Here is a 202,302-nt window from a genome sequence, read left to right as displayed (position 1 = left end):
GACCTGACATTAAAAGAGTAGACAGGCTTGTAATGTTGAAACTGAACTGATGTTTACTTTTTTGTGGGTAGTTCATATGTCTAGATATTAAAATATGCAAAATTATGTTACATGGAATGTCTTGAAAATCCCATGGACCAGAAATTGAACTATCTGGTGAACTCCAGGCAGTCTCTTTGTAGGGGATCACTGATGTCTGTATGGTTATGGATTTCAAGTAATCAGAGTCAGCAATATTCCTTAAATAATACTGAATGTCCAACTACATGAACACAAAGGCTCCACTAGGGTTTGCCCTTGTTATGCATTTAATATTAAACATCTACTTCAGAGTGTACTGGTAACAAGCAGCATTTTATTCTCATCCTAAAAATATAGCTTTTCCCACCACTCTGTCCCCCCATCCCGTCCCACGATGCTCATGGCCCACACACACCTTCAAAGAGAGTTCATTGGATGTAGGCTTAATAGAAAACCTGACTTCTTTTTGTTCTTGCAATTTGATGAGACAGACTCTCAAAATTTGCCAGTAATTGTGATTAAGGCCATATGCGTTCAGCTGACCTTCAGTTTTCAAGTTCACTGAGGACATGTAAGGTCTCTACTTAATCTTAATTGAAGGTAAATAAAAAGGGAAAAAAACGAAAAAACCTAGAAGCTAAACATTAGCTGCAGATTTTTTTCCCTGACCTATTTAGTAGAATTATTTTTAACTGTTTTTTGTATGTATTCATTCACTCCAGTAAGTAAGGGGACAAGTATGGCTTTGGAGTTTTATGTACCTTAAATGTGAATATGGGAAGAAAGTTAAATCTGCAAAAGAAATTTGGTGGTATTACTTCAACAATCACCCCAAACAAGTCTTGCATAGGTCCAGGCGTCTGATTTTAATCTTAATTTATAGGCTTCTCATTTTTATTTGATATGTGGAGGAATTTGATTAGAATCACCTGAATCATTTTCAATTTTGGAAGTGGGTTTAAAATTGAACATGGAAATAATTTTAATAAAATGTATATTTTTTGGTCAATAGACAGTGTTCAAATACTTACCAAACTCGAATTTTCCAAAATCACTTTTAAGTCAGTTTATTCAGTAAATTTATTGTATTCCTGTTTTATCAATATCTGGTATTGTTTATATATGTATAAATACCCTTTCCCCTTTGATTCAGAATCATTGTCTGTTGGTGGTGTTTCCTAGGGTTTAGTTTCTAGCAAAACTTGACAGGATTTTAAAATATTTGCTGAATTATTTTTGAGTGAATAATCAAAGTCAAATGTGCTAGTGGGATTCAGCTTCACATCTAAGTTTTTCTCATGCTACCTACTGGATTTGATAGTATTTGTACCAAAGCAGTTTGGCCAAGTTAAACTTACCTTTACCACCACTGTTTTGTTCAAATTAATACCACGTGTACTGCAATACACACAAGCAGGCCACCTATACTCATTGATTATCATCTAAGTATAAAAATCATCTGACATTTGGATTTTCAGAACATCACTCCTGACGTTAGTGTGTGTTAGTTTGAAGTTATGCTTTTTCTGTTGAAACTGTTAAACCCCTTCCTCTTTTAGTAATCTTAATTTCCTTGTGCACATTGCTTTCAAAATTAAATTTCAATTGAAATGAAGTTGGGGGTAATGGTGCATTTATGTTCAAAGCAAATGCATCTTATTCATTTTATTTATTTATTTATTTGGGGGGGGGAAAGCAAATGCATTTTATAAACTATTCAAACTGTCTGCTGTGTGTTAGCAAAATATGGTACTTTTACTAAAACTCATTCTGTCCTGTTTAAAATGTTACTATTCATTTGGGCATATATATGTCTACATCCAGTAATCTTAGATGTTAAATACAAAAAAGGCAATATCGCAGCAGTTTAGGGCTGGCTGACGTATTGACATTATATCACGTATATGCAATATTCACCAGAGCTTCAGATGACTGGCGAAACATTTGACCAGATGCAAGCTTATCGGTACTATACAAACGGCCACAGTTTGGTAAGACTAATGCACCTAAAATATTAATGAGATGTGGGTTGTGACATCCAAAAGTTAGTAATTAATATAAATTTGGCAAATGTTTTGGCAGTCATCTGAAGCTCTGGTGATTATTGCGCATGTGCAATATAATATCGATATATCACTCAGCCCTACATCAGTGGGGGTGTATATTCTAAATAGACATCAGTTTTTAAAAATGGATATTTTTTTTTTACACATTATTGGAATAGAAGTTTTTGTTGCTTTTGGGATACATATCTTTCAGTGTCTGGATAACTGCAGTTTAAGGAAAATAAATCATAGTATTGGTGCTTAACTGCTTTTTAATTTTGTATCGTATGTTTCCACTCTAGAGTATTCGAACTCTAAGGTATATTCTGTAATTTCCAGCTAATATAGATGGATATGGTACTTTGTCACTTGATTTTACTTTTGTTTTAAAAGAATGAATAAAACTAAGGAACTCTAAATGTTGGTCATTACCCCCATTGTATATGGAATTATTAATCTTGGTCACTCATACATTCATAGTGACTTTTCTATATATTAGTCACTATTGCGTGATCTTTCCTTGTATTCAATGCAATAGACAGTATATGGCCTGAATGTTGTTGTGTGGGCTAATGGGGGCTGAGGAAGAGTAACACATTTCATTGTGTGCATATACTTTCACACAATCCCCCTCTCACCCAAGGCATTACTCTTCAGTACTATTTATCTGGTAAAATGCCGTTGGCAGCTGATTATTTACGAAGGCAAAGAACTTGAGTGAAGTTTCTGGGCTAAATGTAGTTTCCACTGTTTTCAAGGCATGATTGGAATAAGCGTTAAAGATTTTTGGATAGAAGGAATATATTAAATCAGGATACAGTATATGGAATAGTACATGTGCCATGTGTGTTTGACTCATTTGTAATATTTGTAATAATGTCTCATGTTTCAGATATGGCCTGTATTGCACATGCTATAAGAATGTCATCCTAAATTACAATTTCTAATTGGTGTGGATTTATGATGTTTATAGTCAGTATTCATTTTTTTGTCTCAATTTTTGGAATTTTTTTCTCAAAATAGTTTGGAGGTGCAAACACATCCATGTTGTAAATTTGTACACAGCAAACCCAGGTGAAATTTTAATGACAATGAAAACCTGGTTCTTTGGCCAGCTTAGGCAAGCTGCAGTCATTATGGCCCCTGTGTACTTCAACGTAACAAATATTGATGCCGTACCTCTTCAGCTTACTTGCATTTTATGGCTTCTGATCTTGGTGGTTGAGACAGATGTACACTTCGAGCCATAAACAACATGACCAGTATAGTTATTAGAGTACACTAAGCAGACAAACATTTGAATGTGTAACATGAGTAAACTTCTGAATAATAATCAAGTGAAGGACCATGCAAAACTCAAACCCAGAATTTTTTTGTCATAATTTAGCATTTGCAAAATGCCATGAGAGCAGTGCCATGAGAACTACCCATGAGAGCAGTTTGACAAATTAAAAATCATGTTCATAAGTATATTCCATTAGGAATTATGCAATACCTTTTAATGCTTCCTGTAGACGTGCAAATAAGTAGGTTTACCAATATGATTGGTCTCATTGAGATATTTAGCTGTCTAGCAAACTGGCTGCGAGTTTCCATTACCTCTGCTGCGAAAAAGACCAAACCTAATCTGGAATGTAACAAGATAAGTAAACTTGAAGTTCAGTTGTTCATAAAACTTGTGGCTTGCGTTTTGATTTCTGTTGTCCGAATGGTATGTTAGTACTAGTACTTGGTGCAATTCAAAGCATGTGGTTACCCACTGGATAGGTATGTCTTTGTGAAATCATACATTAGATGCTCAGTTAAAGAATGAAAATGCAACAAAATTCATATACGAGCTTCTGGAATATGTGTAAGTGGGGAGTAGGGCTGCCACTAACTGCAATTGTAAGAATTAATCTATTGACTATTTTACTCGATTAATCTAAATGATTCATTTTCTTCTTGAAAATTAAAATTGACCATTTGTTAATTTTATTTTGACAAGAACAAACTATTTGTGATTGCAAGGCTTTATACAATGGATTCCAGCTTTTCGGCAGTATACGTATCTTACTTAAGCTCACAATTCAGTAAGCAGATTAGTAGTATGCCTAAAATAATAATGAGAGGTGTTTTGGGATGCCCAAAAGTTGAAATGATCTGTATAAATTGAGTGTACCCTTATGCTTTTTAAATTCGGTTAGCAGTGTGCACCACATGCCACTTTTGATAAATCATTGAAGCAGTAAGCATTAAAATCTAGAATGGGACAGTTCAGCAATCATATCTTAAAATAACTTTAAAAGTTTTTTTTTTTTTTTTTAAAGGAGATATTGTGGTTAAACAAGGTAAAAAACACACTGGTGGGAGGCAGTACTTTTTTCCAGTTTAAAGTCCATTTTTTGGTAAATGTTTTGTTTTTATTTCTGTTCATGATTTATTTTTTTTTAATTTAGTGTCTTTTTGGTCCTGTTTTAGTTTGATAAGTGGTCGCAACAAGCCCAATGCACACAAACACACTGGCACTGTCAATCAATGTGGAATAGGCCCTTAACATTGTCATCTTCACATTTTCTAAAATAAAAGGTTAATTTTATTACAATTTTTTTTTTAATGACACACACATTTTCAAAATACTGATATCGACTCATTTTCAGCCTTGATGTCATTACCTACGTTGACTAATCACGGCAGTCCCAGTGGGGAACATTTTCAACACCATTATATATTCTATAGCAGCAATTTTCAAGCTGTGTGTTGCAACCCAAATTTGGGTAGTGGCAAGTTCTAAAAGGGGTCACAAAGCATAGTTGGAAATGTAAGCATTTTAAAACTAGCGAACTTCTACGCTGATCCACAATCAGATTTCTCGGCCTCAATCCTGGAATTAACCTGTATTAACGGGTCTACGGTCTGTAAATGCTTAGCACAATACTAGTGAACACTCAACCAATCCAAGAAGTCAAACCCACAGATGTTTAATTTAAAATTCAGTGGCACATCGATTAAAATTTTTGCAATAGACATTGATTGGTGGAAATTGCAGAGTAAACTGTACGCTTGATCATGGCGTTAATTTAAACCTATCCTTGACATAGGGTTGCGACTGAGCTGGCATGGTAAAAATTGGGTCGTGGTGCAAAGAAGTTTGAGAACCACTTTTCTACTGACGTCTGGTCTACAGACTTCTGGTCTTTTACCAGAGTATGGCCTGCTACTGCTGTTTAAATTTATGACACTTGAATATTCTTTGTGGTTTGTTGTATAGTTAGCCAATTTCTGCAAATTGCAGAGTACTGGATTCTGTATACATTAGAACCTTTTTATTGACTTGCTATTTTTGGCAGAAGTAATAATCAAAATTCCAGGGATAAATCTGGGTGCTATTCCAGTGTTGTGCAGGTATGGCAGATGCCCCCCCATAGACTGGAATACAGATACAACGGTTGAGTCACTCCTTACTTGCTTCTGCATGAGCTTTTTTATACACTGGTAGGTTTAATGGACTGATTGCATAGCGTTAATTTCAAATATTGGATAGTGATGAGTCGGCATTGTTTGTTTGAGAATGTGTGTAAAATATATTTTTAAAAAAATCTTAAAATTGAATGATAGATAAGCTTTATTTTGCAGAAATATAACTTGTAATGTATTCACTCTAAGATATTTAATGTGGTGAGTAACTTAGCAGGCTAAGTCTCTGCCTGTGATCAGATGATTGCCAGTGTGAGCCCCGGCCTCGATAGAACAGTCACGTGTCTGTGGGTCCTTGAGCAAGGCCTTTAACCTGTAGCTCCAGGGGTGCTGCATGTTAGCTGATCCTGCATTGTGACCCTCAAGCTATGGAGAGCACGGTGGGGTCAGCGAAAAGAAGCATTCTGTACTTGTGTAATTGGAAAATAAAGCATGTTTGTTTTATTGTTTTAAGTTTGGTTTATTCATTCAGAAGTTTTGCATGAGCTCTGCATGTGTTCCTCAAGCCAGTCATCATTTTCACCCATTGAATTATAATCAGTTTGGAGTAGCCTAGTCTATAAAGCCAGATATGTAGTAATTTCTATCTGAAATGCCCATCTCTAGTAGTTGGTAAAATGTTATGTTTTTCTTTTTTTTTGGAAGAAAAAAAATGTATAGATGTCTTGATTGTGAATTTTTTCAGGGTTTTGCAATATTACTAAATAGGCCTTGACAGTCAAGCAGTGGCATCATTATATAAATTGTTGTGATGTATTTTTACTAGCAGTGTATAAGGGACTTTATGAAATGTTAGTGTTGCTTTGGGTGCTGCTAGATCACGTTTTGTTCCACAGGAAATGTATTAAATGATATGTGTGTCTGTTCGACACTGGAATGACCAATCTCATGTCTTACTGTCCCTATTTTGCAGGTGGACTTCAACACTGGGAATCTGCTTAAGTGAGGTCTGGTAGTGCTGTAGCAGCACAGAATGGTTTGTGGGAGTTACTAGGACGCAGACTGTCCTGTGCTGCCTCAGTAATGCCTGGACAGACTGCCTTCACTGCAAACAGGCAAAACGCATGTAAAGCAGTGTGGGAGGACTAGAAAAGCAGACTGAGCACAGGTCTTCATCCCGTGTCTGGCCGCCATGCTGTAGCAGCACGTAAATATTGGAGTTCAAACCCTGCTGATGCCTCCAGTATTGCTCGTGCTGCTGGAGTAAAAGCTAGCCACTGCCATCTGTTGGCCATTCCTCATCAAGTGATTTCAAAAAGGGCAGTCATGCTCTCCTTACACACCAATTACTAAAAGAAAAGTCTTGTTCATTGTCTAATGGTAATTGTGTGGTAAATGGCAGTTTGTGTCATAGAACAGAGGTAATTGTCTTTTGGGTACCCATTGCTTGGCTGCCCAGTGAACGAAGTGAAACCAAAGGAAACTCTTTCAAGGGAGAAACAAACCTTTTTAATGTGAATGTTATTGTATTTTGTTTACTTTCAAATAAATCCTCACTTTTTAATTCAAAGATATGACTTTTCTTAACGTGTAACATTTAAACCATGCAGATATTTTAATACATTTAAAAGTCATTAACTGCTGACCCTTTTTACATTGACACTTCACCGAAAGGCTTAGTAGATTAGTTCTAAGTTTATACAATAAGTATCCACTTTTGTATATACAATAATACACATCAGACCTTTGTTTCATGCTGTGATAATTATCCGTACTTCCATTCTTATATGGTACACAAATGTTTTAAACTATTATGGCATAATTATGAAATGCGTGTCCTGCGAATCGTGACCCCCACCCACCCAGGACAAATAAAATTTGGCTATCTATTTCTGCAGGATCAACGACTGATAAAGCTAATGTAAGCAAAAGGTTTAAACCTTTCACTGGGAGAGGCCTGGTACCTGCCAAGTTAATCCTCTTTAACCGAGGCGCCAATAAACCATCTGCAACGAGGTTTACCGTTGAGATTAAGAGATCGAGGCTGGTGCAAATATCAGTAGTGTCTTCTGGATCTGCCAGCAATCTTTGGTAGCGCACCCAGTGCCTGGTACCTAATAAAAAGGTGACCGTAGTTAACACCTACAGTGCTTTTTGAGGTGGTACTCTGTATTTGATAAATTCAAAACACCTGCACTGTGACCTTATAGGATAAGCTGATAAAAGAAGGATGCATAAAAACCTACAATATGGGTAACAAGTGTAATTTCAAAAGTTGCTAGTGGAAGATTGATTCTCCATACTGTTTTCCCAGTGCAGGGTCACTGAGCCTAAAGCCCATCTAATGAATTCTGTGCATGGAACAACAGCCTAAAAAAATGTAAGCCTCATAATGGACTGGCATCAAACAATTACCAAATTTGAGCCTGCATGTTTTTGGACTGCAGGAGGAAACCCATGCAAAAGCATACAATCGCCTCACGCAGAGTTGGGGGTGTGCACTGAAGCCTCACACTGGGCTGGGGAGTGGGCACTGTTGTCTCACATGGATCTGAGGGGTGGGCACTGAAGCCTCACAGAGCTGGGGGCGGGCACTGAAGCCTCACAGAGCTGGGGGCGGGCACTGAAGCCTCACAGAACTGGGGGCGGGCACTGAAGCCTCACAGAACTGGGGGCGGGCACTGAAGCCTCACAGAACTGGGGGCGGGCACTGAAGCCTCACAGAGCTGGGGGTGGGCACTGAAGCCTCACAGAGCTGGGGGCGGGCACTGAAGCCTCACAGAGCTGGGGGCGGGCACTGAAGCCTCACAGAGCTGGGGGCGGGCACTGAAGCCTCACAGAGCTGGGGGCGGGCACTGAAGCCTCACAGAGCTGGGGGCGGGCACTGAAGCCTCACAGAGCTGGGGGCGGGCACTGAAGCCTCACAGAGCTGGGGGCGGGCACTGAAGCCTCACAGAGCTGGGGGCGGGCACTGAAGCTTCGCACCTCCAAGGCTGTGAAATGTGTTGTTATGCATCCATTATTCAATAACAGCCTGTGCTAGACATCACTACATTACTGTTAAGTACTGGTGAACTATATTTGGAATAAGATAATGTTTTCTGCCACTTTTAACATGTTGGCCATTTTAAATTATTATATGTAAACAAATCACTGCTGTAATATATTAAGTTGGTCTTCCATAAGCACATAAATCTAAAGCTAGATATTTCTGTGCTACAAGGAGTGTATAGTTGGTCTTTTACAGCAAGAAAAAACTGATATATTTTCCATTCTCCTTTAAACAACCACCAGTTCCAAGTAAACCCTCCCCTTTTATAGGAAAAAAAACTCAGAATTTACGCTTAACATTCAACAATGTTCTAATTTGAGGCATCATCATTATTTCCTTTAATTTTTTTTCAGGAAAGGATATGCTAACTAGAAACGTTCCAAGCAATATTTTAATTTCTTGAGATTGATAAAGTACATACTGTACTTTAAAAAAAAAAAATGTCATTGAAATGTAATGCAATGTAACATCACGCCTCATTTTCACATTATTGGAATATTAGGATTTTATTTTCACTATTACTTTATAGCTGATTAATTGTATGGAATCTGTTGGACTTCTTTAGGTATTCTTTGGTCAACCACAGAAAGCACAGGACAAATTACAGAGCCCCTGAACCATGTGACTGTCTCAGTTTACCATCAGCAACGGACCTAAGCAGCAGCTTCCAGAATGAAAACCCATGTTAATATGGGCACAATATGCAAACTTGCACAATTAATGGAACATGTTGCGCTCACAGGTTGCACACAAATTGCAAAATGCCTACTTACAAAACTGCGGTTCCCAGCTACATTTCAGTTAAAGTTACATTACATTTAGTTGTTCCTTTAAAAAAAACAAAAATGTCAGGAAAAGTGTAACTGATTCGTAAAAGCATAAAAATGCACCAAAAAAACACACATAAACTTCAGTACCACCGGTAGAAGCAAATTCACCATATTAGAAGAGGGTCCCAACAGTGCATCCTCTGGGCTGATTTACAGAATTTATTGCCAGCCTCAGCCTTGAGTTCAAGACCTTTGATAAAGCAGCACTGATCTCTATCCTCCTGAGCCACCCAGATCTCTCTGTTTTACAGAAATACCAGAACTGTACAAAGAGATTAAAAACCAGTTGTTTGTTTAAATTCAGAGACCAGCTAATTCACAATATATTGTGCACCTCATCAATGTCACCATGCACTCTCATGGGCTCAGTACTGTTACACTACAAGATCTTACACTTTGGAGTATTCTTTAAGTTTCTTCTTTCAACATAACGATTCCAAATTGAAAGTGGGGCTATACTGTATTGGGATTTTCTGCCATTACTAACACTTAGAAGTTACAACACACAGCACAGGAATCCCATCACAACTGAGAAACAATTCATTCTAATGAAATTCCTTACAATTCTATGTCATACATTATTCATAAAAGAATGATATATGTAATTCGCTACTTTTAGTCATTTCAAATGTAAACATACAGTGGACATAAAAATCTAAAGTAATTTATAATAATACATAAAATCCACTGTCATACCCAAGAAATCAAATGCAAGTTTTTGCAGCAATTCAAAGAGAACCAAAAGTACGCCGGCTGCTTCCCTCCAGCGTTGGGTCGCGTAACTGGCCAGATCATTTGCCGCAGGTAAGTACGGATGAATCACGCTACTCATGCAGGACAAGTCTGGGGACGCTAAAAATAAAAGTGCACAAAGGCATGCGGCCATGACGAGAGCCCACAGGACCTTGCAACAGCCAGTAGCTGAGACACGTCGTGCCTTATTCTCATGAGGAGTAGCCAATTTGTCCACATCCTTGAGCCTCACGGCGTCCCAGGTCTTCAGGTCGAAAGTTTTCAAAGGAGGGCCTACATCCATGCATGTCCGAGAGGGTACAGAGGTTTCCTGTATGACCTTTAGCTTTTCCCTAAATTCCTGCATCTGCTGGAGAAAGTACAGCGGGTCAGGCACATCTCTAAAAGACTCGGCGATAATGAGTGCGCGCTTTTGCTCCTCCAGTACCGCTCTCAGTTTGTTCATCTCTGGGTCGTATGCTTGCATTACCATCAGTTTTAACGTCTCGAAATCCGAGAGTATTTCGTTTTTCTTTTGCTCCAGGATTTTGACTAGCTTGTCGAAGTACTCCGTCACCCTGTCAGCGTCTTTGGACACCGCCTGCAGAGACTTCTTTTTATTTGTTTCCAAAGAGTCCAAACAGGACAGGATATCGGTGTTGCGCCAACTTTCAAAACTCCGGAAAAGTTCTTCAAACGCCACCCTCTCTTGTTCATACGCCTCCTGTAAAGCACAAAATTTATGCCCTTTGTGATCCCCAGTTGTTGCGCAAAACCCACAAATAAGTTTACAGTCTGTCGCACAGAATATGTTCAGCGGCTGTCCATGATGCGCCCTGCAAAGGGACATCTTCGGCATGATCTTGATCTTATTGTACTTCTCCACTATCCCGCGAAGGGAGTAGTTCACTTGCAAACTGTTCACACCGTTGTGGGTGGTTTCTTTTCGGCAAGTGGGGCATTTAAAGGGTGGTCTCCACAAAGGCCCCCTATTGCCCTCCAAGATACCCTCTAAACATTTCTTGCAGAAGCTGTGAGAACAAGGAAGGACTCGGGGGTCTTCATACAGACAGCAGCAGATTGCGCATGTAAGATCTTCTTCAAAAAGCTCCATTGCTGGATGATTGATTGATTGACTGATAGATAGATAGATAGATAGATAGATAGATAGATAGATAGATAGATAGATAGATAGATAGATATCAGATTAGATTACTCGTCAGAAATTCACTGTGCAATCCACCGAGCTGCAACACTAATATCTTATACAGAAGAATAATTAAATTCTGCTTCAACGTGATCGAAGCACACAGATAAATAGTCCGCGACATGTAAACACTAGCCACGTTACTCGTATCAGCCTACGTTTGTATTTCCGGAGCATATGTGGTAAGTTAATATTTAGCTAGCGGAATTCTTTGCCCTGTCAGAAAAAGAAATCAATTTGGCTATCTATATACAAGTCGTACATACTTCGGGTTGGCTTCCGAATAATTATTGCAGACCCCATACGCTTAAAAGCCAGAATACAGAAGGATCTCACGTACCAGCTGTCCCCACTCAGCAGAAAGCAATCATGGCGCTTGTTACCGTGCAGACTTTGACCTTTCGCGGGAAATATTAACCGTTTCAGTGCCGCAGTGAAGCTATGTGTAGTACGCGGCATCGCCACTGTCTGGCTATGGCAAGTAAGCACAGCATTGTGTGTGATTCCTATAAGAATATATTTTCATACTTGTGTCATATTTCTCGCAACGGAATCACTGATTTACCGAAACAAATTAACTACTTAAATGATCATTATTTTAAACATTAAACATAATACCTTGTATCTGTCAGTTACGGCCGCGGAGCCTCTTGTTTCTCGTTCATTGGAGGGCGCCCGCTGTCCTGGAGCGCCCGCTGTCCTAGAGCGCCCTCCACTGGGCTCGCATTTCCCAGGATCTCGCCAAGGAGCCCACTGCGCTCCGCCGTGCCTGTTCTGGTTCCGGGTGTCCTGCTTGTCAGATGTCTAATGGCCTCGGTTGTTTCCTGCATTTTGGGGTGCTGTGCAGACAGGAGGCATGGGCATGTACCTCTTGAAGAAATGCCTGTGGTTCTGTTAGACACACAGCATATGGGTAAGCGTTACTTTATCTCTCATTCAAACGTAAAACGGTGCTACGTTCTGCGAACATTAATTGGTGAGATGTGCTGGTGGAAAAAAGTGAAATGGGCTGGTGAGAAAAGTTTCAAACTTAAAATCGAGTATCCGTAATCATTGTATCAGAAGCATTCCGGACGTACCGGACTACTTCAAAGGTTAGTAAACAGCAGAATCGAAAGCGATTTGGGTTAGCTTTTAAAGACAAACTTCAGAAATACAACGTTAGTATGACAATAGGCGATTACTTCACTTCACGCTTACAAGAAATCAATTTCTTTTTTAACTATAGTAATAAAAAACGATTAAGTTAAATACTGAATTCGATTGCAATATGCTGAGTAAAAACACTTGTTAGGGTGTTAGTTGTTTAATCGTCTTACTGTTACAGGTTCAGATGTGGTTGTGATTAAGAGTGGTAGACGGATATGTGGTACGGGTGGCTGCCTTTCCAATGCTCCACTACATCAGAACAAGAGCTACTTTGAGATCAAGATTCATTCCATGGGTAGGTTTTGCAGTTATTGTAGGTGGGATAGTAGGTCGTGAATTAAATGTCAGAGTTATGCCTGAAATGGAGATGTTTTGATTGGCTGTCAAAACATCTAGGTTCTTCAACGGATAAAACACAATAAAGATATTTTAAATGTGTCTATCTTTGGTGGGATCTGTCATTACTGGTGTTGGACACTTTCCATGTTTTCACATGGGATGTTCCACTGCTGTCTTCTGCAGGATTGTGGGGTGTAGGTGTGGCTACTCCAAAAGCTAACCTCAATCAGATCCCTATGGGACTGGATGCCCACAGTCTAGTCCTCAGAAATGACGGCTCAGTGTACCATAACAATGAGGAGAAGAATCGGTTACCAGCCAACAGCCTACCACAAGAGGGCGATGTTGTGGTGAGTGACTACAGGGGCTGGTGGGTCATTCAGATATGTAGTGCCTCCATATATAGTAGATACTGCTTCTCCTTCATGACATGGTGAAAGCCACATTGTGTAAAAATCGTAGGTGTGGGAAGCTGAGGACTGAGTGCATGCAACAAACCATGTTGCCTGCAAATGATTTACGAGACAAATGCTTTCCCTGTCTTTCCCTTGGCCATTTTAATTAAATATTAGTAATGATGCATTACAGGCACACAGGTGTCATGGAGCCAGCTTAGGTACCGGATGTGCAAGTTAGAATTAGACCAAGAGCTAAACAAAACTTTGTTGTTAGATTCAAAGTTTTGTACATCAGAACATCGTGCTAGACAGGTGCACGATATATAAAAAGAGCGTTCACTGTTGCCAAGACAACCAAGAGATTGTTGATGAAGACGGACATTAGGTCAGTGATTGGATACCTTAGTTGAGGTGTTCCTGGAAAACTGAGGCTTGAGACTTTTCTTGAAGCATTTTGCATATTCCAACTTACTTAATTGGCCAATGGACAGAAAGGGAGGGATTTACATTTTATGGCCTGAACCATGTCTGGTTCTCTAAAATGACTCAGTGGGTTTACAAGGAATCTTTTCATTGAAGCATAACAAAGTGCTTTTTATAAACATTCTTCTACTGTTTTCCAATCCCTTTTCAGGGCATAACATATGACCACGTTGATCTGAATTTGTATTTGAATGGAAAGAACATGCACTGTCCAGCCTCAGGAATCCATGGAACAGTTTTCCCTGTTGTATATGGTAAAGTATTTGAGCTCACTGTTCTGTTGACTATTCTTGACAATGCTGGCGATCATTATGAAACAACTTCTTGGAACCACTTCTACTTCATAAGGTGCACTGTTATCTGTGCCACCAGGTGGCGATAAATCCTTGATCGAATTTGCATAAGTACTTCATTCAAAGTTGGCTTGTGGAAAACCTGGAGCTTATCCCAGGTATTGCAGAGTACAAGACAGGCTGTACACTCAGCAAGATGTCATACACACACATAATATGGACAGTTTAGATCAACATGAATCACCATCTTGGAAACTTACTTGATCACAAAGAGAGCATCCAAACTCCACCACACACACATACCTGTATCAATGTCTTTGTGGGGACTGTCCATTAATTTCAATGGACAAATCCCAACAATAAGAACCTTAATCCCTACCCAGCCCTAACCTTAACCATGAATAACCAAACAAAACCCGAATCTTTTGGCATTTTTAGTGTTTTGCAGTCACAGATTTTTATTTGAATTTCCCCTTGTGGGGACCGCAAAAATGGTCACCAGAATGTCAAGACAGCACGTTTATATCACATTGTGGGGACATTTTGAGAGTCTGCAAGGACATTAGTTAAATGCATAACACTGGAGGGATGGGAAAACAGTGCTATTCACTCAGCAATTGGGCTGCCCTTGGAGGCGATAAATGTTTGATGGGAAACATCTGTTAAATAGCTGGTACATAACAGAAAAAAACAGATCAGAGATTATTATTTAATGGAAATTCCCAGAGAATAGTTAGAACTTGAAGTAGAGTTGGTTTGTCACACTAGAGGTAAGACTTAATTTGCATATAAAATGAGTGGGGAATCCACAAATACACTCTGTTCCATGTCCCCTGTAGTCATTCACTGATTTCATCTCACCATTCCAGTGGATGACAGCGCCATCTTAGACTGCCACTTCAGTGATTTCAACCATGCACCACCCCACGGTTTTGACAAAATAATGTTTGAGAAGCAGATCTTCTGAGAGCCAGTGCTGCACCAGTCTGAAGTGAACTGCATCCCTGTGCCAGTCTCTCTCCAACTGGTTCTGCATCTCTTCTTCTGGGCATTGTGCGTTACAGCCGTGTACAACATCCCCAGGCTTTTGAATGGAAATATATTCATAAGAAGTACCCCTGAAGCTGGACCCATGTTATTCAAGGGATTGTCCGGACATTTACATAAGCGAATGGAGCAAAAGTCTCTTTGGTTATTTACTGAAATGTGTTACACTGTTGATCCATCCATCTTCTGTACAGTACAAGGTCATAAGACCCGTTTTTGAATCACTACTGGCAAATATGATCTACAACTTATGGCTACCATTAACTATAGTCACTATTTGCAAACTTAAAACGTTGACTAATTTACTATTGATGACATGACTGGATTTAAAAACTGGAGGTTGTTTCATAACTGCCTGGTCAGTAGGCTATGAGGAGTAACAAGTTTATTGGTTATATGTTACCTGTCTGTGAGACAGGTAAGGCGCCATAGGAGTGCCGTGCTATAGTAAATGAATCGACTGGAATCAGTGGACGTTTTGTCACGGCATGGGACTTGTTGAATCTGAAATATTCAGACATACTGTATGTAAATCTCATTCTACACACAAATAACACAGCACCGACTCTCCGCTGAACAGCCGACTTTTATGTGCCGTTAAGATAGAGGAATGATGGTCATAAATTAGGATTTTGAAATTAATTATACGCACAATGGGAAGAAAATAGGGTGCCGTGCGTGCCACGCCCTGCGCATGCTCATTTGATAAGAAATCGGTACAAGGAAAAACACAGCTGTCATTTTCTTTGATAAAAAGACCAATCAGTAGGCCTATTTCAATACAACCAATCCAGCACATTTATTACGCATTATCGACATAACAATACTGTTACGCATGCAGATATTCAGTGTGTATTACTAAATATTTCACAACATTTTTCCTCATAACCTTCAGTTATGGTGTCATTTTAACGCTGTGTGAATTAAATCTATAATAACAGGGGCCACACGGTGTACCTGTGGGTACAAGTTTGAACCCCATTTCCACCCTCTGTGTAAAGTTTGCGTGCTGTCGGGTTTTTCAAAGACTTGCAGTTAGGTTAATTACTTGTAGTCCACTTGACGCGTGTTGCAGATGGTAAACTCGAAATACAGAAAATCTGAAAACGCATCACAAAATGTAGTGAGCCTTGTACATGCATTACAGCAGTGTCTAGTAAGAAGACATCAAAAAAGCTTTGGACATCTTTTTTTTAGTAAAGCCTAATTTATAATTCCACAGAATGAAAATCCATTTATATTTTTTGCTAACTACACTCCAAATATTGATAAATATTTCTGAATCATCGTCTATCTTTATTTCCAAAGTGTCTGATGAATCAGAACAACATTAATTGCGGTTCTCCAAACCAGTAGCTGTTATCAGTCTTGCAACTACCCGCAGCCCTTCTCGATTGCACTCTCTTTACGTAGGGTTCCCCATTTCCGGTCCTGCAGAACCAACATTGTTTGCAGATATCCCTACTCAAACACACCTACTAAACCTGGCCATTAGCTAGTGCGCTGAATAAGGTGTGCGTGAGCATGAAAATGGATTAGCTCTCCAGTACCGGAACTAGTGAACCCTATAGTATTTCTTCGTCGACCTTGTAAAAGACAGCGCTCTGGGACGGTTTAAATACGCCGGTGGTGGTATAGCCCCGCCCGTTTCATACCTAAAGACTTTATTGCGTGACGGAGCTCCTCCTCCAAGGCCCCGCCCCTCAAGCTTCCGGGCGTAGCGGAGTCACGCCCCTACGTCGGGCCGCTTCCCCCTCCCCTCCGATCTTCCTCAGTCTTCGGTGTCACTGGAGCTCGGAGCGCCGGACTGCAACTCGCACGACGCAGCGCGTTAAAGAGCCATGGCAGAAAGCGCCGGCTTGGAAAACCATCGCATCAAGAGCTTCAAAAACAAGGGCCGCGATGTCGAGGTGAGACGGGGGGCAGCAGAAGGAGCGAGGTCGTGGGAGTTACGGAGAAGGAACATGCGATCGGGGGGCTCTAAGATCCGGCCTTGTGACGAGCTGGCGGGCTGAATCTCTGGGAGTCTGTTCAGGAAACCCCCTGCACCGGCTTCGTCATGCGGGCGCGGCCTAGGGCTGTTTCTCTCTTCGTAAGGTATCCCTAAAAACAGCAGCGTTTCTTAGCGTGGCGTCGGTGAGAAGCGCCGCGGTGGGCGCCCTGAGCTCCAGCCGCGCACGGCCCTCCGCCTGGTACCGCGCTAACAGGCCCGTCCAGCGACAGCAGTGTGGCAGCGGACTGCAGGCTAAATGGCGCCTGACAGGCACAGCGACACCGGGATGCGACGCCGGATTTAACCAGTTAAACCGGCAAAGGAGAAGCGCCTTCCGCTGGATTTGTGCGCAGCTTTTTCGTCCACGTCGTTAGTTACGCTAATGTAGGTAAAGCTGGTTATTAGCAGCTAGTCGTCGGCAGTTAGCCGCTTAACCCGGTTTATCCCCCGGCGGGCCTGAGCACGCGAAATGCCGGTATCTCAACGGCTCGCATTTTTAGTTTTCCCGGTTTTATTACGGGTTAACAAAGGATTACAGATAATCTATGTATTTCGCTTTCACCAAGAATGCGCAAATCGATCTTTTTAATGTGTGGTTTACCTTAACGCCGTCTGTCCATCCTTAACGTTTAAGCGTCATTAGGAGAGTACCGGTACATGTTGAAATTAAATGGTCGAAGTCTGTTCTTCTGCAAATCGTGTGAAATTATATTGAATGGATTATGTTTTTTTTCAGCTGGCGCACCGCATCCCATGCTTTAAAGGTGCAGCCCTCGGCTGTGGTTCAGCCTGCGCAGGGGCATCCTGTTGTATTTTATCGTTTTTGACATGCATCCACACCAGACACACACACACACAAAATGCGCACCGTTTGTCGGGCTCGAGGTGTCTGGAGCCTCGGGATGCGTGTGGCGCGGCTTGACTCCCGATACCGCATGTTATATGTGGAGTAGCTAAACTACACGGTGACAGCGGCGTGCAGTGATGGGTTGACAGTACCTCATGTCTGCAGGTGCATTTAAATTTGGAGTGTGATTGCAATGTAAAGTGATAGTGGTGTGCTTTCATTTATGTATTTAAACTTATGTCTTTATAACAGAAGTCAAATACTTGTAGTTCTCAGCATAGGGACTGAAGATTGTACATGTTATAGCGGTTACTGAGTTCTACCAGATGTGCTGTTATTTTAATGTACTTCAAAATGGGAGATTTGGTTGTAGAAGCTTTAGAGTCTGCCCTTTAATGTGTGTTATGGTGGAGTAACTTTTTCTACTCACCACAGATCTCATTTAAATTTTAAAGGAATTTATGCTGAGATGGAGGGTAAATTTTTTAGTGCGGGGTTCATTTTCAGGCAGTTACACAGTTACGCTTTTCAGAGACATCCCATATTGTGACTGCGAGGATCAGGAGGCCAGCTTCTTGGTCCAACCCCGATGGACTTTTTAAGTGCATAATCCCAGAACGGCTGTTTCCTTCGATTGTTTAATTTAGCAACATAAAAAGATGGTTCCCCTTCTTGTTCAGAATTTGCTAAGCAGAAGGTAGTTGTTGCTTTCAGTCTGTCAGTTCTGCTGGCACAGATGAAATGGCAGACTGAAATGCCATTTGAGTGCTTCATGGTCATTTTGGAAAATATGTACATTTCTCGTCCTGCCCTCAAATAACACCTCCACTGTATTTTCACATCTTTTCCTTACTGGCCATCCTCTCAAGTTGATGAAGAAATGGCCTAGGAATAAATTAATGAACATTTGGTGCTGATGTCATGCATCCAACAATCGTGGGGCAGGATCTGTGTTAGAAAGTGTAAATGCACAAGCATGATCTGTGAGAAGGTACGTGACAGTTAGCTGGGGATTAGTTGCCCTAGGGGAGACTTTCTGTTGGTTTGGTATAACAGACACATGCAGGTCTGCTTTGGTAAACCAAACACATGTTGTAAGTCTCGACTTCCTGCCATTTTGGTACCGTGACTCAGTTTGAACAAGCATGCTCGAACATTTAAGTGTCTATTCTCTGTCTGATTGTTGTGTTGGATCGTGATATGCTCAGGTCAGTCAGTAAATATTTCATTATATTTAATATTTTATTAAATAAATTATCAACATAATCGTAAACCGGCTTTGTTTAAAAAGTCATCAGTCACACTCTTGTAATGGGACATCCATGCTAGGCTGTCTGGCTAGTGGATCAGCACAACACACTTGAACGTCATGCTCGTTTTGCTACGTACACTTTGCCACCAGAGCTGTCCAAGTGTGAAGTTTTTCTGGGTCTTGTATGCAGGGACGTTGGGTGGCTTTGGCTCAGTCCGGTACATCTCTGTGCCCTTTTTTATGTGGTTTCAATAGCTGAGGGCAAGCTGAATCAGAACTTTTGACACGCCACATAAACGGGAGTGTAGAGAGCTGGACAGACCTGCGTTTACCTTGTCAATAAACCCTAACCCATGCTGCTGCTGGTGGGAAGAGCATGGCCTGTATGTGGATGACTGCATTCAGGGCACAATTGACATCATCATCCGTATTTGCTTGGTGTGGTACTTCAGTGGGTATGTTTCAAGCTTATCCCCTCTAATCCAGAATGTCATGGTTGGTTAGGTTAAAATAAAACAAAGGTAGTTTTATCCATTGTTGTGAGATCGTCTGTAACTATCATGAGTTGGGTAACAGACCTCTTTTCTGCAGCCTTTAAGTGAGTTATGGACTAAGTCATCCATTCTGACCTCAAAATGATTTAACTGCTGTCTACATTGGCAAAGTAAGTAGCTGGAGAAATGCAATCTTGAATATGACTGTACAGGCTTCCCCGAAACACTTCTGCTTCTCCAGAAAGGAGGAGATGCAAGACTCACAGATCACGTGCTAAATCTGGAGGCGAAAAGGCAGACATGTGAGGACGTTGTTTTTGCAGTGGCAGAACCGGTGTCAGTCTCATGTGGACCCCAGCCCATATGGCCACAGATAGCAGTAATAGAACTTCAGGTTCTATCCAAAATATTTTGGAGGGAAGGATTGAAATTCCTCAAAAGACAAACCCAAATGTCTTTGGGATTTCGTTCTGGCACAACGGGCTTCGTTAATCCCGTAGGATTCGGCCGGAAAAATCGCCGGAAGCTTTAAATTCCTGTATTTAGCTGTGTGTTTGGTAAAACATACTTACAGAATGGAATGGTTTGCCGAATGGTTTATAAGTGTCAAACTGATAGCGAGTTTTTGTATCTGAAGTTAGTGGCTTGTGCTGTCAGCCTGCGACAGGTTTATGATAATCCTTCCCTCCAAGCCTGATTTCAACCAAGTATAGAATTCTAAAATGCCGCAGAACAATTAAGTAATTCCTTTGTTTGGTTATAAATTGTATTCCTTAACACATTCACTCATATTTTAAAAGGACTAAAGAACTGATATATGACAAAGCCTTTTAAAAGGAGGCAATTATTTTCGGAATGAAGTTTTGTGAAATGCTTAAAATTGATATACGAACACATTCCACTGCCTTAACTGTATTTGGGAAAGCTTTTTTTTTTTTGCCGGCCTTTTCACACAGCTCTTTAGATGGAACCCAGCCTTTGGAGTAATGTCTTAAGCCTTTAAATATTGTGCTGCTAGGAGTTTCACTTATACTGTATGTGCATGTGTACTACTTACACCTTATGAAGAGCAAATTTTAATTTAGTAGTAGTAGCAATCTAGTAGGCGGGTTATCGTGTATATTTATTTATATAACCAATTTAACTGTTTGGCCTAAACAGTTATGAAAATGTTTTTTTTTTTTCCTGAGTTACATTTTTTGATCGTTACTCGGTTGATTAAGGGAAACAACGCAAACTTGCTACTGGCAGTCTTCATGCAAGAAGTGGTTTGAATGTTTTCAGATCCTAAGCCCTGATGTTAATGGCCTGTGTCCAGCATTGATGATCCATACTGGTATTTTGGTTGACTGGTCACACTGTAGTCAGTACGTCGTCATATCGTCTTTGTCAAATTTGATTGCTGTAGAGTAGATGTTTTTGGGGTTATTCCATGTCAAATCATCACACTTTTGGACGTCATCGTCACGGATTTTAACGAAACTTGGCATGCTGATTTGGTCACATGAGTAACTCATGAAACTGAAATTGGGCGAGTCTGAGATCAATATTGAGGGAGATTTAAGACAACAAAGTTTTGACTTTTTTTTTGGGGGGGGGGGGGGGGGGCTATGACTTTGACTGGCTATATTTACCTTAATGTAAGCTGCACAGATGTGGTTCTTATACTGTTTTAAAGCTATTGTCCAGCTCTATAGATTGAATAAATAATATGCCATCCTCATTTGAATAATTACTATGTAATACGTAAAGATTACATGATATTTCTTTTATTAAAAATGCAATAACAAAAAACCTATTTCAAAATTGATCGTTTTTTTTTTACTAAAGCTAGATCATAATGTCATGAACTCCTGAAAATTTGGTCTTTGGTTTTTAAGGTGTTGGCGAGATATCTTGACTTAAATGTCGCATCACATGGTTTCATATCACTAATGGGCCTTTGTAATGGCAGCCAAACTGACATGAAATAGTATAACAAGCACAGGTATAAAGGTGTAAGTACTAACTTTAATTAAGGTTACAAATATGCTACAATGAAATTTAAAGGAAAGCTTCATTAATGTCATTGCAGACACCTGTACTTGCCATACCATTGAAATGGCCCACATGGCTAGTAAATGTGGCTAATAAATGCCCTCCATTCATCAGAGATGAGTGAGGTGTGCAAATCGGTGCAGTGTAAGTGCACATTGAGGGAGCCACTCGACTTTGCAAGCATCTAAGGTTATGTCATGGCTGCGTATGGTGATGATTGGTGGCTGGGATGTGTTGATGAAACTATGCCCAGCACTGGAGAGTTGAGACTGAGCTTTTTACATCCTCATGGATCATCTCCATCCTATTCATTCCCATACCATCCTGGTAGACTTGTTATGGATCATCAGGATGTGCTTTTAGTAATTGAACCTGTGACAGCAACAGGGCGGACATACACACTTTCAAGCAAAGACACAATAGATGCATCAAAGGCTCTGATAGACTATAAATTGAGCGTATAGCAATAGTTTGTTCTTACATTCCCTCCTTCCCTTTAAACAGTACTGCTTGTATGTAACTTATGTATTATTACACCAATATTGAAATTCTTTCCTTGCCCTAGTATCGTAAAAGCCTATCTAGTTTGTTTATTTGTATTAGTTTTTCAGGTTTTTGACAAATGATGGCCCCTTTTAGTAGGCCAGCGTCTATAAAAATTGTAAACTAAAGAGGAAAATAAACTCTTCTGATTGTACCATGAATTCTCTCTCTTCAGTTACTTTGACAATATTGTCTTTTTATTCATTTTTAATAGTAATTGAAAAGTTTTCTAGTAAAATTATTTTTCCACAGCTAGTTCTGGCAATAGTAGTCGTCATGAAAAATAACTGTTCCATGCATTGATCACTAACTGCTATTCAGCTACTGCTAACAGCACTGTGAAGAACTGTGGTTTTGATACACACTTCAGATAAGTAATGATATCTCGGCAACAACTCAAAAACCAAAGGCCAAATTTTCTCAAGCTCAGTCTCAACGGTCCAGTGCTGGGCATAGTTTCTTCAGCACATTGTAGCCACTTCTGTGCAGCTTACATTAAGGTAAATATAGCCAGTCAAAGTCATAGCCCCCCCCCCCCCCCAAAAAAAAAAAAAAAGTTAAAACTTTTGTTTGCTTAAATCTCCCTCCATATTGATCCAAGACTCACCCAATTTCAGTTTCACTCATATGACCAAATCAGCGTGCCGAGTTTCATTAAAATCCGTGAGGATGGGGTGAGTCTTCACACAGAAGTGTGATGACTTGACATGGAACGACCCTTTGAAGAGCAGTGATAAGAAAAAAATGGGATCTGTAAGTGACCCTAAGCTGTGCAATGGTCTTGGCTGAGAACGTCCAAGTCACCAGTTTAAAATGTTTTTTTTCTTCACTGAAATGCAACGTTTTGACCAGTCTATTGTGTGAACTTCAGGCAACATGCCTACTGCGATGATGTCTTCGCACGTGATAACTAGGTCAGATATTGCTTAAAAGATACTTTTTCTATTTACTGAATTCCTCAAAAAAGGATGGAAATCATGGGGGTGTAGAATTTTTAATTGATAAATCTAGCACCTCAGTTCTTCTACCTCAAATTTATCTTTTTCTCCTGCCTCTTTTACGTTGTCCCAGTGTTTGAGTGTGTAGAGAAAGGAGCCTGAAACTATACTTCTAATCTGCTTTAATTGAATATGCCAATGACGTAGCTTGACAATGATGTTTGCCCAAGCTCCTTTGGAGGTATGCATTTGATGACGACAGCACAGTCCTTCTTCTGGGACATGTTGCGTACACAACAGGGTCTGCTCAGGCTCGGACATGTAATATAGTGCAAGTTTATCCTGGGCTGGTTCTTAAGCAATGACTGCTAATGAAACAAAGGTGAAATGTGAAGCTTGATGTTGCTCAGATTTGCGGAATGTGAAGCGGAATGAACCATGCCATTTAATGCCCGTTGCAGCTTCAATAGGGCATCGTCTTTACCTAGTGTGAAGTAATCTACCATCGAGGGCGACCGCTGAATGGTATGGGGCAAGACTTGCAGTGTGTCTTCCGTCTGATTTCTGTAAGGGCTTTTATTTGTATGTTTAGCTATCAGACTTTTTGACGTGCGGAACAGTAGTTCAATATGCCTTTGAAAATGGGCTTGTTTGGTTATATGCTGTGCACAATTTTGAGTGGAACCTGAGAAGGTTTGAAGAGGTCTGGGGGCCCTTTGGCTGTAGAATCAGTATTTCTAGCAGACAAATAGCATGGGTGGTTGCTTTACTGAGTGATTGTTTTTCTTGTTTGCGAAGTCATAAGTTATGTTCACCCTCAAAAAGCCTGAAGAATCCTCAGCTATATTTTGATTGTGTGAGCTTTGATTTAGATTTTTAAAAACTACATTTGATTTTATTAATATTGGAATTCATATATTTGATTTTTGTATCACTTGACCAAAAATATACTTGTAAAAAAATTATTTTGTTTATTCCTAGCAATTAACTGATATTAGTGTTTGATTACAAAGCTCCGTTCTACGAGAAACATGCTATAGCTTAAAATTTTCAATCAAGGGCTCAATTCATATGTGTATGGACACGTGTAATGCAAGGGTTTATTGTCTTCACGGGGTGGGGGAGATTAAAAATTCTATTATATAAAAATCTCGCTTTTTACACCAGGTTGATATAGGATCCCTCTGAAAAGCATATTGTGCTAGACTGTTCTGATAATCATGTCATTAAACAGCGACTTCCTTCTACTACATTGTAAAGTTTTTTTTTTAGTAGTGTGTGACCAAGATGGTGTTTAGACTTTTTGTTGCTTATATGTTTGCACATCTTGTAGTATGTATGTGTGTATTTTATTTTATCTTCGTTTCTTTATCTTTTCAGTTTTACGAGACATTGATATTTACCCATTTATATATCGGTTAATTCATGTGTGTGTGCTATCAGCTGATGCCTGTTTTAAATGCCGAAGTCACACAGCTGTCAACAAGAGAACCAGGACCAACCAGTTCCTGACAACGTGCGGGCAGCAGCCTTCAGGCTCGCTGAAAAGGTGGTTACCTGCTGAACGTGGGCTCCTTCCCAGCCGGCCAGATAGTTTGTTAGACTGGGACGCTGTGTGGGTCAGCTGAGACCCAGGATTGTCTTAATCCTTTTTTATGTTAACTAGCTTTGGGAGTGGTGCAGCACCCTGGAATTCAGTCAGTTTGACCTTTCTCTGGGGTCATCTGGGTGCAGACAATGCAGACATTTCATACAAATAGTCAGACGTCCTCTACTGACTCGCAGCTGAAGGAAGCCGGAAGATGCAGTGATGTTCCATTCCTGCAGAAGATCATCTGATCTTTAGTTTAAAAGGTGCTTGTAAAAATAAACCCATGATTTGATTAACAAGTCGCTCATCTGCAATCTTTATGTGACCTCCTCAGGGATGGCTGTGATACCCTGATTATATAAGTGACTATTTAGGATTGTAACATGAACCAGGATGGCGCATCACAAGGTCTGAGGAGATCCAACACCAGCCAGCCTATTTCCAGCTCCGTGTTTTGCAGGGTTTTTTTTTTCTTCTTCCTCCTCCTAGTCCTGACTGTTCTCCTTCAGTGGTGCTCCTTTGACTTCACTGGAATAAATCTATGTAAAATTTTGTCAGGAATTTTCTCTCCAAATGCTCCTATGTATGGCGATGCTCACATCTTATGTTATATAGCTTCTTGGGAATGTAGGAAACTGTGCCGTGAGGGGGGGCCCCAAGAGTGCTACGTATGTGTGACACGCAGTGGCTGTGCAGGAATGTGTCTTGCAGTGCTGGTGGCCGCAGAAGCTTGGTCAGGCACCAGTGCTACGTCCTGTTGTGATGGTGGCCAGCCTGTGTCTATCAGAGATGCCGGCCGTGTTTATTCCTACTCCACGTCTGTTTCTTGATTACATTTTTACGTTTTATTTACTTAGCAGATGCTTTTATCCAATATCTGAGGAAGGGTCCGACTGTCCTTGGAGAAACTGGAGGCCCAATGATGAAATTATTTTGCTAATCCTGGGATTGGAACCGGCTACCTTCTGAACACAAACACCACCCCCCCCTGATGTATTCTCCGTTTTGGCGGTATTATATAGGCTATTGTTAGCGTCACGTGGAAGGATAGAGTGATGAATTCAAACTGAAACATGCTGTTAAATACGGATAAACATTGTATGACCCCCCCCCCCCCCCCAGTTTTAAGGAGCAGTTTTATCTTATCTCATAAAGCAAACCAAGTGATTAAAATGTATGGATTTTTAAAGTGATTTTTAACCTGATCATGATTTAAAGAGCAAGATAATAAATATGAATCTTCATTGAGGCTGTTGGGTACTCATCCTTTGTAGACTTGATGGACGGAGACCAAACGTTGCTTATCTTGCCACTCTGTCTCTTTCAGACTATGAGAAGACATCGGAATGAAGTCACAGTGGAGCTGAGAAAGGTATGTGCCCGCTTTTTACTGAGTGTAGGTATCGGCAGATGTTGTGGGGGGGCATCCAGCCAACATGCGGAGGCCCAGTGCCAAGAGGCCTGATTCGTTCTTCTGGACTCATTGAATAAACCTCCCGTTGAGGGTCATTGAGGGTTAATACCATCCGGTGTGCAAAGTTAGGTGGTGTGATGGCTTATATTGCTCCCAACCCTTCTTGGCGGCTAGGGTGCCAAAGTGTATTCTGGTGCTGAAGGTGACCCTCTGGTAACCTGTGAGGCCACTGGCATGTGGTCTGTAGGAGGAGCAGTAGTTGTGTCCCATCTTCCAAACCTGGTTATGCGCCTTCTGCTGCACATCATCCATAGACTATCAGTGGTCCAGCCTTTGCTTATTCAGTCTTCTCATATTCTTCCTGTCAGTTTGCTGGAATGGACGATCGGCCCCTGCTGCCCTTTTTCTGAAGAATGTTTCTTGTTCTCTTCAATCTCATTGAGCTCACACAGTTTAGAAGGAACAACCCTGACTAGCATCTCCATTACCTGGTAGCAGAGACCTGGTTAAAACACGAGTTCATTTATTATGTGATTTTCTTTTTTTTCTCAGTTAGAAGGCATTTTAGCAAGTTGCGTCTTGGCTTAGCTTCATCAGCAATGGGTTGGTTTGGTCTAAGCTATAGGAACCAGGTAGGGCAGCTAATCTATCTTAAATGCATGGATCAACAATGTTTTTACATATACACTGTAATGGAATACACTATAACCCCAAGAAACGTGTAGACAGACTTCTGAGTTAAAGATTTGTATGGTTCTGCTTTGGTCTTTATTTTTGCATGAGAGTTTCCAAGCTTGTCATAGGCAAATGAAAAATGAATGAGAGTGATGGCTTCTGGGTTTGCGATTGGTACATTGTGGTTTGGTGTCTCCCCTGTGTGTTACACCAACTTCTTCATACTCATTCTGTCATTCCCAAACCACAGTCTCCTCTGCCTTTGTTTCTGGCATCAGCTGGCCATGCGTGGGACTGGGCCTGGATCAGGAGAGGCTGCTGCTCTATCACCGACCTCTGTGGGTGTTGATGGGCTGGCTTGGAGTGGGTGACTCAGGAGTGGTCATGTGATGCTTGACTCCAGCAGAATCTTTCAGTTCATTCTTATGGACATTAAACACAAGGATGTAATAGTAACAGAAGGGCAAACAGAAGGTCCACAATGGTCCATTGTCCTCTTCCTCAAGCAGCCCTGATCTCACATGTTCTGTCAGGGTTGCTGGCACCAAGCGCCTGAAACTGATGTTTCGGTGTATATGCAAGAAGGAGATGGCTGGTTTCGGGGTATATGGGGTATATGACAGCCCTTCTGCATGGCGACAGGTGAGCCATTGGCCCTGTCAGAGCCGATAGTCGCCTGAGCCGTGCGCTGTCCCACAGCGGGAGCAGCCAGGCACTACATGCACAGCTCCGGCGCTCTTCTCTAGATGGGGGTGTTCATTCTGTGTGCGGACCTGGGGGTTGCAGGCTCTGATATTGCCCTTACTGTTTGGGCAGACCTTCGGGAGTCAGGCCCGACTAATATATGAAGCTGTTTCTCAGCTTTGTTCCCCCGATTCCCCCCCCTCTTCTCCGACTCGATTCCCCTGAGGAGGCTGTAATGTCATCAGAAAGGTGGCTCCACAGCAGGGTGTACTGTGGACGTTGCTGGCCACGTCCTCTCGAGTCTGGACCACCACTGCACTGTGTTCCAGGACCCAAACAAACTGCCGCAGTGGCTGATTCGGTAAGGAGGGATCTCACAACAGTCCTAAATGTATTTATCACCTAAGCCGGCTAGGAAAGCTCAGCGTAAAAGAAAGTGGACTCTGGAGAAAGGAGAAACCCCCCCCCCCTTTGCATCAGAGTCTCTCTGATTAGTCATCACGGACGTCACTGGCAGCCTGCAGAATGCATCGCCAGGATCGTTCAGATCTGCCTCTCGGAGTGTGTGAGTGAGACAGAGGGCCAAGACACTGAGAGGGATTAAACTGCAACTGTTTTAATTGTCTCAATTAATTTGCAGCACGCTCTCAGCTGGTAGGGGCCCGGTCAGCGTGAGTTGAGGAAATGCCATTGCTCTGACCAGATGTCGTAGGTGACTCCGAGCAAAGCCGTCTGCCGAGTTGGGCTTTCATTGTCGGTTCCGGGTGGCGTAAATTTACATCGACTGGATTTTCTAAAAAGTTGTCGGTGCGGGTGATGTTGTTGAGGTTGTTTTTTGGAATAAGACTCTGTGATTCTGAAATATCCATGGAGGGGTCATCCCTCTTGCAAACTCAAAACTGAGTCATCTCAGGGTACCTCAGAAAAAAAAATACTAAAACAAATTGATATCATTATCAATAATGAGTCATCAGTTATGGAAATTTACATAGAAAATGGGGGGGGGGGGGGATGACTCCATGCTAAATAGAATTTAAAAGGTCTTGTATTACTTCTAGATGGATGACTAATGCAATAGAGTCTAGTGCTTCGTGTGTATACATGATAGGCCTTGACTGCTGTATTGGTTGAGCAGTAAATTTGGCTGATATTCAGGTTCCACAGATGTATTGGTGGAAAACCCTCTAAACAGTTATAATGTCTCTTAAACAATTATGTTGAAGTAACATCAATGGAATACGCTGCCTTCATACCCTTATTTCTTTTTGTCATATTTTTTTATTCTCCTGCTAAATTTTATGACCAGTAAAAAAGGTGAACAATAATTTTTTTTTCAACCTACAGTGATTTTTTTCACCTTACAGTGTCATAACAGTTTAAAACGTTTTCTTGAACCCAGTAGTTTAGTTTTCTGTGAAAAATACCATTTTCAAACGGCTGGTTGAGGGAATTTGTAAATGATCCATCCAACCCAAATACTTATGAAAGAAATGTCCATCTGTTGCTGTGCTTGTTTGTTTCAGTTTTTCACCAAGAACATTATTCGCTTTCATCACACATTACTGATTCTTCTTGGACATAAGTTATAGCCAGACTTATGGCTTAGAAATCGTTTTTCACGCCTTATTAATCTTCCCACATTAAAAAATGTTCTTCCTTCTCCTTAAGAACAAAAGAGATGAGCACCTGTTGAAGAAGAGAAATGTACCACAAGAGGAAAGCCTGGAAGATTCAGACGTCGACGCTGATTTCAAAGGGGTGAGCCGCCTGTCCGCGTGTCCCTGCCTGGAGTCACGTCCCGCCTTTGCCGTCGCTTTCACAGCACAGTCGTCCAATGGCCAACCTTCAGGGAACTGTCCTTCATGCCATTGTCTGCTAATGTCCCTCACAAAGCTGGCAGTCCCTCGGCCAGTCATGTAGGTGCTTTGGAAGTGAAGTTGGCCAGTTCACCTGCAGTCCAACTGGCTTTAAAATTCATGGAAAGATGTAAGGATCTGGGAAACGTTCCAGTTTGCATTAATGACTTGTTTATTTTTCTTCTCTCTTTTTATAGCAAAATGTGACACTAGATGCCATCTTACAGGTAAGACAGCAGCGGCACTCCTATGTCTATAAGGCTTATGGGGGCTCTGTGTGTGCTGCATGCCGCTTCTCACCTACTTGCATCTTTCATTAGATGTCTTGAAGCGTGTGTCTAACATTCATTTTTGTTTTATTGAAGAACGCCACCAGTGACAATGCAGTAGTACAGCTCAGCGCCGTCCAAGCAGCCAGGTATGGATGTCAGTGTCTGTAAATGAACAAAAATGGCGGGATCTCCAAAAGGAGCCTAGACCATGGCGGAGCCCTGCACAGTCAGCTTCTGGGCTCATTTGTGCACTTTGTTGTACGTATGGGCTCAGCTCTTGCCATTACAAGCTGTATTCTTTAAATGTCTGTTTATAACTTCTCTCACAGGAAGCTACTTTCCAGTGATCGGAATCCCCCCATCGATGACTTAATAAAGTCGGGAATCCTTCCCATCCTGGTGAAATGCCTGGAGAGGGATGACAAGTGAGTGTTTGCTGGGGGGGCACTTCCTCCCACCGGCGTTAATGGGATGGCGGCGATCCAAAGTGGACGGTGCTTCATTACATCAGCCAGACAGGCCTTGGTGGGGTGGGGTGGGAATTCCCTTAGCTGGCAGTAGGGGGCAAAGGGCGTGTCCCTGCTGTTCTGGGAGGTGTGCAGTGTGACTGTACCAGTACCAGGGTGTTAGTGGGAGGGGCGCATGTGTTGACCCTGAGCACTGGACTGCGTTGGGTGGCTTTCGGCTGTTCTGCCGTCGCATTCGTGTACAAGCCGGGCTACTTTCACAGGATTTCATCACTCTGCACTGGCTCGGTACATTCCCCAGTTCAGTCAGAGCTCTGCAAATCTATGATTATATAATGCGCTCATATATGCCTGGTTTTGCTGTGGTTTAATTTTTTTGCTGCATCCTTAAGGTTATTACTGTGTTTATGTAGAAGCCATAATTGAACCCTGCCCATCAGACTGTAAGCTTAGTTCGACTCCCGTCCCATACATGGGATTTATAGGATTTCTCACGGCGCTTTTTCTGCCGGACTCTCCTGGCATTCTCATTCTCCCACACTCTTCCCACCCGGAGTCTGCGCTGCCCTCAATCCGACACCGGCAGAGATAAATCTGCATTCCCATCTCGCCGCGGTCGCCGCGTTCCCAGGCCGGCGTGGCCCGGGCCGGAGGAAAAGGGGGTCGTCGCGGTGACAATGCGCCAGACTCGCAGGCCAACAAGCGAGTGGCGAAAGTCGCACGTCTGCCAAAAAAGTGAGCCGCCTCAGCGGCCGCCAAGTTCTACTTCAGTTTGTGACACAGAATTTTTCTGGGTCACTTGATTCGTGAGTCAAGGATGCGTGATCCCCCACCCACCCCCCAGCTGGATTGCTGCGGCATTAGTATCGTTTTCTTGAACCGACTCGAGCCTGTGGTGGATTTTTCGGGATCCGGACGACACCATTTTCAGCGTGACGGGCGAGTCTAGCTCAGCCCAGGAGGTTGCATGCTCTGGTGAAATGCCAGGGGCAGGTGGACGGGCTGTGAAATGTGGGCACTCATTCTCTCTTTACCCCAGTCCTTCCTTGCAGTTTGAAGCAGCGTGGGCACTCACGAACATCGCATCTGGGACATCGGCTCAGACTCAGGCTGTAGTCAAATCCAGTAAGCTCACCTGGGAGGGGTGGGGGGGGTGTACTGCAGGGCACCAGGTCTTATCCATATCTCTCCCGGCCTGGCCTGCTTTTGGGGGCTGGCTTATTGCGCTTACCCCGTGTTTGTGCTACCGTTTCCTGTGAGTGTTATGTGATTCTTGAACCTTTTTTCCCCCCAGGCCCCCTAGTGGATGTGTTTTGCGTTCCCGCCCATGTCGTGGAGAATGACCCCCTCTGACCTCTTTCCGTAGATGCTGTACCTCTGTTTCTGAGGCTTCTGCATTCCCCCCACCAGAACGTGTGCGAGCAGGCTGTGTGGGCGCTCGGCAACATCATCGGTGAGTAGGCGAGCTCCAAACCGCCCACCCTCATGTACGTGACCCCCGTCCCCCTCCACCACCCGCGCCCCCACACTCCCCCAGCCCCAGAGGGCTGCTGATAGCTGCCGACGCCCGTGTCCTCCTGCAGGAGATGGCCCGCAGTGCCGAGACTACGTCATCTCCCTGGGCGTGGTCAAGCCCCTCCTGTCCTTCATCAACCCTTCCATTCCCATTACCTTCCTGCGCAACGTCACCTGGGTCATTGTCAACCTGTGCAGGAACAAAGACCCCCCCCCACCCATGGAGACTGTGCAGGAGGTAAGGCTGCACGTGTGCATGCGTGTGTGTGTGTGTGTGTGTGTGTGTGCGCGTGCGCGTGCGCGCGAGTGTGAGAGAGGCAGGAACAATGCATCGGAAGGTAAGCGAGTCCGATTCGGGTTTGATTTCCGTGAGCACCTTGGCAGGAGATTTATGTTCACAAATACACTGCTGACATATGGAGCCATTAGTGTGGCTAAATTATTACCATCTTGCCCCTGGCCACACAGACGGCTGCATAAATCAATCTGCAGTGCTTCAGGTTCAGAAACGCAGGAGTCTTTGGGTGCAGCAGCGCGTTGGGCTCATATGTACACTTGCAAACAGTGACACAGCGTCATAAAATCATTAGATACCAGCGTGTGCTAGCGTTGCAAAGTAGGCAGTACTTGGCAAATTTAGAATCTGAAGTCACAGAGGATTAGTTGGGGCTTTGACTTGAAAGATCTCTAGAAAGATGCAAGATGGGATGGTGGACCTCCACTGGCTTTTCCAAATGAAATATGGAGATGTTAGGTTTGTGTACAACTGGACCTCCTTGTCAGAGGAATTCCCCATCCAAATAATGTGAATTTTTTTAATCAAGAGAGAATGAAAATATCAGTGCTTCAGAAAGCTCGATTATCCCACTCGTGTTGGAATGAAACTGCAAAGAGCTATAGGAACTCATGTCCTTTGTTGGAAAGTGGGGTAGCATGTGGCTCAGCAGATTAGGATGCTGTGCTTGCGGTTAGGAGGTTGCTGGTTCAAATCCCTGGGTCAGCCGAGTGATTTTGCTGTTGGGACCTTGAGCAAGGCCCTTAACCCCAAGTAACCCCAAGTCCAAGTGCTTTGGTCCTGCTTTCTCAAAAATGTACATTGGTTTGTCTGCAAGATCAATAAAATATTAATGTAATACAGGGGAACTATATCACAGGACTGATGCTAATCCTGGATTTAACTTCAGATCAGAATCTAACTTTCACTCACAGAACCACCATCACCAATTGCTTACTTTGTTTAAACTAAATATTTTTTTAAATTAATATTAGATTTTCAACCTAGATTTCAAATTCGTAAGCAGAGCAGGAGACATGGAACAGTGCCTTTACTGTAAGGGTCCAATTGGCATGGTGGTTAACGATATGAGTTAGTATTCTGAAGGTTGCTAATTCGAGTCCCATTGATTGCTTTTGCTGCTGAGCAAGAATCCAAACCAAAAATCGCTCGTGTAAAATAGCAACGTGAAATTTTAAGGGTGTAAGTCATTGAATAAATGATGAATCGGTGTGTGTGGGTGTGTGTTTGTCTCCTTCATGTGGCCTGTGACTGCAGTGCCTCAGTGTCATTGTGTACACCCCTCCTCCATATTCCCCGGCTGTCTAAAATCTTCCCAAACACTGCACTATTTTTAGGCTCCCAGCAGCAAAATCTGGACCGTAAGTATGAGGAGTGATTAATCTGTAACATTTCGGCACTCGCACCTCAATAACAGTGGGGGGAAAAAAACGCAAAAATAATCATTATCTTGTGCACGAGGCACCCAGAAAAATATTAGATTTCTTCCGTTTCCTGTCCTTGTCTTCTAACACTGGCGGTTAGCAAAGCACTTCAAATGATCCGTGTAGCTTCAAAACATCATTCACATTTTGAATCTCTCTGTGGCTTCCTGGGTGAATTTAAATTCTCCTCCCACCCCCCATTGGAATGGCTTTTCCCATTACCCATTTCCCCCTAAACAATCAGTTAATGAACATTTTGATTAAGCAGACTGTTCAGGAATTGTTTAGATGGCTTGTGGCACAAGGCACTGCATTAACTATGTATTAAGTTAGTATGGTGATTAGAGCACTGTGCCGTGAAGATAAGCTGATGATTCGAGTTGTGGATCCTCTTTTGGAGCAGGTCACATACATTACCCTGAAGGTCTCAGCCAGGTCATAGATTGACTTAATTAGGAGACAAAACTGCTCGATGGTGCGTTTGACGCTCTTTGTCCCCCTCGCCCACAGATCTTACCTGCCTTGTGCGTGCTGATATACCACACGGATATCAACGTAAGTATGGCCTCCTTCGTGCCACTCGAATAAAGCTGCCACCTTTTTCAGCCTGTATGCAAAAGTGTAGCGTTGTGCAGTTTGTGATTAGCGATCAGTTTTTGTCAAGAAACGGCAGCTTTTTATGACGTGGTACCTGATGAGGAGTCGGGAGTGTTTGCTTGAGCTTCCCCTTCTAGGGCAGGTAGTGAGGAGCATGTGGTTTCTCTTTACAGATCTTGGTGGACACAGTATGGGCGCTCTCATACCTTACCGACGGAGGTAACGAACAGATTCAGATGGTCATCGACTCGGGCGTGGTCCCCTTCCTTGTGCCATTGCTAAGCCACCAGGAGGTCAAAGTTCAGGTGAGTGAACTGTTGGATCTGTTAGACCTGTAGCTCGTTTTGTATCTGAAATGCATCGCTTTTGCACGTGGCATACAAATCCCCCTGTAGCTCGAATAGCCAGCCTCTGTAAGATGATGCTTACCTCAAGGTTGGGTCGTTTGTTGTCTAACTTGTCACTTCGTGTTTGCAGACAGCTGCACTTAGGGCAGTAGGCAACATCGTAACGGGCACGGATGAGCAGACGCAGGTGGTGCTCAACTGTGACGTGCTATCCCACTTCCCCAACTTACTCACGCACCCTAAGGAGAAGATAAATAAGGTGAGCGACAGAGGCCACGCGTGTTGGCTGCTGTTTACATTTACCTTCCCTTAGGTTTCCCTGCGTACCCCATGGCTAATGGCATTATGATGGTGGTTGGTTCTTTGGGCATAATTGTATGTGGAGTGTGTGTATGTGTCTAGTCCAGTATAATTGTAAACAACCCTTAAACTGGATCTTGTGGACCATATTCTTCAGTATTTTTAGTTTAAATTTGACTTTCTTGGAGCTGGCTCCCTCTGCAGTGTGCAGACTCCCCATTTCTGCTGTCAGCCATTTTGTTTGGCATTTTCCACATCCCCAAAGGAAAATGTTAAACCCAACACAGTAATAACCAGAATACCCACAATGCACCACACTGTTGTGTGCAAATGGTGTACGCTATCCTGAAAATGGCATCTCACACAAGCTTAAGTTTATACTGTGAGTTTATAAATCTTTTTGTTAAGTTAAAAAAGTTTGGGTAACACTTTACTAAAAGTAGTTGTCATAATGCATAATAGATGCCTTCATAATGCATTATAATCCATTCATAAAGTATTATGAACACGGCTATTAATATTAAAATAGCATAACATAATGCATAATAAAAATGGCTATAATGAATGCTATATGAAGCTCATCTATAATACACTATATATACCTTCATAATGTATTTTAATGGTAAGGATAATACCTTATAATGCATTATGAAGGTATTTATAGTGCATTATAGATGAGAGCTTCATAGATACATTGATACATCAGTTATTTGACTTAAATTCTTTTGTCTGTACGGCTGTTATTCAGATATTTGTGTAATCATGTCATAGTGCAAATGAAGGCTTTTAATTACAGAGGAACACTAATTGTAACTGATTGTAGCTGTATTGTGTACTGCTGCCTTAAATGTAGCAAGCCTGGGCTGCAGGGGTGTTGTGGTTTCATGGTAATAGAATCAGGGCCTCTAGTCTCTTGTCTGAAGACCTGTTCGGTTGCTCGCCAAATTATTATTTTTTTAAACGGAAAAGCCAGCACATGCTTGGGAGACATGGTAGAATATGGATCATTTTAATATTTTACTTTATGGTTCATGACTGTGTGGGAGGGTGGATGAGTGTTCTCTTCACTATGCAGAAAATACCTTTTATTGTGGGCTGATGCTTATACAAATTCTCCTTGTGGAACAAAGACAACATCCATTGTTCCTCTTCAGTCATATGGCATTCTACATTTTCCTTTTGTTTTATGAACCCTGACACCACCTACACATTCCTCTAGGAGGCAGTATGGTTCCTGTCCAACATAACAGCTGGGAACCAGCAACAAGTTCAGGCTGTGATTGACGCCGGTCTCATCCCCATGATCATCCACCAGTTGGCCAAGGTAGGAGCCCCTTCTCCATACATCTTACCTATTGGCTGTAACAAGCCAATATTTTTAGGGTCAGCCCTCCGGGAAAGTCAAACCACTTAATCACTGGTTCCCCATCCCAAGATATGGTGCTGATTTGACAGCACACTCCCCCCCCCCAAACCAGCAGAGAAGTAATTTCAGGCTCACAAAGCTGACTCGACTCTACTCTGTGAAGGACGTATTTTTCCATCGCTGCATAAATATAGTGCAGCCTCACCATTTGGTTGTCCGTCTCCAGCATCAGCCGAAGGGGTCTTAGTGTTCACTCTCTGCCTTTGCTCCTCTGTCCGCTGTGCCCGCAGGGTGATTTTGGCACGCAAAAGGAGGCGGCTTGGGCAATTAGCAACTTGACAATAAGTGGAAGGAAAGATCAGGTAAGTTATTTATTTTTTGTGAACATTGTCCCTGCCCTGGGTTAGGTCAGTGGGGCATTCGTTTGCCACCATTTTGGAATGTTGACTTTTTTTTTCTTGCAGGTGGAGTACCTGGTGCAGCAGAATGTGATACCGCCTTTCTGTAACCTCCTCTCGGTTAAGGACTCTCAGGTCGTCCAGGTAGTTCTTGACGGGCTTAAGAACATCCTGATAATGGCAGGGGAGGAGGCCAGCACGATTGCGGAGATTATCGAAGAGTGTGGAGGTAGGGGCAGGTGAAACAGACGTGGGGAGGGCATATGGTGCGAGCATTTCTGGGCTGTTTAACGGGGAGCCGGTCACGGAATGACCTGGATTTCCGTTGTTGTGCATTTTTTCGCAGTGTTAATGCTTTTCCATCTTAATTACAGGTCTGGAGAAAATAGAGAGCCTTCAGCAGCATGAAAATGAGGATATCTACAAGTTAGCGTTTGAAATTATCGACCAGTACTTTTCAGGGGATGATGTGAGTGTGGCACCCAACTTAATGCAATGGGGGGGAAAAAATAATTATAGGCTACTTTCGATGAAGCGATATATCTGTTGTTCTCTGTATTTATATATACCACAGACTGTATCACTACGACAAACTATGCACGTGATCGATGAATTAAGATTTTTATGATCTTTACAGTGTATATCTGGGGTTTCACGATTGCGCCTTAGATTGCCTGAGATGAACAGGGCTGCCTTAGGATGTAACCTGTTCCGAACACCGTTCCGCAGATTGACGAGGATCCCAGTTTGATCCCTGAAGCCACCCAAGGCGGCACCTTCAACTTTGACCCCACCTCCAGCCTGCAGACCAAGGAGTTCAAGTTCTAGAGCAGATGTGCGGGTCGCCCCGCTGCCCAGCACTTCATCACCTTCAGAACATCATGACAGACCCACTAACCTGAAACATACACCGTCGCCATCCACTAAAGGATCACAGACTTCGTCAAGCGTCCGCTGCCGACGCCCCTAAACGTTACAGAATCTGGAAGAAAAACAAAAACAGGAAAAAAAAGGAACCTCATCACCGTCACTCTGCAGTTGCCAAATGTCTTTCTCACACACAGACTTCAAGGAATTTGTGTGCATGAAGGTACACACCCATCATGCGGTAAGGGAGCCCAGCCCTGACCTTATTCCCCCTGACTGAGGTTTGCTTTGTCATTTTATTGCTTTTCCTGTTGGCTTTTGTTTCCTGGAGTCAGTCTCACTCAGTTGACCACCTAGAACACCACCCTGGTTGAAGATGTTCCACCCCCAAGTCATGTGTCAGTGTGACGCGACTCTGTCAGCCTCTCCGCAGGAAAGTCCTGGTCCAATCCAACTGGCGTGGGGGTACACTAATGGTCAACTTGGAGTTCTTTAGTTACCTATCACTGCTGTTCTCGATTTTGGTTTTGTCCTGAGTCGTCATGGAGGATGCCTTTTATGTATGGGGGGGGGTAGTACAGAGTCAAAATTAAAGACTATTACTCAGTGATGAGAGTTGACACGAAAAGCTGAATTTCACTTAATCTGGAAAACAACACAAAGGAAGGAAAACTAATTTTTGTAGCATTGATCTCTCTCTGGGCCTGGAAAGCAGGAGTCAAAAAGGTGAAAAGTTTGGAACGCCGTAGTCTGCTGGAGCTGCAGAAGATGAATGACAATGGAATTATGTTTTGTTTTTTTTGTTTTTTTTGTCATTTGTGGGTGGGGTTTAAAGACTGGATTCATGCTGCAGTACTGATGTTGCAGCCCCTGGTCACTGGAGAGAGGAGAGCCGGTTCTCCTCCCTCTGTGTTCTCCGGCTCCCGGTGGAGTTCTGGTATAAAAACTCTGAGCTGTAATGTAATACTCTTCCCTCTCCTCAAGGAACAGCTTCAATCTGCAGACCTGTTACTGCTGCTCTGTTTTTGGATAATTTTGCCCACCCCCCCCCTTTTGTTTTCCGTTTAGCATCGTGCATTTTACGTTAAAATCACTAAGAATACAGTAGCGCTCGTATATATTGTTCCCATTTGACGCGTGGAGTGTCTGACACAGCACATCAAATCGTGTAGATCCAGAGTTTTTTCTGTGTTAACGTAAAAAGCGGAGCCCTCAGATTAGTTGTGAAGAAATGAGTAATTCTTGTGATCCTTGACTATACAGCGTATGCCCTTTCTTTGCTCTTCTGAGTTTTCCTCAAAGACTACCCGCTATCAACCTGCTCGTACAAGTGAAGCATTTCTTTTTGAACTTTCGAGTAATATAGCGCCCGTCTAAGCGTGTGCCGCAGCCGATAGCCGGTCACCGGAACGGCGCAGGATGACAGCATTGAGCCCACCGCAGACATTGCCAGGGAGCTGCCTTCCCACCACACGCACGCCCACGCGGTGAGGGTCTCGCTGTCGTTACTGGACGTTTCCCCCTTCGCTTCCCCGTGCATTTTATTTTGTAAAAGAAGATTGTAAACGGAAATTTCACCTTTTTTTTTTTTTTTTTTTTTTTTGGACTAATGTAGTTGCGTCAGGGCTGCTAACTACTGAAACGACGCGTGAAGCCAGGTCAAGCAGCCAGGCCTTTGTGGACTAACCATTCATTATTGATGAACAAACCGTTAGCAGGTGTACAGTCAAGAGCTAGACGAGTCTAGACACCTAAACAGAGCCACTTTAAAGATTGCAATTTAGTCTTGTATCAAAAACTGATACAAGCTTCTGTTCGTTGCAAGATTTTTACTTGCTAAAAAAAAACTTGTTTTAAATAGGAATAAAGCAACAGCATTTTGGCCTCTGATTGTTTATATCTTTTTATAAATTTTAGATTGAATTTCTCTTTAAGGTGGCTCATCGTTCCTTTCAACTCTTGTGCATATTAAAGATAAGGATGAGTTGAAATTCATTGTGCCTTTTGTTTTTCATTTCTAAGCAACAAGGAAAAAAAAAACATTTCTTAAGCACTGAAGCCTAACTTATGGAGGTGTGTAAGAAATGGATTATTTGGGGAGGTGTTTCGCTCTCACTGGACAGCACTACCAATAGGGCTTCTCTCTGTTTTCTGTAATGCAGAGCAGGATTGTTCGACCGCAGCTCTGCTGGCTGACCATTGTATTCCACTGCCACTCTTCACTTCCTCCCCTGACCATACCACTCCCATAACGCCAAACAGCCATATCTATCGCCAATCAGAGGGGTTTAAACCAGCCTCTGTGGCAACATGAAATCTCGCTTCCATCACTCCCTCAGGACATGGTCTCTGTATTAATGATGCTAACCAAAATAAAACTTGCTGTTAGCCATTGACTCCTTGTTGCTTCAAGTGTCCTGATTTGACGTCTCTGTGCAATTTTATATCTGCTTTTCTACCTCATTTTTGCAAATGGTAAACTTCATGTCCTATATAAGCAATGTTCATTTACAGATCATTTCTGGTCCGTCATGGGTCTGTGCGGTCACTCCGCACCTGTCTTTTGGGAAATGTCCCCTGGCTGAAATGCCATTTGTTTACACCGAAAGTCGACATCCAAAGCTATTTTAGTTACCATAAATTACATAAAGGAGATGCGAAATGGCGTACAAACCTGTGTAAGACAGCAGTTTCCCTGCGTCACAGCGTGAATAGATCCCACTGTCAGAAGTGCGTGAACGTTTTGGATCGAACCGAGCTGCTTTTCATACTCTCATAGCCTCATGATGCTCCTTTTTAACACTTCCTTTAATAACGGCTAATTATCAGTATAAATATACAGGGCTTTCGTCTGAAAGGGGGAGGAATTAAGCATTACAATTCCCAATCAATGGCTTTTTATGTTTAGTATTTATAGAGAACTGGATCCTCTCTGTTTTACAGTAATGCATCCAGTTTAAACTTCGAAATTATGAGCCATAGAGATTTTCTTAGTTGAACCACCATAAATAAGAAAACCACCTTCAAGCAAAGCTTTCATAGTGTCGCATAGAGCAGAGGGCTTTTCAGGAGCAGTTTCCAAGGGAGCTAAACAAGACGAACCCTTATAATCCAGAGATGACGCCCCACGTCATATAAAATTGTTCATGAAACTAAGGCTGCCATTTTAAAACATCTAGCACCTGTCAACAATTTTGGAGGTAAAGGAAAAAGCCAGAAAACTGATGCCTTGTGGGAATGGAGAGGTAAAAAAATGCATTTTGATTATACGCCGCCAGACTAGACAATTTAACGTAGAGAACTGGAATTTAGTAGTTTGTGTAAAGAAATGACAAGGCGGGAAAATCTCCCTTCACTGTCTTAAATATTAATAATGTAGAATGAATGGGCTGCATTAACAAAACACTATTTTGCATGGTTTATTAAGGGAATACATATATGTGTGATGGCTTGAGCAAAGACCATGAAAAACCACAGGCTAAGCCTGAAAAGACAGGAGGCCACCAGGAGTGATTTCAAAGATCTTATTACATAAAGCCCAAAATTCAATACCCTTTGCCCACAGCACCCAACACACGAAAGGGAAGGAATGAAAAGAGACAGCTCTGGGATCCAGGCTGTAATACCACAGCCAAAATCTCAGTAACACTGGGTCTCTCTTCAACCAATATTTTCTCCCCACCCTTCACTCTGATACCTACATAATGATGGCCCGTACCATTTCAACCCTAAAGGGGGTAGGGTGAAGAACATAGTTTACAACACATTTAAACATAACACGTTTCCTATTGTAAACAGTTAAAAGGATAATACACATAATTTGATTAATTAGCAAACTTCAACGCACTTTATCTACTGTCACCTCACCAAAAACACAAAATCCCCCTTTTCAACCAGCTCCATACTGAAAAGCCCACTATTTCACCATGGGACTCTTTTAATGGTTGCACTTCCCCTAGTAAGTCTGAATGATACATCTGCAGAATCAAACTGTTGTTCATTCCATTCTGTGCATATAACTAATCAATAAATCAATGTTTTAATAATTACTAAGTTATCAAACGAACAGTATTACTCTCAGTCCATCTTAGCAAAAAACATTGTCTTTAAGAACTGTGTAACAGCTTGGGGTAAGTTCTTCACCCAAACGAGGACCACCACAGTTTGGCAACACTAAGGTCATTTAAGAGTCAGTTAACCTACTGAATACCCTGCTATAGTTTTATTGTGGCTGGACACTAAAATGGTTCCTAGGTCATATTTTAAAATGAAATATCTTCCTATATTATAAGTGTTTTCTGCATTCCATATGTTTTGGACATTATATATAGGAGCTTATGGACCAGAAGCACCTGTATCCCATAATATTTAATTTGGCTACATTCACCTCCCCCCCCAGAATAAATAGACTTTTGTATTTAAATTCTGTCCCCCTTCCCACTATTTTGTATTGCTGTCCATCCATTTTCCAAACCGCTTATCCTACTGGGTCGCGGGGGGTCCGGAGCCTGTCCCGGAAGCAATGGGCAAGAGGCAGGGTTGTATTGCTGTATGTTTAATAATTTCTGGTTTCTTTACAACAAAATATCATTATTATTATTATTATTATCATCATTTAGCTCATAGTGTTATTCATGAATTTCCAGTTTCACCACATGTATGGATTTAGAGCAGTTGGGTCTTCTTGGTTTGTCAGTTGCAGGGATTTGCAATAGTGTTCATAAAGAGTTTAATTACGGCCCCCAAAACACCAGCGTTACTTGCTGGGAAGCCTCTTAAGCAGTTGAGAGCTGAGACAGTGAACAGTCACAGGCTGATGGTGCTCAGTACCAGGGCCTGTCCTCCTCTGAAGCTCTGGTGGAAAAATTGTTAAATAATAAAACAGAAAAGAAAAAAAACGAATGACTTCAATTTTTAATTAACGATGGGAAGCACTGAATCATTCTTGGTATTTTTGTAAAATATATACCGTATATATGCTACATACTACTACCACCACTACTGCTACTAATAATAAATCTAATACACAACGAGCAGCTCAGAATGTTCCTCATGCGTAAATTTTATTGTCTCGTTCCGATAGGCTGTGTGTGTGCATTTATGTAGGAGAAACCTAGGATTTATTGTGTGATTAGTTTAGTTTACCTTACAGTTAGTCTGTAGCATGATAAACACTGAATTAGGGTAACATAAAACTTGCTAACAACTTCTTAGGCAGACATATTAACCGGCGAAATGTCCTGCCAAGCATAACAGTAGATCTGACCAAAGACAGGGCGTGTATTCTCCGATGTTTGCTTGGTGTGACCCATCTCGAAATGCAGTGTTAATGGAGTGAGGTGTCCCATGAAATTTCCAGACTGTATCACTGATGTTGGTATCTTTTGTGTGACACTTCCGCAGTAAAAGTTTTTGTTTTCCTTCCCCTAAAATGTCATTTTCCTGCTCACGTTTACCCACGATGCACCTCGGCCTAGGCATAATGCACATCCTAGAGTTCCTTTTCCCCCCCGCAATATATGTCTGCAGTTACAAAGAAAATATATCTGGTTACCTTGCGATATCTAGAGGGGATAGACATTATAGACAGATTACATAAGCCCTGGCATCTAAACCGAGAACTTCATATTATTCACTATAATTTGCATTTTTTTCTTGACACCTCCCTCCAAGGATGCAACCTTTGAATTGATTCGTTTTTGAAGCCTTAATTGAGCCAGAAATAAAGTTTATAACCGACATCTAGAACCGAGCTGTGTGTATTGTAGTTAGGCTTGAATGGAGCTATTTCGGTAAACCCTCGAGATAATCTGCAATTAACAAACATTACTTTTTGTATGTTCCTCACTAAAACCCTTGATTTATGTAAGATATATAAGATGAATGACATATAATGATATATAAATATACTGGATTAATGGCATATTTTACAAACATCATGTTGGTAATAAAAGAGGGTGCCTCTAGACCAATCCAATTATTCACCTAATTTTTTAGGGCCTTCTGTCACTCTGGGGCCCTTTGAGAACCCTGCCCCCCCCCCCCCCCCCATCATAGTCACATTTGGATAATAAGGGTAGTGATTGTGAATAAGTTTTATTAGATTGACTTGGTCCAGGGAAGAAGTCCAAAGTAAGCAGTTTGTTACCGGCCTTGTCGTACTGTGTCACTGTGTGTCTTGGAATCGGATCAAAACCAGTCTAAACAAGGACTGTGTCTGTGAAGTTGCCCAGTCCTCTCGACCGCGCAGTATGATGGACTTAGTGGATAAGAGAGATATCTTCCTGCAATATAGTACGGCTTTCTTTGCATATTGTAAATTATTTGCATGTGGAAATACATTTTTCAAGTTAATTATTATAATACTGCTATATCAGTTATATTCAAACATTTATGGACGATCAAAACATAAACATGTAAAATCGATTACATTACCTTAAAGACATGTCTTACTTTGTAAAAGATATGAGTTATCATGATTTCTCCCTCCCATGGCATCCTGTAAAATTCCCGACGTCAAAACTAATAAAGCTTATGTTTTTCACACTTTTTAGCAATTGGTTCAACGTCAGCATTTAACATTACTTTCTGCATTTGCAATTGGAAACTATTTGTGGTTTACATAAACACACGTGTACGAACTTGACGTAACTGCACTGAACGTCGAAATGAAACTTTCAAGAAAAACCGGGACAGCAGCTTGGGGACGCTCCTCGCACGGCAGCCCAGATTCAGATTGATTCTGGTTTGTTTTTGTAAGTTGATGGATTTTCAATTTTTTAAAGGAAAGGCTTTTTCTCGTTTGCAAAATAAACCTCGTGACAACTGGATCTTGTTGATCTCGCTTATTTAGCGTTTCCGCTTTCCTGAATTGGCGGCTGCTGCAGGATGTTTGGAGGTTTTGGCAAGGGCTACGTTTTATTTCGATCATTTGGTTTTGGTTTTGGTTTGTATTACGGAACTTTTATCTAGCTATTATTTCGTATCATATAAGATAATTAGTATGCATTTTCTTTGCAGAACATAAGAAGCATTACGTAGTACTCACTCACTTCATTTGCTGGGACGTTGCAGGTAATTATTACATTTTTAGTAGAGCCGAGTCGGTAGTAACGAAAGGGAGACTGGGTGGTTATCTGTTCGGGAGATATCTGCGTTTTTAGAGTTATCAGCATAGGCGTGTTAGAGTCGGGTTTTTCCTACGACGTACGTGAGGAAAGCATAACTTGTTTCATTTAAATACACGTAGGACCATCTCAAATGAGAACGCTACAGTGTTTCTGTGTAAAAAGGGAGTTTATCTATTTGCTTACCATCCATAGGCATAATTGGTTGAATAACATCTAGGGTTGAGTGTGAAAGTGACCAACACATACAATATATGTGTTTAGTAATACTTTATTTTCTCTTCTATATAGTGTTCCAGGGGCATTAATGTATTTTGAATGGTATCATTTTGGGATTCAAGACATTGAGATTCTGTAAATATTTCCAGAACTTTCTGAAAATATTTTTCAGAAAGGGTCCCATTTAACAATGCTCACTCTTTAGTAATTGACATATAGCTCTGTGATCACTTATTTGCCGTGCCTGCTGTTTCTAGGATTCCCAGCAAATCCCATCCCACCGCCCCGCCCGACCGACCCTCATCTCACCTCACCCTTATCTCACCTCACCCTGCTTCAGTCTGCTCTTCCATGGTGGACGTGGGCAAGTGGCCCCTCCTCAGCCTGCTGAGGCCTCTGGAAATCGCATCCATCCGTCAGGCCTGTGTCTTTGGCGCGTCTGCCAGCGAGGGTATATACTGCACGCAGGACAATGAGGTGAGAGGCAGTGAGGGTCTGAGGCCAACATCGACTCGCTGCCCATAAACGGCTGTTTAGAACTTGAGACGTTACTGAGTAATGTTCATAAGTCACTTTGTGTGTATTGATCTGTATATACGTATAATACACACTTTATCGCTTCTGGGCGCTTTGGCTAAGATAAGGGTAGATTTTCCCTGGAATATCTCTGTATTTTTTTCTTTGTGCTAAAGTTTGTTGAACTAGCTGCGATGGCTGCAGTGACCCTAAAATAAAGTTTCTTAGATGCATGCAACATGTTGTTATTTCATCCATCCATTTACCAAACCGCTTATCCTACTGGGTCGTGGGGGGTCTGGAGCCTATCGCGTAAGCAATGGGCACGAGGCAGGGAACAACCCAGGATGGGGGGCCAGCCCATCGCAGGGCACACTCACACACCATTCACACACACATGCACACCTATGGGCAATTTAGGAAGTCCAAATAGCCTCAGCATGTCTTTGGACTGTGGGGGGAAACCGAAGTACCTGGAGGAAACCCCACGACGACATGGGGAGAACATGCGAACTCCACACACATGTAACCCAGGCGAAGACTCGAACCCGGGTCCCAGAGGTATGAGGCGACAGTGCTAACCACTGCACCACCATGCCACCCCCAGTGCTAACCACTGCACCACCATGCCACCCCCAGTGCTAACCACTGCACCACCATGCTACCCCCAGTGCTAACCACTGCACCACCATGCCGCCCGCATATTATTAAACAAAAAAAAAAAAGACTTTTTCAATACTTTGGGTTCGACTTTACAAAATACAGTCGAACCTCGTTACTACGTACCTCGGATACAACGTTTTTACCTTTTCAACGTACAGGTTTCTAATTCCCGTTTTTAGCCTATGTGTTATTCCAATAGCAGCCATTGTTTACAGCGTACACCCTTACAGCGTAAACTTCGATACAACATCAAAATTTCTAGAGAAAATACGAAAACTAACCATCGTTACAAGGTACAGCGCTCTCCCCGCCCACCACAACTTGTGTCGCTACATCTACCTGTATCTACCTGATCTTCGCCCGACAATGCACATGTGTCGATTGCGTTGCTTGGCGTTAAATGAGTTGCCTTGACCGATCGTCACTGGACAGCGTAGTAATGGCTTGTTAAGTGTTGTGTGCGTATTCTTTGTTTATTAAACTTTGTGAAATACCGGTCATGCCGGTAATTGTGAATTCAGAATAATAATGGAAGTAAAAGATTTTATGATTTAATTTGACCAATATTTCATTAATATTTTCAGGCCAAATGCCAATTTGGAAGCGAATGTTTATTTTAAAAATCCATTTTGACCAGCCGTTGTCTATTTTCGTTGCCGTTTATCGCCGGCCGGTACTAAGTAATCGTGAGTAATTTAAGGAAAATTTCAAGGATCCGAATTAGCTTTGTCGAATTATTTAACAAGTAAAAATGTGTTCGTTTGTTTTGTAGTCAATTTAAGGGTCTGTTCTATTAGTTTTATCATTTACATGGATATTTCGTGAGTTCTTTCATCCATCTTGCACTAAGTGGTTACAACGTTCTATGCTTATCAAGTACATGTTTTTGATATCCCGTCTTTTACGTAGTAACGAGGTTCGACTGTATTGTAATTTACCATGTATACCATCTATCCCTGTTTTTCAGTTTTCAATTTATCTTTGAGAATTTATTTCCTGACAGCAGTGATTAGAGATACTGGTGTACAGCACCATTGCATGAACTGAGAAATGGGATAAAGTAACATTCACCCCCCCAACTTCACACAGGTCTATATGCTTGGGCTGAACTGCAGTAACTGCCTGGGAACAGGGGACAACCAGAGTACCATCGTCCCTAAGAAAGTGGAATGTCTGACGGGTAAAAGGGTGCTCAGCTTCAGCTACGGCAGCGGGCCGCACGTCCTACTGGCTACTGAAGGTCTGTTTCCGGGGCTCTGCAGCCATTCACTGCCTTTCCTTACTGTTGTTTCTAGTTTTTTGGTTTCCAATGACCTTCAAGCACCTTTTCAGTCACCCAGTGCCATTGTGGGCTTGTAATTATTCCGCTAGATATGGTTGCACTACTTTATTGTAATGTGCCCCCTGATTAAATTGTTTAGGGCTTTTTGAGAGCTATTACCCCAGACAGTTTTCAAAATAGATATTATTCTGCAAATGTTTTCAAAAGAAAGCCTTCCCTTCAGCATTTTTGTGCAACGACTCAAAATTCAGATTTTTTTTTTGGTATCATTTTCCTTTAGAGGGTGAGCTGTTTGCTTGGGGACACAATGGCTATAGTCAGTTGGGCAACGGGACAGCAAATCAGAGCATGGTGCCAATTCTTCTCTCCGCTAACTTCCTGGACAAGAAGGTGAAGGAGGTGGCCTGTGGGGCTCATCACTCCGTGGCCTGTACCAGCGAGGGAGAGGTGAGTTCAGTGGTGGATAAATGCTAAGGATCCTCCCACTCCTCTATGGTCCCGTAAAAGAGCATTTCTCAGCCCCTGGCTCAGGGCGACATTCACCGCAGCTTAATTAACACCGAACGAGCTGTTGATTGATGAACGAATCCCGCAGTTCAAATCCTTTGGAACGAAGCACATTAGTTCTGGGTTTGCTATAGATTTTCAGTCGTGTTAAATGAACGTTGCGGGGCACACATGAGCTCGGTTGGTAGCGCTGTTGCTGCCTCACATCTCCCTCCCACAAGCTTACTGGGTAAACGGCAAAAACACTGTTCTTTTATAGATAGAACCATATAAAAGGTTGGCTATCTGGAAGATCAGCCTGCAAGCTTTCAGATTCCAGGCTGCGACTCAGGACCGTGGCATACAGAATCCTCTGCCTTTAGGAGGATTTGCCCCACCTTAAGGCTGCATAAAACCACGTCACCATATGATGTATTATCGCATAGAATTACAGATTTAGATGCTTTTAATTAATTCACGTGAAACGGGATTCGGCTCTAGGATTATCAAATTTAGATTTCTGTTACACACACCATTGTACATACTTTATATGTAGAATATGTAATATAACACACGAGGCTTACTGTAGGTGTCAGAGCTTAGAACCTGCTCCAGTAGGGAAATGACAGCTGGGAACAGGAGATTTTATTTTCTTCTCTGGCATAATTCCTTTAATAATTCCGGATCGTGTTGTATATCTTTGTTTGCTCCATTATCGATATGATCAGTGTATTCTCTGTGCCGTGTTCCAGGTCTGAACTGTCTGAATTACTGCGACAGAATTTGCCATCGCATTAAACATCATGCTTTCTGCTTATTTTCTCATCGGTTCTTTACCCAGGCTTTTCAAAGGCCATGTGAGCTGGGCCCTATTAATCCTGACAGGGCTACTGCTTCTCTGACACCGCGCCGTGTGCCGACGTTAAATGCCAGCATTGTATCTGCTCCACGGTTAAGAGCTTATCATGCTGTAAAAGTCTTTTTCAGACCTTCTAATTACCTGATGTCCTTTTATATGCCCCAGAACCATTTTTCCTTTTTTTAATCTTGAAATAATCTGCATCTAGCTTAAGGCTTGTTGGCAAGGCGAGACCTTTGCATGCCTGTATGGTTCCCTTATGCGCCTTATGCTCTCAGGTGTACGCATGGGGCTTGAACAACTGTGGCCAGGTGGGATCTGGATCTACAGCCAACCAGCCCACACCCCGTAAGGTGTCCAACTGCCTGCAGAACCGGGTGGTGATCAGCATCGCCTGTGGCCAGAGCTCCTCCATGGCGGTGCTGGACAACGGTGAGGTGAGAGGCTGTCTCCATCTGTCTGCCAGGCTGTGTTGAGGCTGAAACGCCAGAGTGCCCGCTGTTTCCCAACTGCCAGTCAGAGTAAGAAGCGCCTGTTGGCCATTTAGGAAGATTCAAGCCATCCATGCATCATTTCTTAGGCACAGACATCTGCTGCTGTTCCTACACCAGTTCTGAGCACATTTTCTGTGCGTCTTTACTTCAGTCTATAAACAGTATTACATTAGACTAGATCTCCAAAGGCAAGCAAAGTCAACAGTGCTTGGGATCCAGATCTTTTAAGCTTTTCTAGAAGGAACCCTGAACTCAATAGATGTCCCAGAGTTGATCATATTAAGCCCCTAATATATGAATGTTAACAGCAGTTTCCTAACCTTGTACTACATGCGCGCCTCTACCTGGCTTACAGGTGTGCGGCTGGGGCTACAACGGGAACGGCCAGCTGGGCCTGGGCAACAATGCCAACCAGCTGAGTCCGTGTCGATTGGCAGCACTTCAAAACTTCTGTGTGTTACAGGTAAGGGTGGACTGGGCATGTGGCACTGCGCCTGGGGTCCAGGACATTCCGCGAAACAGTGTTTTCAACATATTAATGATAATAGATACTTTATTGATCACCGTGGGGAAATTCTCTTTACGCCTCCCCCAACTTGCTCTTCGTAGAGTAAGCTGGCCACAAAGGGCTGCCACCTGTAGTGGTGCCCAGGGAGCTGGGGGTTAAGGGCCTCGCTCAAGGACCCGCAGACATGCTGAGGCTGGGTTTGAACCGGCAACCTTCTGATTACAGGCTTAGCCCACTGAGCCACATGCTGACCTCAGATTAGTAAAACCACACCATAAGTACTGCTCAGAATGATGTACGGTATCCTGTTGATTGCTGACATAAGGTTGTGTGTGTAAGTACTGCTCTGATTTCATAAATTACATTTTGTTTTGGAAGCAAAGAAACATGACCGTTGGTCACTTAAGATTTTAACCATTTTTAAGATTTATTCCCATAAATCCACAGAAATTTCTATAAATGAGAGCGAATTTGAGATGTAGGGTTAGGGACAAAAACGTTTGTTTTGTGGGTGCTTGGGGAGCTGCTGGATCCTAAGCCCTTTGCATTGGGGGAGCCCGATTCTTATCAGGCTCACTAGACATGTAGATATCCTGCTTTTAAGTGACTGGTCCCTGTAGCAGAGTGCAGAGAAGGTTACCAACAGGCAGGCGAAAGTGTCCCCTTTTACATGCAACATTCATCAGAGGGTTTCATAAATGTGTCGGACTCTCAGTCACAATGCCTCAAGCCTCAATCCACGATAAAGGGTCCAATACAGGGGTGGGGCACGTCTTCCGTGGTGCTGGTATTTGGGATGGGCTCTTAATCAGCCAGTAACAGTGGTCCCCAGGACGGAGTTGGAGGTCATGGATCTAACTGCGCGACGTCAGCGTCATGCGGATGGGGTGCCTGTTGACCGATGGTAACGCGGTCGGCTTCTTTGATCCCCGCTGCACTGCTCTACCTCCTCAGCCTTTCTCCTGCTTTTCTGGTTGCAGACGATGGTTAATGCCTTAAATCTGGCTCCTGGCCAGTAACTGCTGGTCCGGCTTTCTGCAGAGTAATACTCACAAGCACGTGTTGCCTGGCAGTTATGACTAGTGTATTTCGGTGGAGTGTATTAAATTGGAAGCCTATACCAACATAATTGACTCTTCACACAAAACTGACTTTAGCAAAAAAAACTAAAATAATAAATTGCTCCTCTAGGGTGGGGTGTGCCCAGTATCAGCCCAGTCCAAGGCTGGTGCCTCTGGCAGTTGCTTGGCCTGACAGGTCTCCTCTGGTTTATAGGTCGCCTTTGGCAATGCTCATGCAATGGCCCTGACAGACGGTGGCTTGCTCTACGCCTGGGGGTTCAACACGTACGGCCAGCTGGGCACAGGCAACAAGACCAACGAGTTCAGTCCTGTGCAAGTCATGGTTGAGAAGGACAGGTAGGAGGGCGTTAATGCTCACCGAGCCTCTTACTGCGGAAATCACCAGAGAGACCCCTCCCCTGTTGCTCAGTTCGCTGTTATTCTAATGGATGATACTGTCATAGTATTAATTTAAATTAGATGATCATTTGTGTAAAATGTCAAGTCAATTGTGTAATCAGTGTTTACTCACAATGGATGGATGGATATGTTCTGTATATACATGATGCATTCCATTATATCGGTTCTTTATTTTTAGGCAGAATATACTCCTATAGAAGTTTTTTTTTTTCTTCTTCATTTACTGTCAATGCATATTACACCACAGCTATTAGTACTATTGACAGTTATTCATTTTTTTTTTCCCGAATTTTTGGCTTTTAATTTGAGGTGGAGACTTCAGCATAAAAACAATGACTGGAAAATGCATATTTATTTTTAAGGTTATTTTTAATCAGTGTTACTGTCTGCACATTGGTATCAGACTGTTTCTGTGGCTGCGTGTGCTGAGCCCTTTGAGTTTACGGTGATTTACGTTTTTGTGGTTTTTCATACAGATTTGTGGACTGGATTTGACAATGTTAGTGATGGATTAATAGAACCGTCTCTACCTCCGCCATCAATAAAAGATTAAAGGGGTGGTGTTGGGGTGTTTACTGATTAGACTCACTCTAGCACATAGTTCAAGTATGCAGGCGCCGGCAAATGTGGTAGGAGAAGCTGCGATGGATGGCACTGTGGAGGAGGTGTGAGAACATGTGTGAAATGTGGAATGAAAGTCATTTACCTCGTTAATAAAAGCGGGTGGGTCAGACTGCCGACTGTGTCCCTCTTACTGCTCTACAGTGACACCTGCTGTCACCTGGACGCAAGTGCAACTGAGTGAATAGCTCTTTCCTCACTGTGTGACGGAGAGTGAGAAAAATGAAGTGGGTGGCACTCATCTAGGGAGGGGTGTGCTACCTTTAACCCTTCTTAGGTGTCCGGAGAAAGGGGGACTCCAGATTTGGAATAAAGAGGAAAAATTGATTAAATGATCATGAAATAAGTAAATATGCTATGTTAAAAAGCTGGCATTTTAGGAACTGCAATGGTATAGCAAGAACACAGATAGCAGCTACAAATTAAGCGTGATTGAGACTCCTGTGGCACCTGTGGAATGGTCAGGGTTGATGTCACTTTTGTCCAACCCTCTGCTCCAGCAGGGTCATCGAGATCGCAGCCTGTCATTCCACGAACACGTCAGCCGCCAAAACGCAGAGCGGCCAGGTGTACATGTGGGGTCTGTGCCGGGGCCAGTCCGTGGTGCAGCCGCACCTCACGCATTTCACCTGCACGGATGATGTCTTCGCCTGCTTCGCCACACCCCCTGTCATGTGGCGCCTGCTGTCTGTGGGTGCGTGTGCCAGGCGTGTAGAAGACCAGTGCTCTCTATTTATTGCATCTGCTTTCATGCTAATGGGTGTTGTTGACCTGGGAAACTACGTGTGATGCCTCACCCTGCCCTGATAAGCAGCGGGAGGAGTGCATTAGGACATGGGTTGAGGTTTTATAATAATTATTGCTTATGTTTAGTTGCGTATATCAGTTTCATACCCATGTTTACAATGACCTGCAGTCTTTTATATAAGTCAATATAAAAAACACATTTATCTGAGATGTTTGAGCACCTGTCCCAGCTGTGCATGTGTGGAATTTGCATGTTCTCTCCGTGTCATTATGGGGATTCCCTGTGTTTCCGTGGGGATCTCCGTTTCCCCTCGCAGTCCAAAAACATGCTGAAGTTGTCAACTGGAGCTGTCAAACTGTCCGTAGGTGTGATCTTGCAGGTGAATGGTATGTGTGCCCTATGATTGGTTGACTGGGTTGTTCCCTGTGTTGTGCCTGTAGCCTCTGGGACAGGCTCTGGTCTCCCGCAACTCTGCATAGGACAAAGGGGCTCAGAAAACGGGTGAATGGCTTTATCTAAGGTCTTTCCTCTTTTGGTCCCAGAGCAAGATGACTTTCTAACAGTGGCCCAGTCCTTGAAAAATGAGTTTGACAACCCAGAGACGTCAGACCTCAAGTTCCGCGTAGAAGGGAAGTACATTCATGTCCATAAAGCTTTCCTGAAAATTAGGTACGTTTTTTTTTTCCTCATAAATTCTCTTTGGCTGCAGAAAGGAAAAAATTGCAATATTCACAGTTGTCTTCTCTGTGTAGGTGTAAATACTTCCGCTCCATGTTTCAGTCCCACTGGTCTGAAGATACGAAGGAGGAGATTGAGCTCGACCAATACTCCTATCCTGTGTATCATGCCTTCCTGGGGTTCCTCTATACAGACAACGTGGACCTGTCCCCTGAACATGCGATTGGTCAGGCCAACAAAACCTTGGTTTCTCCTGTGGTTTGATGGCATTGCATAATGGAATCCCACTTGCAAACTTTCCATTTTTTCCATAGAACCTCCTATCCTGAAATAATACTTGGCGATATTTGTTCAACAGCCTTATGCAGGAAAGTCTTAGGCAAATCACTTTAACATTAAAATATTAATAACAGTTAACGTTTTTATTAATTGTTCATTAATATTTTCAGGAGATTTTACAGTCTGCTTCCTCAGGTAGCTTTAATGCTGTATCATCATCTCACGGCTTCTTGATGGACGTGAAGTTCTCTCATCATGCAGGCCTGCTGGACCTGGCTACTTCCTACTGTGAGAACCGGCTGAAGAGACTGTGTCAGAACATCATCAAGGGAGGAATCACGGCGGAGAATGCCTTCATTCTACTGTCTGCAGCTGCCAAATACGAAGCGCAGGTCAATCAGGAGACGGTTTAGACATATTTCACAAATTAATCATATGCAAAGTACAGTTATTTGAGGAAACCTGCAATACATCCGATTGTCATTCTTCTGGCGATTGTACATCGTATGAATACATTTCTTTTGGTCTGGGTGCCTTTTAATTTGAACGCCGCTTCCCATTTCTGTTCCCAGGATCTTGAAGAGTTCTGCTTCAAGTACTGTGTGAACCACCTGACTCAGGTCACACAGACCGAGGCCTTCTGGCAGATTGAGGGCAACCTGCTCAAGGAGTTCATAAGCAAAGCCAGCCAATGTGGCGCCTTCAAAAACTGACACGAAGCTCGGGATCCGCCTTTTCTGTACCAACAGGTGGTGCTGATGGAGAGCGGGATGTGGCCGTCAGTGAGCCTCTGCAGTTCCGCCTGTCAGCGTTCCTGGCTATGCTGCGTCAGTACCATAGCTTTACAGAAGTAGGAACGATACAATGTTTCCCCTTAGAAAGCATAAGTTTGAGCAATTTATTAAAATAGAATCTGCAGAATTACTGCAGACCGGTTGGGGGAAAAATTAATTTACATACAACTGTCACAGTATATAACACTGCTATAAAAAAATGATTATTCTTATACTTTTCCAGCCTCTCTGCTAGAGTAGCTTGCAGGGCCAGTAAGGAGGGATCGCTCTTTCCACAGTGTAGTGGCTTTGGTGATGTCACTGCTGAAGTGTTTGGGAAAGTATGAGCAGCTCTTCCAAAGAACTGCTTAAATGACAGCTGGTCTCGTCTTTTTCTTCAGCTAAGATAAATGGCGCGTGTTATGGTCAGGTTAGTTTGGACTTTCATACAGGATTGATCTTAGATATCACTATGAATACACATTTAAATGAGCGAATGAATATTCAATATATATGTAGTTTACTTTGGGTGGATTTTTCTTCTCTATGGAGTGGACTGCAGTTCTGAATTTGAAAACATTTTGGAATAAAGCTTTTTTTTAAGTTTCATGCAGTGCTGTGTCTTCAGAAAACACTAAGGTGACTAAAATGTATCTAATCTGATTCAGTTCAATCAAACACGCAACTTATTGAAGATAGATTTTGAATAGAAACTTTGAAGACAACCAAAAATGTAATAACACATACAGACATACACGTTTGGTGTGATGGTTATTTTTTTCTAACGAAATTTATGCAGGATTTAACCATAATCAATCTTCTTAGTTCTGTACTACTGACACTAGTCAGATCAAGAATGTTACAGATTAATTTATTTTCTATTGCCAACGGACCAATACAGAACAATATAGTTGTTTTACACAGTGGCAGAATATTGTTGTATGATATTATGATTAAGAAAAATTTGGACAATAGATATGGTGTGAAATCTGGTAGACCCAGGCCTCTGTCCAGAACATCTACAACTCACACCTTCAGCAGAATTTCTCTCCCCAGGGAGTCAGGGGACATTGCGCCTAAATGGAACATGTTCCGGGACTCCGTCACTGAGGCAGCATTGCAGAGCTGTGGCCGTAAGGATGTTGGTGCCTGTCGTGGCGGTAATTCCCGAACCCCATGGTGGACACCATTGGTAAAGGGAGCTGTCAGGCAGAAGAAGGAGGGCTTCTGAGCTTGGTTAGCTTGTGGGACTCCTGAAGCTGACAGGTACCGGCAGGCCAAGCGGAAAGTGGCTTTGGCGGTGGCTGAAGCAAAGCCTTGGGTGTGGGAGGAGTTTGGTGAGGTTATGGAGAAGGACTTTCAGTTGGCCTTGAAAAGGTTCTGGCAAACCATCAGGAGACTCAGGTGGGGGGGGGGTGAGCAGGGCTTTACCCATGCTGTTTACAGCAGGGGTAGAGAACTGTTGACCTCAATTGGGATATAGTTAGGTGGTGGAGAGAATATTTCAAGGATCTGCTGAATTCCATTGATCCGACTTCCTTGGAGGAAGTAGAGCTGGAAGACTCGGCAGGGGATTTGCCCATCTCTAGGTCATGAAGTAGTCAAAAAAAATCTTTGGTGGTAACGCTCTGGGGGTGGATGACATTCGCCCTGAGTTCTTGATGGCTCTTGATGTGTTTGGGCTGTCTTGGCTTTAAGAAAGGGGTCCAGAAGAAGTGTCCCACCTTCAGGGGTATCACATTCCTCAGCCTCCCTGGGAAGGTCTATGCAGGGGCCCTGGAGAGGAGGGCCCAACCACTGGTCAAACCTCAGATTCCGGAGGAACAATATGGATTCCATTCTGGCCGTGGAACATTGAACCAGCTCTTCACCCTCACAAGGATACTGGAGGGTTCATGGGGTTTTGCCAAACCAGTCTACATCTGTTTGTGGACTTGTGGGGGTCCTGTGGGGGGGTGCCTCAGGAGTATGGGGTATGGGGTTCATTGCTGCGAGCCTTCAGGCCTCGGTTCACATTTCCAGCAATAAGTCGGACTTGTTCCCGGTGGGTTTTGGGCTCCATCAAGGCTGCCGTTTGTCACCGATTCTGCTTGTAATTTTTATGGACAGAATTTCTAGGCATAGCCAAGGGGAGGAGGGGGTCAAGATCAGGGGCCTTAGGATCTTGTCTTTGCTTTTTGCGGATGACGTGGTCCTGTTGGCCCCAGCATGCACTGGGGCGGTTTGCAGCAGAGTGTGGGGCGGCTGGGATGAGGATCAGCACCTCCAAGTCTGAGGCCATGGTTCTCTACCGGAAAAGGGTGGATGGAAAAGGGTGGACCTCAGGGTCTTGAAGAAGAGAGTGGGAGATGGACAGAAGCATTGGTGCAGCATCAGCAGTAATGAGGACGCTGTACTGTTCCGTCGTAGTGAAGAGGGAGTTGAGCTGGACGGCGAAACTCGATTTGCCAGTCAGTTTACGTTCCTACCCTCACCTTCGGTCATGAGCTCTTGGTAGTGACCTAAAGAAGATTGCAGATACAAGTCCAAATTGAGTTTCCTCCACAGAGTGTCTGACCTCAGCCTTAGAGAGAGGGTGAGGAGCTCAAAGTAGAGCCACTGCTCCTCCAATTCATGGGTTCTACTGTACTTGTCTTCCATCTTCTTGATCTATGCTTAGCACATGGTGTCATTTTAATCACCAATGGTGCACATAAAGTCACACAGGTGCAGTTGGTATTACAATTTATGATAATATATGGGCTAAATCAGCTGTGGGGGCGGCATGGTGGTGCAGTGGTTAGCACTGTTGCCTCACACCTCTGGGACCCGGGTTCGAGTGTCCGCCTGGGTCACATGTGTGTGGAGTTTGTATGTTCTCCCCATGTCGTTGTGGGGTTTCCTCCGGGTACTCCGGTTTCCCCCCACAGTCCAAAAACATGCTGAGGCTAATTGGAGTTGCTAAATTGCCCATAGAGTGCATGTGTGAGTGAATGGTGTGTGAGTGTGCACTGCGATGGGCTGGCCCCCCATCCTGGGTTGTTCCCTGCCACTTGCCCATTGCTTCCCTACTGGGACCCCCTGCGACCCAGTAGGATAAGCGGTTTGGAAAATGGATGGATGGATGGAAATCAGCTGTGTTTAATTCCATTGTGTTTAATTATCCTATAAAGGTAATAACCACACACTATTGGTAAGTGAGAGATGCAAGCTGGTTCCAACATACTATTGTCCAAACTCTTTCTTTGCATCCAGCACACACCCATATTTGGCAAACAGAACGTTGGCTCCGAACTTCAGATGTGTGTTTATACAGGGTTACCAACTTCGGTCAGCTGGCTGGCATGAGATTTTCAATGCGAGACAAGTCTACACACGCATTTACATGTATGTAACAGTTCTATTACTTTGTAAATAGTCTGTAGGGTTTGCAGACTACCCCAGCATTTCTGATGTAGCTAATTTTAGGTCTATAATGGAATAATATGGATTTTCAGTAAGATGTCTGGTGTGAGTGTCAGAGTCTGAAGGTGTCTCATGCCAGATGTGTGAGAGCTGGCATCCCTGGTTCATAGAGACAAAGTATGCAAACCAGCACTCAATCCTGCTGGTACTTGTAGCCAGGATACAGGAGGAGGTGTTGAGACAGGAACTAGCTAGTCCTACCCATGATACACCTTTCCATTTACTTGTATGCCTGAGGTCTTGTGCCCCATGCTTCTATTCCAGTAACATACGTAGTTTTGATTCAACATGGCACTGCATTCATAGGCGACCCACTATTGTCCATTATCATAAATCATGTGATATTGTTCATTTATACTTAAGCAGTGAGCAGTACGTTATTTTTACAGGGTGACATTGTGAGGTGGGAAGCAAAGCACTTTCAATCAGGGACCTTTCTATTCGCGTCATTTTGTTGCATTTACTGGGCACGTCCAAATGAAAGGTCTTGAAAATATTTCTCTGCCTCATTATCCAAACCATGCTAGCATGACTCCGGGTTATTGCTCGTATTTAATGACCCCACCCTGTCTCAGCCCGACTGCCATCCCCAGGGTTGACGCGAGATTTTAATTTTGAGGTTAGTCTGCTTGCGGATTTACATTGTAACAGTTCTGCTACCTTCTAGTGTGTAGGGTTTGCAACCTACTCCGACGCTTTTGATGTAGGTTTATAATGGAATAACAATATAAATTTGCGTAAGATTTCTTGCGTGAGAGTTGGCGTCCCCAACCCCACAGCAGACGGGTCTCCCTGTTGGTGACGTAACGCCAAGCAAGCGCCGTTTCTCAGTCGTCCGCCGATTTGCTGACCGCGGTTCCGCCTTCGCTTGCCGACGTCACACGAACTAGGAAGCAGTCGAAGTGGTCTGACGTTAATGGTCTAAATTTGTCGATTCATTTAAAAAGCAGTGCGGACAAAAAAATAAAGATTTCAAAGGAGACGATATTTTAATCAATGAGTGCGTTGTTACTGAATGGCCACGTCGGAGTCTCGCTGCAATGACACAGATCCGGGGAAACGCCGCGTCGGCGATCGCTTTGGCAAAGGGCGCAGTGACATGAGGGAGGCGAGCACGCAAACAGATGCCAAAGTGCGAGGTGAGAGCGGCGGCCAGTAGGACGTTACGGGGTTTCGGTGTTACAGAAAACAAACAAACAGAACAAAGCCAAACAGAACTGTTTCAGAAAATAAAGGTCAATATCAATGGATTTGAATTAGGTCTCACGTGGTTCACTGTTCCATAAATCAGACTATAACATTTATTTGTGTTATATAGTCCTGAATTATGTTATTATTTGTCTTTGAGCGATTATGGCGGTTAAGATAGTCGAGAGGTCTGGAGCTTATCTTAGGCAGAAGAGGGCTGTTCTACACTCTGGACAGAATTCCTGTTCATTTCAGGGCATGTTTATACACTATAGGCAGATGACAGATGCCATCTAGAATGAACTTTTACTGGGCGGAGACCCAGTGGGATTAACATGCAGACGCCACAGAGAGCAGCGCAGTCATTTTACCCCCCATGCCAGGAGGTGTGGCCCCCATTTGTGTACCTCTGACACCCTGTAAAATCTCATCACAGCAAATATTGTACACTTTAGTTTTCAGACATGCGTAAATGCTAAATGTTACTGGCAAAGACCCATCTGTTTAACACCGTGAAGGCAGTCGTCTGTCAAAATACAAATAATTATTGCCAATGTGTAATTAATCTGTACTCAGTCGCTGCGTACTGAATTGACCGTAGAAATGTAGCATACAGGTAGGGCTGGGCGTCCTTCAAAAAATGTTCAATACCAGTACCAGAACGATACCTTGATCTCAATACTGGCTCCTGAACAATACTTTTTCGAAACCAGTATGTTTATAAATCAATTTCAGCAACAACAAGAATACAGTAAACATTGCAACAATAATCTTTTATTTGAACAAGTCGTTTTATTAGTCATTGGTTGGTTACTGGAGGGAACGATCGCAATCATAATAGGACACAGCTTTTATTTGTATTTTACCCGGGCTTTCAAGTTCATCAAAAGTTTGGAGTGAGATTATATCTGCTTAGGGGCGCAATATGTCTCACGGTCAATGCGTGACACTTGAGATCCCTGCCTACAGCATTCATCGGATCTTGCTCTGCCACTTGGACCTTGTCTGCACTCCGTTAGTGCGCACATCCATGCAATAACGTGCTTGCAGCGGGATCATGGTTACATGTGTGCGGAGTTTACATGTTCTCCCGATGTCGTCGTGGGGTTTCCTCCGGGTACTTCGGTTTCCCCCCACGGTCAGAAACTGAAGGTCCAGTGGACATTGACATCTCAGTCTGCATATTTTGGAAAATACTGTGATATTTTAAAATTGAAGGTGAATTGAAATCTGTGCCTTCAACATAGTAAAAAAAAATACAGGAAACACCACATTCATAAAGACTTTAACTTTGAAGTAACTACATCACAATTCCAAATGCTGTAGAGGCACGTCAATTAACAGGAAGCGTTATTTGTGAAATAGACCTGACTGCTGCCCTTGGATCTCCAGAGGTTTTTCCTCCCTACTTGGGAGTTTCTTTATTTTCATTTTTCTCTTTCTTTTTCTCTTTCTTTCCTCCCCTCCCTCCCTCTTCCTTGTTCCTGTATTATTCTGTGTATATGTAATAATGTACTACAATGTAATGCGCCTTGCGGCAGCTCTCATTTGAAAGGCGTCATATTAAAATAAATGGAATTGAACTGTACTCACAATAAGCCCACTGACATGCCTTCAATGCAGTATGACACAATAGCGGTGAGCACTGTTTCCAAGCTTATAGCCAGTGCCTGGATTACACCAATCACAGTAATCGTCTCAGAAATCACATACCGAACACAGATGCATAGAGGTATAACTGGTCCTCACCAACAGTGATAGAGGGCCACTTAGCAGGATAGTTGATAGCTAGTAGAAAGCCCTCAACCAACTATGTGTTTGTATGGGTGGTCAACTTCTGGGAGAGTTTAGAACTAATGATTGTTCTGCCTGTTTGTATAACAGCAGAAGAATATGAGGCTATTTTACAGGCCCAGGTGCTCCCTGTGGTGCAAAGCTGTTCCCTCATGCCAATTCCCAAATCATAATGATGCCGCCCCCATACATACCACTAAACAAACTCAACATTGGCTTTATGAACACCACAATGAAATCAAACGGCTTCCACGGCCTCCCCAATCACCACAATATAAACATCGTTGAACCTTTGTGGGAAGTTCTGGAGCGCAGAGCAAATCTCCTTTACCTCTCAAGGAATCGGAGACTTCTTGAACAGTAGCATCGCACAGTTTAAGACTGGCATCTTCAGAGATTTCTTGAATCCATATATTGATAGGAGTCAGTGTATGGTGCAGTGGGCTAAACCTCTGTGCCTGTAGTTAAAAGGTCATTGGTTCAAACCTAACCTCAGCATGTCTGTGGGTCCTTCACCAAGGCCCTTTGTAGCAAGACTACTGCAAGTGACAGCCCTTTGCAGACAGCTTACTCTACAAAGAGCAAGTTGAGGGAGGCATAAAGACAATTTTCCCATGGGGATCAGTAACATATCTATCATTATTGTTACAAAGTGTTTTAGTGACAATTTTGAGCAACTTAGTCTTTGTGCTGTTTTTCAGGTCACGGACCCAGACTTTCCAAAGTTAATTTGTTCACGTTACTGAGTCTCTGGATGGAACTTTTCCCCAGAAAGGAGAAAGAAGGTTTCCCAAAACAAACTGAAAGATGGCAGGTAAAACAGGCAGATGTTGCAGGGAAGCAGTTCTGTCTAATGTCCTTAGCTGCATTTACGCATTCTGATAAAGCTTTAATCCAAACTGAATGTTAGGTTACAGAACACAGCTGTGTTAGAAGAAAGTCACAGAGACCTTCAACACACAAAGTGGGGGGTTACATACAATCGGAATCGTTTTTCTTCTGTTTTTCTACACTGAAGTCCAGACACAGACATCTGCTGGCACATTCTGATGACCCTGAGCAGCTACTGTCACCTTTTTCATCCTTCAGGTCCGAAGCACAGGGCTGGTGGTGGTTCAGGAACGCAGTGTCACAGGTCTGCATTGCTCTAGCGCGAACCTGCATGCAGGTCAGATCGCCGTGATTAAGCATGGGCCTAGACTCAGGGGTTGTGACCTCTACTTTTCTAGAAAGCCCTGCTCCACGTGCCTGAAGATGATCATCAATGGTATTGGGCCGCTCTTCTTACTGATTTAATGTCTTTGTTTTATTTGGATGTGCTGTAATTAAAGATACAATGCAGTGAAACAGCCTGGATGGCATGTCAGTCCATCACAGGGCTTATACACACACTGACATATTCTCTATGTACATCATATTGAACGGGCAATTTAGAAATGTCAGTTTAACTTCATGTCTTTCAACTGAAGGAACAAACTCATGCGGAATGCATGTGATTATGGTGTGCTTAGATTCAGAGGCATTGTTTACCAGCACAAACCAGTAGCTCTCAATCCTGTTCCTGACAGCCTCTCTGCCAGAATGTTTTCATTCCAACCCACACTGCTGTCAACCTAGCACATTCATTATTAGCCTATTAAGGACCATATAAGACTAATTAAGGTAGAGTTGGAATGAAAACATTCTGGCAAGGGGGTACCAGGAACAGGACTGAAAACCACTGACATAAACCATGCATTTGTGTTTGAGCCCCCCTGCTGGCCACAAGCAGTCACTACATTAAATATTAAATAAACACCTTCCTCATATTAGTACTTGCTGAAGCAGCATGTTCTGCAAGTTAACCAGCTAATTGAAGCATTCTGAGGTGGGTGAGGAACACCCCCCCCCCATTTACATTGAATGTATAATCTCAGTAAAACACAACACTTCATGAATCCGAAAGGAATGGTAGAAATAAGGACCAGGGATTTATACGAAATTAACTACAATTAATCAGGAAATACATACACTCCTCTACTTACAAATGAGATATGTTCCGAATGGCCGTTCGTAACTTGAAATGTTCGTAAGTCGTTATTCAAAATCATTTTAAGGGTATACGCAAGTACAAAGAACTAGGATGCTGGGAGTACGCACACTACGCTGCTGCGTGGCAGGAGTAGCGGCCGGAAGTCGTACTAGGTGGAATTGGTGTGCAGAAAGAAAATTGATGTTGAGGACAGGAAACGGGAGCCCAATAAACACAATTTGGACTTACAGTCCTCTTTGTTCGTATGTCTGAAAGTTCGTAAGTTGTAAGTAGAGGAACATCTGTACATCGAAATGGAAATTCCATTAGCTGTTTTGCTTTCCATTTCAGCTGGAGTCCATCAGATATCTTACTGGCCAGGCGACCCAGAGATGAGCCTCCTGACAGGTTCTGGTGACAGCAACCACGACTGCAGGCTAGGGTGCAGGTCCCAGGAGGCCGTGCTGGACGCCAAGGCAGCGGAGAGGCTGAAGTCCAACAGCCGGCCACACATCTGCGTCCTCCTCCAGGCGCTACCCAGTGGCATGCAGCAGTTTGTGGAGGAAACCTCCAAAGACTCTGAATTCCTGGGCAGGATTGCTCGGGATGATCGTTGCCTGGATGTGGGGGAGCTCTTTAGGGAGCAGCAGAAGCACAATCTGGATCATTTCAACAGAGCGTTCTTTGTTCAAGACCAGTCAGAGCACCGTGGCATCCTTAGCAAAATGGGGCTGGAGAACTTCTGCATAGAGCCCTATTTCAGCAACCTGCGGCAGAACATGAGGGACCTGATTACAGTCCTGGCCTCTGTGGCGTCCAGCTTCCTGGATCACGGCCAACGTTATGGCTTCTATGACAATGGCCCTGCACAGCCTGGCAGGCCGCTGTCGCAGGAGGTGGCTAAACATTGCATCATACAAGCCCAGCTGCTGGCATTCAGAACTGGTGAGGCCAACGCCACTCCTCCTGCCTTTATCTTTGATAATCATGACCCAATAGAGAAGTATCCAGATAAATGTCCTTCTGCCTGGAGAAAAATTTTTAATTTTATCGCGACTCATTACATGACCTCAATTTCTCAGTTTCTTTATTTCTCCGTGTTGAAGTCAAGAAATTGCATTTTATACCCTTTGCATGTGTCGTCTTTCTGATATTGGTATCAATAGATACATTTCAGTTTTTATTTCCATTCATAATATTACTCTTTAGTACTACAGAACAGATTAGGCTATATGACTGCTAAATAATGTGTAGAAATCGTATAAAACAAATTGCTATGCTTTGAATTTGAGGTCTAGAGAAATGGATTTTTATGTAGTTCCATTTTTAAATTAATTTGATATAATACTAATATTTAATATTCAGTGTGTCACTAATGTAAGTATTGCAAAATGTCTTTGTCCTTACTTTACAGATGATCCAAAAGTGGGGGTTGGTGCTGTTATATGGGCGGAAGGGAAATCTGTGAGTAAACAATATGAATGGATTTTATTATGCGGGTGTGTGATATGTATCCTGTATCTGTATCGTGGTGTATAATGATCATTAGACTGCAAGGATTCTTCAGTGTAACATACATGCCCAATTGTAGGGGACCTGCGATGGGACAGGGCGCATGTACCTCGTGGGCTCTGGGTACAACGCCTACCCAGTGGGCTCAGAGTACGCCGAATTCCCCCAGATGGACGACAAGCAGCAGGACCGGCACAGCAGGAAGTACAGATATATCATCCACGCTGAGCAGAACGCACTGACTTTCAGGTGCAGAACTTGAGCTGATGGCTCAGATGCAGGAATGCAGGAAATGAGCGAAGCATACAGACGCCGGGCCTGTGATGCACGTGTGATGATGAAGTGTGAACAGTGTCATTTTTCCTTGTATGGTGCAGGTGTGCGGAGCTCAGGGAGGACGAAAACACGACGATCTTTGTCACGAAATGCCCATGTGACGAGTGTGTGCCTTTGATTAAGGGGGCCGGCGTCAAGCAGATATACACTTCAGATATGGACAGTGGCAAAGACAAGCATGACATCTCATACCTCCAGTTTGAGAATCTCCAGGGAGTGCAGAAGTTTGTTGTAAGTAGGGCTGCACAACAATGATTATTTTGATAATCGATCGTGTGATCAAGTGAACAACTAACCAATTAGGTGGGCCAAAAGACAGGTGTCTATCAACTATTTCTTTATTACTGACTATCGTGGTTGTTGAATAATTGTTGCAGCCCTAGTTGCAAGTGTTGAGCGCTATCAGATCACAGTGCCGGCGTGTGCTTGTTTCTTGTGCAGTATTGGCTAGAATTGATTAAACTAGCTATTGAGTGATAAGGTATATAATGTAAGAACTGTATCTCCCTTTGTAGTGGCAGAGGAATTCGCAAGTTTGTCCAGGGCAGCTGAATTCTTGTTTGTCCAGTAAGTACTTTTATTATGATCTGAGGGCTGACAGTGCAGGACGCTGTGCTTTTCTGCACACAGTCCAGGTTCCACAGATTTGCTTACATTTTGACATGAGTACGAAAAAGTAGCTTACTGACCCTTCATTTCTAATTGCAGATGGCTGCATGGGGAAACACAGCAGAGAGACACAGGGGAATGACCCCCTGCCGAGTAAGAGGCAGTGTTTTTAAATATCAGCAAAAAAATGACTTGAAGAACCTGGCATATTCCAACACTAAAGGTCTTTTTGGATTCTAGTCCTCAGGATATTTGGGATATTTACTGAGTGTCGGAATCGTGCTCAGGAATTGTTTACAGCGCACGGTGAAGTGGACAGAAACCTCAAAGCAAGCAGGCAAACCTCTGAAACAAAGGGTTACACACTGAGTGCTTTGTACAAGGCATGTGTTTATATTCAGCCATGAAACAAACATGTCAAATGTCACTTTCTGCATTTAAACATTTTCATTCGACCAGACTGACGACCTGGTTTGTCACCCCAGTTATTTTAACTCATCCTATGTAACATTTCAGTAAACTGATTTTAAATAAACCGAAAGGATCAAATATATAATAACAATGTCAAAAAGACATTTAAGCACAGCAGCTGAGTTCACTATTGCTCTTTGATATGAAATGTTTTTATGTAGTTTTATGCAGGATCATGTAGTTGTACAATAAAGAGGCTAATGTTACAAATGTCCTTTGTTAAACAAAAACTACGCGAACACTGACTTAAGTGTTATTTATCCAGAAAATGTATACATGCATAAACCACACAGGTAAAGCTTACCTAACTGCATTTCAATCTGCACAACTACAGATGTGCAGTCATTAATTTTGACTTGATCATAAAAAAAGGCTGCATTGAATGTGGGGAATTGTGCAAACGGTTAACGATGCATGTAATTCAAACTTTGTATTAAAATTTGTATATTTATGATTAGTGTAACTGCGTTTCAGATATTAGAATATCTAACTCAGTATACTTTAATATGCCTACTAGTGTGGGTCAATTGTCTAAAGCAATTTGTGAAAATACAGCAATTTTGCACGATTTTCTTATGTAATACCATATATTTTCATTACAAATAAGCATAATTTGACTCATAAGCTGAATCTCGTATACACGAACTTCAGAATGGATGGATATTTCCTCCTTTTACTTTAATGACAGCGTGTACCATATGGTCTCAGACAGTTGAGCCCCACTGTACATGCTCAGTGTTAATTATTACCAGTGTTCAGCACGATGATTTTTTTAATGCTGGTCATGGCTTATACTTTCGAAATCCGATCCAACACGAGTTTCCCTGCCTTTAGCTTCCCAATGACACCGCCGATACTTCCACCACACTAAAATAAAACTGGTGCTGTTGACACGATTAATTTAGCAGCAAAGCTGTGGGGCCTTAACGTTCCATCGATATCAATTGACAAACGATAGTTTGCCGAGAAGAAGAACATTTGAAATTCCCAAGCTGAAGCAAACGAAAAATGTGCCAGCCGGAAGCACATGGTTGAAAATAAAAGCCAAAGTACTTCATTGGTTAATGAATTACTTCCGGTAGGATCTTAGCCAATAACGAGGAGCCGAGTAGTTTTGAATGGGGAGGCGATGACCATCGTGTGGTTTGGGGAAGCAAACTGACCACTGCATGTCCAAAAAAAACGGTAATTCCTTTTAAAATGTTTACATCCCTTTTAGTAATAAATAATATGTCTTTGGTGGATGAAAAAACGTGAAAAATAAACGCCTTTGGTTTGAATATCAATAAAATACTGTCACCAGACTACCAACATAATACGAGTGACAGACGAACGTAACATTAAGTTTATTCACCATTTATTCGCCTGCATCCCCCATACGACCAAGTAAGTGCGAGTGGAAAACTCACACCTCAATCAAGAATGTATTACATTTTCTTGTAATTTGAGTGGTGCAGAACAGGGAAATGTTATTTTAAGCCGCATCTTATAGTTATATGTAAAAAGTTAAAATTAAATCAACATTTATACTTAAAACGGATTCTTTCATCAGTAAGAAGAAATACAACAAACTCTGATTTTAACCTGCTAGTAGATGCAAAACGGCAGCATTACCTAGCCAGAGTAATTGAAGTACACCAACTTTTTCCAGGTTCACACCCTGAACGATTCATGATAGCTCTACCAACATTCTTGGAAGGTTTACCTGTCATTCCTAATTGAAAGTATGAATGTCATTTTAAATATCTTATACATGTCTAATACTTCTTCTTGGTTCTTGAGACCAAGGAATACAGTTGCTAATTAAATATTTATAGCTAGTATAATAAACCACACATTAGATCCACATAATTGAGTTAAACCCCACGTTGGATCAAATCAATTTCAGAAGAGTCTTATAAGGCCTATTTAAATATGGAATGCCAAGAAACCGTTGGTCCTTGGAGGTTTGGAAATGTACCTGTCGTCCACATCACCTGTCGTCCACATCACCTTCACTCACAATTCCCTCAGTTTCCTGCCAAAAGGCAATCAAATCCCAAAATGGTCTATTTCTTCTTAAATCAAACACATAAATGCCAGTCAGAAATTATTTTAACACATTCCTTAGAGCAGGAGTGGAGAACCCGTTCAGCCAATAATAAAACAGCGGTTCTTGACTGATTGAGAGGTCGTCTCAAAAACCAGCAACCCCCCTCAACTCTCCATGGTACAGGTTCCCCATCCCTGCTTTACAGGAATGGGAAACTTGTTAAATAACAATGCTGCCTTTAAATATCTCTGAACTATGTTTAAATGGCTTTCATGACAATAAAACTTAAATTAACAGAATTACAATTCACACCTGTGTTCCAAATCAGAAAGTATGGCAAAAACATAAATAGAAAAAAATACAACTACTAATATAAGTATTAATATTTGTTAGGTTGAAGAAACTGTTATTAATCATTTTGTTATCACTCCTGTATGATCAGCAATGAATGTAAATATGTATATATATTATTTTGTTTTCCCCTAGCCTCATACTTTAGATTATATTAATAATAGCATTCCCACCTTAGCAAAACCAGAACTTTCTCTCACCTCCCTATTCTGTATGACTCTTGCGCCTCCCACTGACTATAAATAAAGGAGTCAAGGGGAACCACCCTTTGTAACACATTCTGCTGTAGTTTGCATTACAGAGAGTGTGGGTACCCTTGCAAGTAAAACTGTAACCTGTGTGTGTCTCATAAATGTGGAGTTGGGGTGGAAACGCCGGGCGCTTTCCCCAACAATATTAGAATTGCACTTTTCATAATTATAATTTGATCGCATTCTGCCGAAGTAACATATATATGTGTTTGACTGGATATTTTAATCTTCTTCACTACTGTTTTTGGTGGGTGGCGTGGATTTCAACACATTAACTCTCACTTATTTTTCAAAAACAAACTGCTAAATGTGGTCAAAATTTTTCACTGCTTCTGCATGACTGATGGATGTGTGAAGCGAAAGATTTAAATGAATTTAAATGAAGGACTTCTCTTTTGTTGGGATAATATTAATAACTAGTGAAAGTATCAACCATATCAACACAGCAATAAACTCAGAGAAAAGAAAATTGTGAATGCATAATAAAAAATGATTGATGAATGATACCATGTTTCAAACAATAAAACCACAGTGCAAACTCCGCAAAGATACATACTAGCAATCTGCTGAATCATTCATTCCTTGCACTTCTTACCTACATTTTGCATTTCATTATGGAATATTAAGCAGTCAGTTATTTTAAATAGTCCATATCTGAAATGTACATTTCTACGTAAGGACTTCGATGCCATCATTCAACGAGCCACTTATGAAGGGAAATAAAGCTTCCACTGAGGATGTTATAACCTTTGGTTTGCCCTCCGAAAGGAATCACCTTTCATGTGAAAAAAATGACAGCAATGGTAACACTCCTACTACACTTGTGATAAATGTTCCTCATGACAGTGAGATTGATGGAAAACTGCCACTTCCTGCAGGCTATTTAAGGAACATATAAATGTTTCAAAGACTTTAAATAGAATTTTGATATATACTATTATTGGTAAATTCCAAACAAAAAGAACGCTTCTATGAAGCAGGTTTCTTTAAGTCCCGTATCTGTTTGATGAGGTAGGTCTTCTCGTCATTGAACTGCTCGTCGTCTGCACGGTCTTTCTGGAAGTTGCTGAGGAAGTTGATTAGCTTGGTTTGGTTCTTAAGAAGAATGTCCACGATTGGCTGTGTTTTATTTGGGTTGGCCACAAACACCTGGGGGAGATAAGTAGGAAAGATCAAGGGAAAAAAAAGAATTAATCTAAATTAATCTAATGAAAACCAAAAACTTGCCTTAGGAACCCAGATCAAAACTGATCTCAGACACAAGAACACACATGGACCAAAGATTATAGTTTTCTAAGAGTAAACTTGGAAACCATATTGACAATAATAGCATGTCAGGATTATGCTCTACCTTGAAGACATGGAAGGCCTCAAACTGGATGTTGGGGCTCTTGTCCCTCAGCAGATTCATCATGAGTTTCAGGTTTTCGGGCTTGCTAATGTAGCATGTCATCACTGAGAAGTTGTGTCTGTCCAGCAACAGCTCTCCCAGGAGCTACAGCACACAGCCAGAACGTAGCGGTGCACAGTGTACTCAATTCACACACCATAAGTAAGAATATAATTTACTCTGTTCTCTACTTCAGGCCTTTATATTGTAGTACGTACACGTATCTTATTAGTAAACATGTAAATAGTATTATTAATACCTTCAATGACTGCCTCTTTGTCACATAGTTCTCTGAATGCAGCAGTTTTTCATAGTCCCCAAAAATCTGTAATAATATAAAACAAATATATTTTATTCAGTTTGAATTTTGTTTTTCCGGACCATGCTACCGCTGTTCAGCCACCTTTCCGCTGCAGGAAAGGAACAGCTGTAGCTTATTCATATTTTTGCTTTTTTCTCACATTTAAAAGCTGAACGTAATACTTGTGCATATTTGTTCACATCCAAAGTAAAAGTCGGGTATTACCAGCCACTGCAAGAACATTAAGTAAATGCCGGGTTATTATTTTTAAATTGCATCTCAATCACTTCACACATTTGCTTTAGGAAATCTGACATTTTATCATAATGTATATCATTTTGTCATGGTTAAATAAGGATTCTACTAAATGTGCATAAGGGCCCCCCAAATGGCAGGTCATTTTACCCAGCTGGGCCTATGTGGATGGCAGCTTTAATTTCGTGTTTACACTTCTCCCCAGGCAGATGTTTTTTTATTCATTTTTCATGAAGTAACCCTCATACATACCGTTTCATAGTTTTGCTCTAAAAATTCTGCTACTAGGACCTTGTGCCTTGTTAGTAAATCCTGTAAAATAAAATTAAAGTTGGTGAACAGAATTTTCTGATCGAAAATTAACTAAGACCCATGAAAAAGGTGATTCGTCAATACAGGTCATCTACCAATTAGGACTGCTGACCTTGAAGGTGGCGAAGGCATCAGATGCGATGTCGAAGATTGACATTTCCACATAACTGAAGAAATCCCGGAAGTGTTCTGAGTACAGGATGATGCGGGCGAGGGGCTCGTGCCGGATACACTCCCGCAGCATGATGCCACAATTCAGGGCCACCTGAGGTGTCTCATATCTGCAGGATAAAACCCCACAATCTTGATCCTCAATTGTTCTGACGATAATATGTTTCACTGCATTCCAAAAGCACTCATGCAACATTTGCAAGGGAGTATTGAAAAAGAATAAGACTAGAAAATGTACCCTTTGAGAAGGATGAAGAGCACCTCCTGGTGAGAACAGAAATACTCCACAGTTGGGCTGCGGGTTCCAATCTGCCTCCGAAGGATGTTGTTAAAGATCTGACACACGTCCTTTTTTCCCTGCAGATTTTGGAAGCAATACAGAGCAAGGGTCTGTTCATAGTTTTGACTGTTTTACATCTGTTATCTAAATACATTGTTGGGTGCTGGTACCAAGCGGAGAGAGCAAAGCAATCCTGACCAGTGGCTCCAACAGCCACATCCTGGGGTAAGACCTCACCTCAAAGTCAATGACTTGCAGATTTTCAATGAGCGACACGAGGAGGCCGCTGTTGTATAGTTCCTGGGCAAGCTGGGCCACGGACTCAGTGTGTGGCTCCTTGTCGTTGGTTCCATACAGGATTTCCTTCATTGCGACAAGACATTTGGATACTTCCTCTGATGCCTGAAGAAAACATATTCATATGTATAAAAGCAGAATTCAGGTCCAGAGAGTAAAAGTCCAGACCGGGATTTTGTTTCAACCAACCAGTTGAGTCCTCTGTGACTGTGACTCTTTATGGTCAACTGGTTGGTTGAAACAAAATCTTGGTCTGGACGTTTACTCCCTGGACCTGAATTCTGTATAGAGGATCATTTTCATATAAGCAGCTTAGCAAATCCTTTTAAAAAGAAAACATTTGAATGGAAGTGAATGAAATGAGTACAATAGAAGCTACTGAAATGACAAAAGGCTTAATTTCAGATTAACGTGAAATGAGCACCAGCATCACAAGTAGCAGACTGACATATACTGTTAATTTTCTTTCTACGATTACTGTAATATTTTGAACACTGTATCAGAGTGTGCCGTATGTCACCCTTTTACAAAGGTGGGAAAACTCTCAGGTTAACTTCTCAGCTTATAATATTTATACAGTAATACAGGCAACACTGTCACTATTGTCACTATGTATTGTAATAATAAAGCCACTCGATAGACATGTCTTGGATCACTAGCTGGCTGGTAAAATGTCTTCTGATGTTAATTTCCTATTACGTAGATGCATAATTTATGTGTCCTCCATGCTTGACACAGGCTTATCACGATTATACTGTGAAAAAAAGACATTGAGATCATTATAAATTTGAACAGATTCAACGGGCAGAAGAATCTGAAGACAGAATGGGAGAATTGACTTTCGTCTGTCCTTGTATGAGCAGGTAGGTGAGCCAAACGACATCCTGCTTTGTGCTTAAACAAGCAAAACACAGACTTACTTTATACAGCTATTAATTAATTAATTACACACGAGTAAGGGGTCCCTCAAAGCACCCAAGCCCCCCCACGGTTCTCGCGCACCTTCTCAGTCTTCTTGTCCTGCTTGACAAGGATGGCCATATTCTCTTTTAGCGTTTTTGCGATCTCAGTGGGATTCTTGTGGGATTTACCGAATAGCGGCATAGCTACTGTGTCTCCGTGTCTCACTTCAGAGCCTGTGATGGCACAGAGATGACACTGTGTTATGGCAAATCCAAATTATCGCGTACAAGATGAACTATTATAAATCTGGCCACAGTCACCACAGGAAGAATCATATAAAAAAAAAAAACAGGTAGCACATCTTTAGCATCCAACAATGGGTTTGGCATTTTTGTAAAATTTTAAAAGGAACTTCAGCTCACCTCTGGTAATCTTATAAAATGTCCATGGGAAAAATGGCAGATTAATGCAATGGCACACATCCAACCGTCATGACATTAACAATCTGAACACCACGAGGTCATTTTATAGATTCAGCCAGACTCACAATGGCTAGAGACTCACTGTGTATTTAACAGCATGGCAGGTTTCAGAATTTACCCAAGTTACTGAGACACCAAAGATGTTTACAGCAGTGCCCGCGTCCCACAGATAGAGGTGTGATCCATCTTCTTTAAGGCAGAATACTGATGGTCAGTTTTCCATAGCTTCACAACAAACTGCACTTTCAATGATTCTGCTCAATCCAAGCATAATATCAACAACCAAGAATTACTTCGTCCCCTGAGAGCACATCTCAAATTAGTAGGTAATATTCCATCCATACATTTTCTGTAACCGCTTATTATTCAGGGTCACAGGGGGGGTCTGGAGTCTATCGTGGAGGCTGTGAGTGCAAGGCAGGGAACAACCCAGGATGGGGGACCAATCCATCACAGGGCACACTCACACACCATTCACTCACACACCATTCACTCACACATGCACACCTATGGGCAATTTGGTAACTCCAATCAACCTCAGCATGTTTTTGGACTGTGGGGTGAAACTGGAGTACTCGGAGTAAACCCCACGACGACATGAGGAGAACATGCAAACTCCACACACATGTGACCCAGGCGGAGACTCAAAGCCTAGTCCCAGAGGTGTGAGGCAACAGTGCTAACCACTGCGCCAGTGTGCCACCCCCTAGTGGGTAATATGATTATGCTTATTTATGAGAAAAAGTTTTGATTCAATGGCAACTGACAAAACAAGGCAAATACCTTGTGACAGGTAATCACCGGTACTGAGCAGCTGGGCATTGCATTCGCTCCTCGAGTCCAGTGGGGTGTGTGTGAGTGCTCACCAAGAGTGGGTCACTGTAAACACTGGCGATCTTTCCACTGCGGCGCTGTCCAAAGGATTCATTGAGAGCCCCACCAAAGAAAGCCATTCCACCCCATCCATGCCATTCGCATGTTCCTGCTGATAATATCACTTCCCATGAGGCTCAGGATTAAGCTACTGTAACATAGCTTTAACAAAGCACGCATGACACCAATTAATGTATATCCACTGAATGAGTATGACAACTGAAAAGATATTAAAGTCTTCAGCCACTAGACCAGCAATAGAATATTCACATGGACAGTTTCTGCTAATACAATAACACCCCTGTTGAAATGCTAGGTGCTCTTGCTGGGGCATAATGGCCAAGGGATTTTTACTGGGCTCCTGGCTCTATCTCCACACCTTCAGCTAACAGCTGTGCCCACAAAGAAAAGACGTCAGATTAGGTTGCTGCATTGGCTTTGCTGAGACGAAGGCTGCTGGTAGAGAGAGATAAATACCTTGGCATCCGCATTGCCACATCTTCTGAATTTAGTACTTCCTTAGTGCTGACAGTGTTGGAATACGTATTCTATGTTTGACAGAGCTTAAAATCTTCCATTGTATTATAGGGTAATGATATATTTAACACAAGGATTAGGTTACATGCTAAATCTAGTTCTTCAGGTTTAACACCAATAGGAAATGCTTTGCAGTTGGCTTGAAGTTTAAAGATGATGTCAACAACTTGATATGTAGCATTCAAACAGACCTGAGAAGTAAAATGATATAATCTATAATTCAATTTAGAAAAAAAAACTTAATTTACAGAGTAGTACTTGCATCTTCTCACAACAACTCAGGACGGAAATTGTCTGTAGACATCAAAGAAGTCTTTAGTCAGTATACCAGACAAACTTGTCCATATAGTATTTTACCGTCCAACAGTAAACAAATCACAAGCTACTTCTGAAACAGAATAAAATGCCTTAGGATGATAGCTTGCATTTGTATAGATTTACTAAGCATAGCCAGTCAAACATGTATTAGTCAAGAAACAGCCGAGAGCTGCAGTAATATAACTACAGCACTGTAATTCAGATTCTATACGTAGCTGAAAACAGAGGGAAAAGATGATAATTATACAGGGCGCTGATTAGGGCGGACAGGCGAAATGAAGTTCAGGTTTTATTGAAGGTCAGATAGCGAGCTTCGACTCAGCTCGCCGGCTGTATCTCTCCATGACGTTTGCTGCGCTACAAACAGGCGATGCGTCGATCTTAACAAGGCGATGCCACTGACGCTACTATCTAAAAGCAATCGACTGTATTTGCAGTCCTATGGCCCGACTTCAGCCTTCCGATTTATTTACAGAATGAACTGAAAAACAAGCACCCACCCTAGAAATTGTTATATCAACACAATGTATCTGTGTATTATCTGTATGCGAAATGACTTGCAATTATTTTTTATTTCCTAACTGCAATTCAGACTTGGCACGGTAGCCATAAAGTATGGCTCTTATAACACTGTCTTATACGTCCTGTATAAGCAAATAACGCGATCGGGACCCCTGCTTTTAACACTGAAGCGTCCTGATGTGCTTCCTCCGACACTGAAGCGTGACATGCGCAAAGCGCACCTAAATTACTACAGTACAAACCAAAGACAACACAGAAACAATACAGGAATGCTCGCCTATTATTATTATTATTATTATTATTATTATTATTATTATTATATGTTCTTTCGACGCAAGTTTTAAAGTGTCACAGGCATCATCGTGTTATAAAATGATCAACCGGCAGCTTGGTCTGATCCACTTCGGTCTCTCGAATGATGAATACTTACAGCGCAAGGTTATATTTTGTGTCTTTTTCGGATATCTCGGTTGTCTGGCTTGTCTCTCTTGTCTTTCTTTTTTTCTAGTCACGCCAGCGATGTGTACACTGGGATAAACGTCAGAGGAATGTGCGTATGAGCAAACGGAGCGATGCGGACTCTTTTAAGAGGCCAGTGCAGAATTTCGCTGAGACTGATCAACTGTACGGGATAGTAAATCGCGCTCCCGTCTCACATTTGAGTACTGTCATATTTTGGCTGTTATTTGCAGCGCTGGAAATAATACAAAAACAACGCAATAACATGAGTTTATGAGTGGATCACGTGACCACGCCAAAGAAAAAAAAATTAAACTACTTGTTGAGCAACGCCCGATGTTAACTCAATATAAATGTTCCTGTGTATAAGAAATCGGTATTAACTTAATTATATTTCGCCATGGATGTGCACGCATCAAGTGAATTAGAATAAAACGTTGGATAAAAAGGTTAGGTGTTTATAATGTGCACTTTTGTCTCATATAAAGGATGTGATGAACATTTCCCATGTACGTAACAAAATTGGCATTTTATATCCTCACTTCACAATTCCATATGCAAAAAGATCTTAACACTGATATTTCTGTTAATATATGTAAATATAAGGTAGTATACTTGGTCTGAGAAATAACTGAAATTAACAAATTCAGATCACAAAAAAAATTAAAATGTTAAATAAGGTTAAATCTTAAACCTTATTCCTCAAAGTTTAAGGAGCTCTCATAGCAATACTACAATTAAATCTTTCTCCATTTGCAGCTTTCTAGGTAGTATATCGAACTCCTTCAAAAAACACTACTGGACTGGTCAAAGGTGATGTTAAAGGGGTTTGTTGATGTATCTTCTGTTTTAATCTTAATAGTTCACCTGAAAATTCTCCACAGTCAACAAGAGTGTATCTCTGAGCTGAAATGCCGGCCGTGCCAGTAATCAGAATAGATGCTCACATGTAAAGTACAGGACATGTGCTATTAACAGTACTGTATGATGGTCTTAGATAGTCGATGTCTAAGACTGTCTGTCTGGGTATTAAGTGTATATTTGCTAAGAAAAAAAACAATTTAATATTATTACATGTGCTATTTAACAGTAACAGCAATAAAATTAAGAAGAATACTCCAAATGATTTTAGGAGAGGTTTTTTTTTAAATGGCTAATCTGAAACACTTTGACAGACATAATTATAGTTTACACCAATATGAAGACCATTTAAACATTTCTTTCTTTGACTAACTATGACTTTTGCACAGTACTGTATAATTCGAGATTTCTAAGACGAAACAGCCCGGTCCTTGTGTTTTACGCTGAGGAGCTCAGTATGATCACTGAGTGAGACAGTGAGATAGTGGAAGACAATTTGATATATATGATCCCGCCTGTACAGCTGAAAAGGAGTCACCGCAAACCGAATAAAAAAAATCTGCATCATCGTAGATCTGTGAAAGTTTAAGATATAATCTTTTTATACAGTATATATACATTTTACATTAAACAAAACATTATATAATATCTGTACAACTATGCAATGCTTTACAAGATATCTGTACATGAGTTTATAATGTATTCATACAACTGTAACTCTAACTTCTGTCCGCATTTCAGAACTGATTAAAATAATGTAGTTTTTCGTTTAGATTTATACAGTATTTATATGTACAGAGAGGAGAAATCATGTGATCAAGAGAGCTGTCAGACTAGTACTATTGCAGTAAAACAATCCCGAGACTCAGTGTCCTATAATGTTTCAATACACAAGCCTCACTATCCTGCTGGTGCAGGACATATCACAGTTTGAAGATCAAATTGAGGCTTGAAGATTAGTTGTGGCTGTACACATTTCTATTAAGAGAGGGTCATTCATTTTTTGTGAACATTTCTAGGGGATTCGCCAGGATCTTGGATGTAGACCAACATCATCAGTAGAAACAAAAATGCAGGACAAAAGAGACACACAGTCTAGTGCAGAGAGCTGTTCTTGGGCTTGAGGTTTAGAGGAAAATAATTAGGACTATTTCTGTCTGCTCCTAGGTGCTTCAGTTCCATCAACTCTCCTCGCGTACAGGATGACTTGCCACTGGAAGATCTCCAACATCCGTGTTTTCATCCATGTCACTTCCATATCATTAATGTTTGAGGAGATGACAGTGGAGTAGAATAGTTTTGGCCACCAGGTGGCACTTAACATCTGGGTGGATAGGGACCTCAGGCTTTGATGTCAGAGAAGCTGGTGTAGGTTTCACTACAGCTGGAGGATGTGCTGAGGTCACCTGAGCCACTGCCCTCTAAACCACAGAAACGATAGCAACGTCAGAACAGATTGAAGGCTGACCACAACACTGACAAATGTCGCAATTATCTAATGCGTCGTTTGAATTGAAGCAATTATATAGTTAAACTAAAGTAATTGTATGTTATCGACCTTGTATTTGGCAATTATAGAAGATGTATGAATTAATGGTTTATTAATATAGTTTATTAATGGTGTATTTTACCTGAACTGCTGAGAGACTGTACAGACTTGGATTGTTCGAGTAGAGGTGCCAGGTTAGATGCTGGAATCCAACCCTCTTTGTTGGTTGTCAGGTTACATACAAACCTAAAGCAGGCAAAGATCAAAGACATCATTCAAGTGGACCTGAATTAACGTTTGTATTATGACTGAATTATAATTCCAAATATTTGGGTCCAGCTACAGGGATCTGGGACAATGTTATCATAACTTACACCATGGCAGTGTTGAATATGATTGGTCAGAAGGGATTTGACCGATTTTCTGTAACTGCACAGTAGTGCTGGCCAGGTGAATCATACTAGTAAATCAATGCGCAATTATAATCTTTAATTCTAACGTTCCTTAACAGAAAGTATAAAAGCAAAGACATTGCTACAAATCACTTAGACAACAGTGCTTTTGCTTGAAGACCAGAACCAGTAGTCAATGATTAAATACCAAAATCATTTACTGGTGTCACGCACTTGTAGGCCCGTCATACTTTACAGTCCTTTTCAACCTACCTAAATGAGATGGTACAAAAGTGTGGTTTTAATGATTGGTTAACGCTAAATAAGTTATGTTTTACCCATAATGCAGTTGAATGTCAGGAGGTACATGAAGCTAAATGAATAAAAGAATGGCTGAGTATATATTTACATTTCTTTGCCTCCATTGCCTGTGTTTAAAAATGTATCTGCTTATACCATGGTTTCTACACATTTGTGCTTAGCAGCAGTCAATTTTCGGTGTAATACCGGTGGCTTGGGTCATGTATAACCAAGATAGTTAATAGTAGTATGTTTGGTTGATGTCTAATTTTTCATACCTTACAGATATTTCACAGCGCAATACGGTATTTTGACAGTATTGTAAAAAGCGTAAAAATGCTTTCTGGTGTTTTAAAATCCCTCAACACCGCTTGAGATTCATACATTTCGCTGAAAGAAAATACCACAGTGTGGTAACAATGTGCCGTCCAAGCCTGAACAATAGTTCTACTGATAAATAAAGTATTCAGTTCCTAAATGTGAAAATGATGTCTTCCGGTAGAAACATGTAAGCCAAATGTGTACTAGGAGGTTAACGCACTGCAAGCCATGCATCATATGTTTTTTAATTACACGTGTCAGATTGTTCTTCATCTCGGCAGCCATGTGTTTAAAAGCGTATAATGTACGGCTTGTCATGCATCATGGGTGTGGTTAGGTCTGATCACTCAGGATTGTAATCCTGAGTATTGTAAGCCTAAACCTGAATATTTTAGCCCTTATGCCAATTTGCCTTCAAAGAACAAGCAAAAAAAAAACAGAAAAAGACACCCCCCAGGTAAACTTGACTTAGCCCCTGGTCTTTTCAATATCTAGAAACGCCCCCATCATGTATTAACTTTTACGAACTGAACGTGGACACACTGTGCAGTAACAAGCATTGAGGTACTGACAGTAATATATCGGCATACAGCTCACCACTGTCCATCGTCTCCTTCCTTCACCAGCTGCACCATGTCCCCACTCTTCACTGACACATCCTGGGGCTCCCCACTGTCATAGTCTGCCTCCACTGTATATTTCCCAGGAGACTGGGGATAGACCGCACCGTTATGAAGTACGCAGTCACAGAGGATTCTGTACGTTAATATACATACAACAATATTTCTTCCTGCTTTAGCTTCTCTAATAGGTACAGACATCAAGCTCGATATACGAAGCCACACATATAGTTTGTTTGTACTTGAAAAACTGACTGAATATGCAGTGATGATCGATGGGTGACCAGACATTCCAGCTCACCAGTTTCTTTCCCCCCTCATCCTCAGGGTCGGAGTTCAGGGGGTCCTCCGTGCTGGAGGAGTCATCATTGTCCTCTGAAGCATCTGTTGAAGCCTTGGGCCAGTCTAGCAGAAGGGGAGGAGACAGGAGACGTGTGGTAGTTAGGGCCCTACACAGCTGTACTGACTAGCTCCTTATTACTGTACCTCTCTGTGAGGGACCCCAACCAGTTATTCATCCAGATACATAAATTTGTAAATAAAAGGCAATACATTTACAACAAATTATCATTACATATTGATATGACTACCATAAGCCACATTTTTAAATATAATTTTACAATACAAGTAAGTCACCTATGCACAGATCTATGCACACAGATCTGCGGGTGCTGTCACTTTGCAGTCTCACTGACATATGACTATGAATGCACCCTCTATATCCCAGTAAGTCACCTATGCACAGATCTATGCACACAGATCTGCAGGTGCTGTCACTTTGCAGTCTCACTGACATATGAATTTTAACCTCATTATGCCACTTGGAATTATGCTGCTCCAGAAGTGTCTGATTTAATCCCTGGTGATTCTGAAGGGAGCCCACTATACCATTCATCATGTGAATTTACAAGCTTTATCAAATTTTACAATAAATAGCCAATAAATGACCGAACAGTAACAACCTATAAACCATAATAAGGGTACATGAGCATAGCCTAGCCAATGATGATTAAGCTCTTATGTTTTTAATATTCATCTCAATGGCCTAACCTGATAAATTCTTTGAGTGGTCTCTTCATGAGCTACAATTACTGTGGTGGAGAGATAATAAGTTTAAACTGTCTTGATTTAACATTTTGCAGATTTAAATTTATAACAGTAACATCAGGCAAATAGCGCTGGTGTTTACATTCCTACTAAGACTGGAAGTGAGACATAGGCAGTGGGTGGGGGGGGGGGGGGGGGGTGGCGGACGGAGGACGAAATACCTCTGAAGGGAGTGAGGTCACTCTTAATCTCGTGCAGTTTGATTTTGTTTTCGGGGCTGGTGGGAGATCCTGGAAGCCATGTTTAAAATTACAGGGAGGCAGAGAATCACACACTCAGAATAACCTGTCGACCGTAAAACAAGCACCTACTGTAGACACAATGGCGGTGTGACTATTAGACAAACACCCCGAAGTACTATGACGTGTCAAAGGTTTAAAACTATGATGCACAATCTACCAGACTATGGTACCTGAAACCAAGTAGCGCACGATGGGCAATGTTAGGCTTTTAACAGCAGGAGACTCAAATTCTGTCAAAGGAAGCATGTCACATTTCACCTGTCATTCGACAAGGTTTAATATTTTTCGTCTGACAGTAACAGATGACTCAATAAAATATATTACTATATAATGAGTAAATAATAGCAATTTGTTCCATTCTCAAGAAGGCTTTTTGTCCTAAAAATTGTAATATCTGGAAACCTGCATAAAACCACTTTTCCATAGAATGTTCCTTAAAGTAAATGTGAAAAATCAAGTGTGTGTTTTAGTTCAGGTCTTACTCTGCATGTTAAGTTTTACCATGGCCATGCAGCATGGACTTAGTCACGCTTTTAGAAAAGGTAAAATTTCACTGTAAAACTGTTGACATTTTCAGAATCTTCATTTGACTGTGTTACATTAAATGGATACCCTATGGGTTTGTAGTCATAGATCAATAGAGGCTGCCATATAGTTTTACCTTTCTGCGTCTTCAGGCTGGTAAAACCTTGCAAAGTAAAGCGCTTTTTAGCTACAGCAGCCCTTTCAGTGGTCGGGCTTGTGACAGTCTCGTCTGGACAAGTCAGCAGACAAGGGGGCAGGGGAAAAGAGAGGGAACCGGTAAGAAAACAGAGAAGGTGGAAAGAGAGGGAAGGTAAATAAAAGAAAAGAAAGTTAGTCTTTGCATCAGAGAAGTGAGAAGAAGGCATAAAGAGAGGCTGTCCAGAAAAGTCTCAACGCATAAAGAGAGGCTGTCCAGAAAAGTCTCAACACATAAAGAGAGGCCGTCCAGAAAAGTCTCAACGCATAAAGAGAGGCCGTCCAGAAAAGTCTCAACACATAAAGAGAGGCCGTCCAGAAAAGTCTCAACACATAAAGAGAGGCCGTCCAGAAAAGTCTCAACACATAAAGAGAGGCCGTCCAGAAAAGTCTCAATGCATAAAGAGAGGCTGTCCAGAAAAGTCTCAATGCATAAAGAGAGGCCGTCCAGAAAAGTCTCAATGCATAAAGAGAGGCCGTCCAGAAAAGTCTCAATGCATAAAGAGAGGCCGTCCAGAAAAGTCTCAACGCATAAAGAGAGGCTGTCCAGAAAAGTCTCAACGCATAAAGAGAGGCTATTCAGAAAAGTCTCAACGCATAAAGAGAGGCTGTCCAGAAAAGTCTCAACGCATAAAGAGAGGCTATTCAGAAGAGTCTCAACGCATAAAGAGAGGCTGTCCAGAAAAGTCTCAACGCATAAAGAGAGGCCGTCCAGAAAAGTCTCAACGCATAAAGAGAGGCCGTCCAGAAAAGTCTCAACACATAAAGAGAGGCTGTCCAGAAAAGTCTCAACACATAAAGAGAGGCTGTCCAGAAAAGTCTCAACACATAAAGAGAGGCTGTCCAGAAAAGTCTCAACGCATAAAGAGAGGCTGTCCAGAAAAGTCTCAACGCATAAAGAGAGGCTGTCCAGAAAAGTCTCAACGCATAAAGAGAGGCTGTCCAGAAAAGTCTCAACGCATAAAGAGAGGCCGTCCAGAAAAGTCTCAACGCATAAAGAGAGGCCGTCCAGAAAAGTCTCAACACATAAAGAGAGGCCGTCCAGAAAAGTCTCAACGCATAAAGAGAGGCTGTCCAGAAAAGTCTCAACACATAAAGAGAGGCCGTCCAGAAAAGTCTCAACACATAAAGAGAGGCCGTCCAGAAAAGTCTCAACACATAAAGAGAGGCCGTCCAGAAAAGTCTCAACACATAAAGAGAGGCCGTCCAGAAAAGTCTCAACACATAAAGAGAGGCTGTCCAGAAAAGTCTCAACACATAAAGAGAGGCCGTCCAGAAAAGTCTCAACGCATAAAGAGAGGCCGTCCAGAAAAGTCTCAACACATAAAGAGAGGCCGTCCAGAAAAGTCTCAACACATAAAGAGAGGCCGTCCAGAAAAGTCTCAACACATAAAGAGAGGCCGTCCAGAAAAGTCTCAACACATAAAGAGAGGCTGTCCAGAAAAGTCTCAACACATAAAGAGAGGCCGTCCAGAAAAGTCTCAACACATAAAGAGAGGCTGATGCTATCTCTCTAAACCAATCATTTTTCATTCTGCCCTCAGAACATTTTTGTGTAAGTAAGACTCCCATGTGTGATGATTTTGGATGGAGTTTTATTACAATCAGCATATAGTGTTGTCTTACCTTTCACTTTGTCCGTGTGATGAGAGGGTGAGGTGTTAGACTCTGCATCATAAACCTTCTTCTCCTCTCCCTTCTTTATGCTTTTCTGGTTGCTTTTGAGTGGACTGTGGAGGTAAAAGGTACAACTTTATATAAAAAAGCAGACCTGTCTTTTGCAACAAGGATTATACCTAAAACAGTGATGGATAAAAAGGCATTTGCAAATGTGTGTCATAAGAAAATGAGAAACTCTGAGCCATTTTAATGTGGTTTGTCAGAAAATCACACCTCAGGTTTGCAGTTGCAGGGGTCACAGCAAGAGACTGTAACAGCTGCTCCGGTGACCTTTGCTGGCTGGCATCTGAATGGCCGAAAGAACACAACAAAACACCGGCTGCTAATGAAAAAATATATTCATGCTGTGTATAATGCAGTAGCTGGTGTACAAGTCAAAGACGCAATCTTTACATGAGAGTTCAAGCACCATTTAATAAACTAAGAGAATGCGTTGATCAGTCAGGAGTAATTCCTCGTAGACGCACATTCTACAGGGGCTTGCGGTCAGAGTCCCAGAAAAACACCAGGCTTACCCTTACAGGCTTTCAGCTGTCCTGTTAGGACTTTTCGTATTTCATTCACCCACGCTGTCTTAATATCAGCCGTTGGGGCCTTAACAGAAAGATGGGAAAGGTTACCCCTAAATGAGGGTGACATCTGCATGTTTGTCAAATGCACAAGTAGGAGTCCAGATACACTGGAATACTTCTTTTCACATATTCCATACCATAGTCCCAGTAGCAGCGGATAATGGTGAATTCCCTGTGGATCCCATATGTAACATGATTTTCATGTACTTACATTCGGTAATTGATAAATTAAACACGGTATAACATTACCAACATTAAACAGAGTAATAATAAAGTACACTGTACTTTATTTTACAGTACTGTACACTCTCTCTCTCACTCCATTCTGATGGAGCAATGAAAAAATATCATGTATCAAGGGATGAGGGAGCAATGTAAATCAGGCTTTGACAGGAATGACAGTATATACATTTGTGTTCATGAGAAGGAACAGTCTTGCTTATTTTGTTGTTCTATGGACGGCTGATGCATGCGTAGAGTAGCTTTCTCTTGCCTGCGCTATGTACACCTCCTCTCTTGAATTAGACCAGATCTCAAACTTCTTGCTGTCTCCTTTCACATTCTCTGTGATGCCAACAGCACTCATCTGTAACAGACGGAGCGGAAGTTTCATTCAGCTTAACAGACAGATCTTCACAAAATTACGAAAAGGAAATGTCGTTGTTGAACAACGTCTGCAGGTTTTTGGTGTCCGCTCAAGGCACTACAGCAGCCTCAGGAAGATCCAGGAACTGTGTAAAAGTCTTAGGTAGCCAGAGAAAATGATGCTTAAATCTTCATGTTGGTGTAAAACTATACTGCAATGCCTGTCAAACTATATCAGCTTAGCCATTTCAAAACTTCTGCTAAACTCACCCCAGTATTTGCAGCAACCATCCAACACACTCATGTGTTTCTTGGCTTGACCACTAGCGCACCTCATATAGCTGATCAATATCTCATTCACTTTTTGAACTAACTGAATTAATTAATTGAGCTGATGGTGAAATTTAATAAATACGAAGAACGGCTGAGGTGTCGTTGAAGGGAGGTTTGCCTAAGACTTTTGCACAGTACTGTGAATAAAAAAGTACAACAGAGCTTGTGAGAGTCAGGCACCAAAAACCCCCAAAATGTCGCTTCAGTCTTAATGCATCTTAGTCGATTGTCCCATTGTCACACTCCAGCAGTCCCAGTGCTGCCCAAGTGCTAACTCACGTTGAGCGAGTGCTTGAAGCTGTAGGAGGGGGCTTTCTCGTATCCCTCGCCACTCTCCTCTCTCCTCTTGCAGAAGAGCAGTGCCTTCTCATGCAGGAAGAGGTGTCGCTGCATTGGTTTGAAGCGTGCTAGGTCCTTCACCTTGGCATGGGCCTTTTTGTGCTCTATCCAGACACTGAATGAGCCCTGCATCAGAAGCCTGCCCAGGTTGCTCAGGTCCCCCTATCAGAGACACACACTTCTCTTACGCTCCGCCTTCAACCTCATTGCCACACACCAAGGCTGTGTATGATAATCATGCATAACCTTTAGTTCAACAGCCGATTCCTTGTTAAATCGCTGGAGCCTCAGAGCGTCAGACTCGAGCCAATTGCTCAGCCGCCAAGTCCCTCACCTCATATCCAGTGATGGCAATGAGGTGCATGGAGTCATTGACGGCTTTCAGGATGCCCAGAATGGCTGAGAGTGCCTCCTGCAGGTCCTCTGCCCCCTCACAGCCTTTGCTGTACTTTATTAGCTCCTATCAGGTGACATAGACACAGACCAATAGACACACAGTGGTTACATAAGATGAGTTTACACTCAGTAGCCATTTTATTTTCATAGAGTGTATACCACTGTTTCATACAGTGTAGAGTTTACAGAAATTAGTATGTAAAACGAAGCAATACACACTCAGAGGCATTTGCATGGACAAAAGCAATGCCAGAGGAGAATGGCCTCCTTTTAAAGCTAAGTCATAGGTAACAAGTACAAACATACTAGCATAGTGGTGTTTCTGAAAACCTTCTATGAATGCAGAGCTCGTCTACACTAGTGTTTCCCAGCCCAGTCCTCGGAGAACCCCGGACACGTTTTTGCTTCCTCCCAGGGACCTGAGAGAAAGCAAAAACGTGTCCGGGGTTCCTCGAGGACTGGCCTGGGAAACACTGATCTACACTATAAGTGGTTCTGCATGTGACAGTGGGTCCTCCGCAGTATTAGGTAGGGGGACCTAACGAGGTACCTTCGGAGTGCATTACTTTTTCATTAAAGGCTAAAAAAAAAACTGATCCTCTAGTCTTATATTAGCTAGTGAACTGAAACTGCAATGAAAAGCATCAGAAGAAATTCTTACTCTCAGTAACAGCTGGTACTTGGTAATCCTCTGCACTGGTTTCAACAGGTAGGAATCCAGGCCCAGTTTGTGTTCAAGTTTTTTTTGACACTCCTATTCAACCAGAATAAGAGAAAATGACAGCTGAGAGGTGAGGGTAAGACACTCTGGGAACAGATGAAAAATGGTTTGTATAGAAGACGGTGCCTGAAATACAAGCAGTATCATTATACATACATACACTATACATACATACACTATACATACATACACTATACATACATAAACTATACATTTCTAAAAGAAAGTCAATGGGTGGCGGGGAATTGTTGTGGATGAGAGTGAAGATAAGAGACGAGTGTTTGTGGAATAAGACGAAGGAAAAGGGGGACGTGCGGCGGACCTGGAAGAAGGCGCAGTCCGAGCACTGCCTCCACAGGCTCTCCGAGCGGGGCTTGTTCTGGCAGTACTTCTCATAGATCTGCAGGTCCGTCATCTGACAAAAAGCAAGAGGGTCAGACACACCTATGAAGCTTGTGAATGATGAGGCTTAATTATATATGATATTTTATATACATAATAGTGTAAATATATACTATTATATATACCTGACAATATAATTTGACAATATAATATTATATATATATATATATATATATATATATATATATATATATATATATATATATATATATATACACACACATTTTATTTGCATTTATTTTGTGTATCACGTATAGTTGTAATTATGATTTATACATTTTGCACAGCATCCATAGATGCACTATCTACCTCTGCAATCCTTGAAGGTTATTCCTTTATTAGATGTACTTTTTTGTACTTGAGCTACTGGATGCCTAAATTTCTTTCAGGATCAATAAAGTATCCATCCATCCATCCATCCATCCAATCTAATTTAATGAACACCGTTCGGCAAGTCCCACATCCTTGATGCAAAGATTGAGACTCACCCTCTGTAGAAAACAACGACCCACCAACTCAGGACATTCAGTGTAAGTCTCCAGCTCCTTCAGAAAGTTCCTAGACAGACAGACGTACAGATAGACAGACAAACAGATAGACAGACAGACAGATCGTAAGCCACAGCTATTTAATTTGTTTCGTGCCGTTATGTACACTGCTATACAGCAATTCTTAACTGTACTGTGAAATACTGCAGTAATAAATCATGGCACGTTCTACAAACATACAACAGTAGACAATGAAATGTATGCCATCATAAAACAGCCACACAAGAGGTTGAGTTTATAAGTTATATGATTTGACTTCAAATGATTTGCCCATTAAATAAACGGCCAACGCAGCATTATGAATCTTCAGTGTATTTTTTTCCTCATGCTGGCTAATAATATGAAATACCACCCGCGTTTTCTTACCACACGACAAAAAATTACATAAAACAGAAGTTTGTTTAAAGGAGCCTCATTCACTTCAACTATAGCTAGTATGTAACTCACACCAATGGGAAGCGGTATGACCTCACCTCTTATGAAACTGGTATATCTCAGGCATGTTACCGAAGAGCACATCCTTCTTGTTTAGCAGCACACTAGGGATGAGATGTATCATTGCTGGATTATCCATCTCTGCAGCATAGCCCTGGAACAAAAAGCACAAATGGTTTTGTGGTCCTTTGGAACCCGTTAATCAAATACACTTCCAGAATGTGCCTAGCGGTGGTCATTGTGTAGCGTAGGAGTTAGAAGCCAAATACCATCACCTAGTCCCAACTAGAGGAACTTTATCTAAGATAAGGCTCCATAGATATGTAATACGTTAATAGGGTTGGGCGATAGCAAAAAAAATAATATGTGATATTTTAATTTAAAAATACCAGGATAAATGATAATATTGAGTCACAAAGAGTCACAAACACACACGCACATACGCACCAAGTGCGGCACCATCATTACAGCTGATGTTTCCATACATTGAAACCTTTGTGTACCATAAAAGGACTTAAAAAAAATACTAACATGTATGTATTGTTTAAACTGTGTCAGAAACTGAGGCTACAAGGCTGAACTGAAAGCCAAATCATAAATCTTTGTTATCTTGCTTTGTGCATAACCTAACCCTACTTCCCAGAGGGATGAGGTCATTTCCGGGTTAGTAACTGTCAGATATCGACACTGGGTTACTTCGTTAATATCGTTGTTTATGGACAATGTCGTCATACTGTCCAGCCCTATAAGTGAAACAGCATAATGCATAATGATAATAAATATCTACTAACCTGAAGCACACAAAGTAACTCCTCTACATACATCCTCTCTGTCTCCAGCAATTCGTTCATCACATGCCTGCAGCAAAGCAAACCACATCCATTCTCTCATCAGTGCTACTGTGTCACAGAATAATAAAAATGAGATAATATGACCACCCAATTTCATACATTTTAGAATGACACCAAACCTCACCGCCTTAGAATTGCCAGATTGTCCTCTTCCTCAGAGATCGACCCATGCTTGCTGTTGAACTGCAGATTAAGCTCGACCTGATATTTAACAGAGATAAAGCCTTACACCATTTTATGGGAGAAACCACCCACTGATCATATTACCAATCACCTTCAAAACTTCTCATTTTCTGGCACTCTCATCTTTAAGAAGTGTGAGGTAGAGAAATGAGGGCTCACCTTTGTATAGTTCATTCCATTAAGTCGGTTAGCGTCACTAGTGATTTTCTCAGGGCCGAGGTGAACTGGAAGGGAGGAAGGGCGGCCATCTTTGAAGAGGTACCATCAACATTACCCCTGACTTAGATGATTTTGGTAACACGTATGTTATTACCCCTTTGGCTAGTGACGAGGTAATGGCCAGTTAATCCATCAGAAGATGGAGAGACGTTGAAGGCACAATAAGAGTGAGTCTGGAGAAGTAAGCAATTCAAGGTCTCACCTGGGGAGGAAACCGTTGGCTTCATAGAGGCTTCGGGGCTGGGGGCAACGGGCTGGACAGGGCGAGTCTGCTTGGTCGCCAGCTTCTTCAGGCTGACACGACGCTTGTCAAACATCTCCTCCATGGACACCTGTTTCTGCAACACCTTCTCCACATGATCCTACCATGACCAGCATGGGTCACATGCAAAACATGAGCAACTGAGCCAGAATAATGATGATACACTGCAGAATGTGCATTACGCAATCATTTAAATGAACATTTATGTTAATTTTGTAATGTCACTGTCCCCCTTCACCTAGACAGTTTATTTTTCCTAGACTATGTCACTGTCATCCAAATGGAACTACTGATAGATTTTCAGACACAGTTGTCCATTATCTCCCCAGGCTACAAGGCTCACCCTGAATTCACCATTCAGCACTGCATCATAGTCCCTCCAAATGATGTCACGATCTATGTGTTGACTCTGCTGCCCCCTGGTGCTGAGGTAGTGCTCTAACTCTTGCAATGCAGACTCGGCCCCTTCCTGAGACTGGCACTTGTCCACGGGCTGGGAGGCAAGTAGGTAGATGCCATCCTCACACCACTTAGCAACCTGTTGATAGAAGAAGTCAACACAGATCGTTTGACATGCGGAAGCAAGATGGAACTGGAGAAAAGCAATCAGTTCAAACACATCGCAAACAAGCTGTGGATCATCTTGCATGCAAAAAATGATGGAAAACAAGTTTGACAAGAGAAATTCCTAACAGAAAATTTTTTATACCGACAGGGAACATTCCATTCAATGAATATACGAAATATGAATCCATGTCAGAAATATACCTTTCGAAGTACCAACCAGGGAAAATCGTTACAGAACAAATGACACAAGAGTGACTGACTGCAACAAGTATGTGCTCTGAAATGTTTTAAGTTTATCTCACAGAAACATAGCAACTATACATAGCAAGGCAAATGAAGAACAGCAGGTGAGCATAAATAGGTCTACTCAGTAAATGCTTCTGATTACACTTGAAGCAAATCTCTATCTGCATGAATTGTCATTCCATGCTCCATGTGGGCTGCACCGGTATGTTGTTGTGTTTCATGTGTGGGCGGTGCGTGTAAACAACGCCACCTTCTCTAGATTCTGGTGCAGCTCCATAGCTTTCAGCAGGTGGGTCTTCTTGGCCTTCAGGTCTGAGCTGAGATCCTCGCTGGTGGCCCGCAGCTCTCTGCACTTGAGCAGGATGGAGTCCATGGCATAGTGGAAGCTCTCAATGAGTTGGTCTCCCTGACAGGCTAATTCCTGAGCTCGCAGAACACAACCCTGTATGCACAATTAAAACGTTTGGTCATGTTCTCTAGTGACAATATTGACTGAAATACTTGAGTGACACTTATCTCACACAGCGGGGGTGGGGTGACTGACAGGTATGTTTTCCTGGATTGGAGGGGGCCAAAGGGGACTCTACCCCATTCGGAAGAACATACCGAGGAGGCTCAAGGTGACATTTTATCAGGCGACCCAGAATTCTTTGCTAAGCCTCTGCATAACGCATAAGGCGGAAGGTTGGAGCACAACGTAAACTAGGATAGCATGCCAGTCAATCACAGGGAACGCACATTCACATGCGCGCACACTGCTGCATTAGGAACAGGATTGAGAACCATTGCTGTATATGAAGGCACTTATTCTTGTAACAGGTAATTAACCGTGAATGAATCCTGCAAACCGGAGTCTTTATTGTCCTGTCTTCACATTTATGTTTTGTTGTTGTTACGTTGATCAGTGTAGAGGATCAGTGTAGAATAATGAAACACTCCCTTACGCAGACTTTCTCCTCATGGCTGCTGACGTCCCTCAGCATGTGCTCCACATGAGCCGGGCCTATTGCGATCTCCGAGAGCATGGGCCCCTTCAGGTATTCTGCCAGAAGGTCCAGTTGTGCTCGCACCTGTGCAGGCAGCATTGTGTCACGTGTTAGGGTTGCCCCGCCCACTTGTACTACGCCCCGCCCACCCCGGGGCTGACCCCACCCCACCCCCACACTCACCTCCTGGAATTTGTGCTCAAAGTGACGGAGTAGGAGACACTGCTCCAGCTTGGTATGGTGCCGTTCCCAGAATACATCAAATGCCACCTCAGTCTCATCCAGCTGGGATAGAAGCCTGCGAAGTGGGCAAGGTTCGAGGGTAGGGGAGGGTCTATCTCTGTGTATAACTCTTAATAAAACAAATCAGGGATGTTTCTTGGATTTGATCCTCGTGGGGGGGCTCAGCGCCTTGAAGAAATACAGGATACCACCCCCTCCCCCCAAATGCAAAGCCTTAAATTGCTTAGACACCCATCACAACATGGAATGTAACTCATGAACTGGACCAACTTATGACTGTGAACGTAGTTTACCAGAAGGCTCCAGCATATACGCCCATCCGTCTCCAGTATCTGACCCTAAGTAAGATTTCTCAACTGTTTAAACCTTCTATCTAGTTACAAAAACAAAACTGTTACACTTTGGAACTACCTAAACTTCTAACATGTGGTAGAAATAAACAATTTGTTTGAACATCCGCAATCTTGCAATGTTCCTCAGTGCTGAGTCACCTCTGCACGGTGCTCAGGTTCTCCAGCTCATCCTGGTCCATGCTGTAATCTGGTTCCTTCAGCAGTGGCTCATTGATGCTCTCCAGCAATGCAGTTCCCTGGCTGAGGGCAACCACCAGATCCTTCTGCAATATAATAAGTGATCCTTTACAGACAAAGGTGGAAAGTTCAGGTCCAGAGAGTGCAAATCCAAAGTAACTTCCCCAAAGCTGTATGAATACCAATGTATAGGCTACTTGTCCATTTCAATATTGACTGTGTACATTTGTTTATGTGTATGAAACTGAAATCATCAGTTAAAAGTTTCGGTCAGTAGGTTAAATGAGAACTGAATTCTCCTGAAAAATTTATTCATATTTTTAAAAGCAAAATCCTGGAAAATATTGGGTGGGACAAAATTGTAAATACTGAGTTGGATGTGTCCCAAATCCCCCGTCCCCCATCAGTTACTCCTATTCCTAAAAATATTTATATACAAACATTGGTTGAGATACTGAACTTTATGTTTTATTTCATCAAAGAATAATATAAAGTATATGTTATAATAATATTCAATAACGTTTATAAGTTGTTTGAATTACAGTTTAAATGATAAAAATAAAAAAAATTGTGTTTGGTCTTCAAGACCAGCATTACCAACATGGTTGATCTAGTGCTTACCTTCATCTTGTCCTTCTTCTCAGTGTGAGCATCTAGAAGATCATTGGTGGCCTGGATGTCTTTAGGCAACTCAGTCTCAGCTAGTTCTGTCCCAAATGACTGGAGTGACTGAGCAGTCATCTTGACCATCAACGCGAAACCCTCAATGGCCTGCAACAGACGTGAGGATGGAGTCTGGCCCGTATACAGTATGACCGTAATATCAAACATGCATGTGCTACCTCATAAATGCCAAACATCAGTATGAACCTGTATAAAATATACTGGCTTCCAGAAATCCCAAACTAATAGCATTGCACATGCATTCTGTGACTGAGCTCGTATTGTTCAGCAGAGCTCTAAGGGTGTTTTGAACAGGGCTTACAGTTCGATGTGAAATCCACTTTTCATGGCAATACTCCTGGGTTCCCCCCAGCTCCTGTGTCAGCTGAGTCCTGTCAATGAAGCTGTGAAGTTCAGTCACTGAACTGAGCATGATCACCTGTGAAGGAGCAACGTGAGAAGAGCAGGCGCTATGCATGCGTGCCTCCAAAGTTTCCCTTGCTCACAAATGGAAGACAGCTCAGAAGGTTCCTAGAGGGATTCTTTATTAAAATGCAAAAGCCCTTGTTTAGGTTAGGACACTTACTGGCACCTTCATTTTAAACTCATCCTTGTTGAACATGAAATAAAGGTCAGAGAAGGTGCGATGGAGCAGGTTTGTGGGACGCAACACCAGCACCACCTCTAGGTTCCCTGGGAATGAGCTCTGTGGAGCGGATAGAGACAGACAAATAATATAACACAGTTTCTTATGTGAATAAAAAGGTCCTGTCAGGACAGGAGGCACAGCCAATGGCAGTGCAATATTCTCAACCAATGGAATTAGTGGCCAAACAGACAGGGCATGACATGTCGGGTCTCTAGCACATGGGCTGAAATATCAGCCGACTCATGAGCCCAGAATCTTAGACTAGTGATTCCCAATCTGGCCCTCAGGGACCCACAGCCGGTCCACATTTTTGCTCCCTCTGAGTTCCCTGTCAGTTCACATTTTTGCTCCCTGCCAGCTCCTGAGTTGGATCTGGGAGGGAACAAAAAGATGGACTTTCTGTGGGTCCCCAAGGACTGGATTGGCAAACACTGTCTTGGATGATTGCAACTGTAATTCTATTTAGAAGGCATTAAAAAATGAGCTTGCAAGTCAGCTTTCCAGAACCGATCCAGAACCATAAACCACAGTACCGATTACAGAGTGTGTAAGCTTCCTAGAGTACATAGAAAGAAACGTTCTGGATTTTTAATCACATCAAATCCTAAATATCAAAGTTGAAGAAATCCATATCTCACAGGATCTGTTCATCTGTCTTCCATAACTGCTTTAATGAGTATTCAGGTTATGGTGGACCTGGAGCCCACTGCAGTAAAACAGGCCATGAGGCAAGGGAGGCTCTTGACAGGATGCCAGGCCTTTATAGAGCGTAGACTAACACACAACAATCCCACACTACACCTTTAGAGGTGCAAGGTCATATTGCAACCCAGAATTCCCTTAACTTAACCACAATGTATAACAATAATTAACACGTAAGAAACAATAATCATTTACTGGGTGTCATGGAAATGCTACACACCAGCAACTATGACCAAGTTTATTAGTTGGCTTTTAAATTCTTTTAATTTCTATAGTGAATGCATAACTCAATTTCAGTGTCCTTCAGAACATCATTATGTGCCATGTAATGCAAACCTGAGGACAGAACAAGGTTTTCTGCCCCCCCCGCGACCCCCCTTGGAGAGCTGATGCCTGAAGCTATTCGCCAGTGAAGAGGCTTGTGCTTTCCCAGCTGCAGCCCCCAAACCAGCGTACCCCGCGTACCCAAAGTCACAGCAAATTTTTTTTTATTTTATTTATTTTTATTTTATTTTATTTTTTTTATTTCTAACCTTTTAAAGATTTTTTTTAATGTAATATCTTTGAAAATGCAACAGCAGTGAGAGAAGCATAGGTCTGTTGCAGTCTTTTAATGAATTTAATTATGAATAGATGTTATAAATTTCTCAACCGAGACAATCTTCTCTGAGGCTTGATATGGTTCACATATTTAATTAATTTTGAGGAGATTGCTTGCTAATTTCTCACAGGGCATCTGCTGTCTGATTAAACTGGACAATCATCGTTGTAGACTCACACAGTGTGACTGTCATACATACACACACACACATACAGGCATAGACACGCACAGACACAGACACACACAGACTCTCCATTCATATCTATGGGGAAAACTCTAATCACAATATGGCAACCCTAACCCTACCCAGCCCTAACCTTACCTATAATTAACCAAACAAAATACATAATTTTTGGCATTTTTACTTTTTTGATTGCATTCACAGATCTTTCCACATATATAAACCTAATCTACACACAGACACACTCCTATATACACACAGACTGGCCCTCCCAGAGCAAACTGTAATGTAGTATAACAGTTCTGCATCTCTTAGTCAGTCACACAGACATGAGGAAATAGATGTACACAAAGTGAGTCATTATTTCAAGCCTCCTTTTCAGTCCTCTGCCCTCCACTGGGAAGCCATCTTTTGCCAAATAAACCAGTTGATAAAATTAGCCATCGCACCCTCTTCACAGTCATGCCAATGCATGCTGAAATCTGCCTGGGCATAACCTCTCTCCGTCTCCGCAGAATATGTGCTGTGGGCATTGTTTCCTGACACTATGCTAATTTTATATCACCTTCTCCGCAGGTCACAGCAGAAATGGTACATCGCAGCTGCTCCAGCCCGGAGTGTTTGCAAACGCGCGATCGCTGTGCACGCAGGTGAAGAGGCACTATTTCAAATCCAGCGGCACAGTCAGATGTCCAAACGCTCCACGGTTCAGAGCAATGCGAGCCAGGGGCCGTGTGCTGAGAATGGAATTGCATGAAGAAAGCGTGACATGCGGGGTTGCATACTCCTCCCGCATGCATGCTTTGGGCAGCTGGAGAGCTGGGACAGGAGCTGTCCGGAAACCAGTGGTACTGAAAGCACTGCTACATATTGTACAGAGGCACAAGAGTTCTCCAAAAAATAAACACCAGCAATGCAGTTTATTTAGTAATTATGACTGAAGATTAATTAGTCATCATTCACTTACATGCAGGCATGATGCAATACAGTAAGATTAAGATAAAAAAACACAAAATTCGAATAATACGAATAATATAAAGATAAATAAAAGCTCAGATTACAGCTACACATTTCATAGTGGACATAATGTAGATTTTAGTGATATATTAAATCTCAATTTAAGTAAGTCCGAATTTCAGCAATAAATATCCATGATACCTAAAATATACAAACACAAGAAGGTGACTTACACTGTAAGTAAATCTACATTCATTTATGTCACGCCCTGCATTTGCCCCTTGTTCTCTCTAACGAGCCACACCTGCTACTAATTTGTCTTACCTCTCGTTTGCTCCCTCATCCGTGGTGTGTAAGAGTCCCAGTCCTGTGCTCCCCAGTCTGGTCATTGATGTCGCCCCAGTGTGTCGCTGCACTGCTCTCCCTGCTTGCTGGTTTCGTCTTGTGTTTACCCCCATGTAGTCAGCTTTTGTTTCCGCCGTTCCCCTTAATAAACCCCCCTTTTGGTTTTCCCTCACAACTACTCCTGCCTCCATCATTGTTGGAATGTGACAATTTGTCTAATAGGTGTTTTTACTTTGTATTACTGGTATGTTTTTGGCTTGTGTTTGTTACTATAAGGTATCCATCCATCCATCCATCCATCCATCCCTCTTCGGGATAAGTGGTCCCGAAATGTATGGTAAATCTGGCTTGAATAAGCATTTGTCGAACGGATTTCTTACGTCAATAAAAACTGTACCTACTTAATACAGTGTAGATTTTAACTGGTTTGCTTAATGCAGTAGCTCGCATATTTCAACAAACAAGTAACTAAAGAGCAACTGAAAAAAGAAAAATGCAATAAAAGAGAGGGATGGCAAAACGCAGAGAAGCAATAAGCTAGCAGAGCGGAGAGTTTAAGAGATGAGGCAAGCGAGAGCTGGGAGAGGGAGGATGATGTATGGGCCTGGAGACCCTGCCCCTTAGCACGACCGGATCAGGGCAAAAAAAGAGAGAACATGCTAATCATGCCCCCCCCAGGCAGAGACGGCTCTGTAAATTATCTTGGCTTGAGCCACAGTTTACTGCACCCCCGTTGCATCATTTCAGGAGATTCTGACATTCTGCAGGCTGCAGCATTTTGCAGTTGGGGGGGGGGGGGGGGGGGGGGTTGGTGTATGTCTGCAGCACAATACCGTGAGGTACACAATGGAGCTCTGCACGGAAGCACTCAGCGACCAGGCAGGATACACTCAGGTCTGCGTGCTGCCTTTTAAAATCAGCATTTTCACATGCAGCCATGATCTTTGCAGAAGGTCCTGCATATTAAAACGGACCCCTTGAGACAGAATGGGAAAAATTCTGCTCTTTATTCAGTGCTTTAAAAACCATCCATCCCGTTTCTTTGGCCGCTCGTCCTGTGGGGGACCTGGAGCCTGTCCCACGCAGCACACAGCACTTATGTTAAGTTACCAGATGCTTTGATCCAGAGCAGCATACGATTGTGAGAGTGGGGTCAGCCAGTCCCCGGAGCAATCTGGGTTAAGGGTCTTGCTCAAGAACCTACTGATGAAATCAACCGTGGGATCCGAAATTACGATCATGGGTGCAGAATCCTAACTAGCATAGCCACACGCCACCAATGGCCTGGGACCGCCCCCTCCGTAATGGAATGACAGGCTACCACAGAGCACAACACACAAATGTTTACAGAAACCAGTCTAACTAAACTTCTTGCTTTTTGATCGTGGGAAGGAACTGAACTCAACGAGAACAGGCAAACAGCTCACACAGAGCCAAAACACACTGTGTTCCTAACCTCACATGTGTACAACACACCAAGCACACACCACACAGCTTTATGTATTTATATATCACACACACACACTGACTATACAGCCTCATACTGCCCGCAGTGACTTATACCTGGATACACACACTTACCGCACAGACTCGTATGGGTATATACACCCCGAGACTGGCACTCGAGTGCCTTCTGGAATGTGGCTTCGCAGAAGATTAACAGTGAGTCATCTGAGTCTCAAACATTCATATGCTGTATTACCACACGAGGCACGATGTGACAAACGCACCCGTCACACTTTTACTGGAGAATTTTTGGTACCATCCTTAAAGTCAGGTGACACACATACCTGTACACTTACTCGCACTGTCACATAGGTGTTTTGGACATACTGGACAAATATTACTGACATATTGGACAAATGAACATATTCTATACATATTACATTCTCACACACACGTACGTATTTACACTCATCAACATCAACAATCAAACATAAGTCAAATACACACACGCATGCACAGTCACGCAACACACACACATGCATGCATACACACACACTCAGGGTTCAACCTCACCGCAATCCGCAGCAGAGTTGCCTTCACGGATGTCCATTTGTCCAGCCGCCGGTCAATGACCAGGATGAACCCAAGCGTTGCCGTGGAGATGCTGAAAGGGAAGAGTTCACAGTCCCCATGACCGACGACGAACGCAGACTGGTGTGTGTTTAACGGATGGGCTGAGCGTGTGCCGAGTTCCTCGCTACTCTGCCCCTCCCGTTCAGGTTCAGCTGATGGCTGCTCAGCCCTACGGGCACATGGTGTCTTTCTTATGCGGTCATGTGACAGGGAGGGGAACCCTGAGGCCAGGTCTGGGTGACATAGACGGGAGGGTGGGGGGGGGGGCGGTGGTGGCTGCTCCACAAAGCGCCTCCTACCGACGGCAGATGGCAGGGATGCTTGACGCGTGCAAAGTCGCCGTTGGGCAAAAATCTGCTGCCTCACCCGGGCACCTCGCTCACACCGTGCAGCAAACAGGCATCTCACACAAAACCCTGCTCCACTTCCCACATCCCTTAGAGGTGCACTGAGCTAAAAATAGACATAAACAAAGAAAGAACAGGAAAAATGGAACGGAGGAGAAGGCTTGGTGGGGAAACGACCTTCGCTTCCCGGTTTAGGTTCTCCGTGAAGAGAAGATGAAAATACACAGCAGCCACCTCTGCATGTTCTTTATAGAAGGAAGCCAATTGGACTGCGACAGCTGCAGCGCTCCAGCCAATCGTGGCCCAGGAGTGGCTGACTGGCAGCCTCACGGTTATTTGTGTGAACCCAAGTAGGCGGGCTAATCAGCCATTGGACGGGATGTCTGTGCAGGTGGAGCAGTGTCTGCTTATGTCCACAAGCTCCTCGTGGCGGGCAGACAAATGCATTTCTGACTCTCTCTCTCTTCTCTCTCACCCTCCCTCTCTTTCTTCCTCTCTCTCTTTCTCTCTCTCTCTCCTCATGCAGTCACCTCAAGAGCTGCAGCTGTCGGAGTCTAAGAGGCATAAGGCACTGAATCATTTCGCCAGTTATTGCTGCCTTCACAGCTGAAAAAGCAGATGGGATTATTCAGCTGATCTCTGTGTTCTCATCATTGAGTTTCATAATCTTCTACAATCATTGACCCCAAATAACCTTGAGTACTGCAACAATTATGTGAAAAATCTCATAATTATCCATCCACCTTCCAGCTGCTTATTCTGGATAGGGCTGTGGGTATCATTCATTCATTCATTCATTCATTCATTCAGTCAGTCATTCATTCAGAGTTTCACACGTCAGGTTTCACACGTCTAGGACTGTAGATTTATTCACAACCCAACGAATTTGCATGCGTTTCCACTGGGCTTCCTGTCTTTTTGGGGTAAGTTCCAGGCTTGCCTTGGATTATTATTAATTCCAATTTATCTTCCAACCGATTATCCTGGTCAGGGCCACGTCAGGATCCCTGGACGGGATGGCAGTTCATCACAGAACATGTACATGCAAGCATTCACACCCTCTGGACACTTTAGATCAGTCTTTCCCAACTCAGTCCTTAAGGACCCCCAGATACTCCACAGTTCTGCTCCCTTCTGGTTCTAACAGGGATCAAAAGTATGGACCATCTGGGGGTCTCCAATGACCAGATTGGGAAACACTGCTTTAGAGACCCTAATTAGCCTACGTGCATGTCTTTGGACTAACCTCGTAGGGAGAAATAAATTTCTTGGGGGGGTCTGGCAACCTTAACAAGGTCCTCCCTCCCTTGATTTCGCCATCCAGGAACTGAGGTAAATTTCGGGGGGGGGGTACAAACTTGTTATTTTACTAGATGACTATGTGCTGGCTTTGCACTGTGGGAGGAAATCCATGCAACACGCAACACAAGAAGTGCAATATTATTATTCTCATTGATGTCGTTGCCACCTTTACGTAGGTGCCGCATATCAAGAGCAAAATTTTATGTATTTATACGGCTTGGCATTTCACCAGGGCGAGTTAACTGAGACGCCAGCGGGAACAGAAAGTTCGTAAGCTGCTGCTTTCCTTTCCTTAAACGCTATTTTATTCCTGCGGACCTGTTCGCAAATTTGTTTATTATGAGGTTTACAAGCGAAAACAGGATTTGTCCCTCAGCATCTAGACTGGACATCTGTCAGCGTGACTTTGTAACGGTGTGTTTGATTATCTCTCGGGACTCGGAAATTACGAGGTGAGTGACGTCACGTCCGACAAACTCCTGTTCGAGCTACCACAACTCGGAACAAACATGGCCGCCTCCATGAACACGCTGTTGTGTGTTCTCTATATCGAACACATGCAATTACATTTATAACTATTAATACATTTTTGCAAAATAAACATTTTTAAATATTTACAAAATAGAATTACTGTTGACTGTGTAATGCGGCATGTCGAAATGCCGTCACAGGGGAAACTCGGACAACAAAATTCTGTCCGACATCATCGTCATAAAAGAGGCGTGTTTCTGACAGGAAGTGACGTTTTTCATGCCGTTTTCATCCGAGTTCTGACCCGGAGAGAAATAATCGAACGCAGGATAAGCCCATCCTCTGGATCCAGTGTTACCAGCTGATGACCGGTGATAAAAGATGAAAAGATCTTTAAATGGCTACTATGACCAGCAGATAGGCCATTAGCACGATGACAAGAGTGTTAAAAATCACACCAGGTCTTCTATATTCCACATTTGCCTTAAGGGAATGATTTTTTCAGTGTCTCCAGTCCACCCTGCGGTGGCTGAGGCTGGGACTGGACTTAACTTCAAGAATTGTGAACTATGAGGTGCATAAGTGAAAGCAGGATTTGTCCCTTTAAATTCCAGAAACAGTAGGATCTGGATGAATGTGTCCTGTGAAGCCTCACTGCTCAGGGAACTACAGAGTCAGCAGCACACAAGGCTGACCAGCAAGGACAGATCCGTGTACTTCTGCTAACTCTAATCCTTCCTGTTTCTCACAGCTAGTGGAGTACTGCATGGTGTCTATAAGTATATGTGGGTGAGACACATGGAAGAGTGTGAGGGATTAATATGCTGCATCTGAGATTTTGAGGTCACTGACCTTTTACCACAATGTCACACTGTACAGACATATAAAGTTTTGGTGATCTAAGAGGTATTTATGGTACTGGAATGTCTAATAGCGTTGGGCATGGCACTATAGCTTCACACCTCCAGGTCTGAATCCAACACCCATCTGTGTGTGTAGAGCTGGCATGATCTCCCCATGCTACATGGGTTTCTTTTGAGCTCTCTGGTTTGTCTGGCAGTACAAAGACAGGCAGATGGGAAAACTGGCCTCTCTACGGCGCCTATAGTGTGTGACTGCATGTCTGTGTCCCGTGATGGTCTGGCATCCTGTTCAGGGAGTTTTCTGGCTTTGTGCCCTTCGCTGCCTGGGATAGGCTCCAGCCCCCCCGTGACCCTGAACCAGGTAATCAATTGGAAAAATGATAAATGAATATCCAATAAACTTTAATAAGTTAGTTCCCTGGTATGGAAATATTGATATGGCATTTGTGTGGGACTCAGATGGAATAAGAGGTAGCATAACGATCTGTCATGTAAACGTGGCCCACAGGAGTCCCCCGGGATGCAGGGCAGGCAGGAGATTTCACGCAATGCAGAACATTTGAGGAGGCACTCAAGGTGAGAATATCTCTACGTAAAACTTATTTTTCTTGTAAATTATACAATGCCTTTGATGAGGACATTATGCTAAAATGTTGAACTTTCTTTTCAAAAGGCAATAAAACTCATTTGTAACTTTGAGACACTACTTGCTAATAAATACACAACTCTGAGTTATGGAGAACCAAAATTAAACATTAAAGAAAATGCAGTCTTTCCATGTTCATGAACGTATAAAGACCAACTTTATGAATGACTGAGATGGGCAGGATTATGAACAAATCAGAATGCTGACATGGTTTTTTTTTTTTTTTACCTGATGCTCTATAACCAAATCTGCACTGCCACCTAGTGGCTAGAAAATATACCATACTGTTTTTACTACTGCTTGCTTGTTAATTGACCATTAAAAGTACAGTTAAGCTAAATTAAATATCTGTAATACTAATTCTGACAGACATATTATTTCAATTGCAATTTGTACCAGGGACATGGTATTTAAAAACGTAGCCTACATAGTTTTTTTTCTTAGTCCTAACACAGAGGAGTCTTGCCAACACACATTTGTCCGTGTCCAGACAGGATGACAATCACTACCAGTACCAGTAATATTTCTTTTAAAGCAGTTTTTAAAGCATGTCTTAAAATGCTTCTAGGCAGCACAGGCACCAAAAATCCGTCCGCAAGTCTTCTGATGGGGTATCGGTGCGGGGGACTGCTCACCTGGGGATGCTGGTCAGATATGTCAACACATTGTGAAATTCACTCTCCTGGAGCTCGTCGAATGCAGGGAATTCTGGGAAGACAATGACGGGGCTACAGTTTCTCCCCCGCCCCCCTGAGTAGGACGACAGGAGCACAGCAGTCAGTAATTATGCTGAGCAGCACCGAGTATTGCTGACGGAGAAAAGTGCGAAAAGTCAAGCTGAGCGCAATATTGAGATAAACTGCCACACTTACAAACACAGAAAGCAAGAAAGGGATTCAGACGTGTGGAAGCTGAAGAAACGCAGTGGTGTTTTCCTAACCTGGAAATTTGCACGTTAAAAACAATTCACATCCTATAGAAAGGACCTCTGAGACACACACGCCGGCCCGTTGTGGATAAGACTGCCCACCCCTACACCATACTACAGAGTTTCATGAACAGGTTCTTCAACAGAATTTTAGCCTTGTTTTAGCTCCCAACACTGAGGCATACAGGGAAACAGAAGCACATAGTTCCTGCCCTCTTGACCTTGTGCATTTTAAAATGAACGAAAAGGGTCATAATTTGAAAACCTTCAACTGGATCGGTTTTGATAATCTTGATAAACAATTTAGCAGAAGGCACATTGGATAGGAGCCAGCTCATTTGCATTGGCTGGGTAGAAGCGTGTTTCACTCAATAAGGGCCATCAGAGGAAGAACACGACCTTGGATGTGCTGCGTTATTACGGAGTGTCAGTGGAGTCCCTGGGGGGTTTCTGTGACCTCACAGCAAAGTTACAGCAGCCGTGCATGGATGTAGGGGGGAGAAATCTCTTAATGCATAGGCTGGGGGTGTGTCAGGCTTCAGCAGTTTAATAGGGGGGCTTCATGGTTTCAGTTTACCTTAACTCCCACTGCTCAGTGACATATTCCAGACTGGGGGGGGGGGGGGGGGGGGAGTCCTCCCTATCAATGTGGTTTGAACATTGGTCTGACCATCTGTTTGTGGTACTGAGTCTGAAGATGGGCAGATGGACCAAACCCATGCATCTCCACCATCTCATTCTGGGCATTTCGGTATTTTTGTATGGAAGTACTACATACCACACTGACAAGAAAACCAGGAAAATCAATCAGATAGAAACCGTTTGCAATTTGTGGAGATTCTAAATATCTATAATGATACAGACTGCTCAACAATAACCCGTTCAATGTTATTTTGTTACATTGCGGTAGGTTACTTTCAGATGACTCCAGTAATTCTGCCAAATCTTTGGCTTTGTTTAGAAATATCCAACAATATCATTGAAGAAAAGTTCAGTTATACATATGTTTTCACTCTCTATTTAAGTAGAATTAAAAGGTTTATTAGGGCATCCTGAGCGATAACCAGGGTCTTGCTATTATAAAATTCTTAATATTACAATATATAAGGTATTGTAACATATTATTCATCAGAAAATGAATGGAGATGTGGCATAGCTCAGTAGCCTCACACCTCCAGGGCTGGCTTGGAGGACTGGCACAATATATTTGAGTGTGTACCCTACAATGGTCAGATAATCCTGTCTAGGTTCTACCCCGGCCTTGTATCACATACTGCCAGTGATATGCTCCAAACTGCTTCTTCTTCTGTTTCCTGATTGGTCAGTCTGACCCATAGTTTTTTGTTTTCTTCCTCTACAGACTCAGGCAGGAAGGTCAGTACAGTTAGTTAGACAAGGGGGCTCTACCTGGTAGGAAGGCAAACTGCTTCTTCAGTTCAGACTCGATATCGGCGGCACAGAGAGAGCTGCCCTCCTCCTGCAGGATCTCATCTGTGGGACGAGAAGGGAAAAGCAGAGAATGAGGAGATGGATAACAGACTACAGTCACAGTCTTCCTGTCACAGAGCTAGGGTCTGCTACGTTTAGAAGGTCACCTAGAAAGATAAAAGCCCCGGGACATAGCTGTGAGGAGGAAAGGGAGGTAGAGCTTACAGGGAAGCCCTGAATGGAAATACACTTAATGTTTACATGTAGATTATTAGCAGGACAACTTAGGTAATGAACGACAGATGTATATCTGCCACCGATTATCAAAAATTACCCTCAGATAATGCCAGATTCCTGAGGAAAACTTTGAAGCTAAGAGTCTTTCAAGTGTTGTATTTTAAAAATAGGCATAATTATGTATGCAAAAAGTCATTTTGAAAATGTATACATTTAAGCAGTGCACTCTTTTCACTGGGAAGTTTTTGCATCAAACTGTTTTTTTTACTAGCATACAGTACAGGGTCAATGTCATAATCAGACACTGAACGGACTTGAAACACCAGAGTGCAAAGCAAAGCAGATCGATGGGACAGGATGTCACAGAGGGGAACTCTTAGCGATATAATTACAGGTGTGTACTAACAGGGCACTGTAATTCAGCCCAGAATTACAAACAAACACAGCATCACAACTGTAACGCAAAATATCCGGGACAGAATCACACAAAGTACCTGCAAGACTGGGCACTACAAACCGAAATCAGCATAAAGGTCAGAATGCTATCAGATTCTAATACAGAAACTCCACTATATACCAAAGGGAAAGGCTGAATATACCATTATTATCAGGATTACCCCACATATGCAGAAGTTTCTATTTCCCAAATCGATCAATCTGTAATTTCGCAGCTGTATAATATTCTCACCTCCTAATCACCAAATTTACATCACATAATTCCCTGACAATGAGGACAATGAGGATGAGGAGGTCTACACATTGAAATGAGAAGGGAGGGAGCAAAAACATGGACTGTCTGGCACAGAGCTTAGAGGGAGCAAAAACATGAACCGGATGTGGCGTTGGTCCCTGAGGATCAGACTGGAAAACACTGGCTTAAATATTCAGGACAGCATACGCCCGACTGCATTAGGACACCGGCTGCAAAGTGAAGTTCACTGACTGGTAAAGGTGGAGACATTTCTGGATAGTTTCTAAACACTAAACACCACAAAAGTACGGCCTCAAAAATGACTGTAGAACAAAATCAGCAATTGGATGAGAAAAGAAAAATTAAAAGAAAAACTAACAATACAATTTTTCTTGTGTTTTGCTAACCTTGCTGCTCATGTTAAGTGTATTTTAGCCTCACCCCAAATAAACCCCCATTATTCCCCATTTTGACACCTCTTGTATCCAAGGCCAACGTATATAATCAAAAGTAATGCAGGTTAATAAGTCATCATTTACTCTTTTGCTCCACCTGGAATGATTTATGTTTGGAAAAAGCTAAGTGTTCGAAATCCCTTATGGCACATGCAGCAGTCTCTGGGGGGGTCATTAAGACTGATGATTGGTCTGCATGGTCATTTAACATCCAAACAATATGGGGCCTTTTTACAGGACCAGGTGCAGTCTATGGTGCAAATGCTGCTGTTCTCATGTTTCAGTAAGATGTCTCTGTACACAGTGAGAAACAACTTAAACTGTAGCTTCATTAACACCAAGATGAAGTTAAATGCCTCACAACCTCCCTAATATAACCCTAACCCTAACCCTAATAGCACATTTAAAACAACTATAGTCGACCAAAGTGCTTCGCAGGTTAGCCGACAATAAAATACACAAAATTAGGATGAAAATAAAATAAAATAAGCTACTATAACGCTGCATTAAGATGTCTGGGCTCAACTCAAAGCAAAAGCCAAGGAAAATAGGTGAAAATAGCCAAGGAACTTGAGGATGTTCTTCTTAAGGAATGGCCCACGAACCCACTACACAGCTCAGAACTTGTATCACAGGATATCAAGACGGAGTGAAGGGGTTCTGAAGGCAGCAGATGGTCCTATTGCTTATACTTAATAATTACCTGTTTCCTTCATTTTGTTCATCCTCCCAGTATAGGGCAATACTGTATGGACTGTACAAATAATACTGCAGGAATTAGGTCTTCACTTTCATTTCTCACTTTCTGGCACCAGTCACCGTGGCCCTGCTTACACGTGGTCTTGGGGGATCGGACCATAAACACACAGCGCTAAACACAGGGACGGATTATGGACCGGGCCAGCGGGGCCGCTGCCCAGGGGCCCTTGGGGTGCAGGGGGCCCGTGGGGCCCCTAGCCCAAAACAATTTGCAACGCTTATCAACAATGTATTTTCGTTTGTCTATTTTAGAGGGCCTACATTCTTTGATCCTCTGCCTACAAGGGCCCCTGACCCTATAGGGGGGGGGCGTTTGGCTGCCAAGGGCCCTTGAATTGTGGTGGTGGTGGTGGTGGTGGTGGGGGGGGGGGGCCCTCACCAACGTTTTGCCCAGGGGCCCACACAACCCATAATCCGTCCCTGGCTAAACACAAATGTAAAGGACCACCAAGGCGCCTTGTGATCCGAGTACCCAGACCACTTGCTAAGATGTCCCTGGATGCATTCGACCACATGTCTATTGTAGCGTAAACTTGAATGCATCCCCAATAAGCACGTCACAATAACTGTGCGCGGGGCAGTAACGAAATCTGAACACAAGTGGTCAGCTGGACACCTTGGGGACCCAGGACAGACATAGGTATGAACGGTGATGTGCCTCAGCTGTCTACTTGTGATCTGATCACTCAAGACATATTTTAAACCCAAGTGTAAGCAGGGCTAGTTTTGTCGTTTGATGCAACACATGACATTAAGTGTATTTCAAAAGCAGATGAGAATAATTAATGTGGCCTTAATTCACAGGCAGTGTTGCTTTCTCCCTGGTGCCGTAAATTATTCTGATTCTCCCTGTACACCTGAACACTTCCTACATAATTTAGCACACAGGTCTCAGTTTACCAGCACTGCCCTCAAGCGTGTTTAATGTCAGCAAACCACTTCTCTTTTGTTTCCAGTCTGTCTCTTGTTTGCATTGAGAGGCTTAAGAACACAAAGGTGTGAGCCTGTGTTTTCCTGCATTTTTCCCAGACCTTTGTCCTGACCTTGTCCAATATAAATAAGAGGTGTGGTACTTTAAACAAAAGCCAAGAGATCATCCGGAATCAGTTACTTGAAGAAGAACATTATTCATATAAAATGTTTGCGTTCAGATTAAATGTTTAAGGCAATAACATCTGGAGCCTTGTGTCAAAACGTAATGATGCTGACGGTGCACATTTGCAGGCAAAATAATTATTCGACTCTTAATGTTCCATAGAGGAAGCCGCTCTTGTGGAACCACCAAGCCTGACTTCAAAATTGTGTATGTGGCAGAGGTGTGGTTGGAGATGAATGGATGGGGGGCTGAGTCTTTACTGGGGAGGCTGATGGCAAACTATTCAGGACTTAAACCAATAAATACATTTTTTCTAAAGGCCCCCTAATATAGACCAAACGACAGCCCTGGGGTGTAGGATGGTGCTTTGGGTGACTGGGAGGACTGTGCTCACTCACGCCACTTTCATGTGCACTGAAAAGCATTTTATTTCTTTACTGCACCTAATACTCCCACTCAGACCCTATTGCTAGGATAGTCCATGCACCTATAATTGTCTGAGGTATTATTTTTCTCAGGCTTTCACGACGATACAATATTTCTTGTGTTTTGCTTACCTTGCTGCTTATGTTAAGTGTATTTTAGCCTCGCCCCGAATAAACCCCCATTCTTCCCCAAACCCTGCATCACCTTATTCCCTTCCTCATGCTGATCAGAGCTTTTACTGTGCTTCATTCATCTGCTGACCTTGCATGCTGCAAATATGGGCTGCAGGGGTCATAGCAAAGCAATCTACTAAGGTCCTCCTATTCAAATCTAGCCCTCGATTCCAAATCCAGGCCTTGATTTCAGGCATCTCAACTTAACCCATCATATCATTTCATTTATAAGTTATATAAATACAGACACCATATCTGAGGAGTGACATGAGGATGCTTCTTAATTCACTGACTTATTTAGCAGACGCTTTAAGGAAAGCAATTTCAGGTCCAAAAACTACAAATCCAGACCAAGATTTTGCTTCTAGCAACCAGTTGAGTATGAAGAGCCACGGTCGGAGTGCTCACCTGGTTGGCAGAAACAAAACCTTGGTGTGGATTTGTAGTTTCTGGACCTGAAATTCCCAACACTGAAGGAAAGCTTAGGGTAAGAGAGCAGGGTGGCAGCCGTAGGATATAATACACCACTATGCTCCTTGATTATATTTGCTGAGACATTAGTGCTGGAAGTGATGCAGTGCAAAGCTCTGAACAAGCAGAGATTAGACGAATTACACGCGATGCAGATAAATATTAAAATAAGACTGTGAAGAAATAAAAACGCCAGTGATCCAGACGAATGCCGAACGCCACACAGGAGATTGTTCATCGTGAAAAGGCATTAGGTCCAGCTCTGCCTGTGGTGTACAGAGTGTGGGAGTGTATCCGGAATTCACATGCTGTGCAGTGTCCAAGTCCTTGGGATAGACTGTGTATATACTGGTAACACTTCTGGTGAGTGCCATGTCTATAACAATCTATCATACATGCACATTCATAAAGCATTATAAACATGACTATAAAGATTTATGTAAAGACATAACTCATTAGAGCCATGCTTATTTTGCATTATGAATGCTTTATGAAGCTCTTATCTGTAACACACTATAGATATCTGCATAATACAGTACAAAGCATCCTTAAATCTTAAACCAACCATTATAATGTATTATAAAGGTATCTATAGTGCATTAAACATGAGAGCTTCATTGGAACTTATTTAGTATTATAATCAGCACTATAATGCCTTATGACTGTGAACAGAAGCCCATTATAATTATGAAGGTATATATATTGCAGGGCGGCGGGCGGCATGGTGGTGCAGTGGTTAGCACTGTCGCCTCACACCTCTGGGACCCGGGTTCGAGTCTCTGCCTGGGTCACATGTGTGTGGAGTTTGCATGTTCTCCCCATGTCGTCGTGGGGTTTCCTCCGGGTACTCCGGTTTCCCCCCACAGTCCAAAAACATGCTGAGGCTACTTGGAGTTACTAAATTGCTGGCTCCCCATCCTGGGTTGTTCCCTGCCTCCTGCCCATTGCTTCCGGGATAGGCTTTGGACCCCCCGCGACCCAGTAGGATAAGTGGTTTGGAAAATGGATGGATGTATATTGCATTATGGATGACAGCATTAAATAAAGTGTTTCCTGTATACGCTTATTTCAAACTTTACCTGAACAACCACTCCATGTAAAAACATGCACAACAGAGAACTATTGATATAGTTACATCAACTGAGAACTTATCTCTTCATCTCTTTGAAAGTGGTATTTTAGAAGATCAAGAGCACCCATGAAATATTGACACTGCTGTGAAAGTGGCACCCCTGATCACGTGACAAGAGTGACCCAGGCGTCTGAAACGCCGAGGTGAGGCTGAGCATGGCAGCCGTACCTGTCATCGCCTTCAGTTTCGGCCACGTCCTGGAGATGCTGTCCCTTCGTGTGCTGAGCCTGCGGCAGAGGATCTGGGGGCCCAACTGGCCATTTTCACTTCGGCTGGAGTCGCCCTCCAGCAAAGCATGACCAATCCTCAACCCCCCTCTCCACCGCTCAGCCCCCAATCCAGCGGTCCTCACACGGCGATTCCAACAGCACCCGCCGCACTAAGTGAAAATGAGGTTCCAGTGCAGGTGGACATTTCTCCACCACTGGCAGAGACAGACAGGCCCCCTGTGCAGCCACAAGCTCTATGGCATGCGAAGCAGCCCGGTCAAGTTAAGACAGAAGCTGTAAGACAATCCGCAGAGATCGGGGGAGGAGGAAGAGGCATAAAAGAGACCAACATGCATCTCTTGAGTCAGGGGTGGGCAATCATATCCGGAAAAGGCCGGTGTGTTTGCGGGTTTTCGTTGCCATTCCCTAATTAAATTACTAATTAGAGGACTGATTGGCCAAAGAGTTCTCACACCTGGGTTTGAACGGCTGACCTGCATACACACAAAAACCTGCATACACACCAACCCTTTGTGGATAAGATTGGCCACCCCTTTATGAATTGGTGGGCCCTAGTAAAGGTGGTACTGGGATGTCGTCCTTGGGTGAGCTCTGCCGATGCTATGAGACTATAGGGGACACGTAGATATTTAACCAGCCACACAATAGCAAAGCAGCTTTTCATCAGGGAGACTCGCTCATCTGACAGAACCCTGCTGCTGGTAATTCTCTTAAATTTCTCTATTCAAAGCCAGTAAGACCAGGAATCCCACGAGCAGCATGACCCTTTTTAAAAATTCCACTCCAATTCAGTACAATACTGAGTTATGCTTTTGCATTATGTTTGGGCATTATTAGCTGTCGCCTCAGGGCAAACTCATTCTGATGCTTCATGTGACCTGCAAGAGCAGAGGCTCCTGGGAAGTGTTTCACTGAAAAACTGTCTGGTCAAACACTTTGATAAGGATTAATCTACATAAAAGCAATAAAGAAGATTCCAAAACTGAACCACATTCCCTATAATGGATTCATTAAAGAAACTCCGTTGTAAACGCTCTGAGAATTCTTATAAGTTCAAGCTGCGCTTATATGATGAATTACACCGACTTCTACGATGTGGTCATGTCACTTCTGATTAAGAATCGACCCCTCGCATGTCACCTGGAGAGCACAAAACGTCATTAAGCATCATCAACCTTCTTCAGCATGTAACTGCTGTTCATGACTCATGATTTAATATTATGCTCCTAACCTCCCGAATGTCTGTTTTTAAGTGTTTTTAAGTTAAGTTTCACCTTCTGTGAGCTTCTGTTGGTCCTAAAGTATCATCATTGTCTAGTCAGATGTCTTATACCTTTTTTTGGGTCAGGAATCGGGTTTTGAAAGACAAAGGTAAGCTGTAGGTGATTTGCTGGAAAATCAGGAGGGTCGATTATGCTTAGGTTACCCTTAGCTTACAACCCTTTCCTCTCTCTGGCCCCAGGAACAGTGGAGAGGTAGGCATGGGGTTTCACTCGGTTCCACAGATGAGCATGAATTATTCAACTGGCTCTAGACTCCTGCTGTCCTTTTGTTAAACTCAGAACAAGATCAATTTATACAGCCTCAGTTTAACCGAAGCACTTAATGGGAGGTGTCACTGTGAGTTAGAGGGTCTCTTATCCCTCCTCCTTAAAATGGAACTTGAAGGTTACTTATGTGTTTGAAGGTTACTTAAGTTGTGGTAATGATGCAGGCTACCCCCCCCCCCTCCCCAAACACACAAAAAGCAGTGCAGTAAGAATGATTTTCTCTTGCATCTTAACATATGGTCCACATGCTGTAGCCGCAGATGTTCCGCTCATGCAAATCAAAAGCTCAGCAAAGCTGTAAAATGAAAAATGAATGGTTTCTCCAAGGCTCCCGAGGCGGGAGGCTTAGGGTACCAGTGAGCACACGGAGTGGTTAACCTCCCAATTGAAGGGCAAATGCTCAGATGACCTAAGAAAAAGGAAAAGTGCTGTGAATCTGGAATCGTCAGAATCTGCACTCCTCTACAGTCACAGATATCATGGCGGGAGAGAGAAGTGAAAATGACCTACTGTACATGTATCTGTACAGTTAATGCACCATGATTTCATATACAACGATAAAAAGTGGCCTTAATCTGTTCCCCCTTTCCTTCCTCCATAGGAGCCATTATTATCTTGAATGACCTCTGACCTGCAGCCCGGGCTTGGAAAGGACAGCTGATGGGGATCTCGACAACTGACTTCTGTAGTGGTCAGAAGTAAAGAGATCAGGGTCCGACCGGCATGATGGTCTCATAGCACTAATCACAGAATCAGGCCTGTAATCATTTTTTTTGGGGGGTGGGGGGCTCCAGCAACCAAAATGATGGGGGGGGGGGGGGGGGGGGAGCTGACTACGTGCCTCATTGGTACCAAAACAATTTTGGGTTGGGGGGCGTTCCAACCCATTACTTAGATAAGGGCCTTTACTGAGTAATAATAATACTTGATTTGCTATTTGTACAGGAACACAGGAATTCTTTCATTTTCATATGTTCTACCCATCCATCTTCTAAAACTGCTTGTCCTAGTCAGGGTCAGGGGGGGTCTGGAACCTATGGGCATAAGGCAGAGAACAACCCAGGATGGGGCACCAACCCGTCACAGGGCACACTCACATCATTCACAGCTACAGGCAATTTGGCAGCACCAATTAACCTCACCATGTTTTTGGGCCGTGGGAGGAAACTGGAATACACAGAGGAAACCCCATGACAACACAGGGAGAACATGCAAACTGCACAGCACAAACCCAGGTCAAAACTGGAACCCAGGTCCCGGAGGCGTGAAGCAACAGTGCTAACCACCACACCACCCACTAACTCTATTCAATTTAAAAAAAAAACCTCTGGGGGGTTCAAGATCGACTAGCTGGCCACCCTCCTAAACAAGCTAAGATTATATGATACAAAGATATCCAATCTCACTCTCCAGTGAGAGTGAAGCTTGGAATCAGGAAAAGGGCCGGCCTGGTGCACCTGGTGCAGTCTTTGGGGTTGACGAGCCTGTGGTATTTTCTCAAGTCATGGAGAAACTTCTGCTTCTCCTCAGGGAACACTAGCTATTACATTTTTTACTCATGGACCACCATAAGCAGACAGGACTAAACGCATAAAGGGCTTCATAATTGCTTAATTAATTTAATTCAGCAGTTTAAACACAACTGCGTGAAGGGTCAATTTACATGGACCTACATGTGTCAGTGTAAAAATGGAAGAGCAACTCCCCAGAAGAGCATGCATGAATGTTTTCAGAAACTACACAAAGCAAAAATAAAACATTTACCAAATGAGGAATCCCTGTGGGAAAACATAACTCTCTCTACCTGGGCTTGAACTCTCAGTCCATGCAGGCCGACTCAAATAGGCATATTATACAGTCACACAACTACCTCAGGCTTGATTGCAGCATGACACATATTACAACTTACAGAACTGTGCTGTGATTCAAGCTAAACACTGAGCTTCATTTTCCACTTCTGCTGAACCATTTACAGATCGCTAAGATTGGGCTTAGATTATACTTTATAGCGTTTCAAAATAATGAGGCAGTGAAATTAAGATAACTAGAAATGCTGGCTAGAAACTAGAAATTGGTGTGAATGTGTGTGAGTGAATGGATGTGAATGTGTGTGAGTGAATGGGTGTGAATGTGTGTGAGTGAATGGGTGTGAATGTGTGTGAGTGAATGGGTGTGAATGTGTGTGAGTGAATGGGTGTGAATGTGTGTGAGTGAATAGGTGTGAATGTGTGTGCCCTGTGATGGGTTGGCGGCCCATCCTGGGTTATTCCCTGTCTTGCCCCTATAGTTTCTGCAATAGGCTTAACCCCTCAACAGTGTAGTTGCGTTTGTCCAAGAGCGACTGAGTGAGCCCTTCGCAAACCATGTGGGATAGAGCTGGTCCCGTTCCGATTCTGTCAGCGGGAACCGGAGCCCCCACCCGTACACGATGAATGAGATCGTATCACCTTTCCGCAATCATCCTAAGCAGTAAATCTCATTGTTCTCTCAAGACAGACAACAGTCATCAGCCGGTACAATGTCTGGGAAATAAGTTGGACGTTTCATGAAAGAACTGAAAGTGACAGATGTCTCCATTTGTCGTCCTTCCAGGCCCCGTTGTGTCAGTGTCATCGATATGGGGAAATATATAGTTTCCCATAGTAGTACATGCAGGAATATGTAGGAATGTAACGATTGACACTCAACTCACGATTCGATAGATTGACGATTCTGAGTTCACGATTTTCTCACGATTTTTTAAAAGAATGAGCTGCAGACAAATTTATTTATTTAAATGCTGGGAGTACGCACGCTACGCTGCTGCACGGCGGGAGTAGCGGCCGGAAGTCGTACTAGGCGGAATTGGCACGCAGAAAAAAAAATTATGTTGCGGACAGGAAACGGGAGCCAAAGGAACACAATTTGGACTTACAGTCCTCTTCGTTCGTATGTCTGAAAGTTCCTAAGTTGAAAGTTCGTAAGTAGAGGGTCTGTGTATATGTAGCTTTAATGGCTGATAATGCCCAGAATTTAAATTTCCTCGTATTGTTCCCCTAATACAGTATCTATTATTATTTAAACTGCAATGCAAACTATCGTTAGTGGAGTTTCTTTCTTTTGGCACTGATGCTTTGAACACAGTTCATGTTCTCCCTCCTAACCTTAAACTCTGTATCATCAACCTGCTTCATCGTACATGTATGACCTTCTGAATAACAAACAGTATCAGACAATTTGTTATTCGATCACTGGATCAGTCACAAAGAAATGCACACAAATGAAAATATTTAACAATTATAGCTAACAAGAAAGACTGAGTCTAACAGTGACAACCAGAAATATATTAAACTCAAAACAAATGAACATATGTTACAATTATAGCTAACAAGACTGAGTCCGAGAGTGACAACGAGAAATATATTAAGCTTAAAACGAGTGACATAAAACCAAAACCTCTCTTTAACATTTTTTCTATCTAAAAAATTACCAAAACAGGTAAGAATATCGAGAGTTTGCCAAAGACAAACAATGGCTATTCTAGGAAGTTGGTAACCGATTAAAGTTTAGTCACCAAGCAGAAGAAGGTTGAATGTTAGTAACCAGGCACAATCTTTAAGGCCTGCTGAACAAGTCTCTGTGATGTCACGTTAGGAATAACATATTTAACAGAGATGAATCCCAGGAGACGGCAGTCATTGTCTATTTCCTGAATGTTCTGCTTTGAAGTCACTCATTCCCACGAAGAATAAACAGTAAATGAAAATAAAGCAATTTCACAGCCTTAAAAGCATGGTGGGAAATAACTGTCCACCTGCAAATGTAATGCAAGAGAATCCAGGAAGAAGAAGACTGCTGCACTATATCTGCAGTCATCCAGAGGTTCTGTTTATGTGAGCGAACTCAACCATGAAAGTGCAATGGCTCCACAGAAGATAACATGCTAATGCAGCTGAGCCAAGAAATAAAAAAGGAAAACTATCATTGACTTACAAAACAGAATTTGCTTATACTACTATTTACATAAATAGATTCTTAATGCTTCCTGTCAGTAATGCGGTAGCCTCCTGTATTTACTGAGAGAAGAGCCCCTGTTGCCCTTGGCTAGACACCTGGCCCCTCAGTGCAAGGCCCAGTGGCCGAGCTCATTTCGTCATTGCTTTCCTCACTCACCAAATCTGCCATACAGCCACTCTGAAAGCTGCTGCATGCGTGGACATGTACCATGATGGTACAGATGCCGAAGGGTAAGTACCTGCTACATCCCCACCCTAGGCTGCTGCCCTGTTCTAGGGCTCTGCTCCACGTCCCTAAAGACCCTAAACTGCCTGCGTTATACTACATTTCAACCATAGGAAAGAAAAGCTTGCTTTTTTCCTAAAAGACTTGTATTTTTCCTGTTCAGCCAGATTCCTGTTGCGTTTCGAGCAGAAACTGCTGACAAGAAAGTTGACGGCAAAAGAAAAGAAAACATTAATCCTCTAGAAGAGGTCGTAAGGGAGCTAGCTATGAAGGAGAGTCAGTTCTGTATACATCCGATATGAAGTTGGTGCTGCATAGAGCGGAGCAAAGAGAGGCACCTGGGAGGGATGATGGCCAAGACAATTTAGATATAAATGACCATGTATTGATTCTTTCAAAACCTCCAAAGCCCTGAATCTGTAACGCAGCCCCAGAGGACACCCTGACAGAAAGGCTGATGTAAGTCAACCCTCAGTCACATCTGGACTCTTCTGAGGAGAGATCAATGGTTCACATTGTGAAGCCCCTACTTTCAGACTCCAGATGGTCTGTCCATAGCTTCTGTTATACCATCTGTTTTATACTCTCCAGGTTACCTGACTTTCATCACTATGCCTTAGAAGGGAGCCTCGGAACCGCTCTTATTTCTACCGATTTCCATACACACACATATTCTTTCTAACCTCTACAATTAAGAAACAGCACTGCCAAACTGTATTTGCCATCTAACATAGAACCAATAGGGGAAAAAGCTAACATATTTAGCCACTCTATCCAATACTGAAGTTAACCTGAAGTTAGCCGTAAACCCAGTTAACCTGAACTGCAAATTACTCCATCCTCTGTGTTGCAGACGACACAATTTATAAATGCACCTACGTAAAGACAATGCTGTTATCTACTAGGAATTCTAGGAGACTTCTAAGAGAAGGACCCTAGGGATTAAAGATGCCCACTCACTGTGCCGCTGTGTCTGTGACAGCTGACTGTAAGCTTTCATTTCCTCCACAGATATCCTGACACGGTCCTCTGCATTCCCTGAGGACTGCAGGTGATCCTTCAGTCTGTCCATCTGCACGCCATACTCTCCATAAGTACTGCTGCTGCGTGTCTTACATGGCCTCAGAGTCTCCGACAGTTCCTCCCTCCCTCTCCCTCTCTCTCACCCTCCCTCTCTCTTCAGTCCTTTAGCCGCAGTACTTCCTGGTGCTGCCACAGGTGTCTGCCTCCTAAAACCCAAAGGCATTACAGAACACATTCATTCTTTCTCCACCCACATAAATGTCTTAGTCATAGTTTTTATGCTTCAGCAAATACTTTCTTCCAAAACAAACTTCCCTGGATCCTTTGCTCAGGGCACAACTGTGGCTATTTACACATCCTTCATATTTATTGTTTCACTTCCTATATTGTACTGACTTCTGTCTTGCACTGTCTTGTCTCTTTTAGCACTATTGTTTTTCCTGTGTTGCACTGCTGTTAGTCCTATCATCCCCTTTGCATCTGTCCTCTACCCTGCAACTGTGCCACAGGAATTTCACTGTATTCCTTGGAGCACATGTGCCAGCTAGAGACACAAGATGAGTCTCAAAAGTGCTTCTGTTGTTTCAAGAGGGCATCAAAGGAGTCTAATAACAAAGACTCACAGACGAGAGTTTAGCAGGGTGGTAATAGTGCTAATAAAGCCACTCAAAAGAAACTAAAAAGACAAACAAAGATAAGGAAACAGTTTATGAAATGACTGTAAAGATTCAACTATCTCAGTGTTTCCCCTTCCGATCCTTGGGGACTCACGGCCGGTCCATGTTTTTGCTCCCTCTGAGCCCCCTGCCAGATGGTCCACATTTTTGCTCTCCACTGGGAACTGGGAGGGAGCAAAAACGTGGACTGTCTCTGAACTATCCTTATATGAATTTTCTTGGAAAATGGTCCTTCCAGTTGCTTACATTGTAAGTTAAATGCACACATTCCTTGCCAAGGTTATACGATCAAAGCAATCAAAGCAATCAAAGCAATGCACTCCTTTCAGTATTATTTGGCTGGAGCTAAAAGCATGACCGTTTCGACAGGCATCCTTCATGCTATCTCGAGGCTGGTGCCGACAATAATCACAAACACAGGGAGCAAAAAACAACAACAAAAGGAATGAGTCATGCTCACCATCGCACACCCTGCAGGTGTCTTTCCCACTACTGCTGCTGGCTGGAAAGTCCAGCAGGCTGAGCGAGAGGCTATGGAAGAGCTGGCTGAGTCTTGACAGGATCCTATAGGGAGCCTCCTGACCCTCACGCAAGAAATCCTGCAGAGACATGAGGGACTATGTGCTCTCCAGACACACATCCACAATGATGGAACTGGGCTGCTCAGAGCTGGTCCAGGTAGAAGAGTGGGAAGCCAGACTGGGAAAGGTCACATTGTCGCAAAGGGAAACCTTTCGGAATTTCAGCAGATGATAGTCTCATCGGGTCGCTTTGTTTACAGAGACATTCTCCCAGATGCATGAGAGAAAGCGAGGCTGCCGTCTACGTGCAAATCCCCTTCTGCTAGGCTAATTATACCAGAATCCTGAGTTAATCTGCCATGGAATGATGCAAAGAGGAGGAGACTCAGAACCATGCTGCAGGCTACACACCAGTGTGGCATTGGCTGTGCAATACACACATTAATCAAAACTCTCATAAGAACATAAGAAATTTACAAACAAGAGGAGGCTATTTGGCCCATCAAGCTCGTTTGGGGAGAACTTAACTAATAGCTCAGAGTTGTTAAAATCTTATCTAGTTCTGATTTAAAGAAACTCAGGGTTTTAGCTTGCACTACACTAGCAGGAAGACTATTCCATACTCCAACTACATGCTGTGTAATGAAGTGTTTTCTCAAATTCAGTTTAAAATGTTGTCCCACTAATTTCCACCTATGGCCATGAGTTGTAGTATTTAAATTAATATTAAAATAGCCATTTGGCTGAACAGCATCCAGACCTGTTAGAATCTTATATACCGGGATCATGTCCCCCTTTAGTCTCCTTTGCTCGAGGCTGAGATTCAGCTCAGCTAAGCTCTCCTCATAAGACATTCCTCTAAGACCAGGAATCATTCTCGTAGCCCTATATTGCACCCTTTCCAAGGCAGCAATGTCCTTTTTAAGGTATGGTGACCAAACCTGCACACAATATTCAAGGTGGGGTCTTACCAAGGAATTGAATAGCATCATCACCCTTGACTTAAACTCCACACACCTAGAGATGTAACCCAACATCCTATTGGCCTTTTTAATTGTTTCCCCACACTGGTGAGAGTGGGATACAGAAACATCAACATACACACCGAGGTCTTTCTCATAATCAGCTACCTTTATTTCAGTGGAGCCCATAAAATATCTGTACTTTATATTTCTGCTCCCTGCATGGATTACCTTACATTTATCTACGTTAAATTTCATCTGCCAGGTATCAGCCCAGTTGCTAATTAAATCCAGATCCCGTATATCCTCTGTGTTGCTAGTATTGTATCTGCTATACCACCCACCTTGGTGTCGCAAATTTGACCAGTTTACTGTATGTATTGTTGTCAATATCATTAATGTAAATTAGGAACAATAGTGGTCCTAAAATTGAACCCTGCGGTACCCCACTATGAACGCAGGCCCACTGTGACATTGTGCCTCTAATAACTACTCGCTGTCTGTTAACCAGTTTTTGATCCAAGCTGCTGCAGTTCCTAAAATCCCTGCAGCTTTGAGTTTAAGCAAGAGGCGTTTGTGAGGGACAGCATCAAAGGCTTTCTGGAAATCTAAGTAGATCACATCGTAGGCCTTTTTGTGATCAATTTCTGTTGTAGCGTCCTCAAAAACTCAAGTAGATAAGTTAAACAGGGCCTACCTCTCCTAAATCCATGTTGGCTATCCCTCAGAATGTTATTTGAATCCAGGTAATCTACCATTTTCACTTGGATTATAGCTTCCATTACTTTTCCAGTTATGCAAGTTCAACTGATTGGCCTATAGTTTGTTGGATTATTTCTAGTCCCTTTTTTGTACAGTTTGCGGGTTAAGTATGGACCCTGGGCAGGATACGCGGTTAAAAATGTACTGATTATTAATCAAGTTGGCTATGGTAGGCCGAACAAGCAGTATGGAGAATTTCTGTGTATCGTGCAAGACTGTCAGGCCAGGCAGTTTGGATCTTCTTTATTAATGATCCCGTTGACTACTCTCCTGTTTGGGGACACGCTTGTGATCATTAGGTCGCGGTGAGTGTTTCGCAGCTTTATTTTTAGCGGTGGTAAGCTGCTATCTTAGATGGCATGCCACAGAAGCTACGATTACAGTTTGATTGAGGATAAAGTTTAATGGGATTGAAGTAGCAGCCATAACAGGATCATTATAGCCCCCACACACTTTATTTTATATGCACTATATACACACGGATGTGCATACTACCGGTCAAAAGTTTTCTCACACAGATTTTCTACAGTACATTCACGTTAATCACTTAACATTTACTAAAAATACACTCAATTTTGTTTTCTAACAAATACATTTACAGTATGTTCACCATTTGAGCACCTTAATTAGCAAGAAAATGAAATACCTTTGATTCATCAAAGTAACCTCTAGTAGTTTTAACAGGGAACAAAATTCAAGGCATTGTTTCAGCAAGGGACATTAAATACTGCTCTGTTTCATGGGATGAAACAGTTAATTAGTGCATTTAAAGTTAAAGCACAGCCTGTAATTTGACTACGCCATCACCACAACCAGTTAGCAGGATGTCAGACATGCACTGTTACATACTCTTTCCATGTTATAGAGGAAACTTGTTTTATTTGACCTATATCTTCATTTATAGCTGTTCAGTCAACCTTCCAATGCTTAACAAGAATAAAAAAAATCTGCAGTTTTTTGAGCTGAGAGCTTTTAGTCAGTGGGTCTCAAGCAGTTTCAGTGTGCATGGAATGGGCTGTGAAGGCTGGGAGACAGAGGACGTCACAGAAGGTGACCTGAAGCACCAGAGGTGATGTAGGACGCCTTAAGATCCTCCCAGTATAGACAAAGTCTTCAGGGGTGAAGCATTTTTCGGAGTATAATCTAGGAGGAGTGGCTCGCCACACAAGAATGCTGGAAGGCAGGAAACCTCTTTCTCATGTGTCTGCTGAATGAAACCTGTCCATCTCGTTTGGTTTAGAAGAGAAAATGTTTAAAAAGAAAGAGAATTCACAGGAAATATCACTGCTTTGACAATGATAAGCAATGCACTGGAGAAGCGCCAGTTTCGTTAGTAAAGCTAGTGTTTACCATAAAAAATAAGCTTATATGCTATAACTCCAGTGTGGTTCGATCTGATCCCATGACTCACGTGGGAATTTCAATATACAACGAGAACTGAGAGCCTTGGACATAGGGGTTTACCAGGGTAAGGAGTAACCACACAGCAGTCTGGAGATGGCATCTTCCACCTTCAGTAACAAAAAATATAACGATGATGGAACCAGGAAGGTGGGAAAATGGAAATCAAAAGCAGGACGAAAGAAAGATTTCTGAATTCAGCTCTCAATCAAATGTGGTGTTACATCTGTTAACATAACTCTAGTTAATGAATTCAGCCTGAGCAACTGCCCCCTTTGGTTGTCTTAAATGCTCCTTATCAATAAATGACAATTATCCATCCGTCCATCCATTTTCCATACCGCTTATCCTACTGGGTCGCGGGGGGTCCGGAGCCCATCCCTGAAGCTAAATGACAATTATACAAATTTCAAAGAGGCTGATCCCCCCCCGTCAACCAGGAAATTTTTTTGATGGGCAAAATTTACTGAGGGGGAGTCCCTGCCTGACTGGGAAGATTTATGGGACATTTTTGAGAAGCCTGTGTATATCACTGGCAGAGGTTACAGAAAGCAGTGAAGGATGCACCTGCGGGGTATGACAGTGACTAGGACAAGCAACCACAGGGCAAACAAGCAGCCACACTGCCTCGTATATGAAACAGCCTGCTTATGTCCTTTGAAGCATTTCTCTTCTGAGCTGTACATTGCTTCCCCAGCGTCTGTCAAATGGCCAAGTGCAAAAAGTGTGATGTTTCCTTGTTTTCTGCTTCCATTTTTTTTTCAGCAAACAAAAATCACTCCATGAATCTCAATAAAGCAGAAAACAGTAAATGGCCATAACTGGTGAATCTGACCTTAAATGCTTGTACTTTACTGTACTTAGCTTTCAGTTGTGAACATGCCTCAATGAGAATGCATCCACATAATCTCAATCACGATAATTTTTTGTCACAAATCCACCATCCATTTAAGGCTGAAAAGTGAGCTTAAAGAGCTTAAATTAACATTCCAGTGAAGATGACAGATTTTTTTACATTTTTTTTTACAAAATCTACGTGACAAATACCAGAGACACATAACTCCCGGTGAGCTGGTTGATGTTTCCACTGGTGAAGTATATCCCCCAGTAGGTAGTTTAAAACCCCGGCCCGCGCCACTGGGCGGCCAGAGATATCCTCACAGCAGGCTGGGACCCTATTGCTCGTTTAGCACCCCAGGTTTAAACAAATCAAAATACCATATACTCAAAACAACAAAATAGTCCTCACTACAAAACAAAATAAAAACCAAAAAAACATACCGACAGCGCACAGCAAATCCACTCCAATACGCACACTGGGGTCGTCAGAGCACTGGTTCCAGGCCCCACCTGATAAGCCTAGGGACAACCTGCTAGAGGGTACGGACAGAGTCACCCGAGAAAGTCCACGGTATCAGCAGATTTATACATGTGTAACGTTCGCAGATAATTTTACAAAGGCAGTATATACGTTGCGCCCTAAAAGAGGGGAGGAGAAACAGTGGGTACAACTTTCCCCAAAGGTTGTGGTTTCCTTGTCTTTGCAAACAATCTTATTCTGGATACATGATTTCACCCCCTTATGCCTTTGGGCAAATGCGTTCATCCCTCACCATCAATGCCCCAAAACTTCACGAAGAGTGGTCCGCCTTATCCAGAGGAATACTACTTGCCGCACTCCCTCTTCCCAAGAAACCTCCGAGACCAAACAGTACTTCCATTCGAATCGCGAGATTATGCGGGTATAAATCTGCTGGAAAGGGGGCGGCATGGTGGTGCAGTGGTTAGCACTCTTGCCTCACACCTCTGGGACCCGGGTTCGAGTCTCCGCCTGGGTCACATGTGTGTGGAGTTTGCATGTTCTCCCCATGTCGTCGTGGGGTTTCCTCCGGGTACTCCGGTTTCCCCCCACAGTCCAAAAACATGCTAATTGGAGTTGCTAAATTGCCCATAGGTGTGCATGTGTGACTGAATGGTGTGTGAATGTGCCCTGCGATGGGCTGGCCCCCCATCCTGGGTTGTTCCCTGCCTCGTGCCCATTGCTTCCGGGATAGGCTCCGGACCCCCCGTGACCCAGTAGGATAAGCATTTTGGAAAATGGATGGATGGATGGATAAATCTGCTGGAATACCGCACCCCCATATCAGCATAAAAGTCCCCTCGGGGTATCAAAATAAAGGTCCCCTTTTCGGCTATATGGTCACTACTCGTACCGGTTACATCTACAGGGCATTACATGCAACATATCATGTTTATTTGCATTGCTGGTAGGTCACAGACACAGGCGGGAAATCAGGCCATAGCAGACAGACCCAGTGTTTGGGTGAAGCCTCTAACACGCTCAGGGAGCGCAGCGTCTAATGACAGTAGTTAATGACACAAAGTTTGCTGGTTACCGTTCCAAAAAACACATTCATACATTTATTCACCTGTTTCAATGTAAAAGCATCTGTTTAAAAATATATACATGCAAAAATATATGTGAGTATTTGTATGTGCGGCTTTATAATGAATAAGAGCAACACTGCGTAGAACTGTACAATTAAACATGATTTAAAATTGCTGTCCAGTTGCATAAATCAGACAAAGATGTTTTGCTCATTGACATGCAGGATTAAGTCAGGCAATTTCTGAGTAGTAGGTGGAGGGCAATTAGTCTGCTGTCATTGTCAGGATCGGTCAGTTTTTGTTTATTGTTTTTCCAAGGCAATTAAAAAAAACAACAGGCATGTTCAACACAAGTTCCGTCTCATCTCAACAATTCTTGAGATACATTCAGTTTCACTGATGTTGCCGTAACCTTAAGCAACACAAACCTCTCTGCCCCATTATAAAACCATTCAAGCTCATTGATAGGACATTGAGCATAAGGAAGCATGCCCAGTTTATTTTGGCATCGCTGACCTTCTCCACCTTCCCAAACGCTGCTGTTTGAAGGCAGCAAAAAGCACCACACAGAAGAGATGAGCTGTTTTTCCTACCAATTCTCTGGGCGACTGTCGTCAGTCGCTGTAGCTCTGCATCCAGGTCTCCCACCCGCATCTTCATCCACAGCTTCACACCTGAGGGGCCGGCTGGCTGGATGAGAGCCCGTCTGCTCTGGGGCTGAGTGTCTGAGCTTGCTGCTGCTGCTGCATACGCAGCACGGAGACCAGACCACACCTCCACGCTGGCGCAAGCTCATCGGAGCGAGTGCTTGCAGGGGCACTCACAGCACACACACATGCCCAAATGCTGGAGCTCCACTAGCAGATGAGAGAGAGAGAGAGAGAGAGAGAGAGAGAGAGAGAGAGAGAGAGTATTCAGTCATGCACACAAACAGACGACTGAAGAAGCATCATCTTAAGTTCCCTGTCAGCTATAAGGCCTTGCTAACACCATTCTTTAAAATAATATAAAATTTCATCATAGAATACTAGAATTCGTGGCCATAAGTGGAAATTAGCAGGAGAACATTGGATTTGAGGAAGCACTTCTTTACACAGCATGTAGTTAGAGTATGGAATAGTCTTCCTGCTAGTGTAGTGCAAGCTAAAACCCTGGGTTCCTTTAAATCATAGCTAGATAAGATTTTAACAACTCTGAGCTATTAGTTAAGTTCTCCTCAAACGATCTTGATGGGCCGAATGGCCTCCTCTCATTTGTAAATTTCTTACGTTCTTATATAATCAGTCATTGCCTTTTGACATTCAAAGTGAGTGGTTATAAGATTGAATGGATGGAATAATCTATCTGTCTCCCAAGGCCAAGCAGATGCAGCGACAGAATACTTACTGCCAGATTCACTAGTTAAATCTGCAGCTTCAGTACTCTTTGCACATTGACATTTTATGAATAGTAGCCTAATATAATGAATTGCACTAATGTCTATTACCTATTTCTTTGTATACTGTCAGTTTTTGTACCTAGGGTGAGTGAACTAGTAAGCATTGCAATGCATGTCTTACATAATAAATAATAAAACATCTTGAATCTTGTTGATGTACTATTATTACCGACGGAGCCAACCTGTTTCCAATATGCATAAAAACATTTTTAATTTCTAGGCCTACTTACATTTTATGTGAGGATTATCATCAGATGCACATTTGAAGTGCATTTCAAAATCAAACTGAAACGTAACCATTTATATACGACGTAATAGTGCTGGCTCTACTTTATCGGGGGGCCTAGTCGAAACTTTACTTGGGAGGTCGCCCTACCAAAAAATATGACGATCATTTAACCGTCTGTTCTGCGACTTATCACATCAGTCTTTGGTTCGACTATACTGCCACCTGCTGGTTATAAAACAAAAATCTCCATTCTGAGAAAAATAAAAATAGTCTTTTGGGGGGGCTGCATTTCCGCGAAAGTAAACTGTTCCATTTCAGATATGCAGTTATATAGTGATTTCTTAAACAAATTAACATATGGTACTAAGAAACCAGAATTCCATCCATATACTATACTGTAAGGCATCCATTTTCGCTTAATGTACGCGTTCCTCCTTGGAAAGTGAAAGGTGCAGGTAAAGTGTCCCTTGGATCTTTCTCTCTAACAAACATACAAAACGAAACACTACACCAGTCTATGCTTAACGCGTGCACGTTATACGATTTAGTATTTACACAAAAGGTAATGCGGCAAAACACCATTTTTACAAATAATCGCATTTCTGTTGGAGGCGATATTTCAGTACCTTAAGTGTCTATCAGTGGGCCTGAGATAATGTTAATTGAATGGGTTTCCTTTAAAATGCAGGTCCTGGTATTCAGTGTACCAAAGGGAACAGAGAAATCGAGAAATCGGTTTGCAGGAGTTTAGATTTTCTCCAGAAGCAGAATCCCTTTTTATTACCAGGTAAAAAAGTACAAGGAATTTGTTTTGGTTTAGGTGGTGGCATATGGGTGAAATTGTATACCACAGAACCTCGGTACCTGATTTGAACCAATAGGTGATTGTTGAACGAACATGAAACTACTTAAAACAATAGTTCAATCATCAAATTATATACATTTCACCGGAAATCACGGTTGCAGTACGTAGTAAACTGACAAACAAAAAACGTCTTTGACGTAATCGCCCGGCTAGCTCAGTCGGTAGAGCATGAGACTCTTAATCTCAGGGTCGTGGGTTCGAGCCCCACGTTGGGCGACTTGAGCTTTTAACGAAGTTAAACTCATAACAAAGTAATACAACTTGATTGGAAGCGTTTAGTCGTAAAATACAATTTACGCAATTTTCAATCTGCACTTTTTATTTCCCAAATACACAAGATACAATTATTTGTTTTCGGGCATGTCGCAATACGTATGTATGTATATTAGCAACGGTTATATACATACATTTTGAAGGCATGAAAAATTAAGCAGAACCTGCACTAACGGAACCAAAATAATAGAAAATACAACGTATTTGGGTCGCATATTAATCGCCTATAATATATTGGTATTGGTAAAATAACTTTATGTTCATAATAATATAATCTATCAATCTATGACGTTTATCCAGCAACATGACTGTAGAATTTTCTGTATTGTAAATACCACAAAATAGTATTAATACATAAATATGTCTATCATATGAGATTTAAATAATGTAAATGTTTCAATAGTTAACATGATGCAAATTTCACATATTAGATGTTTTGTAAAACACACTAATGGATACGACAATTTATTTACTACAAATAATCACACAGACAAGATGCATAACCCTAGCAAATCAATGCGTTATAAATAAAGAATGCTTTAATTACGAGAGAAAAAAAAACAGTTTGGACGTAGCGCATCAGCCCGGCTAGCTCAGTCGGTAGAGCATGAGACTCTTAATCTCAGGGTCGTGGGTTCGAGCCCCACGTTGGGCGCGCTACTATTTTTGCAGTAACAGCAAAATCAATAGATCGGCAGTTACGCTAAACGCCGAAATTCGTCCGACGCAGTGTACTTCAGAAACAGCCATAACGGCTTGTAGTAAAACAACAAAGCTTAGCTAAACATTACAATTATAGCTGCTGGTTGTTACAGGAATTAGATGAAAAGCGGCAAAGAATGTGGTTGGAATAGTAAAAAACAGATATTACGGGGTGCACATCGCGCTTATACCGCTGATGTACACCTTCGAGAGTTTAATACAACACAAATACAAAAAAACATATACCGCCCAACGTGGGGCTCGAACCCACGACCCTGAGATTAAGAGTCTCATGCTCTACCGACTGAGCTAGCCGGGCTGGCGATACAAACGTCGCAAAGCTTCAATGATCCACAATATATTCAATACGCTGAAATACATTAAAACTTGAAAATATCACGTTTTACTTACCTTATCATTATATCTACCACACAGGCCTACCAGCGAACACTTTTTCGTAAACGCCATGCCGTGCATTTGGAATAGATCTTACACAATATAATCCAGATGCATACAAGTCGATATACCGACAGGAATCTATTAAAAGGTTTCTAATCATCCATCACTCGCGTTTATAAAATTACTTATGGAAGATTTTTAACTGTACAGTCTATAAACTGTTTTCGCCTGTTGTACTTGACTGAAACTGGACATAAAGACAAGTTTTTGATATATTCTTAGTGAACATTCAAGCCATTTGGTTTTCCTATGATGACTATCCTAACACAAATTACCAGCAAAGCGTTTTGTGAAAAAATGTAGTGATTAGGCGAAGTGTATTTCCTGCATTATTTGGATAATCAGTAAACATGATCAGTTTCACTGCAACCCAAACGAACGCAAAAGCACGGTAACACTTCTAATATTGCCAAAATGTGGGCGTATCCCTGCAGTAGGCATGCGCAGACGGCCCCCATGACGTTAAGAGCGTGTAAAGAAAAGCTCACACTTGCCGACTACTGGATTAAACGAACGGCGAAGGTGAGGGAAACGGAGGGCGTGTAAAAAGCAAGGAGGAATCTTGCCTTGAAATAGCGAACAACAATCACTTAATTAAAAGAAAGAAAGGGATTTCTGTAAGGGAGCCATATATGACGACACCCAAAAACTATGAGCGTGCAGTCGCACTGTGCTGTCACTTATTGGGGATTCATAGGTGACACTTACATATGAAATCAGAATAGACAAGTAAGACGCATTGGACTGAAAGAGTAACCTGTCTGTCAGTCATGAATCTAAAAGCAGAAATACAAATCAGGTAGTGTTTCTAGCACTTCAGCAGGAATCGCTTAGAAGGAGAACGAATACTGTAGAAGAATAATGCAAATGGATTTCAGCATGCTTCGGAATTTAATCAGCAGATACGTAAGTACTGTAGTTACGATGCCATTTCTTTGCACAACGCGCATGAAGCAACTTGTTGGTTAGATATGTATTTTTTAGATAGTATTTTTGACATATATAATTTGTTTTTCCGCCACATTTGATGACCATAAAAGATACCACACGCTTATATAGGGTATTTTAAATGCAATAAATGTGTAGTACGGCTGCTTGCATGTGAAGAGAAAACGATTGGTGGGTTTTCAATATGTTCATTAATTTGAAAATCCACGAGTCAGCTGAAAACTTATGTTGACTATAATACCTCACAGGAAAATATTGTCAGATAATTTTAAGGGCCGATAAATGTTTAGCTGTCATAAACAGTTAATGCATTCATAATATCAAATTATGTTTTATTTTTGAATTTAGGAAACGGATTTGAATATGTCTTTTCCACTGATCTTCGTCCGCTGTTGCCATTCCATTTGTTACATGTCTACTGACAAAAATTGCAGCTTACCATGGCCGTAATACTATTTATTGTTGAGTTAATTTAATTTATGGCGCGTTATACAATCATTAGAAATATAATGTGTTTCAGTTGATATAACTAATCATAAATCGGTAAGGGAAAAACAAATAAATCCATTATTACTTTTGCCGAGGAATGCTTAGCGAATTAACACCCCGCTTGCTGATATAATACTGAAGGATCATCGTATCCGCTTTATGTATTAGGGTCACCTATGTGCAACAGCGGCATGAAAATTTTGCGCTTCTTTATTTGTAAAATGTGTCTTATTTATAGGAAAGCTTCATCCAAAAGGGGGAAACGTTCTACGAAACCCGGGGCACCATGCTGTTTGGGAAAATAAGGATAGTAAATAACTGATCTCGAAAGAATCTTGCACAGTCGAGTTAATATTACTTAAGAGCAAATTTACACATTTATATTGAAAGTACAATAGGCAGATCAAATGTATTGCAAAAAAAAGTTTCTCTTAAATATTCTGCATCGCATTTGTGAAGTGACAGATTTAATTGACTTATCCGCCTAAATTAATTTATTATTTAATACATCACAAGTGTGCAATTCCGTGGTGAAGAGAAAAAAAAATACGCATGGAATGTGTTTACCTAAAATCAAATACCCTAACTGTATACAGTGGCGTTCTGTCAATCAATTTAATCAGGCACGGCCCTACCCTATTTTATAAAAACGTAGCCTAAATAAATTATTCAGTCAACCAATAACGTGCCTATCCTGACTGAATAACACTTGCAGTCAGGGTTATCTGGTCAAATTGCATCCATCCTCCATCAAATTGCACCTCTTAATCCCTTCCCCCATCACTTATCATTCCTGTTTCTTACCGATAACTCTACGTATCATCAATGACTCGTCACGTCGTGGCATTCATGACTTACATCTCCGCGGCAGTAAGCAAGGTTAGCTAGCTGTGTACAATTGCTAAGCAAGTAAATGTACTACTGCAAGTATAAGAAGGCAAGTGAATTGTTTCTGTGTTGCTGTCCCACGGCCATATGCTGCATTAGCATAAAACTGTCAAAATATATCATGCACATGTCTGTTCGGTAGCTATGTAATCAATGGCCTACCCCCCCTCCACGATCTGACAAAAAAAAATGCGTAAAATGTTTTGGTCCTCTTGACGAGCAAAGGGATGCGTTTTCAGATTTTAGCACTGTTTAGGGCACAGACACGGCACACGAAGTAGGAGAAACGCCAGGTAGAAGGGTCACTGCAAGATCAGCGCAATATACCACGTGAGGCTGCAGTACACACGCTTGGAGTCCTCCAGATCAGCACTGCACATGTATTTCTGCATTGATGGCATAGTAAACATTTTGTGGTGGAAAATTTACTCAGTTTTCATAGTTAAATAAAAGTACAAATACCATCCCAAAAAGTTACTCAAGTAAAAGTAAAAGTCCCGAAAAATGCCTGGTTTTAAAAGCAGGCCTATTTAAGTATCAAAAGTAAAAGAAATAGTTTACATTAGTTATATATTCAGATATACTGATCTTACAAAAGCAGCCTGTCCTTTTATACAGACTTGAATATATCATTTCAAGTTATAGCGGATCAGGGTAAAACTGCAAGTAATACTGACTCTGAAGAGAATAACTAGATATCTTCTTTTTATTTAGAAAATGTGGTAAAACTTTCCCAGCTTAGATTAGCAAAAATTATTTTTTTATTCTGTGGAAAACGAAAGACTGACATGCAGGCCAGATTTAATAGTGAGTTACAACATTTCATGGGCATTTATCAGTGGTGAATGAGCAGATGAAATGTTATTGTGCATCTGTAATGCAGTGTTAATATTGCAAATGGTTCTGTTGTTCTAACACTTTGCAGACATAATGCCAAATGCAGGGAAGCTTATGGTATAAATTTGGGTAGCTATGGGGAAATTGTGATAAAAGAGATTAAGAGAATTAAATATGTAAATTGCCCCCCTCCTTGGCAATATATAGAGAGACTGTAATGTTGAGCTGGGGGTGGGAGTCTCTTATGTGGCCAGATCAGGAATCTCTGGGCTCCTGGAAGCCTGACTTCACTCTGACTTGAATGTGGTGATGCTTGCTGACATGGTGATGAGGAGGCAGAGAGATCTGAGAGGAACGAGGGAGAGGGGAAGGGGAAGCCCACCATAGACCTGCCAGTGTTAATATAACACTGGGAGAGGTTCATTTGACGACAAATATTAGTTCTTAAAGCAAAAGTGCCATTTTCTGTGTGTACTGAGCTGTCTGACCCCTTCCTCTTGGAAGCATCTTTTGTAAACTTGCTGGGATTAGCAAACAGAGAAGGTTGTTATAAAGGTTTATGCCTCTCCCCCCATCACACAGACTGCAATGCAGCGTGTTTAAACGGCATAAACAAAGGCACTGGAACACATTACACCAACACACACGCGTGTGCATTCGTTTGCAGGAACATGTCAGTGTCCTACAGCTCATAGTTATTCATTATGACGGGCTGCAGTGTCACTAGATGTATGAAAGGGGGTCTGTTGGAAATGACTACAACACACTTTAAAGTCATTACTGTACGTTCATTTAGAAAACTTTATCCCCCCGTACCCCGAAATAGCCCTGGTGATGGGAGATGGTCTACATACATTTTTTCTTCTGATGAAGGAAGCTTTAAACACAAAGCTTTAAACAGGGCCACATTTACCTTCTCAGGGGCCCAAGCTTTACTTGGGAGGCCCCCTACCAAGCAAACTTAGCATCATTTTACTTCCTCCGCAACACAGGAAATTCATAGACCCTAATCAACTGCCTATTTGCCTATAGCTATGGCTGGCCATGTTTCTGCCAGTACAAAATCATTGTTATATATTTTGTTTTCTACTGTTTTTACGTTTGTGTAACGATAATTATTTTTAAACCATATATATGAATATATGATATACATATTTTTCCATGACCTTCCCTGGGCCCTCTTGTGTCAACTGGGCCCTAGGCAGCTGCCTGCTTTGCGTATGCCTGGGTCTGGGCCTGATTTTAATGTGGTTTTTCAGATGAAGCCAGACACACCCACGAACATTACCTCTAAATGTACACATTCACTGCAGATAATACTGTGATAAAACACAGCGGACTTTAATGATACAGGCTATTGATCTTGGCTTCGCCTCTTCGATTTGGCTCAGCTGACCTGCGTTTCTCTCAGCGTCTTTCATTTCTCTGCATGCGCATTTAGACATATTTAGAGATGAGTGGTCTCTTTCCAAGAGGCCAGATTTAATCAGACTGGCATCAACAGTGCTTCCCATCAAAGCTCCTGCTCTCTGCTTCCTGATTCATTAGCCAAATTAGGCTTCATCGTGACATTATGAAACGTAATTACTAGTCCAAATGACAGCTCCTTTTGATTCCATCGAATCATTGCTGTTCTCATCAGCTGAAAACATGAGCTGGATATTCTTCAGTCAGACTGATTTGGAATCAGATCAGTGACAGATTTGTTTTGAGTGGGGAGTCAGACCTTTATAACAGGATATTCTCTAGTAAACCTGTAAATAAATGGCATTTATATGCAAAGACATTATCTTTGCAGCTCAATATGCTTCACAGAATACAATGCAAAAAAAAATCAATTCTGTTCAGGACTGAGGCTGTCATAATTAATTATATTAGTAAACCAACAGATTGTTTTCTGATTTTTTTATAACACAGGTAATGAATATGCAGTGTGATATCTAGTAACCCATATGTCAAAGGACATCTCCATTGTTGTTATTCCTGTAGATCTTTTTCTGTCCCACTGATGCCATTGGCTCTCCCTACTGTTTGGGTGTGTGAGAGATATCCCAGCCTGTGCGAACCATTGGAGAAGAATCAGCGTCAGACAGGGTCATACCCCTCCATTGTACGTCAGCAATCATGGGCTCCTGCAATGGCAGTGCTGTGTTTCAGAGTGCGGTCACCATGGCGACAGGCATGAAGAAATGCCTTTATTCATTAGTGCTTCAATGCAGACCATATGTGAGGGAGAGTGTGACAAGGAAGATCACAATAAGAAACGTAATCAGTGATTATTTATTAATAATAATCAACAGTACACGGTAGTACCTGTGTGTTAGAATTATTAAAAATGTCTGGCTTATTTTTATGGGTCAGAAGAAGATTATGAACAACATGGACTTTTTCTGTTGGGAATGTGACAGAAGTGAAATGGGGCGCCGAGACGATAATAGCCACACAAAATCTGCATTATTAATTGGCTCAAGCATTCATTATTAATTGTTATAATCGTTAGCCACCAGATTCCAGTGGGGCCCCCGGAGTGCTGAAGCTACTGTGGTGTAATATCAGATGTTATGACGAGCAGAGTCCGGCCGAGGCTGTGTTTACAGCCGGAGGCTGGTTGGGCTGCACTGCGCAGACTTTGCCGGTCAGCAGAAGAACTCCCACCGTATCCTGGTACCAGCCCTGAGTCCAGGCCCTTTTCTTCCCAGGGCTGCGGGTCACTGGGGGATTCGCTCCATTGGGGTTGTGCTTTAGAACGGCAGGTTCAGTGGTGTAACAGTTACCTGCTCATTAGACTGATTGTGACACCGGTGTTGGTAACCCGACTCTCAGTATCGGAGCTGGAATCTGCTGACTAGTGTCCCAGACTCCACAGGAGAAGGCGGATTACGCTGCTCAGCGCCATCTGCTCGGTGCAAACTACTATCACTTGTTTCATACATCACGATGTTTGGTCGTTTATTGGCGAATACACCCCTGGCTGCCGGGTGCAGGTCTCTCATTATTAAGCTGGCCTTATAAATTGATCCCAGGGAAGATATTCATGTTTATTTTATTCTGAGTAACTGAGCCTTGCCTGGAAAGCACAGACGGTAACAGATGTCTAACAGGGCAAAGCTGCATTTGATTGGCTGGGTGAGTAGGTTGTGGAATAGTGTGGAATAGTTCTGTTCTATCATCTGCAACTTCTTACCAGCCACTACTGACCGCCCCTGTACACTGACATGATGTCCTTAGCAGGGACTTTTAGAGGGAACTCGTATTAGTCAGTGCTGAACAGGAAGGATTAGGTCCCCCCCCCCCCCCCCCCCCCCCCCCCAAGGCCTTTAAAGTCCTTCAGTAAAGACGTGGGTCTCTGTGAACTTAAAGCCCTTTCTCGTTGTCTGTGCTTTTTGCTCTAAATGTTATAAGGTTTTCATGTTCTAGAGAGGCGTGATATTAAAGATATAGCAGTCTCTCTTTGCCAGGTCCCACAGAACAGTGGAACATAAATCATTGCGTTTTGGTTGAAGGAGTGAAAAAGAATGAAAAAAAAAAAAAAAAATATATATATATTTTTTTATATATATATATATATGGATGTATGGGTGTCAAGTCATTTGCATTTAATTTAGAAACTCTGGATAATGAAACATTTAAAAATGAATGAGAAATCGTAATGTCCAGCGATTGGTTATTCATACATTTAAAATATAGATGTTCCATGAAATCCAGTATCCTAATTTAGACATTGTGACATTTTATTGTTCAGGTGTTTTGAATGGCAGAGTGTGAGACTGATTGCTGGCTGTCAGACTCCATATGCAAACTGCCAAGTAGGAGGTTTAAAGGTTTCTGTCTGAATTTCAATGTTCACACTGAGCGACATTGCCACCCCCCCCCCCCCCCCCCACCACAGCACGACCCCCGTCTCGCTCCCGCAATGTGACACCGACTCTCATGCAAGTATCAGGCATCCACAGGATATAGGACCTAAGAGTACGGCCTCCTATCTCAGCTGCATGCCACGAATCTGTGTCTGTGTCTGGGTCTGGTTCTGACTCAGTACTCATAGAACATCTTCTGGTTTCTGGTTTCCTGTTATGTGAACAGCCGAGAAAACAAACAGAGGCTTTACGAAGAGGATTGAAGAGGGTGTAAAGAGGTTTTAGTCCCATGTTAAAGGTAGGAGTTTAAAAAAAGTTATGGTATGGATAGCAGGTTCCTGCTGCACTGTATACTGTATTTAAATTTCAGGGCCGAGCAGAGACTTTTCGAGAGACAGATGCTTGACTGGGGTCTTCCCCTCTCGGTACTATTCATGTTATTATCAGCGCTTGAACAGGGGCACTCAGGTTTTCAAAAGGGAGGCACTTTAAATCATTCAGGCAAAGGGGGTAATCCTGCCCACCTCCCCCACACACACCCTGCCCCTACATACACACACACACACAGGTTTGTAATTGTATCTTTGTGAGGACTCTACATTTCTATGGGGAAAACCCTAATTCCAACAAACGACCTTAACCCCAACCCAGCCCTAACCTTACCCATAAGTAACCAAATAAAATATGAGACTTTTGGCATTTTTACTTTTTTGATTGCATTCACAGGTTTTTATTACATTGTAGGGGACATTTGATTTTGACTTAAAACAAAGCAGAAGTCAGAGTAACAATGTAGCTCCCAGAATAGGCTGCAAATTCTCCGCTACTCTGTATTGGACAAACAAGTATAGAAAATATATGGACAGATGGATCTATAATTGCTTGTAATTCAATTACTTTCTAATGTAAATCTTCTCAGTCTTAAAGTATGAATAGTGTTCATGTGAACCATTTCCTGGAACTGCTGGGAAGCATTTTAAAAATCTTCATAGTTCTGCCCACTCAGTTTTTTCCTGCAAGAGGTACGTTATAAATAAAGCGGTACTAATAGAGCAGAAAATGTCAATTGAAGCCAATATGAGGGATTGCACTGGCCTTTCTCTGACGAATGAAAACGCCCCACTTTAGCCAATATCTGCATGATACTTCACATAAGATATGGCTGCTTGAATTTTTGGCCCAACACTTGACTCAAATCAAAGGTCGCTTATAATTAGTGCTCAGTTTCACTCATTTGCTATGGTTATTTATAATATCCAGTTCATGAATCTGACAACAATCTTAACCTGAAAGATGGCTCGCATTTCAAAATCTGTTCCTGTAGAAATGTTCAGCTGGAAACCTGGACCTGAAAGGCTGGTGGAGGAAGTTATAGTTTATGGATGAGGTGATAAAATCACGTGGGGGAAGAACAGTAGGTGACTATAATGTTCCATCTGAGTGCTGTTTGCTGCAGAGCTCTTACATAACTCCATACACTTTGGACGCTCGTCTTCCAAGGCTGTGTTCTTGCTCACGATGCAGCTGTTCGGCTCAGGTACAGCCAAACAAAATGCAGGCTGAGGATTTTGCATAAACCAGCTGGACGCAAAGACATAGTATACATTACTTTTAGCCTTTGTGTCTGGTCAATTCAAAACAGTATAAAAAGTCTAGTGTCAGTAAGATTTGCTTTGTTTGAGGTGGCAAGCAGATCAGTGTGACATGGGGATTGGTGGATGTAACAGGGACTGTATTGGTGGTAAAAGGTTTTTACAAAAAAGGGGTTGAATCGAAACAAAGATAAAGGGGAAACAGGCAGGGAAAACAGAGCAGCGCTAGGCTGTAGGAAGAAGGGCCGAGTTCTGAATATCAGGTTGGGGTCTGGGCCACGAGGAACATGTGCTTTGTATTATAAGTATTTTGTTTAACAGATTGCAGATGAACAGAAGCTGTTACCTGACATTGCCACACCCTGGAGTGAAAGAATTTCCTCCACACTAGGGACTATTACAATCTTAGCAGTCAAAATGTGTTTAGGGTACATGGAGTGCATGCTATTTATGTACGTCAGGCAGGTCTCAGGCTGTTATCCGAGAGCTATTTTGCCAGCTCGTTAGCTTAGCTTTTTTTTGCATTTAAATATCATTACATTAAATGTTCTGGAAGATGGGCCTGGAGGTTGATTTCCATCATTTCAACAGAGAAGCTGAGTTTCTTCAGATTGTTCAGTGAATGTCTTTTATTTTTATTGATGAAGACAAACACGCAGGTTATGAAACTGCCTGGCTCTTCGGCTTCTGCTGCATGCATCAAGGCCGTCTGATAAGGAGCTGCTTTCATGATTCTCAGTCTGGAAGCTCCCTTGCTGCTGGAACGTGTGTCTTGTCCTGGTGAGATGCCACACTACATCTGGAGTGAGTTTGTGAGTTAGGCCCAACCTCCCAACATCTCCCTGTTTCACGGTAGAAGACAAAGAGGAGAAGATATCTTCATGCGAGCAGGATGAGACACAAAGGATCTGAGTCACTCTAGATAAATTAGTCTGATAAGTAAGTAAATATATATAACAATAAACTGAATGATACCATTTCTAATAGAGATAGATTCCGACCTGGAATGGGCTGAGATGCTTTCAAAGCCATTCAGACATCAAATGAGCTCTGCAGCTCTACAGCATTATGATTATAGTCTCCTAAACTTCTTCCGACACTCTAGTTACTGCTATATCCTCTACAGGGTGAAGAAGGGAACAATTTGAGAAGGACAAGACCGGACAAATTTGATACATCCATTCAATCCTTCTCTTGTAATTTTCCAATAGCTTGAATCTCTTATCTGGTTACACCCATGGAATTGTATTGTTCTTTTAGAAAGCTTCTGTTATTGCGCATTTAATGGGCTCCTCAGGAGCCTAACGACTGATTATGACAACTTCTTTTACAGGCCCCTGTGATTCTTTGCCTTAACGATCAATTCACCAAGAATACCTCTACTGAAAGTTAAATTTAGCTTGTCGTATTTAAGGGAACACAAGCCCGCTGCTGAGTCAGGCTCTCTGTGTACCAAAGTGGTGGCGGGTTTATGGAATGCGCCCACAGATCGATGAGAAACATTTATAAAAGCTCAGCCGCTGTTTGTTTGTACAGATTCCCGTTTCCACTGAGGGGCATCAGCAGGCCCCTGCGGTCATAACATCCTGTATGTATGATGTAAAAAACCGTCTGCTTTTACGAATATTGATCGGGCTCTGGAATCTGTTGAATGGTCCCGTAGGGTTTATTCTAAACTGGGGATTGGCAATCTGTGTTCGAGGAAAAGGTGTACTGGCTTCATGCATCTCTCCGTCGCTTCCATGGTGTGCCAAGGATCGCAGAGACCTTTGATGTGTGTTTTTTTCCTCTAAATTAGAAGTGGAGTTATCGTTCTTGGATGCTCTCCAGTTACTCTCCTGAGGATATTCCCCAGAGAATGAGGCAGTGGCATATCTTTAGCCCAGCTTTTCAGCAGCAGGCTTACGTTTAGCCTAGTCTCTGTCTGTCTCTCACTTCGGTGATTCGCACCGGGCGAGGCGGCACCACATAGATGCCATCCCGAAAGGACACGACTTCAAAACACTGCACAGGGAACCCGTCTGCTCTCTGCTTCTCTACCTTCTGGGTTTGTTTCCTTGCTCAAGTTTTTCCTCCTCTTTCTAGTGCAAGGAAGGTAGTTCCTTTTGTTGCTGTTTGTTTGTTTGTTTGTGGCATTTTTGGAGCATAACTTATCTCAGACGTATCACCAGAGGCAGCACTGAGGTGCATGATAGAAGATATATGACCACCCCTGGTAACCCCCTCCCCCACATCAATAAATCTGGGTGATTGATCCACCAGCACGATCTGACCCCCATCCCCAGTCAGTAAATGTTTACCCCTGGCCACCCGCCTAGCCCCAGGTGGCCACCCCAATCAATATTACATATTGCCAACATTCAAGGGCACTGAAAAGGAAGAGAATGCTAGAACAAATCCAAGGGCCCCTGAGTGACTGGGATTTCTCCTAGCATTCCCTCCCTAAAAAATGTGGACCATAATTGGATTGGACTTGGTCAGGGCTCGATATGATGTGCTTTCATGAGACCCAAAATCTCTAGCAGTGCCTATTGCCAGTAGATTACCACTTGCAGACCCATTCGCTGTAACCCTAATTCAGCCACTCTCTACATGGTTCAGGATTATTTATTTGGAGAGGAAAAAAAACACCTGTACTTATTACCTTCGTGCCAGTTCAGCAGATGGTGGAAATTCAAACAGAGCAGGTACTGTACTTATGAAGGAGCTGAGCTTTAATGGGCCATACCTGAGGGCTAATATTTCATCACTAGATCTTTCTGATCTTTGTGCCTCCCTGATAGGGCCAGAACGGCTCAGTGTTGGGGACAGTTGCGCGTATGATTGACCATGAACTTCAGAAGGGATCTGAAGTCATCTGATGCAGGGGTTTAAGGGAGGTGTAAAGTCACGTCCAATTAGATATAAACGTTTGCCTCTTCGCTTTTCTGCCTGAGCGTGCTCACCTCAAAATACACTTTTTTTTAGCCTTATCATGTGTTTGGCTGCCGATGAAGTTATATTAAATATACAGTCTAAAAAGACCCCTTGTCCCTTGGCATTTTCCCCACTCCCACAGTATTACCGTGATCCTCCAATGAACACCCCCATTGTTAATGAAACTTTCATTTCTGTTCTAATAGAATATCGATACGTTATTCATTCCCACGAGGAAATTCTCTTTTTGCTCTCCATGAGATCCACAGACACATATGCAGGTGAGAGTAAGCTTGGGGGTCACAGCATAAGGTCAGCTAACGTGCAGGACCCTTCTAGCCGGGAGTTAAGGGCCTTGCTTGGAATACCCAGCAGCAGCATACCTCTACCAGCCCCAGGATTCGAACCGGTGACCTTCTGACCACTATCTTATTAAAGGAGCGGCAGCTCACCAGATTCCTCCTTAACACCAGCACTCTGCCTCCTCAGCACCAGCACTCTGCCGTCCGTCTTTCCGTTTGCTTAACTGTAAGCACACTTGGAGATGATTTGTAAATAACAAGTTTGGATTAAAAGGCCGGATTCCACATAGTGCTGTGCTCTCTGAAGTCTACTCAAAAACAGAAGCAGAAGTCAGCACATTGGGCAATAGATTTCTCGCTCTGAGCCGCTGACCTGCATCAGCGATTCCAGTCCCGGACCTCCGGAAGTCGTGGCGCGAACCTCCGACAGGCAACAGAGGGTTAACGCATATAACCTATGACCAGCCGAATGCTGGAACATCCCCCAGTACTGCGGCAGTAATGTTAAAATTGTGATGAGATGTTTTTTTTTTGTCAGTTATGTTGCATCTCAGCCAACTCTGCATGCAGCCGCCGCAGCCCACCTCCAACTCTCTCTAAAACACAGATGCACACTCGCATATAAACCAGTAGAAACCAGTACAAAAAAAAATTCCCTAGGCGAGACCATTAAGAACTGGATGAGAGAGGCGATAAAAAGCGATGCATTCTTGAGAGACTCGACTGCAGCGCACGGTTGTTCAGCGTGTCCACATGGCCGGCCGGATCAAATGAGAATCGATCGAGGGGTAGATTAATCGTGAGATAAAGACGTGATTAAGGAAGAACATCAGGCCTAAATTATAGTAAAGGGCCTGAAACCAGCGAAAGGAAGCAGAGAAACCAGAAAACGCTAAAGAAACAAAGACACAGACGCACATGTACCTTTGTATTCATATCTTTGTGGGGACCGTCCATTGATTTCTATTGGGAAAACCCTAATTCCAACCCAGACCTAACCTTAACCCCTACCCAGACCTAACCCTAACCCCTACCCAGACCTAACCTTAACCCCTACCCAGACCTAACCCTAACCCCTACCCAGACCTAACCTTGACCCCTACCCAGACCTAACCTTGACCCCTACCCAGACCTAACCCTAACCCCTACCCAGACCTAACCTTAACCCCTACCCAGACCTAACCTTAACCCCTACCCAGACCTAACCCTAACCCCTACCCAGACCTAACCTTAACCCCTACCCAGACCTAACCTTGACCCCTACCCAGACCTAACCCTAACCCCTACCCAGACCTAACCTTAACCCCTACCCAGACCTAACCTTAACGCCTACCCAGACCTAACCTTAACCCCTACCCAGACCTAACCTTGACCCCTACCCAGACCTAACCCTAACCCCTACCCAGACCTAACCTTAACCCCTACCCAGACCTAACCTTAACCCCTACCCAGATCTAACCTTAACCGTAAGTAAGCAAAGACTTTTGACATTTTTGTTTTTTTGTTTGCAGTGACAGATTTTTTACAAAGTTGTTTCCTCGTTTGGGGACCAAAACAAAGGTCCTCACAACATCGAAATACCAGACATTTAATCACATTGTGGGGACATTTGGTCCCGAAAATGTAATATACACTTAACCCACACATACACACACACACACACACACAAGCCTGACCCGCTGGGACCAAGAATAAATAAACTTCCCTCTAGGGGATATTAGGCAGAGGCGCGGTCCTGGGGATTGGATGGAACAAGAGCAGAACTGGCGGTCCTATTCTGGGTAGTCTTCCGGAGAGTCTGGCTCCTTCCCTGTCTCTCCAAAAGCGGCAGTGCTGAGTGCCGGCCTGAGTCCTTGTTCAGGTGGTGGTGCTGTGTGCCGGCCTGAGTTCCTCCTCAGGCGGCGGTGTTGAGTACCAGGCTGAGTCCCTCCTTGGGCAGCGGTGTTGAGTACCAGGCTGAATCCCTCCTCGGGCGGCAGTGCTGAGTGCCGGCCTGAGTCCTTGTTCAGGTGGTGGTGCTGAGTGCCGGCCTGAGTCCTTGTTCAGGTGGTGGTGCTGAGTGCCGGCCTGAGTCCTTGTTCAGGTGGTGGTGCTGTGTGCCGGCCTGAGTTCCTCCTCAGGCAGCGGTGCTGAGTGCCGGCCTGAGTCCTTGTTCAGGTGGTGGTGCTGTGTGCTGGCCTGAGTTCCTCCTCAGGCAACGGTGCTGTCTGCCAGCCTGAGTTCCTCCTCAGGCGGCGGTGTTGAGTACCAGGCTGAGTCCCTCCTTGGGCAGCGGTGTTGAGTACCAGGCTGAATCCCTCCTCAGGCGGCAGTGCTGAGTGCCGGCCTGAGTCCCTCCTCAGGCAGCGATGTTGAGTACCAGGCTGAATCCCTCCTCGGGCAGCGGTGTTGAGTACCAGGCTGAATCCCTCCTCAGGCAGCGATGCTGAGTGCCGGCCTGAGTCCCTCCTCGGGCGGCGGTGTTGAGTACCAGGCTGAATCCCTCCTCGGGCGGCGGTGTTGAGTACCAGGCTGAATCCCTCCTCGGGTGGTGGTGTTGAGTTCCAGGCTGAATACCTCCTCAGGCGGTGGTGCTGAGTGCCAGGCTGAATCCCTCCTCGGGCAGTGGTGTTGAGTACCAGGCTGAATCCCTCCTCGGGCAGCGGTGTTGTGTACCAGGCTGAATCCCTCCTCGGGCAGCGGTGCTGAGTGCCAGCCTGAGTCCCTCCTCGGGCGGCAGTGTTGAGTACCAGGCTGAATCCCTCCTCGGGCGGCGGTGTTGAGTACCAGGCTGAGTCCCTCCTCGGGCGGCGGTGTTGAGTACCAGGCTGAGTCCCTCCTCGGGCGGCGGTGTTGAGTACCAGGCTGAGTCCCTCCTCGGGCGGCGGTGTTGAGTACCAGGCTGAATCCCTCCTCGGGCTGCGGTGTTGAGTACCAGGCTGAATCCCTCCTCGGGCGGTGATGCTGAGTGCCAGGCTGAGTCCCTCCTCGGGCGGTGGTGTTGAGTACCAGGCTGAATCCCTCCTCGGGCGGCGGTGTTGAGTACCAGGCTGAGTCCCTCCTCGGGCGGCGGTGTTGAGTACCAGGCTGAGTCCCTCCTCGGGCGGCGGTGTTGAGTACCAGGCTGAATCCCTCCTCGGGCGGCGGTGTTGAGTACCAGGCTGAGTCCCTCCTCGGGCGGCGGTGTTGAGTACCAGGCTGAGTCCCTCCTCGGGCGGCGGTGTTGAGTACCAGGCTGAATCCCTCCTCGGGCGGTGGTGTTGAGTACCAGGCTGAGTCCCTCCTCGGGCAGCGGTGTTGAGTACCAGGCTGAATCCCTCCTCGGGCGGTGGTGTTGAGTACCAGGCTGAGTCCCTCCTCGGGCAGCAGTGTTGAGTGCTGGGCTGAGTACCTCCTCGGGAGCAGGCTGAGTCAGCTTGTGCTGTTTGCGCATCTGTCCTCTGCTGGCTCTCACATGGCAGTTCTATCGTAGTGACTGTTCTCCTGGCTAGTGGTGTCGATCCAGGGTAAGCAGCTTGCTGAGTGTTTCTTTTTGGCCGATTGATACACCACAACATTTAGGTACTGGACTGCGATTAAATGTCGGCCCTGGACTTTTGCCTATGCAGGCCCACCAGATATACCTATAGACACCTTTCCCCCACAATTAACTGTGTTATTTGGGTGGGTGAGGGCATTTGTCCGATTGGGGGAGGGGGCTTTATTTTGTTTTTATTCAGTCAAAGGGTAGTCGAGTGTGGTGGGGGGGGTATGGGGGCTAATTTCACTGACTGACAACCCCATCAGCCCACTGGGAAAACACCTAGTATGCCAGATGGCCAGCCCAGCCCTGGCAAGTGATCTTCATTTTCTTTCTCAGCTGACATTTTTGTTGTATGTGACTGAATTATTTTCAAAAGCCATTCAAGTTAAGTTTCCCCTAAAAGCACCCAGGTCAGGCTTTTATTGGGGCACACGGTGTCTGTTTATGAGCCTGCTGTAACCACAGGACTACCTGCCAGGTTTTTTATTGGAGTAATGTGAGGAAAGCACCGTGGCGGGGTTGGCCGTCTAAGACAGAACCCTTCCCAAGAGTTGTAGCTGTCATCAGTTTACAAACATGGGTCTGTAAATTCTAAAAATTCTGGCAGGCTCCCGGTTTAACAGCCCAGGTTGGTCAAAGCACTTGCGGGGCAAAGTAACACCATCCTGCTCGTTGGTGCGTGTAGGACGACGGCGAGGATGTAGATGTCAGATGAGCAAGTGCTTTGCGGATTGTTTTCTCTTATATGCGGCTGTGATTTACTGCCAGCGCGGCTGCTGGAAGATTAAAAAAAAAACACAGAAAAAAGAAAAGCCAAGGAAGTGAGTTCTTAGCGGAGCGATATGTGGGGAGGTCCGAGCGCAGCTGGTGACTCCTGCGCTTTGCTCGTTGGAGCGCGTTAATGCAGCTGGAATGATGCGGTGCTGCGGGCATTGGGTCCCCAGCAGTCTGCTGGCTGCATGACGGCCAGGGGCTGCGTCTCTTGACGTAACATAAATGACACTTCCGGTCTCGGCTTGTTTACCCCCTTTAAACCTGCATTTCAACCAGACACATTAAAAATCAGGTCAGGTATGGGAATGAGGCAGCATCTGCAGTTGATGTGTCATCAAACAAATATCAATGTAATGTAATGTACTATACTTCTGTGTAGTGGTTGTAGTACAGTGTTTTGTAGTATAGTAGTTGTAGTATTGGGCAGTGATGCAGTGTAGTACTTGTACTATAGCTTATCGGTTGCAATGTAGTGAATAACAGTGGTTCTATTATAATGCAGTATCTGCACTAGAATGTATCATATAAAGGATGTAGTGTAGTATATTGGTTTGAGTATAGTGTGATTAAGTGAGAGTAATATAGTTGTGCTGTTGTCGTGTAATATAATGGTTAGCGATAAGTACAAATGGTTTAATAACTAGATTTGGGTTCTGTTTGGCCACTGGGAAAAGAGAGAATAGTTCAACTTGTTGTGAGAAAGAGGAAAATTTGTGTTTTATGACGAAAGAATAGCAGATCCAAGGACTATACTAAACCACGGGACATCTGGTACTCCTCAGTGTGGAAATGTACAATAATACAGAGAAAGGCATTGTGTAGTGTTATGAAGAGTGTGGAAGTGGACGAGTGGCAACACTGAATCAGTCACCCTGTAACGTGTTGTTTGGACAGACCAATGTTGCATCTCCACATCGGGTGCCGGTTCAGAATCTGGTGGGGGTATGAGAGAGGCATCGATACGCTTAATCTGAGCATGGAACATTCTGTGGTTATTGCGGACCATACTGTATGCAGGATAGGGCTTGTTCTATTACAGTATGTATACAATCAATGTGAGTGTCATCATTTATTAGTGGTAAAAGTTCCTTTGTATTGCTTTAGCAAATAAAAGTGCAGGATGTTGTCAGGATGATGGTCATGCTCATTAACCTTAATAAAATAGCCACCAAGATCCCTTTTTAGACAGGCCCAGTGGCACACAGGGAGACAAACTCGTAAATCAGGTCAGCGAGTTTGTTTGTGAAGCTGATAAGCATCACAAGGGCGCGTAAACGATGGAAATGTACAAGCCTTGAATATTCATACAGCGTGGCGGGCTGGACGGGAACCTTCGCTCATACAGCCTCGGTGCGTCACTGAATGACTACTGTGAATGCAGGCAGTCTCTAGCGAGTTTCCCAGCATGCCTTGCAAGCTCAGGACCTTGGTGAAGAGCGATGGAGCGGGCGCCGCCGGTGTCAAAAACGCTCGCTTCCTCAGCTCCTCCCAAAACCGCTCTCTTCTGTTTCGTATTAGCCCATTTATTATAAGTGACAGGGATGATAAACATGTTCTCAGATGTTTATCATCGCCGGCCTTGCAGTCCTAAGTGCCAAAGGGATCATGTCATGTGGATCTGTTGAAATTGCAGGGAGGCAGGAGATGTTTATCATTGCGCCCTTGCGCCGGCTTTATTATTCACGAATATGGGAACACGTGCCGGCGACATTGTGTGGAGTATCGGGTCGCCCGCCTGCCCTCTGCAGCCTATGGAGCCCTGTCTCCTGTTGCTCGCAAAGTCATTTTGTTTTTAAGGAAGCTCTTCAGAACACTGTAGAGCTGCTTCTTCCCCTCAGAGCAGACTGATACACATGATCACGTCTGCTGGCTGGTCTTGCTCAACCTTTTGCTTGATTTAGGGGAAAGGAACAGGCTGCAGGCGAGTGGAGGAAGTGATGCACTTGAACTTAAATGCATGTGGTCACTCAAGGATGAGAAGGGACCATGCATTGTGATACCCGGGTGCTTTGAGGTGGTCTGTGACACTGCGGATTAGGAATCTGCACTCATGATTGGAAAGTCACCGATTCAAGCCCCTTGGCAAGCAGAGTGATGCCACAGAGTGATGCCCTTAACTGCTAATTGTCCCACGGGCACTGGACACTGGCTCACCCTGCAGTGTGACTCCTAAACTTGCTGTCACATATGTGCATGTACATGCGCGTCTCATGGAGAGCAAAATGGGGTCGGTGACAAGACGATTTCCACACAGCGATGAATAGAGAATCATTATTCTGTTTGAATTCTTTACTGCCTGTGTCCTCAGCCCAGGAAATGCTGGAGTGTGTGAAGTCTCTCATACATAGCAGTAAACATGGAAAACTCGCACGTAGCCTTTACAGTACATGCATACATCCTCATTTACTGCACCCTAGAATTATTCCTAGTTTTTCCATTAACAGTAGAGCTGTTAATTTGCCAGTCATATTTTTGTACCTTCCTGTTTTAGCAGTTGTTCCCTGATGCGCTGTGCTGGACAGACCTGCCCCTTTGCAGCTTCCTCGACCGCACGCTGTGCTCCTGTGGCTTATCGAAAAATCAGGCATCGATTGCTTTTGTCTGTAGGGACACGAGTTGTACTGTTTCTTGTGACGTTATCGATCAGGACCTCCCAGCTGCACTTCACCTGCACCTCCCTCTACCCCATCCGGAGGTTGGCCAGCAGCGCTGGGGGAATGTCCTCTGTGCTTCTCGGCCCCCTGAGGGGGCCCGCGTCACTGTGGGGCGCCTTGCGTCGAGTACAGGTGCCCGCTGTGCACCGTGGGCGGGGTGGGGGGGGACTGGATTCCAAAGAAGGCAAAGTATGTTTACGGGACAGAAAGAATCACAGCCTGCTGATTCAGTGTCCGAAAGCTGTTTGGGAATAGCTACTGAGCCACTTCCTTTTATAGAATCTTTAAGGACTAATCAGTCATTGACAAAGGCCTTTTTAAAAATAGAAACGATTGCATCAGCAGGTTCTTTTGTGGAAATCTAAAAGTGCTCTGGGCTCAAGAGGCGTGGATGGGGATGAGCTGGACTGATTCCCAGGGGCACAGAGACTAACCCAGGCCATATGGCAGGTGCATTGCATACTTAACGCAGTCTAGGTCTGTGAAGAGTTCTTTGCAACAGGAGAGTGCAACAGCTAAATCCATCCATCCATCCATCCATTTTCCAAACCGCTTATCCTACTGGGTCGCGGGGGGTCCGGAGCCTATCCCGGAAGCAATGGGCACGAGGCAGGGAACAACCCAGGATGGGGGGCCAGCCCATCGCAGGGCACACTCACACACCAGTCACTCACACATGCACACCTATGGGCAATTTCTTGTAACTCCTATTAGCCTCAGCATGTCTTTGGACTGTGGGGGGAAACCAGAGTATTCAGAGGAAACCCCACGACGACATGGGGAGAACATGCAAACCCAGGCGGAGACTCGAACCCGGGTCCCAGAGGTGTCCCAAGAAATGACTCCTCATCTATAATTAACATTTGCTTCACTGTTTTGCGCAAGAAAAATATGACAAGAAATCAATTTATTAATGGATTTTTTTGCTGTTCTGCTGCCTCTCTTACAATAATTCTTCCAGACTGGTGCTTAAATATGGGAGGAACCTTTTATGCAGCCCAGCCCATTCTTGGGAGATAATATGTACATTAACAACAGCATTGAACATGAGATCCTTGTGGGATTTGGGATGCTGGGCCAGTAATTGGAAGGATGTTGATTGAAATCTCATGGGAGAGTTATTTCAGTGTTGGGCTCTTGCGCAAAGACCGGCTGACTCTGCTCTCTCAATAATACGTCTATTGATTTGAATTAAAGCATCTGTTTAATAAATGAAATGTAAGTTCCTGTATCGTCAGTTGATGGTTGACAGAACACATGGCAGCTATGAGCTGTGCTATTGGGTAAGACATGTATAATTTGTATAATCAAAATTGTATAATCGACAGAAGTGCAGAAAAATATAAATGTATAAACTGTAAAAGGGGTCATATGGTTATAATGTCAATCTTGCACCTTTTGACGGTACCATGTGCCCCATATTCCAAATTCGTTAGACTAATAACCCCTAGTAATACACTGTTTAGGATAAGATAAAATGCATTAAAACATATTTTTTTTAGTCCATAAAATGATGACGTTTGTAGTTGTAAATCCTGGAGACACAGGGTTCTACAATAGAAAAAAAAACTAATGTACTCACTAGGAATATAAGTGAACATTAAGACTTGTAATTTTCACAGAAACGGAATCTAATTGAACATGTTGATTTCCGTGCGACGATATACAGTGCTGTAACACACTGGTAGAATTTACGTTAGTGACTTAGTCACTGTCCAGTATTTTTCTGATAATCTTTGGGTTGTATGTCCTAGTGAATTTGAGTACAGGGTGGGTACGGCCACCTCAGGGAGAGGCCAAGTGAAGTGCACCCATTCAATTCACTTAATCCCAGTTCCAGGTTCATATAAAAGAAGGAGATTTATTTCCTTCCTGCTGCCCCCCTGTAATCCTTTGGATATTCATCCCATTTTCATGTGATTCTTTTTGATGTCCTGGAAGGAGCAATTACAGTAAGGTCTTAATAACCTGAACTGCACCACTACAGTACAACAGATTAAATGAGACGCTGCATAGCAGTTGTTCAGGGCTTTGAAGTCCCTTGCTACAGAGGAACACAGTGTTGAAACCTTAATTTATTTATAGCCTGTTATTTTTTTTATACAGGAAGTAGCAAGGGCCCCTTTTAGCAGAGGTAACGTTGAGATCGTACCTGTCACTGCACCTGACTGCAATCTCTGGCACGCTTCGCCTCCTCAGCCACCATGACGATCTCAGGCCCAGCAGTTTCCTGTGTGCCTCGCTGCTTAACTCACTGGCAGGGGTCTGTTGGCTGAGCCGAGAGATTCTCTGCTCAAGTTGCTTCTTTTTTAACACCGTTTTCTGGGCACTGAGTTTTCGGTCTACGAATCACCGCTCGGGCGTTTTCACCCTGTTCAAGCCGCCGCTAATTGGCTGTCGCGCTAAGACGTTTGGCACGCCTTCCCATCAGTGCCTGGAAGCATAAAGGGCGGACGGTAGCAATACGCTCTGGTGTAACGTGCTCACGTGCTCCTAGCGGCCGATCTCAGACTGTGAGTTACGCAGCACTGGGTAGGACCACCGGAGGCTACTGCAAGAAAGGTATTTGGCGCAGATATCTTAAGTACCTACTTTAGGGTATGCAAGATATCTGAGGCATGGCGTGGCTGTTTATGCTGCAAGACACAATGACCCAGAGGTACTCAAACCGGTAGCACCCGGCTCAGATACTTCGGAGACAACCGATTCTTGAGCACTGCAGGTGATTTAAAAATAGACGAGGTAGTGTAATGTGGCAGGCGTGTGTGCAGAATTTATCACATATCTGCAGTGTCAAAGCCTGCCTGAGAGGCAGGAGTAAGGGGCAGGCCAGCCCGTGCTGTAGTGCTTAGTGGACGAGAGTACCATGTGTCAGGAGATATGTGTGGGAGGTATAACTGGCAGGATCCCAAGTTAGCAGGGTGGTGTCCATTCCGGGAGCTTAACGCAGGGCTTTTATTGACCGACTTCTTCAAGATATGGTTGTCTGTAACCTTTGGATCCACCTTATTTTTGTATAATTTTAAACAGGCTGCCTGCGAGGGACCTTTGTCACGCCCCCGTGATTGTATGGTTTTATTACTCTTTACGTCTCAGTGCTCAGTAAAAGGGGCTGTTAAATCGCCTCGGAAGACTTTCACTTCTGATCGCCTTCACCTACCCTGCCGAAGTGACAAACTCATCCGTGTGAGAGTCTCAGTTTGAGCGAAACGATCAGCTTTTAACCTTGCAGGGCTTTTGCTGAGATAAAAATAACACGACCTAAAAGCAGCCTAAAAATATAATGTAAGAATAAAATGTAAATTGAGTTACTGATGCTTATATAACAGCCAGGGAGTGGTTTTTGTTAAATTAAGCTAATTTACACTTCATGGAATTCAATTTAAGATATGTTAATTTTGTAAGCATATTATGGCATTAGCTGTGATGGGTTGGTCCCCTGTCCTGGGTTGTTCTCCGCTTTGCTTCCTGGGTGGGCTCTGGACCCCCGTGAGCCTGCATTGGACAAGTGAGTGTAGAAAATGGATGGATAAATGGATTTTGCGATTATTTCGGAGAAGCAGTGTTGACTTGATTTTCTGCCAGGTCACGGCGAATTCAGGGGATCCGTGTCTCTTTAAAACATTTGCTGACCCAGTACTTATGTGGCATCATTTGTTCAAAAAGGGAAACTTGTTCAATGAGTGTTCGGGTGCTTAAGTAGAATAAAATAAATAAATGAGAATCCCGTAGAATCCCCCCAGGACTGGGGCACCCCCGACTGATTGGAGACATAATAAAACCCATTCAGGAAATGTGTTCTCGCGACTCTGAGGGGCGCCCATGTAATCTTTCTGTAGCGAGACCATGTGGCAAAGCAACGGGAGGCGACAAGGGCTGACTCAGATTTGGCTTGAATAAAGCTTCATGCTCAGGACCTTTATCTTCAGGGTGTGCATTCACTGGGAGGAGTCCCTCTGTGTGCTGATCATGTGGGCTGGACCAGCTCCCTGTAAAGGACCACAATAATATGACCTATGGGACTCACTATGTATTGTTTGTTCATAGCTCCTGATTCAGCATTGAGTGACATGATGAATAAATGTATGTTACATTTATTTAGAGCTTTACAGAACCAATGGGGAACCACTGGAACCACTGCCACTGTGTAGCCCCCACCTGAATGACGCGACGGTAGCCAATCTGTGCCAGTATACTCACCACACGGTAGCTAAGGTGGTGAGGGGGCAGGAGAGAATTCACCAATTAGATACAGGGGATGATTAGGAGACCAGATTTGATTGGGCCACAGTGGGTAATTTTAGCCAGGAGATTTGAGTACCACCCCTACTCTTTCAAAAGAAGAATAGGGATCTTTTAAGACCCTTGAGAGGATCAGGAGCTCAGTTTTATGTCTCATCCAAAGGACAGTGGCTGTATCAGACATGCAGGACATGCACTCTCAGAAAGGGGATGCGAGAGCTGGCTTGCTCCCTGGGACTCCAGTGTTACATCTACTGTTGTCATATTCTGTGATCTGTAATCTTCATGAGGAGTTTGAATTATTTTATTATTTTGATTCGTGTCCCTTTTATATTATCAACTTTTAGAAATCAGAAGGGCATTCTGTGAAATGCCCTCTCCCTGGCATCTTAATTACTGTTTACTATACGCAGAACATCTGAACTTGTACATTGTAAAATAGTTTTGTTAAGTTATTCTTTTTAAATGGATGCTAATTTGCTATAATACAGCTTCAGGCACTCAAATTAATGTAGTAAATCTCAGTACTTCATTAACAAAGCATACCTTTGTAGCACATTAACATATGTGACACCTCAGTCATTATTTTGCCACCAGTCAGGGTTTGTTAATTGCCTGCTTGGTTGTTCCACATGCTGATGTTCACAGCCACAGAATGGAGCCACAAAAAGTGAGAATTATCCACTCCCTTCCGTAGCTTTTCTGTGTGTTTACAGCTAAACAAACATTTAATTATTAAGTATATATGTTGATATTACATTATACCCTAGACCAGTGTTTCCCAGTCCGGTCCTCGGGGATCCACAGTCGGTCCATGTCTTTGCTCCCACTGAGCTCCCTGCCAGACAGCCCACATTTTTGCTCCCTACTGGGAGCTGAGTGGGAACAAAAACATGGACCGACTGTGGATCCCCGAGGACCGGACTGGGAAACACTGGTCTATGGTATAATGTAATATCAACATATATACTTAATAATTAAATGTTTGTTTAGCTGTGTTAATCTGAGAGTCCCTGAGGGCCAGATTGAGAAACACTGCCCTAGACTGGTTGATATTGAAGTTGTGAAAAAGCCAGCTCTTCGTGGAATGCATCAGCATTATATGCACATCTGTGGTCACATGACTTGGGCATTTGCCAGTTTTTAGTGCATGTTACCATTTCCCATAATCACCTGCTCTCCAGCGTCATCCCCTTTTGCCGCCTTTCACTGCCGCCTTGTGCTCTGTTAGAGGGAACGTGCTAACAGATGTTTGATCCTCTTAGGATATCTGAAGCATACTGAGGTTTAAAAATAGGCATTAAAATGATGATCACCTGTGTTTTCCCGCTTGTGGAATGGCTGAGGACGTAGTTTACTCACATGTAATCCATGCTGATCACAATATGTGTGTGTGTGTGTGTGTGTGTGTGTGTGTGTGTGTGTGTGTGTGTGTCCGTGTGTGGATTAGGTTTATATTACTTTGTAGGAACCAAATGTTCCCCACAATGCAGTAAAGACCTGTTTTTCAATATTGTGCAGACCTTTTTCCGGGTCCCCACAAAGATCTTTGAATGCAATCAAAAAAGTAAAAATGCTAAAAGTCTCGTATTTTGTTTGGTTACTTATGGGTAAGATTTAGGCTGGGTTGGGATTAAGGTCGGGATTAGAGTTTTCCCCATATAAATGAATGGAGAGTCCCCACAAAGATATAATTACAAACCTGTCTGTGTGTGTTTGTCTGCGTGTGTGTGTCCCTGTGTGTGTGATGGGTTCTCATTGTCTAAACGTGTCCCAGAAGCACGTTGTACAAACACAAACTGCAGCCGCACTAATAAATCATGCAAAAATACATAGAGATTAAATGTCAACAACAAATGGCACATTACCAACAGTATAAACAACACTTTTCTTTGCAAAAACCTCAGGAAGGCTTATTAGGTCTTTGATTCCGTGTTTGAAAGTCTTATTGATTTTAAGGCTGCACTGAATTTCAGGAGCAGGTCTTCCTCGTCTTTTCATACACTTTGTTCTTTAGTTAAACTTGCATGACAGAGAAAAGGACCAGAAAACTCCGTCAGCAGAACCCAGTAAAGGATTATTGATCTGTGCCCATTTGCTCACCACAGATGCAAGGAGTAAATACCAGAGGTGGACGCTGCCAATTTTAACTACTGTCTGATAAAATATTGTACATTTAAACGTGCTGATGTATTTCTTTGAGAACATAAAATGTTGTGTTGTCCTTCCATACAGATAATAATATCGTTATTAGGGATGTGCATCTCCATCACTGAGACTGGTGTGATACACATCTCGATGCATTGCCAACGATCCAATACATTAAAGATACGTATGAAGCAACTGCTATTGCAGTATGATAAGATTCACCTCTATTGCGATGCAGTGCAATTCAACATGATTTGATTCAACAAAATGCAATAAGATGAGATACAAAAGAATATGATGCTATTTAATTCAATATGGTTCAGATAGTTTGATTTTATTTCTTTAGATCTTCTTAACACCTGGCTTATCACTTGTCTTAACACCTGGCTGCGGCAGATAGATGGCCATTTCTGGAGGGTGGGACTGGACCAGTCAGTCTGGGGGGTTGCTGACTGGGATCCTGAGGTGTTTCGTCATGTGGTGGATGCAGCGATATGCTGTATGAGTGCATGCTGCCCAACCTGACCTGCCCTGTTCTTAAGCAGACAGAAGATCATAAACTAAATGAAAAAATGCCATTTCTTTTTCTCGTATTTGTCTCTAATCTCACTGATGCATAGATGTCACAAACGATGCATCCCAAGTTCATCCCAAATCGGCGCGCACTTTTTTGTAATCAGGGCAATTGCATCGTGAACTTTCACGCAGGTGCACCATGTGAGTCGGTGAATCTTACCATCCTCGAGTGTTATTGGAAGGCAGAGCAGGAAAACGAGGTTTAAAAACATCCAGCTGAAATGAGGAGATTGTTTTTTGCATAGGTTACTCTGCTAATCATATTTTTTATACTAACCATGCCAGCACCATTGACAGTCCAGAAATGACTTTGTCATATACGCTCTGGTAAGAGTATGCAATACATCTGTCATTCTTACCTCTGGCTGATGGCTCCTGGTGCTCTATACCAGAGTACTGATACATTACAGATGGGCTTGCAACCACAATGAATGCCAACACCCCCATCTGCAGGGTACAGAACCGGCTACAGACCCCTGTTTACATGCCTCTCTTTAGCTGGCTCAGTTCTCTGCACAGGAGACGATTATACCCTGTGACTCAAAGTCACCTTGAGCTCAAGCTTATCTTCCTTATCCCCGGACTGTCCTACCCTACCCTTCTAATAGGGACGGGTCTCTCTCCTGTAGGTGAGCATCACCCCAAGATAGTCAGTAAATTATAAACCAGTGTCCTTGCTGACATCGGAGGGAACTGGAGAATGTTGCCTAGACGTGATAAGGAACATGAGCTGCTTGCTTGTACTTCACTCAGATTGTTCTTCCAAGCTTTCTTTGTCCCTTCATCTGCCAGTGTTCTTTACTGTCATCCCAAATAAGATTGTTTTGTTAAACCATACTGTACCTTTTCATAATTAACCGCACCATGTGGACAAAACAGTGACAACCTACCGACACTAATATATTGATTTATTAATGTCAAGGAGCTGGTAAGGAATAGGGTGGCATGGTGCTGCGGTGCTTAAAGCTGTTACAGGGTTTGGGGGATCGATTCACTCCTCTACTCTGTGTGTGTGGGGTTTCCATATTGGACTGGGACAGGCTTTTGGCCTCTAGTGACCAGGATTATGGTTAGAAGACAAATTAATGTATTGACAGATGGATGAATGGTGGACGGATGGGTAAGGAATAGAGACATTTCTGTATGTGGTTGTATATTGGACCATTCATTCTGGGTTGAAGAAGGTAGAAATCTACTTTGCACTATGCACACCAGATCTTCAGTGATGTTTAGATCTGGCGATAAGGGAGGACATGGAAAGTGTTAGACCTTGTAAAATGCCCCATATTCCTTGTCATGCCACCATTATGCGACCATGCTGAGCAATCATTGGACTTCTTGGCTCGCGGGACACAGGATAAACTACTCTGCACTGAAACCCCAAGCATCGCTCTCACCTGCATATGTGTATGTCTCAAAGGACAGCAGGATAGGATATGTGAAAAGCAGTATTCCAATACACCTGTATTTGTACAAGCGACAAATAAAGCATTACTTCACTTTTCATTTTCATTTCATTTTCAGTTGACTGCCTGCAGCAATAGGCATTGTGGGTTTCTCCAAAACATGAGAGGCGTTTCTAACTATTGAATGAATTGAAAAAATCAGGGGCTAAGTCAGATTTAGCTGGGGCTACAATACTTGGGGCTAGGCTTAAAATAATCAGGGCTATAGCCCAGAGGGATCGGACCTAATGAAGTAAAAGGTCAGAACTTTTTTCCCATCATGTAGGGGTCTATGTTTTGTAGTAACCATTATGCACCATTTTACACTGGCCATAGATTCAGGTGGTTTCTGATGTACTCTATGTCAGTGTTCTTAAAACTGGTCCTTCGGGACTCTCAAGGGAGCGAAAAGGTGGACTGTCTGACAGCCAGCTGGGACGGAGCAAAAACCTGGACCATCAGGGGGTCCCTGAGGACCAGGTTGAGAAGCACTGCACTGTGTCAGTCTTGACAAAAATTGCAATTTTGGGAGTCTCTTGACCATACAGTCAACAGACACTGGGTCACAGAGGTGTTATTTCAGTTCCATGGCAATTTGTGAGGCCATATTTTTGTGGTGTTAACTGCAGACACTATCATGTTATGAATCATTGGTGTTAGTGTGCTAATACAGTTTGTTTTTGTTGCATCTGTAATTCGAGCACCAACGCTTCAGAGCTCTGTTAATCTCCTCATTTTGCTTTGAAAACTCATATAGTGCTAATCGTCAGACGTCTGACAAATGCTGCTAATTGGCATTCAGTCTAATAAACCTTTGAAGCTGCATTTGTAATTTTGATGAGTTATTTCAAAGTGAAAGTCCTTCATCAGGTGCTGGAACTCTAATTTTATTCTCCTCTTCTGTTTGCTCTGCTCAGCTTAATAAATTCAAAATAAACTCAAATCTGCTTCACATAGCAAAATAAATTAATTTTAATTCTTGAACTACTTCTTCCCGTCACTTATAAATGTACCGGAAAATAGCACAACGCCTAACTGATCTCGCAAAGCATGAGGGAGCAAAAACCATGCAAGATGACTTAAAGGCGGTGTTGTTTATCTTGGTCTATCTTGGTCTTTTTGCGTCATTTAAAGGGATAATCCTGCATTTGATTGGCTACAAGAACAGAATGGAGACCACCTGACTGTACATTGTAAATCCCTTTCGCTGTACCAGCTTCATCTTGTGCTCTTTGGCAGTGTGTGGGAGAGGAGAACTGGGTGGACAATCGGACAGTGTACATCGGTCACCGAGAACCTCCACCAGGAGCAGAGGCGTACATCCCTCAGAGATACCCCGACAACCGCATTGTCTCCTCCAAGGTCAGCGTCCTGTGCGGCTGCATTGCTCCAGTGCTTTACCGGATAGTGTCTAGCTCCAGGTCTCGCTCACAGTGACACAGCATGTAGGCTCACCCTGCCTTAGTCATGTTTACCCTGCCTATGATGTTTTAAAGCAGGTTATGAATGTTCTGGTGTCAAGATTCCCATGTGAGCTTAATTTTGCATCTGTTTTCATAGTACACTTTCTGGAACTTTATACCGAAGAACTTATTTGAGCAGTTCAGAAGAATTGCTAATTTCTACTTCCTCATCATCTTTCTTGTTCAGGTGAGGCATTACATTTGAGAGTACAGTACCAGTCAAAAGTCTGGACAGAACTACTGAAAGTCATTTGTTTTTGCAACAAGATAATGGCCCTAAGCACACATCAAGGTTATGTAGTAGACGGAATAGATGGAGTGCTGTGACACAATCTGGCCCCCACAAGCCCCTGATCTAAACCCTATAGAGCTGGTTTGGGATGAGTTGGATAGAAGAGTATGTACAAGAGAGCCAACAAGCCCAGATTTTGCAAAAAACTCCTTCAGGACTTTAATATTCCAGGTGGCTACATCTGGAACCTTGTTGAAATAATGCCAACAGTCTCCAATGCTGTCACTGAAGCAAAAGGGGCAATGTACAGTATAGGGGCAACGTATAGGGGAAGCGTATAGGGGCAACGAATAGGGGCAACGTATAGGAGCAATGTATGGGTCAACGTATAGGGGCAGCATATAGGGGCAACGTGTGGCTCAGTGGGCTAATCCTGTGTTCCTGTAATCGTAAGGTCACTGGTTCAAACCCAATTGCACCGCATCTGGGTTGGGTTGAGCAAAGCCCTTAACCCCCAGCTCCCTGGGCGCCCCAACAGGCGGCTGCCAGTCGCAAACAGCTTGCTCTGCAAAGAGCAAGTTGAGGGAGGCATCAAGAAAATGTTATGACAACAAAGGATCAGTTATGATTATTTAAAAGGGGGCAATTTTAGAGAATCGAATACCTGGAGATGTTTAGCACTTTTCTTGGGAATTGCAATATTTGATGTATATTACTTTATTGTCTCTTGGCCATCCATCCATCCTCCAAGCCGCTTATCCTACTGGGTCGTGGGGGGTCCGGAGCCTATCCCAGAAGCAACGGGCACGAGGCAGGGAACAACCCAGGATGGGGGGCCAGCCCATCGCAGGGCACACTCACACACCATTCACTCACACATGTACTCCTACGGGCAATTTAGCAAGTCCAATTAGCCTCAGCATGTTTTTGGACTGTGGGGGGAAACCGGAGTACCCGGAGGAAACCCCACGACAACATGGGGAGAGCATGCAAACTCCGCACACATGTAACCCAGGCGGAGACTCGAACCCAGGTCCCAGAGGTGTGAGGCGACAGTGCTAACCACTGCACCACCATGCCACCCCTGCTGGGCCTTTTACTATAAGACAAATGCATTAAAAGCAGGTGTATCCAGACGTTTGACTGGCACTGTGTATTGAGACCTTAGACTTTCTAGATGGGCGGTTGGATAATGAGACTGCCTTCTGTTCCCATCCCCGCTGCAGCTGATCATCGACACCCCCACCAGTCCCATCACCAGTGGCCTCCCTCTGTTCTTCGTCATCACAGTCACCGCTATCAAACAGGTGAGACGGTCCTCCCTGTACCTCCATCATGTCCTTTGCTTTTTGGCAGGAGGTCATGCATCGGATGGGTCTTGGTTTCACTGAAGCGAGGAGAGTCGGTTCGGAGGGATGCATTCGCTCTAATGAGGGAAGTCTAGTGTGGAAGAAAGATCGCTTTGAAACGCCATGCGATTTTCTGACATTTAGTTGGAGTAAACATTGATGCTACGATTGGGGTAATGAGTCACGGTACGGAGTTTTACTTATGAGGTTATAATGCCTGTATATTGCTGAGATTTTAGGCTCATGCAAAACAAGATTTAGTTAAAAAGGAGAATCTGAAGGATTACCATCATTCTTCCACCAGATATAATGTTTCAACCTTGGGTAAGACTTAATGTATCATAACAGCATTCTGCAAATATTAGCAGATGTTTTGACATATGCTCATATTTTCAAACAAAATATGCACTTTGGGCAAAGCGAATATTTTACCAGACCATAAATGCTATATATAATGATGCAATACATGAATTAACACAGGAATGAAGACTGTTGTCTCGCTATTAAAAATATGCAGGAAACAAGATAGAAAATAGACAGGAAACAAGACAAATGCTAGCCTGTCCCCCACTGTTCCGCGACTGTCTGTTCCCAGGGTTATGAAGACTGGCTCCGGCACAAGGCGGACAATTCCGTCAACCGGTGTGCGGTGCATGTGATCCAGCATGGCAAGGTGGTGAGGAAGCAGAGCTGCAGGCTCCAGGTAAGGTGGTCCCTGCAAGGGGGCTGTGATCTGCAAACCACTCGTCCAGTAGAAATATTGCTATGTAGAATGTTGTGTGTATTTTTTGGTAAATAACAGCCAGCTAATAAGTATAACTCAAATTGAGCACTTTCAGACAAGTGGTCCTTCTGGAGCACCGCGGGTATCATGTCTGGTTCCTACTCGATTTCAGCTCGCAGCGGTCTGATCGTCACCCCTGCCAAATCATCAATACCCTGCCCCTCAGTCTCAGAGATATGTCCTTCTGTGAAGTATCATCCGCTGTTGGTTAGAAGGGTGTGAACACCCATGTGGATGGGGCATCTTTCTGTATATAAATATCTTTGTATCTGTGACAAACTGGCATCTTGAGCAAAGCGCCCTATGTCCTGTGCTTCCTGAAATATGCTCCAGACTCACAGCAGCCCTGTAATGGATGAGGAGTTATGAAAGATTTATGAGTGGACTAATACAGTATATAAACAATGTATATGCAAACAATGCCAAATTGCTTATAATATGACTGAAATACCAACTGTAAAATTTCTTCGCAAGCCCTTTGCTTCTAAGCAGGTTTAATTCACCTCAGCTTAAAACAGCATTACCCAACTATTTTCCCCTGAGGACCAAATTCCAACAAACCCAATGATAAAATTTACCAGCTGTGATCGCTCAGTCTGGATTGAATTGTATTTCACCAGTTGGTCACCACTGGTCTAGAACTTTAATAATTAACTTACAATGTTGATACTTAGAAGACTTTTCATTACATTACAAGTCTTTACATTAACTGCACCATCATCATGAATTCATAATGCATTCATAGAACATTCAGTGCACCTTCATGATGCATTCATAATGCATTCGTAATGCATTCATAAAACATGCAAAAGCAGCATGTAAGTCAGCATGTAACACCTAACACATTTTAACAGCTTTAACATACATTAATAACAAACAGTATGACAATAAACATTATAACCATGTAACCATATAATGTTTGTTATACTCTTATATAAAGTTCTGTTTACTCTCAAGTCTACAGTATTTTTGCTTTGACTTCCAAGAAGTAATGCAAAGATAAATACCAGCATCTTATCATCCTGCATGTGCTGCACAGTGATAAGGAATTCATTGGTCTACATTTAGCTCAGTTGAGTCCTTGGGTTTTCAGACTTGTACTGATGTTCATAAGAACTGTTTGTCAGCTATAACTCATTTACTAAAACAACCAAAGACATCACAGGTAGACGAAGGAACATAAAATGGTTTCTGTCCAGGGCTTTTGCTTCATTAAAATGAAGCACAAACCTGTCAATGTTTCTTTGGATGAAGGCTTTCGTTAAGCTGCTTTTACTTCCACAATCAGTTGCATGAAACAATCTTCTCTATAATCTTCTCTTTCTCATTCGGATTGTACAATATTACTCATCTGCTTTTCGTTTAGTCACCTGTATGCTATTGAATGTGTTTCATCCCCTCATCACAAGCTGCTATGTCATTTTTTTTAATGGCACAAACACTTAGTCACTTTTCATAACCATTTGCACCAATAATCTGTTATTTTATTATATCTATTACAATAATCTGTTACTTTGATAGATTTATTTTGTTATTCTGTTTGCACTATTACTGCTATTCTTTTTAAGCTCTTTACTGCCTCCTCTTTATTCCTCTCGTTGCACTGAGCATGTTTAATACAAAAGAATTTGCCTTGGGATAAGTAAAGTTCTTATCTTAAAAAGGAAATGAAGGAGATCGGAGGAATGAGATGGAATGTATCTACATGGAACCCTGCTGACTTGTTTACGTGAAGGGAAGACCACACAGCAGTGATTAATGTGTGCTGTCCACTGCCCACTTGTTTAGCCCTGAGGCAGTTAACATAGTATCCAATGTAAGGGGTGATGACAGCATGTAGAAAACCCACGCAGTGAAGGTGCAGAAGCCTCATTTCCTTCCTACCATAAATAGGCTTCATGTATGACTGAAATGTTTTTTTTTTCGTATTCATTCTTAACAGTTTGTGTGCAACATTCTACGTATTCGGAGCTGTTGTGCCGCCTCAGTCATCCGCTCATCCATCTATTTTCACTGGCCACTTATCAAGCGTGAGGTTGCAGCGAGCTTGGGCCCAATCCCAGGAAGCACAGGTCACATCCTGAACAGGATGCGAGTTTATAACAAGCCACGCAGATGCACAAGCGTGCACACACACACAGACATGCAGCCACCTACACACACATAAAAGACAATTTAAAGACACCGGCCCAACTAATTCCCTTGCACCGCTGTTGGATACCAGGCCTATATGAAGGAACTGATACAGACAGAGGGAGGACATACAAACTCTACAGAAATAGGACCGAGATGGAATAAAATCCCCTGTCCAGGAGGTGTGAGGCCATCCCTCAATCCATGCCACTGTAATTATTTACCAAATCACTCCTCTGTGACCTGTAATTCCGCATGTGACAAATGAACCCACAATATTTTGATCTATAAGCCTAAACACTGCAAGACAATGTGGACACTAGGGAAATTATCACACTGGAAACTTGTATGTTGTGATTTAATGTAAGGGAATGTGCCACCAAACATGAACCGAAAGGGGCGGATAAATGTGTGTTTCAGTCTGTGACACCTCCCAGCCCTTCATTGCACCTCAATTATAATGATGCTGTTTTTCTTTACTTTCGACCTCAGGTAGGTGACATCGTGCTGGTGAAGGAAGATGAGACCTTCCCCTGTGACCTCATCGTCCTGTCCACGAGTCGGCAGGACGGCACGTGTTTCGTCACTACTGCCAGCTTGGATGGGGAGTCCAGTCACAAGGTGAGACTCGGCTTGGATTACCGTATCCTGGAACCTCTGTAGAGGTGATATGACATCACAGTATAATCACAATTTGTGCACATGCACGATAATCACCAGGGCTTTAGATGACGGGCAGAGATATTTATCTGGACGCTGACTTTTCCGTACTTATACCGAATCCGTACAGCTCACTAACTTTGGACCGTCACAATATACCTCTCATTAATATTTCAGGTGCACTACTAATCTGCTGATTGGATTGTGTGTGTAGTTAACACCCGTATAGTCCCAAAAAACCAAGGTCCGGACACATTTTCATGCCCGTAATCTAAAGCCTTGTAATCACTTAGCATTTGTCTGTTTACACTCATAGCAACACCATCAGCTTATTTGACACACTATTTATTTATATTGTTCAGTGCCTTGTGACCGCTGTCTGTGAAAGGTGATCTGTCAATACATTTTACTTACTTACTATTGGTAAATAAGTTCTGTTAGGCTATAGTTTATTTTGGGTACATTTCATCTCCTTTTTTTTTGCTTTATATTAAGTGCAAATGTTTCAAATAATTTCAATAATGTGCAGCCCTACCTGAAAGGTTTTGTCGTGCACCCTGCAAGTCAAGTGACGTTGCTTAACTGACTGCATGATGGCTTGATTGCTTGTATGGTGGTTTAATTGACTATATGATGATTTAACCGATGCTATAAAAATAGCAAATAAGAAGGACACTCATCTAGGTTTGTCTTTAAATGATGACTGGCAAGCTCAGTGCAACCCAAATGAAAATGCCCTATTGCAAAGCATTCTGCCATAAATTAAGGTAATTCCATTGTACATGAAGAATAGGCCAAATGAGGCCTTTGTTTAATGGATGTGCTGGGGTTGGGTTAGGTTATAGTGGTGTTGTAAAAACACGAAGCAGTGTATCATTCCAGCACCTCCTACGATCCAGAAGGATGTATCAGATGCAATTAGTTCATTCATTACTTCAATGCAGTGCCAGGTTTGGCATTTTTGATCACAAGATTCCAGTGTTTAAATGTGTTTCCCACTCATAAGAAGTCAACAAATGCAGTGAAATGTAATTAAAAAAATGCTATGAAATTTAAACCTCTTAATTTTATGGTGTATTAACTTTACAGCAATTTCAATCAGGGAGAAGTAAAATCCTAACCTGATGCATCTTGCAAATATTACCTCAAGAGGAAATAAATCAGAAACATCTGGACGGGGCCTCTCTTGAAAGGGAGGGAGTGATTTCCTGGTGCGAGAGAGTCTTTACATCATTCTCTTCATCATCAGCGAGGGAGTGATGGAGGCAGAGTCTCTATCTCTTTAGACCTCTGGTACCAAGATGTGCTGCTCTGACTCGCTTGTTATTCCTCTCTTGTTGTCCCCGTCTGGTCACACCATCTCCGCTCCACAAAGACCTATTATGCTGTGCAGGACACCAAGGCCTTTAACACTGAAGAAGAGGTGGACACACTAAGGGCCACCATTGAATGTGAACAACCACAGCCAGACCTTTATAAGTGAGTGACATAATTCACCTCGCTGAGCCTCTTAAAAAATGACGGCGTTGAATATATACATCCACACACCGCATCCTGCTCAAGTCATACGATCTGTCATTAAATTTGCATGAGCGAGTGTACTCGTGGTGAGTCATTAATCGAAAGCTGAACGTCTGAAGCTAGCAGTATCACACACACACACACATTTTTAATTTTTTGAGGGGACTCTCCATTTCTATGGGGAAAACTCTAATCACGACGCAACGACCTTAACCCCTACCCAGCCCTAACCCTAACCATAAGTAACCAAACAAAATATGAGACCTTAATTGGCATTCACAGATCTTTGTAGGGACCTGAAAAATGGTCCCCACAGTGTCAAAAATAACAAGTTTTTATCACATTGTGGGGGAAATTTGGCCCCCACTATATAATATAAACCTAATCCACGCACACATGCAAGTTGGTCTTCCTGTCTAAATGTGCACCATCCATTCATTTCTATGGGAAAACCCCTAATCCCAATCACGACACCCTTAACCCCCACTCAGCCCTAACCTTAACCATAAGTAACCATCCAAAATACAAGACTTTTGGCACTTTTACTATTTATAGCTAGCTATATTTGAGTTTTATAAAATTGAGGTTATCAAATGGGGACCTGAAGAAGTGTCCCCAAAAGTAAGGAAGTTTCAGGTTTTACTGCACTTTGGGGACATTTTGGTCCCAAAATGTGATATTTGCAACCCCCCCCCCCCCCACACACACACACACACATGCCAAGAATAGTGCACAGTTTGTAGTGATTATGCAGTTCTGTTGCCAGCTGAACACACACCTGTTTTAATTTCAGATTTGTGGGACGCATCAATATTTATCTGGATGGAAATGAGCCCATTGCAAGGTAAATTGATTTGTTCCCTTGCGTCTGTGGTAGGAAATCACTTTTAAATTGTAGTATTTTATACTATTCAGGGAAATAATTCAAGTGATTCTGATTTCTGTGCATATGGGTATGATGTCTGGTACTTTGTAGTAACATTTTGGGAGCTTATTATAATGATAAGTACATTTTTGGGGAGTCAGGGCATGTGTACTTAAATATTGTTTTTTAAATGCTTATATGCCATATTCTTATAACGGTTTGTCTTCTGATCAATATCCCTAATAAAACCTATCACTTAATTTTAAATGGTTTCTCAAGGATTCATTTGGTTGGATTGGGTTTCTTTGGGTTCATCATACAGCACAAGTGAATCCAGGTTGGGATTACGGTTGCATCCCATAAGTCCAAAGTACAGAGGGTGACTCTAGGTCAGCTTTGCTGACAAGCAGACAGACAGAACCGCGAGCGTGAGCACTGGCATCAAAGCAATTCAGGCATGACCTCGCATGAGCAGAGACTCATTCGAAGGTGTGTCACTCACTTCCTTCAGCCTTACCGACAGCAGTCTTTGCTTGAGGACGTTTATCATACTCTGTTCAAGACCCCTAGGCAGATTACAGACTGTCTGGAATCCACACCCCTTACAATGTCCCCCTTACAGATATGAACCCTGTGCCATTTCTGTTGATCTAACCAGCATTAAAGATGCTTCAGATTCTGAACAATTTTTGTCGCTTTATAAATACGGTTTATCGGAGTGCAGCTTTATTCTCAGGAATTAGTTACTGGATTCACGACTGATAAGCAACTTGTGTTAACTGCACGCCTTCACGTCCAAGAAATATATCTTAAACCCAAAATAATCTTTTGCACAGTTTGTAAGATTCTAAAAAATTTTTGTCAGATTTTTTTCTAATACTTGACATTTTCTGTCCTTGACCTTCATTAAAATCCTGCTGTTGTGTGAGAACCAGCTGTAAGAACTGATTCAATGCTAGACAGTATCTGCCGGATTTCACTGTAGGTATCTAATAACCTGTACAGGGACTTGAAGGTGAAGGTGTTTGGGAAAAAATCTTATTTTAAATCTTATTCTAATTTCAGACCTTTGGGGTCAGAGAATGTGCTTCTGCGAGGAGCGACACTCAAAAACACAGAATATATTTATGGTAATGTACTGCTGCATAATTTTACGCTTACTAAATTTACTGTACTCTGAAATGAGGCCATTCAGAAAGAGTGAGACATATTACAAGCTGGCTGACGTGATTTTCCTGAGTAACTGAGAGTCAACTGAAGTCTTGAAAGATGAGACCAAGACACAAGCCGTGATTTATGAAGAAGAATGTCCTCAGCAAGCCGATATATATGCTCACAAGTCTGTAGATGGGCTGGGATGAACCTTCGTTGATATTATTTTATGGTCACTGCAAACGTGGGTAAGCCTCTGTCATGGGGTGGATGTTATTATAAATAACATGGCAGATCATTGGGGTGGCATGTTGGTGCAGTGGTTAGCACGGTTGCCTCACACCTTGGGGACCCACGTTCAAGTCTTTGCCTGGGATACGTGTGTGGAGTTTGCATGTTCTCCCCGTGTCGTCGTGGGGTTTCCTTTAGGTACTCTGGTTTCCCCCCACAGTCCAAAGATATGCTGAGGTTAATTGGAGTTCCTAAATTGCCTGTAGGAGTGCAAGTGTGAGTGAATGGTGTGTGAGTGTGCCCTGCGATGGGCTGGCCCCCCATCTTGACTTGTGCCCATAGCTTCTGGAATAGGCTCTGGACTCCCTGCAGCCCAGAAGGGTAAGACGTTTGGAAGAAAGATGGATGGCAGATCATCATACTGGATTTCTCCCTGGGACACCTCTCTCTCTTTCACAGCTGTTGCAATATACACAGGCATGGAGACGAAGATGGCTCTCAACTATCAATCCAAGTCCCAGAAACGCTCCGCTGTTGAGAAGTAAGACTGCCGTTGCTCTTATCCACCGTCCTGCCACTCATTGTAATACATGTCTGCTAGGTGTCTTCAGGTGAGGGAGCAGACCATCGGCCACAAGGTGTAAGGTTTTAAAAATCAGGCACACTTCAGAAAAAGGCACATATACTGCTGGGGGAAAATGACATACTGATATTTTCAGGTAGTGCTGAAATTTTTATCAAAGGGTCAGTAATAAAGCAATGAAAAGATGATTCAGATTTTTTCTTTATCATTTTCTTTCTGCATCTACTTTCTCTCAAGTGCCTGAAATGAAATGTGCCTCTTTTTTCATTTTGATTTTTTCATTTGCAGTAACGTGCTTAATGCAGATCATCTCAGCCAGTGGATCATCTGACATTTTAGTCTAAACATATTGGAAATGACAAAATAACAGGCATTCTATGACTGCTACCGAATAGCATTAATAACATCTGTTGTTTACTACTGCTGAAAGGTGAATCATGTGCCTTTAATCGAGTTGGTTCCTCACAGTCACCTGTCCCAACTTCACCAATATTCCACTCGGCCCAATCAGGTCCATTCAACCTCATAGCATCTATTTACTATGCAGTTTGGCAATAGATGTAATTTCTCTGCTTTGTCCTTATTGTTGGTGCAGATCCATGAATTCGTTTCTGGTTATTTACCTGTGCATCCTGATCAGCAAGGCTCTGATCAATACTGTGCTGAAGTACCTGTGGCAGGCTGACCTCAATCGGGATGAGCCCTGGTACAATGGAAAGACCCAGTCCGAACGGCAGCGACACGTGGTGAGACATTAGATCTCAGTCAGCTCCTTGAGTGTTTGATTCTGGTTTGTGTGTGTAGCCCTCTGAAAGTGTGCCCTTTGACCTCAGCATTTCCGGAACTCTCTTCCACAGCTGATCAGGGCCTTCACCGACTTCTTGGCCTTCATGGTCCTGTTCAACTACATCATCCCCGTGTCCATGTACGTGACGGTGGAGATGCAGAAGTTCCTCGGCTCCTATTTCATCAGCTGGGACGAGGAGATGTTTGACGAGGAGCTGGGGGAAGGGGCACTGGTCAACACGTCGGATCTCAATGAAGAGCTGGGGCAGGTAGAGACATGGGAGGGAAAATGGGAGGGGGCATGATGGATTTTTGGTGTGACAAGGTGCGAAAGTTAGCAATAGTTAGTGCACTGAATATGCATACAGCTCCACAGTTTATTTTAGCCAAGACATTTAGTTGCTTAATCGGATGCTCAACGTTCCTAGATTTATGATTATTTGCAGGCCAGAGAGGAAGAAAGTCCCATCCTGCAGCTCTCAGGGACAAGGGCAATGTTTCCATCAGGGAGTTCAGTACTAGCTGTCCTCTCTGTCCATACAGGTGGAGTATGTATTTACGGATAAGACGGGAACCCTGACTGAAAACAACATGGAGTTTATTGAGTGCTGCGTTGATGGGCTGGTCTACGTGCCTCATTCGGTCTGCAATGGTCAGACCTTGCCTGGAGCATCAGGCACTGACGTGATCGACTCCTTGCCTGAACCGGCAAAGAAGGTGAGGGGAAGAGCACCCCATGATGGATGTCATTTTGACATTTCAGGGAAACACATAAGGAGAGTGGGCATTTATACTGAGTAGTTTAGCTCCAGAGAGTAAAAGTCCAGACCAAGATTTTGTTTCAACCAACCAGGTATGTATTCTGTGACTCTTTGTCTTAGTTCAGGTGCTGCATCCTTCGAAGTACGCGGTCTATGAAGGTACTAACTTTGTAGGCTGCGATCATCGAAGATTGAACAGAAAGTGTTGTCAAGTGGGAAGGTCTAGCCCACAGATTTCCTACAAATATCCTATTTGCGTTGCCAGCTGTTCCCACTGTTTCCCTTGAGTCATGAAGCGCTGCTCCTTTTGCCTACTGGGACACACCCACTTTACCTGTGTGCAGTGAATCTTGGGATATGTTGGGCTGCAAAGGATCCGTCAGGAGACAGCTTTGTCGCATCGCTGTGATGCAGATGTGTCTTTGAATGCTGCATTAGAAGGATGCAACCCCTGAATTCAGACACAGCCCTAATACTCAAGTGGTTGGTTGAAAAAAAATCTTAGTCTGGACTATTACTTTCCAGGCCTGAATGGAATGTTTAGAAGTCACTGTTGCAGAAAAACATTTGTACAACTTCAAATGATGACTGTGAATGTGTGTCTGTATGTGGTCTACCGGTGTGTTTTGGGGACTGCGACCTGTTTTGATTTGCTAGTCTCCGATGACCCCACACCTGTGTGTCCTGATACACCTGCAGTGACTTTACATTTTTAAATTTGTCTGATCTATGTGTACTTGTTTATTTTGTGTTAATACTGTGTGTCTTGTTTAACAGTACAGTAAAATCTCGTTATAGTGGACTTGGTTATAACGGAATATTGTCTATAACGGACGAGGTCCACTGTTCCTGGCCGTGTTCCTGGCCTTTCAGAACATGCAGAAAAACTATCGGATATAGTGGACTCGCATATAACGGAATTTCGCTTATAATGGACAAACAATTTGGTCCCCAGGGCCACTTTTAGCTGTAGTTTTGTTCGGCTGTAACGGACATGCAGGCTCCGCCTACAAGACGCGTGGCGTGCCGGTGATATCCAGCGCAGATACGTAGTCGGGATTGTTCATACTGTAGTCACACATCTGGTCAGGTAAAGCTGGATTACTACATGTACAATATTATAACCTATACCACAAGTGTGTCTGCTGGGGTGTGGCATGAGTAAATGGTGTCCTGTGGTTGTGTTCTGGGCTTACAGCAACTCTGGATATAATGGACTTTGGATATAACGGACTGTTTTGCCAGATCCCATGAAGTCCATTATAATGGGATTTTACTTTATAAGCTTGCTGTGTGCACAAGTATCTTATCTTATGGAGGTGTTTTAGGCTCTGACACCGATAACCTCTATAAGGTTCTGTGATGCCAGGGTGAGATGGGTCTGCACAGGGGTGCCGTAATGGGGGGAGAGGGTCAGGATGATTCCAAGGGCCCCTGAGTGACATAACTGGATTGGTCTGGATTCTGGGCCAGTATTATATGCTTTCATGGAGTCCAAAATTTCTAGGGGTACTCTTGGGTCTGCGTTGTGGGCTGTTTGTGTCCCTGTTCCAACGTCCAAAACAACCAGTGTTACCCGAAAGTGCTGGTTTCATTGTACGTGATCGTGCTGTGCCTCACGGTGCAGTTCCAATGCTTTCTGTCTCTTGTTTATCCACCATCCCAGGAGAACGAGGAGCTGTTTTTCCGGGCCCTTTGCCTGTGTCACACAGTTCAAGTCAAGGAAGAAGAGACAGTCGATGGTATCAAGAGGGGCATCCACCAGGGCAAGGGTACCTCCTTCTACATCTCCTCCTCACCTGATGAGGTGGCCCTGGTGGAGGGCATGAAGCGGTGAGAGATGTTCCTCACCTTCTGCGTGCAACAGCAAATGTGGGTGGTTTATGGCTGAGCGGGCTTGGATGCTGTGCTTGTGATGTGAAGGTCATTGGTTCAGATTCCAGCAAAATTTCACTGCAGGGCTCTTGAACAAGACCCTTAACACCCCCCCCCAATTGCTCCAAGAGCTGTCTTAAGTTAAAAGAAAAATGTGCATCGCTTTTGGTAGAAGCATCTGCTAAGTAAATGTTAAGACTTTGTTCATATCAGATTAATTCCTGCTGTAGGTGAATTTTGATATTCCTGTACTTTTGGGGGAAGTGCTGTTCAGTTGTTTGTATTGTATTCATCTGGGTGCGTCTTATCCCAAATGATTTATCGCTCTTGCTTGTCTAGGCTGGGCTTCACCTACCTTCGTCTGAAAGACAGCCACATGGAGATCCTCAACAGGGAGGAGGAGATCGAGAGGTAATTTGGCTTTTTTCATTTACTGCATTTCAATGCGAAGAATCTATAAATAGTTTGTAGAATAGCAAAGTACCAAAAAAAAAACATTTAATACCTTGAATATTATGATATGCGCACAAGGGTATTGCAGACCCAGAGCTGTCAGGGCACTAAAAATATAGCTAAGCTGCTCTGTGGTGATTACTTCTGCCAAATCTAAGTAGTCTAGATTTGTCCTGCAGGACTGATTGCAAGCAGTAATGCATCCACTGCAGATAACTGCATCCACTGCACTAAACAATGTCTACTGTTCAACAAGCTTCATAGCAAGAGCTGCGGTTTATGCGCCAACAGGCTGCCGGCGGCAAATACTCGCTAACATGGTTCAGGAAGAGTACAGCCTTCTGAGATATCTTGCTTATTTTTATCCTAGATGCATGCAGGAAGCATATCCTACCTTAATTCCAGGCCTGGCCTTTCCTGCTGAGCTAATTACAGTGGCTATGAGCCGGGTGTCCTGTGAGAGCCAACGTAACCCTGGCACATTACCAGCTTCACACTTGCTGCAGGTGTTGCATTCAGTAGTTGTCCTCGCTGACCCGCCGCAGGCCCCGTCTGTCCTGGGACATAGGAGAATAAAGTGATCCGATCCATTTACGAAACTACGAGACACCTGGAGGATGTCTCTGCCAAGCCCTAGCGCTTCCGTCTGAGTTTAGTAGCCCTTTGATGAACATCTGCAAAATGCTGAGTCAGGAGTCATGTCTTCCCAGGGGAGTACGGAGGCTCGTGTCTGTTTTAGGGTTTAGCTAGTGAGCAACGTATGCAAAGAGCCAAGCTTCCTCCAGAGCCCTCGAATTTGACTCACGCCGCCCTCTCTGCTTCTCAGGTTCGAGCTGCTGGAAGTTCTGAACTTTGATTCTGTTCGGAGGAGGATGAGTGTTATTGTGCGCTCTGGAACAGGTACGACGCGGAAATACGGATGGGCTGTGTTCACCTGCATGTCCTTTGTATAACTACAGCACCGGTCACAAGTCTGGACACACCTGTGTTTCATGGATTTCTCTCTATTTTAGCTGTTTTCCCACCTTATAGCACAAGGCCTTAAGAAAATAAAGTAATAAATATCAAATATTGCAGTGACTAAGTGAAGTGTTCAGCATCTCAGAATTTTCTCAAATTTTAGATCTTCGATATAGCCCCCTTTTGCTTCTATGACAGCACTGCATTCTTTCAACCAGCTTCAGGATGGATTGTTTCTTCACCAATACTGAAGGATTTTCCACAGGTTCTGGGCACAAGATGGCTGCCTTGCTCTTACTCTTCAATCCTACTCATTCCAAAGCAGCTATATAGGGTTTAGGTGGGGGGGGGGAGGGACTGTGGGGATCAGCTCATCCATCACAGCCCTCCATCTCTTTCCCTGTTTACAAGATATTACAGTACTTACATAACCTTGAGGGTCATTACATTGTTGAAAAACAAATGATTTTCAGCAGGTGTGTTCACACTGTTGACTGGCTCTGTATAGGAAACCCCAGACAGCAGGTCTGCTTCCACAAACAGTGTGAAATAGCATTTACATGTTTTATAGGCCAGCAAGTGGTTTCATACATTCACTGAAGCCAAATCTGTGTAAGTGGGTCGAGAGGCACAACACGTGCTAATGAATGATAAATGCACCGACGCTGACCCTCGTGCTTTTTCTTTCTGTCTTGCTCAGGTCAGTACTATCTGTTCTGCAAAGGCGCTGACTCTTCCATCTTTCCCAGGGTGGTCTCAGGAAAAGTGGACCAGATCCGTGCTCGTGTGCAGCACAACGCCGTGGTAAGGCGGGAGCGAGCCGAGATGCTGATCTGCCGTTACGTTTTTGACGGCGGGAATGATCGGAGATGCGTATCTGTCGATGCGATTCGTCAGTCTGTTGCCACGTGTCAGACAGACACCGGATAATTTGAACCTTTCTATCTAGTCTTTTGACAGTTTTAGCGGTTTCTTGAATCAGTATGATTAAATGAGAAGGTACAGAAACACCTTCTTACCTAATGCCTTCCAGTCAGAGTCTATGGCTGGTTTGGAGTAGGTGTGATTCTGTAGGTCAGTGGGGATGGCTCTGGAACTGGCAGGCTATGGGGGTGGGGGGTGGGGAGTTGCTGCATTTTGAGTGCATGTATGTTCACTGTTGGCACTCGTAATGACCTGGTTCGGTTGTTGGCCAATTGTCCCCATGGTTACGGCAGAACGCAGTTGGCAGCCTGCGAGGACACGTGACCCCATTGGATGGCCTTAATAATCAGAAGTGAAATGGGCAGATTACAGTAGTAACTTGGTATAAGGATAAACGTAAAATGATGTGTCATATTTAAAACTCTATGATACTGATAGTTTTAATATTCTTTGGTGGCAGTTGGGGGGGGTGGTATTATATTGTCACATGATGGTTAATCTATTATGCTAAATAAACATCAAACTGACAGTCAAATAAAATATTCAGAGTGTAACTATTGCAAATGTTCACCAAACATGATCACTAGTATCACTTTTCCCACGTATTTATTTTTTTCCAGAAATACAACTCCGTTGCCTTTCTTGAAGGAATCAGGGATCACTATTTTATAATTCTAGTGACCAGTGCACAATTACTGTAAATTTCTGTAAAGCAATTTTCGACAACTCTTAGTGTAAATTACATAGATAGATAGATAGATAGATAGATAGATAGATAGATAGATAGATAGATAGATAGATAGATAGATAGATTGATTGATTGTTTCGTTGGTTGGTTGGTTGGTTGGTTGGTCAATTGGTTGGTCGATTGATTCCATTAATCCCCAAGGAATAATCAAGGATTAACCCACATGCATAATTTTTACTTGCAGGAAGGTCTGCGGACTCTCTGCGTTGCCTACAAGATGTTGAGCCCAGCAGAGTATGAAGAAGTCTGCCACCTTCTGAACAGCGCAAAGCTGGCCTTGCACGCGCGGGACAAGAAACTGGCCGAGGCTTATGATGTAATCGAGAGGAACTTCATCCTGCTGGGGGCCACTGCAGTGGAAGACAGGTTAGCTTGTTTGGAGGAAGATGCAGAAGCTCAGCTGTGCTGCTGGTTCAGACCTGTGGAAATGCAGACCGGATGCTTTTCATTATAACTACAGTATCATTGAGGATTTCAGAGTAATGGGGGTCACCGGGTTGGCCTGGGCAGTATTACGGTATATGTTTGAAACTCCACCCCCTTCTTGGCAAATTATTATTGGGAAAGGATGGAATAATGTTGCTTTTAAAAATACTGTAAAAGTATCGTAAACCGTGAAATTATTTGTCTGAGTGGTACAAAGGTGTTAAAAATGACTGTTCAAACCAAGTGTTGGTTGGGGTTCTGGCCATAAAGCTTCTGGTTGGCTAGTTATAACATAGCTGGATAGAATAATTACAGATCTCTGGAACATTGCCCGTCATTCGCGGACGTCAGGGAGCTGTTGTTCATTTGTGAGAGATTTTCCGGAACTTTTGAGAGCTGCGTATCTTTCGCACTGAGATGCTAACTGGACAGGAAGCTGACAGTGCAGAGACATCCAGGGCTAACCAAAGAATGAGGCACTACGGATTTTACTGACAACTCGGTTGCCTACATGTGTTTAGCCCGTGCAACAACGCTAGCAAGAGACAATGGTAATGAATGAAGGAACCATGAGGAATTTTCCAAACAATCACAACTTCTAAATCCAATACTGTAGTCAGGGCCCACCTTTAATTGCACTGCTAATCAATGGGGTTCTGCTGCAGGGCACTGTCTTCAACACTTAATGAGTAACTGCAGTAATTATAGGACAGATTGTATCCATCCTTCCTTGGGAATCATTGGTTTGTAAATGCTATTTATTCCCATCAATGCATGTGTACAGTCTGCTCTGTTGTTAATTAACGGTACAAGAAAGCTACGCAAAAGTCACCAGTCTAACGTTATTTACATGGAAATAATTTATAGTTCTCTGTCGCACAGGATGGATACACAAGCTCTCCTGTCCAGTTGTTGCAGACTGCAAAAAAAGGCTCGAATTTACCATTCTGCAGATGATTAGTACTCACTCGTGTTCCTGCGCCAGGAGTCCATTTAATCAGGAAGTGGAAATGCCTGCTGCATGGTGATGTACAGTATATCACGTAGCACAGAGACTGAGAGAAGCACTGGTGTGCTGACCCCTGATACCTCATGGTACTCTGTCATTATGATAAGCGTCATTACTGTAGGTCCAATCACTCATGACTATAGCTGTGAGAATTTTAAGACAAGCCCAGAGTTTTTTTAAGCTTAGCCCTGAGAATTTTATCCCTGATAGCAATCTTCCTTCAAAAACAAAAAAAAAATATCAAGCTACAGGTAAATTTGACTTAGCCGCTGACCTTTTCAACAGCGAGAAACTCCCCCGGTCATTTTACATCCCACAATCGCAAGGAGTCACCATCATGCACCATTTCCCCATTAGAATGCTGATGAACAGAAGGAAGACTACTTGGCCCACAAGCCTCAGAGGTTTCGGGCCGATGGCTGTTTCAGCAAACATTTCTGCAGAAATGATGAGCTTTTCTTTGTGAACGACTGAATGAATGTCACTTATTCTTGGAGTCTTGGAGCTGGCTGATGACCCAGCTGAGTTTTTAGCTCCTGGCTATCTGTTGGGAGATATTTTGTTGAGTGTTGTGTCACTGGTAAACAGTGGGAGGTGCTATGCTGCAGTGGGTAGGATTAATTTAGGAGTTTAATGCCCCGTGAATTCCAGATTATTACTCCATTGAAAATGGCTGCTTTAGATCTTTCAAGAAGTAGCTACTGTTTTAGGCTGAATTTAAAAGAAAGGAAAAAGGTACTATGGAAATTTATACCAATTATTTAGTATGGGGTAAGCCTACATGCAGGAAGAAAATAGTTTGAGACACCCAAGATGGCATGATCAGCATTGTTTCAGCTGATCTGCAGTGGAAATACAAAATCCACATATTTTAATTTAAATTGGTTTTTCGTGATGTAAAGCCAGCAATCAATACAAATCATGTCAGATGTTTCCATCACTAGTGTCAGTTACAAACAACACAATTAAGGTGAAAAAGAAACATAATTAGTAGGACAAATATATTAGGAAATAAAAAGAAACTTACAGGCCCCTGGTTGCATAAGATTGTGCATCCCCTCCTTTACCTAACATCTTGTGGAAGCCCCTTTGGTACAGCAGCATGTCTTTGTGACTAAGTGCCTGTGAAGTTTGCACACTTGGACTTTGCAATTTTATTCCACTCTCCCTCGCAAAAAACGTTCTTGCTCCTTCAAATTGCCAGGAGATGTCCTGACACAGCCCTCGAATGTAATTCCACAGGTTATCACAGGGCTCTGACTCAGCTGCACTTTGATCTTTCTTTTCAGAAGCCATTCCTTGATTGACTGGGTTAGGTGAGGAAAATCACACTTATATAACCACAGCGTTGTAGGTTTAGAGATTTCAGTTATTTATTCCACTAATTATCCATTGGCTTTCCCTTGATTAAGGTGTTTAAAACTTAAGGGTGTGCCCAAGCTTTTTTGGGACCCTAAGCAGAATTTGATTTATCTAGTTGAAATTTATCATTTTGCTTGCCAGTCTGACTGGGCTGGTGGCATTGAGTGAGCCTGAGGTAGACTTGTTCTATCCACTATATATGTAGGTTCCGAAGTACATTATGGGTGGTGCAGTGGTAACTTCTGTTGTCTCACACCTTTGAGACCAAGGTTCAAGGCTCTGCCTATAGCCCCCTGTGTGTGGAGTGTGTTCTCAGTGATGGGTTTACACCCCTTCCTGGGTTGTTCCCTGCCTTGTACATATAGGCTCCAGATTCCCCGTGACCTGGAATGGCACAGATAGCTGCAGAAAATGATGGAGAAGCTGTTATATTATGTCTTTCACATTTACTCATTTGACACATTTATCCAAAGTAACAGGAAGGGTTATCATTTATGGGGAATCCCAACCTTGATATTATTAGCACAATGTTCTTCTTCTTATGCTACAGTCTGCAGTGTTTGCTAACCTTTCCAGTCCAAACGGCACCCCCGCAGGCTTCAGGACCAGGCAGCCGACACCATCGAGTCGCTGCACCAGGCCGGCATCAAGGTGTGGGTGCTGACGGGGGACAAGATGGAGACGGCGGCGGCCACCTGCTACGCCAGCAGGCTGTTTCGGCGCAGCACGCAGATCCTGGAACTAACCACCAAGCGCACGGAGGAGCAGAGTCTGCATGACGTGCTGTTCGAGCTGAGCCGCACTGTGCTGCGTCAGCGACGGAGCATGCTGCGGGAGAGCCTTTCGGGGTGCGTGCATGGCCTGCAACTGGCGCTGCCTCACACACACACACACACACACACACACAGTCGTGTAATCTTTTTGGGGGCCTCTCATTCATTTCTATGGAAAAAATGCTAATTCTAACTATTTAACTATTTAACTACGACCTTAACCCCACCCAGCCCTAATCATAACCATAAGTAATCAAACAAAATACAAGAGTTTTTGCATTTTTTACTTTTTTATTGTAGTCACGGATTTTTATAAAATACAGGTTTCCCATATGGGGTAGAAGAAAAGATAAGGTAAAAAATGGGTTTTCACCACGTAATGGGTCACATTTGGTCCCCACAAGGTAAGGTATACAGTACCTGGACACACACACACACACACCCACGAAGAACACCTCTTGGTTCCCAAACCTCTGCTTGGGGGAAAACTACAGCTGTTCCATGTATTTGTTCAACATACTGAGGTACCGATTACCCGACCAACGTACTGTATACTAGTGGGGGTGTCCAATGAGTACATGGATATATTGAATGGGTACTGAAAAGCTAGCATGCTTTGACAGAAATCATAGTTTTACACCCCCATAAAAACAATTTAAACATTTCTTTCCGCAGTACTATATGTGTACTATATACTGTACATCAAATTAATTATACAGTGCCAGTCAAAAGTCTGGACACAACAACTGAAAATCATTTGTTTAACAAAACGATAATGACCCTAAGTACACCTCAAGGTTACGTATAAATAAGTATTATCTTGTGAATAAGGAATGAGGTGGAGGGCTGTGACAGATGACCTGGCCCCCACAGTCCCCCAACCTGAACCCCGTACAGCTGCTTTGGGATGAGTTGGATCAAAGAATTAGAGCAAGTCAACTTTAAGACTTTTTAAGACTGTTGGAGAAGTTTTCTAGGTGGTGACGTCTGGAAGGTGGTTGAGAGAATGTGTGTGTGTGTGTGTGTGAGTCTGCAATTCTGTCATCGAACCCAAAGGGGGCTATTTTGAAGAGTCTTACATTTCAGAATATTTCCAGATCTTGAACTCCTTTCTTAATTGCTGCAGTATTTGATATGTATTACTTCTTTGCCTTGAGGCCTTTTACTATATGTCGAATAACATAATCAAAATAGAGATAAATGCACTAAAACCAGGTGTGTCCAGACTTTTGACTGGTACTGTATATACTAACCGGATCTTTCAGGGTCTTCATTAACCCTCTTATGCCCTGTGCGTTGTCAGTCTCTCCAACGACTTCCAGGACTATGGGCTGATCATCGACGGCGCGACGCTTTCAGCAGTGCTGAAGCCATCCGAGGACGGCAGCTCGGGAAGCTACAAGGAAATTTTCCTGGATATCTGCCGGAATTGCAGCGCCGTGCTGTGCTGCCGCATGGCACCCCTGCAGAAAGCGCAGGTCTGCCGTCTCGTCCCGGTGTATCTGGAAAGCGAGCCGCCCATCCATCTTCCTACCGCTTATCCAGTACGGGGCTGGATCCTATCCCGGGCAGACACGGGGCACACGGCCGGGTGACACCCAGAACGCTACGGTGGCTTAGCACAAGGCAGGATGTTTCTTGCCAGTTGTACTTTAGGACCTTTTTATATTATTGATATTTCTCATATGTTGCCTGAGCCTTTACATGCATGCATGTCTGTGTCGTGATATATAGCTGGGGGGCATGATGGGGGTGAACCAGGGGGGAATGTGAGGTCCAGCAAATGGCCTTCGCTCCGCTTTGTCTCCCATTAATAGACTCACAGTTCCTTCAGAGAGGTTTTGGAAGAACTTCTGCTTGTGGAAGAATGTCTGCCCAACAGGCTAATTAGGCACTAGGTGTAGCCACCAAAGAGAATGGGGGAGAGAAAGAACAGTGTGAGAAAATAAAACATTTTCATGCTATAATGCACCTTCTGCAGAGATTTGCATTGTCTTTAGTTTCATTGCTCATGCAACAACAAAGGGAAAAAATGATTAAATAGCAGTGAACCTTCTGATGAGGCGAGTGATCATGAGTCGCTAGTCTGCTGTAGGTGTTCAGTGGGTAGTTTGTAGCTTAGCCCTCCAGGGTCGGTCTTCTCATGTTCTGTGCATTTTTTTGTGTGCTCCCTTGGTTGCCTGACATCCCATCCAGGGTGTAGCCCAGCCTTGTACCATATGCTGCCTGGGACAGGCTCCAGGCCGCCCACAACCCTGACCAGGTTAACTGGTTAGAAGATGGATGGGTGGGTTACATATGGGGTCACTCTCTCCCTTCAGAACATCCCACCCTGGGGTTACCTCTCGACTTGTGTTTTCCTTGTTTTATTCTGAAAATGCTTCTAATGCTCATTTGCACGGTTGCAAATCGTTCAATAACCGAAGAACAAATTTCCAAAACTCAGTCCATTGTTTGTTATTTTTGAGACCACCAACGACTTAAAGTCAAGGTTCTCCTCATATGTTACAGGATTGGGAACCAAAATTCACCTGGTGCTCAAGCAATCCAGTGAAGAATTTTCATTCATTTTCCTCAACCAACTTAATCCATGTTATTGTTCTCAAAATATTATATGTTCTCAAAAATGTATACTGTGTATTGAGTGAGTTCTGGAAATTTGATCTTCAATTTTGTTTCCAGTAAATGTTTGTCACTCCAGTAAACATCAAAAGAAAATTATTGGAGAGCTTCCCGGTTTTCCGATACCATCTGTTATGCCTCTGCATTCTCCCTGTGTGAAGATAGCGAGGTGTCTAAATTACAAACATGAACATTTATATATTTTTTTATTTACAGATTTTTAGCACTGAACCAGTATTTCTCATTCAAATACCAGTGTCTGATCTCCTAACCAAGCCATCCTGAACTATTGTAGTCCCGATGCTGATGCCGCAGAGAGGATTCAGATGATGTACTGGATTGTTTCAGATCGTAAAGTTGATAAAGGCTTCGAAGGAGCGGCCCATTACCCTGGCCATTGGGGATGGGGCCAACGACGTCAGCATGATTCTTGAAGCTCATGTGGGCATCGGTGAGTGTGATCATATGCGTGTCCCATAAAATGACTGAACGGTGGGAAGGGGGGGTATACAGGAGATAGCTGCTCTAGCCATATCTTAAGTCTGTACTGTATCGGTCCGCTTTATAGGTATTAAATACACTTTCTGCAGAGGTTCAAGATTCATAATGAACACGATTAGCCTTATTGACCCCTTCTCTCTTTTTTGATGATTCTGTTTTCAGGCATTATGGGTAAAGAGGGTCGTCACGCAGCGCGGAACAGTGATTACGCAATCCCCAAATTCAAGCACTTAAAGAAGATACTCCTAGTACACGGACATTACTACTACATCAGGATTGCTGAGTTGGTGCAGTACTTCTTTTACAAGGTAAAACAAGCTGCGTGACGTAGATTGATAAAGAAATGAACAGCAGCATAGATATTACGCAGCACAGATCAGCCCCTTCTGTTTAGTAATATGTTAGTATCTCATATTGCAAGCATTTACTGTGTTGTTTGTGTTTAGTCTTGTTAACACAGTGTTTCCCAGTGTGGTTCTCAGGGACCCGCTGAAGTCTGCATTATCGCTCTCTATCGGGGGCTGGGAGGGAGTAAAAAGGTGGACTGTCAGTGGCTCCCCGAGGACCGGGTTGGGAAACACTCATTTAATATATCCATCCATCTTACAAACACTTTCAGACATGAGGCAACGTTACTACCTACTGAACCATGCCTCCTCTGTTTAATACGTATGTGTAATATAAACATACAGATGTATTCAGGTATTTCTGTGTCAAGATTTTCACTCTGTTTCTCTTTGTCACTCTGTCCAGAATGTCTGTTTCATCTTTCCTCAGTTCCTCTATCAGTTTTTCTGCGGTTTCTCACAGCAGGTATGTGCTCCAACAGATAACATGCACTAAAACCCTAACATATCGAACATATTCAATATTGCATAATTCTCAATGCAGGACAGAGTCTGTGTGTATGTGTGTGTGTGTGTCTGTATTTATGTGTGTATAATTTATTTATGCCTATATACTGCCCCCTTTGCCCACGTTATTTAAAATGCCTCGCTTTAATGGTGTGTCCTCCCTTTTAACGTGCATTGAGCACCTGTCCCTTAAAAGCTTCAGTTGTGCACAGGACTGCCTGGGATTGCCTACTTTAACGTTCTTGGTTTCGACTGATCGTCACGGTTCTTCCTCCTCTGGGGACACCATCATAATTCAGTTATCAGATTAGCGGCCGTTGCGTCGAGTATAATCCTACTCGCGGACGATTCGATGTACCCCGCTGTGCTCCAAAAACGAAACTGCCAGACTAGCCTGCATCTGCTGTTGCGGTGTACTGTTCTTGTCGGCTGACGCGCTGCCCTCCACATCCCTGTCTGCTCAGCCTCTGTACGACACGGCCTATCTGACGCTGTACAACATCAGCTTCACCTCCCTGCCCATCCTGCTCTACAGTCTCATTGAGCAGCACGTCAGCATAGACATCCTGAAGAGAGATCCGTCTCTGTACAGGTGAGCACTTAATAGAGGATTTTTAAAACCCATCTAGCCAGCCTCCCCTGTCCCCCCATTCAGATTTGCTTTTTGCTTCTCTGACTTGGAAAAGAAGAAAATCCCAGATCATAAATCCATCCCTTTACAACTTTTGTATGGGGTGAGTGTTGTAGTGCTGATTTGTGACTAAAGCAAAGTTAAATCCCTCTCGGATTGCCTGCGTATTCGAAGGATCTGCTTTTGTGTTAAACTGGATTGGTGAAATAGTGCAGGCAGCCCATTGGGACGGTTACAGTTAATCCAGCATCACTACTGAAAGGAGTTTAATGGAGATAATGGTGGACAAGGGGATGAGTTCCCTGTGCATTTCTCCTTCCTTCCTTTGACAGCAGCAACCTGCAAGGCTCACGTCCCAAAAGAAGTTTACTTTTGCTGAACTTTTCCGCTCTTGGCTTATTCCTCCAATGGTTTTTCAACGAAGACTGTAATGTTTACGCTTGAAAATGTTCTCTATTTAGAGATGTTTCTACTTTCTATTTCAGTACTCGCCATTTGTGGATTTGTGCTTTTAAGCGAATTTTATATCCGGCAAGAGCTTTTTTTGGCTCCTTGCTGTTTTAAAATCAATAGAAAATGGGCCACAACCCCTTCACAGTCACCAAGCTCGCAAGCCTGGCCACTCTGCTAAGCTGCAGGGGCTTAATGACCGATGAAAAACTATTTTTGTTATTTGCTGAGATGGTTAAAGATTTTGCCAAGGTGAATTTCGTTCATTGGCATGATTGTGTCAGTGTCGGGCACTTGGAGGAAGCTGACTGATGAAGCACTCTGGGCTCTACCACAGCACTGTTAATCAACTCTGAACTCTGGGTTCTACCACAGCACTGTTAATCAACTCTGAACTCTGGGCTCTACCACAGCACTGTTAATCAACTCTGAACTCTGGGCTCTACCACAGCACTGTTAATCAACTCTGAACTCTGGGCTCTACCACAGCACTGTTAATCAACTCTGAACACTGGGCTCTACCAAAGCATTTTTAATCAACTCTGAACTCTGGGCTCTTGATACGGACATAACTTCTGGATTTTTTTGCCAGTTTTCAAATCATTTGTGTCTCCTGCAGGGACATCTCTAAGAACTCCCTCTTATGCTGGCGGATCTTTATCTACTGGACGTTCCTGGGGGTGTTTGATGCTGCAGTCTTCTTCTTCGGGATTTACTTCCTTTTCGACGACACCACTTTCACCAGCAATGGACAGGTAAGGTGAGAATGCCGCAGAGGTTGCCCACCAGAGGGCTACAAAGAAGTGGAGAAACAATAACTTTAGGGGGTTTCTTCCTAACGACAATCCTTATAAAACAGATTACGTTGTACCCTAACTTCTCCCTGTACCTCCGTTTAGCAAAAGGCCAAATAGGAGACATTTCTAACAGTGCGTGGCATTGTTAGCAGGCATTGTTAAAGAGGCGAACACGTGATGCTGTTGCTACCAAAAGTCTCGCACATTCAGGCACTCATTCAAAGGGGACTTCTCATCCACGTTCGTGCCGCAGTAGCTGGTTACGTTGAGGACATCTGTCTTATCCTTTATTTATATCACATTAACCTTTTTGAATTTTTTTCCGCTCAGTTTTTTTTTTTCAGTTTCAACATCCTGATTTTTACTCTTTTTTTTCTTCTTCCTCCTATTTTTATTATTGTTGTTATTTGTTTTGCCGTTTTACTTCTCTTTCTTTCCTCAGCTAATGACCGCCAACACACAAATGGTAAGCCTGTCCCTCTCTGTCGGTTTCCTGTTTTGGTTTCGCCGTTTCCCCCCATAGTGCATCTGTCCCTCACATTTCCTCTTGTACATTTCTTTTCCTTCTCCGCCCAGTTTTCCCCACACCCTGCGGTTGGCGTAGGCAACCCCATCCATGTCTTGCTGTTTCATTGTGGTAGTTTCCGTAACGTAGGACCACGTGTTGTCATCATGCGTGAAGTGTAATACTGGTTACCATACGTGTAGTGTGATGGTAACCGATGAAACCATGTAGCGCTTGTAGGACACATCTCTACTAACTTCAATGGCAAAAGATAATTCAATGCAAAATTGCAGAGGTGCCCTTATATCATATGGTACATCACTCTGTGTAAGTGATGCTAAAGGGTATCCATTAAAATATCGATGACTGTATAATCAATGTTTCATAATTATGCATAATATATATGCATTCAAACTTTAAGTAAATAAACTTCAGCTGAATCTGTTTTATTGATTGGTTTTGATGTACGTGTTCAAATGGAGCAAACACTAATAAAATGACCAATCTTTTTGGTAATGGTAAGTTAAGGCCCATTAACTCCTTGCATTTCCTGAATTTCATTTGCCTTTGAAATGATCAAGCGTAGTTTTCATGTTATTTGTTGGAAAACACAGTAAGAGCACAGACAGTGATTAGTATGTAGTATGTTTACAGTAATTAGAGCCCCATTTATAGTGTAAATGTTCTTTCAGGGGCAATTGAGTCAATACGGTAAATTACCAGAACAAGTATGTATTCTGCCATTAGGACAGCAATAGTGTTATAGGTTTTGCACTTGGGGCAAAATTGACCTTTCTAATAGTCAACAGTAACAGGGACTTGTGACGTTCTTTTCTGTTTTCTGCACCATGGTTTTTCAAAAGTTCAACATCGTAGGAAGAACCCTGACCTGAACTTGACACTAGTTAAATTGGGCAGTGCTGCGATGTGTCCTTTTCGTTTCAGTTTTCTTTCAGTGAAATAGTCAGGGATTGATTATCATGATTTGGAATCGTGGAACATTTTGAAGTGAAACTGCAATGTGCAAAACAGCATGAACCTCCAGAATAGGCAATGCCCATCACTGCGTGTCCAGTCTAGCCTGGAGTCGATCCCAGGAAGCACAGGACACATGGCAGGGGAAGACCCTGGGTAGGATGCCAGGGTAAACACAAGCTGTCAGCACATTTGATAGAGTACTGAGTAATTGTATTCAAGATCAATATAAAATAACCATTGAACACAGTCAAAGCAGCTCAAGGTTAAAACTAGCATCAAACGCTAAATGAAACATTTACAATGCAAATAGTTCACAGGAGATTTGTAGGGCGGTTCTAGGTCAGAAATGTTTCCCAGTGTACCTGCTGGCGAGATTAGTTTTTATGAACCCTTGGTTTTAGATGTGACATATAAATTCGGGTTTGGCGCTCACAGTCGCCCCGCTGGATGCTGAAGTGCAGAAATGAGGTGTGTCATGTGCTAATTGGCGTGACAGATTAAAAGCGACGCCGCCAGGCCAAGATCGCTCTTTGAAATTCAATTACCGAAGAGGAGCTGGAGTGCACTGAGGAGCTGTGTGTGCACACAGGCTATCAAATGCGTTTTTTCACAGGCCGTTCGGGTTTAATATGCAGCGGCCTTTCTGTTCTTTTTCCTCATTCAAATGAAGTTTTTCTCTTCATGCCGCCGGCCGGAAGCCTCATTATTACACACGTTGCGTTGTGTTTGTTCTTACAGATGTTTGGCAACTGGACGTTTGGGGCACTTGTCTTCACCGTCTTAGTCTTCACCGTCACGCTAAAGGTAACTCCCTTCTCTGCACCCAGTGCGTATCACGGCATTAACATTGCACCAATGTCACTTCATTGGTTTATTTTTTTCTTTCTTGATTAATTTCAGCTGGCCCTGGACACGCACTACTGGACGTGGATTAATCACTTTGTCATTTGGGGTTCCTTACTCTTCTACGTTGTCTTCTCGTTGCTGTGGGGAGGCATTATCTGGTACGTTTCTCCTTCATATGTGCATTTGCAATCTTCACATTTCCGTAATTGCAAATTAATCGGCTGACATGCAGGGCTGAGCAGAAGACTGCAACTGCCAAACAAAATAGTTCTTTGTTGTTGTAGAACCATGATTTCATGTTTTACACCTAAACCCCACCTAAAGTCACCCCAGAATTTTCAGCTACCAATATGCCTTATGTGTTTGTTATCCTGTCTACAAGCAGACCATGTTTAACTAGTTATTCTCTTGCTAAATTATTTAATTATGTTAAATGAGCTGGTGGTGAAATTTAATGAATAAAATGGTTAAGATGCTCCTAAAGAGAGGTTTGGGAGACAAAGCTGTGGTCTTCATGCCATCCAACAAGATACCAGTAACTTTTTGAAGAACAGAAGAATGTCTTTAATCGTGTTACTGTTCATTTGCATATATTATAATATTGTATTTTTTTCTAAACATTTATTTGACCGTTTAAGACTGTACTTTTTTATTATTTCATATTTGTTTTGTATGAAATGATAAATCTGGTATTTTGGAACTGACCATAATTTGGGTATGAGTGGGTTTGGAAAATGATTGCCTCTGTCTCCCCCTACAGGCCATTCCTGAACTACCAGCGGATGTACTACGTATTCATGCAGATGCTGTCCAGCGGGCCGGCCTGGCTTAGCATCATCCTGCTGGTCAGCGTTAGCCTGCTACCCGACGTGCTCAAGAAAGTGCTCTGCCGGGCCTTGTGGCCAACCACCACCGAGCACATCCAGGTGACCAGGATGTCCACTTTCTGTTACAATTATATTTTATGTGTATTTTCCTGTATTTAGGAAGTGATTTTAAAGTACGGTTATTATCTAAATTTTTATTTTCCACTTTTTGATATATTTATTGGGTGGTTTTATTCTCTGAAACATGTTTTCATTAAAAAAAAATCAGAATTATAAAGTATTGGTAGAAACATAAATCTACTTAAATAAATAAATCTGCCAAAATGAATCTGAAATAAATCTACCGATATTTTATAAGAAGATTTTGGAGAGTGAAATAATTTTCTCAGTTGGCTTTTAGACCCTTGCTCTTTAGACTTTCCTTCTGTCCTTCCCTCCTTGAATTTCAGCTATCCGCTGCTTCCACTGCTTCACCAGTTAACACTGAAATCACAGAATTAAAACAAATATGCACCTATAAGTTGAGACATCAGTCACTCTTTCTTCCTTACATGGGAACCAGTTTATTATGAGCTATTAAAACTGGTTAGCGACTGGATTTTTATATTAAAGTTAAGTGACTGACTGTAATTCACAAGGAACAAACATCTGTAAGCAGGTTGATATGCCTCAGAAGTCCTTAGAAAGATTAAAATAAATTCAGGAAATTGAATGGCTCAGTGAAATACGGTGCCTGTCAAATATCTGGGCACAACAACTGAAAACCATTTGTTTTCCAAAACGATAATGACCCTAAGTACACCTCAAGGTTACGTATAAATAAGTATTATCTTGTGAATAAGGAATGAGGCTGTGACAGATGACCTGGCCTCCACAGTCCCCCAACATAAACCCCGTACAGCTGCTTTGGGATGAGTTGGATCAAAGAATTAGAGCAAGCCAACTTGTGCCCAGAACTTGTCCATCAGGACTGTTAGAGAAGTATTGCAGGTGGCTACATTTGGAAGCTAGTTGAAAGAATACCAAGAGTCTGCAATGCTGCCATCGAACCAAAAGGGGGCTTTATCATCCATCCATCCATTTTCCAAACCGCTTATCCTACTGGGTCGCGGGGGGTCCGGAGCCTATCCCGGAAGCAATGGGCACGAGGCAGGGAACAACCCTGGATAGGGGGCCAGCCCATCGCAGGGCACACTCACACACCATTCACTCACACATGCACACCTATGGGCAATTTAGCAACTCCAATTGGCCTCAGCATGTTTTTGGACTGTGGGGGGAAACCGGAGTACCCGGAGGAAACCCCACGACGACATGGGGAGAACATGCAAACTCCGCACACATGTGACCCAGGCGGAGACTCGAACCCGGGTCCCAGAGGTGTGAGACGACAGTGCTAACCACTGCACCACCATGCCGCCCCCGGGGCTTTATCAAAGAGTCTAAAATTTCAAAACATTTTCAGACATTGAACACTCGTCATCCCAATATTTGATATGTATTACTTCTTTGATTTGAGGCCTTTTACTATAAGTTGAATAACAGCTAAAATAGAGATAAATGCAGGTATGTCAAGACTTTTGATTGGTACAGTAGGTGAAATCAATATTAATTGACTGTGTATAAAATGCATTTGCGAAGATGGCCGTTTTTATTTAGCACTAAATTCTCGTAGAGAGGAGTTTGTCGACGCAGTGGAATGTGAAAGCTGCAGATTTTATTCCTGTGCCTTCCTCTTCCTCTTCCTCTTCCCTATTCTCCACTCCTCTCTCTGCTGACCTCCGGATTCCACCTTGCCTCCTTTTCCTTCCCTCGGAACTTCCAACCCTCCGGTCGTGTCTGTGCCCGGCTCTCTCTTCCGGGAAACGGCAGACTAAGCGACAGTGCCTTGCTGTTGAGCGGTCCGCCATCTTTATGCTGTCACAGACCTCCAGCAGTATAAGTTTTTAGAAGAAGGGGAGGTGAATATCTCACAGTTTCTGCATGATAACACCTGTGATGGCTGCGGGATTCTCCTCATCACTATCGCCAGTTACTTTTTTTTTTACTTTTACTTTTTACCTTTTTTTTAAGTTCTGCTCACTAACTTGCTCTTAATCACTGTTAGGTTGTGGCAGACAAGTAAATCAGACTTTGACACTTTTTAAAATATTTCTTTTAATGCAAATATAAGCACTGAAAATAATAGCCGCAGTAGCTAAATCAGAAAGATTTATTATAAACATACACAGCAAACTACCTGGTTTTCTGCAGTGCATGGCAGTTGGTGTAGTTGGTGATGGTATCCCCTGGAGTTCCTCAGCCTCCACATGGTCTCGTCTTCTGTGCGTCGCATGCAGTAGCACATGGTGTTTGAGTGTGCATGACTGCATGTACCTCAACACATTTTTCTATTTAAACTCATTCATGTTTGTTTGTGCTTCCGCAAGCCAGAACTCAAGATGGATTCTAAATGTTAGACTTGCACCAGAAGTGAGCCACAGTCCTTTATCCCTCAGTATTTGAGCTCCAAAGGCAGTTCTGAGCAAGCAAATTACACTTTTGTGCCTGCAAATGCAAGGTGTTGCTTCAGTGATTTGGGCATCACACACCCAGTATGCTCCACCAGATTAGAGCCTTAGATACAGGTGCAGCTACATGAGCGCTACAGCACTCTTAATGCGATTGCATTACACACAGCAGCCACAAGTACTCCTAATGTGTTTATGTACTGCCAAGCTCCAAAAAAAAAAAAAAGCGAATGAAGTGCTGCCACCTTGTGTCGGGAGTGGTATTGCAGGCAGAGGTTTAACTGTATATGCATCTATTTTTAAACAAGCGCTCATCCAATTAGGTCATCCCTGTTTTGATCAGTGTCACAGACTAACATGGAGCACATGCTGGAATGGGCAGTAGTGCAACACAGGATATTTGCAAATGTGCTTCCGGAGTGAACTGACCGTATCCTGTAGGTTGGGGGTTATGGAAACACCATTCACAGACTGCATGCTAGTTTTCCATCTGCAAACCCACAGGTGCTCCAGTACCACCAGTGCTGTCTGCTGAACCAGCTTAGGTGTCTTATCTTGCTCTAGTACCTTATACCTGAGCTCATGGGAGAAACAGACTCTCCATTTTGTTTTGAAAAGTCATTCACATGCCCTTGGATTTGGCAGAAAAATGTCTCATTCCGAAACAACTCATCTGAGCAGTGACAGATCACAAAGCATAAGTGTGAAAAACCTGAAGACGGCACTGGAAAGGCGTTAGAATCATAGCAGCTCGTTTTTATAAACCTCCAATGTCATTCTTGGAAGTGACGTGTAAAACACATCAACAGTTGAATATTCTCTTCTGTGGTGTTCGCACCATGAGAACATTCTAGAAAACCACAGGGTCAATTTAGGACCTTGTATTGGATTGAGCCAGTGATAAATCTCCTGTGCTTCCTGCAAGGTGGCAGAGTTAGGCCGTATGCCTGCACTTGCTGTTTACAGAAGAAGGAAGAGACTCGACCTTGGGGACAGCTGTCATATGCAGCCAGGGTTTCCTCCTTGATGAGACTTGCCCCCCCAGTGAGGCCTGACCGAGGCCCCAGCTATATCAGAGTCTGAGGCCCAGGTCCTGCTTGCTCACTGGGGCTGGTTTGTTGCATTTTCTGAAGGACTGGGAGCATGTATTGGCGAGTTTCTGATTGGTCGGTCAGTTGTGTTCTTCCTCAGTGTGTTACCTCGAAATGCAGCCTAGTCTGTAATACCATAAAGAAGCAAACACAGTCACACACTTAAAGAGTTTCACCCAGGATCGTAATTTATAAACAGATTCATTAAAAATAGTTCTTCACAGTTTAAACCACTAACAAATACTAAGCAGATTGCGTCAATCAAATTGCTTGAGTGGTATATTAATGGCTTGGCTTTAAATATGAATTAATAGTATTAGAAATTTGATGCCACCCGCAGGATTGCAAATGATTTTCTTCAACGGGAAAGCCCCATTAAAAAGCAGCTACTGCCACCTAGTGTCTCAGGTGGCATTGCAGATAGGGTGTTAATCTCTGTGTCCTTCACCCACTTATTTTGTATAAAAATACTCACACAGGTGTGCATTGTCCAACAAATACATTTCTCATGCCATTACTACTGAAAAAAATGGAGACCAACAAAGAGGTTTAAAGGTTCTCCTTAGTGGAACATGCGGTGATTTCAGTCCTAGGTTCTGTTTCCAAGGTCCTCCCTAACAGGACAGAGCCTCCAGTTGGAGGTGTGAGGAGGGACCCCCAGGAGTCATGGAGAACCAGACGATTTTAATTTCTGGTCTTTCCGGCACTCATCACATGAACAGACCATCTGTTAGCTTCTTCTGCCGTGTTGGCCATTGACATCAGTTTTTAGCAGGATTTTTGAGGCGTTTGGCTCTGGTTCCATAGGTTAAGTATAAGAGAGAAATTGTAGAAGAGTTTACCACATACATAATTCAGGTCCAGAAAGTAAAACTCCAGACCAAGATTTTGTGTCAACCGTCCAGTTGAGTACTCTGCGACTGTCACTCTTTATACGCAACTAGTTGGTTGAAGCAAAATCTCGGGCTGGATTTTTTTATCTCCTGGCCCTGAACTCTCCACCTTTGCTTACATATGCACAAATTTCCTCACAACGTAGACAGCTTGGGGTTGAACTGTCAGTCACCACTCACTGCACTGCTTCCTGTGAGGTTTTTTTTGTGTGTCTGCTGTTTTTGGGCTATAGGTCTGTCGCATATCCAGTGGCAAATGGAGTTCTCCCCTTCTTCCTACAGAACGCTGAGAAGCTCTACCTGGGCCAGCTGTCGGAGTTCACCCCATTGTCCTCGCAGTGCACCACCCCTCACAGGAGTGGCGAGGCCCCCAGCTGCAGTCAGAGAAGGTCTGAGTCCTTCCCCAAGAAGCTCACGTACTCCGGCTGGAAACACGACTCCGACTACCACACTGCTAGGCCTTCGCCGGGAATCAGGAATGACTTCTGGCCTTCGGATTCCGGTTATATTTTGGGAAGGCCAGGACTGGAGACTTCAGTGTGATATTTAATCCATGCCTTTAAAGATAGCCACACGCACACGTGCATAAACACACATGCTGGTGAATCGCGAGCCGCCGAACCCTGTGCAGAGGATCAGTAATTCTCTGCCAGCTCTGGACTGTGATCCCCTGAAATGTGTAAGTAGGGACACACAGTCTGGGACCGTGTGACCTATAACTTCTTTAGTTCCGGTGCAAAGACTCTCATAACATGTTGTTCTTCATTCTCCCGAAATTCATCTGTCACCCATACAGGTGATATTACTTGAAAGAAAAAGTCTTATTTTCTAACTATACAATGGAGAACTGTTCTAATTCTCATCGCTTCAAAGTACCTCTTTGATCTTCCTATTTATGTTTTAAATGATCTTTTAGCTTTTTTTTTTTTACTTTTCTCTTTCTTTTCTTAGAGGTAACTGGTGTTGCCTTTGTGAGAATCTGTTGTTGAGGAACACGCCACAGGACTGTCCAGTATCACTGTAAGTCACTTGACCGTGGAAAGTCAGCTGTCCCCACTCAGGTCCCAGTAGATGCGTGTGCTGGCCTCTGTGTAGCATTGCTTAATGTGGCGAGGCGTATGGCAGATGGACCAATCGGCGACCCACCCCAGCTGCTTAGCTGCATAGTCACTGCTTGTCCCATGAGTGTTCACTGGATCTAGTTAACCCTGATCGATCAGGCTTTGATCGGGTTGTGCGTGTATGGACCAGTAAGGTAATGGCATTAAATAACAAACATGACACTGAAACATAGTTTGACTGCTAAGGCTGTGTTTCTGGGTGTGTTTAAAGTTTTTTTTATTATTATTAAAGCTTTCTTTGGGATCAGGAAGAAATAATGCATTTTAAAATATATTTAGCAGTCCACCTAAAAACATAGATTTGTTGTATATTTTTGCATTTATCAGAAAGTCAGAATTGTTTCCTTTTTACAGAAAAGTAAAATGGTGAGACTTCACTCAAAGTAATCTGTATTATAACTGCTGGGTCTTGGCTTGGGGGGTGGAGAGGGGGTGGGGGGGGGGGGATTTAAAGTCTATTCCAGGCTGGGTAAAAACGAGATGGAATGATTTAAAATAATATTTCAGGGGAAATATATAGATTGCTATTTTTGGTCTCAGTGCAGCCTTGTAGTAATCACAATATCTCCAGTTGAATTATCTTACTGCATAAATGAGCACTGTAAATGCTAAGTGTCTGTCCTGCTACTGATGCGTGCACGGAATCAGCTGTGTGAACTACTGGGGAAATGTTTGAACATGCAGAGATGGTGCTGAATGGAGAGTAAAAGTGGGCGCACAGACCACGTGCATCTCACCTCACAATCAGAGAAGGTTCTTCATCCCGTGTATCTTTCAAAAATTTTGCCCCGCCAATTACAACGGACATACCTTATAGCCGCACGATCGTGTGTCAGTCATGAGAAGCGGCGGCGAATATGCGAAGGTCATAGGACACGGCTTACATGGCGTCCGTGTGCGTAACGTCCGTGTGCGTAACGTCCGCGTGCGTAACGTCCGCGTGCGTAACGTGGCCCCTGGGCCTTAAAAGCAGTTTTCTGCCTTAAAAACAGTGTTTTCCCTTAATGCTACGCTAAGGTCAGGAGCCAAATGATAAGGACAAGGATACAGCAAGGATTCGATTGTTTTTCTTTGTTATTCTGGGAATAAAAGGCCGGTAGAGACGTTTTAGCCCCTGTTTAATGGCCTTTAGTGGATCCGACTGCTGTCACATCAGTTTCTCAAGGCTGCTTTGGTTTACTTACTAACTCTGTATAATAATGGTCCGGTGTTCACTCTGCCTCATCTCTCTTCTCATTTATTCATGGTGTTTTTTTACTAGCGCTTTCCGCTGTGTGCACTGCTGTCACTCACACTCGACCGGGCAGGCAGAAGATGGTCGTCTGTTTCAATCAGGGCTCGACCAATATGATAACCCCAAAAATCGGCAAAGAGAATCTAATATGATCAAAAATTAAAGTTACCAATAGTTTTAGTTAAGCAATGTCTTGACTGGCTAAATCAACACGTCCCACTCAATGTAATGTAGTCTTAAAATGATATAAATATAAAACAAGGCACCATATGACCTTATAATTTAATCATATGTAGATAGGCTAATCTGGATTCTCATAAGGATGAATTCTTACACTTAAAGTACATTGTCTGGTGCCAAAAAACTCTACAAATGAACTGTGATCCCTCAAAAAAGTTACATGAACTTTCTCATCATTTCTGGTGCTTTATTAGCAGGTTTTCCCTCTGCTGCTGAAACATCTATGGAACTTTATATCGGCCAACTTTACCAGCCAGACGATGCATCGATTGAGTTCTAGTAAAATGTTGCATTTTTTTCCAGCTTCCCTTCTCGATCATAGCATTCATTTTGAATCTGGATTATGGGCATTATGTTTTCATTACAGTGTTTACTGATATGTCACGTGTAATGCTAAATATATAGCACAACGCATTTTAGAACGTTATGAGACTTTCACTGTATATAGTGCTGCTTCTTGGGAGTGCAGAGACTGACAGAAATGAGCACGTTTGGGAATTCAGCTGTGTCAGCACTTCAGGGGTCTTTGTGTCGCCATCTTTCATTTCGATCTAAGGCGGGTCTGTGTTTTAGTCTGTGACCTGGGGACGATTTTACAAACCTCTTTCCTGCTTTTCTCATTGGTAGCTTACACATGTCCCCCCCCCCGTACAATACCTCATGTCACTGCAGGTCACCCCGCTAGAGGGAGACAGACGGGAACAAAGTTTTTCTTTTCTTTCTTTTTCTTTATATTTCTTTATATTTTATTTTTCTTTATATTTCTTGGCTGTCGACTTGAATGAAGGTGCCTTGTCCTGCGCTGTTTTGTCGTACAAATATGAGGTTTGCTGTTTTGTAAAGGGACTTACACAAACCTCGAAAATCTGTTTGGTCATCTTCATGTATAACGTGTTGCTGCTCTCTGTGAGATTCAATTATTGCATTTTTTTTTTTACTTTGAACACAAACAGAAAACCACTACACATGCATCGTGCTAATTATCCTAAGGAATAAAAAAACAATCAGTCAATGAATGTTAAGACTTATGGATGTAAGTGTAATGAAACGGTTCCGATTTAAGAGATTAAGTAAATTCAAAGTAAATTAAACATACTTAATGACTGACAATGAGGAATAACCAATAGCGAAACATAATACAACAATCAGGGTCTCAATACAAGCTAAGCCCAGAAACAATCCAAGACAATAAATACTGCAAATCCAAATCTGCAGCCAGAGTCCTGAGAAAGGCAGGAGTTCGGAAACCAATAGAAGTCAATCTTAAGTACAGCAAGTAAACAGTTCAGCAATGAACAGGCTCAATACGTCACAAAGGGGTCATTATAGACCCCAATTTTAATCAAGGAATGTGTCTAGTATTCTGGGAAGGTAGAGCATGAACTGTTCAGGTGTGACTGCAGGGATTGCTGGCTATAAGAAAATATTACAGGTAGTCTTGGTTGTGAGGAATGTTCTGTTAATGTTATGTAAATCAAACTCAGTGCCACACCGAACTGATCGATATTTCATTGCATTTCAACCTCTTGAGACGTATATGATTTCTAATCATTTTAGTCCTACATTACAAAAAATACTTATATATTTCCAAGATATTTATAAAGTTTTTAAATTAATGCAGTTCATGTTCTAATATTGAGAAATATGGGTTCCAAACCTGATCTGATATTCTTGTCTGAATGTGACTGATGTTACACTTTACTGTAGAATTTCTGGTGCAGATTTTCGAGAAAAACTTTGATTTCTTTGGTAACATTGAATTTACTGTCTAGAATTTAAATGTATGCCATGACTAACAATGTGAATAACTTTCATTTTGATCCCTGGAGTTCATCCCTCATTGTACATCGACCGTTAAGCGAGATTTTATCTGTTATGAAGGAACCTAAAAGATATGAAAGACCTTCAGAATCTATGCATCATTGATAAATATTCATGCAGTGCTTGTGAAAGTTTGTAAAGTTATTATGAAGGTAATACGAACAGGAAATATAGCGTCTTGTGTCCACTGAGGTGTGTACCAAAGGAGAATTTAATCTAACAATCATACTACTGAATGATATTGTGATACTGAACTTTGACTGTTGAACGAAAAACTATGACAGAAAACTTTTGAGACACATGAATTTCTAACCCTTTCTCCTTTCTTCTTGTAGTTAGTTCTCAGGCTACTTTTGGACCTTTGGATTATGCGAGTCAAACGGTATGAGAACAACCAAAATGGGTGTGATTTGCAAACAAGCTGCAAATAAACATCTGAGTTCTGAATGTACTTCATTCTCTCTTTAACAACGGATTTGTCCAAGACTCATTTACTACTGAAATGGTATTAACAAGACTTTCATAGTCATTTACCACATTAACAGAAACACTGTATTTGTTTCGGACATACATCCTTATTATTGGTGCAGAAGACTTAATACTAAATTAAATGCATTATCCTGTTCAGCCCCTTGTAAAATTTGAGACTGAAAGGTAATTTTGAAATGGCAGTTCCATGGCTGATCTATTGATATAACATCGATCGTCTTTTGTAATTATAACAAGGATTATGTTTTGCTACTTTTTATACAAAACATAAAATGCAGTTTGCCATGTATTTTGTTCAGTTTCTTAAATGCCACGTCGACATATTAATTGAATTGAATAATAACTTTGAATGAGCATCGTTCATACATACACACACTTTTATAAAGGCTGTACATATACTCTCATAATGAAAATATTTTGAAGGAAATGTTCGTAAAACATAAAAAAAATACTATTTTTTGACCATATTGACCTAATATCTGGCTCGACTGACTCTTGATACATTAAATTGGTTTATCTTCACCGTATGCCAGCTTTTGCATTTAAACAGAATGTGTATTTTCAAATATTTCAGCACATGGCGTGAGAATAATGTCCCAAACTTGGAATATGTCAAAGTGCATATTTCTGTGTATTCTGAATAATGTTCATATACAGAAAGTCCTGTTTATTGAAGTACATCTTTTTCTTTTTTTTTCTTTTTTTTTTAGTTTTTTTGTATATAGTTTTTTAAAAAGAATTATATTGAGAGCCTCACTGTTATAGTCTTGGAGATGTACATCTGCTTGTAATAAAGACGAAAGAAAATGAGCTCTTTGGTTTTCAGCTGTTCTTCTTTAAAGCTGAGTTTTGTGCCGATGGGACTGACCTGAAAATATCTGCTATTGTCTAGTAATTAGCCTGTCCTCCGAGTCTCTCTGTAAGTTGCAGGTAAGCCGGAGGTTAATGGTCTGTAGTACTGCATAATGCTCTTTTTAGAGTTTTAATTCCAAAGACTGCAAGTAAGTGAACTTTATTGTCATTCACACCAGGCAACAGTACAACAACGGATGCATAGCTGAACGAAATTGCGCATCTCCTGGCTCAATGTGTAGACATAAAAAGACAAGAGCACTTAGACAACATATGGAGATTACAACAAAATTCCACTTTAAGTAAGACTGTGTAAGACAGCATAAGGTGGCACAGAACAGACACTAAATATACAAAACAATATGTAGAGAAATGTAGGACCAGTCAGTGCTGAATAAGTTGAAAAGAAAAATATTGTATTGTATTATTGCACTATGTAGATACAGTATTCACAGTGATTATATTATTGCACTATATAAATAAAATGTGAACTTAATACCTGTTGTGGTAAGAAAGTGCACAGTGAGTAAGAGGGAGTTGGGGTTTCACATGAACTTGTGCAAATTAGAGTTTAGTATTCTGATGACCTGGGGGAAGATGCTCTTATTAAATCTGGTTGTTTTGCAGTACATACTGTGGTAACGCTTACCAGAGGGCAGAAGTTCAAATAGCTCATGTGCGGAGTGTGTGGGATCTTTTATGATCTTAATGGATCTGTTTTAGATACGTGAGTAGTGTAGTTCTTGAACAGATGGGAGAGATTTGCTGATGATTTTCTCTGCTGTCCTCACCACTCTCTGATACTATCCACTACAACAAGTAGCCTCTAATTTCCTGATAAAACACAAACAAGTATCATCAGGACATGGCTATTCCATCCATCCATCCATTTTCCAAACGGCTTTATCCTACTGGGTATGGCTATTCCAGAAATGGAGTAATATTAAGCGGCAGCTATAATCGGTAATCTGTTGCTATATTTTAGTGTAACTATAATTGTTTTCTTAACTTTAATTCCTGCGTGTTATTAGTTTATCTAATTTGTAATTGATGCCAGATGGTGTATCTGCTATAGCACATTCTCATCGAACTTTTGCTGTATTCAGACAAGGGCGCTCGACAGAAGGTGAAGTGATCTGTAACTCCTGAAAGCCCTAAGATTATTTTGGCTTATTGAAAGAATCCAGCTGCTTCGAAACACAGCGGGGAGACGGCGCACTTGGAAATATGACGGCAAATTCATGAATAGGATTAATTAGTGTTTGTTATCTTCGTGGAAGATCCTCCACTCTGTGATAATTTCATTTGAATTTGGCCCAGCTGTCTCCTGCAGATAGAGAATGGCGGTGGAATGTCTGCGGAGCGCGATGTTAATTTCACAACATTAAAATCCTGATGTGCTAATGTGTTGTAATTAACCGACACGGGGCCAAATGAAAATCCCCGCAGCCAGCGAGGACGGCCGAGGGAAGCTTATTATATGCTCAGGACCGACACTAGGTGTCAGTAGACGTTTGCTGTAGGCGCCCTTCTTGGTGTCTGATATGAGTCACGCCTGCATGTTCTGAGGAAGTCTGCCCACTTACACCTGATTTCCAGTTTCGTTACTGATATTTCCCTTGGGATAACTGGAAACTATATGGTAGAAAAAAATGATATTTAATAAAAACAAACTTAAAATTCAAAGAACTTAAATATCGTGAAAATCAGAATAAAACATGGGCTTCCAATATATAAAAAATATGTAAATCTGATATTACATATAGCTGGTATTGATTCGGTATTGATTTCCACATACCATTTTATCATTGGATTAGCTGTCTTAACGCCATTCGCAAGTGAGATATGGCGAGTTCATTGGCCGCTGTGAATGATAACAGCCAAACAGGAACTGATGTGTGGAGAATGCCCGCTAAAAATAACTGTGAAACCAAGGCATTGGGGCTTAAACATGGTTTTCAAGGCAAACGCCGGCAAGATCTTGGCAAACGGCACTTTGGCTCCATGAAACAGGATTTGTGGGGAACGGCGAGGAGCGGGAGGCGGAGCGTGTCATCGCCAAGTGATGTAGACGGTTTGCTGTTGTCTCCGTGTTACATGCAGCATGATGGAACCCAGGGCCAGGCCTCCCGAACGTTCCAGAAGGTGAGCAATGGCTCCCTGCATGCATTGGCACTAACTCTCCCCATAAGCTCGTGTAGATATCCTACCAGCCAAATTAGCTGGATCTTCAGTATCTATGTGCACTGCACTGGACATGTACTGGTACACAGACCGGACTCTGCCAAGTTCCTTTTGGAAATGAGTGCTTCTAACAAAACGTGATATGGACTCTTCCAATAAATGAATTAATTTGTACAAAGGCTGGAAGGACTGGGAAGGAAAAGCCCATGGTTGTTTGATACCTGCATACTGGTGGTAAAATACACTTTCAAGGCTAACCTGTGAATGCAGCTATACTCGGGGATCCATAGTGCCTTCCGTTGTAGCTGGTTGAAGTTTTAGCTGTAGATCTGTTTCGTTTGAGCTGGGCAGCCCCGCCGGGAGCGATATACTGGTGTCATCGGTGAAGATGATATTTTGCCAGCTCAGTTGTCTTGTTTACATGGAACAATACGACTCTGGAAGTGAGGGCAAGAAAGAGTGATGACTGGATGGATAATAAAACCGTCTGCTTATTTCAAGGGTGGCCAATCGTGTCCGCGAAGGGCCGGTGCTTATGCGGGTTTTGGGGGTAACCTTTAGGTCAGCTGTTCAAACCCAGGTGTGAGTACTTATCAGCCAATCAGGCTTCTAATTAGTAAACAATTGCAGCAAAATCCCACATACAAAACAGCCTTTTCTGGGTAAGATTGCCCACCCCTGACTTATTTTATCACAGGATTCACGGCTGGTTGATATGAAACTGGATTTACCCTCTGCTATGATGCTTAAAAATGTCATAAATATTATGTAATATTAAAATCAATCCATCCATCCATCCCTCCATCCAGATCCTATCCTGGAGGCTACGGGTGCAAGACAGCGAATAAACAGTGGGGCACAAACCCATTGCAGCCTTATAATAACATTTAATACTTATTTAATATTATAATTGTATTGAAATTAAATCAGAACTGTGCCCTGGAAGTCTTCAGGCCCCAACCTACGGTACAAACCCACAGGTATGCAAGGAGCCAGTAAAAACAGGCATGTTGGCTGGAGCTGAATATGTGGCAACTCTGACAGTAATTAATCGTATTTAGGAGCCATGTCCTTCTACCTGAACGACTGCTGAACACACAAGCAGGCCAGCATGTACCCCAAACACGTTCATCCTCCATACAGTTTTTTAAAGCACTGACAGATTTTATTTTTTTTTTAATTCTCCCAATTGCCCCATGATAGCAATATTTGTTAGGTTATCAGAAAGTTGAGGCTTCTAATAGAATGGTGAAGGGGTTAATGATGAGTCATGGACAACATGACTGGTTAATGAATTCCAAACATGCCCCGTTCTGTCGTTAACCATGCTCTGTGGATCCATCTCAGCAATCAAGGTTATTATTTACCATTTTGGCAAATTAATGTAATTAATCTTAATAAGTGGCATCTACAAAAGGCGTCTCCTCCAAAACCTTGAGATGTTGTAATTTTCGAGCGTTATTGGTATTGAGAATGCTTAATGGTGTGTGCGGAGCAACTCAGGTGTGAAACATTTCCATTAGTCCCTGAAAATTGCACTGTTATTTGCCAAGATTGTTTTTGAATCGTTACACCTTTTATCTTCCACGGCGGCTGTATTGCCTGCTCATTATTGACTTAGAGTAGGCCTTAATGTGTCAGTAAACATGGCATCTGGTAGATTTACCAGAACAAGGGGACTCGCTGTCAAGCTCAGTAAACCGCACACAATGAACCACCAGCCCAATGGTTCCCGAATGTTTCTTAAGGGCGTTTCTTAATATGCTAACGTCTGTTAACCTCATGTTGTCAACAACTGCATAAACAATTATAGATACAGTTACAGCTCCAAACTCGACAGGTTGCGCCTTCAGCAGAGTGCAAATTGATCATGGTCGTCATGTGTTTTTCTTCCTAATGAAGGCAGAAAAATCAATTAAGACGTTCTGCGTGGTCCTGAGAAGTTTGTGCTGATCCTGTGTTTAGTTACTGGGCTTCTCCATAAGTGCACTTCTAAACAGAGGGAGAGGTTTAGTGCCTCTACCTGCAATTGGGAGGCCACAGCTTACGATCCAGGGAGCAGGAGACTGATAGGCCCCCAACCCCCAGCTCGAGTGGTGCTGTATGCTGTCTGACCTTTTACTATAACACCCAAGCTTCCTCTCACCCATAAGTGCGTCTGAGAGTGTGCCCACACAGATGAATGAAGCATCTCTGTTCTATATGTCAGTGTTATATCTTGGCCAAGTAACTGGATACTAGTGGACTGGTATAAAGATGTAATTGAGCTGGAAAAGTGAGCCTGGCCCAGTATGAATATTGATATAACAGAGATGTTCCATCATCACTGGTGAAGCTGAGCTACTCTGAACTTGACCAGTGCCCTTCGTTTTTCTCCACATAGTTGTAGTCATGCCATTGATCTGGGACTGAGCAGGTGACAGTGACTCCTAGGAGATTGGACCTCGTGCACCACCGTTTATAAGGTCCCCATGCCTGATTATGAGACAAATCAGGGTGACAAAGCACAGAGAATGGAGATATAAACCCCTTAACCTCCATCTTCATAGAGCAAATTGTGCAGAAATTCCATTACGGGCCGCTATTGCTTTCGACCACGGCGCTTCATCCACGGTTTCTCCTCTGTTCATATCCCTAATCCGGAGACGTGCATGTGAGGGACCGGGCACTTTGACATTGTAATTGATTTTGATGTTTGTGTCAGAAAGTGGGCAGAGAAGCATTGAAAAGCGAGGTGCACAGAGAAACACGCAGGCCATTTCATTCTAGGTCATCAGCAGTCATGTCATCAGTAACAAAAAAGAAGTTCCCCTTGAAAAATAGTGTGCCCAGTCTTCCATTATTATAAGCTGATTAACAACAAATAACAGACAGAGAGCGTGACTGGGTGAGGAGGGGATGGGCGGACATGTACGGACTGAATTGCTGCAGAAAACTCTCCTCAAGATGTATAGTATTTACCTCCATGTAGTTGTTTAGCGAATTAGAAATTTTATATGATAATAAGACGCACTAAGGAAATCACCTGCCTGGAACAGCTGCCATGTCTCTCAGATGCTCTTCATTGGAAGTTATTCAAGTATTATTTTATTTGATGTACTTATTTACATTTTTGTAGCTGATGCTTTTTCCCAAAGTGATGTACAAGCAGAGAGCAGAAAAAGGGGTCAGGCAGTGTCCTTGGAGCAGCTGTGGTCAATGGCCTCCGCTCTTGGTACAACTGGGCTGCAGACCAAGGTCCTTAATCCCCAGCTCAGGGGGCACCATGGCCCAATGACATCACTCTACCAGCCATGACATGAGCACAGAGTCCTACCCCACAGAGTCACACATTTAGCACACTTGTATAAAGCAAACAAGCTGGTCATCGTTAATTGCGAAATCTTTGGTGATAAGACAGCCTTCTGGATATACCACAGATATACCACATTTTGCTCCCTCCCAGCCCCTAGCAAGCAAAAATGTAGACTGTCTGACAGGGAGCTGGGAGGGAGCAAACATGTGGTATATCTGTGGGTCCCCGAGGACCGGACTGGGAAACTGGTTTAGAGTAATATGCCCCAGGGTGGATGTGAAGAGATGTTAGACTTAGCTCTGGGCAGGAGAGCAACCAGAACCTTGTTAAATGGAGGTGGGAGGAAGGATTGGGGGCTATTTTGGTACATCAAACAAAAGACACAAAGGACACGCAGGAAAATAGGGGCATCAGGTGTCTGCAAGGGCTACAATGGGTGTGAGATTGGGCACCAGGGTCTGGGTGCATGTGTTGGGCGACGCCCAGCTATAAGATTAAAAGGTGCCTATGAATACAAGCCCTCACCCCCTGATTTTGGCTTTACTGGAACATCCACCCCTCCATATTACAAAGAAATTTTATATTATCATTGGCAGCAAACCCACATTTTGTCTTTTTAACTGATGTCTTTCTCCAAAGCCGTGTACAATACAGAGGGAGGGTCAGACAGTCTCTGGAGCAATGGGAGCCCACTGGGGGGAATCATTCAGGTGATACTGGTTTTGAAACCAGTAACCATCTATGCACAGCCACATAACCCACTGAGTCACACACCATCCCCACTATTTACTTTTAAACATCACAGTGATACTTTGGTTGTATCTCTGTAATGACAATAAAGGGCTGTTTGGAAAAAGTGTTAAACTTCAGCGTTGGTAGTCACTTAATAGCAAAGTGTGAAACGGACAAGGACACCACATTCTCGGCACGTGACACAAGCACAGACCCGAGCGAGAGGCCCTCAAGAAGTTAGAGATGGTTCACTTCAGCTGAATTACCCTTTTTTGTCAGCTTTCCTTTATGAAATTCCTGTGAAGCCATTTGGCTATTTCACGTATCGCTCCTCATAAGTGCAAATTCAGACGATGTTCTTTTGGAGACTGAGTGGCACATGGGCTGAGGCCGATTTGCAGATACAGCACGTGTCTGACCCCATTGTTCAAGGAGCAGAAATGTCTCTGTGACAGGAAACGCTAGAAACCGAAAAGATATAGATGATGTGCAAACACAATTGTGAAGAACTTACTTAAAAAGAACAGTACTCCTCTGTAACTTAAGTTTTAATTACCGTTGAGGGAATGTAAGCTCTGAAGCAGACTGTCCAAGCTCATTCTCTGAATCGACAGTGAACTGATAGCATCCTAAAGGTCCCCACCATCAATACTGATTCTTGATTAAACACGTTTTCAGGCAGCACTATGAATGGTACGCCATCCATCCATTTTCCAAACCGCTTGTCCTACTGCGGGGGGTCCGGAGCTTATCCCGGAAGCAATGGGCACGAGGCAGGAAACAACCCCGGATGGGGGGCCAGCCCATCACAGGGCACACTCACACACCATTCACTCACGCATGCACACCTACGGGCAATTTAGTAACTCCAAATAGCCTCAGCATGTCTTTGGACTGTGGGGGGAAACCGGAGTACCCAGAAGAAACCCCACGACGACATGGGGAGAACATGCAAACTCCGCACACATGTGACCCAGGCGGAGACTCGAACCCGGGTCCCAGAGGTGGCCCCTAATGGTACGCCATGGGGTGATAAAGGTTTTTTCTGGCTCTTCCATTCAACCCCATTGTCACGTTGAAGGCAAGGATGGAGGCAAAGGCAGGAGTGGAGGAAAACCAAAATGGGCTTTATTAAAGAAATCTACAGGCAGGGCAGCAGAAACGGACCACGAGGGGTCAAAATGGGGTAGGGAGGATCGGGCAAGACCTACAGGGCACAGGGCACACTGGGGAGCACATGCAGGCAGCAACGTCAATGACTGGACTGGGGAGCTCGAGACAGAACATTCTCAGGGCTGTAATACAGGCCATTATTGGACCTCTAAGGTTCAGCACAGATCCAAACATCATAATTGACTTCAACAGTGTGAGCTGGTCCAGCACTTAATGGTCATAACATGTGCAACATGTGTAACATGTGCTGGGGTCTGAAGTCCACCTTAGGGCACACACACTATGAGCAATTGTATATTTTATATATGTTTCCATATACTTACACATATATAATGTTTCTAATACTTACACATAATGCAGATATGTTTGCCATCTTATATATGTCTTGGTATGTACTTCTATACAGTGTAATTTTTTCCTTTAATCAATAACATCACGTTTAACATTTATGGAGAACTCGCATTTTTTTTGTGCCTTATTCTCATATTGCGAGATGCATGAACATAAACACACAGATTTCCGAAAGGTGACCTGGGCCTTGTAATTTATATCCGCTATTTATTAAGGCACCGCTCAGACCTCCAATATGTGTGCGATATACAGACCATCCACTGAAAGAGTTTAGCGTTAACATCTGTCTTGATTTCACGGGGTTCTCTCAAGTTCCAAACCGCTGCCCCAGTAACAATACGGCTCTGATCCCGCACTCAGCCAACAGCCTCGTAAGGTTTTATATTTACTGCTATCGATCGCAGGTAATTGCTCGGCCCTCCCCGACTCGCTACTCAAAGGCAGCCACCTCCCACAGCAGCCCCCAGCAAATGATGATAGACAGATGAAGGCGAGGTTTCCTTTCAGCTCAGGGATGGCATTTTCCCGCTGGACTGGCCGAAGCAGTGGTGTCACTAAAGGGTGACATTTGAACAGCATAAAGCAAACAGCGCACTGGCCCTTTAAAGCGTAGGTGTTTTTGTTCGGCTGTCTGC

The 202,302-nt window shown here is 42.9% G+C and overlaps 8 protein-coding genes, 1 long non-coding RNA gene and 3 other non-coding genes across 33 annotated transcripts in view; 8 read left to right on the top strand and 4 right to left on the bottom strand.

Moving 5' to 3' along the window:
- The window catches only part of LOC125709520 (uncharacterized), a 14,269-nt gene extending 7,237 nt beyond the window's left edge, over positions 1-7,032 (top strand). Inside the window, exon 2 of the long non-coding RNA XR_007382744.1 lies at positions 6,436-7,032. This is a non-coding gene — a long non-coding RNA (uncharacterized LOC125709520). The remainder of the gene's footprint in view (positions 1-6,435) is intronic.
- Positions 7,033-9,001: 1,969 nt separating this feature from the next.
- Positions 9,002-12,010, bottom strand: trim13 (tripartite motif containing 13). 6 transcript variants are annotated; one of them, XM_048978070.1, is made up of 2 exons: positions 11,902-12,010; positions 9,002-11,212 (listed from the first exon to the last, which is right to left on the bottom strand). In XM_048978070.1, the coding sequence occupies exon 2, from the start codon at positions 11,188-11,190 to the stop codon at positions 10,000-10,002; it is 1,191 nt and encodes a 396-aa protein (XP_048834027.1). In that variant the 5' UTR covers positions 11,191-11,212; positions 11,902-12,010; the 3' UTR covers positions 9,002-9,999. The 6 variants fall into 6 exon arrangements, with proteins under 6 accessions (XP_048834027.1, XP_048834029.1, XP_048834028.1 ...); XM_048978072.1 differs by having other exon boundaries at positions 9,002-11,192; positions 11,902-11,993; XM_048978071.1 differs by lacking the exon at positions 11,902-12,010 and adding an exon at positions 11,624-11,681 and having other exon boundaries at positions 9,002-11,192.
- Positions 12,011-12,065: 55 nt separating this feature from the next.
- Positions 12,066-15,060, top strand: LOC125709519 (SPRY domain-containing protein 7-like). 2 transcript variants are annotated; one of them, XM_048978074.1, is made up of 5 exons: positions 12,066-12,196; positions 12,611-12,727; positions 12,955-13,121; positions 13,804-13,906; positions 14,815-15,060. In XM_048978074.1, exons 1-5 carry the CDS (start codon positions 12,091-12,093, stop codon positions 14,910-14,912), a joined length of 591 nt encoding a protein of 196 aa, XP_048834031.1. In that variant the 5' UTR covers positions 12,066-12,090; the 3' UTR covers positions 14,913-15,060. The 2 variants fall into 2 exon arrangements, with proteins under 2 accessions (XP_048834031.1, XP_048834032.1); XM_048978075.1 differs by having other exon boundaries at positions 14,785-14,922.
- Positions 15,061-16,662: 1,602 nt separating this feature from the next.
- LOC125709517 (importin subunit alpha-4) lies at positions 16,663-39,560 on the top strand. Its single transcript, XM_048978066.1, has 17 exons — positions 16,663-16,902; positions 26,015-26,059; positions 29,129-29,218; positions 29,514-29,543; positions 29,682-29,734; positions 29,918-30,013; positions 31,095-31,180; positions 31,422-31,508; positions 31,639-31,808; positions 33,800-33,844; positions 34,060-34,191; positions 34,364-34,492; positions 35,753-35,857; positions 36,190-36,261; positions 36,364-36,526; positions 36,672-36,766; positions 37,027-39,560. The coding sequence occupies exons 1-17, from the start codon at positions 16,834-16,836 to the stop codon at positions 37,123-37,125; spliced, it is 1,566 nt and encodes a 521-aa protein (XP_048834023.1). The 5' UTR covers positions 16,663-16,833; the 3' UTR covers positions 37,126-39,560.
- Positions 39,561-43,826: 4,266 nt separating this feature from the next.
- LOC125710071 (RCC1 and BTB domain-containing protein 1-like) lies at positions 43,827-54,507 on the top strand. Of its 5 annotated transcripts, none has more exons than XM_048979272.1 (13): positions 43,827-43,919; positions 44,185-44,238; positions 44,768-44,987; positions 46,779-46,929; positions 47,252-47,418; positions 48,595-48,753; positions 49,166-49,273; positions 50,594-50,736; positions 51,924-52,114; positions 52,711-52,837; positions 52,921-53,072; positions 53,387-53,517; positions 53,698-54,507. In XM_048979272.1, the coding sequence occupies exons 3-13, from the start codon at positions 44,862-44,864 to the stop codon at positions 53,836-53,838; spliced, it is 1,596 nt and encodes a 531-aa protein (XP_048835229.1). In that variant the 5' UTR covers positions 43,827-43,919; positions 44,185-44,238; positions 44,768-44,861; the 3' UTR covers positions 53,839-54,507. The 5 variants fall into 5 exon arrangements, with proteins under 5 accessions (XP_048835229.1, XP_048835226.1, XP_048835228.1 ...); XM_048979269.1 differs by having other exon boundaries at positions 51,921-52,114; XM_048979271.1 differs by lacking the exon at positions 44,185-44,238 and having other exon boundaries at positions 43,838-43,919; positions 51,921-52,114.
- A 3,701-nt stretch (positions 54,508-58,208) lies between these two features.
- cdadc1 (cytidine and dCMP deaminase domain containing 1) lies at positions 58,209-65,203 on the top strand. 3 transcript variants are annotated; one of them, XM_048978814.1, is made up of 9 exons: positions 58,209-58,481; positions 61,026-61,138; positions 61,414-61,459; positions 62,687-63,280; positions 63,750-63,799; positions 63,927-64,096; positions 64,225-64,414; positions 64,699-64,750; positions 64,892-65,203. In XM_048978814.1, exons 1-9 carry the CDS (start codon positions 58,358-58,360, stop codon positions 64,963-64,965), a joined length of 1,413 nt encoding a protein of 470 aa, XP_048834771.1. In that variant the 5' UTR covers positions 58,209-58,357; the 3' UTR covers positions 64,966-65,203. The 3 variants fall into 3 exon arrangements, with proteins under 3 accessions (XP_048834771.1, XP_048834770.1, XP_048834769.1); XM_048978813.1 differs by having other exon boundaries at positions 61,414-61,492; XM_048978812.1 differs by having other exon boundaries at positions 61,414-61,591.
- Positions 65,204-68,366: 3,163 nt separating this feature from the next.
- On the bottom strand, positions 68,367-75,162 carry LOC125709856 (calcium-binding protein 39-like). The gene is made up of 9 exons (XM_048978811.1): positions 74,969-75,162; positions 71,906-72,039; positions 70,844-71,008; positions 70,565-70,683; positions 70,268-70,436; positions 70,096-70,155; positions 69,547-69,612; positions 69,249-69,392; positions 68,367-69,046 (listed from the first exon to the last, which is right to left on the bottom strand). Exons 2-9 carry the CDS (start codon positions 72,005-72,007, stop codon positions 68,867-68,869), a joined length of 1,005 nt encoding a protein of 334 aa, XP_048834768.1. The 5' UTR covers positions 72,008-72,039; positions 74,969-75,162; the 3' UTR covers positions 68,367-68,866.
- A 1,105-nt stretch (positions 75,163-76,267) lies between these two features.
- LOC125709791 (guanine nucleotide exchange factor DBS-like) lies at positions 76,268-126,828 on the bottom strand. Of its 6 annotated transcripts, XM_048978650.1 has the most exons (33): positions 126,403-126,828; positions 123,078-123,341; positions 103,289-103,372; positions 101,589-101,703; positions 97,265-97,355; positions 92,397-92,516; positions 92,133-92,249; positions 91,769-91,918; positions 91,109-91,233; positions 90,558-90,672; positions 90,333-90,458; positions 89,639-89,830; positions 88,919-89,113; positions 88,516-88,675; positions 88,254-88,318; positions 88,036-88,112; positions 87,852-87,918; positions 87,099-87,214; positions 86,566-86,635; positions 85,998-86,090; positions 85,616-85,708; positions 84,893-85,018; positions 84,499-84,720; positions 83,795-83,887; positions 83,245-83,323; positions 82,943-83,015; positions 82,676-82,779; positions 80,991-81,083; positions 80,249-80,317; positions 79,282-79,385; positions 78,958-79,070; positions 77,490-77,593; positions 76,269-77,279 (listed from the first exon to the last, which is right to left on the bottom strand). In XM_048978650.1, the coding sequence occupies exons 2-33, from the start codon at positions 123,142-123,144 to the stop codon at positions 77,200-77,202; spliced, it is 3,498 nt and encodes a 1,165-aa protein (XP_048834607.1). In that variant the 5' UTR covers positions 123,145-123,341; positions 126,403-126,828; the 3' UTR covers positions 76,269-77,199. The 6 variants fall into 6 exon arrangements, with proteins under 6 accessions (XP_048834609.1, XP_048834605.1, XP_048834606.1 ...); XM_048978652.1 differs by lacking the exon at positions 126,403-126,828 and having other exon boundaries at positions 76,268-77,279; positions 123,078-123,272; XM_048978648.1 differs by lacking the exons at positions 123,078-123,341; positions 126,403-126,828 and adding an exon at positions 116,911-117,199 and having other exon boundaries at positions 76,268-77,279.
- On the top strand, positions 125,160-125,232 carry trnak-cuu (transfer RNA lysine (anticodon CUU)). Its single transcript has one exon. It is a non-coding gene; the product is annotated as a tRNA-Lys (tRNA).
- Positions 125,872-125,944, top strand: trnak-cuu (transfer RNA lysine (anticodon CUU)). The gene has a single exon. It is a non-coding gene; the product is annotated as a tRNA-Lys (tRNA).
- Positions 126,238-126,310, bottom strand: trnak-cuu (transfer RNA lysine (anticodon CUU)). Its single transcript has one exon. It is a non-coding gene; the product is annotated as a tRNA-Lys (tRNA).
- Positions 126,829-126,947: 119 nt separating the features above from the next.
- LOC125709790 (phospholipid-transporting ATPase IH-like) lies at positions 126,948-193,890 on the top strand. 5 transcript variants are annotated; one of them, XM_048978645.1, is made up of 32 exons: positions 126,948-127,356; positions 154,860-154,982; positions 155,181-155,270; positions 156,542-156,622; positions 157,260-157,367; positions 160,074-160,202; positions 161,617-161,720; positions 162,556-162,606; positions 163,693-163,757; positions 164,470-164,551; positions 165,189-165,339; positions 165,451-165,648; positions 165,923-166,096; positions 167,807-167,973; positions 168,355-168,426; positions 169,295-169,368; positions 170,129-170,232; positions 171,285-171,466; positions 174,494-174,745; positions 175,974-176,148; positions 177,641-177,743; positions 177,956-178,101; positions 178,547-178,606; positions 179,112-179,239; positions 180,348-180,483; positions 180,968-180,991; positions 182,747-182,812; positions 182,909-183,012; positions 183,615-183,780; positions 188,458-188,564; positions 189,127-189,195; positions 192,927-193,890. In XM_048978645.1, the coding sequence occupies exons 1-32, from the start codon at positions 127,312-127,314 to the stop codon at positions 192,928-192,930; spliced, it is 3,540 nt and encodes a 1,179-aa protein (XP_048834602.1). In that variant the 5' UTR covers positions 126,948-127,311; the 3' UTR covers positions 192,931-193,890. The 5 variants fall into 5 exon arrangements, with proteins under 5 accessions (XP_048834602.1, XP_048834603.1, XP_048834600.1 ...); XM_048978646.1 differs by lacking the exons at positions 189,127-189,195; positions 192,927-193,890 and adding an exon at positions 185,554-185,642 and having other exon boundaries at positions 188,458-188,588; XM_048978643.1 differs by lacking the exon at positions 192,927-193,890 and having other exon boundaries at positions 188,458-189,704.
- Positions 193,891-202,302: the final 8,412 nt, after the last annotated feature.

Source organism: Brienomyrus brachyistius, chromosome 16 (assembly GCF_023856365.1).
Source record: "Brienomyrus brachyistius isolate T26 chromosome 16, BBRACH_0.4, whole genome shotgun sequence".
NCBI lineage: Eukaryota > Metazoa > Chordata > Actinopteri > Osteoglossiformes > Mormyridae > Brienomyrus > Brienomyrus brachyistius.
Note: the sequence above shows the minus strand (reverse complement) of the source record. Positions and strands in the feature narration are given on the sequence as shown.

Coding starts and splice junctions, on each gene's coding strand:
- trim13 (XM_048978073.1), bottom strand. CDS start 11,586: ATGGGGTCTGCAATAATTATTCGGAAGCCAACCCGAA. Junction 11,193..11,549: donor TATTCGGAAGCCAACCCGAA/GTATGTACGACT, acceptor TCAATCATCCAG/CAATGGAGCTTTTTGAAGAA.
- LOC125709519 (XM_048978074.1), top strand. CDS start 12,091: ATGGCCTCGGTTGTTTCCTGCATTTTGGGGTGCTGTGCAGACAGGAGG. Junction 12,728..12,954: donor GATCAAGATTCATTCCATGG/GTAGGTTTTGCA, acceptor TGTCTTCTGCAG/GATTGTGGGGTGTAGGTGTG. Junction 13,907..14,814: donor AGTTTTCCCTGTTGTATATG/GTAAAGTATTTG, acceptor TCACCATTCCAG/TGGATGACAGCGCCATCTTA.
- LOC125709517 (XM_048978066.1), top strand. CDS start 16,834: ATGGCAGAAAGCGCCGGCTTGGAAAACCATCGCATCAAGAGCTTCAAA. Junction 26,060..29,128: donor TCACAGTGGAGCTGAGAAAG/GTATGTGCCCGC, acceptor CTTCTCCTTAAG/AACAAAAGAGATGAGCACCT. Junction 36,527..36,671: donor GATTATCGAAGAGTGTGGAG/GTAGGGGCAGGT, acceptor TCTTAATTACAG/GTCTGGAGAAAATAGAGAGC.
- LOC125710071 (XM_048979269.1), top strand. CDS start 44,862: ATGGTGGACGTGGGCAAGTGGCCCCTCCTCAGCCTGCTGAGGCCTCTG. Junction 44,988..46,778: donor ACTGCACGCAGGACAATGAG/GTGAGAGGCAGT, acceptor AACTTCACACAG/GTCTATATGCTTGGGCTGAA. Junction 48,754..49,165: donor CGGTGCTGGACAACGGTGAG/GTGAGAGGCTGT, acceptor CCTGGCTTACAG/GTGTGCGGCTGGGGCTACAA.
- cdadc1 (XM_048978812.1), top strand. CDS start 58,358: ATGGCCACGTCGGAGTCTCGCTGCAATGACACAGATCCGGGGAAACGC. Junction 58,482..61,025: donor AACAGATGCCAAAGTGCGAG/GTGAGAGCGGCG, acceptor GCTGTTTTTCAG/GTCACGGACCCAGACTTTCC. Junction 63,800..63,926: donor TATGGGCGGAAGGGAAATCT/GTGAGTAAACAA, acceptor GCCCAATTGTAG/GGGACCTGCGATGGGACAGG.
- LOC125709856 (XM_048978811.1), bottom strand. CDS start 72,007: ATGCCGCTATTCGGTAAATCCCACAAGAATCCCACTGAGATCGCAAAA. Junction 70,684..70,843: donor TGCAAGTCATTGACTTTGAG/GTGAGGTCTTAC, acceptor CAAAATCTGCAG/GGAAAAAAGGACGTGTGTCA. Junction 69,047..69,248: donor AGGCCTTCCATGTCTTCAAG/GTAGAGCATAAT, acceptor TATCTCCCCCAG/GTGTTTGTGGCCAACCCAAA.
- LOC125709791 (XM_048978648.1), bottom strand. CDS start 117,061: ATGTCTCTGCAGGATTTCTTGCGTGAGGGTCAGGAGGCTCCCTATAGG. Junction 85,709..85,997: donor CGGACTGCGCCTTCTTCCAG/GTCCGCCGCACG, acceptor CTGGTTGAATAG/GAGTGTCAAAAAAAACTTGA. Junction 83,016..83,244: donor ACAGCTGAAAGCCTGTAAGG/GTAAGCCTGGTG, acceptor TCGGCCATTCAG/ATGCCAGCCAGCAAAGGTCA.
- LOC125709790 (XM_048978643.1), top strand. CDS start 127,312: ATGCAAATGGATTTCAGCATGCTTCGGAATTTAATCAGCAGATAC. Junction 165,649..165,922: donor TCAATGAAGAGCTGGGGCAG/GTAGAGACATGG, acceptor CTGTCCATACAG/GTGGAGTATGTATTTACGGA. Junction 171,467..174,493: donor GCCACTGCAGTGGAAGACAG/GTTAGCTTGTTT, acceptor GCACCCCCGCAG/GCTTCAGGACCAGGCAGCCG.